General features: G+C 45.0%; 3 protein-coding genes and 2 non-coding genes across 17 annotated transcripts; 2 read left to right on the top strand and 3 right to left on the bottom strand.

Annotated features, from left to right (window-relative positions):
• Positions 1–55: 55 nt before the first annotated feature.
• ERN1 (endoplasmic reticulum to nucleus signaling 1) lies at positions 56–91,489 on the bottom strand. 5 transcript variants are annotated; one of them, XM_032138656.2, is made up of 22 exons: positions 91,293–91,489; positions 59,126–59,246; positions 41,798–41,831; positions 40,685–40,757; positions 36,164–36,236; positions 32,975–33,097; positions 29,168–29,269; positions 27,646–27,907; positions 26,193–26,271; positions 24,970–25,135; positions 21,462–21,580; positions 18,809–19,000; positions 16,669–16,951; positions 15,733–15,823; positions 15,244–15,433; positions 14,272–14,371; positions 13,777–13,976; positions 10,050–10,197; positions 8,854–8,981; positions 6,293–6,416; positions 5,793–5,860; positions 56–5,132 (listed from the first exon to the last, which is right to left on the bottom strand). In XM_032138656.2, the coding sequence occupies exons 1-22, from the start codon at positions 91,344–91,346 to the stop codon at positions 4,920–4,922; spliced, it is 2,943 nt and encodes a 980-aa protein (XP_031994547.1). In that variant the 5' UTR covers positions 91,347–91,489; the 3' UTR covers positions 56–4,919. The 5 variants fall into 5 exon arrangements, with proteins under 5 accessions (XP_031994547.1, XP_058287536.1, XP_058287537.1 ...); XM_058431553.1 differs by lacking the exon at positions 18,809–19,000; XM_058431554.1 differs by lacking the exons at positions 36,164–36,236; positions 40,685–40,757; positions 41,798–41,831; positions 59,126–59,246; positions 91,293–91,489 and adding an exon at positions 31,110–31,262 and having other exon boundaries at positions 32,975–33,040.
• A 17,268-nt stretch (positions 91,490–108,757) lies between these two features.
• LOC116459513 (small nucleolar RNA SNORD104) lies at positions 108,758–108,827 on the top strand. The gene has a single exon (XR_004245567.1). It is a non-coding gene; the product is annotated as a small nucleolar RNA SNORD104 (small nucleolar RNA).
• A 190-nt stretch (positions 108,828–109,017) lies between these two features.
• LOC116459524 (small nucleolar RNA SNORA76) lies at positions 109,018–109,150 on the top strand. The gene has a single exon (XR_004245578.1). It is a non-coding gene; the product is annotated as a small nucleolar RNA SNORA76 (small nucleolar RNA).
• Positions 109,151–110,113: 963 nt separating this feature from the next.
• TEX2 (testis expressed 2) lies at positions 110,114–234,125 on the bottom strand. Of its 9 annotated transcripts, XM_058431654.1 has the most exons (13): positions 198,768–198,791; positions 194,270–194,370; positions 180,313–181,981; positions 158,745–158,945; positions 157,414–157,744; positions 151,511–151,758; positions 140,311–140,457; positions 134,062–134,161; positions 123,766–123,898; positions 117,532–117,657; positions 115,627–115,836; positions 113,532–113,652; positions 110,938–111,790 (listed from the first exon to the last, which is right to left on the bottom strand). In XM_058431654.1, the coding sequence occupies exons 3-13, from the start codon at positions 181,954–181,956 to the stop codon at positions 111,668–111,670; spliced, it is 3,384 nt and encodes a 1,127-aa protein (XP_058287637.1). In that variant the 5' UTR covers positions 181,957–181,981; positions 194,270–194,370; positions 198,768–198,791; the 3' UTR covers positions 110,938–111,667. The 9 variants fall into 9 exon arrangements, with proteins under 9 accessions (XP_031994053.1, XP_058287640.1, XP_058287637.1 ...); XM_032138162.2 differs by lacking the exons at positions 194,270–194,370; positions 198,768–198,791 and adding an exon at positions 234,011–234,125 and having other exon boundaries at positions 110,114–111,790; XM_058431657.1 differs by lacking the exon at positions 194,270–194,370 and having other exon boundaries at positions 110,345–111,790; positions 198,768–198,902.
• A 44,402-nt stretch (positions 234,126–278,527) lies between these two features.
• Positions 278,528–278,902, bottom strand: LOC116459061 (large ribosomal subunit protein eL31-like). Its single transcript, XM_032753926.1, has one exon. It carries the CDS (start codon positions 278,900–278,902, stop codon positions 278,528–278,530), a length of 375 nt encoding a protein of 124 aa, XP_032609817.1.
• Positions 278,903–288,358: the final 9,456 nt, after the last annotated feature.

Genomic DNA, 288,358 nt, shown 5'->3' with positions numbered 1-288,358 from the left:
CAGCCTGTCTGAGAATAGTATTTAAATCTTTAAGAAAATGAGACTGACTCCAAAATCTAAAACTACCTTTATTGTGGTTGGTTTGACATAAGATGCTGCCATCAATCAGCAGAATTATAAAACTGTACAGGAGGTACAAAAATACGCTGTTTAACTTAGATAATGACCCTCATGTCTTTGAGCTTTAAAAATACACATAAAAGTTGTACAATCTGGCAGTTTATAAAATATAAAGCTAAAAAGAGGATTTTAGGTTCCACAAAGAAGACTGTATCACACAATTAACACATACTAATTAAACAATTAACCATCCACATAGAAGACACAATGGCACAGAATTCTTAAAAACCACCTAAAAATTAACACTTTACCCCGACCAAATTAATCACCCTTTAATAATAAGACTACTGTAAAGCATCCATCCCATGGAAGGATACAGTATCACTTTTCCAGTTTTAAAATGGTCAGGGGTGTTGTCCAAAACAAATCTGATGTGCTTTAAGCAAGTACAATTGTAACTGGATACATTTCAGAGTAAAAATTAAATAAATATAAATAGGTTAAATAAATAGGTCATTGCAAAAAGAACACTACACAAGGTTTGCATCTGAGAATGCAGAGTAGGTGGCTGGTAATGCTTTCTAGGTAAGTGGGGACTCCCCGTCACAGCTTTAGGGACACTGAAAAGGAATACCGTATCCACCAAACACACACACAGTACACAGGGGAGGTGGGGGGCTTTGGCCAAAGTGTTGGTTAAGGCTGCTCCAGTGGGAGGCTCACTGCAGTCATGTTCTTTGTGGTTTTCCAACGTCTACAGAAAGGATTTAAGCGCCGGTACAAAAAATCAGAACCAGGGTTACTCATGGGAAATCACTGTTTCATAACGAAAACAAAGTAGAGGAGGGGAGTAGACCACTGGATTTAAAAGATGATGTCCAACCTGAGAGGGTGGAATTTCGGCTCACCTGGCGAGGATGCCTGATGACTTCCAGCCAGGAGAAGCCAAAGCCAGGACACAGTCAACCAAAATGACTCCAGGATGGTGAGGGAAGGGACAAGGAAAAGAAATGCTGGGAAATTCAAAGAAAGAAAATCTCAGACACTAAAAGAGCAGAGAGGGAAACCGACACAGGGAACTTAAAGAGGCTCCTTCCAGGGCACTGGGCTTCTCTTCCAGCACAGAAGGCTGCAAAAGTGGAACTGGCCCCCCCGTTCCCAGAGGATCACAAGGCCGAGGATCCAATGGGCACACCATGAGGATCTAAGGAAAGGATAGAGAAAGGCACGGCTCCGGGAAAGCCAAACCTGGCCAAAGTCCAACTTCCTGAAAAGAAAGCAGCCAAGAGGAGAAAGCTGTACAATCCAAAGGTCCCCCCATCTGCACGAACGGTTTGATCAGCAACCAGTTAATCTCTCTCACTGCAGCGAGAAAGAATTGCCGAAGATAACTGAATCGCATGCACACAAAACCTCACCAAAGGCTCAGGGTCAACTCTGATAAGGCCCTTTCTTCTCGAGTTGGTGGGAAGAAACTCTGCTGGATCTACTCACCTGCAGATCTTCCAGAACATCTAGCTGTAACTGATCAGAGTGATGTCTCCTTGGAAGGGCCTCTGACCACCACTGCACTGAGAACACGGCGGGAGTGAGAACACCTGCGCACCCAGGATTTCACACTTTAGCCGCTAGATTGCTTCACAGCTAATCAGGGAATGCCAATGTTCCCCAGGTGAAAATGCTTTGGTGCCTAATGACTTGTGGAGCACTTCAAAAACTGAAATTAGGCTGGGTGCGGTGGCTCAGGCCTGTAATCCCAGCACTTTGGGAGGCCGAGGCAGGCGGATCACGAGGTTAGGAGATCGAGACCATCCTGGCTAACATGAGGAAACCCCATCTCTACTAAAAAAAAAAAAAAAATTTAGCCGAGCATGGTGGCATGCACCTGTAATCCCAGCTACTCGGGAGGCTGAGGCAGGAGAAGGCAGCAGAATCGCTTGAACCCGGGAGGCAGAGGTTGCAGTGAGCTGTGATCGTGCCACTGCACTCCGGCCTCGGTGACAGAGCGAGACTCTGTCTCAAAAAAACAAAAAAACAAACGAAAACACTGAAATTAAAAAGACTCAAGAAGCAACAAGAGAAATTCTGGCACACGTGCCCAAGAGAAGTTTAGTAAGACAAGATTTAAATAAGTCATAGTTCCTTTTGGATTCCTAACAGATGTGACCAAGTTCCATCTTAAAGATGAAGATAGCGTACAGTACTTCTAAAAAGTTCAACAGCCTTCCAGGATTGGAGAAGTCCCATAACCTGAACTACAGACCAAACAGCTAAGCTGCAACACGATATGTGATGGTGCAGAGCTGTTCTGGCTTGAAAAGAACTTTCCACTTGCTGAGCACAATGGGAAACCAGAATTCTCGAGACTAGATACACCAGATGATGCCCAAGGTGTTTTCATGACAAGTCCCCACGGGAGATCTCTTCAAACAAACCCCCCAGAGGATGGATGGGAACCTGGGCTCCTAAAGGCGACTAAGAGGAAAGACCAGAGGTGACTGAACCAGATCCCTGTGATTCTGGGACAGAAGAGACGCAAACCGCAAACACGCGCCCTTCGCCACACACTTTGGTTTCTTTGTGGCAGCAACACTTTTTTATTGTTCTCTCTCATCACAAGTTTTAGGAAAGCAGAAGTTTTGCCTGTCTTGTTCATCGCTGTATCTCCAGCACCCTATATCCTGCCTAGCTCAATACAGTAAGTGCTCAAATAAAATACACTGAATAAATGATTTTGAGAAATCTGGGTGGTTACAAACTAGTATGATAAGCAGAAAAGGCATCAGAAACAGTTGTCTCTAGGCAAGTGGGGCTAAAACAGGGAGATGACACAAAATTGGGCCACTAGAAATCACCTGGGTACTCTCAAAGAGAAAACCTGTGCTGAGAACGAGGTGGGGGGCACTCCCTGTGGCAGTCCTGTTAAATCACTCATGGCACCTTCTCCACCTTCTGATCCTCTCTTGGGTTACTGCCAAAGCCCACAGGTAAAGCACCTTGCAGCCGTATGGGGAGCTCTGTCTCAGGCCACCTGGCACGCGGCATGGGAGCAGCAGGAAACGCAGTCTGGACACGTTTCTGAACAACGCACAGCCTTGCTTAGAAGACGCCAAGGACACCGACCAAGGGCCAAGCTTCCAAGGCCTAAATGAGGTAATCGATGAGATTTAAGGATGTAGGATCACGTTAATAGTAGGGAAAAAAGCCACTTTAGCTATGATGAAAGGAAGGGAACTGAATTCTACAAAGGCAGAATAAGAGCTTTTGATGAGAAACCATGATACAAATACACAAACAGAAAACATCTTACAACATGAAGAAACAGTGATTTCTCGGTGAGTAAAATTCAACAATTCCATTCTTAATATTGAATGGAATCTCTGAGTTCACCAGGCCTGAGCTGCAATGATCCCCCAACTGGCTGGAGAAAGTACACAGACAACATCTCCTAACACGGTAGGCTGATTGCATTTTAACCTCTAAGGCTCTCGGGAGAGAAAAGACAAAGTTTTGACTGAAACTAAAGCTAAAAATTATGTTAAGTTTAGAAAAAAAAATATGGTACAAACAATTTGGAGACTATTTCTTTGATACTGTTCAATACATTTATATAGTGTTGCTATAATGTTTTACTCTTCAGCATTAGAGAATGTTCTATACATGAACACTCTTTCTTGAGGAGATGGTGATTTTTGGTACCACAAAAAATAGAAAATGTATTCTATCTTGCATTTATTCTTCACAAGTAAGCTTCAAGTTTAGCTCACTTATGCTGACATAGCATTCTACAGTATAATCAAAATATAGTTATTAAAATTTGCCAAGCAAGACAACAAAGCTGGCCCATGAAGTACACGGTGACCCTGGCCTTGGCCGCCCACCCTGGCCCTGACTCACCACGAGCCTCTTGTTCCACCGGCCTTGGGGACGAAGGAGGTTGACTGCCTACTCGCTGGCCCAGGGCTTTCTCCTGGTGACCAGGAGGGTCCCATTCGGCGGCCTCCCTCTGGTCCTGAAGGCTAGCCCCTGTCTGGGTCTTAGCTGCTCTCCTTGAAGGCCAGGGAACTCTTTACCTCTTGCCCCAGGCGCTCCTGAGCACCACCCCCAGATGGCCCAGGACACACCCACCAAAGGCCACTGTTCTGCCCACTGGCACTGGGCCACAGCTGCCTCCAAAACAGAGCAGCCTCTTCATTTCTGAGACCTGCAGACATGACCCCACCTACCAGCATGCATAGCTGACCGGTCCCTAATGCCACGCCTCATGCTCATGGCTCCTGCTGCCTCTGCAGAAACACTAGTTAACAGTGACCGGGGCTACTCTGGGCACATCTGCGATCAATGAGGCATCTCATACTGCAGGACGACACCCTCTGAACTCCGTCCTCCCCCTCCTCAGCATCCCCCACCTCTCAAGTCTGGTCTCCAGTGAAGGCTGCACTTGGTGCGTCTCAGCCTAGCTGTCCCAGCACACAAGCAAAATGTAGGATTCCCTCCTCTCCCTTCCTGAAAGGCCCGTAGACTGACATTAAGCAGGAATTTAAAAAGTCTGAAGCAAGTTTATCCAGTAGATGGCTGGGGGTGCTACTTGCGCTGTCTCTGAGGCCCTCCTTTGCAGACATCATGACTGTAAGGCTTTTGGGGCCAACATCTTCCCAGTTCCCTGTAGGTCACGAGGGGCCACTTCTCCCACTTCCTGGGGTCAGCACTGTCCTCTGTGGGCTGCAGAGCAGGCAGCTCAAGGCACTTGGTTTGGGAAGCCTGGTCTCCCTGCAAAGCCGGGAGGCATCAAGCTCTAATTGTGGTGACCAGGCCCTCAGTCACAGCTGGGGCCACCAGAATAGAGGCGCCGCCCTCACTCAGAGGGCGTCTGGAGTCACTGGGGGCTGCGGCTCTGGGGGCTCGTGGAAGTAGTAGGGCTGGAAGAGTCTCTCGTGGCTGCACAGCTCCATGGCCCGGTAGGTGTGTGCGAGGAGGTGGGGGAAGCGAGACGTGAAGTAGCACACAAAGTCGTCGGGGAGGGACCCCAGCGTCTCCTGCACCTCCGCAGGCAGCTCCCGGTAGTGGTGCTTCTGCAAAGAGAGTTAGAAAGCTCGGGAGGTTAGAAGGGGGTTAGAAAGCTCGGGAAATGTTGGCAAAACACCCTTTCATCATGCAAGGAAGAGACAGAATGTGAGTGTTGGTTGGTTTTTGGTAAAGAAAAAGAAAAAAGGCTTATGTATCCAAGAATCCAGCCCCATCATCTCGCCTGCTTTCCTCACTCAGGAGGAGGCCTTGAAGTGAGCAAGGCCCAGCCGGTCCAGGGGGGGCTCAGGCCTTCTGTGACAGTCAGGACCTGGAGACACTCCTGGCCACCTCAGGAGAAGTCGCCTGAGATTGGAGTGTCCGTCCCAGCGGGGTCCCCACATTCGAGGCATGTTTATACATGTTTATATACAGTGGCTGCATCAGACAGGGAGAGGGCCCCACAAAAGTCAGCAACCAGAGACCATGAGGGACACGGGCCGCAGAGCACTGCTTCCCAGAGCTTCACCTGCACCTACGTCCCTGAAGGGAATATCAGCGTAAGAGAAGCAACAGCCTGCAGTTTGTCAAGTCCAGCTGAAGCCGCCTAGCTCCTGAGAGATGAGAATGCCAGTACGGATAAAAGATTTATAAAGAATGGATGAAAGGAGGAAGGTGTCCATGTCACGGCCACTGGGTCTCCTCCCCAGTATTCACAAACCGCTTACCTTATTTCTCATGGCTCGGAGGAGATCTCTGACAGAACCACCTTTATAGGTCCTGAATTTACGCAGGTCTAGAAAAACATTGAGGGAAGCAATGGGTAATCAAATTTAAAACTAATAAATTTTGAATGAAAACAATTCATGGGGTCCTGGGGATTAGGGAGTTGGACTGAAAGGTGAGGTCACTCCACACCCAGTCATGGGAGCAGATCCTCCCATCCAACCCAAGGGTGGTGTCCCCCTGAACCCCACCTGGTGATCGTACCCAGATCGGAAATGACCACCTAGAGCACGACACCATCACTCACCTGTCACTCTAGGGAACAAAAATGAAACACACATCAGTGTAACCAGACCACAGAGGACACACCCAAGAAAGTCTCAAACCCGACAGGTGGGATCTGGGCCCTGAACAGCCTGGAGCGGCCATTTCCACGTTTACTTTTTGGAAAGGCGGCAGTGGCTTTTGCAATGTGCCCTCTCACATGCTGCAGCATGATCACCTGTCTGGAGGGGGACGGTGATGTTCTCCCGCCAGTCCATCTTCACCACAGCTCTCCCGCCTCTCTCTAACTGCTTCACGATCGGGCCATCCAGGGATTCCTTTTCTATTCTGTCACTCACGTCCTGTGAGAGAAACAAGGGCAGCAGATGATGGTCGGTGCTGGAGACGCTGAGAGCAGTGCGATTGGGACTCTGAGTAACAGATGGTCACTGGCACATGAGCCATGAAGGGATGACGGCCCCTAGGCCCAGACTGCAGCCTGCCCCAGAGCTGGGCAGCAGGCACCCTGCCCCCTCTGCCTCCCTCATCCGTGACTTTCCCTGTGAGCTGCTCTGTTCCTCACGAAGGACAGGCCCACACAGAGCTTCTCCATGTCAGAGAGGCGTCACAGAGTACACCTGCATATAGACCACGAACGCACACCCTGAATTTCACATGTGCACACACATGCCATGTGTACGGAGCCTCAAGTGCAATCTATATCCAATGAACCAAAACCAAAAAGAAAAGGAAAGCTCAGATTTGATGTGTATCCCGTGTTTTGTCTACTCACTGAAACAGGGTATGCTCAAGCCCATAACTGGTGGAGGGTCGCCACTCTTCCCTCCAACAGTGGAAAAGACCGGTGAAGCTGGGCCTTCTTCTCAAAGAGGAACCTTGGTGGCAAGAGTATGGGCTCCAGGGGCTCCTGTGGGGATTCAAACCTTGCTCTGCGTTTGACTTTGGTAATAAGGAGAGGGTCAGGAAGCACCCAAGTATGGGCCTCTTGAAGTCCCACCAGTAAGACAGGTCGACAGCTGAGGACACAGGGAGGGGTGAGCCCTGTCTACATCAATGTTAAGTAGCCTTAGGAGACCCTTTTCTCAGAGCAGCCTCTTCTATGATGAAGATGAAGCCAGACTGGCTGAACCCCTAATTTACAATTGTCAGAGAAAAGCTGTGGAGAGGTTAGATTGTCGACTTGGGTACACTGGGAACACATGTGTCAGAGCTGCAAAGCTGTTACGGCTAAATGACCTGGGTGGAAGCCAGGTGTGTTCGAGAGACATATGACCTGGAGATACTAAGCATTTAAATCCTGTCCCTTAGTGGGTGAAGGTCCCTTTGTGTGGGTTTTATTCCTGTTCTATATTTTGTGACCAAAATGACCTGGTTAGTTTTCACAAGTCCCTGGAAGACATACGGACTTGAGAATTTTCACATTATGTCCATGGACACAGTGACCAATCCTTATGCTACAACATGGAAGACAGCATCGAACTCTCCCCAACCCGATCCATCTGAATGGTTACTAAGCCCCCACCCTGGGCCAGGCAGCGTCCTCCCTAGGAGGCAGGGACACAGTAGTGAATGCAGCAGTCAAGCGCTCCTGTCCTCGAGGAGCTTACATTCTGGGGGCTTCCCTCTGGCCAAGGCCCCAGTCAGACCCCAGGAGAGCATGATGGTCACTTCTCAGTATGGTGCCCACCAAGCTGCACTCTGCCCGGACCCATGGGGAAAAGCACTGCCCCACAAGCCTGCTCTTCGGAGCCACGTGCTGGGCAGGAGGCATTCAGGTGAGTTATGTTCAATTCATACGTGGAAGACTTTGAAAAACACATTACCTCTTCAAAAGTCACCTGACATTGTCACAAAGCTTTAAAACAGTCAAATCACCAAAGGAGTTCTAACTTTGCAGAACCTATTTTAAGCAAAATGAGATCTGGGCAAAGACTGTGTAAAAGATGATAGAAACAAATACAATATAAGAAAGCACTGAAATTTATGACACTTGGGCTGGGCCTGGTGGCTCATGCCTGTAATCCCAGCACTCTGGGAGGCTGAAGCGGGCAGATCACCTGAAGTCCGGCGTTCAAGACCAGCCTGGCCAACATGGTGAAACCCCATCTCTACTAAAAATACAAAAAAAGTTAGCTAGGCATGGTGGTGCATATCTGTAATCCCAGCCACTCAGGAAGCTGAGGCAGGAGAATCACTTGAACCCGGGAGGCAGAGGTTGCAGTGAGCCAAGATTGCACCACTGTACTCCAGCCTGGGTAACGGAGTGAAATGCTGTCTCGAAAAATAAATAAATATATAAATAAACTTATGACACTTGAATGAAATTATATGATGCCGGAGATTTGCTTTGAAATAACCTGGGGTGGGGACAGGGTGAAGGTTAATATTTATTGAACCTGATGGATGAATAAAGGAGTGCTCGTTATAGCGTTTAAACATTTATGTATTATATATTTGGAAATTCCATAATATAAGGCTTAACCATTATGGCACATCCATATGATAGAATACTATGGTCATTGGAATTTTAGAACTTTAACATGAAAGATACTTAGAATATCATGTAGAGTTAAAAAAAAAAGCAGGTTCTGAAACTGTATATACAGTTAGAGCCCAATTATACTTTCATATTTGAAGAAAACATTAAAACATCAGCAATGATTATCTTTCAGTTTTAGGGTAATGGGCAATTTGTTTTATTCTTTGTCCTTTTCTGTATTTTCAAAATCTGAAAAGCATTAAATGAAGACTCTAGATAAAGAGAACAGACGTCTCTACCTGGAAGAACTGGAGCTGCTTCTCTAGGCTCCAGAAGAATGGGTGTTTGAGCACGTGCTTCGCTGAGGGGCGTTTCTGAGGATCCATTGCAATCATCTTCTCTATCAATTCACGTGCAATGACGTCTTCTATAAAGGAGGAAAATAAGCAACTCACGACTATCAGTCCAAAGCCACAGCGAAATACCAAAAACTTTAAAAAGCTGCATACCCTCTCATTTATGATTCTATTTACAGGAATTTATTTCAATAAAATAATTAGGAAGACACAAAACCTCAGCCAATGAGGTGATTCCTCACTGCACGGTCTGTGAAGGGAGTGACTGTAAATATCCAGTATCAGATGCCCAAGTGGATATACTACGGTGCCTCCCTATGCTGGGCCATGAGCTGTTAAAGTGCGGCTGTGGCTAAATATGGATTGACGTGGAGAGAGATTCAAGGTGATGTTGACAAACGTGCATGCTGCAAAACAGTATGCAGGATTTAACCGTATTTTTATAAAATATCCATACACGTCTAGATAAATGACTGGAATAACATACATGCAAAGCTATCAACAGCCATCATTCATCCCTGTATAATGGGAATATATGGGCCTTTATGCTAATCTGTGTTTTCTATAATAAGGAAAATTAAGCATAAACAAAACAATAATTTAGTTGTAATTTTTTCAAAAGGCAGCACTGGAGTGTCATGGGCCAATCACCACCCAGGAAAACCTGAAGTCTGGAAGAAAGACTTGTTGCACCCATACCAGGAGACCAGGAGGGTGAGGATAAAGCTTGTCTGTCCCCAGCCCAGCACGGACTGCACCTGCTGACCACTGGCCCTCCCAAGAGAGAAGACAATTTGTCTTCCCAAATGCCAGTACAGGAAGGGACCTCAGATTATTTAACCCCCATGTCACCAGGTAGAAAAAGAAGGTCTCCAAAGGGGGCTTTGCCTAGGTCACACAAGCAGTTGGTGACCTGGAGGAACCTTGGAGCGTCTCAGCTTTAGAAGGTGGCACCCCAGGGATAACCCTACCAACCCTCTACCAGATTTGGCACAAGTCTGTAGGTTCCTAAGGCCTGTGGGGTGAGCAGCTGGGGCACCAGGGCCTCTGTGAGTGCAGAGGCGGCACCAGCCCAGCTCTGTGGGGCCACCTGAGGCAGCTGAGGAGCTGCTCCCAACCCCAACCCCTGGACTGCTCACCGTGCTTCTCTGGGTGCAAGCAGTCGAGGCTGCAGGCACCCAGGAGGATGTTGGCCTGCCGCTGCAGGGACTTGCCAAAAGGGTGGCTGCCCTCAGAGATCACGTAGTAAAAGACGCAGCCTGCAGAAAATATGTCCACCGTGTAGGTCTGAAAAGAGACATGAGGCGTGAGAGGTCTGGGAGCAGAGTTTTCATCCTCACTCACAGCCAGGGAGGGAGGAGCATTGCTGCTGCTTCTGCCACCTAGAAGGTGTCTTGGGAGAATCAGCTGACATACGTGGCTGCACAGAGCAGCGAGGGCTAACCTGCAGCACTGCACAGGTGTCAGAGGTCACAGTGGAGAACCTGGGCTTGGAGCCACCTGAAGCCCCTGGTTCCCTCTCATGTGAGATGAGGACGCTGACAGCATGCTCCTCATGGGGTTGTTATCAAGAGGGATGCATTAATATGCAAAAATGGTTGCTTGCAACAGTGCTTGGCCCATCAAAAGCCCTCCTGGCTGTTATATACTCCTTACCCCCAACATGAAAGTGCTCACAGGCAGGGTCTCTGTGCCATTGCTTTCCTGCTGTACCCGCAGGGCCCAGAATGGTGCCTGCACACAGTAGGTCTCAAAATTGCTAATAAGTGAATAAAACAGCTTATGATTCAAAAACAGCCCCAGAAAGAAGCTATCTGACAAGTTACCAAGGAGGTCATTTTTGATGTTAATCTGAGAAAGCCTCTCACTTATCCCATGAAACCATTCTGTGTCTATAGACGAGCTTCCTTTGAGGGAAACGTACGTTTGTGTTTTTTAGCTCATGCTACCTGGGGTGTAACACCAGGGTGGTTCCTGAGCACAGCTGGGGTCCCTGTCAGTAGGTCCTACCTCTGAGATTCTCCACCAGGTGAAGTGAGGGTCTAGTGAGAGGAAGCAGGGGCTCATCGCCTCCCATGCTAGAGAAGACACACCTTGAACAACACAGCACTCTCATTCAGCCTCACAACAACCTTGTCAGGCGAGCAGAGCAAATGCTTTCATCCCCAGATAAGAACATGGACAGAAAGGTTGCATGACAAGCTGAGGGTCACTGCTGGATGTGACAAACCAGGATGAGACTCAGGTCTTCCAATCCCCAAACCTATCATGCTTTATTCCACCTCACCAGATTTTCCCTTAGGAAGGTGCTGGATTCGGGACAGGAGGAACATGGCCACCACAGCTGGAGCTCGCCCTTGACTCCCAGAGCTCTCCGGGTCTTCCATGCCCCCCACACTCTCTGCAGCCTGCTGTCCCCAGTACAGTCAACACTAAGGTGAAGAGGCATCTTTCCTATCTGCCTGGCCCCAATTATGTTCTTTCCCAAATTTATTATTGTCACTTGTCCTTGTAATTTGGATATTCCATAAGCTGTTAAACATGAGTGCCACGAAGTCTGAGGTAAGCTGAATCTTTAGAAAGACTCAACAAAGGAGAGGGAATGGTTACAAGAGCTGTTGCAGCATTTGGTGTCATGGATTCAACTGTAAGGGACTGGGTCATGAAGCGTTAACAACCAGGCTTCTGCTCTCAAATCGCTTAGGAAGTGTTTGGAGTATCCAAGCCTCCATGCAGAAGTCACGGAAGTGGTACAGAAGTGTGCTTAATGCAAGGGGGAAAATGAGGACTCCAGTCAGTCAGACCGAAATCTGAAAAGACCTTAGCCTACAGCACAATATTTGTATGACGTTAAGGGCTAATATTACTTGCTTTAAGTTAAAATTAAGTGTTATGGTGTGTGTGCGTTTTTATGATCCTTCGCTGTAACTGACTTCTTTGATGATCTGACCAGCTGCTGGTCCCCAGTGAGCTGGATAAGAGGGGACCATATCTAATCCACTCAAGATGGCTGACCCATCCAGGTCTCCATTGGGGAGTGTCCAAGGTGAGCCTCGGCGACTTGTGCTAGAATAAGGTGCTTAAATGTGAGTGCACTCCTAGCAAATGGATGCAGAATCCAGCTTGAAGGGGTTCCAGGTTAGCCAAATTTGGAACAATTTGTGTATCAAAAGAAGTAAATAACAAAAAAGGACTAAAATGGATTATAACATTAGTTTCAAAATCCTTGAGCCCATAGTGATTAAGAAAAAAAAAAGAGAGAGAAGAAAGTGAAAAGAAAGCTCTGCTTTACAGAAAAATGTCAGCTAATAATGTAGAAGAATTTCTACTCAACTGAGTACTTCAGGCAAGGGTGATCAACAGATGCTAAACCACTGGGTGAGTGACTGTCAGTAAACAGGATATTCATGTTGAGCTGAAGTATCACCCCAAATACTAACAACAGAGGAGGAAATGAACCCTTATGGTAGAGAGATCAGCTGTAGCATCACTAAGAGGAGGTGATAATAATCTTACAGATACAATCTGCCATCACATGCTTTCTGATGTAGAGACCTGTGATCTATTCGTGCCAAAAACATTTAACTTGAACCTAATCAAGCCTCTACACCTAACTTCTGGTTTCCAGGAAATACGAGGAATACAGAGAAATGTTCAACGCTGTCATGAGGAAACAAGCAAACCAATCAGAAAGGGGCATCCTATAACCCACTGCCTGGACTCTTCAAAATGGAACTTCAACATGGAACAAAATATAGGTGGAAAGATTTGTAAATTCCAAGAGACAGAATCAAATGTAACGCAAGACACCTGATTCCATCCTGGTATACAAAACCTAGTAGGTATCAAAACCCAGTAGGTAGCAAAATACCAACTCTATAAAAGACATTTGGGGACTAATTGGGGAAATTTGAATATGGATTGAATATGAGATGATGGATGGAAACAGTATTAATTGTTGAGGTGGGATAATGGTATCGTGGTTGGAAACACAATGTATTCCTGAGGAGACACGTGCTGAGGTCTTCAGGGGTGAAGGGTCAGGATGCCTGCTACTTATATTCAAATGGTTCAGTAATAGGTAAAGATAAAGCAAATGTGGCAAAAGTATTAACAAATGTTGAATCTAGGTGGAGATACACAGGTATTCATGTTAACATTCTTTCAGCCAGATGCTGTGGCTCATGTCTATAATCCCAGCACTTTGGGAGGCTAAGCCTGAGCCCAGGAGTTCAAGACCAGCCTGGGCAAAATAGCGAGATCCCACCTCTAAAAAATTTTTTTCTTTCAATTTTCTCTTTGTCTAAAAATTATCAAAATAAGTTGAGAAAACAAAAACAAAATTTTAAAAATAATGAAAACTTGAAGTTTGCTCATGCTAAGCAAGTCCTGACTTCTCAGTTTACCAAAATTAAAAAGGGGTTAAAAAGTGATTGATTTAGCTGGGTGTGGCAGCAGGTACCTGTAATCCCAGCTACTCAGGAGGCTGAAGCAGGAGAATCGCTTGAACCCGGGAGGTGGAGGTTGCAGTGAGCTGAGATCATGACATGACACTACACTCCAGCCTGGGTGACAGTAAGACTCTGTCTCAAAAAAAAAAAAAAAAAAAAAAAAAAACCAACCAAACAAAAAAAAACAAGTGATTGGAAGAATAGGGGAAAAAAATAGATAACTGCCCACATTTGCCCCTTTAATCAGCTGAACATGAGATGACATAGAAAGTTCACACAGAAGCTCTTGGTGAAAGGAATGCCATTCTCCAGCTACACGGGCACCAGCCCCCAAACCTCGAATTTCAAGGTTCTACTCCTGAAGATGCAATGGGCTGGTTCTGTAGATTTCAAAGGGCCACAGCCTATTACTCACAGGGTTCTCCTTACAGTCTTCGCTCAGCATCTCCGGAGCGATCCAGCCTTCTGTGCCAGGCACCCCAGATCGGCGGCTGAAACTGTGTCTGCCCACTGCCAGCTTCTTGCAGAGGCCAAAGTCGGAGATCATGGCCTTGATCTTGCCGTGTGCATTGGGCATGGATATGAGAATGTTGTGCGGCTTTAGGTCTCGGTGAACTAACAGAGAACTTCAGATTAGTCCAGTGCTTACCAGGAGCAACCCCAGGTCTCCTCCTCCAATGGGGAGTGTGTCCTTGTCAGACTCCCAATATGCCTGCTGCCACCTCCAAAGGTTCTGATTTTCAACTATGACGGATTCCTCCTCAAATTCTTACACCACTCATCTTTGCTACTGGTGATGTAGCCAAGAGCTTGAACAGAAGCAAGGCCCACCCGAGCTACTGGTTAGCCCCACCTGGGCCACTCATTACCCCCACCCGGGCCGCTGGCCTGGTAAAGTGCAGCCTCTCACCGATGTTGAGGGAGTGGAGGTGGGCCAGGCCCGAGGTGGTCTGCTGCAGCAAGGTGATGGGCTCCAGGCCCAGATGCGCAAAGTCCTTCTGCTCCACATACTGCAAAACACATGACAGCAAGGTCATGGCACACAGTCCTCAGGACTTGGCTCCTCGGCTCATTTTCTCATTTTAAGAAAGAAATGGGAAGTTTTACTGACAACATTCTGTCTAAATCCGTATTTCCAACAAGGAGCAAACCTCCAAATCTACTAATTTACAATGAGAAAGATAAGAAGGCAAGAAACTCAAGTTCATTGCCTCATATAAGTAAACCTACAAAGGAATCCAAATGATACTGATATGGTTTCAAGGTGAGCCTGGAAAATGAGCAAAAGGAGTCTGCTGGATGATCTTAAAGCCTGGAGTTACCAACCGGCATCCTCCAAGCCCACACCAGCCATGACTGAAGATGGGAAGAACAACTGTCCAGGTTTCCTGGAGGCAAAGAGGGAGAGACATGCCAACTGCAAGCAGACTGCCCAGGCATGCTGGGGGGACCACCCTGTTACAACTAGAGGGATAAAAATGCTCCACATTTTGACTGTGTATGTGGTTAAATGGGTATAGACATTTGTCAAAATTCATCAAGATGTATATTTAAAATGAGTAAAATTCACTGTAACTTTTTTTTTTTAATTTGATGGGGTCTCACTCTGTTGTCCAGGCTGGAGTGCAGTGGCACAATCACTGCTTACTGCAGCCTCGATCTCCCAGGCTCAAGCAATCTTCCCACCTCAGCCTCCCAAGTAGCTGGGGCTTCAGGAGCACATCGCTAGGCCTGGCTAAGTTTTGGTTTCTTTGTAGAGATGGGGTTTCACCATGTTGTCCAGGCTGGTCTCAAACTCCTGAGCTCATGTGATCTGCTCACCTTGGTCTCCCAAAGTGCTATGACTTTAATAAAGTTAACAAAATAAAAAAAATAAATCCACCTCTTGCAGGGTGGCTGCACACAGCTCGATGGCAATGTACTGGAATTGCCGGTCCTTCTCCGTGCAGAAGTAGCGGATCACATTCGGGTGCTCATCCGATTCTCGCAACAGCTGGACCTCACGGTCTGCGAAGCTAAAACACTCGGGAAGGATCCTCTTCACGGCCACGTCGCGGTTGTCAAACATGCCCCTGCGGGATGAGGAGCGGGAGTTGTGTCTGGTAAGCACAAGTCAGGCTGTGTAAACGAAGTGAGAACCTAGGTCCACAGCATTCACCTACTGCCTCCCAGCCTAGAGGGCCCCAACTGACTGCCTGGTGGCCCCGGAATCATCGCTTGTCTCAGTGTGCAAGCTCCCTGGAGGTGGGACTCCACGCGCCTAGGTCACTGCTTTGACCCTGCTGTGCTCTGAGCCTGGCACCAGGCTCGCAAACTGACAGGCACTTAAGACACCAGGTGGTGAGGGCAGGGGGCTGGCTAATCCACTCACCGGTACACAATTGTGCCCTCAGCTCCGTGGCCCAGGACATCCTTGGGACAGAAGGAAATTTTCCCAACTATCACCATGCTGGTTTCCTCATCTGGGACAAAATAGGAAAAAGAGAGATTGTTTCAAACAGATATCACCTAAAGAAACTTGAGGTTAACAGTGACAAGCTTCCTGACCTCAGATGAAAAGATGGGATTTAAGAGGCACTGCACCCCAGACTGCTGCTCAGCAAGAGCCTGCCGGGCCCGCTCCCCATGTACATCCAGGGCTGCTTCTTCCCCCGCCCCTGCATTCTGTTTCTGCTTTTACGTTATTGTGCGACTGCATATCTTAAAACCTTCTGGAAGGCAGGGATTCTCCATAGCGTTTCATACACTTATACATATTCATTGTGATATAGTTAGAATGGTTTAATAGTTAACAACCACCACAAAGGCCACTGTAAAGATCTGCACTGAAACATTCAGGTGGTGGCAGTGGACGCGTAAAACGAGGAGACTGCCTGGGACAGAGGACTCTGAGTTCCCTGCACCAGCTCTGTGCCAATTCCCTCAGAATTGGGGCTCTGACAACTGGCTTGAGCCAAATTCCACAGAAGAAAGCAGATCAACCGTGACACTTTCACACTTGGCCACCGGCTAGCCCTGGGAACTCTCTTCAGCCCAATGGGCAGCTCACCCCTAGTCAGCCACAACACCCAGCCCTTGTGGAGAAAGACAGGAGGATGGCCAGGGTGGTCCCCAGAAGGCCCTCTGAGAGGGAGATGCCAAGGGATGGGGCGGAAGCCTTCCCACAGAGACCCCCAGAGTGGAAGTTAGAGGAGAACACAGTGAGCCCCTGAGAATGGCACTTTACAATCTTATGGAGACTCGTTGGACTTCTCAGGAGGTGCCCAAATAAAACATAAAATAGCACCAAGATGGCAACTGGCTTTACCTCCATCGTCTTGTTCCAGGGAGGGGCTGCTGCCAGCCTTGGAGGCAGAGCTGCCGGAGCAGAGCGAGTGGTTGGAGGCCCTGGGGGACGTGCTGGGGCTGCTAGTGCCCGAGCTCTCTGAGTATGGGCCGGACGTATCCAGGAGCTCGCCGTCCTGAGCCGTGTCTCCAGGTGGGTGAAAGGGCAGCTGCTGCTGCTGCTGCTGCTGCTGCTGCAGGAGCTGGATCTTCTCTAGTTCCTTCTGGAACTGCTGGTGCTGGAGCTGCTGCTGCTGATGCATGCTCTGGGAAGAGAAACCCACATCCAGACAAGGGCAGCTGTTCCCACAGGGAAACAAGTAGCTGGGAAGGGACAGGTCCCAGTGGCGGAGGGAGCATGTGTACTTTATGTGACCCCACAGGGCACAAAGAGACCAGTGAGAAGGCACCTGGAGGCAGAATTGCTTTGATGACTGGAGGTCTTTCCGCTGACTAGTTAGATCCTTGCTCGTACAGCCCACTCCCCAACCCTGGGAGGGGCTGGATGGCCACCAGGGGAGGGACTGTGCCCTAGGTTGAGGGCTGTGCCAGTTTCATTCAGTTCTAAAATTCTGTGATTTTCATGGAAGTCTGAGAGTTGTTGCAAAGGTGAAACCAAACAGGAAGCACAGGTAGCATTGGCTGAGCCAGTGGTGGGTGAGAGCAAGCCCCAGGTTCGCCACCCACCACGTCTGTGTGTTGGCTAGAGGCTAGCGCACAGACGCTCAGTAGTCCAGAGGGCAGGTGAGGAAGCTCTAGTATTCTAGGTATGCAGAGTACATCTGCACACCCACAGCCAGGAGGTGGCAGTGGGGCTGACACATGGTGAGCCTGGCTGAGGTCCTGCTTCCCCCTTTCATCCCACTGCCTTCCCCGAGGCCACATGCCTCTCAAATACTCTGAAGGATTCATTCTGTCATTATCTGAAGTAGCAGCGATCTGTGATCATCCCTACCCATGTGCAGGAGGTGGACTGAAGGGACTTCTGTGAGCCACCAACCCACCAGGGAGTCGTCTCTTCTTCCCTCCACCACGGGGTGGAGTCCTGGAAATGCCGTCTACTAGCTGGGTACCCGTGGGGAAAGTTACTTAGCTTCTCAGGGTCTACTTGCTTCTTTTGTGGACAAGGGATCAATAATAATGACCTCACAGGACTGAGTGAGGTGAAAAGTGAAACCATCAGGTGCAGACGTGCCAGTGGGGAGTGCCGTAAAGAGTCTGTCATTCTCATTCCTGGGCGGGTCATTAGCTTCCTGAGCTCTCAGGTAACAGCATCTCGATGCTCTGAGCAACCTGCTGAAGGACCACCCGCCTCACATATTTCACCCCACCCACGACCTGCTCTGCTACAGAACTTGCTCATTTCCAACTAGGAAGTAAAGGGATGGCTACACTGCCTTTTTCACACAAGCTGATCTCATAGGCAGCTTCTTTTTTCTTTTTTTGGTTCTTCTCCCCAGCAGAAGTTCTAATGGCAGTTTTTAAGGGAGGAAAGGTCTTCATCTATTATCCTTATTCTTTAAAAATACAGATAACTATTCAAAATCATCTCTCAAAATCATCTTTTGAGCAAGGCTTATAAATCAGCTCTTAGTTGAAAAACACTAAGATTTAGGAACAAAATTGTCCTTTTCTGGGAGGCTAGTGTCTCTTTAATTGTTTTTGAAGATAAACAAACACTGACTTTTTTTTTTTTTTTTTTTTTTTTGAGATGGAATCTTGCTCTGTTGCCCAGGCTGGAGTGCAGTGGAGCAATCTCGGCTCACTATAAGCTCCGCCTCACGGGTTCACGCCATTGTCCTGCCTCAGCCTCCCGGGTAGCTGGGACTACAGGTGCCTACCACCACGCTGGGCTAATTTTTCGTATTTTTAGTAGAGACAGGGTTTCGCCGTGTTAGCCAGGATGGTCTCGACCTCCTGACCTCGTGATCCACCTGCCTCGGCCTCCCAAAGTGCTGGGATTACAGGCGTGAGCCACCGAGCCCGCCCGGCCAACAAACACTGACTTTTAAATGGGGAAAGAAATGTGCTGGCTGTTCTTGTCTGGATCTCACTGACATGAGGCGACAGGCAGAGAAGCCCCAGAAATAGGTGGATGGCAAAGGGGAAGTGTGGAGCTTTACCAGGGGATAGGTGATGATGAAGGCCACCCAGCCAATCAGCAGGAAGGTGCTCAGGATGATGGTAGCCATGTCCTTGAGCATGGAGTCCACGGGGGCCTCGGGCCGGGCAGGGGCATGGGCGGGCTTCTCCTCCACATCCCGAGACACGGTGGTAGGTGCGTTTTCTGAAGTCTGGTCAACCAGGTTGATAACCTTGCGTGGGAGAGAGTTGTGACATCACTGCAAAATTTCTAGCCAGATATAGATGAGGCCAGCAATCAAGAGAAGCAATCACTGTTTACAAGGATATGACTGTACTGCAGGGTGTTGTATTTGTTTTAAGCTCACCAAAGATCATGTAGCCAGATAATTGTTGCCTCTTTCAAAGCAATTACTTTGAAAGGCCATGCATCTTTGCAGTGAGGTTATCATTATTCAAAATTAGTTTTTGAGCAATACTTTTGGCAGGTGTCTTCAGACCCTACGTATTTTTTTCAAAAATCCTCAAAAAGGCAAACACTTCCTCCTTTGATGGTAGGTTCAGTATCCAGGAAAACATTGAAGTCATCTGTAACACAGTCTGGTGAAAAATTGGTATTTGATTTAATAACACCATTTCACGTTAAAAGGAAATATGCACGTATACAGAGGCACATGGCTAGAAAGTAATAAAGCAGTTTTCTTGTGTTGCCTGTAAACTGTCAGTGCAATCCCAAAAATATAATTTATTCCAGTAGTCCACTATTTCTTCAAAGTTTTTAAGAAGCATCAGAAGCGTTTGTTAAAGAAAATTTAGAAGCCCAAAATTAAATCAGATAAAAATGGAGCTTCCCTAGAGTTCCTCAGATCTCTAAGACTTCGTGGAACATGCATTTAGAAAAATGCATTGATTCATTTTCAAATATCTAGTATTCTAGTTATGCCCTTATCATTTGCCCAACAAAACGAACACAGCCTCCCTGGCACATGCTGAATTTCCCATATGCTAAACTCCCCACATGCTCACACCATTTCACCCCTCCCCTCAGATGGCTGCCTAGAATGTTCTTCTCTCCCCTTCCAGGTGCACCCCTCTTGTTCGTGCCACTCCCACAGTGCCTCCCACATTTTTGGGGGTTTGTGGCCTGCAGACTGTATAGGAGGGATGTGGGCATGTGGCCAGGGACATCTGTATGTCTCATCACCATACAGATGCACCTGAGAGTATTTTAATACATACTTTTTCAAAGACCGTTATCCAAGACTAGATGGTTAAATATAAAGATTTGACATGTGGCTGCCTCTGGGTGTTAAATTAAGGGCACTGTCTTATTTTCTTCTGTATGTGTTTATTTTCTAAGTGTTCAATAATGAATATGCAGGATTTTAATAAGATTATAGGACAATGCTGTTTAAGATTGCTGTTTTAGGAATCAATGTATTTCTCCAACCTGGCTACTTCCGTAGATGATGGTAAACAGATACTGTGCCCTGGAATCTTGAAAGTCTACAATTTCCTTTGTCTCTGAATAAAATCTAAATCTCTCAAATGAGTTTGTTGTGCTTTTGGTCTCCGCATCAGTCAGCCATTCTCTTCTTCTGACCCTGCTCAGGTAGCCCAGGTGCGTCTCTGTCCCTGGGCCCCCCATGGCAGGGCTGCAGAAGCTGCCAAGCCTGAATAGCTCACTAAAGCCTCAGACGTCCCCTCTTCCCCTTCCCTGGCCATGTTGGGTTCCCTCCTGCAGAGCTACCCTTCCACCTCCTCCACCAGCTCTGTGCCCCAGAAGGCTGACCTGTATGGGCCAAAGCAATGGCCTCCCCAACCCCCTGGGGTTTCTGATTGGGTAAAGCTAACAGGGGGCACCAGCAGATGAGAGAGAGGTTGGAGAAAGAGGCTGACTTCTGTGGGGCTGCTGAATTCCTCAACTGATGCTTTCAGCTCCCGGTCTGGAGTCCTTTCTACTCCCTCTCCTCTGGCTTTAGGCCAAGGTGTGCTAGGAGAGCCCCTGGAACTCTGTGCAAATAGTCCCAGACCACTCTCTGTCTGCTTCATAAAACTTCAGGTCTCATCATTTCTTCAACAATTTTTTCTTTTTTTTTTTAGCAATAGGGTCTTGCTATGTTGCCCAGGCTGGTCTCAAACTTCTGGGCTCAAGTGATCCTCCTGCCTTGGCCTCCCAAAGCACTGGGATTACAGGTGTGAGCCACCCAACCCAGCCTTCAACAACTCTTAACTCCTCCACAGGGCTTGTTTCAGGCCCTGTAACATGGTTCCTTTTTACCCATGCGAGCCCATTTCCTACTGCTCCCTGCTTAGTAGCCTCGGGTCTGGCCAGGCCTTTCTCCCCACAGCCTGGGAGCTGGGTACAACAGCATTCTTCCCACTCCAGGCCTTTGCCCTTGCTGTTCCATTCCCTCCTGTGCCCTCTTGCTCCCTCTACCTGGCCAAATCCTACCCATTCATCCAGGTCCAGGCCTAGCTTGGGCCTGCTGCCTTTCCTGCACCTTCCTTCACAAGTTGCTTCCTATTCCTCTCCACTAGCCCTTAACCATTTATGTTTTTTGCTTTAGATTCTGGTGCATTCCTCTTCCCTCCCAGACTAGGCTGCAAGCTCAGAAGGCAATGGCAAAGTCTAATGCCTCACCCTCCCAACACTAACATCAACAACCCCCGACTGGTCACTTCCTCACTCACTTTCTCAAAGCTCTTTTTCTCCGAATCAGCAGGAATCACATTTTCCCGATGTTTGGGTAGATTGTTGGGAAATCTCTCCAGCATCTTGGTAGATGCAGACAGTGGGGTTTCATGGTGTCCTATGACAGGAAACAAAACCTTTAGTGAGAACAGTTTCCTGAGCTGTGGTGGCACTCAACGCTAAACTTAGGCAACAGGTGCTACCCACTGAGGGGTCCACAACACAAATTCTCAGCAGGACTGCGAGTTAGAGAAAATGAGTGGCAGTTACCAGAAAATGCCATCAAAGCAGGACCTTTACTACCTGATGGCAGAATACAGTATTCCAAGTCTCCTACTGAGGAGCAAAGAAGTGTCCTTGTCATGACAGGGATCAGGACATTTGAGAGGCACCAGATGCAAGGCTCGTGGGGCTGCGTGGGCCCAATCCACAGGTGAAGTATTATGAGGCTTCATTAAAAGTTCAAGGAGTTCTCCTTTCAATGCTTTTTCCTGTAACGTCACTCTTCTATGGCTGCCGAATTCCCATCTTGGTATTTAAATTGCTCAGGTGGAGTTCTAGTCCTACTATTATCTAAATGTGAGCTTCCATCGGGGAAAGTGGTATATTACTTGCGAGAAAGCAGTAGAACACACCTGCTAGATGGATGGGGCCATAGCTCGCTCCACGTTCATTTGCTCCACACAACTATCGCATGGCTACTGAGTGAGCATTCATTATGCATTTATTGAGCATCTATTGTGTGCAAATTGCTGTAAGAGATACAAAGCTGACTAGAATAGGGAACTGGGATTTGATAGGGCTTGATAATCCATTCAGCTCTAAAAATGAGTCCACACACTGCCCCAAAGAGCCAGGTCACTTTTTCAGATTAGGATGCCAGCAGCCTGGCTGACTTTCCTTTCTGTTCTCTGGCTGTGAGCAGATCTCACTCTCAGTCACGTCTCTTTCACCTTATATTTCCATTGTTCCCCTAAACCTATCAAAGATTTCATGACATACATGCCAAGATGACAACAAACAGGAACTAGTCTAAGCTGTGTACATTTCTTGATCTGGAAAATTCCTCTTTGATTCCCCATCTTTAGGTCAGTTCTCTATCTACAACATAATATCGTTCTTTAAGGGAAACCTACTTTTGTTTTGAGCCACCACTAGTTTCTCTTGTGTACCAAGGAGCTCTGAGACATGCTTTGCTTGGGAGCAGGATTTCTCCATGTGTGGTCTGCCCACTTCAGACCTCTGAATCAGACTTGCTGGTAGGGCCCAGGAATCTGAATGTGAGTATGTGCGGGTAACTCTGAGGCTCACTAACAAGAGACCTATGGTGTAAGAAAAGTGAGGTGTTCTTCCACACGCCACGCTGTGCAGCAGTGTCCTGCCCTTCCCACAACACGCACTCAGTGCTCAGGGTCCTACCTGTCTGGTAGGACACCTGCCAAGAGACTGCTATGGAAGGCATTAGCCTGAATCCCCCTAGTTCTCCTGTCAACCTTCTTGTAAACAGGCTTCTCCTGGAGCTGGGCCTTCATTCATATCACACTGCACACGCTGGACCAACCACTGTACAACCTTACTCATGAGACCACTAAACATTTTGTACAAATATTACCTGGTCTTCTTGATGTATTCATCTATCATTATCTCTTAGGTCCAGACTCCAGAGCAAAAAGCAGATGGCTAGGCCCTGCCCCAGACCTACTGAATCAGGCTCTCCTGGGCTTATATATGCCTAGTTAACTAAGCTCTGATGCCGAAAGCACCCAAGGTCAGGGCCGTGGCTCTGGGGCAACCCACAGACCATGCCTCTCAAGCTAATTGGATCCTTGTATTTTCAAGACTAATGACAACCTGGAATATCTTTAATGTTTTCCACAAAGAGAAAATGAAAGGACACATTTGGACATAGAAGGGCATATCCTTTTACTTATAGCCCTCGTCAACAGGAGACACTGCCGTAGTCTCAGTGACATATTTTAAGATGACGAGCTTTGGAGCTCCTCAAAAGAGGCTTTCGAATTGTGGGATCCTTACACTTAACAGACTCCTTATACTTTGCTGTTTTCGTAGTTTCCTTACTTGGACAACCTTTCCATCTTAAAGGGATCTCATTTTACAAGTTAACCATGAGGACTCCCTGCCCCCATATTTTCTGTATTCTCATATATACACATTTCCTTAATTCCACTTCTTAATCACTGGTGGGCAGTCTGGGAGCCCCTTAACTGGCACATAATGCTGAGCAGCCTTGTAATTGCAATGACCTCTGCTCATTAGCTATTTTTTTCTCACCATGGGCCTATTCATACGTGCTCCTCCAACTACTTCTGTTAATAAAAACGTATTATTATTTTGTCATCTCCTTTACTCGTTATTTGGTAAAAATAAAATAAAAATGGCTACAAGGAATCAGGATGAAAAAAGAAATGGACCTTGACAATCTATAAAGAAAACGATCAGGGCTCAAGGATACCTGGTTTCCCCCCGTAATACCTGGTCACACACATCCCCACCTACACCGCACTGCCTGGCAGATCCTGCTGTTTCCTAGTCCCCACATGCTCCCAGCTGCCCCACATCTCTTTTCCAGAGCCCCAGCCCTGACCTCTTTCTCCCCTAGTACCTGTCACCAGCAAGCACGACAGGAAGAGAACAGAGCGAAGAAACTGCATCGGCCCCTGGGTGCTCCAGCACCCGATTGACCTCCTGCCCTGCTCTGCCCCTGCTGGGCTGGGAGGTGGCAGAACAGTGGGGGGTGGGGCACAGGAAGGGCAGATGGGGTTCAAGAAAACTCCCTCCTGCTCTAATGACTTGGCACACTCGCCAGGAACACAGCTCTTCCCACCTCCGCCTTCGTTTGTCACACTCACTGCCTTTGGGTGTCATCTCAACTTCTTATCTCTCTTGGGACAGGGCCTCTATTCAACCCCCGGCCATTAGTGATTGCAGCAAAAACGAGAGAGAGAGGAAAAAGGGACCTTCCCACATACCTGGGACGATACTGCCCTAGAACCACGACCAGCCCCTGACTCTGCTGCTCTCAACCCATCCTGGGATTTAATCCCTCCTGGGTCTTCAGCCCTCACCTCTCCAACCCCTCACCCTCATGCCCACATGGACTTCAAGTTAATTCTTCTATAGAAACAGTCTCAGTTTTCTTAACCATAAAATGGAAATGACGAGGGTACCTACCTCACACAGGGTCGCTGTGAGGAATGAGGAAATGCATTCTAAAGGGCTTAATGTTGGATAATCACACAAGGTTTACATAATTTAGTACCTGAGTTTTGGAACATTAAACAGTTTTCAAAAACTGACTCAGAAACACAGATAGCTTGTCCACTTTCCTTGGGGGTAAAAATGTCCCAAGGTCTCAGGGGCCAGCCAGGAAAGGCTCTGAGCACAAGGCCTTCGGAGCTGAGTAGGGTGTAACTACCAGGGCCGGCGGTCGCCCACCAGGAGGCAGCACACTGTCACCTCAGGCTACTGTGCGAGACCCGCTCTTACCTATCAGAAGCCAGTAATTCCTCAAGTAGTTGAGCTTGCTCTTGCTTTTGAGTCCGGGGTCAAACTTGAGGTCCGTGCTGGGCGTGATCACACACTCCCCCTTGTCCCCAATGGTGACGCCATCAGTCTGGGGCCCTTCCAGCAAAGGAAGTGTGCTGCCGCGGGGCTGTGGAGAGGGTGCAGTGAGGGTCGGGAGCCCTGGAGGGAGAGCAGGTCCCACTGGCACACCGTCCCAGCCACTGTCCTGAAAGGTGAGCGATTTCTAGTGCAGGGCTAGTCTAGGACAGAGCAAGACACAAAGGTCCAACGTCTGGGCAAAGAAGCTCCTCCCTCAGGATGTGACAAGCAGCACTGATGTCTTTATGGACGTCTTTTTAGATTCTTATGTCTGGGTACCGGGGAACAAGAAGTGTGTGTATAGAACTCCAAGAAGCTATTATGAGAAGCAGACATAAGTGAAGGAGAACGAATGGATATCTCTGTTAGTCACAATTGATGCAACCAACAGGGCGGAATGAAGTCCAGCCACACGCCCGGTGCTGGCTCAGGTGCTGCTGGAACTACGACAGCGGCAGGGGCTGTCTACTCACAGGAGCAGCCGCCCAAATCACTGGGAAGACAAGAGAGCCAACCACACAGCCCAAGCATTGTAGGGATCAGGACAAACAGTTAGGATTATGATGCCTTGGACTTCCGGAGACAGAATGCTTGAGGCAGGCTGGTGAGGCCCAAGGAGGCTCGGCGAGATGGCAAAAGCATGCAAAGGGTTTGAGGAGGGAAAAGGAAGAAGAAAGGGCATTTGAAGTGTGAGGTGAGGAGAAGCCTGAACAAAGGCCCTAGGGAAAGATGAACAGGGAGCTTGTAGAAGTCAGGGAGATGGTGCACATGGTTGGGCCACACAACGCACACAGAGAAACTAACAGGGTGGCGGAAGGGCATCGTGGGACTGGATTAAGGAGGGCCATGAACACCAGCCTGGGGAGTTTAGATTTGACCACAAAAGCAAAAGGGAATAATCAGGGATTCCTTGGCTTTAAGAGGCTGTTTTGTCATGTATCTTTCTTTCAAAGTAGAACGTGGCATGTGCAGAAACTGTTTTTGAGAATTTAAGATTTGTGTTTTTCATTCTTAACCTGCAGGATGCTTGTGCATAGCAAAGTCACTCTTTGCTAAAATGGAACAGAAGTGGTTAGGCAGCTGCGAGCCCTCCATAGTGGACTTACCACGACAGCAACCCCCTCGTGTACCATTGAGGGAGAGGCATAGAGGCTGGTAGAGTATTTCCCAACATACAGAGTGGGTCTAGGAGAAAAACAGATATATGCATTCCAGCGTCATTTAATTTCCAGATCCCACAGAAGGGAGGAATCATAACCCCAAATACCACCCACAGGGATGATCACATTAACCCCCCAGACATGGAGGAAAGCAGTAGGGGTGTGAAGGTAGGGACACTGCCCTGGGAACAGGGCCACAGGACTTCAGTCTCAGCTGTCACTCACTGCAGAAACACGGACAAGCCACCTAACGTCAAGCCTCAGCAAAATCGCAGGGCTGGACTAGACGATGCCCACGATGCCTGCAGAAAGGACTACGTCCAGTGGCCATCCAGGAGACTGAGTGCTTACCACCACCGCCGAGGCCCCTCAGATGACCCTCTACAACACATTTTCACTCCAGCGACCACCCGAACTACCCCCATTCTGCCTTGTGCTTTCTAAGGATCCTGGAGGTTCTACGGAACTTCTGAGAAATGGTCAGCTGCTCTACTCTGGATGCTGAGAGCAAAAGGGATGCATAAGAAATTCCAGACTTGGTGAGACTTCTGGTTCCCCAGCTGTGTAGTCTGTCCCCATGTGGGACATCAGGGAGATGGAAAATGGTGAGAGCTACACCCCTGGGCCCTTCTGCTTACTGTCAAGAACCCACCTGGGATCGGTCATCCACTACATTATCTAAACCTCTCTCAACGAATACCTTACATTTGAATGGTGTTTTACAATCTAAACACTTTTCGGCATATTACCTTATATGATCTTCCACACAACTCTATATATAAAGTAGGAAACTGAGGCTTGGGGAGTTTAAGTGACTCAGTGATAGGCTATTAAGAGGGGGATGGAGAACAGAAGCCTGCTGAGTCTTGGACACACACACACTGTAACTATTTTTTCTGATTTTTAAAATGAATATAACCTAAAAATTTAGAAAATATAGAAAGTTAAAAAAATAAATCTCTTACATCCCTAACACCTAAGATAGATCCAAACTATACTTACACTGGCAGTCTCTTTCCTATCCCCACCTTTATTTGTGTATGTGTGGTGGCAGGAGGAGGGTCTTGCCATGTTGCCCAGGTTGGCCTCAAACTCCTGTGCTCAAACAATCCTCCCACCCCAGCCTCTCGAGTAGCTGGAATTACAGGTGTATGCCATGGTGCCCGGCACCTCCCACCCATGATTTTTATGTAATATTTAGGAACTCTGAAGCGTCAATGGGTGCCCCTCAGCTCTTGTATTCTGAGGTTTCCAAATGAAGCAGTCTTGGCTCTAAATATTCCTCATGGCTTCAGAGACTGCCCTGTCTTTGGCCTCCCGTGCAAGGCCTGCTACACTGCAACAGCACCAGAACACAAAGGCCACGGCCGCCCTCTCCTTCCCCGAGCTCCCAACTCACGTCAGCTTGCTCTTGGCCTCTGTCTCCTTGGGGAACGGGTACTTCCATTTGGTGATGCGCCCCACCTCCCCAGACATGAAGGTCAGATAGCGCAGGGTCTCCACAGCAACATTGATGTGCATCACCTTCCTCAGACCCTCCCGCTGCCAGACATAAAAGGCCACCACAGGGGAGGCGTAGTTTTGGATCCACAGGACGTCCCCAGATTCACTGTCCACAGTCACCACCAGCCCATCACCATTGGACACAAAGTGGGACATCTCTGTACAGATCAAATAAACAAAGCATGCTGAGTCTCACCCCATCCTGCAACCACATCCTCTACTCTTGTGGCAGGCTGTGGTCACTCAGTTAGAGGAAACAAGACTTCTGGAATATTCTCAGATCTCCTCTGAGCAATGTCATTTGTTTCCAACGAACTCGCTTAGTCTCTATAATATTAAGACGCTGAGAGCTGGCTGGCTTATAAACACAAGACAAGATCACTCTCCCAAAGGCAATTTATTTGGTGATGTTCTTTACCACTCTATTCAATATGTGAGAGGAAATATTGAGGAGAAAGGAGCCAATGGAGATGCCTATTAATCTGGCATTTCATAGCAGTCACTTGAAACCCATCGATCAAACTGAAAGTCAGGGACAGCTGTGGTGGCTCATGTCTATAAGCCCAAGAATTTGGGAGGCTGAGGTGGGAAGATCACTTGAGTCCAGGAGTTCAAGACCAGCCTGGGCAACATAGTGAGACCCCCGTCTCTACAAAAAAAAAAAAAAAAAAAACTAGCCAAGGAGGTGGGGGAGTGGCGGTACGTGCCTGTGGTCCCAGCTACTCAGTAGGCTGAGGTGGGAAGATCGCTTGAGCCCAGGAGTTTGAGGCTGCAGTGAGCCACGATTGCACTCCTGCACACATCCTGGGCAACAGAGGGAGAACTTGCCTCAAAAAAACCCCCAAAAAACAAAAAAACACCCTGAAAGTCAGACCTGAACCACTGACACTGTCCCATCAGATTCACAAAGGAGTCCTCAGAGAAAAATGAAAATATTCTAGGTCCTTGACCAGAAAAGGCAGAGTCCAACTTTCATATCAATGTTAAGGTGGCAAATTGGTTTTTAGTTTTCGTTTGAGTTGGGTGAATGTTAACTGCAGAAATAACTAGGGATGAGTCACATTTGCAGAGTGGCCTTCTTGACAGGGTTGTTAATGTCCTATGCTGATTTTACTTCTACTTTCCATGGGCTTGCAGTAAATTCCTTCTGTGACATAGAAAGACTCAACGAGGGATGTCCTCCTTCCTCTCTGGCTAAGCTTGTCACCATTTTACTTCGGTTTCCCTTCAGACTTCACCAAGGCCCCTGCACATTGACTGTGGGAAGTATTTACGATAAGCCCATGAAAAGTCCATGGAAAGAAAGAACCTGGTGACAAAGAGTATCTTAAAAGAAAATCCTACTTTCTGGAGCAACTGTTTCCACATAGGTCAAAAGTACTGGCCCAAGCTTGTGAAATCCAGCAGAGAGCACTTACTGTAGTCCACGTCGTCCTCGGGCAGCGAGGCTGCATAGTCAAAGTAAGTGGCATTCCACCGGAGCTCTCGGGTTTTGGTGTCGTACATGGTGATGGTGTATTCTAAAGAACACAGACCAGCCAGCCCATTACCACGGAGCGGCCATAGTATCTACTGAGGTGTGGTCCTTATCTAATTACAACAAACAAATCCTCCCTAAACTGTAGGCCAAAAAGTCCAGACTATCCATGTCGATAGAGAAAGGCAATGTGAGCAGAACTGAAGGCCCAGACACATGAGTGAACCTGGCCGACAGCATGTGGAAGCAGAGACGAGCCACCCCTGCTATGCTCTTGGACTCATGGCTCACAGAAGTGTAAGCAATAGAATGTTGTTGTTAGCCATTAAGCCTTGGGGTGCCTTATTACATAGCAATGGATTGCTGACAATTAAAAATTGGCACCTTGAAGCAGGATGGCACCATAACAAACACCTAAAACATGTGGCATTGACTTTAGGACCAGCTGGCAGGTGGAGGCTGGGAGGCTGACAAAAAGGTTGGTGGAGACTTGCTAGTCCAGAGGGGGCACTGCTATTCAAAGTGGAAAAGGGGTGACCCAACTTGTGGAGGGTGTCATGATGAGTATGACTATTGCTTGCAGCAACTCGGAAGACAGAAAAAGTACCTAATCAACTCAGGGATCCAACTAAGGAGATTTCCAGACAGAAGGCAGAAAATGTTGAATCGTTTCTCTTAGCTGTCTATGATATATTGTGAGACAAATGAGCTGAGGAAGAAATCAGTCAGCAGAATACAGAGGAACTATAAAGAGTCCAGGACTGAATACCGCTAGAAAAGATTCTCAATATAAAAAATAACTTTAGGGAAAAGATCAAATCCAGGGTACTGCCAGCAACAAAAAATGGGCTCGGGGTAAAGATCAATCAAATCAAAGTTGAAGCTGTAAGATCCTTCTCTGAGACCTCCGAAAGATTTTAAGGTGGACCCTCACAGACCCTCTGCATCAAGGGAGTTCTAAAAACCATGTGTTGTCCCATTGCACTCATATTCTAAAATCTAGAGACTTGTGGGTATGGCTTTTATCTAATGGGATAAACTATAATTTGACACATGGGAAGCCCACATAGTTTTTAAAGGAGTGGTATCAGCATAGACTAAAAGGATCAGAGACAGTCAAATTGAAAAAAAAAAGGCTTCTAGATCCCCAAATTTCAATGGACAAGGAACGGATTGAGAAAGATACAAAACTGGCCATTTGTTATGGAAAAGAAAGGACTTCTCAGAGGGCAGAACCAAGAGCCACTGAGAGCACTGTATTAGGGAACCAATCCCAGAGGGCAAAACTGGGCCCTAATGAAGGAATATTCCCTACCCCTGGAGGAGGGGAACCCGAAAACATGTGCCTGGCTGGATTTCAGAATTACTAAGACCCAATGTGTGATATGTGTCTCTCTTTCCTGACCTTTTTTGAGTGAACATGTTTACTGCAGCTATCCTGTCTCTGTCTCACCACTGTATGTTGGGTAGGGGATGGGAAGGGAAGAAAGATCCTGTCTCTTTAATTCACAGGTCTCCGATCAAGAGGTGCTACACTTGAGGAGCATCATCCACCTCCAGACCTCATGCAGATAACGAGACGTGAGATTTTGGGACTGATGCTGGGATTGGACTTCGGGGGTCTTTGGAGGGAGTGGGAGGGTTGTAAACTACCGCAGCCTGAGGGATGACTGCAGTAGAACATCTCTAAAGGTCACTACCACCAATTCTTCCCATTCTTGTAATATGCATGTTACTCTTCCCATCAAGAGGCCGAGTCTATATCTCTACCCTTGATTCTCAGCTGGCCTTGAGACTTGCTTTGACCAACAGACTGCAGTGGAAGGAAGGTTCTGGAACTTTTGAGCCCAGACCTTAGAAGGCACTGTAACACCCATTTTTACTCAAGAGGGAGTCTGCTGCCATGTCAAGAGTCCAGGCTATCTGTATGGAGAAACGTCATATGGAACTGAACTGAAGTCTCAGATACATGATTGAGGCCAACCAAGCATGTGGAGTAAAGATGATGGGTCCTTGTTGAGTCCTTCCTGAATTCCCTACAGAATAATAAACAATAAAATGCTTGTTTTAAGGCACTAAGTTGGGGTGGTTTGTCATGCAGCAATAGATAATGGAGGCAATGGATTTACACACCCATGCACACACATTCCACCTCATGCACATCCCAGCTCCTTCGAACACCACAATTTCACCTGAGAATGACACAATTTTTATATCTGGATGAAGCTGGGGCCACTGTAAGAATTTACTTAATGGAAAAGGTAAACATGTAAATCCTAAGCAGTCACTACAGTTAGAAGCTGGAATACCTGATTTTTACAGTCTAAGACCTTCCACCCATTTCCAGGAGAGCCCAACCAGCTTCTGCAGGGCCCAAGATTAGTCTCACTGAGTTTTAGAAATGCAGTGCTTTCCCCAACACTTTCAGGAAGGTTCTCTTTTTTCAAATCCTTGGCTGCCTGAAAGTTTAGACCTAAAGGTAGTGCTCAATTGTAATGAATTCATCCTAGGTTTTTGGTATAATTTTTTCCTTCTAAATGTTTTTTGTTTCTCCTTTTAGCTTTAAGTATCGTTCAACAATTTTAATGGCATCCCCGACATGTGTGAGGTGCTGCGCATATGATAATGAGTAAGGCAGGTCTCTGCAATAATGGGGCCCACCCATTCATACATTCAAACATTGAGCCCCTGCTACACATCAGGCAATGTGCTTGGTGTAGAGAGACAGCAGCTGAGCAAAACAAAGTCGCACCCTCAGGGAACGGATATTCTAGTGAGGGAGGCAGGAAGTAGGCACATAGAATTTATAAATATGCAGTGCCAAGTGTTAAGAAGAAAGAGGCTGAAAAGGGAGGAAACACAAAATGGTGTGGTGAAGAGGGTGCCAACCATGCCTGTAAAGGGACAATGACGAGGGGTGAGATGGCTGCCACTACAGGCCTGTTAACTGCTACGTGTGCCCCTAGAATGGGAGAGCTGGGTGTTCCTGAGCAGGGTGTGGACTGTGAGGCTGGAGAAGAGGCTTCACAGAGAAGGTGACTTTTGAGCACAGTTGTGTGAGAGGATATTTGCCAGATAGACAAAAACAGGCATACCTGGTGGAGAGGACCACACCACTACAAGTCTTTAAAAACAGCACTGCTATTCTGGGAGCTGCAGGTAGTTCATCCTAATTGGGAAACTTTTGTTTTTGTTTTTTTTTTTTGGGATGGAGTTTTACTCTTGTTGCCCAGGCTGGAGTGCAGTGGCTTGATCTTGGCTCACTGCAACCTCCACCTCCCCAGTTCAGGCGATTCTCTTGCCTCAGCCTCCTGAGTAGCTGGGATTACAGGCGCATGCCACCACACCTGGCTAATTTTGTATTTTTTTAGTAGAGATGGGGTTTCGCCATGTTGGTCAGGCTGGTCTCGAACTCCTGACCTCAGGTGATCCACCTGCCTCGGCCTCCCAAAGTACTGGAATTACAGGCGTGAGCCACCACACCCGGCCGGGCAACTTTGAAATGAGAGAAATGAGGTGAGAGAGGTGGCAGCTGTGTCACAGGGGTTTTTCTGGGCTGTGGTGTAGTTTGGACTGTATCCCTTGTGCAGTAGGGGGACACTGAAGGGTCTTATAAAGGAAAATGACATAATGGGACCTGTGTTTGGAAAAACGCAGCTCTGACCACCTTCTAGGGAAGGAGACTGGGGAGCTTCTTCCGATCTTCTGGAAACAGGCAGGTTGTAGAAGACAAAGGTTCATTTCTTACCTGTTCGCCCAAGATACAGAAGAGAGGTTGATGGGCAGAGACTATCTGCAAAGGCCGATGACAAAGTCTGCTGCTTCTCCCCGGTCAGGAGGTCAATAACATACCAGATGTCCTGCTTTTTACCTGAAAGGACACAAAAACACACTGCCGTTTACACCATATGGAAAAAAGTATCGCTGCCAAACTAGCAGCCAAGATGCTTTGTATTGAGAGAGATAGACCTGAAATTCTTAGGATGTCGTTTCTAAGGTGATGATATAAATGGTAATGCAGAGATAATAAAAATTCTTAGGTCCATAGGTCTTATAATAATTTAATAACCTAATCATGGTATACAAATTCCTCCAAACCTAATGACATAATTATAGTTTAAAAAAGTTCCCCAAACTTTCGAGTTAGATTTTATTGCTTTGATGAGTGGCTTTAAACATGAAAAGTCTTGCCTGTGAAGGGAAATCCTTTTCCCGTGGACTGGGATCTATAGAAATACAGAAACGTGCCCAGGGGTTCATCTCCCTAATAACCATCATTCACATTTCTCAACCTCCCTACTGACCAGCCCCCATGTGAGAAGGACCTACAGTTACTGTTTATGACTATAATTAACTAGTACCTGGGACTGGTCAGTGGAGTTGGTTGCAACCTAATGCTAAGGATGTCAAAGTTGTCTCGGCCTCTGTTCCCAGCCAGTAAGTAATTCCCTGGCCTCGGGCCATACCCCTAATCTTGGTCAGCTGATTATGACAGGCAGACAGCACAGTAAATAACACTATATATTAAGAAAACCCAAAGCATATGTATCAATGGTATATACCCAACAGCATCCTAGCAATGGAGAGTCTGTAGCAAGGGCATCCAATGTGAAGGTCAACACAGTCACTGTGACGTGTATATTTCTATTTTGTAAAGCATGATCTCTGGTGGTCATTTTTATCTTCCTAACTTATTGGAAAAGTCTCCTGTTTTGGAGACTCTTAGAAGCAGAATATTGAGATGCTGGAGAAGGTCACAGAGCCTTTGAAAAAAAATTTTTTTTTTTTTGAGACAGGGTCTTGCTCTGTCACCCAAGGAGTACAGAGGTGTGGTCACAGCTCACTGCAGCCTTGAACTCCTGGACTCAAGTGATCCTTTTGCCTCAGCCTCCCCATAGTTGAGACTACAGGCATGTGCCACTATGCCTGGCTCTTTTTTTTTTTTTTTTTTTGAGATGGAGTCTCGCTCTGTCACCCAGGCTGGAGTGCAGTGGCGTGATCTTGGCTCACTGCAACCTCCACCTCCCAGGTTCAAGAGATTCTCCTGCCTCAGCCTCCTGAGTAGCTGGGACTACAGGTGCGTGCCACCACACCCAGCTAATTTTTTTTTTTTTAGTAGAGACAGTGTTTCACCGTGTTAGTCAGGATGGTCTCCATCTCCTGACTTCGTGATCCCCCCAACTCAGCCTCCCAAAGTGCTGGGATTACAGGTGTGAGCCACCATGCCCAGCCACCTGGCTAATTTTTATTTATTTTTTATTTTTTTTTGAGACGGAGACTTGCTCTGTTGCCCAGGCTGGAGTGCAGTGGTGCAATCTCAGCTCACTGCAACCTCCGCCTCCAGGGTTCAAGTGATACTGCTGCCTCAGCCTCCTGAGTAGCTGGGACTACAAGCACATGCCACCACACTTGGCTTATTTTTTGTATTTTTAGTAGAGATGGGGTTTCACCGTGTTAGCCAGGATGGTCTCGATCTCTCGACCTCGTGATCTGCCCGCCTCAGCCTCCCAAAGTGTTGGGATTACAGGCGTGAGCCACTGCAGCTGGCCTACACCTGGCTAATTTTTAAAAAATGTTTCTTCTGTAGAGACAGGGTCTCACTATGTTGACCAGGCTAGTTTCAAACTCCTGACCTCAAGCAAACCTCCTGCCTCACCCTCCCAAAGTACTGGGATTACAGTCGTGAGCCACTGCGCCTGGCCTATAATTTGCTAAAGCTATACTTCTAAAGTTCTAACAGATGTTGCATACATGTCTGCTCCACATGTGTGCAACTTACCCATGGATCGCAACTCTGTTCTCAATGACAAAATCATAATATGAGTATGATCTGAAGGTAGAGGAGAACAGAGCTAGGACCATGAACCTTTTCCATCTAGCATGACATAGCTGGTTACTTCAAGGACCACTAGAGTTTACATAACTCAGCTATTACTTTAATGGGTAGATTGGGCAACTACCATGCTCTTAAATATGTTTAATGAACTCGCTTAAGAGGCCACAGCACAAAGATGATGAGAAGACAATACCCTAAGCAGACTATAAGTGACGAATTGCTGGCAAAAGCTGGAAGACCAGATACGACACAGTGACATGGATGGTCAGAAGATTATCAGATGTTCCCAGGGCATGGCCCACAGAGAGAAAAATCTATGCCGATCATTTCCTCCAAATTCCTAGGCTGGGAGTTCCTCATTCTGAAGGTGTGGAAGGAAGCAAGAGTCCCAGTGTCCTGAGCAAAACCTTAAAAGTCTGGCCTGCACTTGAGACCCAGAAATACACATAAAGCTCCTCGAGGCATGAATAGGCAATAAGCACTTTCAGTTCCTCAAAAAGAAAGCTGCTGTATAAATACGGGCTATTATTACTACTATGATTTCAAGATAAATACAGCTCTCCTTTGTGTTGCAAATGCTTTTTTATTGACATTTTGGCAGCAACATGGTAAAAGAAAAGCAGGTGATCTGATGCTTTGAAAGCTGTGACCCCATAGGTATGAAGGCAGTTTATCTAGGCAAGCTATAAGTGCTGTTTTATCAAATATTCCGATAGCAGGAAATACTAAGAAAGCCCTATAATTAACAGGCAGAGCCTGGCTTTCCTTTCTTGGCTTAGACGATTGTATTCACTTTAAATTTCATCCATTTGCCACTGGGTATGTTGCAATCTTGGAATCTCAGGACTAAGTCAACACAGCAACTAAAAGCTTGTTAAATGAGTAACCATATTAATGATGTCAATTCTTCTCCCAAGTTGGGGGAGCTCTTTCTTAACTGGTCAGCTGACCCTGGGGAGAACAGCACCTGAAGCACAACCCAGGAAAGAAAGGGTTGGCAAGGCGGTGACTGCGCCCTCTCTCTCCACACGCCACTTTCCCAGATTCCGGGACTTACATCAAAGAGACACAAGTTTCAGAGCTGGAGACAGGAACTCTTACCCATGTAGAGGATTCCATCTGAACTTCGGCATGGGGATGCCTGCACCAATTCTGGGATGGTAAAAGGAAGTTTCTTTAAAAAAAAAAAAAAGAAAAAAGTTAACCAAGTCTTGTGCAATTATTACAATTTTACCAGGCAGTCTGTTTCTATTACCTAATTCTGCTAAAAAGAGAGAAGCACTTTGCAGATGGGAGTTTTCCTAACTGAATACCAAGGAGAAGGGGGCACCCTATGCTTCCACGTCTACTTTGTTTTTATTTTTATTTTTTTGAGACAGGGTCTCATTCTGTCGCCCAGGCTGGAGTGCAGTGGCGCCATCTTGGCTCACTGCAACCTCTGCCTCCTGGGTCCAAGTGATTCTCCCACCTCAGCCTCCCAAGTAGCTGGGATTACAGGCATGTTGCCACTACACCCAGCTAATTTTCCACGTCTATTTTGACAAGCTCCCAGGTCCCTGAGCTCTGTAAACATCCACTCCTTTACTTGACACCATGTGCGGAGGCCCCTCAAGGTCTCCTGTCCAGGGTGCTTCCCAAGGGTGACACAAACCTTTTCTGAAAAGATTTATACAAATATGGAGAGTTATATATTCTTTGAAATTCTAAGAGTGGGAGAAAGAATTGTCCTGACTTGGAATACAGAGCCAGAGCTGGCTAGACGGAGTAAAATGACAGTGCTTTGTAGAGCCTCATCACGACATTGATGCTGAAGGGATGCACCAAGGTGCCAAGCTCAAGCTTCGACAGAAAGGAGAAGTCACCATTACAGGGGCAACAGAAGAGTCTGAGGTGGAAAAGAGTTTTGATGTTTTCTTCAGTAAATAATTCACTATTGAAAAACAAGAAAAATTGAGACTTTTGGTTTTAAAGAGGAAGTTAAGATAGGCGCCAGGAAAAGAAACTCAAATGAATCCAAATGTTTCAACTGCATTTCATCATAAAACTGATTCTTCTGAGTCTACAGCTGACATCTGACAAGCCCTTTTGGTTAATGCTTGTTTCAGTATACTTTATTTTTAGAACATTCTGTGTTCTTCAAATTGTTCTATAGATACCTGCTTTTATAGAAACACCTCTACTGCATGGTCACCTTTTTCTCCAAGAAAGAAAACATTTCTCTCTAGCTTTAATAAGCAGAGCTTTGCATACTAAATAACTTGGATTTTCCCATCATCCCAACATTCAAACCAAGCCTCAGAGGAGGAAAAATGCTTCAGAGAGGCTGCAATGACTGGGTTTTGCCACGTGTTTCTGAGAATCAGAAAGGCACTGCAGATATTCCAGTCTTCTGGAGTCCTGTGGTCTCTGCTGAGCACTGCCATGGGTGCCCTGATTCAAGGCCCAAGCTTGGGAAACATTGTTTCTGGAGCTGCTAAACCACAACCCGGGAAGAAGCACAAGGGAGTGATGAAGGGCATCCTCTTTTTTTTTTTGAGACGGAGTCTCGCTCTCGCCCAGGCTGGAGTGCAGTAGCACAATCTTGGCTCACTGCAAGCTCCGCCTCCTGGGTTCATGCCATTCTCCTGCCTCAGCCTCCCCAGTAGCTGGGACTACAGGCACCTGCCACTGCGCCCGGCTAATTTTTTGTATTTTTTAGTAGAGACGGGGCTTCACCATGTTAGCCAGGATGGTCTCTGTCTCCTGAGCTTGTGATCCGCCCGCCTCGGCCTCCCAAAGTGCTGGGATTACAGGTGTGAGCCACCATGCCCGTCTGGGCATCCTCTTTAAGAACCAACTCCAACACTAGAAGACTCGGCCCTGGACATATTCCTTCACTTCTCCATGCTGCTTCCACCCCTCTAAAACGGGGATATCACCTACAGGGCTGCTGAGAGATTCCAATGAGATAACTTATACAACTCACTCACCCCAGTTTCTGGCAAACAAATTGCTTAAGAAATGGGGACTACAGAGCTGTGGAGAGAGACCAACGGAGAGCAGTGTTGAAGGTGAAATACACACAGCTCTATACAAGCTTGCCCTCCTCCCCTCTGTTTTGGTCACACGCATTCACAAAATAATTTTAAAATACCCAAGTTAAAGTCCACAATCCACTTATAGCCTAGACCAGTGGTTCTCATCCTCGGTTGCACATGAGAATTACTTGGAAGCTTTAAAAACTTCCTACTGATGCATAATACGCAAACAGAAAAGCACTCATCATCACACAGCTCAGTCAATTTTCACAAAGTGAACATACCCACGTAACCAGTATCCAGGTGAAGAAACAGAAGCCCCCCTCCTCTCTTGCCCCCCTTTCGAGCCATAACTCTCCAGGGTAACTATTATCCTAACTTCAAAACAGCAGAGACTCGTTTTTCCTGTTTTTGGCTTTACATAAGTGAATGGCAGTGTGTGACCTTTTTTGTCTGTCATGTTTTGCTCAACATCACGCTTGTGAGTCATCCGTGGTGTGTGTCGTCATAGACTGTTGGTCCTCATCACCATGCATGCCTCTTCTAGAGTTTATTTTTCCACTCCATTGAGGATGTTATTTGGCCACCCTCTGCTTATTATAAATGGTGCTGCTGTACATTTGGGCACATGTCCATTGGTGAACAAATGTGCATTTCTTTTTTTTTTTTTTTTTTTTTTGGAGATGGAGTCTTGCTCTGTCGCCCAGGCTGGAGTGCAGTGGCGCGATCTTGGCTCACTGCAAGCCCCGCCTCCCGAGTTCATGCCATTCTCCTGCCTCAGCCTCCCAAGCAGCTGGGACTACAGGCACCCACCACTGCACCTGGCTAATTTTTTGTATTTTTAGTAGAGACGGGGTTTCACCGTGGTCTTGATCTCTTGACCTCGTGATCCGCCTGCCTCGGCCTCCCAAAGTGCTGGGATTACAGGTGTGAGCCACCGTGCCCAGCCACAAATGTGCATTTCTCTTGGGTCTGTAACCTAGGAGGGCATTACTGGGTCCTAAGGACTTTAGCACTTACTACCAAACAGTTTTCCAAGCCACTTGTGCCACCCTGCACTGCCGCCAGCAGTAGGTGAGAGTCCTGGTTGCTCCACATCACCAACACGTTTTCTTTTTCTACTTTCCTTGTTTTGGCCATTCTGGTGAGTAGCAGTATGGCACTGTGGCTTTAATTTGCATTTCTTAATGACTAATAAAATGGAACATCTTTTCATATGTTTATGACCATTTGGATATTCTCTTCTGTTATTCTTCCATTGGGCTGTCTTTTTTTAATGTACCATAGGATTTCTTCATATAGTCTGAATATGAACTTTTGTTGGATGTGTATAGTACAAATACTTTGTGGCCTCTTAATGAGGAAAAGTTCTTAATTTGAATATAATCAATATATTGATTTTTTCCTAAATTTATAGTGTTCTTTAATATCCTCTTAATAAATCTCTACTTACTCTAAGATCATGAAGATGGTTCCATTACTTTTTTTCTTAAAGCTTTATTATTTTGCATTTCACATTTAGATGTGTGATCTATCTGGAACTGATTTTATATGTGTTGTGGGGGGTGGGAGTCAAGACTTTTATTCCTATATGGATAGCCCAATTGACCTACACCACTTATTGCAAAAACACTGTAAGCTGGGTGGTGGTGGCTCACGCCTGTAATCCCAGCACTTTGGGAGGCCGAGGTGGGTGGATCGCTTGAGCCCAGAAGTTGGAGACCAGCCTAGGCAATATGATGAAACCCCATTTCTACCAAAAATACAAAAAATTAGCTGGGCGTGGAGATGTGCACCTGTGGTCCCAGCTACTCAGGAGGCTGAGGTGGGAGGCTGGCTTGAGCCTGTGAGACGGAGGTTGTAGTGAGCCAAGATTGTGCCACTGCATTCCAGCCTGGGTGACAAAGTGAGACCCCGTCTCAAAAGAAAAGAAAAGAAAAGATAAGAAAAAAGAGAAAAGACAGGACACTGCAGTGTCACCTTTGTCATAAAGCAGGTGACCTGATGTCACCTGATATGTGTGGGCCTGTTTCTAAATTCTCTTATCTGGGGAGCTTTTAAAAAGTCCTGATGACTTAGATCAATTAAATCGGGACCTTCTGGGATTGGGCCCTACGTTCTAGGTCCTAATACTGTTTTTTCGAATTCCAGGTTATTACAATGTATAATTAAGGCTGAAAACCACTGGTTTAGATTCTCAAATGGAGATGAGGGTAGAATATCACATGACTCCCCTAAGGAGTCATCGGAAGGTGGGGCAGGTGGAGACAGCATTTCAAACTATATCTCTCCCTCCTAAGGTGAGGGTCACCAGTTAGAGCAAACCCTGTTCCTAACATTATATCCTCCAGTGTATGGGCTGGGCCATGAGAACCCGCTGGTCTGCATCCGTGTTTCTGAACTCTGGCACCACATTTAAAAGCTCATTTAGGAAGCTCTCTGAAAAGAATGATGCCCAGGCTCCTCTCTAGACCACATGAATCAGAATCCCCAGGGGTTGTTTTTAAAAGCTCCAGGCAGGAGACACAGTAAGACACTGTGCAGACACACTTAAGGACCGGTGGTCTAGAACCCCTGGAATACAAAAGCAGCTAAATATACTCACTGTCAGGCCTTCATTATTCTTGCTTCCAAGCGTATACAGGCTGCCATCATTAGGATCTGGGAGAAAGGCAGGCCTAGAGATTAAATAATAAATATCAAGGATAAATTACAGCCCAGGGCATGGAACAACATATCAAAGCCACGCAAACCCATGATGGAGGAATAGAGAGTGGAGGGTGGTTGTGTGTAGGTGTGTAAGTGAGTATATAAGACAATTCCACTCACTACTCTCTCTCACTTCAACCACAGACAAATAAAATACCCCTATGGTGGTATACACCATCCTCGAGTGGAGAAAAGTGGCCTGAAAGGAAAAATCATATAAAACCATAGAAGACAAATCATCATTTGGTCAAAGCACTCTGGATGAAGGCAAAATATGTGAAAAGGACCCAGCAAGCCCACTTTTCAATTTCTACATCAATTGTATATAGAACTTCAGCCATTAACATTTAATAGCATGGCATGGTACACAAACAGGTAGAACAAATCTGCTTTTAGTTTTCAAGAGATATTGTTTGTTTAACTGGAGGCAATAAAAGCAGACTCTAACAGCTTGACATCAGAGAGAACCCGCCAAGGGGACAGATCAAAGTCCCTCCATCAGTAGCTTCCCTTGAAGCAGATGTGAAGTGGTCTTTTGTCAAGTTAATCTGCTAAAGACTGAACTGTAACTACAGTCCCTCAGAAATCCTTGGCTGAATCGTTCCTTAGGTTGCGCCATCATTTAAGGCTCTTACAGGCGCTATCCAGCTTTTACCCCAACACACACTCTGTAGTAGCAGGTCACATTCACCGTTTTTCTCCATGATATGACACAGCAAAGAGGAAGAGGTCCAGTGCCCCTGAGGACTTTGGAAGTTTAAGTTCAAAGCTCAACTTGAGTTTCATCTCAAATAAGCCTTTTTAAAACCACTACCCTTCTCCCCCAGGAAACTGACCACCTCCTCCTCAACACAGGCTTTCATCATAGCACCTGCAAGACTTTATATGTCACTCATTGTTATTCCTCAAACTTACACATATATGCACTCCCAGCAACTGGCCTCATAAACACTGATTGAATGAATAAGACTGAATTAAAGGGAAGTACTGAGCGAATCAGAAAACTTACTCTTCCACATGTGTTGGGACCTGCAGGACTGGATCTGTGCAAAAGAACAACAAAGGCATCATCAGAAACATCCCAAAATGTCAAGATTCCCAGAGGCTTCCCAGGACCAGGTCAAGTTGTACCAGTAATAACTTTCTCCCTCATGTTAGCCTACATGGGCTAGTGTACATGAAGGTTATATGCACTTTTGCATCATCGTGCATATCTTTTAGAAAACATATCCACAATGATGCAAATGTAAGCTCTTGGATAGTCACTGAGGCTGGAGAGAGAACTGAGACCGGAACAGAACTGCTTTCAAGAAACTTGAATATAACTTGGGGGATGGATGCAGAAGGAAGAACCAGTCACCACACACAGTGGACAAGGGGTCAGAGCATCACTACCTGACACCTCAAGGACTTCTAAAACCGAAATCATTACCTTGTCCCATGCCTGGAGTAGCTCTACATATTCCCATTAGGAAAAGTAAAACTGGTTTAAGAACTGACTTCGATTGGCTAGTAAATGGACACACCTCTTTGGAGCAGCAATTCTAGAGCCTCCAAGTGTTCATTCCCTTTGGCCCCCCCATTGCATTTCTATAAAATCTAATTTAAAGATAATATAAACTATAGAAAATGGCTTTGTACAAAGATGTGTACGTAGCAGCATTACAAATGACCTACCCAATAATATGGTTAAGTTATAGAATGTCCACTTGGCAAAAAATTAAGGCTTCTAAGAGGGCTAATAAAATTCTAAGACATATACAACCTATGCTATTATCTTCAGGAGAAAAGATAACATTGTACATAGAGTATTAATGCAACTACGGGGAAAGGCTTCAAGGTACCCAACTAGATGGAAAGATCAAAAATGCTAATTGTAAGTTATCCTTGATGGAAATGCAACTCCCCCCAACCTTTTCTATATCTTAAAATTTCTGCAAGAGCAGGCATTACTTTTTAAATTGAGAATATGTTTTTTTCTCTAAGTCAATTTTACATTTGCAGCAATTAATGGCAGAATTTTCCCTCCCTAGATTTTCCTGGGCACAAAGCAAGAGGAAGCTCCTGATTCCAGGGGCAGATGGTGGTGGCAGTGAGAGAGCATGAACACTGGCACAGCAGTACTGTGTAGTGACAGATCTAAAAGTCCGCAGACAGGAGACTCACAGCAATGAGGTACTTCCAGCAACCAAAACCCCACAGCCATGCTGTACACAACTTGAACTCTGGGGGCAAGAACAGCAAGTATTCTTATATGATTTTGTATGCAGAATTCCAGACTCTGTAGGCTCTGCTTATGGTGACAGACAGCTGTCCAATCCATCCAATTATTGGATGAAGGAAAATCTTTTAAGTCTTATCATACGTTGACTTTGCTTAAAAGCCCAGCTCCTATACAAAGGCATATGGTGTTCACAACAACAGAGGTACACACACCATATGTGGCCTGTGGGCAGCAAACAAACAATTCACTAAACCAAAAACACTTTAGGAAACAGGAAGAACTTTCAGTCAGTAAGCATATGTTTATCTTTCCCATTAATCACCTCTCGGTACACTCTCACAAACAGACTGATGCAAGAGACAGGAAATAAAGGCACACCACACTCATCCCACTGAAACAAGCTAGTCAAGGTGCAATAACCCAGTTATTTTAACACCGACCTGAAGCCATGCAAGCCAAGAAGAGCAAGAATATCATATTCCGAAGAAAACACGGCAGTAAAATGGCATCTTTTTTGTTTGTTTCAGCCACTTAAAGGTATTACAGATAAACACAGATTAAGAGGACATGGCCAAATTCCAGCAATTCACCAGAAATAAGACATGGAGACCAACATGATTTAAATTCCTATTCATAACCTGATCTTTACTGTACAGTGTTTGCTCAGTCTCACAGACTCGTCTTCAGATGCAGATTTTCCTGGTTTTCTACAGCTTATCCACTGGTCACCTGACACTGAGGCCTCAGGTCCCAAGATGTGCCCTGTATCAGGAAGGTTCCAGTTAAGATTCAGGACATCGGCAGGAGACAGGGGAAGATGCCTGGGACAACTAAATTGGTGTTTAAGAACTGTGATTTTTTTTTTTCTAGGCTTAGGAGAAGACAAACTCCAGTAGGAGGACCTTACGGTCATCCTAGCATTTCCCATCCACTCAGTAAAATAAGCACCTGGAATAAGCCTCTTCAAAGTTGCAGGCAAGGTAAAGACACAATTATTAAGATAGTTCTGACAGAGGCAGACACACTGCTGCTTGGCTTCTGAAATGTAACAATGACCTAATTCTGTAAATGTTTTTCTTTAAGAATCATCTGAATTCAAGATTTGCTTTAAAATACTACAGAAAATAATTATATGGGGGCGGGGAGGGCAGATAAAACAAAAAGTGGCAGGCTGTTGATAACAGTTAAAGACGAGAAATGGGAACACTGGAGTGTTATTTTACTACTCTCTGTACACAGGCTTAAATTTTTTCATATTAAAAAAGCTTAAAGAGAAAATTATCTTTGGAAAGTCAGCAAAAATAAAAACAAAGAGTATTATCTGAAAATGTGCAATAAAAGAGTAACATGAAAAAGTGGTTTTGATTTAATAATGAGAACTGCTATCAGGTAAGATTCTTGCTTTTAAAAAAAAAGTTTTCAGCCATGTGAAAAGAAACACTGTCCTACCTGTAGGGATGTAAACAAATACTGCTGTAAAATAAGCTACTATCTATATGGGGCCCGATAAGAATAAAAGCCAGTGTCACCAAGTTGTTTTACTTTCAGAAAAAAAAGTTGGGAGGCAGTTACTTCACAAGTATAAAAAGTGGCTGTTATGTAAGGTAAAGGTAAGGTTATCTGGTAAAGGTAGAGATATGGGAAAATATAGCTGAAATCAAGGTCTGGTCTCCCAGGATTAACATGGGAAAGAAACAAACCTGCTCACTGATCCCCTGGGAGCAGCCACTGGCCTCAACTCCACTCCCCGGCCCCCATCGTGTGTCCAGCTGAGGCCTGGAATGGCACAAGCTTTACACCTGCAGGAACTGACATCCTGGGTGAAGTCACAAGATGCTCATTGCTAGGCTAATCTAAATCACCTCTTTAAGCTCAAATGACAAAACAGACATCCACATCTTTCCTTCGTCCAAGTTCATAAGGGTAAAGTTTTAAACATTTCTGTCCCCCAAAGCAGTGAATTTTTGTCCCCACTCCCTCCTCCACACAGGGAGGAACATTGCCAGCTTCTCCCTTCAGCCTTTCTTCTCACTCAGAGAGCACATGCCTCTTTATAACTTCCACCCTAACCACAGTGGGGTTCTAGGCTCCCCTCTCCCGGGTCCTCTCTCTGGATCAACTGGACACGCCCACTACTTCCCACCAACGCCTCAGCCTCTGCTTGCCCAAGTCACGCCGTCTGTCTTTTGCCTCAGACTGGCTTCTACTCCTGACTACCGTATTTTATTAACAGTACCACCATTCTCCTAGAAGAGAGCCATGACTCAAATGACACTGTTAACGCCTATTTCTCCCTAATACATGCTATCAGTTGCCAAACTCTGTGGTCTATTTCGACGCCAATCATAGTTCTGTGTCCTGTTCAACACCATTGGAACCTTTTGTCTCTCAAGCCTTCCCTCCTCTCCTAATCTGTGTGGCCTTTGGAATCAGACAAACCAAGGCGTAAATCCTGGCTCTGCCAATCACCAGCTGAGTGACCTTAGCAAAGTTACTTAAGCTCGCGGAGCCTCAATTTCCTCATCAGTAAGGAAAAAAACATAGAGATAACATCAACCTCATGGGGCATCTCTATGTGGATTAAATGTTTGTCAAGACTGTAAGTCAGTGCCTTGACACTGAGTGATCCTTTTAAAGGTATAAATCAGATTAAGCTTCTCTGTCAAAATCCTTTGGTGGTTCCCCATCTCACTCAGTGAAAGCCAGTGTTTACACAGTGGCTCATAAATCCCAAGCAGTCCCTCCCTTTCAACTTGTCACCCTTTAACAATCTCCCACTATTTCCCACACACTCCATTCCAGCCATGCCGGCCTCCAAGTATTCAACAAGCACTGCCAGGCCTGCCCCTGCCTCGGGACCTTTGCACTGGCTGTTCCTCTGCCTAGGTCTTTGATCAACTGTTGCCACCTCAGAGCGGTCTTCCATGATCACCTCCTACTGCCCAGGATTTCCAACCCTTCTTCCCTGCTTAATTTTTCTCCATGTCACTTACCACCTCTGTAGTTCTGTATATTTTATTGCTTACTTAATGCCCGACTCTGGCCACTGAGGGTTGGGATTTATTTTTTGTTGTCTGCATCTTCCCAAGGATCTAAAACAATACCTGACACAGAGGTGGTAACCAACGTATTTGCTGAATGGAGTAATTAAGTGTCATTTCCTGTCTTAGTCTGTTTGTGTTCCTATAAAGGAATACCTGAGGCTGGGTAATTTATAAAGAAAAGAGGTTTATTTGGCTCACGGTTCTGCAGGCTGTACAAGAAGCATGGCACTAGCATTTGCCTCTGATGAGGGCTTCTGGCTGCTTCCACTACTGGCAGAAGGCAAAGGGGAGCCAGAGTGTACAGAGATCACAGGGGGAGAGAAGCAGTGAGAGGGGAGAAGGTGCCAGGCTCTTTTTAACAACCACCTCTCACAAGAATTAATAGGGTGAGGACTCACTCACTACAGTGAGGACAGCGCCAAGCCATTCATCAGGGATCCACTCCCAAGACCCAAACACTTCCTATTAGGCTCCACCTCCATCACTGGGAATCAAATTTCAACATGAGGTTTGGAGGGTCAAATATTCAAACTAGAGCAGTTTCTTTCCTACTTCTGCTCTTGGCCAGCCTGGAAATCCATTGTTGATCACTTTTAATAATCCAGCAGATAAGCTCTACTCACCCTGAACCCAGGATCTGCATAGCAGTCCCTGTTCCTCCACCCAGGCTTCTGAGCACAGCTGTAGAAAACACTGCGATCATTTATGGAGATACCATCATACATAGTATCTCCATGGTGTGGCCAGCTAGGCCCCTGCCACTAGGAGATCCTGGCTGATTCTGTTCTCACCCTTGTAGCCGATATTTCAAACTACTCCTTGCCTCAAGGTCCCTGTCTCTCCACAAATGACTCTGCCTTCCGTGTCATAGGGGAAATTAAGGGAGACTGAGTGAGCTTGCTGCAACTTCCTACCCTTTGCCTTCTACATTTGCCCAGCTCCACCCTTCCCTTCACATCTCTATAAAGGGACAATGCTTTTATCTTCACGCTCATAGATTTTTCACACTCACATCTAGATCCTGTCTCCAAGGATCTTCAACTCCTCCTTTGCCTATAAACACAAAAACCTCTTGGCTCTGCCCGCTCTTCTGCACTCTCCTTTTCCTCCAAAATGCATCCATTTTAAGTTTACAGTTCAATGTATCTTGAAAAACACACACACCCATGTAATTATCTTCACCATCAAGATACAGAACATTTCCATCACCCTAAAACATTTTTTCACATCCTTTTTGATTCAGTATTTCCAAATCTTGCTCCAGATAAGTACCAGTTCATTAGTTCATTTTGTTTGTTCTAAAATTTCACAAATGACCACGTCATAGATACTCATTTGTGCCTAGCCTCTTTATTTCACATGTCTTGGAAATTCATCCATATTGTTGTGTGTATCATAGTTCGCTCTTTTTTATTGCTGAATAGTATTCTACTGTAAGAATTTACCACAATCTGTTTACCTATTTACCTGCTGAGGGACACTTGAGTTGCTTCTATTTTTTTGGCTGGTGTGAATAAAGCTGCTGTGAACATTTGTGTACGAGTCTTTATTTGGACCTATTTTCATTTCTTTTTTTTTCTTTTCTTTCCTTTTTTTTTTTTGAGATGGAGTCTTGCTCTGTTGCCCAGGCTGGAGTGCAGTGGCACAATCTCAGCTCACTGCAACCTCCACCTCCTGAGTTCAAGTGACTCTCCTGCCTCAGCCTCCCGAGTAGCTGGGACTACAGGCATGTGCACCACACCCAGCTAATTTTTGTACTTGTAGTAGAGACGGGGTTTCACCTACTGGTCAGGCTGGTCTTGAATTCCTGACCTCGTGATTCACCCGCCGTGGCCTCCCAAAGTGCTGGGATTATAGGCGTGAGCCACCGTGCCCGGCCTATTTTCATTTCTTAAAACAAGGAGGGGGACTGACTGCATCATATTGTTTACATTTGACAAAAAATTGACAAACAGTTTGCAAAAATGGTAGTACTGTTTTATATTTCCACCAGCAATGTATTAGAGATTCCTATGGAATTTTTAGAATGTTGATTCCTAGGTTCTTCCCCCAGGAAGCTGGCTTTGTAGGTAGAGACAAGGAATTTGCCTTTATAACCCAAGCTGGGTGATTGATCCATGTGGGGAAACTACACTGCTCCGAATCCTCTGTTCCACCTTCCTGCCTTCTTATCTTCCTCCACTCACTGCCCTCTGGTCCCTACCCTCAGAATAAGATCAGAACTACCACTGCCAAGTTCCCCTGATCAAAACCAACATTTGCAAATCCTCCACATGGCATCTGAGGATGTTCTCCCTTGGACTCCTGACCCAGTCCCACTTGCAACTGCTATGGGTGTCTCAGCCCAAGGCCACACCCCCAGGACCTGCTCCTCAGTTCACATTCCCCAGATTGGCTGGTGGGTCCCACTTCCACCCAGTCACACAATCTAGAAACTCAGAAAGTCCCCAAACCAGTCCCTTTTAAGTGTACCTCTAGCAGTGACTGTAAATGTTTTGGGTTGGCCCTTTTGAAAAGTATTTAAGGGAGAGGGACGGGGATTACCCCGCGTTGGTCATTATTGAAGCTGGGTGCTGGGTACATGGTTTCATGATACTACTCTCCTTACTTTGGGGTATGTATAAAGTTTTTATAAAATGAAAAGTTAAAAGAAAAAAAAAGCTAAAAACAAAAGCTATTTAAGGCAAACATCTGCAATAGGTTGGAAAGAATGGCCTGTTCCTCCTGCTCTCACCTGTGGCATAATTCTGAAGAGCCTGCTCTTCCAGTTGCACGGGGCACAGAGAGACTGAAGGGAAACCCATGTTAAGAGCATGAAGGACCCGTCAGGACCATCTCAGCCTTCCCTAAACGCAGGGTTGGCAAAATTCGTGAGGGCCTGGGGAAAACATGGGGTGATAAGTCAGCTGAACAGAAAAATGTCTTTGACGCAATCAACCAAAATTTAAATAATTGTTTCAAACCAGACTTCGAGATTGACGGCCTCTCTCTGGAGGTAGCTCTGGGCAGACTTCCTTCCACGTAGGAAGAAATAAGATCCCTTTGATTATAGAAGCCACAAGAACAGGTTGCTCACTTGACTGGAGCTCAAGGAGCCTTGCAAGGTCCTTCTCTTCTCTTTCCCAGATGAGTACGGGTATTTCCGGAACATACTGCTTTTGCTTTTCCAGTGGAATCTAGATGACCTCTGGCTTTACTGCCCTCCTCCACCTTGTTCTTTCTGACCCCATCTGACCACCCTTCTGACCCCCATAACGCAGCAATGGAAATCAGCTCTCTTTTCTGTACAGCTAAGATATCACCACGCAGTTAGAAAGTCCCCAAACCATTCCCTTCTAAGTGTACCCCTACCAGTGATTTTAAATGTTCTGGGTTGGTATTCAAAATACCTTTTGAAAGGTATTTAAGGACCCAGAGAGCAGAGATGAAGTCTCAACTGCTTTATAGCCTGTGTAATCCGCTACATGTACACACCCCCATTCCCCCCCGAGGAGGAAGAGGACTGACAACCCTGCTACTAGTAACTTTCTTTTGAGATGCACCAAACACATCTCAGAAACAACTGTCAGATATCTGCTTCAGCTGGGTTCTTTGTTAAGTGCCATGCAGGATAAAGAAGGGAGCTTATGGTTTGAGTTACAAAGCTAATATACGTGAACCATACATAACGAACTGCTAGAACATGGGGCACGCACCACAGGCTTTCTTAGGTGGGGACCGGAATACTCGGAGCAGAAAACCCTCATAAAGGCAGCCGGCCCCAAGCACAGGGATGACAAGACAACACGAGTGAAAAACTGTCACTGTGTTCGTGGTACAGAGGACGCAGGCTCAGCAAGTGTGACATGTTCCTCCTGAGGAACAACACAAATGAAGCTGGACTGCAGGCAGTGACACCATGGGGAAGAAAGCCTTGAAAACTTTGTGATGTGGAATGTTGGGCACTAGAGTCCAACTGGAAGCCTCTGAGAAAAAGAGGAATGTGGGCCAGGCACGGTGGCTTGGGCCTGTAATTCCAGCACTTTGGGAGGCCGAGGTGGGCGGATCACGAGGTCAGGAGATCGAGACCATCCTGGCTAACACGGTGAAACCTCGTCTCTACTAAAAAAAAAACTGGCTGGGCGTGGTGGCGGGCACCTGTAGTCCGAGCTACTCAGGAGGCTGAGGCAGGAGAATGGTGTGAACCTGGGAGGCAGAGCTTGCAGTGAGCCGAGATTGCGCCACTGCACCCCAACCTGGGCGACAGAGTGAGACTCCGTCTCAAAAAAAAAAAGAGGAATGTGACACAGGGTGAGCATCTCAAAACCGAAAATCCAAAATCTGAAATGTTCCAAAATCTGAAGCCTGAGCGCCAATGTGATGTGCAAAGGAAATGCTCACTGGAACATTTTGGGTTTCAGATTTTCAGATTTGAGATGTTCAACTGGTAAATATAATGCAAATATTCCAAACCTAAAAAAATCCAAAATCAGAAACACTTCAGGGCTCAAGTATTTCGGGTAAGGGATACTCAACCTGTACAAGTCCTCTGAAGGCAAGTTAGACAGGCGGGCATTGAGGCACAAAATGAAGGAGAAAAGGGAGAAGGAATCACAAAGGTGCTGCAACAGACAGACCCGAGCCGGGCAGGAGGGGAGTCAGAAACAGACAGGAGGGAAAAGAGTGTCAGCAAAACTGAGCCCTGTCTAGATAAATGCAGTGGGAGAAAGGAACAAGTTAAAGGTGACATGGAGATTTTAACCCTGGCTGACAGATAACAGTGAAACTAGAAAGGCGTAGTCTGAATGAGGTAAACAACTGCTATTTTCTCAAGAATGTGCTTAAGGTTCTAATACTGTTTTCTTATTTGAAAAAAAATTACTGGCAGAAACAAAGCCATTCACCCTTCCTTAACTCAAACCTTCAGTCTCCCAAATATGTTTCATACATTCGAGTGGCCCAATTAGGGAGTACTTCTCCCCAATGGCAGCTCATTCCTTCCCTCCAGAGAAGACGCACTTCATTAACCTAAGCCATAAACTCCCATTAAAGCTGTTAGGTCCAAATTGTAGGACAGAAAGTCTCAGACATTCTTTACAGTTCAGCTTTCATGAGGAAAGCATTTTTTTTTTAAAGACATCTAATCAAAAGCTCCTCGATTTCTAATCTCAGCAGAAGTGGAAAAGGATGTAACAAGTTTTCTTAGGAGGTAACCTCCATTAAGTCACGAAATGTCACCTTTGGCAAAGACGATCATGTAGAAATGACCAAGTAATCCGGAAAACTGCCCATACTAAAAGCAGCTGAAGTCTACTGCGTTCTCATTTATCTCTACCTTGGCAGAAGTAACTCAAGCCAAAAAACACACTGAACGTTATAATCCATCATGAAGGCACTGAAGACAATTCAACACTACAGCCTGTGTCCAAATGCCTCTCAGGATGTCATAACTTCACAGAATTCATTCCTGAGTGATGGGGTGCCATCAAACCAGACACTCAAAAGTGAAAAAAGGGACAGGTAACTAAGTCACAGACAAAATAAGGCACTTTATCCATGTACTTCAAGAATCACAACCATATTCCAACACACACCAACCAATGCTGCAAAGACAACCCATCAGAGCTGAGATCCACGCTACTGCACGTGTGGCAGCTGCTAAGAGGAGCCATCCGAAATGAGAAATGCATTACTTTGAGGCAAGTCCCAAAAACAAGGGAAGAAAGTGAGTGGGGGTGCAGGTGAACAAGGCTAGATACAAACCAGTCCCTGTGGAAGCTCAGTGATGAGTACATGGAGGTTCTTTATATAATACTTCTACATTTGGATACGTTTTAAACCTTCTATGTTTAAAAGTAAAATACAAAAAAAGAAAGAACCAACACATTTTCAAGATGCTCAAAAGTAAAAACAGGTTTCTCTCACAGCCCCTTTCATAAAACTTAATTTTCAATCCTTCACAACAATGGAGAGGAAATAAACACCTTTCTTATACTTAAGCAGTGAGGGTAAAAAGGTAGATGACGCATATTGTAAGCCTAGAAAAGTCCTTGAGAGAAAACAGGTTAGATCTACTAACAAAACATCATCACTTTTCACAATTTCCCCTTCTCATGTTTCCATTGCACTTCTGAAGACGGATCTCCAACTCTTCCAGAGTCACACACACTGCCTAAAGCGCAGGACAGAAAAACCAACCGCCAAAAGCCATGCAAAACTCAAGATCAGAAACCAGAACCGGAAACTGTCATGACTATGATACAAGCAACAAATGATTCATCCTGAGAAAGCAGTCAAGTCCCATCTGTTTCTCAGGACTCCCAAAAGACGTCCGGGCAGAAGAGTTCTGGGACCTGAGTCAGCATCAAGTGCCTCGGACATTTACTGAGCATCCTGGCTAGCCAGCGCCCCAGCAAGGAGGTAGAAATCCACTAGGAAGCAAATGAGAACAAAAATTCACAACGCAAGCCAGAAGTGCCACAACAGAGGGTGCAGAAAAGCACCTCCAGAACCCAGACAAAAAAGGGGCTCACCCTGCTTGAGAAGCCAGGGAGGTAACCTGGGAAGGGGTCTTCACAGATGAACAGGAGCTTGTCTAACATTGCAGGCTGCTGGTGGAGAGGGAGCATGAGCAAAGGCCAGAGGTCTCCAATGCCCGGCAAGGAGTTACATGGCTGCAAGTAGGGCACCTGCTGGGCAGCGGAGGGAGCCCAGGGAGTTGGCGGGGGGCGGCGGTGAGAGACCACGAATGGCCTTGCACATGCACTAAGGAGCTTAGACTTGACCCTGTGGAGCAGCACTTCTCAAACTAGCAGTGGTGAAGGGCCAGTGGTTGAAATGGCCAACCCATCATAGATGATGCTCACGCTCCCTATTTGTCCTTTCCTCATCATTCACAGGTAACATAGCACACACACTGGCGCAGGCGCAACACCACCACTACAGACAACACCAAGAGCATTTCAGCAGGCAGGGGCACAGCTAGGTCCAACTGGTCTTTTTGGTGGGTGTATCTGAGGGCAGTGTGATGAGTGAACAAGAGGGCTAAGGTGCGGGGGGCATGGATGGTGGTCAGGAGGCTGCTGCATTCATCTAGGAAATGAATGCCAAGAGCCTGGCTAAGGCACCAGCAATGGGGCCAGAGAGGAGGAGTCAGGTTTGCAGGGTCCTTCCCAGTCTACATGACAGGGCTTGGTGACCACTGGGCATCAAGGGGGAAGTAGCACAGCATAGTTCTGTTTTCTCTAGTTTCTATACTGCTTGGCGGTGATTCTGTCGGCACAGGGAGGAACTGTGGCAAGAGGCACATGTTTAGAAAGAGACATTTATGTGAGAATAAAATTGTCTTCAAATTTCAAATAACTTTGTTCTGACTCTTCCCTCCTAAGAAATCTCCAGTATTATGTCCTGTTTTGTTCACCTGCTGTATACTCAGAACCTGGAGTAGTATCTGCATAGCTTTATAATTTATCTAAATGTCCACTCAAGGGACATCTCAGGAGTCTGGGCCCAGCTGGCTAGGAGAGTAGTCATATTGCATATTTAGCAGATTTTCATGATTAGTAAAGAATGGTTCTAATTTGACCCAGCCCTTCATGCCTGCTATTATTGGAAAGGAGACAGAAAAGAATGGAGCCGGGTTGCTACAGAATAACCTGTAATTTGATGGGGATTTGAGTGTTAAAAATCAGCATTAACTAGTATTTTAAGGTGAGCTCAAGAAGCCCTACACCAGCCCTGGAAATACTAAAGAAAGTCCTCTCAACTCCATCAGGCCAAAGCAAGCTAATCTAAAACAAAACGTGGTGGCGACATTCTCAGTTTGCGTTTGGTCTAAAAGTACAGAGATGAAATATATTCAACTCTATTCACTGGTGAGGTTTTAGAGAAAGACAGACTACAGTTACAAAATCAGTGCTTAGAAGGATGGCCCCTAAAGTAAAATGTCACAACCCAAATGAGTTCCAGAAAACAAAACACATTTTCTCTATTAGGTATAATTTGCCACTATGGTATAAGAAACCACCATTTCTGGGAACTACAACACGTTTGGCTGAGGAACAAAAGCACCTGCCAAACCACCACGGAAAGCAAAAAAAAAAAAAAAAAATGCCCTGTTTGTTAGCTCCTGAAAAAAGTAAACAGCCGAATGGAGTTGCAGGCCTCTATTCTGAAGAACCCCAGTTTGGTGAGTTAAAGGTATGTGTTTGCATCAGCAAGTTTATTCCATTCAACTCTGAATCCCTCTTTGAGACTCAGACCCAAGCTTGTATCCTCTCTTGTCTGGACTAGTGCAGTACACCCCTGCCTGGCCTCCCAGTTTCTTCCTGGGCCCATCTGTTCAGTTTCAACACAGCACTTGTTGATCTTGTAAAGTGGAGGCCATGTGCTTTACTCTGCTCAGACTACTATAACAAAATACCATAGACTAGGGGGCTTGAACAACATTGAACAACAGAAATTTATTTCTTATGGTTCTGGAAGCCGGAAGTCTGAGACTGGTTTCTGGTGAGGGCTGTCTTCTTGGCTTGCAGACGGCCACCTTCTCACCATGTCCTCACATGGTGGAGAGAGAATGAGTGAGCTCTGGTCTCTCCCTTCTCATAAGGACACTCATCCATCCTAAGGGCCCCACCTTCATGATTATCTCCCAAAGGCCCCATCTCAAAGTACCATCACACCGAGGGCTAGCGCTTCAGCTTATGAATGGCAGTGGAAGGATGACACAAACATTCAGTCCAGAACAACAGGGCACGTTGCTCCTTGCCTCAGGTTCCTCTATTGGCTGAGAAAAAGCCAATGTCCTCACACCACCCACTAGGCCCTACACCAGTGGTATCCGTAGGGAGAGCACAGCTCCCTAGGGAATGCTTGAGAAATCGATGAAGGTATTTTCTGGTGGTCACAGAGACTAGCGGACTTTACAGACACTAAGTGTGGGGGACCAGGGATGCTAGTGGTCCTGCACAACCAAGGATTGCCCTGCATCTGCACGCCACTCTGATGTCCTGCCAGACATTCTCACGGGCCAAAACCCTTTATTAATTATCCAAGCCTATAGTCTGTTTTACACATAAGCACAAATGTACTTTTTCATAATATATAGAATTTTCTTGGAATGTAACTACTGTGTAAGGCAGGTAAGGCTGTACTTCTTTTGTTTGAAACACTACCAAGAACAGTGCACCATCTTGGAAATCCAGTTGCCATGGCTATGGTAGGAAACTATCCTGCACTTGTCTCCATCTGCATTAAAAGGCACAGCATTTGTTCCTGGGGGGAGTGTCAGCGTGTGTCCAAGCATTTACATGTTATATCTATGTGATTAAAAAATACTTTCCTATTATTTGTTTCAGATTACCAGTTCGGTAATATGTTATTTCTTTTTGAAACTGTGTATATGTAGTTTACTGACTATAAATTTTGTTTCAGTAAGCATCTTTATAGTACATGTGAAGTAAAGGAAGTGCTGGGTCCCTCCTGCCCTGTATGACTGGCCCATCTCTCTCTGAGCTGATCTCCACCCGCCATAACTCTGTGCTCCTCCTCTACCGTGCCAGGGACGCTCCCACCCTTTCTTCTTTTTTTTTTTTTTTTTTTTTTAAGGACACTCCACCTTTGACCCACTATGCCGGCTGTCTATGAGACTCCCTTGTCTCCTTGAGCTCCTGCTCAAATGACACCTTCTCAGTGGAGCCCTCCCTGTTTAAAACTGCAGACTCCCACCCCAACCTGGCACTGCCCATTCCATGTCCCCACTTCATTTTTTCTCCAAACCTCTCGTTACTAATAAGTAACTGATTTCCTGTTTTACCACTGGAATGAAAGCTCTGTGACAAAAGGGTTTGCTTGTTTTGTTCACTTGCTGTATCCTCAGGACCTAGAGTAGCATCTGGATACCTTTATCATTTATCTATATTTAACAATTTAGAAAAACGTTGAAATCTTTAGTTATAACCACAAGATTAAAGTTAAACTGAAAACTCAGGGTATCTACACATTGCCATCTTTAATCTTTGTATAGAAATGTAAGTTAAGGCCACTGGTATCCAGGTCTGAACTAAAACATGCCAGTTTATTCTTAGAAAAACAGACTTAGATCATCATGAATACTACTGGAAATTATTAGGCTGGGCACAGTGACTCACATCTTTAATCTCCGCACTTTGAGAGGCAGATCACTTGAGGCCAGGAGTTTGAGACCACCCTGGCCAACATAGTGAAACTCCGTCTCTACTGAAAATACAAAAATTAGCCAGGCATAGTGGCGCATGCCTGTAATCCCAGCTACTCGGGAGGCTGAGGCATGAGAATCACTTCAACCTGAGAGGCAAAGGTTACAGTGAGCCAAGATTGCACCACTGCACTCCAGCCTAGGCAACACAGGGAAACTCTGTCTCAAAAAAAAAAAAAGAAAAGAAAAGAAGTTATTAGACCTTAATTGGATTTCTCTAATTCTTCCTTTAAGTGTCTTGTAACTCCTCCTCCCTAGTCCGTCACTAGATTCTACTGATTCTATTTCTGGCTTGCCTCTCACCCTTCCCATCCCTCCTCCCTTTCCAGGTCTGCTTCCTGTCTCTAGTCATCCCACACACAGCTGCTGGAGTCATCGAAAAGTGAGCACCTGTTGAGTCACTCACCTGTTCAATTACATTAACAGCTCCCAATTTCCTGTTCAGTCAGATACAAACGCCAAAGTGCTCCAGTAAGGTTCAACATCCCCTTGTAATCCTCCCTCCCTCTACCTGGAAACGCTAAGCTCCTGCTAAACAGGATCAGCTCCTGCACCCTAGACCTGCTGCCTCCTTTGCTCTTCTCCAGGCCTCACTCCCGACTGAACTCAATTCATCCACCAGGGCTTACCTCCGACACCCCACTTCACAGAGCCTCCTGCCCTCCAAATGGATGTGGGCTCACAGCACATTACTAGTCCCTCTCATGAGTGGTTACAGGACTCGGCTGTGTTGAAGTCCTGTGTTCTTATATTTTCACCATGGGTTTACACCATGGGCTTCTTGAGGACAAGGTCTGCCTTTTTCATTTTGGTGTCCTATAGAACAGGGGTCCCCAACCCCCGGGCTGTGGACCCATACTGGTCTGTGGACGGGTCCATGGCCTGTTAGGAACCGGGCCACACAGCAAGAGGTGAGCAGTGGGTGAGCAAGCAAAGCTTCATCTGTATTTACAGCCGCTCCTTGTCACTGGCATTACTGCCTAAGCTCCACCTCCTGTCAGATCAGTGGCAGCGTTAGATTTTCATAGGAGTGTGAACCCTATTGTGTACTATGCATGTGAGCGTAGTGTGGCATGTTTCTTATGAGAATCTAATGCCTGATGATCTGTTATTGTTTCCCATCACGCCCAGATGGGACCGTCTAGTTGCAGGAAAACAAGCTCAGGGCTCCTACTGATTCTACATCATGGTGAGTTGTATAATTATTTCATTCTACATCACAATGTAGTAATAATTATAGAAATAAAGTACGCAATAAATGTAATGCACTTGAGTCATTTCAAAACATTCCCTGCCCCTGCTCCCGCGGTCCACAGAAAAACTTCCACGAAACTGGTCCCTGGTGCAAAAAAGGTTGGGGACTGCTGATATACAGTATCTCTCACATTCTAGGTTCTCTAAATACACATTCAATTGAGTTAAAAAGAGGCAAATTCTTTCAACTCTAAGTTAGAAGAGAAAACAGGTTAATTCTTATGCTTGACTAAGTAATAGACAGGACACAGTTTTGTTGGATACAGATGACATTACTTGCAGAAATGAAGACTTAGAAAAAATCAACTTAAAGCATTATGTGCAGGGAAAAGCAAAGCAGAATGAAGTGGCTCAGGGTGAAGATGCCCTGCCTGGGAACAATGAAGCTGAAAGACATGCCCTAACATTCCACAGCCAATGTGTTTCTCTCAATTCTTGTGTGATTTGTTGATTTTCATCTCTGGACAAAATAGGAAATCCTGAAGTTTGAAGGACTCTGTTTCATTTTAAAAACATTAAAAGGCTTAAATGTGATGGAGATACAGTACAGATGACGTTCTTGGAACCTGTAATAAAACACTCTACAGTCTTCCTGTGGCCACACACTCCTGAGAGAGCTGGTCTTTGCGCTGTTTAAAGTTCCTGCTGATCCAAGCAGGGCCCATACAGGTGGGGCAGGATGGCCTGTGGTAACCCAGCCGCCATCATCTATGGACGGTAACGAGGTTTGCTGCTGAATTCACAAGACAATGTGTGACCTTCTGACATATGCCAATATTTTTCCATCTAGCACACTGTTTTGGAACACTTTATTAAGGAAGGAAAAACATTGGCTGCGCTCATGAAAGTAATGAGTCACAGAGCAGTGACGAAAGAGAACGATGCTGTTCAGACCCGAACCTCGGGCCAAATGAGATTTATTACTAGACAGATTAAATAATATAGATGACTCTGAAAGTCCCAAATCCTGGGATTTGCATGGCTTTATCTGGAAAGATTACTTTGGAAATCAAATACAATTTCCCAGCTGTAGGGCTTGACTCTGCTAGTTACCACCAGGAAGATCAGATCATAACATGGACGCACGGTATGTTAAGTAAGAAAGAAGCTCAGTCTTTATTCCCCTCACCGTAACAACCCAATAAAGTGGTTAACTTGGATCAATGTCAAATCTTACAGCCCTCTATTATTTCAGCCTCTATAAAAACAAATGAGTAATTTGAGGTGTTAAGAAGATACCTTCTTGTAATTATGATTACAAGATTCTAATCATGAGAACAAATTTAGTGCAGCATGTCTTCATAAAGACCAACTAGCTAGAGCTATTAATAGAAAAGCCTAGAGCCATTTTAACATGAAGTCTAAACAGAAGCAAAAAAGAAGATGAAACGTGCTTCTTTAACTGAGGCACTTAGTGGATAACCACAGCAAAGCTATAAACATCCTTGGAGCGGAATGCCTTTTCCTCTCTTGATCCCATTCTTCTTTATTTCATATTTATTTTATTAGATAATGAGTAATGTTTTCTCTTTCTCCAGAATATGTTTCTGTGGACCCAGTTAAGCAAATGTCCATGTTGCCCAAGGACCAAATCCAAATTACCTTCCTTTAAAGTCCATTTGATTGAGCCTGTCCTCTTGCTGACAGCATGCAAACTTCCATCCAGCGTTGACACAAACAACAAGGTTTCAGGAAGCGTCACTGTGCTGGTACTTCCAAAAATCTGCAACGAGATGTAGAAGACTCTTCATGTTGGTATGATTCTTCACCTTGGGCATGTACAATTGCAGACCCCCCACCCCCAAGGTTATCCTGCTAAAACCCTCCATTTTACAGATGAAGAAATGGAAGGTGGAGAGCCTAAATTCCCACTCAGTCAGGACTAGAACCCAGGTCACCTCACTCTAAGCAGTGATCCTGACCTAACATTATAAGGACAAGAATTCTGAAATAATCCATGGGGCAGCCTCCACTGAAACAGAGGGGCAAAGTAGGCTCAGCTTTCTGACTTCCTTCTCTTGGGTCTATTCTATTCTCTAAAACCTGGTCATCTCATAAGACGTTATGATAAAAAAGAATGTGAACACCCACGCGCACACACGCTCATGAAATTTTAAAAAGCAAAGAATTAGGGGAAAATGCTTAAAGCAAAATAGGAAAAACAGCTTTCATTATACAAAGAATTTATAAAATAAAACACCAAGGTTCCAGTAAAGATATGTTATAAAAGTAAATGAATAAAAAGCATAACCCCAAACTGGTCCTCACTTAGAATAAAAATAAAATTTAAATTAAAATGTACCCTTTTTTCTCAACAAACTTAAAACAAAACAAAAAAACATTTTAAAGGAAATAACCAAAGGCTGTGACATTTCTCATCCATTGCTAGTAGCACTGAAAATTACTAGTATCATCTTTCTGGAAAATATAAAAGTGCTCTTAGTTTTTGATCCTATAATTCCACTTCTATACTCTAAAGAAATAACTCCAGAAATGGAAAAAGTTCTGTGCAAATGATACTCATGACGTCCCATCTATAAACACAAAAACTGGAAAGAACCAAATTTCCAATAATATCTAAATGGCTAAGATAAATAAAGACATATGTTCAGTGAAATAATTATCATTAAAATAACACTTGGAAAAATCTACAATATAGAAAAATGCTTATATACATTATCAATTAAATATAGAATCCAAGATTTGATATTCACTGTGGTTACAATTATACTGGACTGATTTATTTTTTTTTTTGCCTGCCTGTCTTCTGGCTTTGCTAGGAATTGTACCCTCATTCCACAGGGTTTCCATGAGAGCAGGTGTGTGCGCACATGTACACACATGGACGCATATGCAGGTGACAGCTGGTAAGGTTTCCTGGATAAGATTTCCCTTTTGAGGTAGGGGTCCCTTCAGCAACCCCACCCTTGTAATGAGATTTTCTATTCCTTTGTCACATACTATCCTGCAAATAGCTTTTCCCCCTGGTCTTCAATTAAAAAAAAAAAACATGCCAATGCAACTTGCTAATACTGCAACAGTTTGAATTCTGGCACAAATGCTATTTTTGAAATACAGAACTATGGAGCATTAAATGTAAAAGGACTGGGGTTATCTGTGCAGGGGAGCCTGATCCCAGAAAGCCTGGCTACTCTCGGTAAGAGCCAGGATGCCTAGTTAATCCTTCAAAGGGAAGGCCCCACAGGCTCTCTCTGGGGCAGCCTGAGGTGGCAGGACAAATTCTCTGGGGTCCCGTATTCCTTTTCCACGGTGGAGACCCACCAACAGAGGGAGTGAAACGGCTGCCAGAACTTTGCACATCCCACCTCTGCGCTTTGCCCAGGGCCAGGGCCTGGGCCCACTCCCTAGAATGGGAGAAAGGACAGCAAGCTGTGTTGCCACCTGCCAAGTCTACTTTGTGCAAAGCCTCAAGTCTGAGGAAGAAGAGTGCTTTTAATTCTACCTTTGGAACTAGGAAATTAATATCAAAGTATGAATCGGCTAGGAAAACATAAGCCTCAAGGGTGGTATCTGCTCTAGCCGGGGATGCAAAGGTCACTGTTTGGGAGTGGTTAGAATTATTTCAGCCCAGAGGGTCCAGATGGTGACAAGCCAGCTGAACCACAGGTACCTGGGCCTGGAGAACTGTGGCCCTATGACAAAGCCACCAGGAGTTCATGAGTAAACAGGGGCTAAGTAAATTGGGGCTATCTGCCACCGAGGAGGGGGAATGGGTGTGCAGCTTGGTGTGGGATGGCTGGATTATGTTAGGTGTGACAGTTTGGAGGATGAATAAATGAAAGGGCAAATTATGCATACCTGGGGCCAAGAAGTGGAAATCCCTGCTGAACTCTCCTCCACCCACCCAAAGATACCACAGGAATAACCACTCTGTACAACAGGTCTTGGGAGGCCACACAAGAAAGTGAGTTAAACTCTGGGTGGCTAAAGTGGAAATAAGGCCAGGCGTGGTGGCTCATGCCTGTAATCCCAACATTTCGGGATGCCAAGGCAGGAGGATTACTTGAGGTCAGGAGTTCGAGACCAGCCTGGCCAATATGGTGAAAACCCATCTCTACTGAACACACAAAAATTAGCTGGGTGTGGTGGCATGTGCCTGTATTCCCAGCTATTCAGAAGGCTGAGGCAGGAGAATTGCTTGAACCTGGGAGGTGGAGTTTGCAGGGAGGTTACACTGAGCCAAGGTTGCACCACTGCACTCTAGCCTGGGTGACAGAATGAGACTCTGTCTTAATAAATAAATAAATAAATAAATAAATAAATAAATAAATGGAAATAAAACTTGAGAGAGCTCTATGAATGTGTTTTCTGTCACATGGAAAAAGCTGAATGAGAAAGACACAGAAACAGAAAGCAGCCTGAGAAGAAACATGACTGAAAAGACTGGGAGAGCCCACCCTGGCTTCCACAGCTCCTGAGGCCTAGCTAAGTTCTTGCCCTTGGGCTTAGAGACCCTCCAGTCCTTACAATAAATTCCCCTCTTTGCTTAAGCCTGTTAGAATTAGGTTTCTGTCACTTGTAGCCTAAACAGTCCCCACCACACACCCAGTGAGGAAAAATGCAGATAGAAAAAGGGAAAAAAAGGGCCAGGCGTGGTGACTCATGCCTACATGTAATCCCAGCACTTTGGGAGGCCGAGGCAGGCACATCACTTGAGGTCAGATGTTCGAGACCAGCCTGGCCAACATGGAGAAACCTCATCTCTACTAAAAATACAAAAATTAGCCGGGCATGGTGGTGGGTGCCTGTAATCCCAGCTACGCGAGAGGCTGAGGCAAAAGAAATCACTTGAACCCAGGAGTTGGAGGTTGCAGTGAGCCGAGATCGCGCCACTGTACGCCAGCCTGGGGGATAGAGCGAGGTTCTGTCTCCAAAAATAAAAATAAAAATAAAGGGAAAACAATACTGCAAAATTACAGCAATATTTCTTCTTTTCTCATTTTTTAAACTTCCAATAATATGATTTGCTAATCTGTAGTGAATTTTTCACAAAGTAGAAAGGAGATGGACAAGCTAGCAGAGAGAGAAGCTTGAATTTAAAGGAGCTTCGGCAAGCACCTAAGTTCCACGTGAAGCACTTTCCACCTCAGGATAGTAGGCAAGTCAACCACCTTTGATCATTCATCTCCACCAAACAAGGGACCAGAGTTTAGAAACACAGGGGTCTCCCAATAAGAATGTATGCATCCAAGAATAAGAAGAGTTTGCTGTTATTAAAGCCTACAGTACAACCATAATGAACTAAGTGCCCCCAAGTATATCTTATCACAGTATTAATATTTAAAAGGGTTAATATTTACCAAAACATATCAGTGCTCCATTGCTACTAGCGGAAGCACTAGTGGAAACAAAAGCCACCTGCCTTGTCTGAGCATCTTGGAAGCCACTAGAAGAGCAACAGTCTACGGTTGGTTTATGGATCAAAATAAAACACTAATCATGGCCGGGACTGGTGGCTCACGCCTGTAATCTCAGCACTTTGGGAGGCTGAGGCGGGCGGTTCACCTGAGGTCAGGAGTTTGAGACCAGCCTGGTCAACATGGTGAAACCCCGTCTGTACTAAAAAAAAAACTAAAAAATCAGCCAGGCCTGGTGGTAGACACCTGTAATCCCAGCTACTTGGGAGGCTGAGGCAGGAGAATTGCTTGAACCCGGGAGGCGGACGTTGCAGTGAGCTAAGATCATACCATTGCACTCCAGCCTAGGCAACAGAGCAAGACTCTGTCTCAAAATCAAAAACAACAACAACACTAATCACATGACTAATTTAGTCTTGGAAAAATCTCACAAAGTTTAGAGAGAAGCTGAATTTGGCAACTTAGAATTCTGTCAATCACAATGTCTACAGAAATGCCACAAACGATTACAATTGGCAGGTTCTTCTCAAGGCTCTCAACTGTACCAAATCGAAACTCCTGGGAGCCACTCGGAACAGTGTTATTCTCTCATAAGGCAAATAAAAATGACAAATTTTCTGGCTTTTTCCCCTCTGGCATTTTTAAAAGCATGAACATGCCTGAGTTCAAATGTAGTTGCTATAGCTAACATGAATTAAACATGTTTCCAGATGCCTTGTGTGATACTGAGCACAGCTGAGAACTATTTGTACCTGAACACTGAAAAATGCTGCTTCACAAAGATGAACTTGTGCCTTGTCTTTGCCCAGCCATTTCAGTCCTTAGTGCTCACTTTTCTCTACAAGCAACATACCCTACGGCACACACACTGGTTTCCAGAGAGCCTGAAAATGGAAAGAAAATGTCGAGTCTGCAGATCTGTTTCAAGTTAACAACTATTTGGAATTTGATTCAGTTTTAAAACTAGTAGTTGGAAGGTTAAAAAAAAAAAGTGGAATATATACTCCTGGCTTTGATGGTGACTTGTAGGAAGTAACCAACAGTAACTGTGGAGGGTGAGAAGGGTAGTGGCAGGCATCTAGTCTCGCCTAAAACTAAACATCCATTAGCTAATTGGTCCCCACAGACATCAGACTCTGTCCAGCATGTGTCACTTAGCAGGCTTCAGCAGTATAAGGGTCCACACTGCAGCCCTACTCAGCTGGACTGCAGCAAGAGTCTCCCTCCCATGAAAGCCAACACAAGACCAGCACTGGATCCTGATGTTCAATGTTCTGATTATAAAGCAATGTTATGGCTGGACATGGTGACTCACGCCTGTAATCCCAGCACTTTGGGAGGCCGAGGTGGGCGGGTCACTTGAGGTCAGGAATTCAAGACCAGCCTGGCCAACATGGTGAAACCCTGTCTTTACTAAAAATACAAAAGTTAGCTGGGTGTGGTGGCGGGCACCTGTAATCCCAGCTACTCGGGAGGCTGAGGCAGGAGAATCGCTTGAGCCCAGGAGGCGGAGGCTGCAGTGAGCCGAGATCACGCCACTGCACTCCAGGCTGGGCAACAGAGTAAGACTCCATCTCAAAAAAAAAAAAAAAAAAAGCAATGTTACACAAAATCCAGCAGCTTCCCCATTCATAAAATCCACCATTCACTCTGCATTTACTACAAAGATATAGAAGTGGCTATCAACTGCTTATGCAGAGATGATTGAAAGGTACATCACCAACAATTTAATCATTCCCTAATATTGTGAATTCAGCTAATTGTTAGGGCTCTTGCATTAATTAACTACTTACATATATTTCAGGTAAGAAAAAAATATTTTCTTAAATGCCTTTTGAAATAACTTCATTTAGAAAAACTCTTCAGTAAAGAGAATTATGGACACAGGGGCAGATAGGTGTTCAAACAGCACAAAAACAAATGAAATGACCTCTAACAAAAAACTACCAGTTTCTAAACTAGCATTTGGGACTGACTGCTCAAGCAGGGAGGCAAGCTCATCAGTGGCTGGAGAACAACCAGCAAAAAACCCACAGCTTCCTGGGCATGGTGGCTCACACCTGTAATTCCAATACTTTGGGAGGCCCGGGCAGGAGGATTGCTTGAGCCCAGAAGTTTCAGGCCAGCCTGTGCAATATAGGGAGACCCCATCTTGACAAAAAAAAAATTAATTTGCCAGGTGCGGTGGTTTATGTATGTAGTCCCAGCTACTCAGGAGGCCAAGGAGGGAGGATTGCTTGAGCCTGGGAGGCAAAGGTTGCAGTGAGCCAAGACAGTGCTACTGCACTCTAACCTGAGCAACAGAGCCAGACCCTATCTCAAAATAAAACAAACAAACAAACCAAAAACACCAAGGCTTGATTTCAGCAGCCTTATCACTGACGTTTTGGCTTGTTTCCACTTACCACTGCCCTGTCACCCCCTGCAATGATAAGTACAGCAGGGAAGACCCTGCAAGCTCCTCTGAGATTCAGAACATATGAAAGCCGAATGTTCCCTATCAGGGGTTTCAGAAATGTTGCTTTTGCCAAAAAAATGCAGCTTGTCAATTTCAGACATACATTTCAAGAACTGATTCCCAGGTTAACTGACTACCTGATAACAAGTGTCAGGGCCAGGTGTGGTGGCTCATGCCTATAATCCCAGCACTTTGGGAGGCCCAGGCAGGTGGATCACCTGAGGTCAGGAGTTCGAGACCAGCCTGGCCAACATAGTGAAACCCTGTCTCTACTAAAAATACAAAAATGAGCCAGGCGTGGTGGTGCACACCTGTAATCCCAGCCACTCAGTAGACTGAGTCAGGAGAATCGCTTGTATCCAGGAGGAAGGGGTTGCAGTGAGCCAAGATCGCGCCACTGCACTCCAGCCTGGGTGACAGAGAGACACTCCATCTCAAAAAAAAAAAAGGGTCATAAATAAGATCATTAAAATGGCACAGAATTTTCACCTCTAAGTCAGTGGGAACATACAGTGTCATGCACACGTGTTCCATACCCACAGTTTTCCAGTGATCTACACTTAACGAGGTTTATAATCTCTGTTCCATTTACAAAACTGGAGCATCTTACCCCTGCAAAAAAATAAAGGCGTGTACACACAAACACACACACACAGAAAACCTACGATTGTGAAAAAGAGAGTCACACACTTCTCAGGTGGCATGTAAATGGATCAAGTCCAACCCAACTGTTCATCCCTCTCTCTTTTTTCTTCTTTTTTCTGAGATCAGGTCTTGCTTTGTCACCCAGGCGGGAGTGCAGCTGAGCGATCAGAGCTCACTGCAGCCTTGAGGCTCAAGCAATCCTCTCCCCTCAGTCTTCCAAGTAGCTGGGACTACAGGTGTGTGATACCAGCCCGGCCAATTTTTAAATTTTTTGTAGAGTCGGGAGTCTCGCTACACTGACCAGGCTGGTCTTGAACTCCTGGTCTCATGCAATCCTCCCACCTCAGCCTCCTGAGTTGCTGAGATTACAGGCATAAGCTTAAAAATAATGATAAAAAAAAAGACTTAAAATAAAAATCTTTTCCATGAATCTTCTCCCCATCCCACCTCCACTCCAACAGACCAGAAGTTTATACAATCATCTGGCTAATAATAAAAATTTGTTTTAGGAATATCACACCAATGTCTAGAATTTGTTCAGAGGCTGGTTTTTTCTGTGTGTGTGTGTTTTTGTTTGTTTTGCTAATAGTCCTCTATGTTCGTTGGATTACTGTTATATTGCATAATCCTAACTTTAGTTTTATTTATTTAAGGTTAAGAAAACCGCCGGGCACAGTGGCTCACGCCTGTAATCCCAGCACTTTGGGAGGCCGAGGTGGGTGGATCACCTGAGGTCAGGAGTTCGAGACCAGCCTGGCCAACGTGGTGAAACCCTGTCACTACTAAAAATACAAAAATTAGCCAGGCATGATGGCAGGTGCCTGTAATCCCAGCTATTTGGGTGGCTGAGGCAGGAGAATCGCTTGAACCTGGGAGGCGGAGGTTTCAGTGAGCCGAGATTGTGCCGTTGCATTCCAGCCCAGCCTAGGCGACAAGAGCAAAACTCCATCTCAAAAAAGAAAGAAAGAAAGAAAGAAAACCATTCCTCCAAACTAAAAATACTTACATAATTTGAGCAAGGACAATAGAATATCATACAATACCATGTGTACCTCAGTTCTTGGAACCTGCAACCTGCCAACAACAGCCAGGCTGCCTTTTGCAGTTCAGGGTTCCTTGCCAGGACTCAAATCTACTGGATGGTTGGCACAGAGGTAAAGCAATAAATTGGCGTTACGGGTTCCTTTTAGTTGGCTAACGAATACATATTACAGTATTAAAGGTAAGACTTGAAACAGGTTATGCAAGTGAGAGAAGGATTATATAAGAAAGATTTCCAAGATATTTTGTTTTACTGCCCAGTTAGGACATATGAAATCTTTGAGAACAATTAAAAGTGCATGTTGCTAAATGTAGAATAATGATTTCAAGTGGATTAGAATGTGCTAAGGAATTAGAGCTTGTAATTATTAACCTTGGCAATCATGCTTGGAGGTGGGAAGGGCATGCTACACAGGGGAATGTGCCTATGCCAAAGCACCTATCAAAAAAGGCAAGATAAGGCTGATCCACTGCACATGTGGATGTGGTGACGGGTGCTGTCTAGATGGATAAGAAAGTAGGGGTTAATAATGAGTAATGGCAAATAGACTGTATTATTCTGCTGGCTATAACCGGCTGAAAGCCACAGGATGGATCAGCTGATTTTAAGAGATACCAGTAAGACACTTTCTGGCATGCCATAACAGGACACCAGTCCTATAGGGTTTCTTACACACACACACACACACACACACACACACACACACACACACACACACAACACACACACACACACACACACACACACACACACACACACACACACAAGCTCGCTGTCTCTTTCTCTCATAGGACACCAGTCCTACAGGGTTTCTTATACACACACACACACACACACACACACACACACACACACACAAGCTCTCTCTCTCTCACTCAACCTGTGCGGTAACATCAAAACAACAGGAAGAAGTACCTTGAAATGGTATTCTATAACACAGACCCTTGAAAGGCACTAAAGGATATTCAAAACAAGGACATCTGTGTCTACAATTCTTCTACTTGCGGCAATATTATCTATCTCAGACTATAAACTCAAAGCCTGGCCATTTGTGATTCTCTGCTTTATAAAGGCAGCCAGCAGAGTACCGCTTTCTAATACCATTTCATCACGTAGTAGGAGACTGTCCGATCATGGCCAAAAAGACATCAAAAATTCACCAAAGCAGTAGAACACTGAAATCAGTGCCTAGTAAGTGCAAAGGCCCATGACATAAAACTCTCTCAATGATTAAAGCAAGCCCTCAGAGTAAAAGCCTCACAATGATCAGGAGGGGCTCAGCTCTCGGCTCACAAAGGACTATCTTTGAAGTTATGTTAAGTAAAGGCCTAATTAAGACAGATACAAAAAAAATTTTTTTTGTTTTTTTTCTTTGAGACAGGGTCTTGCTCTGTCACCCAGGCTGGAGTGCAGCAGCACAAATCATGGCTCACTGCAGCCTCGACCTCCTGGGCTCAAGCGATTCTCCCACCTCAGCCTCCCGAGTAGCTGGGACTACAAGCATGCACCACTATGCCTGGCTTTTTATTTCATTTTTTGTAGAGATGGGGTTCTACTATGTTGCCCAGGCTGGTGTTGAACTCCTGGGCTCAAGCAATCTTCCCACCTCACCTCTCAAAGTGCTGGGATTACAGGCCTGAGCGGCTGGCCTACAAAAAAGATTTTTATTCAAATCAAACCCTGCTCCCTGACCCTCATCTCATTTACACATACTGCAGCAAAGTACTTATACCCAAATATGGAGATTTCTATACAGCCACCTGAACAGTGAGTAACAGAAATTTCACTACTTTTAGTCTCCTGTCTATGGAAGAACATTCAGAACCGAATTAAAACATCAGCCATAGACACAAACAAAAGTCTTACTGTTTTAAAGATTTCAGTCCACTAGTAAATCATTCCAAATTCTGTTATATGTCGTTTACCTGCGTGTAGGTCAGCAATAATCCATCAACCATACAGTTCCTTCTAACCAGTCTATCGGCTGTTATGTTTCCTGATATTAAGTCAATAAAGGCAACCATGACATTTGCTTTGGATGGGAGTCAAGTGTCTAGCTGGGATGCAGTAAAGGCCAAGGCCTAACTGAACAGCACTGTGTGGTTTCCAAACTAAGCAGCTGAGAGAGTTAAACTTTAGTGTTTGTGGCAAGTCTGGCATATGGTGTAATTAACCACCACCCAAGACAGTTAGGACTCTTCTTCAGTTTAGGCTACTGTCCTCCTTTAATAGATCTGATAAAAAAAAGTACCTCATAAATCCACTGTATTCCTGAATGCAAAGGTATGCTAATTTCATAATAGGTGAATACAGTTCTCCCCAAACTGGTTTTGGGGCCTGGGCTGAGTGTCTGAGTTCAACCATTTGCAGTTCTGTTTATGTTCATGGTTGCTCTGCCATCAACTTATATTGCCATCATTGGAAGAAGAAATATATCTGGACATGAATGGTGCTACCTGAAATCCTTTTCCCTGACGTGGTTAGGAAAATAAGCCCTTTTTCTTAGGGTGGTATCAAATCCCTAAGGTCCCTCAGGATACCTGGGGAGCTAAGCCAAATCCCACACTTTACATATACGAAAACTGAAACCCAAGGTTACATGCTCATTTAGTGGCTGAGCTTTAGAATGCACGTGTCACTACTGTATTTTGTTGTCTTTGCTAAAGGGAAACAGCATCAACTGATATCTAGTAACAACAGAGAAATGTATCGGGCTAATTTACTTTAATGGAGAAACATCCTAAACAAACTAAACTAATACAGGCCTGACAGACTATAAATTTGTATGTGCACCATCAGTCTTACAAAAAGTCAAATTTTATCCATTTGAGTATGTCTACTTATGTGCAGTTAAACCTACTATTAAGAAGTCCTGGCCGGGTGCAGTAGCTCATGCCTGTAATCCCAGCACTTTGGGAGGGCGACGCAGGTGGATCACCTGAGGTCAGGAGTTCGCAACCAGCCTGGTCAACATGGGGAAATCCCGTCTCTACTAAAAATACAAAAAATTAGCTGGGCGTGGTGGCGGGCACCTGAATTCCCAATTACTTGGGAGGCTGAGGCAGAAGAATCACTTGAACCCGGGAGGCAGAGGTTGCAGTGAGCTGAGATCGCGCCATTGCATTCCAGCCTGGGTGACAAGAGGGAAACTCCATCTCAAAAAAATAGAAAAAAAAAAAGAAGTCCTCATGCAGAAATCCCAAGGGAAAAAAAATTTAATTACATACCAAGTTTTTCAGTCCTGGTAGCAGCAACTAATGTGAAACTGTCAATTTTGCTCCTCATATTTAGTTAGGAATTTCTTGCAGGGGACAGTAGAGGAGTAGACAGGAGAGTCAAGTAGAAAGTGGAAAAATACTCTAGTTAAATTAAAATTACCTACAAACAACTGTATTTATGACATAATTGCTACCTACACTGGCCAGATGTTGCCAAACTTTAGGCTAGAAAAGAAGTACTAAGAAATACACCCCGAGTTGAGATATCTGGCTTGACTGACTTCTGCCAGCCAGGACCCCCATTGTTTGAAGTTGATTTGAGAATCACACACTTCTCTACCGGCCCAGGCCATCATACCACCTTCCTCTCTCCAATTAGCTGGATAATCCTTTAAGTTCATGAGGCTCCACACAACGCATATCAACCAGTAAGGACTGTTTACTGCTTCTGGGATGTGTAATTTTTGAGATGAAAAGGACCGAAGAGATTACCTTACCCAACCCTCTCATTTCACAGGAAAGGAAATCAAGGCTCAGAGAGGTGAAGTGCCTTGCCCAGGGTACCACAGACAGTTAACCACAGACACAGGACTGGAACCAAGGTCTCCGCCTCCCCGTCTAGTCCTTTTGCCCACTATGCCACACTATAATTTCACTACTTTAAATCATGGTTCACTGAGAGCCAAAGCCTAAATTACTTCAGGCCTGAAGCTCCCCCTTTGAATCCTGCTGGGGTAGATGAAGATCGGCACTCCACTTTGATATGAGGGTTGGATCTTTTGGATGAGACCAAAATGTAATTTTTGGAGTCTCTATAGAAACCCAATATACCAAATGGCACTGCAAATTATACGGGGAGGGGTCTTTAAAAAATGTTCAGCATGAAAATTCCTGAGATCCCACTGTACATCTAAGTGGGTGGGAATAACACAACAAAAAGTCAAAGGCCACAGCTTTAACCACCATAAAAAAATTCCTACAATACACTTACCCAAACCAGTCTTTTTAAAAAAAGTTTGTTTTTATTTTTTACACTAACATATAAAAATTATATATACTTATGGTGTACAACATGATGTTCTGATGTATATATACATTGTGGAATGGCTACATCAAGCTAATTAACATATCCATTACCTCACATACTTACCATTTTTTTGTGGTGAGAACATTTAAAATCTACTCTCTTAGCCATTTTCAAGTATATAATATGTTGTTATTAACTATAGTCACCATGTTAAATAATAGATCTCCTGAACAGCCCAGTTCTAATGGTTTTAAAAAATGTCCTTTGATGAAGACGATGATAATGTGACCACTGCCAATTCCTTTGATGAAGCCAACATTCTTTTAATGTCAGTGCCAAGGAAACACGCATTACTGATCAGCACAGAACGACTCCTTTGAACTGTAAGGCCCATTTTAATGACCAAGCATAAACTGATGGGCCCCACACAGTAAGCTACGACTGCTTCACTTGGTAGGAATAAGATGCTCACACAAAAGAAAGCATATTCTGATACTGACTTTTTCATGTCAGTATTAGATAAGATGTCTGTAATTTCAGCATAGGTTTTCTATTATCTAGGCTTCTCTGAGAGGCGATCTTTATGCATCCTCACGTGTTTGAAAAGAGATTGGAAAGCACAAGAAACTGCTGGGAAGACTGTGCTGGCACAACCAAACCTTCCGAGTTGAGGCTCGAAAACAGGACTCAGAAAAAGGGGCAAAGCATGAGGAACCGGCCAAAAGCGAACAACGTTGCTTTCTCCAGCTTATCAAGTGGTCGGCAGGAAACAGAAGCAGGAAAGAATTACCAACGAGAAGATAGCAAACCTATGGGCTCAAAGAGGAGGCCCTTCCAGACATCAAAGGAAGAACTCCCTCGTGAAAAGGGAAAAATGGCTGTCCCAGGCAGGAATGGGCAAGGGACCATATTATAAAATATTTTTTAAAAGTTTGTTTTTATTTTTTACATTGACATATAAAATTTATATATACTTATGGTATACAACATGATGTTCTGATATATACACACATTGTGGAATGGCTATAACGATCCTATAAAGGATATTCTCTGCTGTCATTCTCAGTTTTCCCAGGAATCTCTCTTTCTAAAGTCACTACCCTGGGCAGGCTTCTGCCTAGCCTGGAGGTCATCCAATCTTTTTTTTTTTTTTTTTTTTTTTGAGACAGAGTTTCACTCTTGTTGCCCAAGTTGGAGTGCAATGGCACAATCTCGGCTCACGGCAACCTCCACCTCCTGGGTTCAAGCGATTCTCCTGCCTCAGCCTCCCGAGTAGCTGGGATTACAGGCACACGCCACCACGCCCAGCTAATTTTTTGTATTTTTAGTAGAAACGAGGTTTTACCATGTTAGCCAGGCTGGTCTCAAACTCCTGACCTCAGGTGATCCATCCACCTCAGCCTCCCAAAGTGCTGGGATTACAGGCATGAGCCATCGTGCCCGGCCAGGTCATCCAATCTTATTGCCATCTTCTCTAGGTCCCAGAAGTGGACATGGGCATCTGGATTGTAGGGCAAAGTGGCTAAGCTTCCACATTTGTTTTTTCTTTTAAAAACTGAAGAATAGCAACATCTCTCTAAACACTAAGAAAGCAAAACAAATATTGAGAATTTCAAAATAAGAGTTGTACAAATATTAAGGGAGATTATTTAATTAAAAAAATTGGTGGCAGCCAAAGAAATCATCAGGAAGTAAACAAAACTCAAAAACCTGATTATCCACTGCTCCTCATCTCTTACCTCCATTGTTCCTCAACTCTTACCCTCATGGGCAGACAGCAATAATGTAACAACTGGTGCTAGGAGACAATCAGGAATAATTAAGGAAGAGTTAAAATATGTTTGGCTTGTGGTGTTCAAGAAGGAAGCAGTGGCCAGGTGCAGTGGCTCATGCCTGTAATCCCAGCACTTTGGAATGCCAAGGTGGGCAGATCACTTGAGGTCAGGAGTTCAAGACCAGCCTAGCCAACATGGTGAAACCCCATTTCTACTAAATACTCAAAAATTAGCCAGACACAGTGGCACATGCTTGTAATCCCAGCTCCTCGAGTGGGTGAGGCAGGAGAATCACTTGAACCCAGGAGGTGGACAGTGCAGTGAGCTGAGATTGCACCACTGCACTCCAGCTTGGGCGACAGAGCAAGACTGTCTCCAAAAAAAAGAAGAAGAAGGAAGCAGAGTATAACTGCTGAGGAGATTGTCAGTAAACATTACTACATTTTAAGTTATGGGATTGTATTTCAATCATTTGGAAACCCACCTATGATGCTGCTGCTAAACGATTCAATAGATACTTGTTAAGTTCAGTGTAGTTCCTGAGCAGTATAATGTGGTTGTTAGAAAGGTAGATTCTGGAGCCAGACCACCTCAGGCAATCACTTACCTCTCTGTGCCTTCAGTTTCTCATCCATAAAATGAGGATAATGCTAATTAACTTTAAAAAGTTGTTGGGAAAAGCTTCTGCACAGCTGAACACATGGAGGTTCCTAATGGGTGGGGCATACCCCAAGGGCATGAGATCTCCATGCCCCTTCCCGCATGCCTTGCCCTATGCGTCTCTTCACCTGTATCCTTTATCATAAACCAGTAAATGCAAAAGTCACCAACTCTAGTCTAATTGGAGTGAGCTACACACAGACTCTGAGGCCTGGTGTGAGGCTCACACTGTCTGCTGTGGTAGACAAGAGATCATCAATGCTGGAGACCACAAACTTGGGTGTGCTGTGGAGGTGGAGGCTTAATCTAGCTGAAAGAAACCTCTGGGAATGGATATCAGAAGATCTGGCCTTAATATATTTCCACTGTGACTAGCAGGCTTTTCTCCCAAAGAGGTGATCCAAAGGATGATCTAAACAAAAGCTAACAGTTACTGGTTAGTTGGTTCCCTGGCTATCTAGTTACCAGTGCGGCATCATGCAGTGACCTATATGTTTAAGCTGTTAAATGTGCTACCCTCACCAATAATGAGATAGGCTTTGATGAAAACTGTGCAGCTGTGTGGATGTTTGTTTTTATGTTCCCTTAACCACTGCATATTGCCATTGAATGAGATGGATCAGTGGATATTTTAGGATGAGGTTAAAAACATTTGATTAAATTCAACCATGATTCACATTACTTTTGCTATCCTAGACCATTACAAATTATGAATAAAACAAGTATACATAATTAGTGGCTCCAAGTATTTGCAGAGTTAAACATTTCCAGCTACGGCCAAATCTCCCTGGTATCTAACACTTTATTTTTCCAGAGCATTTTGCCCTTTATGTAAATCTTTTTTTTTTTTTTTTTTTTGAGACGCAGTCTTGTTCTGTCGCCCAGGCTGGAGTGCAGCGGCGTGATCCCAGCTCACTGCAACCTCTGCCTCCCAGGTTCCAGCAATTCTCCTGCCTCAGCCTCTGGAGTAGCTGGGATTATATGCATGAGCCACCATGCCGCCAGGCATTTTTTTTGTTTTGTTTTGTTTTGTTTTTTTGGAGACAGAGTCTCACTCTGTCGCCCAGGCTGGAATGCAGTGGCGTGATCTCGGCCCACTGCAACCTCCGCCTCCTGGGTTCAAGCAATTCTCTGCCTCAGCCTCCCAAGTAGCTGGGATTACAGGCACCCACCACCATGCCTGGCTAATTTTTGTATTTTTAGTAGAGACAGAGTTTCACCATCTTGGCCAGGCTGGTCTTGAACTCCTGACCTTGTGATCCACCCGCCTTGGCGTCCCAAAGTGCTAGGATTACAGGCGTGAACCACCGTGCCCGGCGACCTTTACCTAAATCTATGCCACAAAGTCCTCTGTGTCCCTCGAATAATTCCATGGGCTTTTAAAGACTGTAATAAGAAGGTAAATGCTAAAAAAAAAAAAAAAAAAAAAGCTGTTGCAAGGAGAGTTGAGTCAACATAAGTAAAGCTCTTAGAACGGGCCTAATATACAGTAAGCATCATGTAAGTGTCAGTTATTATTATTCATTAAGAACTGTATGAGACACTAGGATCTAATCACAACAAATGAGATCTGGTTTCCTGCTTTCATGGAGCTTACAGTCCAATAGGAGACCCCAGTAATCAATAATGACACAAACATAAAATGACGAATTGTAGTAAGTGCCATGAAAGGGACATAATGGAAACTGCGACAGCATAGCAGAAGAAGAGCATCTGGTCTTGATGGTGGGGGAAGCACAGTGTTAAAGAAGATTTTCCTGAAAAAATGATGTTTGAGTTAAGATCTATAGGAAAGGGAGAAGGAAAGAAGAATTTCCTGGGCAGAGGGAATAGCCTATGCAAAATTGTGAGACTGCAGAGAATTTGTTGTGTTTGAGGACCCAGTGGACCAGTGTAGCTGGACAGAGAAAGCAGAGGGGATATGGGACACGATGAGGTTGGGGGAGAAGCCCCAGAATGGAGTGGGCCACAAGAGTCAGAATCTTTTTTTACGTGTCTTGTTATCTATGCAGCTGAAGGAAAGAACAGGAAGGTTGCTGTTCACATTGTTGTAAAGCCACCTGGAAGAAAAACAAGCATTCTCCCTAAGGTGAGGCGTGTAATACACCAACCACAATCTGTTCACACTCTCGGTGAGTCTCCTCCAGTGTTTTAATTTATACTAACATTCGACTGATGTTGCCTAGCTGGTTTACAGCTGAATATTAGCAGAACACATTAGAACTTCGTAGGAGAGTGTAGTAAATATGGCTGTTTTTGTGATGAAATGTGGCCTTCAGGACAAACCCCAATGCAGGTTTTCTTGCTTCCTGAGACTCCTCATTTGAGGGGAAGCCATTTCTCTGACTAGCCATCATGCATGGAATCAGAAAGCTCCCTCTGAAGGGCTGAGGAGTTAAACCTGCACCTTCCTGTCTTTTTAATCTTCCAGGCGCCCCATCTCCACAGTACCTGTAGTCAGTGCCAGAACTATTTTCATTACAAGAGGCAGAAATCTTGGGGATACTAAACTTACAGGACAAGGTAAGTCATTGGCTCATGGTCTCACATTACTCAAGTAGCCTGGCAAGGACTTCAGGATTTGCCAATCTCTTCCAGGCACTCGCTGCCTCATACTTCTTCCTGTTGGCTGACTCTTCTATTTCAACTCCTGTGTGCTAGTTCACTTACTCCAACCCCGCCCCTAGGCTGGACTCTTATCCTACATATATACAGAAAGAAGGGTCCTGTTACACACAAGGCAATGCCGCCCCAAGGCCTATAAAACTCCTGCCTTCGAGGGGTTTGCCGTCTAGCAGGAGAGTCGTGTAATGCAGAAAAAAAGACGGCAAGTTCCATGGCTGAGCTTCCCGAAAGCTGATTTGGCAGCATATCCAGGTCCTTCCCAGAGCAGTTCCAAGAGTCTGGGCCCACCCTACTCTGCTCAGCTGTCTTCTCACTCCTTGCCCTAGCCTGTGTCCATATAGCTCCAAAACCTGTTATTTTATCCACTCAAAACTCTTTGGTTTAAAAACAAAACCAAAGTTCCTCAGGTATCCTCATGAGTCTGGAACATATAGATGCTTTTGGGGGTGAATGAAGCTGACAGAAGATGAGGTGGGCACACAGATGCATGTTCTGCTTTGAGCTCTGGGCAAGTCATTAGATTTCTCCAGGCATGGGTTTCCGAGAAAGTAAGAAGCTTGAGGTGGATGGTGGCTGCAGCTCTGAAGCATGACGATCCGTGACTTACCAGACCCTCATCTCTCCTCAGGCTTTGCTGCAGCTTCTTCTAGCCCCAACCAATCAAAACATGCCCAAAATCCACATAAGAATTTGAGAAAGTTTGGAAGTCCTGATGCCTTTGAACATAGTCATTTCCAAGCCTGGTCTTGCAACATCTAAGTGTCTCCGCTTATCTCAAAATATTGCAACATTAGAAATTAGTAATAATCTGACTCACCTTCAGGTTCAGGATGGGGAAAAGAAATACCACGAAAATCAACTAACGTTACGTGGGACCAGGTGGCTGACTCCCAGGCACACATACCTACTATAGACTCTAAAAGCAACCATCTCCTAAACTGAAAGGGTGATACCTTTTCTTCTGCCAACCACAAATCAGATAAGTGACTGAACTTTTACCAGGCACCGAAAGCCCCAGAGATTTCCAAGCACTGAACCATCAAGATCAAGATAACTTAGGGTCCGTTTTACAAGCAATTGTGGCTTGGTTCCCAGTTAGTTGAGCACCAAAACTACAGATAAACTTGTTCTTAATCTCCACACATAAAGGAAATCGTTTTCTTCTTTGCGAAACCAGCTCATGGCAGGTGGAAAACGAACCCTAACAGAATTCTAGAATAAGGTCACTGGATTGCTCATAATGAGGTAGTACCTTTAAAGGTCAGAGATTCCCCAAATTTGTTCTTACAACTGTCTTACCGCATTTGAATTTATCAGGAGATGTTACAAATACTTCTACAATGGAAAAAAAAATGTAATCTTATTTAATGTAAAAAAAAATACACACACACACACACACACACACACACCCATTTGTGTATTTGGGAAAACAGCCATCACAAAAATCAAAGAATGGCTGGTTCTGACCCCTCTGAGTTGTGGGGGTTTTCTGAGGTTTCCCTGACGGGATTTAATGTCTTATCATGTTATCCTTAAAAATCAACAACGTGGCTGGGAGCGGTGGCTCATGCCTGTAATCCCAGCACTTTGGGAAGCCGAGGCGGGCGGATCACAAGGTCAGGAGATTGAGACCATCCTGGCTAACACGGTGAAACCCCATCTTTACTAAAAATACAAAAAAAAAAAAAAAAAAAAGCCGGGTGTGGTGGCCTGTGCCTGTAGTCCCAGCTACTCAGGAGGCTGAGGCAGGAGAATGGCGTGAACCCAGGAAGCGGAGCTTGCAGTGAGCCGAGATCGTGCCACTGCACTCCAGCCTCCGCGACAGAGCGAGACTCCATCTCAAAAAAAAAATAAATAAATTATAAAAATTAAAAACAAAAATCAACAATGTGGCCAGGCGCAGTGGCTCATGCCTGTAATCCCAGCACTTTGGGAGGTCAAAGCAGGTGGATCACTTGAGGCCAGGAGTTTGAGACTCGCCTAGGCAACATGGCAAAACCCCATCTCTACTAAAAATACAAAAATTAGCTGGGCATGTTGGTACATGGCTGTAATCCCAGCTACTCGGGAGGCTGAAGCACGAAAATCGCTTGAACCCGGGAGGCGGAGGTTGCAGTGAGCCAAAATCACGCCACTGCACTCCAGTGTGGGTGACATAGTGAGACTCTATCTCAAAAAAAGAAAGAAAGAAAAAAAAAACAAAAAGAAAAAGGAAAGAAAAGAAAAAAGAAATAGAAAGTAAAGAAAAATCAACAATGTTCACACTCAGTCCCTCATATTTGCTCAGAATTTTCAGACATACCTGAAGACTATCAACACCAGTCCTCCAGAAGATTAGACAAGAAACAAACGGGGCCGGGCACGGTGGCTCACGCTTGTAATCCCAGCACTTTGGGAGGCCGAGGCGGGCGGATCACAAGGTCAGGAGATCGAGACCACGGTGAAACCCCGTCTCTACTAAAAATACAAAAAAAAAATTAGCCGGGCGTGGTGGCGGGCGCCTGTAGTCCCAGCTACTCGGAGAGGCTGAGGCAGGAGAATGGCGTGAACCCAGGAGGCGGAGTTAGCAGTGAGCCGAGATCGCGCCACTGCACTCCAGCCTGGGCGACAGAGCGAGACTCCGTCTCAAAAAAAAAAAAAAAGAAACAAACTGGAGCGCCAACCTGTACACTATCCCAACACTAAGTGAGGTGGTGCTATTTGGAGAGCAGGAAGGGATCTAGTCTACGAGAATACAGTGGTCAGGGAAGGCCCTAGGCCCTATACAAGACAGGTGAGCAACAGCCGATGAAACCACACCACAGTGTGTGGCAACTTACAAGACCTCCATCTCCCTTGCTCTGCTCTATGTTTCTCCCCTATAACCCCTGCAGAATTTTATCACCTTGTCACATTCTACATAATGTATTTACCATGCTATTGTCTATCCCAACCAACTAGGTAGAAGTTCCATGAGGGCGGGGGTCTTTGTTTTGTTCATGTGTCCCAAGCATCTCAAACAGTGCTTGGCATAAAATATGTACTCAAAAAGTTGATAAATAAATGGATGAACAGATGAAATTCACTACATTCAAGAGCTAGGAAGCTGGGAGGCTCAAAGCAAAGCAGCCCTCCCATCTTCTACCTCCCTGTATGAGGCTACACCAGAAAAAGAGGCGGCTGGGGGACTAGTCGCTTTCACCCAAATGGGGATCCTAATTTAGGAAGACATTTGGAAACAGGCCCACCAAAGAGATTTTCTGGTTCCATTGCTTTGTTTTACAGATGAGGAAGCAGAGGGGGAAATAACTCATTTGCCCAAAGTTGTACAGCTAGCTAGTACAGAACCTCCGGACTCGCACTTGCTGAAAGAATGCATAAATTTCATCAAATGGGGCAAAAACACATATAGAAACAAGATACTGGCCCTATGATTACATTTAAAAACAGCTAAAATGATTTTACATTTAAAAACAGCTAAATGCCTATCTGCTCAAGGAGGGCAGAACTGGTCTGCCACTTGGGATTTCCTTTAAGCATTAAGTTAAATTAGGAAACAGCCCTGGTGCTGGAGTCCACACAGTGCTTTCAGGCCAGGTGCCAAGCCCCATTCCAAGGTTGTATTCAAAGAGCCGGCTCCCAATTCTACTGACATTTGTCAACCTGGTTCCAGCAGAGCTTTGGATTTGGTCCAGCCCACTCAGTGTGATGCTTAGAAGCAAGTGTCCTCTTGTTTCTAAACCAGCTAATAAAGATCCTCTGAGAAACAACTGAGATGGGTCCAGGGGCTGAGACAACTGACTGGTCCTCTCCTGTGTTCTACAGTTGGGCTTGTCAACTCGGCACCTGCTATAAAAACCCTTCAAGGGAACTCTGCCTGACTCAGGCAATGAGGCTAATAGCCAGCTCTCACATGAAAAGGGGAAGGGAGTGTCACAGCCTGCACCCTCCCACCATTTGCTTCCAAAACATACGTTCCCACCCTGATAGGAAAGTTCCTGTTTGTTCACAAGCTTCTTCTTGTGCTTTAACTAACTCGCTCCTTCTACAAATCCCTTCTCCTCACTCCTACTGGCTACTTCATTTTTGTTATAGAAGGTTCTTTTAAAACCATGAAGATGATTTTACCCATCAGGGTACTGCGAAGGAACCTGGAAAACAATATTGATTTCTTAAGCCTCTTAATATATGGAAAAGGCAATAAACAAATATATAAATAAATAAATAAGCGTAAGTCAGGTAACTTTAAATAAACACTTAAACATCTTACAATTCAGTAACTAAATATGTTTTAATATAAGGCCCATTAGTTAAAGCTGATAAAAGCAATTTCAACAGTTTGTATTCAAAGAAAAAAATCCACTAAATTACCTGCTTTCTAAAAGGTGAATGATATCGTACAGTAGAGAAAACGTAATATTAGGTTCCTTATTTTCTAGGTGTTTTTTTTTTTTTTTTTTTTTTTTCGAGACAGAGTATCACTCTTGTTGCCCAGGCTGGAGTGCAGTGGTGGGATCTTGGCTCACTGCAACCTCTGCCTCCTGGGTTCAAGCGATTCTCCTGCCTCAGCCTCCCAAGTAGCTGGGATTACAAGCATGTGCCACCACGCCTGGCTAATTTTTGTTATTTTTTTAGTAGAGACAGGGTTTCACCATGTTGGCCAGGCTGATCTCCAACTCCTGACCTCAGATGATCCACTCGCCTCAGCCTCCCAAAGTGCTGGGATTACAGGCGTTAGCCACCGTGCCTGGCACTTTATTTCTAGTTCTAACACTAACTAGCGGACTCTATCAATCCTAACCTCTCTATAAAATGAGCCGAATGCTGTCTTTAGTCTGGTCCCGTGCTCTGTGATGTGACTGGGAATTTGGAGATGCATTTGTTCTTTCCAGGATTAAGGTACAAAAATTACTTGAAGGCCTCATCCTGGCTGCACATCAGAGTCACCTGGGCCTTAAAACATTTTTTGTTGGTTTGTTTGGTAGAGATGGGGTCTTTCATTGTTGCCCAGTCTGTTCCCAAACTCCTGACTTCAAGTGATCCTCCTGTCTTGGCCTCCCAAAGTGCTGGGATTACAGGTGTAAGCCACTGCGCCTGGCCTTAAACATTTTTTTTTTTAAAAAAAGAAAAGATGCTGGCCCCCACTCCCAGAGATTCCAATTTCATTCACCTATGATGGGGCCCCAGCACAGGGTTTTTAAAAAGCTCCCCAGGTGACTGAGTCATGGCTGGGAAGCACCGCCTCAAGTAACACATTCCCAGCCACAGTTGTGGCCCCCTGTACAGGTGATTCTGTCACTCCTAGTGGCCCCTCAGGAGTCATGGGCCATTTGCTTTAAGAGAAGAGAGATCTGATTTACCTTGGTCAACAAACTCCTCTGACTCAACTGGAGATCAATGACGATGTCAGGTTCTAGGGATGTGACAGCACTGTTTGTTCAGAGAATGTACAGAAAAATTCAGTTTCCATGACAGACACTCCTGCAGCCCAGACAAACAATTATTCCTTTATCTGACAGAGAGGGGGGAAATAATCCACTGGAGAATGGGATGGTTTTGAATTGTAATTATAAATTAGTCTACTAACAAAGGAAGTCATGTTTAATACATGAGAGGACAACTCTGGGCCAAGGTTCATTTTTTTAACAGTGAAACATCATGCTGAGTGAAAAATGAAACTGACATGAAATAATCACAAACCATTTACCTCATGGGGTTTGGCAACGGAAAAATTAATCTCATTACTGATAAGAGGAGCCCACCAAAAGAACACTACACACTATGGGTCACATCCACCCACGAAAATATCCTGAAAGCTCCGCTAGTTCTGTAGAAAGACACACAACTGGTGCAATCCCATTAAAGAATATAAAATATAGCTGAAGCTACACCTCCCATCCCCATCCACAACCCACTTGCTTGATGACAATACAGCCCCTTTATTGGTCTTAATGAGTCTCAAAGAAGAATTCAATAAATATTTGCTGAGTGCCCCCTACAGTGGGTATAACCAGCATGCCACGTTAAATGCCACAGAGGATGCAACCATCAGCAAGCCAGGGTCCCTGCCTTCTCGGATGAACCAGCAAGGGAAGTGAGATACACTCCCAGGGGCACCTTCCTGCCCCCCTTGCTCCTTCCTTCCCTCATTAGTCTCTTCTGAGAGCTACCTAAGCTAACTTGAATCCTGCCATTGTGGTTAAGAGCCAGAGTCACGGCCACTGTCTCTCTCCTGTCATCACAGACCTGCTCCCTGGTGCCAGAACTGCTTGGCAGGTGGCACCTCTGCAAAGGCAAACACCCAGAACCAGCATAGTAATGCAAGAGTTCTATCTTTTCAGGACTTCTTGGTGAAGGCTGTGACTGAGCTAGAGAAGAGCGGCTTTGGTTAAAAGCCTCTAAGGAAAGAACTTTCAGTTTTGTTCTTTCAGACATATGACTAGGTGAGATGTTACTGAAAACATGCACCTGCTTGGATATTATTAGACTCCAGGCAAAGAAATTAGCTTAAACTGTGAATTAGGCTTAGCAGGCAATTTTTGTTGTTGTTGTTGAGACGGAGTCTCTGTTGCCCAGGCTGGAGTACAATGGCAGGATCTCAGCTCACTGCAACCTCTGCCTCCCAGGTTCAAGCGATTCTTCTGCCTCAGCCTCACGAGTAGCTGGGATTACAGGTGCCTGCCACCATGCCTGGCTAATTTTTGTATTTTTGTAGAGACGGGGTTTCACCATGTTGGCCAGGCTGGTCTTGAACTCATGACCTTATGATCCACCCGCCTCAGCTTCCCAAGGTGCTGGGATTACAGGCGTGAGCCACCATGCCTGGCCGAGCAGGCTTTTAATCCCTACTCTCTCCATGATTGCTGGATTTGACTCTACAGTTGAAAATGGTCAATTTCCCTGATGGAGACTCTCAGGTGAAGGCAGCATTCCCATCTCAAAATGGCATCTTCGCACAACTGCAACAAAGGGTAGAAGGCCATGATTCTTAATGGAGGAAAAAGAGCGTTATCTGGGTATTTTCCTGAAGCTTACAAGAAAGCCTACTGGCCTAGACCTTCTCTAGATCCTCCTCTCATGGCCACATAGTTTGGTCAGCTCCTCAGGGTATGACTGAGGGTAGCCAGACTGGTTTGTCCCAACATACGCACCAGAACATAAGCACTGCAGGGGCTGCTCTTCAAACGGAGGTAGGAGGATCAAGTTTTTAAGGTTTGGTTCTGCCACTCACACATGACCTTGGATAGGTTACCAGCCCTTGCTGGTTGGCTTTTCCCATCTGTCTGCTCTGGAAGACAGAGCAGGGTAGTGATTTTTTTCAACTTGAGAGAGGAGGGTAATGCCTGAGAGAGGGTGCCCCGAACACCACCCTCCTAGGTTCTGATGTGCTCATACTGTTACTGAGGGATGTGTGTCATATTTCTTATGTGCAGCTGGAGGGGGAAAAAATTGAGACTCATTGGACTACATGGCCGAGAGCCCATCAAGCAGTCTAATGCACTCTGATTCCAGTTAACTTGGGAGGCTACACATCTATTCCTACATGCGTCTACGGCTCAAAATATTTCTGGAATTCTTCGGAAATTCCCTTCAAATAATATACTTTTGAATCCCCTAAATGGTAAAAATCCTGCTCACTTTAGGATGGATTTCATTTTAATAAATAGCTGAAAAGCAAATCCAAGTGTCCTCAGTAAATTGTGTGATCAAACTGGGTAATAACAATTTTGATCAAAAGTGTAGTGTGAATCATGTAAAAATCCTATTAAGCAGACTGGAAGGAATTTGAGAATGTTTTAACTTGTATAAGGATAACTGGCTTAAGAGTAAATATTTGTTTTCAAAGGTTCCTTTTTGTTTTAAAGTTGAATTATTAAATGGGTTAGATAAGTTGTTAAATTTAACTGGAAATTTTTTTAAGACTGATTTCAATAACCCATAAACCCACACCAAAGGGTGATTATTTTGAAAGGGACATTTTTTTGGAAGAATAAATTCAGGTATATTTGCAGGAAAAGCAAAACAAAACAAAAAATAAAACACCACAGATATTACATTTTTTTATTTTTTGTTCCCTTTTTTTCCCCAGGTAGATAATCCCAGCAAAAGGTATTACTTTATCATCAAGTGGTACTTTAATATTCCCAGGAAAAACAGCCACGTTTTAAGAACTGCGGCCTCCAAAAGGGACAATCAATTATCAACTCTGATTTATGAACAGTCTTGAGGCAAAATTTTAAATGGCCTCACAACCGACCATACAAAGAATCTTACCTGTAGGAGGCGGGCTACCCTCAAAACCAGAGAATTATCCCAAGGTATTTCAGGGTGCTCATGGGCGCCACATCTCCTAGAAAGTTGATCTGAAACCACTGCAGACCAAAGGACCCCACAAATGAGTCATTTAACAAATCCAAATAAAACATTTTCTCAATAGCTTTTAGGTACAAAAGGTATCATCCAGAGACTGCCTTGGTTTATTTACATCTTCAAAATATAAACAAAATGTAAACATTCTATTTTCATCCAACTTAAAGTTGGATGAAACTGATAAAAGAAAAATGGCATACTTTAAACTGCCTATCATAAAAACAATTTAAGGTTAGTTTTGTGGTTTTTAAAACCCTCAACATTGCTTAGGGGTTGGGGGAGAGGGCTGTAAAATACTACATACAATCAGCAAATTTCAATTCTAGGAATCTCAAGGAAATAACTAAGCAGTTAAAACTCATTCAAGAGTTTAGCAACAAGAAAGTTCATTACATTGTTATAATTTTTATAATGAAAATAAAAACATATCTGTGTAGTGAAAAAAATAAAAAATAAATAAAAACAGCCTCAATATCTAAATGATTGAGTGGTCAAATTACGGTACATCCATTCCATTCACAGAAACACTATGCAGCCAATTAAGAATAATGTTGCAGAATTAAGTTTATTGACATAGATCTATATGTTCCAGTGTGGGAAGAAAAGTATTACCTGTAAATATGTGCACAGAAAAAGTATCTGAAAGAACATATGTCAAGATATTAGATTAGTTATTAGAGAAATGCAAACCAAAGCTATAATGAGTTACCACTCCACATCCACCAGGATGGCTAAGATTAAAAAGACAGGTAATAACGAGTATCAGTGAGGGTATAAGAGACACTGTAACCCTCCTACATTGCAGGTGGGAATGTAAAATAGTGCAGCTGCCTTGGAAAACAGTCAGGCAGTTCCTTGAAAGGTTAAACAAAGAGTTACCATATGACCCAGCAATCTCATTCCTAGATATATGCCCAGGAAGAGTGAAAATAAATGTCCACGCAATAATTTGTACACAAATGTTCATGGCAGAATTATTAATAGCCCCAAAGCAGAAACAATCCAAATGTCCCTCAATGGATGGATGATATGGTTTGGCTCTGTGTCCCCACCCAAATCTCATCTTGTAGCTCCCATTATTCCCATGTGCTGTTGGAGGGACCCCGTGGGAGACAACTGAATCACGGGGGTGGGTCTTTCCCATGCTGTTCTTGTGATAGTGAATAAGTCTCACGAGATTTGATGATATTAAAAATGGGAAGCTCCCTGCACAAGCTCTCTCTTTGCCTGCTGCCATCAATGTAAGATGTGACTTGCTCCTCCTTACCTTTTCTCAGGATTGTGAGGCCTCCCCAGCCACGTGGAACTGTAAGTCCACTAAACCTATTTCTTTTGTAAATTGCCCAGTCTCAGGTATGTCTTTATCAGCAGCATGAAAATGGACTAATACAATGGATAAATAAAATGTGGTATATTCATATAATGGAATATTATTTAGCAATAAAAAGGAACAAAGTACTAACACGTGCTATTATACAACATGGATGAACCTTGAGAACATGATGCTAAGTTAAAGAGGCCAGTTACAAAAGACCACATAATGTATGATTCCATTTATATAACATGTCCAGAATAGGCAAATTTATAGACAGAAAGTAGATTTGTGGTTGCCAAGGACTAGGAGGTTTGGGGGGAAACGGTGTGTAACAGCTCATAGATATGAAGTTTATTTCTGGGATGATGAAAATGTTCTAAAATGGACTGTGGTGATGACTGCAGAATTCTGTGAATATACTAAAACCCACCGAATTGTACACTTTAAATGGGTGAATTGTGATGATAGGTGAATTATATCTCAATAAAATTGTTTAAAATCTTCATAGAGGTAATGTTTGGAAAATAAGATAATAGAAGGCTTGATTTTTATTTTTTAATTTAGGCTTATCTATCCTTTCTAACTTTTCTACAATGAATATGATTACTTTGAGATAATGCCTCAAAAAAAAAAAAAAAATCTTCCCCTGTTATCATACAGAAAGCACCAAACACAAAATAATTGAAAAAATGAAAATACGCCTTTCTTTATGATCCCTATGGTCACAGCAAGATGGCTGGCAGGCAAAGCTCGGCTTATTACCACATCAACCATGATCAGTTATAACCCCAGTCCCCAACCCACGGCTGGGCACAGAAGCTCCATGTTTTTTGTTTTTTGTTTTTCTTTTTGAGACAGAGTCTCGCTCTGTTGCCAAGGCTGCAGTGCAGTGGTGCGATCTCAGCTCACGCAACTTCTACCTCCCAGGTTCAAGCGATTCTCCTGCCTCGGCCTCCCGAGTAGCTGGGATTACAGGTGCATGCCACCTTGCCCAGCTAATTTTTGTATTTTTAGTAGAGATGGAGTTTTGCCATGTTGACCAGGCTGGTCTCGAATGCCTGACTTCAAGTGATTCGCCCACCTTGGCCTCCTGAAGTGCTGGGATTACAGGCGCAAACCACGACACCCGCTGAGAAGCTCAATGTTTTTTACATGGATGATGGTTTACTAAGGTGCTACTAAAGTGACAAATGTGATGGTGCACTCAGAACATTTCCTACCGGGTTACAGAAGATGTTCTGTGGGGAAAAGGTGAACAAAAATAGATAACATCGTATTTTTATACTGTTGTATTTGCTGTATGTTTGTACATGAGCAAAGATCATAAGATATTGATATAGAGACTGTCTAAAACCAGCTGTGTTGCTCTAAGGCAGGGAAGTTTGAAACCAAACATGGGATATAGGTAAAGATAGAGAGAAAGAAACAAAAAACTGCTTCTGAGAAATATTTCCAACGAGTACGTTTATTATTCACAAACTGTGATTCACCAGTCCTATTTTTTAAGCCAGCATCACACTCTAATCATATTCCTAGGTTACAAGCCCAGAGTTATTTGTGCATAATAAAAACTGAATCCATTAAGATGATACATTAGGCTTTTCTTCCCTATGTCATCTCTTTAGGGAGAACATTTGATTATAAAACCTACAAAGTATTGAACCTCCATATTAGGTTTCCTATGAAAATGAAACAGTTATCCAAGGATTCTTTCAGCTGAAAAATGTAGTCCAAATCTGGGGCAGGCAAAAAATGAAACCCTCGGACCCATGCAAGTGACACTATTCCATCCAGACATGAAGAAACTTTTATGCGGCTCACGGGATTTATGTTTGGAAATATGGTCTATTATTGAACTCTGTCGAATAACTCTCAGACACATTTTTCTCCTGTGCTCTGAGAAGCTACATTACTGCAGAAGGCTGAGTAGGCAGGCAAGTTAATGAAACAATACACATGTGCACAACTACAGTTTAATTTCATGATCAGCAGCCCTGATAACCAACTCAATGAAACATTCTACTTATGGCCTCAGTATAAACACTTGATATCGCCTATTAGGATAATTAATGCAGGTGATCACTGTCAGAATAAATGATAAGCAAAGACATTGCTAGTTAAGACCCATCTATCAGATTACAGTGTTTCTATACACACATGATCCTCAGTTCTCAGTGACTTTTTAAAAACCTCCCTCTAAAACCAAAATATTGGCTAAATGAAAGAAATCTGATATATTATAGCTTTTTTTAAAAAAGGTACTTTCCCTCACATTGTACTGATCTCTTTGATAATTGAGAGATGTGGCACCTAAACACCATAAAATGAGGACTGCTGACAGTGATGATGTAATACTAACCAACTCTAGGAGCAAGATCTAGGTCTAGGAAGAAAGGAAAAACTCACTGACTAAATAAGCACATTCTGGATTAACAAAAGACAGCCTCAAGTGCTTAATAATACCAGTGTTATTGCGTTTTGGATCTGGTAGCCTAAAGTCTCAACTCATAATGAGTCAATGTCTGGCTCAATAAGACACACACTGAAAGAAAATCACAGTATTGCCTCCAATGCAATAGTTACTACATCAATCAAAAAGAAATATCAAAAACTATTTCTTGCAGAGGCATAGTATAACATTCAAAAATGATGACTTAAAAAAAGCATCTTTGGAGCATAAAGAGAATTTACATTTATTACCTATTAAGCACGTGTGAAGGTGGTGCCTTCTTTCACATGTTAGCTGTCCCCATTTCACCTATCAGGAAGGACTTTCTAAGAAGTAAAATCACGGCCGGGCGCGGTGGCTCACACCTGTAATCCCAGCACTTTGGAAGGCCAAGGTGGGTGGATCACTTGAGGTCAGGAGTTTGAGACCAGCCTGGCCAACATGGTGAAACCACGTCTCTACTAAAAATACAAAAATTAGCCGGGTGTGGTGGCAGGCACCTGTAATCCCAGCTACTCGGGAGGCTGAGGCAGGAGAATCGCTTGAACCCGGAAGGCGGAGGTTGCAGTGAGCTGAGACCACACCATTGCACTCCAGCCTGGGCAACAGGAGCGAAGAAACTCCATATCAAAAAAAAAAAAAAGAAGTAGTAGTAGTAGTAAAAGAATATGCCTAGGGCACAGCTAGCAAGTGACCAGTTAGAACTCAGGTTTGTCTGATTTTTATACCCACTGAGTTCTGCACATCACTGTTGCCTGGTTTAACTGCAAACTTTGCTATGAGTTTCATTTACAATTTTAAAATAATAATTCTTACTATGTTTGGGGGTAAAAACTCTTGGGAGAAAATTGTAGGAGTGAAATTCTGACCTGTCTCTTTTTTTTTTTTCTTTTTGAGACAGAGTCTTGCTGTGTCACCCAGGCTGGAGCACAGTGGCTCCATCTCTGCAACCTCCACCTCCCGGGTTTGGGTGATTCTCCTGCATCAGCCTCTCCAGTACCTGGGATTACAGGCCTGCGCTACCACGCCCGGCTAATTTTTTTTTGTATTTTTAGTAGACAAGGTTTCACCATGTTGGCCAGGCTGGTCTCAAACTCCTGACCTCAAGTGATCCACCCACCTCAGCCTCCCAAAGTGCTGGGATTACAGGCATAAGCCACCGCGCCCGGCCTGACCTTTCACCTAAATAGTAGTTACACTAAACTATAACCTTTTGATAAGGGTCTGGAATATTTTATCATGAACTCTGAGAAGTTTGGATTTCTAAATACAAATTGGAAATATTTACATGAACTGAAACTATAGTTCCAACTAAAGCTAAATCGTTATTTTTGGCTCTTTAGCCTAAGTTATTCAGTAACCAAACACCAGAATCCAGTGAAAAAGTAGCAAAAGGAAGGATGTGGCAAAGGAAACCATTATATACCTATCCCTTGACGATATGAAATGATCGAATTCCATGTCAAACATTTGGTCATTCTGCTTATACTCTCATTTGTGAACAGATGCCAGGCAGTAGTTACCAATCCAAGGTGAGGTGCTCAAGTTCAAAACCTGACCTTAGTTGTAAAAGTGGGGTTTTTATTTGAAAGAAAAACTTAACTTCCACAAGTCCTATTATAGTCTACAAATTTTCCTTTATTAAAAAAAAAAACACCTGAATTTGAAAAAGGTAACCTTATTTATTTACTTCGTCTGTTTCCAAATTCTTGTTACTCCAAGAGTACAGACAGTTATTTACCTAAAATGCAAAACCTCCAAAGAGTTCACGCGGTGGCTGGCAGGCACACACATGTCAGTGCTCTACTGGGACACTTGGTACATGATATCCCTATTAAAGAGTACACAGTACCTTTAAAGAGGTCATTAAACAGAACACGGACAAATTGCCACGCTCACATCCTGAACAATACACTTTGTAAAAAACATTCGCTAATTTAGGTTCTTCCAACCAGAAGAAAAAAAAAAAGCCAAGTCTCCCACAAAATGCCCCCAAATCCACAGCTGAGTGAAGGTCATAAAGAGTGAAATGAATGCAAACCAGGCCCTATCATTCGTCTCCTCCAGAAAAAGATGAAAAGACATTTCTGATGGCCCCAGGTGCTCTCCCACGAGGAGACAGTCTTTCATTTGAGGTTCTGAAGCGGCCTCACCTCGAACCCATGCGGGATCTTCCAAGAGTGCAATTCCCACAGCTCCACTTGCTCAAGGAAGTCTTGGTGCACAGAAGGAAGCCTGCAGCCTCCCAGTACCAAGAAACCGGCAGGGCAAGTGGCAGAAGCCAGCTCTCGGGTGAGAGTCCTTACTCCCTGTTGCATTCGTTCCCCAAAGTTTTCGAATTTTTAGAAAGTTCAAACAAGGATTCGAAGCGCAGGACAGACCCTTCCCCTGGATCCCAACGCCCTTTCGGCTCCTCCCGCGGCCCCCGCCAGGCAGCGCCGGCGCCCACCCGCGAGGAGGAGGGTCCCGCAGGTGGGCGGCCTCCCCAGGCCGGGGCCTTCTGGGACCCCCAGGTGCCGTCCAGGGCGCCACGAAGTTGCGCCCGAGCCCGCGGGGTCCGGGGAGCCGCTGCCCGTGACAGCCGCGCTGGCTTGGGAGGCTCTTTGGGCGGCCAACGCCTCGGTGGGGCCGCGACTCCCGTCAGGGAAGCTCTCCCGGCCCGGTGCCGCCTCCTACGCCCGGCCCGAGCCTCCCACGGCTGGGCGCAAGGGGCCTCTGGCCGCCGCCGCGCTCCCAGCTCGGACTCCAGCCCCGGCGGCGCGACGCTGCCCCGGCCCCGACCCGGCCGTCGCGAGCTGTCCTCCACCCCACGCTCCCCGGTCACTCACCCCGAGGCCGGGCAGCAGCAGCGTCAGCAGCAGCAGCAGCCGCTGGGCCGGCATGGCGAGGACTCGGCCCTGGCTCCGGGGGCGGTACGGACAGAGGACGGGGCGGGGGCGCCGCGACGACAGCGAGGCGGTGACCGAACCTCAGCGGACGCAGAACTGACTAGGCGGCGGCGGCACCCCCATTCCCGGCCCTATAAGCGCCGGGTGCCGCGGCTTCTTCCGGTCGGGGCGGGGTTGGGGGCGGGGGCGGGGGCGGGGTCAATCTAGGGGCGTGTTCGGGGCGGAGATGAGGGCGGCCCGAGGGCGTGCCCCGGGCGGGGATGTGGGAGGGGCTGGCTCGGGGCGGGGCCGAAGGCGGTGCTGGCGTCTGGCTGGCTTCGCTCCTGAGGCGGCGGCGGCTGTAATGGACCAGGCCTCGGCATCCAGCGTCTGGGGGCGCTGAGGGATAGAGGCGCGAAGCTTGTCTGTGGCTGGGAAAGACCGGCAGTGCCCCACCAGGCGGTCCCATTAACCCTGCCGAGGGACCTGCCGCGTCAGACTTCATCGGTGAAAAGGGCGGGACACGGGCGGTCCCGGGTGCCTAGAAGCCTCCTTTTCGTCTTTCCGCCGTGATGGAATTATCGGCGAGGTTTACTGAGGCGACCTCCGGAGCGAAGGTTTCAGCAGCTACCGGAGGCTTCCAGCAAACACGGCGCAGCTGCCCTGCGCGGCAGTCGCAGTGTTCACAGCCCTAGGGTTCTCCAGCTGTGCCTCGTCTTCTCCAGGGCCCCTTTCTTCCTTTTCCTTGCCCTCAGGAATTCCCCTCAAGTCATATCCAACAGCCATCAGTTCCGCTTGGAATGAACCACGGCCAAGTCACTCACCAAAAATTATAAGGAGGAAACCATTTCTGCCACTTGTGTCACGTGCGTTGATGTGACACGTGTGGATGTGAAGTTTGAGATGGCCTGCGTCACAACTCGTTGGAGGGAGTGGGTGGGTTGAGGCCTCCTGCAAGGTCTATGTGAGGGTGTGGAGTATTAATTAAAGAGCTCGGCAGCTGTTTGGTCACTGGCACTGGCCTCCACGGAGAGGGACATGGGGAGGGAGGACACGTCTTTTGCAAGGAAAGAGAGTAAACTGAGATTTGGAGCCCAAGGAAAGGTATCTAACTTATCCTAGGAGAAAAAGCAAACGGCTATGAAATTATCTAATTTTTCCGGACTTGCTCATAAGATTTTTCAGGTTTGAAGGAAAAGAATAAGCAATTCTAGACAAAACAACAAAGTAGTAGTGGGGGACTGGCCAAATGTCCAGTCTGTGTGCAATGTGGTCAATCTTATCCAACTAAAACAGACCAAAATGACAGTAAGCCCAAATCCTGCAAATAGAGCTCCCCATTACCTAACCCCCTAGGCCTGGATTACAATGAGGGGACTAATCCCTACCGCATGCTGGAGACTCCAACACATCTCTGTAAGAGTGGGAAGAATCTTGGCAACTGTGAAAACAGTAGAGACATTTTGAAAAGTGTTACCTGCATGTATAATGCAAACAGAGGTTTGGGATTGACAGAGAGATGTACTGAGAGGCCCAGCACTCCTGGGCAGTATAGCCGGGCGTCCAGGGAGGCCTACAGCCCTAAAACTGGGAGGAGCTCTTTATTTCGTGACCTTTTATCTTTTCTTTTTAGAGATGAGGTCTCACTATGTTGCCCAGGCTGCTCTCAAACTCCTGGGCTCAAGAGATCCTCCCCAGTAGCTGGGACTACAGGTGTGCCCTACAACACCTGGCTTGCGAGGACCTCTTTAATGATTACCTGTCCAGTTTGCCAGCTGACAGCAGCATCTGTTAGACCCTGTATACTTGACTTAAAAGAGAAGCTTGATTGAAAAATGTCACTTTCACATCCCCCCCTCTGGTGCTTTTTCTCAAACAGAGTAAGTCTAGGAGGGGAAAATTTGCTGTACTGGAACTCTGGCAGCCCTTTTACAATTCAAAATGTCACTGTGACCCTGTAACATCAGTAGATGAAACACAAAGGGGAATACTGACCTCAATTTCACTCATAAATCAGTTTTAAAGATCTTAGAAAGAAAAAAAAATCTGTTCCAAGAAGCCTGGACAGGTAGGTATTATTTATCTTACACTCAGTTGGACCAAATCCCCAGGGCTTAATTGCACTGTTACGTGTTCTCTGAATTCCTTTTTTTTTTTTTTTGAGACGGACTTTCACTCTTTCGACCAGGCTAGAGTGCAGTGGCACGATCTTGGCTCACTGCAACCTCTGCCTTTTCGGTTTGAAGAGATTCTCCTGCCTGAGACTCCTGAGTAGCTGGGATTACAGGCGCCCGCCACCACGCCTGGCTAATTTTTGTATTTTTAGTAGAGACGGGGTTTCACCATGTTGGCCAGGCTGGTCTCGAACTCCTGACCTCGTGATCTGCCCACCTCTGCCTCCTAAAGTGCTGGGATTACAGGCGTGAGCCAGCGCGCCCGGCCCCGTTCTCTGAATTTCTTATGCATCGTCCACATGCTTCATGCACTTCTCCACTTGATTGACAATCCAGACTGATAAGCACTGGTTTTATTTATGGTGGCATTGCCCATAATCTTGCTCCACAGTCAAGTACTTCTTTAGGCAGCTTTTTGCTTATGATAAAGTAAAAGCTGGTAGCACTGATAAACACAAACAGAAATGGAGTATTTTGTAGGGTGTCTTTGAAGTGGACCTGCCCATATAAAAAACCTGCAAATGGGCAGTAAATGACCTTTCTGCAATTCACATTAAATAACATCCACTGAATAAAGCAAAGGTCATGGTCTTAGTGTAAAGATAAGCCCTCTTTTCCACCAGTATAGAAAACATATATACATCAGATTCAACAAAGAACTACAGCAGGACCTGACTGTGGGGAGGTGGGAGAAAATCTTATTTTCACTTCTCTTTAAACCACTGGTTCCCAAACTTGGAGAGCTAAAAAACAAAACAAAACAGCAATAACAAAAAAAAAAACAGATTTCCAGGCCAGGCATGGTGGCTCATGCCTGTAATCCCAGCACTTTGGGAGGCCGAGGCGGGGGGATTGCTTGAGATCAAGACCAGCCTGGGGAACATAGTGAGACCCTGTTTCTGTAAAAAAAAAAAAAAAAAAAAAAAAAAAAAAATTAGTCAGGCATGGTGGTTCACACCTGTAGTTCCAGTGTTTTGGGAAGCTGGGGTGGGAGGATGGCTTGAGCCTGGGAGGTCAAGGCTGCAGTGAGCTTTGATCGTGCTGTGGCACTCTAGCCTGGACGACAGAGCAAGACCCTGTCTCAAAAAAATAGAAATAAAAAGCTGAGTGTGGCGGTTCACACCTGTAATCCCAGCACTTTGGGAGGACGAGGCGGGTCGATCACGAGGTCAGGAGTTCAAGACCAGCCTGAGCAACATGGTGAAACCCCCGTCTCAACTAAAAATACAAAAATTAGCCAGGTGTGGTGGTGTGCGCCTGTAGTCCCAGCTACTCGGGATGCTGAGGGAGAAAAATCGCTTGAACCCGGGAGGCGGAGGTTGCAGTGAGCCGAGACTACGCCACTGCACTCCAGCCTGGGTGACAGAGTGAGACTGTATCTCAAAAAAAAAAAAAGAAAAGAAAAGAAAAAAGAAATAAAAAATCTATTTCCAATACCTTCTTGTACCCCTTTCCCTGACTGATTCACGATGTCCAGGGGCAGAGCCCAGAGACCTGTGCGTTTTACAGTTTCCACTGTACACTGAAGGCAGTCAAGATGCAGGGCTCCAGCTCAATCATGATGTCCAGCCTTGAACCCTGCAGCCATGAATCCCTTTTAGTTTAGGAAATGTCGCCCTCTAGTGGAATAAATTATGACCCAAAAAAGAAGCTTGTGCCTATCTCATTTGTGTTTAAAACCCTTCAAAATCTCATTTAAAAATGTTTGTGAGGTTGATTTGCAGATAGCTAGGGAGAGGATAGATACCTTTGAAGGAGGAGACTTGAAAGAAAAATCTAGTAAAACCAGAAAGAAAGCTCATGGTGGAAAACTCCAGTAACATTTCAAAGGAACAGTATCTTTATCAGAATAAATCAAGTCCAATTTTTTTTTTTTAGTGATATCGCTGCTGTTCCTTCTTGAACTGAACTTACAGAGTGTGTGGAAGTAGTTATGGGATAAATATTAATACAACCATAAAGGGGCCAGGCGCTGTGACTTACACCTGTAATCCCAGCACTTTGGGAGGCTGAGGTGGCGGATATCTTGAGCCTAAGAGTTTGAAAACAGTCTGGGCAACATAGTGACACCTTGTCCCTACAAAAAAAAATAAAATAATTAGCCAGGTGCCGTGGTGCACACCTGTAGTCCCAGCTACTCTGGAAGCTGAGGTGAGAGGATCGCTTGAGCCTGAGAGGCGGAGGCTGCAGTGAGTTGTGATAGCACTACTGCACTCCAGCCTGGGCAGCAGAGCGAGACCCTGTCTCAAAACAAACAAACAAACAAAAAACAATGAAGCAAGAGTCTCTCTGATAGCAAGCTAAATTCTTATCTCCATCCTCCCCTCATATTTAAGGGACATTTTAAAAGTTGTTCTCACTGTGAACACTTTGGTTTTTAGGTAAGTAGAACTTTGGCTTTTCCTGTTCTAGGATGACTGGATTTGAAAAGACTGTGACACTCATTCTAAGAACTTCCCTTTACCACAGAATCCCACCCACTACACACTTTCTTAGGTTGCAAAAGTGATTATTTCTTTTTTTCACATTATACCATTATACCGTAAGGAGTAAAAAGTGATTATTTCTTATTATCTTTTTTATTGGCTGTTTGCTGTTTGGAAATGTGCAACTACATGCTTTATGGTATCATCTTGTCTTATCTTTACTCTAAGACCATGACCTTTGCCTGATGTAGTGGATGTTATTTAATTTTAAGAAACAAGGCCTCTGCCCCGCTACCTGGCACCCGTCACTCACTACCCCACTCCCAGGTTCTACCCTGTGGGGTAGCTTAGGCTAATCCTGGCTGGTTATTTGTTCACTTGTCTCTGGGTGTTGTATTTCACACCCACTTGTGCCAAGTCTATACGCCGCCACAGAAGTATCCATGTCCCCAGTTTCTATACATTAATATTCTCAAAGGGCCAAGGCAGCACCAAGATGGAAATGGCCATCTCTCAAAGTACCTCCACTTCCTCACTGGCCAGCCTGTCCTAATCCCCTGAGGCCTGGCTTAATTCCACAGAACTCTCTGGAAACTTCTCTCAAGCACCTCATAAACATTCTTCCTCTTGTAAAATCTCTTTGGACCTAATTCCTGGGTTTGTTTTTTCCACCCCCCACCAGGCCTCTTTTCAATTCAGGTATATTAAGGGTTCTTCTCTCTTGAACTTTTCCTCCTTGGATATTACCATTTTCTAGCTTTCCTCCTGTATCTCTGCTTTTTTTCCTCCTTCCAGATTCTGTGTGGTTTATTTGGGGGGCAGGAGGTTGGGGTAGGGATGGGGTTTGAGTCAGGGTCTGGGTCTATTGCCCAGGCTAGAGTGCAGTGGTGTGATCTAGGCTCACTGCAACCTCTGCTTCTCAGGCTGAAACCCCCAGGGGCATACCATCCTCTCTTCTCGGCCTCTGGAGTAGCTGGGACCACAGACAGGCACCACCACACCCAGCTAATTTTTTTATATTTTGTAGATGCCGGGCGAGTGAGTCTCACTTTGTTGCCCAGGCTGGTCTCAAACTCATGAGCTCAAGCAATCAGCCTGCCTCAGCCTCCCAGAGTGCTGGGATTTGGCCTGGCGCGGTGGCTCACGCCTGTAATCCCAGCACTTTGGGAGGCCAGGGAGGGCGGATCACGAGGTCAGGAGTTCGAGACCAGCCTGGCCAATATGGTGAAACCCCATCCTTACTAAAAATACAAAAATTAGCCGGGCGTGGTGGCACGTGCCTGTAGTTGCAGCTACTCGGGAGGCTGAGGCAGAAGAATCACTTGAACCCCAGAGGCAGAGATTTCAGTGAGCCGAGATCATGCCAGTGCACTCCAGCCTGGGCGATAGAGCAAGACTCTGTCTCAAAAAAAAAAAAAAAAAGGGCTGGGATTACAGGCATGAGCCCCTGCGGCCAGCCAGTACGTTGCTTGAGGCTTAATATGTAGACCTTATCTATTCTCTCTTTCCTTTCTTCCTAGAAGGACTCATTTAACATATTTTATATACCAAATTTTATTTTATTTTATTATTTATTTTTGAGACAGAGTCTTTCTGTCGCCCAGGCTAGAGCGCAGTGGCGTGATCTTGGCTCACTGCAACCTCTGCCTCCCGGGTTCAAGCAATTCTCTGCCTCAGCCTCCCAAGTAGCTGGGATTACAGGCGCCCGCCACCAAGCCTGCCTAATTTTTTTGTATTTTTAGTAGAGGCGGGGTTTCACCATCTTGGCTAGGCTGGTCTTGAACTCCTGACGTCGTGATCCACCCGCCTCAGCCTCCCAAAGTGCTGGGATTACAGCCCTAGCCTTTTATATACCAAATTTTAGAGCAGAAAGGCACTTTAGCCATAATGTAGTCAGCTTCATTTTGCAGATGACTTCATCTTTGACCTCTACATGGATAACTACCATTCATTCATTCAACAAAAATCACCGAAGGCTTCCAAGTACCAGGGATTAGTGCCATAAGGGAATATTAGAGAATTTTCAGGTTGATACCGGACATGCACAGAAATAACCAAGGTACAAGACTGACGGTGAAGGCCTGGCGTGGTGGCTCACGCTTGTGATCCCAGCACTTTGAGAGGCCGAGGCAGGCAGATCACCTGAGGTCAGGAGTTTGACACCAGCCTGGCCAACATGGTGAAACCCTGTCTCTGTTAAAAATACAAAAATTATCTGGGTGTGGTGGCAGATGCCTTTAGTCCCAGCTACTTGGGAGACTGAGGCAGGAGAATCACTTGAACCCCAGGAGGCAGAGGTTGCAGTTAGCCGAGATCATGCCATTGCACTCCAGCCTGGGCGATAAGAACAAAACTTTGTCTAAAAAAAAAAAAAAAAAAAAAATAATAATAATAATAAAGACTGACTGTGAAAAGTGCAAGAGGGAGGGAATAAACTTAGAGAAACAGAACTTTGGTCATCGAGAGAGATCAGGAAGGAAGGTGGTGGATGGATAGAGCTGGGAGGGCTTCATGGAAGAAGTGAGGTCTGGAATGTGCCATCTGTCAGATTTGACTGGAAAGGACATTCTAGGGGGACAAGGAGGATCTGAACAAAGGCGTGGGGAAAGGAAAGTACCGAGCAACTTCATGGAAGCCCTTCCCACAGTAATTGGTTCAGGGTGAACCTATGATATGAAAAACCTTCAGGGGGAATGCATGTGAGGGAGCAGGAAGCCCAGGAGCTGCTGGGTCTGCCCTTAGGATGATGCTGTTAGCACGGTGGCTGAGTGAGGCCGTGGGGGCAAGGGTTACCTGGAGTCTGGCTCCTCTGTTTTTTTTTTTTTTTCTTGAGATGGAGTCTTGCTCTGTCACCCAGGCTGGAGTGGAATGGCACAATCTCATCTCACTGCAACCTCCGCCTCCTGGGTTCAAATGATTCTCGTGCCTCAACCTCCCGAGTAGCTGGGACTACAGGTGTGTGCCACCATGCCCAGCTAATTTTCGTATTTTTAGTAGAGATGGGGTTCCACCATGTTGGTCAGGCTGCTCTCGAACTCCTGACCTCAAGTGATCCGCCCACCTCAGTCTCCCAAAATGCTGGGATTACGGGTGTGAGCCACCATGCCCGGCTGTGGTTCCTCTGGGTTTTTTCAAGTTGTGTCAGCTGGTTAGTTACTTTATGTTTTCCATTAAAATAAAAAGCATTCTGAAATTATATATATATAATTTATATATGTGTAAAAATTACATAATTTTACATGGTATTTACTAACAACACTAGAGAGAACTTAGAAAATTTTAAAAGGTGTCTTGATTACAAATTACTACAGAAGATGAAACAAAATGAAACAAAACATAGTCAGCATAGTAAATTACAAAAAAACAAGGGAAACTTCCCAATTAAAAAGCAAATACTTCCCGAAGAGAAATTAAAACACACTGCCGGGCGCAGTGGCTCACGCCTGTAATCCCAGCACTTTGGGAGGCCGAGGCAGGCGGATCACTTGAGGTCAGGAGTTTGAGACCAGCCTGACCAACATGGCGAAACCCCGTCTCTACTAAAAACAAAAAACTAGCTGGGCATGCTGGCACATGCTTGTAATCCCAGCTACTCAGGAGGCTGAGGCAGGAGAATCACTTGAACCCGGGAGGCAGAGGTTACAGTGAGCCGAGATCACACCATTGCACTCCAGCACGGGCAACAAGAGCGAAACTCTGTCTAAAAAATAAAAATAAAAAAAATACACCCATACAAAAACTTGTACACAAATGTTCATGGCAGCATTATTCATAATAGTCAAAAAGTGGAACCAACCCAAGTGTCCATCAACTGAAATGGATCAACAAAATATGGCATTATCTATTTAATGGAATATTTAACAATTGAAAAGCAATGGAGTATTGATACATGCTCCAATAGGGATGAACCTTCAGGACGTTATGCTTAGTGAAAGAAGCCAGTCACAAAAGACCATATGTTGTACCATTCTGTGTATATAATATGTCCAAATCTAGAAAGACAGAAAGTAGATGAGCGGTTGCTTAGGGAAGGGGAAGCAGATGAGGGAGACTGGAGAGTGATGATAAAGGAGTGTGGATTTCTATTTGGGTTAATGAAAATATTTTGAAGTTGATTGCAGTGATGGCTGCACAACTCTGTTAATACACCAAAGCCATTGAATTTGTACTTTATTTTCTTTGAGACAAAGTTTCACTTTGTTGCCCAGGCTAGAGTGCAGTGATGTGATCATGGCTCATTGCAGCCTCAACCTCCTGGGCTCAAGCAATTCTCCCGCTTCAGCCTTCCAAGTAGCTGGGACTACAGGTGCCCCGCCAACGTGCCTGGCTAATTTTTTAAAAAAATTATTTGTAGAAATGAGGTATCGCTATGTTGCCTAGGTTGGTTTCCAACTTCTGGGCTCAAGCGATCCTCTCACCATGGCCTCCCAAAGTGCTGGGATTACAGCCATGAGCCACGGTGCTCAGCCTGAATTTTTACCTAAATGAGTTCATTGTATGGTATGTAAGTTATTCTTCAATAAAGCTACTACAAAAATATAAATGGTCTATACAGGCCAAGTAAAAGGCTGAAAATGACCAAGCTGAAAAAAAATCGGCCAGGCGCGGTGGCTCACGCCTGTAATCCCGCACTTTGGGAGGCCGAGGCGGGTGGATCATGAGGTCAGGAGATCGAGACCATCCTGGTTAACACGGTGAAACCCCGTCTCTACTAAAAAATACAAAAAAAATTAGCTGGGCACGGTGGCGGGTGCCTGTAGCCCCAGCTACTTAGGAGGCTGAGGCAGGAGAATGGTGTGAACCCAGGAGGCGGAGCCTGCAGTGAGCTGAGATCATGCCACTGCACTCCAGCCTGGGCAACAGAGTGAGAGAGCGAGACTCTGTCTCAAAAAAAAAAGAAAGAAAAAAATCAAGACCATTATATGATGACAAAAATTAAACTTCAGATACAAAGGCATAGGTAGGCTAAAAGTGAAAAGATGGAGAAAAATAAGATAGACCTTGTGAAACCGATAAGAAAGTTGGAAAGGTTATACTGATATTGGAACTGACTTTAATACAAGGAATGTTACCAGAGATAAAAAGCGGCATTTCACAATGATAAAAGAGTCTATTCATGAGCAAAACATAGCCATCCTAAACGTGTAAATACCTAAAAACAGTCTGAAAATACGTGAAGCAAAGATTGAAACAACTGATGCGGTGAAAAAAATAAACCCACAATTAGATTAGATTTCAACATTCATTTACTGATAGGATAAGTAGGCAGACACTAAATTATAAGACAAGATTTTCAGCCTCTGTGTTACTGACATTTTTGGCCAGATAATTTGTTTTTGTTTATTTATTTATTTATTTGTTTATTTATTTGAGATGGAGTCTCGCTCTGTTGCCCAGGCTGGTGTGCAGTGGCGCTACCTCGGCTCACTGCAACCTCTGCCTCCCGGATTCAAGTGATTCTCCTGCCTCAGCCTCCTGAGTAGCTGGGACTATATGTGCGCCACCATGCCTGTCTAATTTTTGTATTTTTAGTAGAGCCCGGTTTCACCATGTTGGCCAGGCTGTTCTTGAACTCCTGACCTCAGGAGATCTGCCCACCTTGGCCTCCCAAAGTGCTGGGATTACAGGCGTGAGCCACTGTGCCTGGCCAAGTTTTTAATTTTATTTTTAATTGACCAGCTCAGTCTTTGTTGTGGGAGGCTGTCTTGTGCTTTGTGGAATGTTTAGCAGCAGGCCAGGTGGAGTGGCTCATGCCTGTAATCCTAGCACTTTGGGAGGCTGAGGAGAGCGAATCGCTTGAGTCCAGGAGTTTGAGACCAGCCTAGGCAACATAGTGAAACCCCGTCTCTACAAAAATAAATAAATAAACAAACATATATATGAATGTTTAGCAGTATCCCTGGTCTTTATCTGTATGAGTTACCTAGGGCTGCCATATCAAAGTACTGCAAACTGGGTGGCTCAAAACAACAGACATTTATTCTTTCACAGTTCTGGGGCTAGAAGTCTGAGACAAAAGTGTTGGCAGGGCCACGCTGTCTCCGAATCCTCTAGGGAAGGGTCCTTCTATGCGTCTTCCAGCTTCTGGGAGCCCCAGGTATCCTTGGCTTGTGGCAGACTAACTCCAATCTCTGCCTCTGTCCTCAAATGGCTGATTTCCCCTTGTGTGTCTCTGTGTCCAAATTTATCCCGCTTCTTATAAGAACACCAAATTGGATTAGGGCCCATCCTATGAACTCACCTTGATTATATCTGTAAAGACCCTGTTTCCAAATAAGGTCACATTCACAGGTGATGGGGGTTAAGGTTACAACATTTTTTTTTTTTTTTTGACACAGAGTCTCTGTCACCTAGGCTTGAGTGCAGTGGCACGATCATGGCTCACTGCAGCCTCCAACTCCTGGGTTCAAGCCATCCTCCTGCCTCAGCCTCCTGAGTAGCTGGGACTACAGGCACAAATCACTGTGGCTGGTTTTTAAAATTTTTTTGTAGAGATGGGGGTCTTGCTTGTTGCCCAGGCTGGTCTTGAAATCCTAGCCTCAAGCAATTCTCCTGCCTCGGCTTCCCAAAGTGCTGAGATTACAAGCATGAGCCACCATGCCTGGCCAGCTTCAGCATTTCCTTTTGGAGGACACAACCCATAACACTACCTAACAGGTGTCAGGGGCATCCCTCCTAGTTGTGAAAACCAAAAATGTCTCCAGATATTGCCAAATGTTCCCTGGATGGCAAAATCGCCACCTGTCCCATTGAGATTTGAATAACACTATCAACTACCTTGATCTCCTTTACACTTATAAAACATTATACCCAACAACAAAAGAATACACATTCTGGAAACACTTATTCTATTTTATGGAATGAAGTGTTGCCAATTAAAAAAAAAATAAAAGGAGGGTGGCATGGTGGCACACACCTGCAATCCCAGCACTTTGGAAGGCAGAGGTGGAAGGACTGCCTGAGACTGGGAGTTCAAGACCAGTGTGGCCAACATAATGAGACTCTGTCTCTAAAATAAAATTTAAAAACTTAGTGGGGCATGGTAGTGCACTCCTGTAGTCCCAGCTACTTAGGAGGCTGAGGCCCAGGGGTCTCTTGAGTTCAGGAGGTCGAGGCTGCAGTGACCCATGATTGCACCACTGCATTCCACTCCAGCCTGGGTGACAGAGTGAGACCCTGTCTCAAAAATAAAATAAAAATAAATAAATAAATAAATATTTTAAAATATAGGCCAGGTGCAGTGGCTCATGCCTGTAATCCGAGCACTTTGGGAGTCCGATGTGGGTGGATCACTTGAGGTCAGGAGTTCAAGACCAGCTTGGCCAACATGGTGAAACCCTGTCTTTACTAAAAATACAAAAAAAAAAAAAATTAGCTGAGCGTGGTGGCACGTGCCTGTAATCTCAGCCACTTAGGAGGCTGAGGCAGGAGAATTGCTTGAACCCAGGAGGTGGAGGCTGCAATGAGCTGAGATTGCTCCACTGCACTCCAGCCTGGGCAATGGAGTGAGACTGTCTTAAATAAATAAATAAAAATATTTGAAAATAAAAATTATTTTCAAGTGCAAGATAGGGCATATGCTAGGCAATAAAATAAGTCTTAATATGATAGCCAACCTCTAAGATGGCTCTCCCAAATCCCTAACTCCTGGTATTCATGCCCTGGTGTAGTCCTTGCCCACATGGTACCAGAGTTGGCCCAAGTGACCAACAGAATGTGGCCAGTGACGATGCCCCTTCCAAGACTGGATCATAAAAGACATCACAGCTTGTGTCCCCCCATCTTCCCCACCTCTCAGAAGCACTTACTCTTCGGGACACCAGCCAACTGCTATGTCACAAGTGGTGTGAAGGCGAGGCCTGTAGGGTGAGGGATGGGGGCCTCTTACCAACAGCATATTAATGAGGCCAGAAGTGGATGCTCCAGTCAAGCCTACAGACCTCAGTGACATCCTGATTACAGCCTCATAAGAAACCCTAAGCCAGAATCACAGCACTAAGGTGCTCCCCAATTTCTGACTCACAGAAGCCGTGAGATACTAAATGCCTGTTGCTTTAAACCACCAGGCTCCAGGGTAATTAATTTGTTATGCAGTAATAAAGAAGTTAATACACAAAATAATTAAAAGGATTGAAATTGTACAGAGCATATTCTCTGACCACAACAGAATTAAACTAGATATTAGTAAAACAAGATATCTGGAAAATTGCTATTTTTTATTTATTTTTATTTTTTGAGACCGAGTCTCGCTCTGTTGCCCAGGCTGGAGTGCAGTGGTATGATCTCAGCTCACTGCAACCTCCACCTCCTGGATTCAAGCAATTCTCTGCTTCAGTCTCCTGAGTAGCTGGAATTACAGGCACCCGTGACCATGCCCAGCTAATTTTTGTATTTTTAGTAGAGACGGGGTTTCACCATCTTGGCCAGGAAGGTCTTGAACTCTTGACCTCGTGATTCACTCACCTCAGCCTCTCAAAGTGCTGGGATTACAGGTGTGAGACACCACACCCAGGCTATTTTTGTTTGTTTGTTTGTTTGTTTGAGACAGAGTCTCGCTCTGTCACCCAGGCTGGAGTGCAGTGGCACGATCTTGGCTCACTGCAACCTCTGCCTCCTGGGTTCAAGCAATTCTCCAGTCTCAGCCTCCCGAGTAGCTGGGATTACAGGCGTCTGCCATCACGCCCAGCTAATTTTTTGTAGTTTTAGTAGAGATGGGGTTTCACCATATTGGCCAGGCTCATCTCGAACTCCTGACCTTGTGGTCTGCCCACCTCAGCCTCCCAAAGTGCTGGGATGACAGGCGTGAGCCACCACGCCCGGTCGCTATTTGGAAATTAAACATCATTCTTCTAAATAACCCATGGGCCTCTTCTGCCTCAACTGCTTCCAGGGCACCTGTGAAAAAGCTTGTGATGAGGTGGGGCAAAAAATAGAAGCCAGTTCTCAAGTTCACCTTTGATTGTACCCACCCTACAGAATATGGAATCAATTTACAAAAATTTACAAAATTACAAAAATTTATTAAAATGATTTTAGTAAAATTAGATTTAAATTAATAGAAATTGCATTTCTATATACCAGCAATGATCTCTTGGAAACTGAAATTTTAAAATAGTATCTCTCATCTTAGAGGCTTGACTAAAAAAAGAATAAAAATAGTATCATTCATAATAGCATTATAAATGAAATCTTGAGGGATAAATTTCACAAAATACATGCAAGATTGTACAATGAAAACTATGACATTGCTGAGGGAAATGAATAAGACTTAAAATAAATGAAGAAATATACTGTATTCATGGGATGAAAGACTGAGTGTTGTTAAGATGTCAGTTATTCCCAAATTGATCTACAGATTCCATATAATTTCAGGCAAAATTTCTACAGGTCTTCTGTAGAAATTGACAAGCTGATTTTAAAATGTTTCTGGAAATACAAACAACCTAAAATAGTCAAAATGATTTTGAGAAAGGACAAAGTTAGAGATCTTGTATATCTGATTTTAAGACGTACTATAAAGCAACAGTAATAAAGGGTATAGTATTGGCATAAGGAGAGATAAATAACAGTGCAAAAGAAGATACTGCTTAGAAACAAACCAACTCATATACGGTCAATTTTTTTTTTTTTTTACAAACATGACAAGGTACTTTAAGTGAAAGGATATTCTCTTCAACAAATGGTGCTGGAACAAGTGAATATCCATATACAAACAAATGAACCTAACTCTTGTCTCACACTAGACACAAAAATTAACTTGAAAAAGATAATAGACATGAATGCGAGAGCAAACACTATAAAACTTCTCGAAGAGCGGGCGCAGTGGCTCACGCCTGTAATCTCAAGCACTTTGGGAGGCCAAGGTGGGCGGAACACGAGGTCAAGAGATTGAGATCATCCTGGCCAACACGGTGAAACCCCATCTCTACTAAAAATACAAAAAGTAGCCGAGCATGGTGGCGTGCGCCTGTAATCCCAGCTACTCGGGAGGCTGAGGCAGGAGAATCACTTGAAGCCGGGAGACAGAGGTTGTAGTGAGCTGAGATCCCACCACTGCACTCCAGCCTGGTGACAGAGCGAGACTTTGTCTCAATAAATAAGTAAATTAAATTAAATTAAACTAAATTAAATTAAATTAAACTTCAGAAGAAACCATATAAAAGAAAAATCTGTATTAGGCCAAGATTTCTTAGATATGAAACCGGAAGTACTATCTATAAAAAAATTGATAAATTAGATTTGCATCAAAATTAAAAACGTCTCCTCTTTGAAAGACACTGTCAAGAAAACAAAAAAGCAGGCCGGGCACGATGGCTCATGCCTGTAATCCCAGCACTTTGGGAGGCCAAGGCGGGTGGATCACTTGAGGTCAGGAGTTCAAGACCAGCCTGGTCAACATGGTGAAACCCTGTCTCTACTAAAGATACAAAAATTAGCCAGGCATGGTGGTCCGTGCCTGTAGTCCCAGCACTAGGGAGGCTGAGGCAGGAGAGTCGCTTGAACCCGGGTGGCAGAGGTTGCAGTGAGCCGAGATAGTGCCACAGCACTCCAGCCTGAGCGACAGAGCCAGACTCTGTCTCAAAAAAGAAAAGAAAAGAGAAAAGAAGAGAAGAAAAGAAAAGAGCAGGCTGGGCGTGGTGGCTCATGCCTGTAATCCCAGCACTTTGGGAGGCCGAGGCGGGAGGAACATGAGGTCAGGAGTTTGAGACCAGCCTGGCCAATATGGTGAAACCCCATCTTTACTAAAAATACAAAAATTAGCCAGGCATGGTTGTGCATGCCTGTAATTCCAGCTACTGGGGAGGCTGACGCAGGAGAATCGCTTGAAGTTGGGAGGCGGAGGTTTCAGTAAGCCAAGATTGTGCCACCGCACTCCAGCCTGGGCGACAGAGCGAGACTGTCTCAAAAAACAAAACAAAACAAAACAAAACAAGTAATGGAGCAAAGCTTCTGTTGCTCCACATCCTCACTGGCATTTGGTATTTGAGGCATAATCTTAACACATCACAATCAAAGCCAACAGCCAACTTCCAAGCAAGTACATAATACACAAAACAGAGCTGTGGACAATGTAATTACAACACAACTAAGGTTGAATTAATAAATAAATATTTTATACCATGTTTGTACTTGATAGTGAAAACATCTCCATTTCAACAATCTGTGGAACACTTATAAAAACTGGTATTTTAGGTCACAAACAAAACTTTCATACATTGCCCAATGCAGAAACTGTACCATAATGTAATAAATGTTGAGATAACGAAAGTTAAAACAGCAACAAAAATAATATAGAGACTACTAAACATTTGCCAAAGTCATTATTGCTTTGGATTAAAGAGGATTTTTTTTTTTTTTTGAGATGGAGTCTAGCTCTGTTGCTCAGGTTAGAGTGTAATGGCGCGATCTCAGCTCACTGCAACCTCCGCCTCCCGGATTCAAGCGATTCTCCTGCCTCAGCCTCCTGAGTAGCTGGGATTACAGGGGCCTGCCACCACGCCCGGCTAATTTTTGTATTTTTAGTAGAGACGGGGTTTTGCCGTGTTGGCCAGGCTGTTCTTGAACTCCTGACCTGATCCATCCGCCTCGGCCTCCCAGAGCGCTGGGATTACAGGCGTGAGCCACCGCGCCCGGCCAAAGAGGAATTTTTTGAATTTAAAGTCTATATAGAAAATAATGAAAATAAGAGCCCATTCAACTACAAACCCATAGGGTGAAATGGTTTCACTGTCACATACACACACACACACACAAAACAATAAATTTTCCGTATTAAGAGGAAAAAAAGGAAAAGAATTCCCAAGGAAAACAGGGAGGCAATAAAGATAACTGGCGACTGTGACTGCTGGTGTACTGTGTCCTCCCCCAGTTAAGCAAACTCTCATTCATCCACCTGTATTTCCAGGGAATGGGCTCAATCAACTCTGCGAAGCTTTCCCAAAGTCAGGCTTTCTGTCCTTTGGGCTTCTACAGTAGGCTGTTCATAGCGCTATGTTAGTGTTAATTAAAGTTTTGCAGTACCAGGAAGTTTTCCACATCTTCCTGCCCTTTAAATACCTTTGTTTACCACTTAGAATGTGCCAGGCAATTGGCATTAATTCACCGAATCCTTACAACTTTTTTTTTTTTCTCGCGGTGCGTGTGTGTGTGTGTGTGTGTGTGTGTGTGTGCGCGCGCGCGCGGCGGGGAGGGGGGGTATTCCTAATTTCCAGAAACTGAAGCTCAGAAAGGTTAACTGAGCAAGGTCACAGAGAGAACGCATCACAAAGTCAGGATGTGGTGCAGATCGGTCCACTTTCAATAAAAGCTCTTTCTACCACAACAGGTTACTTTGCACTTGGGGACAGTTTTTAACTTTACGTTCTCAACTCGTATCCTAGCTCCTGGCACAGAACATGTCATCCAAGTTAGGCATCACTCGTACCCTGCTCTTGGTGAAGTTTTCTTTTGCATACTGCAGAGAGATACGCTCATTAGCAGCTGGCGATGGAGACGCTGAAACTCAAATGGATTTGAGACTGAGCGACTCCCATCTCTATGGTTGGGATGTGACCCATCTATCCTCTGGAGGACTCAGCAAGGACTACCAATCACCAGACAACTTTACCGCACGTGGTCGAAAGTTGAACTTGCTATTGGTTAAAGGCAGTAAAGCCCGCCCATCAGCGCTGGTCGGCTCCTTTAAGAGAACGCCATCGCCTTTCGCCTGTCTTTCAGCGCCTGCGGATTCTGGGTGCTCAGGTTGTGTTCCTGGCGGGTCGTCTGGCTGGGTGGGCCCCGGAGGTCGTGGCCCGGGAGCAGGGAGGTGTGTGTGGGGGGCCGGCCTGCTGTGATGACATTCCAATTAAAGCACGTGTTAGACTGCTGACGCGGGTGATGCGAACTGGAGTCTGAGCCTGCCCGAGCGTTGCTGGGAGGGGGCGGGCGGTCGGTCGCGCGCGCGCACACCCGCTGATCTATCACTCTCGTTCTTGTAGCTCCCAGCCGAGGACGTCGGATGTCATCGTCGTTGCTGCTTTGCCACCCCATTCCCGTCAATAAAGTGGTTTGAACCCAACCCTGGTGTCGGTGTGTGTCATTGGCGACGCGCTGTCTTTGAGCCCCCGCCGAGCCTCCTCGTGGCGCCGGGGGTCAATCTGCAGCGCTAGAGCATGTGCTTGCGCATAACTGGGGCCGCCTGGCCCCCCGCGGGCGGCCCTTTTAACCGCGAGCGACAATAAGTAACCTGACTGGCTGGCTGCTAGGCTGGGCAGTTTTCCAGGTGTTTGCCACGACAGGCCTCAATCCGTAATACCAAGGCTAGAATGGCGTGTTAGGGGGGCGGTGGCTGACGGGGATACGCGGACTCTACTGCGTAATGAGTGCCCCCCTGCTCCCATACGTTCCCAGCCCAGCCCTCCCCGAGTGTATCGCGCGCGCTGTGCCTTTGCCGGGGGTTCGACATAAGTCCCAAGCTGTCGGCGTCTGCCATCAGACGCGCAGATTTAGTTGGAGGCAGCGTGGAATGGCGTCAGCAGGGCTACTGTGTACTTGACATAAACGGATTCGGTGTGGAACTGCATGAGTTAACTCATGACTAAAGGGTAATCGACCTGTTTACAAATAACCATGCAGGAGTACTGCCAAGCATGGGACTAAAGCTTTGGGCAGGTCAATCTGTCACTCCTAAACAGTTCAAAATTATAGGGCGGTTGTGAAGGTGAATTAGATTTTATATATGGTTGGGGACAACATAGACACCTAGTTACACAGTCCAGATTCTGTGGTTGGTAAAAGATCTTCCACAAGGGCTCCAGTGAAATGTGCATCAGTTCTGAGTACAGGGCAGCAATGGTGGGCAAGGATGCACGTATGCGTTCACTACATGGGCATTCGATGAATGAAGGTGTCCCGAATTAAGATTAGTAGACGATGAAGGGTGTAAACTGCAGCCCAGGAGCACCACTGCCCTACCCCCTCAGTTACGAACTTTCACTGGATTCTTTAAATGTGGGTTGAAGATAATGGCACATAGTTCGAAGGATGTGGTGAGGATGGCTTTGCAGCCTTAGGACTGGGCAGTGATCAACCCAGTAAATGAAAGCTGCGATTGCCAGGGGAGGGCCCCGGTGCTCTGTACTCATTTTATTGTGCCCCTATCTGAACAGGATTCAGTAGAAATGACTTAGATGCTTATCTAGTATTTGACATGAGATATTTATTTTGTGAAACAATGCAAGCGATTTTAAATCCCCACATACTATTTTGATTAAGTGCAACATGGTACAGTCATGTGTAATCTCTTTACACGATAGTGCATCTAGTCCTTAGCCTTTAGTTATTGCACAACAATTATAAAGACCAGTGACCAGGACACGTGGACTCCGACAGGCAGATCGGCCTACACAATGAAAAATCAGAACAGTATACCAACTGGAATGGTCAAACAATTTAAGTCAAATGTTTTAATGGTGCAATTAAAATAATCAAGGGTTCAAACATGTTTTCAATATATTAATTTCTTTAAAGTCACGTTCAGGCAAGGTGCTGTTTAAAAAAACCACTATTAGCTTTGTCCACACATGTAAGTTATCAAAAGTTACCCAAGGTAATTTTGACGTTGAGTGCAGCTTTAAGCAATAAAAAGTGGTATTAGGTTTACTTCTCGAAGCAAATTATACAATAAGAGAGCCCCCAACCTTGTAAACTAAACATTCTGACACAAATGCACAAAATTAAGTTGGCAACATTAATTTTGAGATGTAGTGTGATGCTGAGCAAACTTTTGGTCTTGGACTCTTGAAATAATTTAAGAGAGCAGTTCTCTGTTTTGGCCTTCAGGAAGGGAAATCTGCCCATGGAACTCCCCCAATCAGATTAACAAACTGTTTCAATTCCCATATAAAACCTGGAGGACACAGGAAACGCCAGATGGAAAAAGTGTGGCTCTGGCTTTCTAGCCCCATCCCATCTGTATGAGAGCCCCATCCTGTCATGTGCAGTGTTTGATGTTTTCACATACGCTCCTGTCTCAGGAAAACATTCAAGATTAGCTAGCAGCCAGGTGGTTGTACCCCACTGGTGAAAGGCTTGGGATGGTTTGATCTCATGGCTTTGCCTGATGTTCACATAAATCCCACTGTCCTTACCCAAGCTGATAGCGTGTTGTTTGTGTATGTTCTATGGCTACTTGCTTCCCAAATGTACAATTTAATGTGAAAAAAAGTAAGTTGCTCTGCCCATCTCTTCTGTCACCAAAATGAAAAGGCTCACAGAATTCCTCTCCCCACCCTCCAGACACATTGCACACTGACATTCTCTGGAAGTGTGGAAGGCCACATACAAAGTATAGAAGTGAAAAAGTCCACTGTGCATCGGCTGCCTGAAGAAAAGCTTTGGAGGAGTAGAGGAGGCAAGTTGTTCAGCTTGGCTCTTACTGTGCTCATTTGCTGCCACAAACATGGGTAGACTTTTAAAAGCCACGGTGTGGGTCACCTATAACTTCTGGATCCACCATGATTCTTGCATGGTCTCCTTTGCCAAATCAAAGCTTTGCAGCAGGCAATCCAGACAGTTGTCACTGGATGCGGGGAATGACACCTCACAGTGGAGTGGGCACTGGCAGGCAGAGGGCAGAAGCAGTCCTTTAAGAAACAGTAGCTGTGGCACAGAGGCCAGCGCTACAGTACAGATGGCAGCCAAGAACCCCACACATCCAGCTCGATGTCACAATATGGGGAACATCTGACATCACCCATCATGGCTGATCAGCAGCCTCCACAGGTGGGTCTTTCAGGAGGCAGGAAGTAGAGCGAGGGTCCATGGCTGAGTGCATTATAGTGATATAAACATCATCCATGTTTGGCATGACAAAAACTTTCTGTAGGAAGATATTAAAGAACAGCTATGTGGAAGAATGCCTTGCCAGGCTGTCACCCTCCTTTGTTCTGATAATTTTAGGCCTTAGACTAATTTTTAAAAATACATATAAAAACTTCCTATGCATTCCAAACGAATTCTCCCACCATACATACTTTAGTTTAGAAAGAGGTGAGGAATCATACCAGCGCATGGATATGAGAATCCTCTAATATATCAGCTTGGAAGCAGAAGTGGCCTTTGATTTTGTGTACATATAATAAGGTTGCCCATATGCACTGATATATATCCAACAATTGGCTTAAGCTGTTCACAGTAGTTCCCAGTTACTACGTCTAGAACACATATTCCATGTGAATTATCCTTTTATTAACAAATCCTAGCAATAAAACGTAAGCTAATGGCCAGGTGCGATGGTTCACGCCTGTAATCCCAGTACTTTGGGAGGCCAAGGCAGGCAGATCACCTGAGGTCCGGAGTTCAAGACCAGCCTGGCCAACATGGTGAAACCCTGTCTCAACTAAAAATACAAAAAAATTAGGCCGGGCATGGTGGCTCACACCTGTAATCCCAGCACTTTGGGAGGCCGAGGTGGGTGGATCACAAGGTTAGGAGTGAAACCCCCATCTCTACTATAAATACAAAAAATTAGCTGGGCGTGGTGGCGGGCGCCTGTAGTCCCAGCTACTCGGGAGGCTGAGGCAGGAGAATGGTATGAACCTGGGGGACGGAGTTTGCAGTGAGCCGAGATGGCGCCATTGCACTCCAGCCTGGGCGACAGAGTGAGACTCTGTCTTAGAAAAAAAAAAAAAAAAGGAAAGAAAAAGGGAAAAATAAAAGGCATGATGTTCTTTCCCCTCACTAGGTTCAAAGTACTTTTCTATTTGGTGATGACATTAAGCTTTTTCAGAAATTGGTTACCAGTTATGTTTAATCTCTAGTTTTTAAATAAGAGGATTTTTTTAAGGCAGTAACTCAAAATACACCACTGCAAAAAGAATGTAGGTCTTCTTCAAAAGGTGAATTTCATTAAACGTAAGTAGTTTGCTAATCCATAAAACCCTGACAGACAACTGTGCTTCAAATATCTGATAAAAGTTTGATGGAAATAGCTCATCCCAGGGCCTCCAGCTATACTGCTATTACCTTTGGTGGCCAAATGCAGAAAAAAAAAGCTGAGAGAGTAAGCTCTGGCTTAATAAACTCCCAGACTACACTAGAAGCTACCCAGGGGAGGGAGAGGCCTGACTCATCTTTGGACTCCCAGGACAGGTGGTACCTGGTATACAGAAGGGTTTCCAGGAATGTTTGTTGAACTGAACAAACTGAGCAAAGTGAACAGCACACAAGAACGGGGCAGCCTCCCTGCCCACAGGCCGGGTGCTAAGAGCTGGGCAAGACCAGGCCTTGCATAAGAGAAAACAAAGCCTGAGAGTTCTGGCAGGCTTGCTGGGAAAAGACATCATCATTTTGCTCTGACCCAAATCTTTTGGGTTTCCTCTGAAGATGACTTAGTAATGTTCTGTGGATAAGTTTCAGGGCTTTGATACTGTACCTAACATTTTATTCCCATATTTGATCAAATGTAATACTCTTCTGGGATGAAGGTCACCATCAGATTTTCAAAAGAGGATCGTGACCCAGCTGAAGTTCAGAACCTCGGCTAAACCCACAGCTTCTATACTTGGTGTGAAATACTAGATAACACTAGGCCTCTAGTTTACCTTTCAGGTAAACCTTACCTGAAACTCTTGCTCCAGTTTCTTCTCTATCCAGTCTGTCACATGAACTAAAGTCACTTCTCTCTCTCCAAGTTTTGGCCGAGCTTTCAGCTCCACATGTGGTGGCTTTCGGAAACCATACCTTTTTGAAGACACGTAATAACCACATTTAGAAGCAAAGCAAGGAATGAGACAGGCACTGACAGCAAACAGTTCTCATTTACATGGGGCTTTATCACTACTTAAAATGTTATTTTCTTCTGAAAATGCCCTCTAAAAATATTCCACACACAAAGTATGAATTGTGAATCCCCTGTGTTCCCTGGATGGTGTTAGGGCTGTGGCGGATTTAGAACAGTTACGACAAACTGGGAAAGCCAGGAAGCACCACTGGAAAAGTCCATGACCTGGGTATTGGTTTCTGTTTTTTTTTTAAAATGGCAATAACCTTTTTTCTTTCAATTTTTATAAAAGTAGTATATGTATATTACAAAAACAAAACATACATACAAGCAGATAAAGCAGAGAGTAAAAGACACACTGCCTCTCTCCGAATGTCATCCCCAAGAGAGGACTACTGACAGAAGTGGGGTGAACTCCCCTTACATTCTCCTGTGCATATGTCGATTGGTAAGGTTTGAAACCTGTTTTTTCACCCTACACCCCAACAATACGCTTTTTATGACTTCCTGAGGGAGCAGACTGGCAATCAGAACTGCTGGCAAAGTATCCAGACAAGACCCTGTGTGCTATCAACTGTCTAAAACCTTAAATCTGTCATGGACCAGTGCTTTTGGAAATACAGTAAAAATGTCAAGTTGCCATAAATATTTCTAAACACTCTATACTTATCTTTATGGATCAATAACACATAGTTCAGCATTTGAGCATGCCTTGGGTAGCGCCATCCTAGAGCCCTTTTATCTCCCCCTGAGCAGAGGCCTTGAAAACTGATAAATCTAAAGAATTGGCAGTAAGGAGAAGAAATGTATCAACTTTATTAAAATTTTTTTAAGGTTTGAAAGACCATATAATATATTAACAGTGGTTATTTCTGGATGGTGAGATTATGGGTTTTTATTTATTTATTTATTTTTCACCTTTTCCCAATCTTTCTCTTTTTTTTTACAATGAAAATATTACTTAAAAAAGTATAAAAAGGCATTTTAAAGTTTTATTGGGAAATACCAGCATTATCGTTAAATGGTTAGTCAATTCAAAACCCCTCTTCTGATCATTCCTAGAAATCCTTCTGAATACCAATGATATGTACTAGCATGTTGGTTTCACTCTATGATAGAACAGAGCTATATTTTTGTTATGAGTGTAGTTTATGGTACAATGAGATCTCTTATGCAATCACTATTTACACTTATGCCCATTTTTATAGGACTTAGCATGTCAATTTTAAATTGAGATTCACAGACAGTGATGCTGAACTCATCAATAATTTATTTCAGTGACTCTCAACCCTGGCTTCATCACCCCTGACCCCTGAAATCCTGGGGGATGGGCCAGGCATATCTATAGTTTTAGCAAGTCCCCAGGTGATTTTAACACGCAGCTGGGGCTGAGAATCAAGTCCTCAGACACCAAATGCACATGGCTCCTGACTCCTCAGCATCGAGGCCTAACTCAGGGAAGTCTCCCTAACTTCCCAGACTCTGTTGGATGTGTGATCCTCATCTTTAAAGTAGGGATAACAATGACATCTACCTCAACAGGATGCCATGAGGACTAATCAGGTAATGCAATTACAACCAGGGCCAGGCAGAGAATAAAGGTGCTATCTACAAATGACAGCTGTTATTACGGGCAGAACAGTTGGCTTTACAGAGGAGGAAGACCAATAATAGAAACAGCTTATCTCATAAACTTCATGTATTGACTTTAACTTTTCCTACCATGTGAACATGAATTCTTGAACGTGAATTCACCACTCACAGAAGAAAGTACGTCAGATTTGCAACTAATATTAAGGTCCCATGAAAAATGTTTGGAAGTGCTTCTGCCCGGGAGAAGGTACTTTCCATAACCTCAAGGTTAAGCAGGCTGGGATTTTTGTGGCCGTGCAACAGGAGGAATCACTTATTGTCCCTGAGGGCCCTCTACGCACCATACTCGGTCAGTCGGGGGTGGTGGAATGTTGACTGCCAAGGTTCCTCTACATTCTTGTACTTCAACAGTGAGCAGCAGGGGTGTGTTGGAGACTTCTTCGATCTTCTTTTTAATAAACTCTGTCTCTGTTGCTTTTTGGAAATATTTTGACTTGGTAATTTTATCAACAAACCTCATAATCTTACTTGTTCGATGACCTCCAACGTACCTTCAAATGTGGAACACAAAGGGCAGTTAGCATGAACTTTGCTCTTTCACAGACAAAAACATGTGGCTCTTCATTCTCCTTACTTTGGAGCACCATTCGATGTTTTGATGGGGTGATTCTGTGTTGGGGCGGGGGGCATCCTGTGCATTGCAGGGTGTTCAGCAGCATCCCTGGTCTCTACCTACCAGATGCCAGCAACACTCCCCCTAGTTATGACAATAAAAAATGTCGCCAGACATTGGCAAATGTCCTCTGGGGGGCCGAATCACCCCCAGTTGAGAACTACTACTTTAGAGAAGGTGTAAATGTCTGAAACAGCCCAAATCTTGATAATGGAGAGCTGGACAAAGTCCTCATGCAGAGGTTTCTCACCTGTCCTCCTTTATACTACTCCAATACCAGACAGAAATCCAATGACATATCAATCTCATAATCTCCATGCAGCAAGTAACAAATAATGCTGCATCAATAGGACACAAATCAGTAATCAACGGACTGTCTTTAGGTGGTGTCACATGGCTACCTTGAGTGGCAATTACTTTTCAAAGGGCTTGGAACTTCTTAAAGAAAAATTTAGCCTGGGCAACACAGTGAGACCGCCATCTCTACAAAAAACAAACAGAAAATTAGCCAGGAGTGGTGGTGTGCACCTGTAGTCCCAGCTACTCGGGAGGCTAAAATGGGAGGATCACTTGAGCCCAGGAGGTTGAGGCTGCAGTGAGCTATGATTGTGCCACTGCACTCCAGGCCTGCGTGACAGAGCAAGATGCTGTCTCAAGAAAACAAGCAAACAAACAAAATGCTACACCAAGTTGACGTGCTCACAGGCCAAGAAAATAAGCTGTTGTATCAGGTCACATGTACCATGAGACTGCCCTCAGAAGAAAGGATATTTGCTTTTTAAAAGACCCCACAGTTCCAGAACATGAGGAATAGTATGTGTTCAGGGAAAAGCAATCATTCTTAAGAAGGTCAAGCAGCTAGACTGTAAATAATACACACAAACTTTGGCACCAACTCCTCAAACATCTGAATTCTTATCTCCTGTAGGATTTCAAAAGTGAATAGGTTGGTTTTTTCTTATAAAAGTTTCTGAATTATTTGGCTTCCTTTAATCTTAGTTTCTTCAATTCACTTTATGTAATTAAAAGATCCTTGTGGATAGGCACTTTGATCATTTCACAGCCCAAGTAACAGGCAAAGAGTGCCCCCCTCCAAATGAAGTTCATGATCCAAAAGATCAGCTCAGTCATCAGCGCTTTCAAAATTCGCCAAAGAAAATCATCTGAATGTTTCTGCTTTGCAGGAACTTGCAGCTCAACAGAAGCAAATGCACTCCAGCTGAAGCTGAAGGGAGGGAGGCTCTCCGCTGGCTCCAGGGGGAGGGGGCGTGTGCTCGGTTTCTTCTGAAGGCTCAGGGCGATGCTCTTCATCATCACCACACCCTTCAACTTCTCTATTATTTAATCAAACAGCAGCAGAAAGCCATTTTAGTAAGGAAAGCTATATGGGTCTTTTCGCTTGGCGGCCTGGAATTTAAACAGACCACTGACCTGGGATATTAATACAAAAACCATCTACTCAACATGAAAGAGGAAGGAAGATCACAGAGGAAGGAGGGGAAACAAGGCTCACTCCCAACTTGCTGTCCTGATCCTTGGAGACTCAGAGGCACAGAAGCACTGATCCACTCACCCTTCGGCCCCTGGGAGGAGCTGTTTGTCTCCCCCGCTGGGCTCTGGAGCATCATCTTCCTCGGAGGAGCCAGCGCTGGAGGATTCCTCATCGCTGTCTGCCAGACAGAATGCCCGGGGCCTGCAACTGGACAGAGAGAGAGTCACCACCACTGCCTGCCCTCACCCAAGCTCTGCTTAGAAAGAGAACACACACACTCATGCACATACACTCAACCACAACAGGGTTGGGATGTAACTGTTACTACATCTCATCATTCTCTCCAACCCACCCAAAACAGAAGAGGCCCAATCCAAGAATCCTTGGATCAGCGCAGATGCTCAGGACACTCTTCAGCACCAAGGCCTCTGACAGGACCACAGAGGCCTTGGACCCAGAAGAGGTTGCTTTTGAGCATGCGTCAGAAGGACAGGAGGTGGGAGTGTGATGCGCACATAAAATGCAGTGATTTCAACCAGCAGTGCAGCGGGAGCCACACGGGAGGATGAACAGAAAGAGCGGATGGTTGCAAGAGTGAGGTGACAGCTTATACTGGTGACATGGCCACTTCTCACCGATGATGGGATGTTGAGGCAAGTCCCTTGGCTCTGGCTTAGTTCAGCAACTCTGATGCTTTCTGGATTAGTAACCCTCCAAGTTAGTTTTGACTCATGACTCCTTTCCAGTGAAATTACATATTTCACTCCACACCTGCCCTATCTCCTGAGGGTCACAGAAAAAGCCAACACACAAAAAGTCTCAGGAGACTCTAGGAAGCAACTGACATGAGAACCCAGGAAATTTTCTGGAAAAGTACACATCTAAAGACCATTCCTTTGCCTGAAGTAAGGGAAAGCCTCATGGGAGAGCAGTGTCCCTCACTCAACTCTCCAGGGCGGATGCTCAGTTCCAGAGGTGTGGGGTTGCTGGATTACCTGCAGAGGTGAGGGGTCCAGTTCCCCTCGGAGGGGACCTGGGGGCTTCTGGGCTGAGCCTCGGGCCTACAGAAAGCAGCTTCCTCCCTGGACCGTGGCTTTGCTTCAGAAAGTACTGGCAGGGCTGTGTCTGAGCCCAGAGACTTAAATGGGACAAAACGAACAAGGGACAGAGTGGTCTCTGAACACTATTACACAACCAAATGGTCACCAAGCAGAGGCTGGTCACTGTATTTTTGACAAGGACACAATTACATGGACAAGGGAAGGCAGTGGAGCTCAGAGCCTGTCTCCCTGCAGCTGCAGTCCTTTGGTTTTCCTGATGCTGTCCTTGGGCCACCAGAGGCCCACGGGGACAGTTATTTCCTGACCAACAGGAGCCAAAGGCACCCAAGGGCACAGCACACATGCCAGTGTGGAACTGAAGGCCCAGCAATGGCCCCAGCCCTGTGCACTGGGAGGGCAGGACTGAAACCTCTACCCTGGAAACCGGAGCCGGCTGTAAGAGGACCCAGACTGTGTCCTCCCTGGCAGGACACACAGCTCCTCCTCAACCTCACTCTGAAACATTAGAGCCAGCGCTCCAGCCAACAGGCTGGACTTCCACATTAAAGGGAAACTCCCTCTGCAGAAACAAAAGCCTCTTGTCCCTGGCCACGGGACAGCACATAACTGACTCTTCCTCCTTCCACCAGAGGCCTGGCTGGTCCAGGAAATGCTTATGTGTATCTGCTGGTTGCAGAGCCATATCAGAGTGTGCTGTGGTTAGCAGCCCTCACAGGAATCTTATATTTAAAATGTATATAGCAAAATTCAATTCCTATGAAAGCCTAAACCGGGTCTTGGGTGAGGAAAGTCAGAGATGTAAATCCCCAAAGATCACACACCCTCTCAGAAGAGCATTGGAGTTCTCCATCAGTAGGAAGGCAGTGCCTGAGGCTCTCTGACCTCATGCTGCCAGGTGTGAAATCTGTCCCCACAGCACAGGGAGCCTGCTCCTCACCCACAAAGCACAAAAGGCTGCCTGCAAGCTCTGGGACCCCAGTGAGATCTGCTGAGCCACTGCTCCTTGTGACCCCACTGGGACATACCATCTGGCAGCTCCAACCCTGGGCAGAAGATGCCAGAGGCTGAGCGCTGTGGCAAACTCTCAGGTTACTGAGTTAATCCTCTGCAGGTCACAGAACAGGACAAATTTTGCGGCTTGAAGTGAACACTTCAGGTAATGCTGTACCAGTTCAAGCTGATCAGATGATGTGAAAATCTGATTTTGACCGAGTGGTACCTCTGCTCTCCGCACTGGGGGCAGTATTATGCGGCACCCAATACTTAGGAATTATAAGTGTAGCCCAGTGTTTGCCTGATATTCACTTTTATAAATGAACATGCATTTTATGACCTCAGCATGAACGTCAGAGAAAGATACACCGCACTTCCTTGTAGAAGACGTGCTGGAATGTAATCAGCCTACTTGTTTTAAACACACCTCAGAATTCCAGATGAGTGTGATATCCTTTCAAAGAGACACCTTAAAAGGCTTATTCCAGTTATGTTCCTTCTGCCAAAAATCTTTTGGAAATGTCAGATATATAAGAAAAAGTGAATTATTTTATCATTGACACTCTTAGACCAAATATTTTATTTCTTGGTCTCATAATCGCCACCACCTCTGATGACTTCTAGCAATTTCTCAAAGGTCCAAACCATCTACAAAGCAAGACAATTTGCTGTCACTCAGGATAGCTAAAAGAATGTCACGGACTCTGGAGGCAGCTCTAAAAAGAAGCCCCCAAAATGCTTTAAATGAAGAACGCATAATTAAATTAAGAAGCCCTGTGAGATGTTTGCTTTGAGGGAGACCACACTCAAGAATGCACTAATTTTCTTTTGAGAAAATCAGTTCCATACACCTGCCACAGGCACACATGTGCATACACACCCACACACTAGACCGAGTCACAGCGTAAACTGCAGGCACTCAGCGCCCAGAACACCAGGGGCCTGGGGGCAGACGGGTGGTTTGGGGTAGATATGAACTAGTAACCGAAAAGAGGTCAGATGGGGCCACCTTCTGACTTGGGGACTTGTACAAAGGGCCCAGACTGCAGTGGTGGAGCAGGAAGAGGCCCAAGTGCCTTATAGGAAACACTTCACTCCCATGCCCCTTTCCATTTCAAGGCCACCCAAAAGGCAGAGCACTCCCTTCACTAACTCATTCTAGCCCTCTGCAGGGCAGTTCCTAAAGCAGAGGCTGCTCAGCTCACTAATTCAATCCCATCTGAATGTCGTATGTTATGTTACCTGCAGTGTGTGACAAAAGGACTATTTGGGAAATGAAAAAACTAAAGGAAAAATGCCCACGAAAATACAGCAGACACACATTTCAAAGGGAAGAGACTTTGCTAGGGCAAAGCTACACAGGTTAAAATCTCAGTCTCACCCTCAGGGTACTAACTAAAGGTGAACAAACCTCCTACCAGTAAGGAGGACATCTCACAGGTTGAGCAGCATCTCCTCAGAGACTCCGCAAGAGCACAATCATTTGCACACTTGAACAGGGACTGAAAAAAGCAGTGAGATGAAGCCGAGGCCCTGCTAGCCAGGACACCAGGGAGCAGACCCTGATGTGGAGTGAGGCCCTGGACAGGCGGCCACGGGCTGAAGGGAGGGCCTGGAGGAAAGGGCTGCTGCTGGCCAATTCTTCAGACATTCTGTGCTTTGGAGGTTTAATATTAAGGAAGATATCAGTTCCAAAGATCACAAGCTTCAAACAGCTAGTATGTATGCTGACTCCTGTCCCTCCTCTGCTACTAAGCCACACGGTGATTCCATAAACCTCATGACTGAGGAAGTGAAGTGGATTCTGGAATCACTTCTGGGATCACGGATGGGCTTTTAGAGGTTCACAATGCTCCTAGAAACTGTGAGCCAAATGGTGCATGTGGAAGCATTTTCATAAAGAAGAACCCAGTGCTCTCAGGTTCCCGAAAGGGTCCTTTCTGAAAAAAGGGGTAAGGGTCCATTTTTCCGGGCCTTCTTCTCCCAAATGAAGTGCTTTTGGATTGTATTCCTCCTTACTTTTAAAAACAAATGACAGCCAACTACACATCAACATATAATTTAACACCCTCACAGGAAGAAGCAAAACATTTTATAACAGACTCTTCTAGAAAAAAATAGCACTTTAGAAATATAAGTGAAATATAATACCATCACATTCCTAAAGCAGAGGATCTTTTTTCCACTCAGTCTAGAGAAGCACAGCTTTCCAGAAACATGTCCATCCTCTGGTCAGCCAGAGTTTATGAACTTGAAACTGGGCTATCAGGGCTGCATGAACAGCAGTGAATGTGGACGCCTACGTGGCAAGCTCCTCAGGGACCGGCCTGGTTGCTGCCCCTGGTGTCCAAGACCCCCTTTGCAATGGAGTCCCTGTGCCTCTGTGCCCACACGGGGCTGTTTCTAGAAAGGGCTCCTTGCACAAATGCATCTGCCCGAGGTTGCTCTGCCACACTCTCTTTTTATTAGATCTCATTTTCAAGACTGCCTCTGCCTCAGGTGCATCATTTTCTAGGCAGCTGGTTCTGCAACTCTGTCGTCATGAGCTGGATTTAATGTGCTCAGCTACGCGTGGGGGTGGAGTGGGGACAGCAGGACCAGGAATTGAGTCTGACTAGATCAGGACTCCAGCAATTCAAATTGGGGAAGTCTATAAGACTCTGCCTGTCAGGAAAGCCTCTTAACTACTCCTGGTCTCGGTTCTCTCAGGCTCACGAACTGTGCCTTTATGTCCAAGAATGTGATGAAAAGACAGGCTTCCTCATGGTTTCACATGGGACTGAACAAGACTCAGAAGTTACAGGGTATGAAATGCTATGTGGAGAGTTGATAAATACCACACTCACCAGAAAATATAAATCCACAGATTGCCGAATCCAAACATATTTTAACAAATAGAAAAATGAAAGGAAAATAGCACAGACACAGGTTAGATTGCATATAGCTGGTAAAATTCTCCAATTACTAAAATAGAAACATTTCATTAAGTAACTTGAATAAATCAGGATAATCTAAGTAAAAGAATATTCTCCAATGTATAACCCAGCTCCCCCAATCTGCTACTACCACAAGCATGAATAAAAGCATTAGGTCAGTACCAGAACCAAGCAAAAGTCTAAGAGCCAGTATCTTATATTTAGGCCCCGTGGAGATAGCTCCTTGTGACATTTTCATGTCATCATACTGTTGATTCCATGCAAAGGGCTAAAGATGTGAGAAGCAGCCTCTAGTCAACATTTTTAATTGGTAAAAACAATAATATAATTTAAATTTATAGTCAGAGCAGTCATTTTAAGGAGAGTAGGATGTAAAAGTTCCAGTTTATCTATTCTAGGTATTTAAGAGGGAAAAAAATTAAGCTTCATGAGTTACTCACAATTTTGGAATATTTACTAAATCAGACAAACCCTAGGCAGCAGATACACTATCTACGAAGAGAGGGATTTACTAGGCAAGTCAATATTGTATTATTTAGGGAAAATGCTTCTCAAAACACTTTTAGGAGCACGCTCTACACTACAAAATCAATCATCTAATTATAAATAATTCTGACTTTGTGATTAAAGCAGGTAGATTCAGCCTGTTCCACATATTGCTGTTTATGACCGGAAGGATCTTCATGATTCTATTCGAGGATCATTTTATTGCTTGGATGAGTCTGCCCCACTTGTCTGAGTCAGTGATGTTTTCTGGGTAATCAATTCCATGTGTACCACTGCCAGCACTGAGGTCAAAGGCGCGGTCAGAGCTGAGCTGGGTTGGGAACTCACAGGCCACTGGGGATGAGACTAGGAAACCATTCCCTGAAATGCTCTGGTCCAGGAGCGCTTACACAGAAGCTCACTCAACATCCAGGGGCCACTACACATCAAACCTGCTTCTCTTTTTTTTTTTTTTTTTGAGACGGAGTCTCTCTTTGTCACCCAGGCTGGAGTGTAGTGGCACGATCTCGGCTCACTGCAAGCTCCGCTTCCCGGATTCACACCATTCTCCTGCCTCAGCCCCCCAAGTAGCTGGGACTACAGGCGCCCGCCACTACGCCCGGCTAATTTTTTGTATTTTTAGTAGAGACGGGGTTTCACCGTGTTAGCCAGGATGGTCTCGATCTCCTGACCTCGTGATCCGCCCGCCTCGGCCTCCCAAAGTGCTGGGATTACAGGCATGAACCACTGCGCCCGGCCTTCAAACCTGCTTCTCAAAGGCTGGAGGGAGAGGCTGGTGCCCCAGGATTGGATTAGTAAATTCATATATAGCCCCTTACCCTTCTTTGCCAATTTCTCCAACCTTCAGGGCTTCAACAAGAGGCTCTTTACCTAGTTTGGTCAAATTCATTTTGGTCTCGAGAGTCATCAGAAAGGACCCATTGTAGGACATTTCCAAATCAATCCAGAGTCCTGGAGAAATGGTGAAAAAACAGAAGGTTTTTTTTCCCCAAAAAAACACATGACTATAAGTGACAGTATAAAAACTTACATTTAAAAATATCTAAACAGGCACCATATTGAAAGTCCATGTATCGTCTACTAATCTAGGTGAGAAGAGGACTGAGAGTGCATTATGCCATCAACACACACGAGAACAGGTCACGGCATACATCGAGCCCCTGGTAAACAGCCAGCATCTCAGGGCCCATTCACAGGATCCTGGGGAATTCAGTGCACAAGTCAGCACTGGAAGGGTCCCATCCTCTGGCTTCTAAAATCTCCTTGTATTTAGTAAGAAGACATATGCCCAGCAGAAGAAAATGGCTTGACTCAGGGCAAAGCCAGGACAAGGCATGCTGATGCCCAGCCAGTTACGAGGCACAAGGGAAGTGCTAAGACTTCTCTGTAAGCTGGGTTGTTCTATAAAGACACATATGAGAACCGCTGTCTTTCTTAAAATTCTCCAGTATTGGGAGTGGGACACAGAAAATGGCTCAGATTTAACAGGAAGAGTAACAAAAACGTTTAGGACCTTCCTTTCTTTCTGGAAACTGCCCACTGATGGGAATCAAAGAATTAACTTTCAATTCCCAGGATTATCCAGATATAATTGGGTAATCACTTTGTACCTTAGGCTAAAAATCAGCTCCTTAGGAAAGATATTATGCCAATGAGATCATATCTGAAAGGCTTGTAGCTTCATGGAATTTTACCAGGATGGCCGCTGATCAGTGGTTTAAAATACAGAGTTTATCTCATGACCCTCTTCTACTTGAGGATTCTATGATTTGTCAAGTATTTTTCTGTGATTTTTCAGACTCAGGCCTCCAGAAGACCTCATGGACTTTTTATCAAAATGTGATCCTTTAAGTGGGTGTTTAAATGTTAATAAACTTTTATAGATCCTCACATGACAAATGACAACATCTAAAAGGACGCAGGAAATTAATCTAAAACCATCATTCACATACAGCATTGTTTTCAAGCAATTACAGTAAACAGCCCATCCCCTACATGGCCACCACCTCAGATAAAAGCACTGCTTAACCCCAACCAGCACTAATGGTGTCATTCCTCACTAAAGGCAGGGTGATTTCCATTTTGTTTTCAACCAATTCTTTTTACCATAATGGAAGGTAATTATTTTCCATGAATGACCTGGTTTAATTAAGTGATATGGAGATCAATTGTGATTATCTTCCTTGCAGCAACACTCACAAAACTGTTGTATTTCTTGTTTACATTAAGCAGTTAGAAAGAATTAATTAGCTTGCTCTTCAAAGGTACTATTAATGGAAATAAAGGGTATATCTGCTTTAATAAAGACATTTAGTTTTTAATCACTTCAGGAGAAGGGATTAGAGCAAAAGGCTAATATTAATAGATTTAAACTCAATGTAAAAAAACAACAATAAAGAAGATATTTATTGTTGTATAGTATTTCCAGCTTTGAGAATTAATATTCAAACCATCCAAACATAATCGTTTCTTTTGAAAATTCTAGTCAAGTTTCTAATAAATATTAATAATATGCATTGCCTTTGAAAATGGACATATTAAAGGCCCCAGAATTATACTTCTTACAAAATGGAAAGTTTTGCTAATCTGTTTTTTAAATGAAGATATATGGATTTGGGCTTAGTAAACTGCTGGCTCATGCCCAGTCACGGGGACATTCCACCCAGTGATGTGTGGTCCAGCGTCCCTGTCAGGAGCTGGGGGGTGGAGGAAGGCCCAGGGAAGAGCAAAGAGCCCAGTCACATAGACTGGGGCTTGTGTTTCACTGGAAGTTTCTTCACTTCTGTGCCATCAGTACCCTTGTCTGCACCAAGGAGACCTATACTGCCTCTTCCAGGGAGAGCTGTGTACACCCTGGCACCTGGCACAGTCTGACTAGGCAGCGTCCCTTTTTCTGCATTCACCAGCCCACCCTTACTTCTTGCTCTGTCTCCCTTGCTGCTGTTGCCAGGGAAGAGGCTGTACTGGGCAGCCATGGAGCCTGATATCTGAGGATGAGGCTTGGGCATCTCACTGAGCCTCTGCCTGGGGGAGGCGTCTGTTTTAAACACTGAATATGCCTCATGAGACCCACCCACAGGGCCCTGCTCAGCCCTGGCACTCATACAAATATGAAAGAGTCAAGAATGCTTTAAGAACTTTTTTCTTCCCCAAGATGGGGTCTCACTGTCACCTAGGCTGGAGTGCCACCTGGTACGATCTTGGCTCACTGCAACCTCCGCCTCCCAGGCTCAAGTGATCCTCCCACCACAGCCTCCCGAGTAGCTGGGACCACAGGGGTGCGCCACCATGCCCGGCTAATATATATATATATTATTTTTGGTAGAGATGGGGTTTTGCCATGTTGCCCAGGCTGATTTCAAACTCCTGAACTCAAGTGATCCACCTGCCTTGGCCTCCCAAAGTGCTGGGATTACTTTGGGAGGTGTGAGCCACTGCACCTGGCCTGGGAATGGTTTAAGAACTTTTAAAAGCAGACATGAATGGTAAATAAATATTCCAACAAATGACTCTAATATGATGTGCTTGCATTCAGATGAGGGTAAGAAGACTATTTTAGCATTAAGTGTAAGAGAAATTTGCTTTTGTAACAATGATTCAGCAGGCAGAACGTGACCTGAAAACCTGGGGACACAGGCAACTCCCAAAACTTGGAGCAAAGACCAACTGGTTATGTGACAGGTGAGTCAGGAGGCCCCTGCCTTGCAAGACTGAAAGATGAAATTAACAGTTACTAGAAAGGTTGTCTTCCCCTTGGGGACTAACGTAGCAACAATAAGCACACTGGGACACACACTGCCCCATGAGCAGCATCTTCCACTGTAACCCAGCTAAATGCTACTTTATCTAGAGGAATGCAGTTATAGGGCCCTTTCTTTTGAACTCTTGACAAATGGTAAGACTTAGTTGTAGGCATTTCACTGAAAATACTTTCTATAACCATGTGCCCTGGCTGGTGCTCAAGAATAAAACCAGAAATTGAGGAGCTGGACAATTTTTGATGCCTTTAAATAGCAGTAAGGCAGGCAGTCCTGAAAGGTTCTCTGGGAAAGGGGGGCTGGAGGCACACATATGAAGGGTCTATTCCACATCATGTTGAGAGGTTGTCCAATGGTAACCAGTGGCACCCGATTATTAACGAGCCCCTATAAAACTGGCACTTCAGGCTGGGTACAGTGGCTCACGCCTGTAATCCCAGCACTTTGGGAGGCCGAGGCAGGCGGATCACTTGAGGCCAGGAGTTCAAGACCAGCCTGGCCATCATGGTGAAACTTCGTCTCTACTAAAAATACACAAATTAGCTAGGCATGGTGGTGTGCACCTGTAGTCCCAGCTGCTAGGTACGCTGAGGCACGAGACTGGCTTGAGCCTGGGAGGCGGAGGTTGCAGTGAGCCGCAATCGCCCTACTGCACTCTAGCCTCTGTCTCAAAAGAAGAAGAAGAAGAAAAAAAAAACCCTGGCACTTCATGCAGCAACACGAGTGACAATGAAGTAAGACTTAGTCAGTCTGTGTACAAGGACCTGGAAGGAGCTCAGATGCTGTTTTTCCACTCTTTAGTTTCAAGGCGGCAGGATCAATTACCACCACTACCACTATGCAGAGACACTGTGGCAAAAATTACAGCTTATTCCACCAAAAAGCATGTATGCGTTCTTAACATACGATATCAGAGCCAAAAGCACTGAGATGAACCCCTGCCCTCAGGAAGTGTATGTTTGAATAAAAATAAAAGTGGCCTAGGCCAGCTGGTGCAGCTCAGACCATGATGCCAGATGGTATCATAAAATGCCTTGGCATATGTCCCCACAGACAAGGGGTGGCCACAACCACAAGAGGCTCTTCTGCCTTCGGCCTGGTTTTCTAGTTAACAGACCCCATGACCTCAGTCCTCCCGTGGCCATGTGAATCTAATAATCTCACACAGCGGTTCGCTGTTTTATTACTTTTTAGGCATCTGTCTCACTGGAGTAGGCTTGAGAGGGCACCTGCTGCTTGGGAGTAGTTAAGGGAACCAAAACCCTGCAAACCTGAGTTTGGTCCTCACGTTATTTTCACCTCCATTTCCTTCTACCTGTAACTATTAATAGCTGATTTCACTCTGAAAGTCAATATTTGGCATCCAAAGAACAAAACTTCGTAAAATGGAACATTTGATAACATATTATCAAGAACAGATGTTGGAGTTATTCAGCTCTGGGAAGAACACACCAGTGACTGTTGTGCTCCCGGCAAAGAGACTGGTGCCATATTGCTCATTCAGATACTACAGAAAATTAGCAATTCCTTGTGTGTGGGTGTGTCTTTGATGACAGACATCATTTTTAGCTTTATCTACCTGTAACTGTCCTCTGAAATAGAGCTCCACCCCTTCAAGGTTGACAAGCTGCAAATCAGGATCCCCTGTCCCCCACCCGACGCATGTTCCACAGGAGGTATGATTTCCCCTTCCCACACTAAGCCCTTTGCACATTGTTTGTCTTCCCACAGCACAGTCTGGTCAGAGCTACTCCTATCAGCCCCATGCGCTGAAGTATGGCCCTGCCTTGGTGCTCAGGCCCAGGCAGCCCCAGTGGCTATAGCTGCCCTGTAATGTCACTCTTGAAGCAGGTGTGGCAGGAGGAGTGGGCAAGTCATGACTGACTCTGGCTCCAGTTTTCTGTTATTACTTAGGTGGCAAAGTAGCATCAGTCCCAACACTGGATGTGAAGGCACCAGGCACGTAGGTAGTGGATCCTGGTAGGATCCAGTCTGGAACACTGGAGGTGAAGGCACCAGGCACGTGGGTTAAGGTCTGGAACGTCAGTCCAGATGACTAAGGGCAGCTCCGGAGACAGACAAGGTTTCTATTTCTGTGGGACATGGTAATATTTCCACAGAATCTGAAGCATTCAGTCTAAATTTGGACTATTATTTGGGTATCTTGAAAACAAGGCAAAACCCAATAGGGTCCTCTGTCTATGTAGACACTCAGTGGCTATTTGCAATTTTAAATTCATGCTGCAAACATCCTGAAGACTAAATGAATTAATCTAAGCCTGAGGGGTTGTGGTCTGCATCCTTGGATCATTCTGACCCTGCTGACACACCTGTGGGCACCTGTTCTGAAACCACTGGACTCAGGCACAGAAGATAAATACCTGCTGACAGAAGCGGCCCCCACCCAGCCTCTTCAGGATGATTTTATTAATACTAACAAAGTGGCCAGAGAGCAGCAGCTAACACTGATGGTTACTACGTGCCACGTGCTCCGAGTGCTTTACATGTAACACTGCATCTCTGCCACACCCGAACGAGGTGGGCAGCACTGCCATCAGCACTTGAAGGATGAGGAAACTGAAGTATAGAGTGGTTAGTGGCTTCTCCACAGTTGTACCGCTGAATGGTGTACAAGCAGGACCCAAACACAGGTGACCCGGCTGTAGAGTCAGTGCTCATGGGCAGCCTCTGACTGGGCCTAGAGCCCGTGGAACAGGTTGGAAGTGTGAGGCTGCTGCTGACCCGGGCAAGTCACCCCTTTCTGGGCTTTGGCTCATCATACACACATGGCAGGGTGGAGTGAGGCAATCTAACTGCCCTTTCAAGTCTCCCCAGTTCTTCAAGGGTTTTGAAAAAGAGCTATGTTTTCTAAATTTTTAGCCATAAGAAAAAAGATTTGGAGAGCATATACCAAAAATGTACCAAAAAGGTAACCCTGGTTATCTCTGAATGGTGGGATGATGGGTAATATTTTCCCTTTTACCTTTCCTGAATATTTCTATTTTTCCTACAATGAGTATTTGTTGAATTAATGAACAAACATTACCCTAATGGAGTTAATAAAACGAATGGAAAGAGTTTGGCTGAGTGGAAGGCCCTGGAGGCGGCAGCCCAGGGTAGGGATGAGGGCTTGGTAGAGGCCAGTCTGGTTGGGGAAGGGTAACATACACAGGTTTCTGGACCTTGCTGTGTGGCCTAAAGGAAAGAAAGGAAATCCATATATATCCCACAGGTAGAGTGGCTAGTTCCAGGGTGTGTGTGGAGTGAGGAGGCGTCACAGCTGAGGCAGGAGGAGCACAGCCAGTTTCTAAGGGACACAGCTTGTCTATCGTCCAGCCATCTGCCTTTGGTGGGAAGTGAGGCTGCTCTGGAAAAGGTGGTCATTTAACCCCATTCAATTCACTTGAGACAGGTTGTGTGTGTTGGAACAGGGACAAGCCAACATGGCCATTGTGTGCGATTTCATTCAGAAGAACCACAGACTTGACTTCTTACAGTAGCAAGGCTATGAAAGCTGAGAATGCCATTTTTTTTTTGTTTTGTTTTTTCTGTTTATCCTAGAAGGATCTGCCAGCTTTGATCTGTAGGATGGTCAACTGGACACTATGGCCGCCTCCATGCTAAACGCCCTAACAGCAGCATCCAGGCAGCCATGATACTAACAATCTTAGTTGGCATGCATAGAGCTCCTCCTTGCTCCAGATGCTGTTCTAGTGCCTTTTTTGTATTGACTCATTTAATCCTCACGACAAGCTTATGAAGTAGGTGCTATAAGAATCCCTATTTGAGCCGGGCACAGTGGCTCATGCATGTAATCCCAGCACTTTGAGAGGCTGAGGTGGGTGGATCACCTGAGGTCAGGAGTTCAAGACCAGCCTGGCCAACACGGAGAAACCCCCCTCTCTACTAAAAATATAAAAATTAGCCAGTCATGGTGGCAGGTGCCTGTAATCCCAGCTACTTGGGAGACTGAGACAGGAGAATCACTTGAACCCAGGAGGTGGAGGTTGCAGTGAGTTGAGATCGTGCCACTGCACTCCAGCCTGGATGACAAGAGTGAAACTCCATCTCAAAAAAAAAAAAAAAAAAGAATCCTTATTTGAGAGATGAGGAAGTGAAGAGGTTTCAGGGGTTTGCTTGAGGCCACGAAGCTGTGGACCAGGTAGTTGGGGTCCAGAGCTGGTGCTCAAAACCAGTGCTGCCTCTTGCCTCAAGAAGAGCATCCCTAGGATGGGATAATCCAACCAGCTATGGCCAAAATATCCCTTCCGAACATATGCCTCCAACGAACAAGCACAAGCCGGGAAATATTTTTAAAAAGAACGTGAGGGGATCCCATAGGAGGTGGCGCTCCTTAGAGCTGTGAAGTCCTCCGTCACCTGGGTCGCATTTCCCTGGAAGGTGAGCTCTGCTTTTCAGAGTCAGTTTGCTTGTCACCCAGATTCAAATTTCACTAAAAGGAAAGATTCCCCCGTAGAGCACTGGAATCCAAAATGCTTATTTCTTTTTTTCATGGTCATTTCTGTTTTATTATCATACATGCATCATTTGTGGACTTGGAAAAACCTGATTTGATCAAACTTTGAAAAAACCCCACTGGCTTTATGTCTTTATTGTTCCTTTAATACCATTTTCTCCCTTGTTACACAAGCAGGCAAATCTCTAAAAACGTACCCTGAAAGGAGTTAAATAGCCTCAAATGGATTAAAAACTGGCAGAGCTTTGATCTATATAGTGAAATGTCTCACCATAGCTCCTGCTCTAGAAGAACAGTTAAGAAGCTTGACACTTAGGTGTTTGGTGAATTTTACTCAAAGCCTGACCAAAGCTGCCCTGAGAGGCTGCAGAGTTCAAAGCCACAGGGGCCCAGTTGTGGCCCTGCTCCCCCTCTCCTCGGAAATTTCTACAAAGTCAGCAGAGGGCAGTCCTGAGATAAGAGGCTGCTAGCACATTAGAAAATAGAGCATGCACACTTATTATTTACTTTCTTTAAGCCTCTCATGAGATTTGTGTTAGCTGATCATTCACCAGCTTGTTTTACATTTCTAAAGAGGCAAAGAGCAAAAAGGAATAGAGAGGCCACCTGAGTTAGAGGAAGAAAGGTAGCAGTTGTACACTGATGGAGTGAAGATGCTAGCTAGCTATGCAGTGAACACATAGATGGTGCTTTTTTTTTTTTTTTTTGAGACAGAGTCTCACTCTGTTGCCCAGGCCTCAGACTCCCGAGTAGCTGGGATTACAGGCCAGGGTGATGCTAGGGCCCGAGGTTACATCTTCATCTTATTTCTAAAGCTCTGTTATTTTCTTTCTTTCTTTTTTTTTAAGACAGAGTCTCGCTCTGTCACCCAGGATGGAGTGCAGTGGCACAATCTTGGCTCATTGCAACCTCTGTCTCCTAGGTTCAAGCTATTCTCTTGCCTCAGCCTCCTGAGTCGCTGGGATTACAGGCACACACCACCATGCCTGGCTGACTTTTGTATTTTTAGTAGAGACGGGATTTCACCATGTTGGCCAGGCTGGTCTTGAACTCCTGGCCTCAAGTGATCCACCTGCCTTGGCCTTTCAAAGTGTTAGGATTACAGGCGTGAGCCACCGCGCTCAGCCAATGCATCTTTTACAATTTTGCATGGGGTTAAAAACACTCTAGTTAAGCCATTTGCCAAGAATTGAAATGTTTTCTACTTTTACTTTCAGTGAACCAGAAATTCCCAAACCTAGACACACCCAGATTCATCAAGGTGTAGACATAATTGAGGGGTTACAGGTGAGCTCAACATGCAGGAATTAGATGGACTTCTCTGGATGTGCAAATAGTACCCTGGTCTATCTTTCTCTGAAACTGATGTGATGCTAAAAACATGGATGGGTTGTCAGCTGAAATATTGCTGGAGAGAGATGCTAGAGCTGCTAACTATAGTGCTAGAAAAATCTCTTCATATTTACATCAAATCTACATAACAGCAGAAAAACTGATTTCACTGAACACAATTCAAGAACCATCTGATACAACCAGAGAGAAAAGTAGCTTCCATGCTCTACAAATTTTATAAAACATTTACTTTAAAACAACTATCACTCTCTTGAAAAGCTATAATTATTTTTTCTCCTACCTTGTTCCTAAGCCATTTTAGGAAAAATGTAAATATGGTTGAAGTGGAAAGACGCTCACTTGCCAAGGGAGGCTACAGTAAAAACGTCAGTGAGAATTCTCTCTGCATGCTAATGGGCTATTCTGGCCTACCTGGCTCATTCCTCTTTTTTATCAAACTCCTGTGTACTAAATTTCCTCTGTCAAGATCCTTTTAAAACCATATTTATGGTTTATGTGACACAAGAGATACAAATCTTTACATCATCATCATCAGGTCATGCAAACTCTCTACAATCTGATCAACTCTTTAACCCCCCACCCACAAAAGCAGACATAAATAATGTCTTAGTAACATGTTTAAAAACTCAAGTCTGAGAACTTTCCTCCAGCAAGGAGCCCTACTCTCAAAATATTGCCTTTGAATATACTGTATGTCTTCATTTCTCAAACATGTACTGAGCACCTCCTAGGAGTAGCAAGGAACATAAAGACAGAAGACATGACAGTCAAAAAATCTGGAACCTACAACTCAGGGGAGGTAAGGATGTGAACACATGTGAGGAGAGGCAGCTCCTGGCAAGGAGCTAGGGCTGGGGCAGCTGTACCCATGAGGGCCATGAGAGGTGAGCAGAACTGAAATCCAGCCACTGCTTCATGCCCTGGCAAGGGCTGCAACCGCCACAAAAGCACAGGCCCCATCAGCTGGCATGTGTGCATCACTGGGCTGGAGGAGGCCCTATAATAACCAAGAGACTAGAAGACTTAGGACGGGAGCTTGGATCTACTCCAAATCTTTTTTTTTTTTTTTTTTTTTTGAGACAGAGTCTCGCTCTTGTCACCCAGGCTGGAGTCCAGTGGCACGATCTTGGCTCACTGCAACCTCCATCTCCTGGGTTCAAGCGATTCTCCTGCCTCAGCCTCCTGAGTAGCTGGGATTACAGGCACCCGCCACCACGCCCAACTAATTTTTGTACTTCTTTAGTAGAGACGGTATTTCACCATGTTGGCCAGGCTGGCCTCGAATTCCTGACCTCAGGTGATCCGCCTGCCTTGGCCTCCCAAAATGCTGGGATTATAGGCGTGAGCCACCACGCCCGGCCCCAAATCAGTTTTAAGGCCATGATTGGTAAGAACAGAAAGACACTCAACATGAAATAGATGATTTAAAAAGTCCTCAACACCCTCCAAACACAAAGCCATCATGGTACTGAATCTGCAGCAAAGGATATATTTTAACACTCATAAAATGGTCAGTTAGGAGTTACCTTGGTGATCAACGTAAGGCTTGAAGGCCTGGAGGATTTTTGGCACAGCCACGCCCATGTCAAGTTCTGTCAGAGTGAGCTCATTCATAAAGTAGGGGAGCTAGAGGAAACAAGCAAACAATGAGTGAGACCCATGAGCAACCTACAAAACATGCTGTTGGAAGTCAACATGCTTCCGGAGAGGATGGTGGCCAAGGTTTTGGGGACATATCATCTATGTAACGAAAACGTAATGTGCACACATCATGTACTAGGCTTCATACTCCAGACAGAGCCATGAAGAGGTTAGGCCAGGGCCTGGCTGTCACGGGGTTTATAATAGAAAGGCAGAAACAGGTACATACGTAGACAATATACTTCCAGAGAGTGATTAGTGCTGCAAAGAACATCAAGCAGGTAATGGGCAGAGGGAACTTGCGGGTGGCTGTTTTGGCTGAGGAGGTCAGGGACGGCTTCCCTGAGGAGTGGCATTTGAGCAGAGGCCACCTATGGAGAAGGAGCCAGCCATGCTGGTTAACAGTACCCCACACTTGCTGAAGTATGGGAAAACAGACCTCTCTCAGACTCTCAGTGGGTAGTAAGAAACTGCTACAAGCCCAGGTGCGGTGGCTCATGTCTGTAATCCCAGCACTTTGGGAGGCCAAGGTGGATGGATCACTTGAGGTCAGGAGTTCAAGACCAGCCTGGCCAACATGGTGAAACCCCATCTCTACCAAAAAATACAAAAATCCGCCAGGCGAGGTGGCATGCACTGTAGTCCCAGCTACTCGGAGAGGCTGAGGTGGGAGGATCACTTGAACCTGGGGGCAGAGGTTGCGGTGAGCTGAGAATGTGCCACTGCACTCCAGCCTGGAGGACAGAGCAAGACTCTGCGTCAAAAAAAAAAAGAAAAGAAATTGCTACATTTCCGATAGGCAAACTTACACGTGTATGAAAATCCTTGAAAAATAGCACATGCTGGCCGGGCGCGGTGGCTCACGCCTGTAATCCCAGCGCTTTGGGAGGCCGAGGTAGGCGGATCACGAGGTCAAGAGATTGAGACCATCCTGGCTAACACGGTGAAACCCGTCTCTACCAAAAATACAAAAAATTAGCACAAAAAAATATAAAAAATTAGGGTGTGGTGGCACATGCCTGTAGTCCCAGCTACTCAGGAGGCTGAGGCAGGAGAATTGCTTGAACCTGAGAGGCAGAGGTTGCAGCAAGCCAAGATCGCACCACTGCACTCCAGCCTGGGTGACAGAACGAGACTCCATCTCAAAAAAAAAAAAAAGAAAAAAAAGAAAAATAGCACATCCTTTGACCTCATGCTGGACATTTTCTGTTTGCCCTGCCAGATCTGCACTCTATCCCCAGTGGTTGGTCTGCGTGAACTGTGCCAACGGTCTCTCTCTTACCTTCCAGCTTCTGGTTGGGCATGGCCAATGGGATACACCAATGGGCAGTGGATGGGGAGGCACACGGAGAAGAGTGTTGGGCATTTGTCCCCCCCCATCTACTGAAGGCCACAGCTCCTGTAACACAGGAAGCCTCTCCACACAGCTGCCCTGCCCAAGTTCTCCTTGCCTTTGCTGCTCCAGGGAGAGTAACCGCTCCCACTTCTGCTAGCTCTGGAGTGTAGCACTCTCCCTATGGGTTTTTCTCCATCTGCCCACACCTTTATAAATCTTCCCTTCAGCAAACTCTCCCCAGAGTTTTACTTATCTGAGTGTGCCATCTGCTTCCTGCTGGGACCCTGACTAATACACACCCCGAAATCTATCCATAGGAATTTTCTACAGGAAATAACATAAGAATACTGGCATCATGCTTAAAAATTCCTACTTCATCTCAAGATTATAGAATTAATTCATCTATACTTTCTCTGCTTGGATTTGTGGATGTATATGTATTTCTTAAAATATTTATTCCATTCATAATTTTAATGTAAGATGTAGGGATCTAGCTTAATTTTTCCCTCAAATGGCTGGTCAGCAATCTCGACCTATTTATTCAGCAACCAACACTTGCCCTACTAATCTGTTCCGCCACCTTTAAGTACTAAATTCCCACTGCAATGGAGTCTGTACTGAATTTCCACCAGTATCAAACTGCTTTGACTACTTTAGCTTTATAATATACTTTAGCTTTATAATACACTTTTAGCTTTATGATATACTTTTAAATCTGGCAAGTCTCTCTCCTTTTTTTTCTCCCAGAATTCTCTTAGTTATTTTCATAAGTATTTTTCCAGTTGAATGTTACAATAGTTTTATAAAATTTAGAATAAAATTAAAAGGTTTTTAAAAATTAAATGTAAACTAAATATTCTGCATAAAATGAGGTAGCATCTAGTCAGGCATGGATTTAATACCTAACTTGGCTGGACCTCTTCAGCTGTTTCTCTGCAGAGAAACATAAGCTTTCAGGATTCACCAATCAGAGAATGTAATCTCTGATTTTTTGTGGAGGGGAAGGGTTATGTTAAAGAGGTTATAATGTCTATGACGAACAAAATGTGAGTAGAGACAGTGTTCAAAGGCGTAGTTTTGAATTGGTGTTTGCTATATTTGGAGAACCTTTTTCCAAAGCATCAATGTTATAAGTGGTGTTGGCCTCTCTATCAACCTATAAAATGCTACTTGGCCAAGAATGTGACCAAAGTCTTGCACACTTGCCCTGTCCTTTTTGTCCACTATTGTCATTCAAATGCCGTGCTTCAGGAGCAAGCCAAGTTAGAGAGACTTCCAAGGGTGAGCCAGGGAATACTGTCACCTCCAATGGTGTTTCTTTTTTTTTTGAAACAGGATTTCGCTCTGTCACTCAGGCTGGAGTGCAGTGGTGCAATCATGGCTCACTGCAGCCACAACCTCCTGGGGTGAAGCGATCCTCCCACCTCGACCTTCTGAGTAGCTGGGACTACAGGCATGTGCCACTATCACACCTGGATAATTTTTTCATTTTTTGTAGAGACAGGGTCTTACTATGTTGCCTAGTCTGGTCTCAAACTACTGGGCTCAAGATTTCCTCCACTTCGGCCTCCCGAAGTGCTGGATTACAGGCATGAGCCACCATGCCCGGACATCCAACCGTGTTTCTATGGGAATGTCAGTCTGACACTGAGCCACAGGAGTGAATATAGAGACAGCAGGAACACAACTGTCCCTTCTCTTTCCCTGTCAGCCACTACCTGCCATTCTGCAACCTCTAGTCCCTGCAAAGGCAAAGGAAGGACCTGAGACAGGACCTGAGACAAAGGAGGGACCTGAAGGACTTGGGGACTGAGGAGGACTTGGCAGAGGAAGGTGGGCTGTACCTACTAGTAAGCAGAATGGGGAGGGGAGATCAGAGGGCCTGGTTTCCTATTTATTCACCCGTCTATCCAACCCCAAGACCCCAGAACATCTATAACCAACCCTCCAGCACTCATACACTCCCCTCCTAGTTCACATCCCTGCCCTTGAGCAGGCTTCTTCTGTTAAGGTCATTCCTCCTGTTCTTTTTGACAAGAAACTCTTTTCTTCCCACCCAAAGGGTACCACAGTGAGACAGAAATCTAGGGGCACATTCTTTACCCTCCTGAGTAAACCCAATTAGAGACTAGGCATTCAACGGTATGGGACGTTCTCAGGCTGGTGGGTGCTAAGTTAGAAGCTGTATGCAATCTCAGCAACATTTGCTGACAAAGGCACAAGAGGCTCATAACCACTGAGGGCCCTAGGGCGGTTATCTGAGCAGCTGGCTAAAGCCAGAGCACACTTACTACTGGGGCAGAAACGCAGCTTGTTTTAAACCCATCACTGGGCACCAGATGCACACACAGGGCTGTTTTTCACAACATGAGTCATGATCATGTGCAAGGCTGACAATCCGAGACTACAGGGCAAGGCCAGCAAAGAGTTCTCCATATGTCAGGCCTTCCAGGGAAACCAGGGGATCAGGGAGATCTGTGTCACGGGGGAAAGCTCAGGCTTCTCTAGATACCACTTCCCTATCCCCATTTTGGCTCTTGACTGGCTATTAACCAATACCCACTCACTACTCGGCTTAAGGCTTAGTTCCTCCCAGGGGTACTTGGATATTTGGTGGCAATCAGTTCTTTTCATAGGGGTGGTGACAGCTTCAGAATTTGGTAATGTCCTTCTGCTTTCCTGTTTATTCCATAACCAGGGGCTCCTCTGGTCTGCAGGCACTTCACAGTGCAGCAGTTCAGGAGTGGGGTGGAGGGCATGGATGGAACACACTGAGGGAACACAATGCCCACCTCTAGCCTCTGGCACTGCTGGATCTAGGCCACACTTCTCCATTCTAACCTTTTAGTACTTCTGACCTCAAAAAACAAAAGGAAGTTTAAGTCTGTGAACTACCAACGCCTCCATGATTATTAACGGGAGAAAATGAAAACAGACTTTCCCTCGACTTTCTCCAGGAGGAGGGGGGCACCTTCACAAATAGGGCAGAGGCTCTGTGGACTTCCAGCTCAAGAGAGAAGGGTGGGGCCTCTCAAACCAGTTTGGTTTTGTTGTTGGTGGTGGTGTTTTTAGAGATGAGAGTCTTGCTCTGTCACCCAGGCTGGAGTTTGGTGGTACGATCATAGCTCAGAACTCCTGGGTTCAAGTCATCCTCTGGCCTCAGCAACCCAAGTATCTGGGACTACAGGTGTGCACCAGCACTCCTGGCTCAAGTTGGTTTTGGAATGCATGTAGCAGGGGAGCAGCATCCCATCTGGAGTTCAAGTATGTCCTGCTTTCTTTTTGCACACTGCCAAGAACTGCAGCCCTCTTGCTCAGGGAAGGGCCCCTCTTGCTTAGGGAAGGGCTCGAGATAGACTCTGGGAAAAGAGCAGGGCCAGCCCTACCCATATGCCTTGACGTGGGAACTCAAGCCCTCCATCATTTCCAAAAACGGGGAGAGGCTGAGTGAGCTCTAGATTGGCTGCTGACACTGCATCTCCCAACACAGAGGGTTACTGCTACTTATTGTCTCCTGCTATGGAACTGGCTAGCTGAAGCACATTCAACCCTCAAACTGCCTCAGAAACACAAACAGGCTGACACCTGTCAACAGAGCCCTCCCCCAAAATCTGCCTTGAAATCCACCCTTCTGGCTCAGAAGGCAGCCCCTCCTTCCTCTTTCTCAGGAGCTGGGGAAGAAGGGAAACTGGCCCACAGACAGCAGCCAGAGCTTGACAAGGCCAGGAAAAGCTCTGTTCTTTACCCAAAGGAACAACAGAAATCAACCTGAAGCTCCTCTATGCCCATATTTTCCTTCTAATCTAGTTTACCATAGTTCACAGTTTCTTAATCTAGAGTCCTTGAACTTTCTGAAATAATGGGCAAAATTTTGTGTCAACATGTTTTTCTAGTGAAAGGATCTCATAGGCTTCTGCTTCTCAAAAATATCTCTGATCCATACAGCTTCAGGGCTACTGACTTAAGCTATTGACAGTGTTCAGTGAAGATTTGGGATCCAAAGTGACTCTTCTTGGCTGGGTCTTCATTGGGTCAAAAATTTAATTTTAAAGAAGCTCAAGATCCTCAATAAGGTCTCCTGGTTGGCAAATGAGTCATTTAATGACAGGCACACTTACACAGTTCAAACTCACTTCCAACTGGGCCTGGATTAGCACCAGAGTGTTTCTTCAGGAAAGAGAGAGCCCAAAATAAAGTGCCATCTGGCCAAAAAGTAAAGGTCAAACACAGACACATTTAAAGTGCCGTGCTAACTTTCCCAGCTTGAGAGGGAGCACAGCCTGGGAAAGAGGCCTTAAGTAGTCTGGTGTTTTCCTCAGTCAGTATACTAAGAGGCCTTAAGTAATCTAGTATTTTCTTCAGTGAGAACACTAAGAGGCCTTAAGTAATCTGTATTTTCCTCAGAGGATATACCATGTGGCCTAGACTGCTGTGGGGCTGGGTGGGCTCTGGATGTACAGTTTAAGTTTATTTCCAGCTTAAAAATAACAATTATATAAGACGAATCGGTTATAAGAGCTCACATTTTCCCAAACTAAATTCTGGATTATCACCTAGAGTGGATAACAACGAGGGCAACACAAGAAAATGAGTAAATATTAATGTTCACTAAGCCCCCAGATGTAGTTAATCATAAGGTCAGTCTGTGATCAAGGTCAGATGTGCTGTTTGAGAATTTACTACCCTCATATGCTATATGCTTAAACCAAGTTATTTTTCACTTAGGACATAAGGGTACAAAATTTCCAGAAATGAAGAAGTATAGAGGATTAGAAGCCTCTTGTGTGGAAAGTGATACCTTTATTTTGCTGAGTTTCATTTGGATCTTCTTAGACACCAGATCAGACCAGTATTTCTCTCCTAAGAAGTCCCAAAATATTCTTCCAAGCAAGGCATTCACCCAGGCTTCCTGTTCTTCCTCCTCAGCGGGTGGAACTTCTGGCAACTGGCAAAAGAAAAGGGACCAAAATTAGCTAGAAAGCAACTGGAGAATAAGACAGGTGCTTATTTTTATAAAGTCACTGAAGGTCCCTCCTTATAGAAACAGGAGACCACACGAGTCATACTCCTTCCCTATAAATTACAAGTCCCACATTATATTGGTGACTAGGAAAGGGGAGAAACGAAAGCTGCCATCGCAGCTAAAACCTTCTCTTTGTCTGTTTTCTTCTTCTACCAGTCTTCCTGTAAACCAGCTAATATTTCATACAATTAGCTTAGCCAAACTGCTCTGCCTCCAAATTAGCTTGCTATCAACATTATGCATCAGTGACACATCTGATAAAATGCCTGCCCATCTTTCTTCAAGCTAAGGCTTGGACGTGTAATTGTCAAGCTGGTGCTCATCCAGGCAGACGCCACAGTTCCCCAATGGCCAGGACTCAAGTTCAGCCTGAACCCTGCAAGGTCAAAATACTCCCGGGATGCTTAAAAATACTGATGCCTGGATCCTACCCCCAGAGTCACTGATTTCAGTGGGCATCAGGAGTTTCAGACGCTCCCTTGGTAATGTAATGGACAGGCAAGATGAAGAATCACAGATCTGGATTAGAGAGAGCTGCTCTCAGGGCTCACATGAAACATCTACAGCTGTTTTCACCAATCTCCGCCCAGTGAAATACCCTGATCCTTACTTCCATTTGATACAATCCATCTGAAGCATCTGCTGTGGCCAATGTGTGAGGTGGGGGAGACAGTAAACCCGAGTCTCCGATTTCCTTGGCTAATCATTAGACTATGCACTCTGGCCTGGAGGAGGTCAGGGATGGAGATAAAGAAGGGGTAAACAGCAGCACCCACAGACGGTGTTGTAAGGTTTATGTGGTTGGTGCAGGCATGGGCTGAGAACTCAGTAATGTAGCAGCTGTCCACTGACCACATGCCAGCCCTATGGGCACATTCCTGTCTCAGGTCCACTCATGTCTCACAATACCCTGGAAAGACAGGAACTTTACTTCCATTTTAGAAATGAGTGCGGTGCCTGACACAGAGTCCCGTTCTCCCATCCTCTATCTGCTCTGTCCTGTGTGTGGCAGTGGGGGTGGGGGAAGGGTAGCTGGCCCCCTGATATGGCAGACATTTTCCTGTGCTGAGGTCTCTAATTAGACTGTAGCCTTGCAGACACAATGAGCTTTGGAAAGCAAAGATGAAAAGATTTAGAAATGCAGAATCTGTGAATTATTCCCCCTTTCCTCTCCCTCTATGGCTTCTATAAGTGCATCTGTTCTGCCCTCATGGGCTGGCTGCAGCTATAACACACACCAGACACTCTCATCACCTCCACGCTTTGTGCTTGTGCATTCATGCCAGTGCTATCCATTCTGAGCAGCTGTGACTGTGCCCACATTGAAGCTGTGTGCCTGGGTCAGTGGTATGGTGCACACGTTGTTGCTTGGTGTGTATGGATTTGAACCTGCAGATCCAATTGTTTGTGAGTACTCCCAAGGTCTACAGCACATAGCTCCATGCACTCATTCTGAAGTTTGGTGTTCACCAGTCACTGAGCTGTGCCTGAGCCAGCACACTGCTCAGTCCCACCCCTCTGCTAGTCTTGCTGAGAGGTGAGGCCAGCTGGACTTCCTGGGTTGGGTGGGGACTGAAAAATTTTCTGTCTTACAAGAGGACTGTAAAAACGCACCAATCAGCACTCTGTAGCTAGCAAGAGGATTGTAAAATGCACCAATCAGTGCCCTGTAAAACGCACCAATCAGCGCTCTGTAAAATGTACCAATCAGCACTCTGTAAAATGCACCAATCAGCAGGATCCTAAAAGCAGCCAATCGCAGAGAGGACTGAAAAAAGGGCATTCTGATAGGACAAAAACAGAACATGGGAGGGGACAATAAGGGAATGAAAACTGGCCACCCCAGCCAGCAGCGGCAGCAACCCGCTTGGGTGCCCTTACACGCTGTGGAAGCTTTGTCCTTCTGCTCTTCACAATAAACCTTCCTACTGCTCACTCTTTGGGTCCGTGCCACCTTTAAGAGCTGTAACACTAACCGCGAAGGTCCATGACTTCATTCTTGAAGTCAGGGAGACCACGAACCCACCAGCAGGAACCAACTCCAGATACATTGCCACAGCCTGTGCTCTCTCTTTCTGGGGGCCTAGGGTTCGCTTACATTTTTCAATGACATGTCACTGCATGACTTTATATTCTACAGGAGTCCTTTACATTTGAGTTTTCAAAGGTCTCCCTTATGAACGTTGGTGAGTCTCATTTAAAAAAAAAAAAAAAGGTTCAAAAAAGAAGGCATGCTGGTCAGCCCATTTCAGAAGACATGGATCTGCCTCACCCTTCTTAATGGACATGGATTATTCTATCTGGGCTTTTCTAGTGCTGTGACGTTTTCTGTCATTAACCAAGACATTTTCCACCACTAGGTCCTGGATGGAAGGGCAAGAGTCTGCAGCGGTGAATGCTTGGCCATGCCACAACTTGCACTGTTTTTTTGAATTCCTTTTCTCTCTGACTGAACATCTCCTTCCCAGCCCCAAGGGTAACTCGTTCAGCTTTTCTGAGGTTACTGTCTTTGAGTCCCATCCGATTATTTATACAGACTTCTGCATAAACACTCATCCAAGGGCAATGATCACCTGGCCCCTCAGACGGTATTAAGTTGCTGCCCACGTAAGACACCACGTGTCTTGAGATTTGTAGGTTACACAAGACAGTAAGTTACTTTTTCCCTTACCTAGAGGGAGCATCTACCTTTTATTAGCCTTTCTTTACAACCCTAGTTACTCACAGGAAACAGTTTTAGCACAAAATAGCAAGAAACAAAGGCTATTTCACAATGTATGTCCAAGCCAATGGCATATGATGTGGTAAACAAATTTCTGAAATAACCGACAAGCAGATTGTTTTTTCAACAGTTCCTTTTTCCAAAGCAAGCTTCTCTCCACAGACTCATTGGGAACAAAGAAAAATTCCAGAGCAGAACATCGATAATGCATCAAAGAAGTTTTATGAGCGAAACCTAGATTCAACAGCCTGCTAGGAAGGCCCAACGAATGTCATAAAAATTTAAGAGCTTAAAGAATCAATGTGCATACATTTCCCAATATCGCCATTTGGCAATAGGATTAAATGTGTGGAGGATATTCATTTTGCCATCTCAACTGTATAAACACGCTAAGAAATGGTAACTTTCCAAAAATGGCTTCCAAGTAAGTGTAGAGAAAATTCAATGGTTTGAAGCTGAAGCAAGCCCATCAAAACTGCGTCGCTCTTGGGATATATGTTATTTAAAACTAACCTCTAAAACTAAAGTAGGACAGATTTACTGAAGTCTGTGGTGTAACATTTCCTATTACAAATGGCCAGGAGGCCAGCCCAGTTTTTCTGTTACAAAGAGTGTGTAGTGCCCCCACTCCTTTTTGGCTGCACCCAGTGAACCGCCAGGGGGCTTGCACGAGGGACTGTGTGGTCCAGGAGATGACACAGCGAGAACCCTACCCCTGTGTGTTTGTTTCCCTTGATTATAAAAACAATGTATATTCACTGTAGAAAACACCCATAATCCCGCTACTCAGATTTAAAATATTTTAAACATTATTTAAGACATTTTTACTATATTTTCTTTCAGTCTCTTTTCAGTGTATATATACATTTAAGAATATAGAACTTTTAAAAAGCAAAATTAAGCTGGGCGTGGTGGCTCATGCCTGTAATCCCAGCACTTTGGGAGGCCGAGATGGGCAAATCACGGAGTCAAGAGATTGAGACCATCCTGGCCAACATGGTGAAATCCCGTCTCTACCAAAAATACGAAAATTAGCTGGGCGTGGTGGTGCATGCCTATAGTCCCAGCTAGTTAGGAGGCTGAGGCAAGAGAATCGCTTGAGCCCAGGAGGCAGAGGTTGCAGTGGGCCGAGACCATGCCACTGTACTCCACCCTGGCAACAGAGCAAGACTTTGTCTCAAAAAAAAAAAAAAAAAAAAAAAAAAAAGCAAAATTAGATCTGGCTACATGGTTTTGTATTCTCTTTTTTTGAGAAGGAGTCTCACTCTGTCACCCAGGCTGGAGTGCAGTGGCGTGATCTCGGCTCACTGCAAGCTCCGCCTCCCGGGTTCAAGGGAGGCTACCTCAGCCTCCCAAGTAGCTGGTATTACAGGCATTCACCACCACGCCCGGCTAATTTTTTGTATTTTTAGTAGAGATGGGGCTTTTCCATGGTGGTCAGGCTGGTCTCAAATTCCCAACCTCAGGTGATCTGCCTGCCTCGGCCTCCCAAAATGCTGAGATTACAGGCGTGAGCCACCGCGCCTGGCTGGTTTTGTATTTGTTTTTTTTTTACAGTTTTACTTAGATGTAATTCATAGATCATAACAATTCGTCCATCTAAAGAGCACCCTTCCAGAGCTGCTGTGGAAAACAGTATTGTGATTCCTTAAACAATTTAAACAGAATCACCCTTAAGATGCACTAATTTCACTTCTGGCTATATACCCCAACAAATTGAAAGCACGGTCTCAAAAGAAGATACGTGTACACTGATGTTCAGAGCAGCATCATTCACAACAGCTAAAATGTGGAAGCAAGCCAAGCACCCATCGATGGAGGAATGGATAAGCAAAATGGGGAACACACACAATGGAGCATGATCAGCTCAAAAAGGAAGGTGATTCTGACTTATGCTACCACATGGATGAATCTTGAGGGCATTAGGCTAAGTGAAATCAGTCAGTCACAAAAAGACAAATACTGTATAATTCTACTTATATGAGGTACTTAGGATAGTCAAAATCCGAGAGACAGGGAATAGTGGTTGCTAGGGGCTGGGAGGAGGGGACGGGGGGGTTACTGTTTAATGAGTGTAGAATTTCAATTATACAAGTTGAAGAGAATGGTGGTGGTCAATACATAACATTATGAATGTATTTAATTCTACTAAACTATACATTTTAAAATGATTAAGATGGCAAACTTTATGTCTATGTATTTTACCACAAAAATAATTTTTAAAAATAGAGTACAATCCAATAGTTTTCAGTATATTGAGAGTTGTGTAGCTATCACCATAGTCAATTTTAGAACATTTTCATCACCCCCCAAATAAACCCTGTACCCATTAGCAGTCACTTCCTATTCCTCCCCATCACCCTGCCCACCAGTCTAGGAAACAACTAGTTTGTCTCTATGAATTTGTCTATTCCAGATATTTCCTATAAATGAAGTCATACAATGTGTTCTTTTGTGACTGACTCCCTTCACTAATGTTTTCAAAGTGTATCCATGTTGTAGCAGTGCCTCCTTTTTATTGCATAATAAACTTATTTTTATCACATAATAGTATTATCGTCTATATATATACCACACTTTATCCACTCACCAGTTAATGGAAATATGGGTTGTTTGCCACTTTTGTTTTGTTTTTTTAAACAGAGTCTTGCTGTGTCATCCAGGCTAGAGTGCAGTGGCGTGATCTCGGCTCACTGCAACCTATGCCTGCTGAGTTCAAGTCATTCTTGTGCCTCAGCCTCCCGAGTAGCTGGGACTACAGGCGTGCACTACTATGCCCGGCTAATTTTTGTCTTTTTAGTAGAGATGGGGTTTTGCCATATTGGCCAGGCTGGTCTCTAACTCCTGGCCTCAAGTGATCCGCCCACCTCAGCCTTCCAAAGTGCTGGGCTTATAGGCGCAAGCCACTGTGCCCCATCATTTTCCACTTTTGGCTATTGTGAGTAATGCTACTATAAATATTTGTGTACAAGTGTTTGTGTAAACATGTATTTTCATTTCTCTTGGATATATATCTAGGAGTGGAAGTGCTGGCTCATATGGTGACTCTGTTTAACTTTTTGAGGAAATACCAAACTATTTCCCACAGTGGCCGGACCATTTTACATTCCTGCCAGCAACGTATGAGGACTCCAATTTCTTTCTTTCTTCCTTTCTTCCTTCCTTCCCTCCCTCTCTCTCTCTCTCTCTCTCTCTCTGTTTCTTTTTTGAGGCAGAGTCTCACTCTGTCGCCCAGGCTGGAGTGAAGTGGCGTGATTTCAGCTCCCTGCAACCTCTGCCTCCCAGGTTCAAGTGATTCTCGTGCCTCAGCCTCTCCAGTAGTTGGGATTACAGGCATGCGCCACCATGCCTGGCTAATTTTTTGTATTTTTAGTAGAGATGTAATTTCGCCATGTTGCCCAGGCTGGCCTCAGGCAGTCCACCAACCTCAGCCTCCCAAAGTGCTAGGATTATAGGTGTGAGCCACCGTGCCCAGCCAAGGATTCGAATTTCTCTGCATCCTCACTAATACTTGTTATCATCTATCTTTTTAAAAATTTTTATTATTTATTTATTTGGTAGAGATGGAGTTTTGTCATCTTGCCCAGGCTGGTCTCAAACTCCTGAGCTCAAGTGATCCATTCGCCTCAGCCTCCTAAAGTGATGGGATTACAAGTGTGAGCCACCACCATGCCTGGCCATCATCTGCCTTTTTCATTGTGGCCATCTGGGTGGGTGTGAAGTAACATCTGACTGTGGTTTTGATTCACATTTCCTTGATGACTAATGATACTGAGCATCTTTTCATGTGCTTGCTTATTTGGGCATTAATGTATCTTCTTTGGAGAAATGTCTATTCAGATCCTTTACCCTTTTTTTTTTTTTGAGACAGGGTCTTGCTGTGTTGCTCAGGTTGGAGTGCAGTGGTGCAATCACTAATCACTGCAGCTCTGACCTCCCTGACTCAAGCAATTCTCCTGATTTAGCCTTCTGAGTAGCTGGGACTGCAGACACATGCCACTATGTCTGGCTAATTTTTTTTTTCTTCTTTTTTGTAGAGATGGAGTCTCAATATGTTACCCAGGCTGGTCTTGAACTCCTGAGCTCAAGTAATCCTCCTGCCTTGGCCTCCCAAAGTGCTCAGATTACAGGCGTGAGCCACTGCACCCAGCCCCGTTTCTTAATCTGGTTATTTATCTATTTGTTATTGAGTTGTAAGAGTCCTTTATACATTTCTAGGTACCAGTCCTTTATATTTCTAGGTACCAGACCATTATCAGATAAATGATTTGTAAACATTTTCTCCCATCCTGTGGGTTATCTTTTCACTTTCTTGATGGTATTGTTGGCAGCACAAAAGTTTTTAATTTTGATGAAGTCCAATTTACCTATCTTTTCTTTGGTTGCTTATGCTTTTAGTATCTTAGCTAAGAAGGTTTACCGAACCCGAGTCACAAATTTTACTTCTGTTTTGAGAATTTTATGGTTTTAGCTCTTACATTGAGGTCTATGATCATTTTGAGTTAATTTTTATGTATGGTGTGAGGTAGAGGGCCAACTTCATTCTCTTGCCTGTAGATACCCAGTTGTTCCCGCACCATTTGTTGAAGAGACTATTTTTTCTCTCCACTGATTTGTTTTAGCACTCGTTTGTATTCTTTTTAAAATTTATTTTTAAATTGGATATATAGCTTCATTTTTTTTACTTAGTGCAACATAAACATTTTCCAATTCAACTTCTAAGTGTTTAAAAAGCCTACTTTGTGGGGGCAGCAAGGGAAGCCCTGGAAAACTATTCTGACAGTTACAGACTTCCTGGTTTCTATTTGACTCCTATTTGCTTTGTAACATTCTCATCTTCTGATAACACCAAACAGGTAATAATATCTTGTAATCCAGTTTATAGATATGAGATGATGAGCACGACTAGTAGTAATAAGGACAGGACTCTCCATACCGGGGTGGCATATATTAATATTATCTCTAACATTTTTAAAACTGTCTGTTGAAATGGAGAGTGGAAGTGCCTTATGCAACCTGAACACCAGAGCCTCACTACTGGAGGACAGGCACCATGGCCTCTCTCCCAGGCAGGCAATGCAGGGCACACAGAACCAGCAGCCTCCCTGGACTCATACCCCTAAGCAAATCTGCAGCCGACCTGTGGGGTCTCTCTTCCTGATGTACTCATGCTGGAAGTAGTACCATTGCACTTTCAGATATTTTTTTAAAAAGCCGGGCGTGGTGGCTCACGCTTGTAATCCCAGCACTTTGGGAGGCCGAGGCGGGCGGATCACGAGGTCAGGACATCGAGACCACGGTGAAACCCCGTCTCTACTAAAAATACAAAAAATTAGCCGGGAGTGGTGGCGGGCGCCTGTAGTCCCAGCTACTCGGAGAGGCTGAGGCAGGAGAATGGCGTAAACCCGGGAGGCGGAGCTTGCAGTGAGCCAAGATTGCGCCACTGCACTCCAGCCTGGGCGACAGAGCAAGACTCCGTCTCAACAACAAAACAAAACAAAAAAAAAGAGTTTCCTTGTTTCCTGAATTAAATCCCCTCCGAAACCAGGCACTAAACATTTGGAAAACTAGGCCTTTGCCCCCCAAAATAGTGATATTTTCTAATTCAAATTTTCAGTGCTACTGCACTCCAGTCTGGGCGACAGAGCGAGACTCCATCTAAAAAAAAAAAAAAAAATTTCATCAGAGGCCAGGCACAGTGGCTCATGCTGTAATCCCACCACTTTGGGAGGCCGGGAAGAGTGGATCACCAGAGGTCAGGAGTTGAAGACCAGCCTGGCCAACACTGTGAAACTCCGTCTCTACTAAAAATACAAAATTAGCCGGATGTGGTAGTGTGTAACTGTAGTCCTGGCTACTCGGGAGGCTGACGCAGAAGAATCACTTGAACCCGGGAGGCGGAGATGGCAGTGAGCCAAGATCACGCCATTGCACTCCAGCCTGGGGAAAAAGAGCAAAACTGCGTCTCAAAAAAAAAAAAAGTCATCAGACTTAGAAGAGGGAAAAAAATGTCGGGGTGCATAAAGGGTAAGTGCCAGGTGGCTGGAACAAGAGAGCCCCTGACAGCAATGCTGGGCTGTGACATCAGGGACCCCAGTGAACATAGCATACAATATGCACATGTAACACAAACCAAGGAAACAAAGCTCTAAAATCAGGTTTGTTTTTTAATTTGGGGAAATCTTTCAAAAAGGAAGCATTTTATTGGATAATTTTCTTACATCAGTGCACAATTCTCCTCTTGATTTTCCTGAGTCTGATGAGAGTCCAGACAGCTGACAGCCTAGCATTTGGAGGGAGGTGAAATTCACCAGTGGTAAACAGAACCATTTGTAGAAAAGTTTTATATCACTCCACTCTTGCCTAGAGGGAGGTCTGCTTCCCACTAAAGCCAGTGACTCAGTGCAGAGGTAGTGGGTCGCAGGCCAGCAGAGGCATATGGTCTTTTATTGCCCTGACAAATTCAAACAGATCAGGTGAGTGACCTCTTCCACACTGAAGAGGATCAACGGATAAAGAGCAATGGCTTGCTTCTCATTAAGAACAGAAATACACATGGTCATTGTAAGAGGTCAAACACAGCCAAGGGTGGTGGCTCACGCCTGTAATCTCAGCATTTTGGGAGGCCGAGGCAGGTGGATCTCTTGAGCTCAGGAGTTCAAGACCAGACTGGGCAACATGGTGAAACCCCATCTCTACACAAAATACAAAAATTAGCTGGGCATGGTGGCACACACCTGTAGTTCTAGCTACTTGGGAGGCTGAGCCCAGGAGGGTGAGAGGATCACTTGAGCCCAGGAGGTCGAGGTTGCAGTGAGTCGTGTTCACGACACTGCACTCCAGCCTGGGTGACACAGCGAGACCTTGTCTCTAAAAAAAGAGGTCAAACACCTGGATGTGAAAGAGAGGCTAAGTGTCCCCCAGGCAGAGACTGTGACTCTGAATAGTGTGCAAAGTAGAGGCAGGAGGCCTCAGGCCAAGCAGGCTTTCAGAATAACCCAGCAAAATAGTCTCAGCGAGCCAAGAGGTCCCCGGGGTCTCAGATCAGGTTTTGCACACTCCATCACTTAGCAACTGTGTGACTAGGCTACCTAACTTCATCAAGCCTCAGTTTCTCCACTTACAAAATGGAGACAATCCTGTCTAGTTTGCGGGACTGTTCAAGAGAGCAGAGTAATTCTATTAAAGTGCCTAACAGAGCCTGGTATCTGGCAGCTTACAGGAGTTATCTTATCAGAGATGATCCTAAGTCCATGTCCGGTTACACTTTGTAAAGAATGTTCATGGTGAATCTTCAAAAGCACTGGGCATAGCCGAGGAGACTGAGAATTTGAAAATACAATGGTTATGGAGGAATGAGACCCGAATCACCAGTGATTCTGTAACAACCCCTAGTGATCACCCAGTTGCTCAGGTCAAAGTGCAAATCTTGGCCTCTGCGTTCTCTCACATCAGCAAATCCAGCCAGCGCCTCCTGCCACGCACACCCCAGCCCAGCCTCTCCTCACCACCTACTGTCACTACCTTCACGTTGGTCCAGCCTTCACTATGACAGTCGCCTCCCACTCCTTCTTTCCCTCTACAGCCAGTTCTCCACCAAGAGCCACTTATCTTTTTATACTTAGATCAGTCAACATCATACCATGCTCAGAACCCTCCCATGGCCCTCCCTCACCTCAGAACAAAGCCAAGGTCCCTGCTGATCCTCCAGCCTCCCTACCTCCCCCTTTCCCTTGCCCACTGTCCGGCCAGCCCTCCTTGCTGTTTCTCAAATATTCTAAGCACATGCCTGCAGCGGGCCCTTGGGTTGCTGCTTTTCCCACCTGGAGTGCTCCTCCCACACCCATCACCGTGGCTCACTGCCCCCATGACCAACAGGTCTGTGCCCAAAACTCACCTCCTCAAAGAGGCCCTTCCTGACCATCCATCCAAAATAGCAGAGAAAAACAGTACAAACTTTTTAAAATTAAAAATAAATAAATAAATAAATAAATAAATAAATAAATAAATAAAATAGTTCTGGCCACTTTCCCTCCTCCCTTATCTGACTTTATTTTCATTCTTCCCACCACCTGATGCTTGTTTCTTGCTGTCTTCCTGAGTAGATTACAAGTTCCCCAAAGGCAGGGTCCTTCTCTGTCTTATGTACCACTGTTATCCCAGTGCCCAGAACAGGGCTTCGGAGCACTTATGCATGAAGAAATGTGTCTAAGTCGAAAAGTGAAAAAGGTCCGGCCCGGCAGCCAGCTTTACCTTCTTCCCAGCTGTGGGACTGCTCTCCGCACTCTGCAGGGGGCTTCTCTGGGGGCTTCGGCTTTCCTGGGGGACACACCTGCCCATGTACACGCTGTAGTCAAGAAGCATCTTCTGCCGCACACTGCCTGACAGCTCCTTCTGCTTTGGCTGCGACATGATCTCCTCCACACTGCCTTTGCTGCTGCTGCGGCTGTGGGTCAGGTGCCCGGATGGACTGTTGTGTCTGCTGTGTGCAGGCAAAAGCCCTGGAGCCAAGAAGAGGGGGCTATTCACACAATGAAGAAAACGACTGCAAAGTAAGCGGACTCCTGAGAAAAGCAGCTACAATGCCATCAGGCTGGGCATGGTGGCTCACACCTGTAATCCCAGCACTTTGGGAGGCCAAGGCGGGCGGATCACGAGGTCAGGAGATCGAGACCATCCTGGCTAACATGGTGAAACCCCATCTCTACTAAAAATACAAAAAATTAGCCAGGCATGGTGGTGGGCGCCAGTAGTCTCAGCTACTCGGGAGGCTGAGGCAGGAGAATGGTGTGAACCCAGGAGGCGGAGCTTGCAGTGAGCCAAGATCACGCCACTGCACTCCAGTCTGGGTGACAGAGAGAGACTCTGTTTCAAAAAAAAAAAAAATTTATAAGGTTATTTCCCACCCTGAAAAGTACCTTTTTCTCTAAGGTAATTTTTAAGAACAGTTTTTATTCCTCTCCAAGATAATTAGAGTAACAGGAGTGAAGAAATACAGTTGGTAGGTACTATTCTCTTTTCTCCTGATGATCTTTTAGGAAAAGATCAAATATAGGACCAACACATCCCAAGTAGTGGTGAACTTGTCAATGCTATCAGGGGTAAATGGAAAGTGGGTAGAGAGCTAATTAATTGTTCATCCACAAGCTCACAGCAATTCCAAAGATGTCATCTTTCATTCGACAAATTATGCATCAAGCACTTTCAAGCACACCATGCTAAAAAGAAGAAGACATAATCCCTGCCCTTGAACTGACGCACCTAAGCAGATAAATCACAATCTTCTGTAACAAGTGTCATAATTGTAGCACGACTAAGGGACTCTCTGGGCAAAAAGAAGAGGGTGACTACCTCTGCCCAAGAGACTGGAGTGGTGCTTACCCTAGCTGACTTTCACAGCAGTGACATCTACGCTGTATCTTGAGGGAATAGTTGCCATTTTCCTGGCCCAGGTGGGGAAGAGTATTCCAGGTAGAGGAAGCAGCATATGCAAAAAGCAGTGACAGAGCACAGTATGTTTGGAGGCCAGTGAGAGATTCAGTGAAGTTCTAAGCATAGTACAGGGGGCAGAGGGTAGGAAATGAGGATGGAGAGATTAGCCAGGAACAGACTGCAAAGTGCCTCAAAAGCCAACCTTGGATTTAACATTGACCCTGTTGCACCAGAGAGGTTTTAAGCATGGGATGTGCCTGATGCTAACAATTTTATTTAGATTTACTCTGATGGCCAGGTGAAATGTAAAGTGGTTAAAATCAAACCAGGCTGGGCGCGGTGGCTCATGCCTGTACTCTTGGCACTTTGGGAGGCTGAGACGTGTGAATCACTTGAGGTCAGGAGTTCGAGACCAGCCTGGCCAACATGGTGAAACCCCGTCTCTACTAAAAATACAAAACATTAGCCTGGCACGGTGGCCCGTACCTGTAGTTCTAGCTACTGGGGAGGCAGAGGCAGGAGAATCACTTGAACCTGGGAGGCAGAGGTTGCAGCGAGTCAAGAGCCACTGCACTCCAGCTTGGGCAACAGAGCAAGACTCTGTCTCAAAAAAAAAAAAGAAAAGAAAAGAAAAAAGAAATCAAAAAATCAAATCAAACCATTTTCTTCTTGAGAGGCTCCAACCATCAGAACCATAATTCCCCAGAGTCTCACAAAGGGTCATGCAAGCCATTTCTTAATTTAAATTTTAGCCAAATAATTTCCAGCACTTCAATATTTAGTATTTTACACTGCATAACTAGAAAAATACATTTTTTTTTTTTTTTTTTGAGACGGAGTCTCGCTCTGTCACCCAGCTGGAGTGCAGTGGCGCGATCTCGGCTCACTGCAAGCTCCACCTCCTGGGTTCACGCCATTCTCCTGCCTCAGCCTCCTGAGTAGCTGGGACTACAGGCGCCCGCCACCACGCCCGGCTAATTTTTTTGTATTTTTAGTAAAGACGGGGTTTCACCGTGGTCTCGATCTCCTGACCTGGTGATCCACCCGCCTCGGCCTCCCAAAGTGCTGGGATTACAAGCGTGAGCCACCGCGCCCGGCCCATTTTTTTGTAATTTTTATTATCCTTATACCATTTTCATGTTTAGCATTATTTAACTGCTAGGATAAAAGCTACACCAAAAACATTAAAAAAAAAATAAATGTAAACTAATATTACATTTAATATCCTGGTTTGGATCCTGGAAGAGAAAAAGGACATTAGTAGAAAAACCAGTGAAATCCAAATAAAGATTACAGTTTAGTTAATAGTAAAAAAGAGAAAAAAAGATGAAATAAACAGGGCAGCATGATACCAACACTTCAAACCAAAATGATCCCATTGCGACTGAGCCATGCTCCATGTAGAGGAGGAAAGGAACCCCCTACGAGGCCTGGCTGGTGCTCACTGCCCACAGAACAACCTCTTCACATCACCTCACCCTTCCCTTGAGTGGGACAAAGCATGGGAGTCGTCACTGCACTGTGGGTTTCATGGACAAGAGCCCCTGATAAAGTCAAGGACCTTCCTGTGCAGAGGCCATACTGGAATTCTGCCAAATGACCACGTGGCTTTCCTGCTGTCTCCAGACTCTTGTTCCTCCTGGAGGCCTTTTCTGGCCTGCAGCCTGGGCACTGCTGGCTGGAGATGCAGACTCTCAGCCCTACCCATGACCTCAAGTCAGAACCTGCATCTTAAGATCCCATCAAACATTCAAGTCTGAGAAGCACAATCCGTGTTGCTAGAGAAATCTATGATTTTGGTTACAGCATCCCTGAGGGAGAGGACAGGGCAGGTCATCGAGCAGGAGACTTCTAATTTCTTGGTACTGACAGATGTACCTGGCCTCAGAGAATCAGACCAGTCACACCTTCACGGCTGACCACCTATGTAGTCAGTGATTCAGAGATGGTTTTGAAGAACAGCACAGTGCTCACCAATTTACCTTGCTACTAGTTTAATCACACTTTTGGTGGCTTAAACTTACCATAAATATCTCAATTCATAGCTTTCAAAGGCAACCCAGACTTACAGATATACAAAAAGACATTAGTGGTGTGTAAGCTTTGCTTTAGTACAAGTGAGTGCACTGAAGGTTTTCCCACATCTCTGACTCTTACCATTATGTTTGTTGTGTGGTGAGTGGAACTTTTGGCAGGATTTCCAAAAATGTGAACTCATTAAAAATAATCAAATGTGGCCGGGCGTGGTGGCTCACGCTTGTAATCCCAGCACTTTGGGAGGCCGAGGCAGGCGATTCACAAGGTCAGGAGATCGAGACCACGGTGAAACCCCGTCTCTACTAAAAATACAAAAAAAAAAAAAATTAGCCAGGCGTGGTGGCGGGCGCCTGTAGTCCCAGCTACTCGGAGAGGCTGAGGCAGGAGAATGGCATGAACCCGGGAGGCGGAGCTTGCAGTGAGCCGCGATTGTGCCACTGCACTCCAGCCTGGGCAACAGAGCGAGACTCCGTCTCAAAAAAAAAAAAAAAAAAAATCAAATGCTTTATTTAAGTCCATGAATAACATGCCTCTTTTGAAGGTGCTCTGGGGGGCCCCTAAGTACCTAAGGTGGTGTTTCCTGGTGGTCCTATATACCCCCGTGGGTTACCTGATTCTGAGCTTCAGTGCCTAGACCAGTAGACCTTTATATTTCCAGTAGGAATACAATCTGAGCCACATAAACAATTTTAAATTTTCTAGTAGTCACATTTAAAAATGTAAAAAGAGGCTGGACACGGTGGCTCACGCCTGTAATCCCAGCACTTTGGGAGGCCAAGGTGGGCGGTTCACTTGAGGTTGGGAGTTTGAGATCAGCCTGACCAACATAGTGAAATCCTGTCTCTACTAAAAATACAAAAATTAGCTGGGTGTGATGGTGGGTGCCTGTAATCCCAGCTACTCAGGAGGCTGAGGCAGGAGAACTGCTTGAACCTGGGAAGCGGAGGTTGCAGTGAGCCAAGATCGTGCCACTACACTCCAGCCTGGGCGACAAAGCTAGACTCCATCTCAAAAAAAAAAAAAAAAAGGTAAAAAGAAATAATAAAATTAATTTGAATATGTTTTTAACCCAATATATCTAAAATATTATTTCAACATGTAAGAAGCTATTAATGAGATATTTTACATTCTTTTATTGGACTAAGACTTTGAAATCCCATGTGCATGTTACACTTAGAGCACATCTCCATCTGGACTGGCCACACTTCAAGTGTTCAAAAGCCACATGGGGCTGGTGGCTACCGTAAGAAGCAGCACAGGTTTAGGCCTACCAGGAGAGCTAGGCAGTGCCTGGTGCTGAGGAGTTCTTACCCACTTGAATTTTCTTTTACTCAGTGTTATGGGTTGAATTGTGTCCTCCAAAAAATATGTTAAAGTCCTAACCCCAGTATCTCAGAATGTGACCTTATTTGGAAATAGAGTCATTGTAGATGCCATTCATTAAAATAAAGTCATACTAGAAACAGGGTGGGCTCTTAATCCCATATGACTGGTGTCCTTCCAAGAAGACACAGAGCCACTGACAGACAATAGGCCAGCGTGGAGTGATGCAGCTGCGGGCCAAGTATTGATGGTCACTACTAGAAGCTGCAAACACGCAAGGAAGGATTTTATGCAGAGTCTCACAAGGAGAATGGCCCTGCTAACACCTTGATTTCAGACTTCCAGCCTCCAGTACTGTGAGAGAATACATTTCTGTTGTAAATCACCCAGCCTGTGGTATTTTGTCCCAGCAGCCCTAGGAAATAAATATATCTAGTAATCTCCCCATTCATCTTGATTCTTAAAAGGGACTTCTTGGATCTCAGTGCTGGGATTGGGATGGAATCTGGTGTTGAAGCTGACAGAATGGAAGGTTAGCAAGGGAGTTAGGGCAAATGTTCCAGGGGAAGGAACCAAAGCACTCTGAAGCAATGTGTGACACTCATGTGACCAGCATAACTCCCGGATCAACACAAATGCCTTGTTAGAGAAAGCCCCAGAGTGGCTCCCTCCTAGTCTTTGTTCCAGATCCATGTAAGAAAGCTTTCCCTAATAACTCTCACACTGGTCTTGTCCCAATTATTGGTTACACCACACTCATTTTAGCACGGCAATTTGGGAACACCTGACTCATACGTGCCAGTTTTGCATAACAGGCACAACACCTGAAGGACAGGGGAGCTACTGCTTTTTACTGGTTTTGTGTCTCTTGCAGCTCCAGGCCCAGCCAAAGCTGAGCAAAGAGGTGCTGCATGGTTATCAATCTGAATGACCACGATCTGACCTGAACGGTCAGGAAGTGCAAGGATTCTGCTTTCTATGGCAAGCTCAGGCTTGGAGGACATACTGAGGGTCAGATGCTCGAAAGTACCAGCCTGAAGGATCTCCCTGACTCACCTGCCATCTCAGAACTAGGGTTCTTCTGTTGCTGCTTCTCTCAGGGGAGTCACATTATATACAAATAAAACATAACCAGCAAAGGCTAATAAACATCGTCTGCAAATGGATTGGGATCCAATGGATTTGGGACAGAGGGTTGCAGTGATCAGCCTAGATGGTAAATGAGTCATGAGAATGCACATTAGGTGGCAGACAACCATCAATTCAGGGTGGGCTTCCTTCTTTCCTTCCTACCTGGCATTCTTTCTCTATTCTCCCTAGTGGCCCTTTAAAAATGCATAAGCATTTAGCACAAACATCATTACCTGGTTTACTTCCAGAGACACCCGATGACTTCTTGATTTCTGACTTTAGCTTAGATGCCAGAATAAATCTCCTAAACCATTCCTCTTTTTCTCGGCCAGTTCTCCCAAAGAGATAGAGTATCTGATCTCGCTGGCTAGATCTTGTTCCCTCCTGAGGGCGGGGTGGCTTCTTAGGGTCCTCGCTTCCCTCAGCTGGCGGCTTCTCTTCTGAAGTCTCCTTATCAGTCTGAGCTTTAGACATAAAGTCATCTTGTTGACCAAGCTCGATACAAATGGGGTACTTTTTATTCCAGATTCGCTTTCGAGCCAAAGTTTTAGGTACAAGATAAATCTACAGAGAAAGAAAAATGATGATTTATATATTAAAGATTGGCTACACTATGCATTAATATTATGCATAGCACAAAGTACAAACCTTATAGACTTTTTGACTAAAATGATGAATATGAAATAACTTTTAACACTTGTTCATAACATGACTACAGAAACTGGAATTTTCAGAAGTATCTTGTTATTCTTCAAAATCATTCTAGAAAGTAGATATTTAATAATTTTGCGAGAGTTATAAATATTTGTAATTTTCAGGTGGCAGTAGCAGAATAATAATGTTTAGCTGCTTATCATCAACTACGTTTGGCTATCAACTGAATTTAATGACCTTGGATCAAACTTAAGTTGGAAGAAAAAAAAAGTTAAAATCTAGATGAGAAGCTAAAGTCAACCTTGAGTATCAAACTCAAGAATAAACTTACATAAAAACTATTTTAAGTACTTCTCTCACTTTGGAGAAATCTAAAGATCATTCAGATGAACTGTAAGAACAGAGAAACAATAGCTTTGTGGAATACATAATTTACATTTCTCACAAAAATAGAAGTATATAATACTTAATCAAAATGTAGTTATTTTGCATATCTATCATTTTCACATATACAAAGACTTCAATAGTTAAGTACCCTAGAATCACCACACATAGCCACACAGCTTTTTGTTTGACTGAAATAATTAGCTTTTAAAGTCAGAATTCTGAGTGCACAACACTTGTTCCTCAAGTTGTGGTCTGTAGACCAGTAGCCTGAGTATCATCTGGGAGAGCTCATAAAAATGCAGGCCCGTGGTCCTACCTACAGCTACTGAATCAGAATCTGCATTTAACAAGATGCCCAGGTGATGTGCATAAACTTTAAAGTGTGAGAGGTACTGTCCTAAGGTATACTGATACTTCAACAACAACAAACCTTTTTAGGATATAAAAAAATGCAGTTAAGCATCCAAGATGCCATATGCTTTTCATTCATCTAAGATATCCTTCCAAAATTGCTCAGGCTCACCTTGCTGTCTGAGAGGTCATAGATTTTCTGGCTGATGTAGGTGACCTCTGGCTTGGGTTCATTGTAGCTGGCCCTCCTGGATATATTTTTATTGGGCTTTGAAAGTCTTAAGGTTCCACCCTCAAGTCGAACAAAAACTGAATGTGTCAAAGTCGCATGGTAGGTTTCCGGATCATAGTTGTAAATCTCATTCATCCATCCCTGATGAAGAAAAACTTCCATTAGTAAAATCAGAATAATCACAAATCTGATTTAGTGTGAAATGATGAACACTGTGGTATTTGGGACACTGAAATCAAACTTGATCATGACGCAGATATCAGCTCACCAATGACTACAGGTTGCAAAGAGAAGTGCTTAGCTGGGAGGATAATTGGAACCGAGGAGGTTTTTGATAACCAAAAATCTGGATTTGGAGGAAAAATGGCAATGTTCATTATCCTAAATAAAAGGTTCTTTCTTTTTTGAAAGCTTATAAGCACATCAGGAAACTCAGAAGATTTGTTCATGTGACTGAGCAAGCCTCTCTGCCTGACCTTCTTTGGGGTGATTAATCCCACCCAGTCTGGCCTTCTTAATCAGCTAAACACATGCTCTTTCCAGCCCAGTTGGAATCTTCGAAATTTCAGGTATTAATTCATGTTATCACAGGACTCAGAGAACCACCTCTCTACTTCTGTTGCACTACAACATGTACCTCATTGAAACCATGCAGTAAAGCAGATGATTGAGAATTAGGCATTAAATAAATTGTAAATATAATCAATAATATATCAAAATTCAAAGATATATAGTAACTTAAATGGGTAAAATTGTGCTCCAGGTCCCCCTGCCAAATTGGACATAAATGATTTTTTGTTACATATCTTGATTTTTTAAAAGAGCAAACATTGAAATGTACGACAAAAAATACATACACAAAAGCCTAATACACTATACACTGTGTTAAAGCTAATCTCATAGCTGTCATCATCAATCATCACTGAACGCTTCTCCTGCCTCAAATACTTTTTCAGGTTATGACTAGCCCAGATCTCACAAAAGAAGTTCTCTGGGGAGTTTTAATTGATATCTTCCTACTCTCCCCAACTTTTAAAAAATACATGTCTTTGTAATGAGCAGAGAGATGCTAAAGATCACTACATGGGAATTGGGACTGTCATTCTTTTCAAGCAATAGCCATTTCCATGCTAAGTATTTGAGTCTCACACTAAAGTCTTGAATTGAAAGCCTGTGAGAATGAGGATTCCTCAGAATTCTTTTATTCATTCATCCTTTTATTAAAACACGCATTGAATCTATGTGCGAAGTAATGGGTTAGGAGTTGGGACAAAGATTTTTTAAAAGGACAGGATTCTTGATCCAAAGGTGCCTCCAAAAGAGTAGAGAATTAGGTCTTCATTCCCCTATCCTATGACCCCACTGTAGTAAACATAATAGAGACAAGTTGTCACAAAAAGAGCACCTAAATGTGAAGTGGAAGGAAAAATGGACAAACATATCTCTTTGTCATGGGGGAAAGAGTGTGAAACTTATGAGCCAGTTATATGGATTTATATACCTCAGTAGATGTTTTGGCCTGAGCTGGGAGGAACTCTCCCTCCTCCCAAAGAATCACCGGACAGGAGCAGCATCTCTTCAACAATATTGAGTGAGGAAGCAGTGGCCATGGGAAGAGGTGTTTGTGAGGAAACAGCAACAATCAGAGCAATGAAGAGAAAAAGATGACAATTACAGATCACAGTGGGGCCTGAAGTGGACTGTATTGTCAGAGCATCCGTTTGGGTGGGTGTATTTTTGCTAAATGTAGAACTAAGTACTTTCTTTGGCTCACAGTTTGTCTTTTTCTTTAGTCTGTTCTTATGGCAAATTACATTCATTGACTTTCAAATGTTGAACCAGTCTTGTATTCTCAGGATTAAGGATGTATGAGTCATGATGTGCTGAAATTGGGCTGTATCAGCTCACAAGAACGGATTCTACACATCTCTTCCCAACTCCATGTTCAGTGACTTCACGTTGGTAGCTTGCAACTGGCAATGGTGGGAGTTGCTACATCATGGAAATCAGGGAATAGTCAAATCAAGATTTTTTTTTTTTTTCTGGAGAGCCAGTTTACCAGCATAACACTTCGCTGATATTTTGTTCATTTGTCCCTCTAAGTTCATGAAGGAAAATAGTCTATAGTTTTCTTGCAGTGTTTTTGGTATTAATGAGCCTCAGAAAATGCAGGTAAGTGCATTTGGGAAGTGTTCCCTCTTCTCTATTTTCCGGAAGTTTGTGTAGAATTAATAATATTTCTTCCTTAAAGGTTTGATAGCATTTGCCCATGAAGCCATCTGGGCCTAGAGTTTTCCTTGCAGAAAGGTTCCAAACTATGAATTCAATTTCTTTACTTGCTATTGGACTATTTAGGTTATCTATTTCTTCTTGAGTGAGCTTTGGTTTGTATCTTTCAAAGAGTTTATCTATTTTATCTATGTTGTCCAATTTCTGGGCATAATGTTGTTTACAATATTTCCCTACAATCCTGTAAATATCTGTAGTGTCTATGGTGATGCCCCCTCTTTCAGTCCTGACACTGGTAATTTGTGCTTCTCTCAAATCTTTCTTTTCGTATGTATGTATGCATATATATATATGTATGTATCTATCATCTATGTATTTGAGACAGGGTCTTTCTCTGTCATCCTGGCTGGACTGCAGTGGCACAATCATAACTTACTGTAACCTTGAACTCCTGGGCTCAATTAATCCTCCCACCTCAGCCTCCCAAGTAGCAAGGGCCACAGATACGTGTCACTACACCAAGCGAATTTTTTTAAAAAGTTCTTTGTAGAAATGGAGTCTTGCTACGTTGCCCAGGCTGGTCTTGAACTCTTGGTCTCAAGGAATTCTCCCACCTTGGCATCCCAAAATGCTGGGATTACATGCATGAACTACCACGCCCATCCTCTAACAAGCTTTTAATACTATTAATTTCCCTCTAGGCACTGTATTACCTGCAATTTCTGATAGGTTGTATTTTCAGTTTCCTTCAGTTAAAAATATTTTCTATTTTCCCTTATGACTTTATCTTTAGGCCCACAGGCTGTTTAGAAGTATTTTGCTTAATTTCCAAATATTTGAGAAATTTTCAGATACCTTTTTTACTGGTTTTTAGTGTAATTTCATAATAGAGAACAGGCTTTGTATAATTTCAATTCTTTTAAGCTTGTTATATGGTCTATCTTGGTTCCAAGAGCAGATGAAAAAAATGCATTCTGCTGTTGAGTAGGGTTTTCTATAAATATATTTATTTGTCTTTTTAAGCACAACCATTTTCACTAACGATCTCCTGACATAGAACACACAGCTTTCTTCTTATCCAATTTGGTTGCAGAAAATACTGTCTTACATATATAACAGGTTTACCAGGGCTAAAGTTCTAAAGGCAACTGGATTAATAAAGAACTTGAAGCAGATATAATCATTTTTCTAAGATACTTCAGAGGTTGGTTGTGCTTGCAGAGCTACTAAAACCGAGAAGAATCCATGAAGCAGGGGGGGGAGTTGGAGCTGATGAGAACGCTATTAGATCAAAACAGCCACTTGCTATCAGTGTCATTTATGAGCCATTTGGCCATACAGTCCCTGCATGCAATTGCTCTTCTCTAATCATTTCGCTCTGAGCATATGTTTCCTGGCTAGAGTAGAGGCTAACATAGATTATGTGTGATACTGCTTTCGTCCATCCTAATACCTAAGCTGAGATGCTCAACATTTATTTAATGACTGTTTTTGAATTATGATAATCACAATTTGATATAAGATAGACATTACTGCAACAAATCTCCATATAAAATATTTTTCGTTATTTCTAGGTACATAGAATTACAGATACATTAGAATTAACATGATGCTGGCACCAAAAGAGAAAAAAAGGATTAACATGATATTGGAATTTTAGACAAAAATCCCTGCATTATGTTTATCAACCACTCACCAACAAACAGAAGGGCTAAAGGAGAAAAAAAGACAAGTATTATATTACATGAAACTGTTCTCCAAGAAAAGGACAGTCTCTGAGAAATAGAGTAAAGTAAGCTGTGGGGATTTTTCCCATTTGAAACTCCTGGGATTGTACAGGCTAATTATCTGATCTATGAATAAGGGAAACTTAGGGATAAAAGGTTGTTTCTCTCCAATTGCTTTCATTTTGTCTTTCCTAAGTCAGAAAATGCAGACTTGTCCAGGGAGGTGCTGTACAATGGAAATATTAATATAATGTGAGCCATAAATGTGAGTGATGAAAATATGTAATTTTATTTTTATTTTATTTTTTTGAGATGGAGTCTCGCTCTGTTGCCCAGGCTGGAGTGCAGTGGCATGACCTCAGCTCACTGCAACCTGCACCTCCATCGTTCAAGCGATTCTCCTGCCTCAGCCTCCTGAATAGCTGGGATTACAGGTGTGTGCCACCACGCCCGGCTAATTTTCATATTTTTAGTAGAGACGGAGTTTCACCATGTTGGCCAGGCTGGTCTCAAACTCCTGACCTCAAGTGATCCACCCACCTTGGCCTCCCAAAGTACTGCGATTACAGGCGTGAGCCACTGCGTCTTGCCAAAAATGTGTAATTTTAAATGGTCTAGGGGCCACATTAAAAAAGAAAAAGCAGGTAAAATTAATTTAAACGATGTATTTTATTTAAATTCATATCAAAATTATGATTTCAACATGTAATCAATATTAAAAATTATTACTGGTATTTTACATTCTGTTTCATACTAAGTCTTCAGAATCCAGTGTGTACTTTACGCTTAGAACACATCTTGATTCCAACTAGCTACACTTCAAGGGCTCAACAGCCACATATGGCTCTGGACTAGTATATAAGGGACAGTACAGTGCCAGTTCTTGAGTTCAAGCTTTTGAGCCCTAGACCCTTGGCTCAACTATGAATAGAATGGGCAAAGCCTTCCTTTCTCTTCTTGTGCATGCTTTCAACACACTCAGTCTTAGTGATAAGAGACAGTCATTCAGTACATGGCAGTTTTCTGCCATTTTATTAGATGCTTTGCATAATTAAATGAGAGAAGATAATCTAAGTAATCACCTAATGAAATCGTCTATTGTAGAAATTCAAAATCCCTTTTAAAAGTTAACCTGCAATATTAAAAATTCAGAAATATTAATAAGAGTATTCTATGTAGAAGGCTTTTGAAAAACTCATCGTTCTATACGAAAATTAAGATAATTAACACACAAACATATCAATTTTTTTAGCTTATTCCTTTGATTTTTAGATTTAGAAAACAAAACAAGACATACAGACATGTGTGTTGAGATACAAATACATCAGCTCATCTGTTCACAGGTCAGTTTCAGGTGCTGAGCTGTTACTCTGCTCCAGTCTAACCAACTGCTGCTCAATTATTATTCCTAGGAAAATTCCTGTCCCTGGATAACAAGAGCAACCATTTCCACAGTGCTTCAGGGATTCGGTTTTCAGCCACAAAACCAGGCATTCAACCCAGCAACCTGAGCTACCACCTTAGCTGAAGAACAGCCACTGTGGAGTTCTTGCTGGCTGCAGCCTGTGTGCTCACACATGGGCACAGTTCTGAGATGAGTATGCAATTACCTTCTTTGCTGACAGCTCTGACAGATAAAGGTCATCCTCTACCACTTGCCAAATTCAGGAATCCCAGAACAACCTGATTCAGAGGAATGTGAAAGAGAGAAGGGAGTTTCAAGTCCTACCTACACAGTTCAAAAGCACAAAACCTTACCTGCTGCACTGCAGGAGGCAGAGGTGAGAGGCAAGAAGTAGGTAGGCATAGAAAGAGAATCTAGGAGATGCTTTCCTTCTCTTGCGAAAGCCTGGAGGGGACCCAAATTCCTTTATTCTGCTTGGGCTTGGCTTGGCCCTTCTTCTCCCTACCCCCATCTTTTCAGAATCACCAGCTGCTGTGGTTTCTCCTTCCCTTTTATCTTCAAATTTCCTCCTTCCTGAACTACCATGTTCCTATCTTTGTGTTAAAGATTCATCAGATCTAAAGTCCACAGCCTCTAAAAAACAAACACAGCACACAAATCAGAATTTGCATTACACATTTATTATGAACAATCATTTGTTGGCCTAAATGAGACCCTACACTGATCATATCCAATTACACAAAAGACTGCTGGTCAAAACACATGCACTGAAACCAACTCACCTACCTTAGCAGAAGTACTGGGAATCTGACAGACCTGGGTTCCAATCATGCCTGCACCACTTACCTCCTGCCAAGGTAGGTGATGCTTATCCCTCAGACACTTGCTTTGCTCACCTGTAAAAGGGTCCAGGTGGCTTACTGCCCAGTTTCATGCCTCCCTGGCCCCTACACCTCACCCTCTGCTCAAACCATAATGATTTTTCTCCTACTGACAGTTTATTAAGGTATAATTTGTTTAAGAGTTTATAAAGAAATCATAAGCATATGGTTTTTTAAACACTAATATTACTACTCATAATAATAGCTGACATTTAAGCTCACCTTATGGCCCAGGTACCCCAGGTGCATTATCTCCTGTATTTCTGTCAATTCCCTACGATTTTACAGGAAAGAAAAGTGGTGAGAGAGGGGATGTGATTTGCCTTCCAATGTCTACAGAGTGGCAAATCTGGGACTCAAACCAAGTGTTCCTGACTCCAAGGTGTGGGATGCTATCTCAGCTCCACGGCGCGGCCCCACCTGCAGTCTGGCTTGTGCCTAGTCACCCCTTAGGTCATGGCAAAGACGACACTTCTCCTAGGAAGCCTCCCTCCTCACCTAGGCTCAGTTCTCTGGTACTCTCCCATCACTGTATCTGTTAACTGCCTGGTTTACTAAACTGAGTTATAAACTCCACAAGAGCAGGGATCATCATGTCTGCCAACCACAACTGTAACAAATGTTTGTTGACTGAATACATGAGGGAAGCCTAATTCAGAGGTGGCTGTGAGGATTAAATGAAATCTATGGGAAGCAGGAGTAAGCAGGAAGGCTGGCGAGCCCCTCACAGCTTGTAAGTACAGTGCTAGCTGCGTGAGACGAACAAGCAAAGGAAGAAGCTAACGCCCTAATAAGTGCAAGGAGCTGTACAGGTTACTTAGAAGACTTGGTCACTCTTCTCAAAAAGAAAAACCAAGGTAAAAATGCACAAAATAGCACAGAACAAGAAAATAACCCCAGAAACCAAAGATTTTCAGGACAGAAATTGGATGAGCTAAGTCTTATCTAGAGCAGAGAGGGGTATTGTGACTGGAGCCCATGTTTCCTGCCCCCTATCTAAGGCTCTTTCCAGAACATTACAGGCTTTGACAGGAAATCTTGAGAGGATCACAGGAGTTGCTACTTGACCCCATTGTCAGGAACCAGGTTGCAGACTGGCCTTAGGGAGGCTCAGGACAAGAGGCTGAGGCACAACTTTCCTCCAAGCCTCCCTAATTCTGCCCCCTCACACTCTTATTGACCTGAAACCAGGTTGCTCTTGCAGAAAGCAATTTCCCAGTGCAAACCTAATCACCTTTTCATACCATTAATCAGCCATTTCCCCCCACCCAGGATCTGACCAAGTCCCTGGATTAAGCTGCAAATGAAATTTTCAGATTTCAGCAATTGTCAAATCTTGAGAGAAGCACAGCAACTCCAAGGTCTTCACCCTGTTCTCCATATAGTGCCCAACTATCCAGTGCTCAGCTGTTCTAAAATTCTTAACCCTGAATTTCTTACCAAGTAAAGTATTCATCCAACCTTGTTATGAGACATGGGAATGGGTATAGAGAGATACAGCATATAGATAGCAACATTCCATTTCAGCAGCTCAACCGAAAACACTCAGAGATGCTCTCAACCCACACTAAAGCGACTCAGACAAGCTTTGTTTCTTTCTGAAGCTGGAGCTGTTAAAATGGACACAGTGCACCCCGTGGGGACAATGACCCAGTCAGCCAGGCTGCAGCTGTCTGGCCCACAGACTGGTCCTGTGATGGCATTTGTAAAAGGTCAGGGGTTTCTCTCAATTCTCTGCTGGATTTAGAAGACACGTATGGCTGAAAGTATAAAACCACAATCTATAAAGGGGCCATTTAATATTTTAAAAGATTAAAAGCTACAATTAACCTTTTGCAAAATAATAAAGTCTGGAAGAACTACTACCGTGCTTTCAGTTACAGTGCCAATCAGAAGTTCAAGGCCAATGCTCTATTGCTCAGCTTGATGCTGAGCTGACTAGAGAAAAGTGCCAGCCCTATAGCCCGAGGAAGTGATGAGAATTCAGGCACTGCGTGCCTGTCTGACAGCAGTAACAATGCAGCATGTTTTCACCCTGCTGACATGTGGCTGTGCTGGCATTTCAGTCCACCTGTCATTCAGATCCCTGTATCATTCCTTCAAGTGTATCAGGGAAGGAGCAAATCCCATACACAAGAATAGAGCCAGGGCCTGAGGCCACTCCTGTTGAAAATCATCTCTGAAGCACATAAAAAGGTAATTACTCTCTGTCTCCAAAACTAAAACATAAGCAGGATTTTGTCTTTACCAGGCCTAAACCTTTTTTGATGTATTAACGGTTTAGAACCGGCGTCATCGGTATCATAAACACAGCATCATAGATCATGGAGTTTGAGAATATGGCAGGGGCGGGACAGTCTAATAAACTTTATAGGTCCTGAGACACAAATTTGATTTTACTCATGAAAGAAAAGCAGACCCACAGACATCCAGAATTCATACTATAAATGATAGCCTTAAGCAGAGAATCAACATTCAAAATAAATGCTGCTCAAAGACACTAAAGAACATTAAAAAAAGAAAAGAAAGAAAGCCCATTAGGGGAGGGAAGTGCCATTAATACCGTCCACATCCTCCAACTGCCTGCTTCAAGGTCACCTTCCCAGCAATGCCACTAGAAGCACTGGAGTCGGGGCTAAAGCCACAGCTTTATCCTGCTCTCCTATCCTCCAGTGCAGAATCCCCCAAACTCAGGTGGCCACAGAACATTTTTGAAATTATAATGCACTGACAGACAGTAATAGAATAGGAGATAACGTGGATTCAAATTAGAAAGGTAAAATGATCTCAGATGAACCACTGAAATGACCAAGGTCTGAGTTACGTTAATACATGATAAACATTAAATCATATTAACAAGGGTTAAAATTGTAAGATAAATAGATCAGCAAGCAAATAAATTAGCAGCCTCTGTCACTTTTCAGATCACGCATTCTATCAAACAACTTTTTGGGTATGTACAAATACAAACCTTTACTTATAAGTTATACACATGTTCCAATATATACAGCTTTTATATAAAGTACAGAATAGAAATAAAGAGCATCCATTTGATTCTTCTCTCTTTTCTTCTTTATTAGTCTTGCTAGCAGTCTATCAATTTTGTTGATCTTCTCAAAAAAACCAGCTCCTGGATTCATTAATTTTTTGAAGGGTTTTTTGTGTCTCTATTTCCTTCAGTTCTGCTCTGATTTTAGTTATTTCTAGCCTTCTGCTAGCTTTTGAATGTGTTTGCTCTTGCTTTTCTAGTTCTTTTAATTGTGATGTTAGGGTGTCAATTTTGGATCTTTCCTGTTTTCTCTTGTGGGCATTTAGTGCTATAAATTTCCCTCTACACACTGCTTTGAATGTGTCCCAGAGATTCTGGTAGGTTGTGTCTTTGTTCTCGTTGGTTTCAAAGAACATCTTTATTTCTGCCTTCATTTCATTATGTACCCAATAGTCATTCAGGAGCAGGTTGTTCAGTTTCCATGTAGTTGAGCGGTTTTGAGTGAGTTTCTTAATCCTGAGTTCTAGTTTGATTGCACTGTGGTCTGAGAGACAGTTTGTTATAATTTCTGTTCTTTTACATTTGCTGAGGAGAGCTTTACTTCCAACTATGTGGTCAATTTTGGAATAGGTGTGGTGTGGTGCTGAAAAAAATGTATATTCTGTTGATTTGGGGTGGAGAGTTCTGTAGATGTCTATTAGGTCCACTTTGTTTAGAGCTGAGTTCAATTCCTGGATATCCTTGTTAACTTTCTGTCTAGATGATCTGTCTAATGTTGACAGTGGGGTGTTAAAATCTCCCATTATTATTGTGTGGGAGTTTAAGTCCCTTTGTAGGTCACTCAGGACTTGCTTTATGAATCTGGGTGCTCCTGTGTTGGGTGCATATATATTTAGGATAGTTAGCTCTTCTTGTTGAATTGATCCCTTTACCATTATGTAATGGCCTTCTTTGTCTCTTTTGATCTTTGTTGGTTTAAAGTCTATTTTGTCAGAGACTAGGATTGCAACCCCTGCCTTTTTTTGTTTTCCATTTGCTTGATAGATCTTCCTCCATCCCTTTATTTTGAGTCTATATGTGTCTCTGCACGTGAGATGGGTTTCCTGAATACAGCACACTGATGGGTCCTGACTCCTTATCCAGTTTGCCAGTCTGGATATCACCACCGATCCCACAGAAATACAATCTACCATCAGAGAATACTACAAACACCTCTATGCAAATAAACTAGAAAATCTAGAAGAAATGGATAAATTCCTCGACAAATACACCCTCCCAAGACTAAATCAGGAAGAAGTCAAATCTCTGAATAGACCAATAACAGGTTCTGAAATTGTGGCAATAATCAATAGCTTACCAACCAAAAAGAGTCCAGGACCTGATGGATTCACAGCTGAATTCTACCAGAGGTACAAGGAGGAACTGGTACCATTCCTTCTGAAACTATTCCAATCCATAGAAAAAGAGGGAATCCTCCCTAACACATTTTATGAAGCCAGCATCATCCTGATACCAAAGCCAGGCAGAGACACAACCAAAAAAGAGAATTTTAGACCAATATCCTTGATGAACATTGATGCAAAAATCCTCAATAAAATACTGGCAAACCGAATCCAGCAGCACATCAAAAAGCTTATACACCATGATCAAGTGGGCTTCATCCCTGGGATGCAAGGCTGGTTCAACATACGCAAATCAATAAATGTAATCCAGCATATAAACAGAACCAAAGACAAAAACCACATGATTATCTCAATAGATGCAGAAAAGGCTTTTGACAAAATTCAACAACCCTTCATGCTAAAAACTCTCAATAAATTAGGTATTGATGGGACGTATCTCAAAATAATAAGAGCTATATATGACAAACCCACAGCCAATATCATACTGAATGGGCAAAAACTGGAAGCATTCCCTCTGAAAACTGGCACAAGACAGAGATGCCCTCTCTCACCGCTCCTATTCAACATAGTGCTGGAAGTTCTGGCCAGAGCAATCAGGCAGGAGAAGGAAATAAAGGGTATTCAATTAGGAAAAGAGGAAGTCAAACTGTCCCTGTTTGCAGATGACATGATTGTATATCTAGAAAATCCCATTGTCTCAGCCCAAAATCTCCTTAAGCTGATTAGCAACTTCAGCAAAGTCTCAGGATACAAAATCAATGTACAAAAATCACAAGCATTCTTGTACACCAACCACAGACAAACAGAGAGCCAAATCATGAGTGAACTCCCATTCACAATTGCTTCAAAGAGAATAAAATACTTAGGAATCCAACTTACAAGGGATGTGAAGGACCTCTTCAAGGAGAACTACAAACCACTGCTCAATGAAATCAAAGAGGATACAAACAAATGGAAGAACATTCCATGCTCATGGGTTGGAAGAATCAATATCGTGAAAATGGCCATACTGCCCAAAGTAATTTATAGATTCAATGCCATCCCCATCAAGCTACCAATGACTTTCTTCACAGAATTGGAAAAAACTACTTTAAAGTTCATATGGAACCAAAAAAGAGCCCGCATTGCCAAGTCAATCCTAAGCCAAAAGAACAAAGCTGGAGGCATCACGCTACCTGACTTCAAACTATACTACAAGGCTACAGTAACCAAAACAGCATGGTACTGGTACCACAACAGAGATATAGATCAATGGAACAGAACAGAGCCCTCAGAAATGATGCCGCATATCTACAACTATTTGATCTTTGACAAACCTGACAAAAACAAGAAATGGGGAAAGGATTCCCTATTTAATAAATGGTGCTGGGAAAACTGGCTAGCCATATGTAGAAAGCTGCAACTGGATCCCTTCCTTACACCTTATACAAAAATTAATTCAAGATGGATTAAAGACTTAAATGTTAGACCTAAAACCATTAAAATCCTACAAGAAAACCTAGGCAATACCATTCAGGCCATAGGCGTGGGCAAGGACTTCATGTCTAAAACACCAAAAGCAATGGCAACAAAAGCCAAAATTGACAAATGGGATCTCATTAAACTAAAGAGCTTCTGCACAGCAAAAGAAACTATCATCAGAGTGAACAGGCAACCTACAGAATGGGAGAAAATTTTTGCAACCTACTCATCTGACAAAGGGCTAATATCCAGAATCTACAATGAACTCAAACAAATTTACAAGAAAAAAACAAACAACCCCATCAAAAAGTGGGCAAAGGACATGAACAGACACTTCTCAAAACAAGACATTTATGCAGCCAGAAAACACATGAAGAAATGCTCATCATCACTGGCCATCAGAGAAATGCAAATCAAAACCACAGTGAGATACCATCTCACACCAGTTAGAATGGCCATCATTAAAAAATCAGGAAACAACAGGTGCTGGAGAGGATGTGGAGAAATAGGAACACTTTTACACTGTTGGTGGGACTGTAAACTAGTTCAACCATTGTGGAAGTCAGTGTGGCGATTCCTCAGGGATCTCGAACTAGAAATACCATTTGACCCAGCCATCCCATTACTGGGTATATACCCAAAGGACTATAAATCATGCTGCTATAAAGACACATGCACACGTATGTTTATTGCGGCACTATTCACAATAGCAAAGACTTGGAACCAACCCAAATGTCCAACAACAATAGACTGGATTAAGAAAATGTGGCACATATACACCATGGAATACTATGCAGCCATAAAAAATGATGAGTTCGTGTCCTTTGTAGGGACATGGATGAAACTGGAAAACATCATTCTCAGTAAACTATCGCAAGGACAAAAAACCAAACACCGCATGTTCTCACTCATAGGTGGGAATTGAACAATGAGAACTCATGGACACAGGAAGGGGAACATCACATTCCGGGTTCTGTTGTGGGGTGGGGGGTGGGGGGGGTGGGGACAGCATTAGGAGATATACCTAATGCTAAATGACGAGCTAATGGGTGCAGGAAATCAACATGGCACATGGATACATATGTAACAAACCTGCACATTGTGCACATGTACCCTAAAACCTAAAGTATAATAATAAAAAAAAAAGAAATAAAGAGCAAAAGATGAAATAATTATCCTTTTGATAATTTTCAGTTTTTCCAGTATGACAGCTTTGTACTATCTTCAGCTGACACCTTAAGGCACAATACATACACTCGAGGTGAGGATCACTGTTGATGATCCTGAGTGTAAATCTGTATTTCAGAGTCTTACTGATAATTTCCAAGGTTTTCGGCCAAAAGTCAATATGTGGTCATCTGTATGTTAAATATCAGCAAGGCTTATTTACTTTCTTAGCTAGAAAGAGCAAAGACTGATACAGACAGAAACTTTACTATTTTCTTCTTGATTAGTGTCTTCTGCAACCCATTTGAACACCACTGCAAGAAGTAATGGAATGAAAACAGTGAGTCAACAACTACAGCCTGGGCACCCACACAAAAACACGCTCATGCCCTAGAACCATCTTGCTGGCAAACTTACCTTTGGAGTGCAGCAAACCTCTTCTTAACGGCTAATTATTGAACAATTACAATAAGATCTTCGATGTTTTTGGTACTTTTCTTACAGAGTTCAGGAGGCATTTTCAGGATGCTAGAAACTGTACTTATATATAGGTAACCAGAATTACAATTCAGCCATGCCATAAGTTAATGAATTGAGTGAAAAACTGGCAAAAGGTTGACAATTGTTGAAACTGGGTGTCAGGCACATGGGGGGTTCATTTTACTATTGCCTCTACTTTTGTCTGTATTTAATATTTTCATCAATAAATAGTTTAAAAATGAAAGTTCAAAAAAGTCATTTTGGGACTACCTGACATCCTTAACCATATTGTTCCTATGGAATTCAGGAAGCATGTTGCACACAGCTGCCTCTCCAACTTCAACACAAGGGGTACCTTCTAGTAAGTGAGGGCTGCCTGCATCAAAATATCTCACTGATTAGCTGGGCATGGTGGTGCGCACATGTAATCCCAGCTACTCTGGAGGCTGAGGCAGGAGAACTGCCTGAACCCGGGAGGCAGAGGTTGCAGTGAGCCAAGATCGTGCCACTGCACTCTAGCCTGAGCGACAGAGCGAGGCAAAACAAACAAACATACAAACAAACAAACATCTCATCTGAAAACTATTCTACAACAAGGGGCACTGGAAAATAGCCATGTTTATAAAAAACCATACATAAAAAATCAGGTAACCCATTATAGGGGCAGGATATTTTCAGTAAAGTATAATGTCGAAAGAAATGCACTCAAATTTCTTGTCCTTATTCTAAGTTATAAGAGACCAAAAAAAGCAATCCAAGTCTCTTCGGGCTGCATGTAATGGCCATTTTCTCCTAAAGACTTGCTTACTCTAATTTCTTGAAAGAATTTCAAGAAATTGAGATTAAATTTACAAATTGGAATTTATTCTCAAAATTGATCATGTCCTCCCCCCAAAATTATTCTTTTATATATCAAAACCAAAGCCTATATTCAGGGAACCTATTTTTAAAACCTATCCCTCTTATTAAATATCTACATGTGACACAATCTAAAGAAAAAAAAGTTCTCCAAAATTCATTTCTATTAGTTTCTGCCATGGCCTAAATATAATTTTAGTCAAACTTGCAGTCCGTATCTTTAAAAAAGAGACGGATTATCACTCTGGAAACCAATATGCTACTGCTGTGTTCTGCTAGTGGTTTATAAATCTGAGATAAAGAATTTGCTCATGAATATAATTCAAAATTGCATCAGTCATATACTCAAACATAAATCTAAGACCATTATATGAAATCTTCAGGAAGCTTTTCATTATAAACATGTAGAAAGTTAGTGTGCAACAGGAATGGCTCTGAATTAAAAATAATCCTGGGCAAGGGACCATCTGATTTGGCTAAGCAAACATGCCAAGTGCAGTTTGCTGACTCTAAATGCCCCATTTTCCCCATGCCCAAACCCACCCTTTCCCAAGGTCCCCAGCTTAGGGCATCTAGCCAGTCACCCAACATAAGAACTCCAGAAGGCTACCACACAGGGGGTGTCACTACAGGGATGCCCTTGGTCTGTGGCACACACGAGACTCTCTGCCTTGAGCTAACCTGGCCAGCCCACCATGCTCTAAGTCCTGTGAGCTTCTTCTCACATTTTGCTATTGGCCTTTGCTTTCACGCATTCACATGCCACTTCCTGTTGAATGCCTGTAGCAACCTTTCTCCTATTTGCTGCTTCTCATCAGCTATGAACTCCAACATACTAAGAACAAGCAAGCTTTGGAGGAGGTCCTAAGAATTCTTCTGTGGACTTTGTGACAGCTCTTTGGCCACATAGAGGTCTTACTTTTTTTTTTTTTTGAGACGGAGTTTCATTCTTGTTGCCCAGGCAGCAAGAGTGCAGTGGTGCGATCTCAGCTCACTGCAACCTCCACCTCCCAGGTTCAAGCAATTCTCCTGCCTCAGCCTCCCAAGTAACTAGGATTACAGGCATGCCCCACCACACCCGGCTAATTTTGTATTTTTAGTAGCGAAGGGGGTTCCACCATGTTGGCCAGGCTGGTCTTGAACTCCTGACCTCACATGATCCACCCACCTCGGCCTCCTAAAGTGCTGGGATTACAGGCGTGAGCCACTACACCCGGCCTCTTTTTTACTTATATTCCAGACAGTACAGCTGCTGATCAAATGGGTTCAGAGGGGGAGACGGCGGAGTACCATAGGGCCTAGACAACCACACAACAGTCTTTGAGATTAGCTACTACTTGGCTGCAAATTGGTCTTTTTGGTTTGTCATCCCATAAATGCATCACTGCTGCAGCGTCATATATAAGTACATATGTCTGCAGTGAGGACCCTGATAAGGTACACAAAAGCTTTCCTTTTCTCCATTCTTTCCTCATCATGTGACATTACCCAGAAGAAAAACTGCAATGCTCCTTGAACTGTTCATGGAACCAGTAAAGGAGCAGGACTCAGTCCAGTCTGGCTGCAAGCAGTTCCTGGACCCATCAGTGAGAACTTACATGGCTCAGAGGTTCAAAACCACATGGTCTCCTAAAACAGTCCCTGAGCACCCAGCTCGCTGCCTGACTGGTTCACAGCTCATATATGGAGTCCTCTTAGGGCATAAAGTATGTGGGATCTCGGTCCCTGGCTGGGTCTGTCCTAGAGATCTTGGTCGCAGGCAGGTATTGTAGTCTCCCATATTGGTAAGCTTTTTAAAAAAAAGGCTTCCTTCCGTACCTTCCCTCAAGAACTGCACCATCTTCTGTAAATACCAACTAAATTGGATCAGATGTACACAAAATAATTCAAACTCACTTATCCCCTGAAATCAAACATTTTCAAGAAGTAGCTCTTTTGGCTTGCCCTAGAAACAAGTTCACAGGCCTGTTTTATAAAGAAACCAAGGCCTATCTCCTACATCACTTTAAAGCCATCAACCTGGAGGCAGAGTGGAAATCTGGAACTCATCACTGCCCATTTCTCCAATCCTCCACTTGGTATTTGCCTTTTTTTTTCTTTTTTTTGGGACGGAGTCTCGTTCTGTCACTCAGGCTGGAGGGCAGTGGCGCGATCGCAGCTCACTGCAAGCTCTGCCTCCCAGGTTCACGCCATTCTCCTGCCTCAGCCTCACAGCTAGCTGGGACTATAGAGCACCCGCCACCACGCCCGGCTAATTTTTTTGTATTTTTAGTAGAGACAGGATCTCACTGTGTTAGCCAGGATGGTCTCGATCTCCTGATCTCATGATCTGCCTGCCTCGGCCTCCCAAAGTGCTGGGATTACAGGCGTAAGCCACCGTGCCCAGCCAGTATTTGCCTTTCTACTACTCCCTTTGCATTCAGGAGGGCAGCACTGCGTGAGCACTGGTCACAAGACAGCAGACTTGTCACCAGTCGATTTCTAAGCAACAAATGTCAAGCTTCAAATCCTGTTAAAGATGGACTGTCTTGGCTTGTCCACTTTCAGAAAAAAAGCTTAGGAAAAGCTTTACTGGTTTTTTTTTTTTTTTTTTTTGAGACAGGGTCACACTCTATTGCCCAGGCTGGAGTGCAGTGGCATGATCACGGCTCAGTGCAGCCTTGACCCTCTGAGCTCAAGCGATCTTCCTGCCTCAGCCTCTCAAGTGGCTGGGACTGCAGGCTGTGCCACCACACCTGGCTTTTTAAATAAAACTTTTATAGACATGGTGGTCCCACTATGTTGCCCAGGCTGGTCTTGAACTCCTGGCCTCAAGCAAGCCTCTGCCTTGGCCTTCCAAAGTGCTGGGATTACAGGGGTGAGCTACCACGCCCAACCAAAAGCTTTACTTTTTAGTAATTATTTTCATTTTCTTAAAAGATCACTCCTATCAAACCCTATTCTTTTTTAAAGCAAGTATCAAGGATTTATTTTATTTTTTTAGAGACAGAGTCTCATTCTGTCACCCAGGCTGGAGTGTAGTGGTGTTATCATGGCTCACTGTAGCTTCAAACTCCTGGACTCAAGTGATCCTCCCACCTCACCCTCCTGAGTAGCTGGGACCACATGCATGCACCACCATACCTGGCTAATTATTTTAAGTTTTCTGTAGAGATGGGATCTTGCTATGTTGCCCAGGCTGGTCTCAAACTCCTGGCTTCAGGTGATCCTTCTGCCTCAGCCTCCCAAAGCTCTGGGATTACAGGTGTGGGCCACCATGCCCAGCTAGGGATTTCTTTTAAAAAGCAATGTCACCAGGAGATGACAGGGTCAATACCAACTCACTGCTCAAATTTTCTGATAAAATCTCACTCCTTCATTCATCTACCCATCCATTCAGCCAACAATTACCTATCACATACCTAATACGTGGCAGGTGCTGAGGATACAAGATGAACAAGATGGACAGGGCCTATGCATTCATGAAGCTTACGGAATATTAACAATAAACTTGGGTCCTAAAGTTAATGTCAACGCTGCTAAATGTTTTAAAGTACTATAGTTTAAAAATGGTTCCCAAGAGTATAATCTCCCATTCAGTAAAATTAACCAAGTCCAAAGAACATTTGCATTTGAAATTAGCTTGTAACAGACAGCATATCCTTCTAATTCATAGTAGTGTCCCTTTTCTAAATAGAGAATGCATTCAGCCCAGTTTCTAAACACAACACTGCATACCCAACAAAAGACTTCAGGCTAAAATATACTTTTCTCTTTAGTAATGAAACCATTCTAAACAAGTTAAGGATAAGAATGAAAAAAGAATTACCAAAGTGATCAGAGTTGTCCAAACAGCAATAAGGAAGAATAAATGCTTAGTCTATGACAATTTGTTTGGATTAGGGGTGTCAGTCTATGAAAGCATTAAAGTACTTGTTCTCTACAAGGAAAACTCAAATACATTTATCCGAGCCACTGTGGGCAAAACACTTTCCTTAAAAAAAAAACACTGTCCTACAAGGCTCCACAACGCACTAGCTGTGTGACCTTGGGCAATAACTTAACTTCTGTGGGCCTCCATCTGCAAGAGCACATATACGCTAACTGAACAGAGTTGTGACGAGGATTGAATGAGATAATACACCCAACACTCAGCCCACTGCAGTGCTCAGCATCATAGTGTTGCCTTTATTCTTCCAGTGATCGGATCAAAGCAACCAGGCTGTGCCATAACATTAAAATCCCATTCCATCGGCACCCTGTGTAGTTAGTAAACTCTTGACACATTGCAGTGATTGGATTGACACTAAATAATTTACATGTGAGAAGAGGGTAGGAAAAAAACACTAAAGATTGACTGGATTAAAATTAAAATCTTCTTAAGACAAGTCAGTGCTCAAACCAGTTTAAACCGAACGCCACAGTCAGTCATTAGGTACTGGAGTTAATATAAGCGCAATTTTTCCTTGCTAAAGTTAGCACTAACTTACTTGGAGGGCATGTACTTCAGGTAGTCACTGCACCACCCTATCAAAAAAAGCTTAGCAACCACGTGTGAGTCATTTTTGCTCCACTTCATTTATTAACGCTAAGCTTAAGGGTGTCACATCCACAAGATTCAACATCAGCTTCTCTTAAAGAAGAAAGTGTCATAACATATTGCCATGTGAAAGAAAGAAAAAAGGTCAGACTGCAAAATATCTGATCCTATTAAATCAAAACAAAAAGAGTGGGTGAGTAGGCATGTATGTGATGTATATCTTCATATATGCAGAAATTTTAAAAACCCAAAAAACTAGGATATACACCAAATCATTAACTGTAATTCCCTTCCACTAGTGTGATCAAAATTTTTTTTTTCTTTGGGTTTCCTGTGTTTTTAAAACATTAACCATGTATTTCCTTTGAACAAGGAAAAAAGTCAATGAAATTTAAAAACAAATATTATTTTGGATCCTAAAAGAGTTCTCCCCAATCCCTGGCTTTTTTTTTTTTTTTTTTTTTGCAATAAAGAGAGATCATGCTGCCATTTTCAGAGCATTCTCATTTAAATAGATGGGCAAATAATACCTTTCATTTAACCAAGAAGCCAAACAAGCTTTGAACTTGAAAAGCTAAAGATTAAAACCAATAATTAAGGTTCAAAATTGCTTCAGGGAAACCAAGTTTTCCTTTTCATACATCTCCTATAACACAAGGAATTCTCCAGACAGGTCTAGGCGTGAACTTTCTGCAGAGAGGTGTCATGGGAAAAGCAGGAAGAGGACACACAAAGGCTCCAAAGCCTACCTCTGTTACTTATTTTATTATTATTATTATTATTATTTTTGAGACAGAGTCTCACTCTGTCACCCAGGCTGGAGTGCAGTGGTGCAATCTCAGCTCACTGCAGCCTCAGCCCCCAGGCCCAAGCAATTCTCCTGCCTCAGCCTCCCAAGTAGCTGAGATTACAGGTGCACGCCACCAAGCCCAGCTAATTATTGTATTTTTAGTAGAGACAGGGTTTCACCGTGTTGGCCAGGCTGGTCTTGAACTCCTGACCTCAAGTGATCTGCCTCCCTCAGCCTCCAAAAGTGCTGGAATTACAGGTGTGAGCCACCATGCCCGGCCTCTATTACTTATTAAGTAGCAAGAAACCTTGGACAATGACTACCTCTCTCAGAGCCTGAATCTCCTCATGTGTAAAATTGAAAGCATCAAACTCCTGGATGGTTGTGAAGCTGAATTAGATAACTTTTATAAAGCAGTGGTCTCTAAACTTTTCTGGCTCTCCACCTTATCTCTAAAAACATATACAGTCAGCCCTCTGTATCCATGGATTCAATCAACCTTGGATTGAAAATATGAAATTAAAAAAAAAGCAAAAAATAACAATCCAACAGTAAAAAAGATACAAATTTAAAAATACAGCATAATAACCATTCACATTATATTAGGTATTATAAGTAATCTAGAGATGATTTAAAAGTATACAGGAGAATGAGCATAGGTTATATATTAATACAAATACTATGCCATTTTACATAAGGGACTTAAACATTCATGGATTTTGGTATCCGTGGGGGGTCCTGAAACCAACACCCCCTTGGATACTGTACATAAATGTGTGTGTACATATAACTTACAAACTATATAAGCTCTAATTGTACTTTTATAGTGTGTATACACACAACCAGAAATTTTAATATGCAAAAAAATAATAATAAATAGAAGTTCTAGGCTGGACACAGCAGCTCACACCTGTAATCCCAGCACTTTGGAAGGCTGAAGCAGGAGGATCACTTGAGCCCAGAAGTTTGAGACCAGCCTGGGCAACATAGTGAGACTCCATCTCAATTGATAGATTAGACAGCTAGATGAATGTTTCTTCCTGCTTCCCAATGAATTGTCCCAGGTACCCCTCAGGAGACCCAAAAGCCTGACATCTGATATGCAGTGAAAGGTGACATCTCTTTCTCCATCCCATTCCCCACTGTGCAGAGGAAAGAGGAGCACCAGCAGGGGCCAACAGCTGACATTAATTTGCCTTCTCTTCTTCCTTCCCTCCTCTTGCAATTCCGGGAGTATTTAACCCTTCTTCAAGGTCTCAAGAATAGTGAACCCTAACAGATTCAGCCATTACAAATGCTCAGCAAGTAGCACATTCCAAGCAAGTTTAGAGACAGACCAGAACAGGAATTGATGTAAACACTACTCTCTAGAGTCACAGAGATCTTTCAGAAACTACTTTGTGAATCTGCAAAGCTTGGGTTAGAATAAGGTTTACCAGATCAGTTGATTGGGTGCCTGGAGAATGAAGTGGCCCCAAGGTCTTAAAAAACACGGCTTGTGCAAAAATCTTTAACAGCTAACCAAAAAACAAGTCAGATCTAAAATACAGCTGTATGTGAGAAGTGTGTGTACTAGCCAGCTCCCGGGAAGAGGCTTACCTTCAGTATTTCAGGTTCTTTGATATCCAGAGATCTTGTGTTCCAGTGTCGCAGGTTTTTATGTAACTTGTGATATTTATGAGCACTTGGTGGTGTAAAAAACCAAATCACGCAAACCGCAGTCATGAATCCAAGGCCAATTCCCAGAAAGAGTCCACTCACATAGTGGGGGAGGGGGAGGATGAGGTACACATAGACACACATTATAAAGAAGCCCAACGTCTTCACTGGCAATTCCGGGTGCTGCACGGCTGAGTCCGCCTCGTCCTCACTGTCAAGGACCACACCATCTTCCGCGAGCACCTCTGGCTTGAGAGGAATATCAGGGAGCTTATCAACTTTACTCTCCCCCTCCATTTCCAAATCGAAGTCCTCAGTGTACAGTTCACAAAACTCTTCATCTTCTTTGCTCACTAAGGCAGACAAAGAACATTTCTCCAGAACTAGAGAACTTGTCTTCAGGCCTAAATCCTTCAGACTGCTCCCCTGGGAACTTTTCAGTTCCATCTCTCTTGTGGGCTCATCAGTGGACTTTGGGTGGTCACTTTTGGGGATGTTGGAATCACTTCCGTAGCCATCCCCCTCAGAATCACACTCCTCCTCCTTGATGCTGTAGTTGTTATTGCTTTCCAAGTGCCCGTTCAAGCTGGACAGATTGGAGAGTTCTGAAGCACTTGAAGATAAGGCTTTGGGCCTATGGCTGCCACTTTCCTCCCCTATAATTTTACTAAGGAGCTGAAAAGGCTCATAGATGACTTCTGAAAGGCGTCGTTTAGTATCTTCAATTTTAGCCTCCATTTCGGGCACTTTAAAAAAGGAACGAGTATCAGAGGGAGAAGTCAGTGGGGAAGAAGGTGCAGTTTTGGAATCTCCACCTGTGTTTCGGGGTTGTGTGAACTGCTTGAACAGGTGTAAGTTCAGTTTGGAATCAGGTGGCTTATAGGACACTGTATCCGCCTCCTGCCGGGAAGTGTCCGTGGACAGAGACTTGACTAATGTCTTCATCAAGTGCCTGTGCCTTGGGGGGTGTGGGGATTCTTTTGGCTCCACCTCAGTCGACAGGGACTTCACAAGGCTCATGAAGGGTTTTGCACTGGAAAGGGTGGAGGTTGAGGCACTGGATGAGAGGATGGGAGACTTAGAAGGAGAGGACAATGGGGAGGAAGAACTGGTTTTCTGCTCAGAAAGGGATGACACACTGGGAGAGCTAGCTAAGGGCCCCGACGAAGACGACCCTGGGGACAGAGCCAATGGCACTGTACTTAATACTTGTGCTGCTGGAACAGGGGACTCCAACAGCTTTACAGTGTTCTTGGAGACGGGCAAAATGGCAGAGGCCTGGGACATGGACAGTCCATCTGCCAGGACAGGCGACGCAGCAGGGCCGGCGGGGTCATGGCCAACCTGGGGTTCAAGATAGAGGTCTTCCTTGGCTTCCAGCCCTGTTACAATGCTTTGGTCATCCAGCCCCTCCTCAAAGTACTCCCTGAACTCCTCCTCCTCTTCCTCCTCCTCCTCGCCGGATGCCGAGAAGTGAATGGCGATGGTATCTCGGGACACGGACCTCTGCACGTGCACTTTAGGGGCTGATGGTTTTGGCATGTCAGTGGTTTTCTCGGCATGGCGACCATACAGACTTGTCATTGCCGGCTTCACAAGGGCTCAGGCTCTGTGAAAACAGTGAGAACACCAGAAGTCAGAGAGCAGTTTTTCCACAGGAGACACTGTCATTCGCAGATAGGAGCACAGATGAAGCTGTTTAAGTGGTGATTATGCTTCTACTTGGCAGATGTCCACCGTTTTTCACTTCATTGGTTTTAATGGTTTAATTTTCACTAAATTCCAGTTAGGCATTCTCTTTTATCAGCAAACTACATAACCAACGTTATAAATGCCATACAATCTGTCTTATTTCACAACATCTGAGTAATCGTTTCCTCCCTTTTAACTGGTTAATTTCTACCAACAATTCTCTATCTTAAGCCTTGAAATACCTGAACAACAGATGTTACCAGCATTGCTTCAGAAGTCCAACAGGATAAAATGTAGCATCCTGTTGAGTTTGAGGATCTTGGAACAAAAATTTCACTAGGGGTCTTCTAGCTGTAACAAGCTAACCAAGGAGGGGTATTGCGTTCACTGCAATTTTCACAGCAATCCTAACAATTATTTGGCTTGCATCTCCCAACTTCCTGCTATTGCAAATAAGTAGCAAGGTATCCAAATGCAGAAATCTGTAAACTAATTACCATGACTTGTTGGCCTCCTCAAATGGTAGGTACCATAAGACCAGAGTATTTAGGCAGCCATGAAGACATGGCCACGTTCTGAGGTGTCAGGATAAAGTAAACATATTTTAAACTGAATGCAAGATTCACGTGTCAGGAAAATGAAGTATCACTGCTGTAACCCACCACCAACCAAGAACTCTACCAAGGACTGTGGTGAGAGACGTGGAAGCTATGCTTTCTGCCCTTCTGGAGCTTAATAGCTGATTGCTCCCTTCTGGAGCTTAGCTGGAATGAAGTCAGAAGCCTGAAAAGTTGGGCAGCAAAACAAGATGCCACGCCCACCTTGTAACATGGGACAGTTATCTCTCTTTATTCACTCATGGCCCATTTACTGGGTACTAGCCCTAACTATGTAAAAATTAAGACCACCCCTGGACAGAGACCATGTAAAAGGAGCCAAGACACAGGGCACACTTCAGGAATTCTGAGGAGGATGACACCAGTGTGGGAGGTGGGACACCAAACGGGTCTTTGGAACTGATGGGTGAGTTGTAGTGGGATGAGCATGATTAGGCAGAGGGAAGGGACAAGGGCATAAAGATGGCAATGGGCATGGTGTGTGCAGCCACCTGGCTCTATTCTGTTTCCAGGACAGAGGGTGAGTGTGGGGAGCAGTGGGAGGCCATTGAGACAAGAGGGGCATCGTGGGGCAGTGGAAAGAGCACCCAGCTTGGGCCCAGGACATAGGGCTTCTAGTACTTGTCTTTCTACAGCTGACTCTGTGGGACTTTGAACAAGCCAGGGCCTCTCGATGTCTCAGTATCTTGGTCTGTAAAATGGAGCTAGATTTACAGTCCTTTCCAAATTTAAAACGCTACATGTTTATGTTTACAGGTGACTGTATCGAATCCAACACAATACACTTACAAGTAATATACCGCAATCAACATTATGTGGCTTCCTTATTTCTTTAATTTGAAGAGCTCCTAATTTAAGCCTTCTGCTAAATATTCAGGTTCAAAATGCTGGCAACTGATATTGCCAACAAGAGAAATCATAAAATGGGTAGGGGAATGGGGGGTTTGGGAAACAGTGATCCTGGACCACTAGAAGGAGAAATATTCCAAGGATGACAAGAATTACATTCAAGGGCCCAGCCGCAACATGGACTCAAGCTGAAACTACACAATTTCAGTATCAAATATTTGAGAGAAGTTACTCATAAAAACTTTCACACACAGTTCTGTCCAGGCTCATTTGTGACCCTCAGGCTTTCCTATCCTGAACCCAGGAAAAGGGAATGAGCTCTATCCACCAACAAAGCAATTTAAATCCAGGAACTGGCAGCAGCCAGAAAAACACAGCCTCGGGTCCAGGACAATCCTTCCCTGTTATCTTAAGCTAAGGAGTTTGTAGGCTTACTAAGAAAAATATCAGAAGCAACATATGTTTTTCATTTAACTATCATCTAGTTTTATAAGGGCAATTTAAAAAGAAAATTATAGAGGTAATTTAAAAAGAAAGTTTGGTATTTGATAATTCTCAGTGGGCTGAAAAACTCATTTAAGTTGCTTTCATAACATAAAAGGATGATATGTAAGGCTCTGCTGTTCTGAGGCTGCTTCACCCACAGTGGTGGCTGTAAATGAAGGTAACTGTGGGCACAAGTCCAAGTAAAAAGTGCATGATTTTGAGGTTGAACAGAGTGAATCGGTCCTTCAGGAACCAAGGCAAGAGTGGAGAGGCCCGTCTGCAGTTGAGGGTAAGAAGGCCTGGAAATCCAAGGGCAAAGTTTGGCCCAGCCTAGCGCCAAAGGGTGAAAACAGCAATGCGTTCAGAAGCCTGCGGTCTCAGCAGTCAGGCCAGGCCCCAGGGAACAAAAGGCTGGCACCTGCTCAGGAAGCAGAGTTATTTTTTGTGTGGAGGTCACCAGGGTCCTGCTTGCCTAATCCTCCACACATTTGGGCCCCCTGACTGGCCAGATAAAGTGACCTCTGATCAGACTGGGCAGAGAGCGGAAGGTGGGCCCCAGGGAGAGCTGGGTGTCAGTCAGGTGGCCAGATGGGGGTAGGCTCTGGCTCACTGTTGTTATTGTCCTCCAGGGCTCACTCAGACAGTAGCCTCAGAGGTTCATAGTAAATGCCCCCAAACCCACACTAACCAAAGCCTGGCTCCACTTCTCTAGATTTTTACTAAAATAAGCCACACGAGGCTGGAGCATCACTACTGCTCTTTAAATACAAGAAAATGTCCAGGCTTCTGTTTGCTCATCTGCAAAATGAGGGGATTAGGCTAGATAAACAAAGGCTGCTTCCAGGCCCCAAACTGCTGGGTAATTGAGTGTGCTAGAACCAGAGACCATGGTTTGGGCTCTAGACAACCTATCAAGCGGTCACTGCCTCTGCCTCCTCCTGGGGACCACTTCAAGTTCCCTTTTCTCTCTGTCCTCCCAATGGCTGGCTGCTAAGGCCAACTGAGCCGACCCTCCCACAGCCACAGCCATGCAGGACAGCCAAGGCCAAGAGGAAGGACCTGACTGACGCCCAGGAAGACTACATGGTTTGTCCAAGGGCACAACACTGACAACATGGGCTTCCTGACACTGAGGCCCGATGCCCTTCTGCCGCGGCAGGGTGCCTTTTCAAACATGCCACACACGCTCTTTATTCCTGCTTTGTCCCAGCCTTTGTACCTGCCCTCTGTGCTCCGTCATGGACAGCTCGCTTACAAGCTAAGACCTCAGTTCTCAACCAGCAGCATGTGACTGGCCGCACTGAGAAATGAAAGGTCTCATTATCCATCTGACAATCTGGTACCATATAAAACGGCTAGCCTCCTGCCCTCTACTCCTGAAACTCAATTATACCCAGGCTCAAAAAAAGAGACAAGCTTCTCTCGAGCCCTCAGGAACTGAAAGGCCAAAAAAGAAAGCTTCCTTCTCAATAGTCTCTTTTTCCCATAGTTCCAGCAGACTACAAAGCCCTCGAGTTTTAACACTGACCCCTCCAAGCCTTGTGATGGGAAGGGGGGCTGTAGCTCATGTTGTCGCCAGGCTCCCATAGGTATGATTTCATGCTAGAGAGGTGTTTAAGCAAAAGTATGACATGATCAAAGTGGTACGCAAAATTAATCACGTCCCATCCCAGAATGGATGAGGGTGGCAGAGGCAACATGGAAAAACAGGTCTGGAGTCTGGTGTCTGGGAAGGCAGGCTCCATTATCAGGCCCACAATTCTGCTGAACACAACTAACAATGAATACATTGAAAAAAAAATTTCTGAATGGCTGGGCACGTTGGCTCACACCTGTAATCCCAGCTACTAGGGAGGCTGAGGCAGAAGAATTGCTTGAACCCATGAAGCAGAGGTTTCAGTGAGCTGAGATTGTGGCACTGCACCCCAGCTTGGGTGACAGAGTGAGACTCTGTCTCGAGGAAAAAAAAAAAAAGTCTGAAAGGCTTTGAAGCTTCAAGAACTGAGCAAGGAATAACAGTGCAGAAACTAAAGAAAACAGGAACCCCGAGGTATGAGCTCTAGAGAAGCCACCTTGCCCTCAAGCATTGGCCTAGCCTAGTCTGGCAAAGGACACTTTCACTTTTTTTTTTTTTTTTTAAAGACAGAGTCTTGGGCCGGGCGCGGTGGCTCACGCTTGTAATCCCAGCACTTTGGGAGGCCGAGGCGGGCGGATCACGAGGTCAGGAGATCGAGACCACGGTGAAACCCCGTCTCTACTAAAAATACAAAAAAAAATTAGCCGGGTGTGGTGGCGGGCGCCTGTAGTCCCAGCTACTCGGAGAGGCTGAGGCAGGAGAATGGTGTGAACCCGGGAGGCGGAGCTTGCAGTGAGCCGAGATTGCACCACTGCACTCCAGCCTGGGCGACAAAAAAAAAAAAAAAAAATCTCCCTGTCACCCAGGCTGGATCATACACAACTTGGCTCATTGCAACTCACCTCTCCTCGGGCTCCCAAGTAGCTGGGACTACAGGTGCCCGCCACCACACCCGGCTAATTTTTGTATTTTTAGTAGAAATGGGGTTTCACCATATTGGTCAGGCTAGTCTTGAACCCCTGACCTTGTGATCCACCCATCTTGGCCTCCCAAAGTGCTGGGATTATAGGTGTGAGCCACCACACCTGGCAGCCTTTCACTTTAACAGCATCCTGAGCAGAAGTCAACATCCAGGGCTGGCCAGCGTAGAACACCAACTGGAGACTGTTCCTCAAGGAGCCGGGACCCCAAAGGACTACAACTACTAGGTAACAGGTGAACCAGAAGCAAACCAGGCCTTAGACTGGAGGCCTAGGTTTTCCTCCTCTGAAAGAACCAGGGAATCTCAACCATGAGCTTCTTTCAAGGTGGTCTTGGACCAGCAATACCTCCAGGGACCTGACAGAAGAAATTCTCTCCATGAAAGCAAAGCACTTTCACCCGAAGCCTCAAGTTATTCCTAGAAATACTTTCTCAAATACAAGGAATGGTAAGCACATAACCAAAGGTAACCAGGCAGACGAGGAAACAAGACAAAGGACCAGCAGAAATAGAATATGACAGAAAAACAAAGACTTCAGATAATGGAATTATCAGGTATAGACTTGTTTTTACAAGTATGCATCAAGATGAGTTTAAAATATCTACAGGGAGTCAAAGCACGGTGGCTCACGCCTGTAATCCCAGCACTTTGGGAGGCTGAGGTGGGTGGATCCCTTGAAGTCAGGAGTTCGAGAGCAGCCTGGCCAACATGGCAAAACCTCATCTCTATTAAAAATACAAAAATTAACTGGACCTGGTGGCGCATGCCTATAATTCAAGCTACTCAGGAGGCTAAGGCACAAAAATCGCTTGAAACTGAGAGAAGGAGGTTGCAGTAAGCCGAGATTGGGCCACTGCACTCCAGCCTGGGCAACAGAGTGAGACTCCGTCTCATAAAATAAAATAAAAATAAAATAAAATAAAATAAAATATCTATAGGGAGAATCACAGGCAAGCAGACCAGTTTTAAGGCTATTCTGGCAGCCTAAGCATGAGGTAAGAAATGCCTAAACTAGAGGAGTGGATGTGGAGCTACCAAGAAAAGGCAGATGGAAAGAGATGGAAAACAATGAAACAACAGGACCAGATGGAAGGTTGGAAAGGAAAAGAAAACATGAGGAACAGTCCAAATTGACTTAAGTCACTAAAGAGGTAAGTCTAGTTCCCATGAAGGCAGGCAGGGGAGATGAGGGACGTGGTACACACGTAATGCTCCTCCCCTCCCCCACTCAGAAACACATCCTAGTCCCTAAAACCTGTGAATCTGTTACTTCCCATGGCAACAGAGATTTTGCAGATATGATTGAGATGGAAAGATTATCCTGGATTGCCTGGGTGGGCCCAGTGTAATCACAAGAGCCCTTAAAAGATAAAAGGAAGATAGAAACTCAGAGAAGGCGATGTGAAACAGAAGCAGACATTAGAGTAATGAGAGCAAGGAGCATGAGCCAAGGAATGCAGGTGGCCTATGGAGGGAAAGAAAATATCTGCAAATCATTTATCTGATAAGGGGTTAATATCCAGAAAATGTAAAGAACTCTAATAACAAACAACTTGACACCTTATACAAAAATTAACTCAAGATGGATTAAAGACTTAAATGGAAAACCCAAAAACTATAAAAACCCTAGAAGAAAATCTAGGCAATACGATTCATGACATAGGCACAGACAAAGATTTCATGATGAAAACGTCAAAAGCAATTGCAACAAAAGCAAAAACTGACAAATGGAATCTCATTAAACTAAAGAGCTTCTGCACAGCAAAATAAACTATCATCAGAGTGAACAGGCAACCTACAGAATGGGAGAAAATTTTTGTAATCTATCCATCTGACAAAGGTCTAATATCCAGAATCTACAAGGAACTTAAACAAATGTACAAGAAAAAAACAACCCCATTAAAAAGTGGGCAAAGGACATGAACAGACACTTCTCAAAAGAAGACATTTATGCAGCCAAAAAACATATGAAAAACAGCTAAACATCACTGATCATTAGAGAAATGCAAATCAAAACCACAATGAGACATCATCTCACGTCAGTCAGATGGCAATTATTAAAAAGTCAAGAGAAAACAGATGCTGGTGAGACTGTGGAGAAATAGGAACGCTTTTACACTGTTGGTGGGAATATAAATTAGTTCAACTATTGTGGAAGACAGTGTGGCAATTCCTCAAAGACCTAGAACCAGAAATACCAGTTGACCCAGCAATGCCATTACTGGGTATATACCCAAAGGAATATAAATCATTCTTTTATAAAGATACATGCACACATATGTTCACTGCAGCACTATTCACAATAGTAAAGACATAGAATCAACCCAAATGCCCATCAATGATAGACTGGACTAAAAAAATGTAGTACATATATACCGTGGAATACTATGCAGCCATAAAAAGAAATGAGATCATGTCCTTTGCAGGGACATGAATGGAGCTAGAAGCCATTATCCTCAGCCAACTAACACAGGAACAGAAAACCAAACACTGCATGTTCTTACTTATAAGTGGGACCTGAACAATGAGAACACATGGACACAGAGAAGGGAATAACACACACTGGGGCCTGTCAGGGGGCAGGAGGCAGGAAGAGGGAGAGCATCAGGATAAATAGCTAATGCATGTGGGGGTTAACACCTAGGTTGACAGGTGCAGCAAACAAGCATGGCACACATTTACCTATGTTAACAAACCTGCAAGTCCTGCACATGTATCCTGGAACTTAAAATTAAATTACATTTTTTTAAAAATGGGCAAAGGACTTGAAGAGACAATTCTCCAAAAAGATACACAAATGGGCAACAAGCACATGGAAAGATGCTCAACATCACTAGTTATTAGGAAAATGCAATTAAAACCACAAGGAGATATCACCCCCACATCCATTAGGAAGAGTACAATAAAAAAGAAGAAGAAAAGAAGTGTTGGCAAGGTTATACAGAGATTACAGCTTTTGTGCACTCTTGGCAAGATTGTAAAATGGCACAACTGGTATGGAAGTTTCTCAAAAAGTTAAAAATAGAACTACCATATAATCCTCCAATCCCACTTCTGGGTATATATACAAAAGAATTGAAAGCAGGGTCTCAAAAAGATATTTGCAAACCCATGTTCACAGCAGCATTTCGGACAATAGCCAAGAGGTGGAAGCAACCCAAGTGTCCACTGACAGATGAATGGACAAATACAAGGGAATATTATTCAGCCTTAAAAGGAAGGAAATCCTGTCACATGCTACTACATGGATGAACCTTGAGGACATTATGCTAAGTGAAACAAGCTGACTAGTCACATAAAGACAAATACTGTATGATTCCACTTACAAGAGGTATCTAAAGTAGCCAAATTCATAGAAACAGAAAGGAGAATGAAGATTACCATGGGCTGGCAGAGGAGGAAGTGGGGAGATGTTGTTTAATGGATACAGAATTTCAGTTTTATAAGACGAAAAAGTTCTGGAGATTGGTTGTACAACAATGTGAATATACTTAATACTACTGAACTTAAAAATGGTTAAGATGGTAAAATTTTGCTATATGTATTTTATCATAATTAAAAATAAAATTTGAAGGCCAGTACATGTGCAGGTTAGTTACATTTTAAAAAGCAAAAATTGGCCAGGCGCAGTGGCTCACGCCTGTAATCTCAGCACTTTGGGAGGCTGAGGCAGGTGGATCACGAGGTCAAGAGATTGAGACCATCCTGGCCAACATGGTGAAATCCGTCTCTACTAAAAATTCAAAAATTAGCTGGGCGTGGTGGTGGGCACCTGTAATCCTAGTTACTCAGGAGGCTGAGGCAAGAGAATCACTTTAACCTGGGAGTCGGAGGTTGCAGTGAGCTGAGATCGCGCCACTGCACTCCAGCCTGGCAACAGAGCGAGACTCCAACTCAAAAAAAAAAAAAAAGGCAAAAATTGGAGGTCAAGATGGGAGGACTGCTTAAGGCTAGGAGTTTGAGACCAGCCTGGTCAACACAGGAGACCCATCACTATTTTAAAAAACAAATAAATAATATAAAATTTTAAAAGATTTCACTCTTCAAAACTACAAAGAAATAATACTCTGAACTACTTATTATGCCAACTAAAACAATTCTGTTCAAAAACTTCACGTTGTTCTTTAGTGTTTACACTACAGTGTGGTTAAGTTCTAAGATAACAGATGTAAATGTATTTATGCTCCCATACACTTGGGGCGGGGCGGGGCGGGGGGGGGGTGGGGTTGTGGGGAGGCTATTTAGAGCCAAATGCTCTCTAAACCTTAGCCTTGATCAGGTATGTTTCCAGAAAGCAGGATATCTCAAACTCTTCTGCTGATGGGTCTTTTCCTAAGGTCTTTGCCAGAATCCTCCCTTAAGGTTGCTATCCCTATGAAGAAGTTCATCTCTCCCATTAAGACTGAGAAAGCCTCTAATAAGGGCTTCTCTCTCCAGAATTTATGTAGGATTCTGTTCTATCTAGTTTACAAATTAGTAACTGCCATCTAACTTGAACTCATAAAAAACAAAGGCCTCAAACTGGAGCCGACTGCGCTCTGTATCAGTGGAGTCAGAGTGAGCATAACAAACAGCGATGAAGTTTATTTGCTTTCTAGTCACCCAAAAAGGTCATCATCATCAATTAGGCCATGAAAAACCAATCAACAATAAATCAGGCTATATAATAAAAAATGAAGAGCCATTTCAAGACTCAATATTAGCATTTATTAATTCTAAGATAATGATAACCTCACCGAATCTGGCTTTTTTTTTTTTTTTTTTACTTTTTTTCTTTGGTCTCATTTTCTACTAATAACTGCCTTTCCTAGCTCTATCTGTCCTTGAAACGATTCAATCCTGGGGTCCTAGAATCAGAGCCAGAAAAAGAGAAGATGGTTCCTTCCAGGCCACTCAATTATCACCAACACGTGTTTGTTCATAGCAAACACACTAGGCCAAATAGTAGTGTGGCCATTAATATTATTTACTTCTAATTCATATACTAGATTAGAGGAAGTACTGGAGGAAGGAACGAGAGACAGGGTAAGGCAGGGAGGGAAGAAAGCAAATTTCACTGAAAATGGAACTAGCCTCCAGATACAGTGTATAGTGAGCATGGTAACACGGCATCTTTTTTTGTTTGTTTTTTGGAATGGAGTTTCACTCTTATTGCCCAGGCTGGAGTGCAATGGCATGATCTAGGCTCACTGCAACCTCCAGCTCCCAGGTTCAAGTGATTCTCCTGCTTTAGCCTCCTGAGTTGCTGGGATTACAAGCGCCTGCCACAACACCTGGCTAATGTTTTGTATTTTTAGTAGAGACGGGATTTTACCATGTTGGCCAGGAGGCCAAGGCAGGTAACACAGCATATGAAGGGGCAAACCTGGTGTGGAGTGTGCTTCCTTTCTCGGGACCATCCCTAATCCTTCAAGGTCATTATTCACATTCTTTGTCTTTGTAAAATTCAGCCTGTTAGGCATTTGCTACCTCTGAACAAGCTTGCATTTGGACATTTGATGTATGAGCACCATCTGCTAGCTTGGGCTATGTCAGTCAACAGTTTCAATCCAAAAGCTCCTGGCAGAGGAAAAAAGGCAAGCTGCATTCTATTGCAGAGGATGTCTTAATACCTCTCACCTGTGCATTTTTTAATAGGGGTTGGTTTTGTAAATAGGAGGGAAAAGGCTATAAGATTCTGTGTATTTTCTGCCTTGATGCCACAGAGCAAAACAGTGAATCTGGTCAAAACCAACCAAGGCAGGAAGGTCTGATTTAGCCTACAAATCTCAAGTACATCTTAATAGCTATCCTTTGATTCATTTAAATTCAATGAAGCAGCTGAGAACTGCCAGCAGCCATTCTAATCTGTTAATACTCCACCTCACAAACAAAAATCAATATTACATTGTAGATAATAAACTAGCTCTAGCCTTAGTTTCATTTAAAGAAAAGAAAAAGACAAGACTCTATCTTCAGCACTGGCAAGAAACTAATGGGAAATCCTTTCCCATTAGTTGTTAGGTTCCCAGGCCCCTACTCACCATCTCTTCCGACCCAGCGGGGTCTTGCACCACCACCAACACAGCACAGGGTTTAGACGAAGAAACTAGCAGGCCCACTCCCTTTCATCACCGCACAGACCTTTTACCTGCCATAAAGAAAGCCCACTCTGGGAAGAGTGCCACATCCCAGAGGAAAAGGGAGTTCGAAAGCATCAATACAATTAGAATTTTGCTTTATAGATTGCTAGATGGCTCAAATAACAAAATCAAATTCAATTCACAGTAACTCACTGAAAACCAGGTCATGCGTTCAGCACAACCATACAAGGCCTGTGGAGGTTTATAAAAAATAATAATGGGGGCATCCACAGGGGAAAACTCAAGGAGACAACACGTAGACATCAGAAAATGACATCAATATGGGGTCACAAAAACCCTAGAATAAGTAATGATAAATCAGGACAGGTGTGTCCTAAACACATAGTACTCATCAAGTAAAGAAGTCTGGGAGTGACTTTTTTTTTTTTTTTTAAAGCAGAAAAGTCATCTATGTGTCTTAGAAGGAGGACGTGTAGAGAAGAGAATATTGCAGGCTGGGCACAGTAGCTCAAGCCTGTAATTCCAGCCTCTGAGAAGCCGAGGAGGGAGGAACGCTTGAGTCCGGGGGTTCGAGACCAGCCTGGGCAATACAGCGAGACCCTACCTCTATTTAAAAAAACAAAAAAAGAATATTGTGGATATGAAGCAACAGCACATGGAAGGACACTGAGATGGGAACAAGGCAGCTACACAAGAGGGACACTAAACTGGTTACCTGAAGCTGAGGGGTGGTGCTAGGGGGTGAGGAAAGAATATTAATATTTGAGTTCAGAAGCATGGAATCAATTGTTCCAAACTTCTAAACGTGCTTCAATTTATATTTAAATCTTAAAAAGAAAACCTTTCCATGTACTTTTCACCAATCATTCCTAAACCGTAGGCTCTTGAGAAATTTGAAAACCAGGTATAAGCATTTTTCTTCAGGGGAATGAATGCCTGGAAGCCAAGAGAGTGTGGTGTCGAAAGCCCAAGATATGAGAAGAGTGTGTCGTGGCTGTGGTCTCAAAACAACACATTTTTCTTTTTTTTTTTTGTTTGGTTTTTTGTTTGTTTGTTTTTTTGAGACAGAGTCTCGATCTGTCACCTAGGCTGGAGTGCAGTGGCAAGATTTCAGCTCACTCCAACCTCCACCTCCTGGGTTCAAGCCATTCTCCTGCCTCGGCCTCCTGAGTAGCTGGGATTACAGGTGTATGCCACCACACCCAGCTAATTTTTGTATTTTTAGTAAAACGGGAATTCGCCATGTTGGCCAGGCTGGTCTTGAACTCCTGGCCTCAGGTGATCTGCCTGCCTTGGCTTCCCAAAGTGCTGAGATTACATGTGGGAGCCACCATGCCTAGCCAAAACAACACATTTTCAAAAGCTGATGCTCATGGGGTAAAATGTTAACAACAATGTACATTTGGGAAAGGGTTTAAGATTCCATTTTTACTTTTGCAGCCATTTTAAAGTTTGAAACTATGTCCAAATTAAAAACAAAAGCAGCGTTCCTAACCACTGTTTGGCTTTGGGGATATCATGAGAGCTGCTCCCCTCCCGTCCCTATTGGCTCTACCAGTTGGGATTATCAAGCAGGGTTCCAGGCAGTAAGAGGAGAGAGCTGAAGTTTTACCATTCCTTAAATTCTCAAGCTTCATTTTGAAATAATTACAGATTCTCAGGAAGTTGCCAAAGTAGTACAGAGAGGTTCCGTGTAGTTTTCACCAATCATTCCTAAAATTTTAAAGGCAAACCTTGTAAATCAGATAAATTCCAAGTGGTTAAGAAATCATGTTTTTAACTTTCATGCAATGTAAGAAAAATGCATTCCACCTGGCAGAGTAAAACTTCCCCTTAGAAGGACTTACAGTCTTTCTTAAGGTCTTTCTTTAGTGGTCAAATTTAGGAAGGCATCTTCAATAGGTACCTCCCAAGTACACGGACAGGCAGCTCACCCAAAAGTTCAAATGACCAAGAAACAAATAAAAAACTCAACCTTACTAAAAATAATACAGAATTGGAAACAAACCGATGAAATAATTTCTCTCAATGATTAAAATATGTATGATGCTGGCAAGGGCACAATGAGACAAACCCTCTCTTGGACTAATGGCTGGAACATAATTAGCAAAAACTTCGCTCTAAACTGTCAAGATTAGAAACTAGAGGGGGGAGGGATAGCATTAGGAGATACACCTAATGTTAAATGACGAGTTAATGGGTGCAGCACACCAACATGGCACATGTATACATATGTAACTAACCTGCACGTTGTGCACATGTACCCTAAAACTTAAAGTATAATAAAAAAAGATTAGAAATTAGAAAATTAGTAAAAACTTTTCCATAGTATAAAAAACATAAAATATTTATAAAAAGTAATGGGGGCATCCACAGGGAAAACTCAAGGAGACAACACATAGACATCAGAAAATGACATCAGGCCGGGCGCAGTGGCTCACGCTTGTAATCCCAGCACTTTGGGAGGCTGAGGCAGGAGGATCACAAGGTCAAGAGATCGAGACCATCTGGGCCAACATGGTGAAACCCCGTCTCTACTGAAAATACAAAAATTAGCTGGGCTTGGTGGTGTGCGCCTGTAATCCCAGCTACTCGGGAGGGTGAGGTAGGAGAATTGTTTGAACCCAGGAGGCGGAGGTTACAGTGAGCAGAGATTGTGCCACTGCACTACAGCCTGGTGACAGAGTGAGACTCCGTATCAAAAAAAAAAAAAAAAAGAGAAAGAAAATGACATCAATATGGGGGCACAAAAACCCTAGAATAAGTAATGAAAACTCAGGACAGCTATGTCCTAAACAGATGGTACTCATCAAGTAAGTACTCATCAAGCTGACAACAATGTACAAATGCCTGCACTGGGCACAAAAAAGGAAAGGGTAGCATTAATGCTCATTTTCTCCTTATAACAGGCTTAACAGTAATTGTTATTTGCTAATTTCAGGTATTTCCAAATACTTTTGTGATCTGGAAAAAAATTATATGTAAACACATGTCAATCTTTTAAAAATTATTATAATCCATTATTATAATCATTATCTTCAGAATATAAAATTGCCCTAGCCAACCCTCTATGCCTTACCCACAAGAAAACTAAGGCAGAAAGACTTAATAAAAATAAATAAAAATTTATTTTTATTAAATGAGGTCACCCTGTATGTATGTATGTAATCTGCTTTTATACTCAAGATTACACACTGAAGTAATCTATCATTAGCAAGGCCTTTAGTTTGAGTTCCACCAACTTGGTAGCAGTCTGGCTGGCCCTCAGGTAAATCATTTACCCTAACCAAGCCTGAGTTTCTCCATCTGTAAAATGGGAATGGCAACTGACTGTTCAGAAGATTAAACGAAACAACTTAAGCAAAGCACTGAGCATGATCCCTGGCACAAAGCAGGCCTTCCCTAATTGTTTACTGTTCTTATAAGCATTTTCTAAAATCAAAGATTATTTCATGCATGATTTTTAATAGCTGTATAGAATGAATATTCCATAATGTAATTCAAGAATACCACCTGAATTTTTTGTTGTTACAAACAAGACTGCAATGCTGCACATGATGCTACAGATAAACCTTTGACTGCCTTCTGGTTATTTCCTTAGGAAATACTTCTAGAAGTGAAATTAGAGAGTTGAACCATATGTATACATCTTCACTTCAATGAAAAAAATATATAATTTCAAACGCATTGTAAAAAACTTCAAAAACAGATGTAGAGGAAAAGTGAAATTTTTCCCTCCTCCCTGCAAAATCAGTTTCATGGAAGACAACTTTTCCATGGACCAGAGGCAGTGGGGTATGGTTTTGGGATGATTCAAGTACACTGCATTTATTATGCACTTCATTTCTATTGTTATTACATTGTATATAATGATACAATTCTACAACTCACAATAATGTACAATCAGTGGAAGCCCTGAGCTTGTTTTCCTGCAACTAGACAGTTCTATCTGGGGGTGCTGGGAAACAGTGACAGATCATCAGGCATTAGATTCTCATAAGGAGGGGCAACCTAGATCCCTCACATGCGCAGTTCACAGTAGGGTTTACACTCCTATGAGAATTTGTGCTGCTACTGATGTGACAGGAGGTAGAGCTCAGGCGGTCATGTGAGGGATGGAAAGGGGCTGTAAATACAGATGAAGCTTTGCTCACTCACCCACAGCTCACCTCCTGCTGTGCAGCCTGGTTCCTAGCAGGCCATGGACCATTCCCGGTCTGTGGCCTGGGGGTTGGGGACCCCTGGTTTAGAATGTATCTTTCCAGACCTTTCATAGGCATTTTGTGTGCATACAAAAGGTAGTGAGCACAAATAAAGTTGTTTTTGTTTTTACTCTTAAATGAGATCAAACTATACAAATTGTTTTGCATTTGTTTTTTACTTACTATTTCTTGGACCACCTCCTATGGCCTATACCTATGGACTGACAGGTATACACATACACACACACACACACACACACACACACACACACCCCTTTTCTACATAGTAAGGTATTCCACCATTTACTTAATCATTGTTTTATGTGATAGAAATTTGCAGGGTTTCCTGTTTTCACCATTAGAAACAATGTTGCCTTTAAAAGCTGTGTTTCCATATAAATCTTGCGCACAGAGAAAGTCTATCTGTAGGATGCATTTCTAGAGTGGAGTTGCTGGGTCAAATGAGGTACATATTTAAAATTCTGAAACTGTTTGCCAATTTGTCCAATTTACCCTCCTAATTAACACTGTATAAATTGTCCACCCTGAACCCTGGTCAAGACTGAATATTATTTTAAATTTCTGCCCATTCAATGGGCAGGGAAAAGGTATCTCAATGCTTTAATAGTCACTTCATACTTTTCCCTCATTTGCTTCTCTTCTTCTGTTAACTGGTCATTCATATTTCTTGCCCAAGGACTTTTGTTATTCACTTCTTTATCAAGGATAGTTAATACTTTGTCCATTGTATGTGTTCCAAATATTTCCTTCCATCTCTGACTTGCCTTTTAATTGTATGGGGTTTTTTTTTTTAATATACAAAGTTTTACATTTTGAGATGTTGAAGCTTTCTATCTTTTTCTTTATGGCTTCTGGATTTTTTACAGCTTCCTGATGAAGCCTTCCCATTCCATCAGCATAAAAACATTCGTCTTTGAAATCTTTTTAGAAAACGCTGACAATAGTGTATATAACACACATAACACACATATTGCTCTTTCCTATACAAGGATCGAAATTTTAACTTTGGAAAAACTGACTGATATGGACAATCATTTCTTTGTATTTTCTAGCTATAATAAACTGTAAAGCATTGAATTTATTCCCTTCAAATCATATTAGGAAATTAGACAACCTAGCTTACATCTAGGTTGATCACTGGCCATTCAGCTTCTCCATGTGAGGAATGTATTTCAGATTAACTCTTCAAAAACTGAGAAAACTCTTTGAGAACTCAAAAAAATTAGCTGTTTCCCCCAGTCAGAAACACTCCTTTTCACACAGGCATCAGCAGACTTAACCTTGATATAGGGCAGTAAATTTGCTAAGTGTAATCTTACATCAGAATTTTATTTATAGGTAAGGCATCTGAGGCCCAAAGAAGACACATTTTTTAAAACCAGGCTGAAGATGTGTGCATGCATGTGTGCACATGTGTATGTGCATGTATGTGTGCACACGTGTGTGTAGGAGAGAGTGGGACTGAGGGAAATAGGAATTGATGGGAGAAATAAGAGAAGGCATGGTGGAAGGTTTCCCAGGGGCCTCGTGTGAGCTGGCCCATGGAGACCTGACAAGGTGCCCCACCGAGACAAAGTGGAGAGTACATTCTAAGTGGAAGACAGAGCAGAAGAAAAGGAACAGAGGCAAGAAACCCAGAGCCATGTTCACAACTGGCAAGGTAAGGAGATACTGGTTCCTGGCACAGGCATGGTCCTGACCTGGCCGGCTGGCCACCCTATGGTTCCCCGAGGAGAACCACTTGCCTATAGGCCCTGAGGGGGAACATTCTCCACCCAACTCTACCTCTGTTGTGGATCATGCCAAGAAAGGATTGCCCGGTGATGAGATGATTGGGATTCAGACAATTGTTCAGTTAGTAGTAAATCAGTCATTGAAAATACAGACCGAGTGAGGCCATGAGGCAGCAGAGGGAGGAGCTCCATGGAGGACCACAGCCCTCAAATGGTCCTCAAATGACAGTGACGGAGCTCCCCACTTCACCTCCCTGAGCCTGGGGTTCTGCTGTAAACTGAGGGAACCTTCCTCCATTGTCTTCAAGGAATTTTCCAGAAGGCTCTAAATTCTATGAGTCTATGAGTCTATGACTCAATTTCCATGGAACAGAACATACTTAGAGTCCTACTTTTCTCTTTTGTAACAAGAGAAATTCTTGGCAACTGTTAAAGTCAAGCAAAGGAAACCAGAGTGCACATCAGCTGACTAATGTGCCTAAGGCAATTAAGTCAAAATATTTTTCAAATAGTATCGAAACAGCTCATCTCCCATTAACAAATACTTCTAGACTTTCCAGACTTGTCTTGCTTAGCCCAGCTGTAGAAACATCCCTTATGTGTGCTGGCCATTAGGTGGAGAGTTTCCAACCTATGAGAATGAGCTGCAGATCAGCCACACCTGCGTGTGCTCAGGCACCAGAGGACAGGTGTCAACTTGGCCTCCTCAGCAGCCCCTATCTTTCCCCCACCTACTGCCAAACAGTACAGAAGGTGACTCTCAGGCTGCTCCTGCTCAGGCTGTGATGGGGTTGAACTCCATGGGGCTTCCTATCCCAGTGCTTCATTAGTTCTTACTCTATACAAACATCACTCCAAGCACCACTTCTCAGCCTCACTAAGAATCTTGAGTCTCCCACCAAGTACTGTATATGTGCTTCAGGCAACCCTGTGTGGTCACTGTTGTGCCCATTCAAGTCTGAAAAACTTTGAGGCTGACTAAAGGACGGAACCAAAGGAGAGACTGAATGCAGGCTGGCCCTTCACACCACTCTGCCCTAGGAAAACTAACAAAGCCTCATGTGGACAGGACCATCTCTGAGGCTCCTGTTCGCCGGCAGCATCCACTCTATCTTGTTTCAGTATTAAGCTTCTATCACTTTAATGCATATTAATAGATGTGTTTGTCATTATTAACGTGGAAGGTGGTTAGATCTCTGAAGGGAGGTGAGAAGTGAATAGGTCCTGGGGTGCAACACAATTGCACAGAAAACTTGGTTAAGAACTCAAACTCTAAAATTAAACAGACCCAGCTTTGGATTCCAGTTCCACCTCCTATCAGTGTGTTACCCTGGACAAGTTACGGCAAAAGGCCTCTTTTTCCTTACATATAATGCAGATAACAGTGCCCATCTCATAGGGGCTGCTGGGAGAATTAAGAAATAACACTTAACATATGTAAGCTACTATTATCAGCATCCACAGCAGGTGTGAGCACATCTTTTTATCCGTGCCAACTCGGCCTCTGGACTCACCGGCATGTTATCTGGGATCAAACAGACAGTTGTTTCCAGCCTTCTCTAATCACCAGCACTGGACTGTCCTGACTGTCTGACTGTCTGACTTTAGGTTTAGTTCAGGCAGCTGTGACCATTAATGACACAATGACAATGTAAAAATATGTATTGTACATATACATCGTAATACAAAATGAAAAGGCAGAATTTAGGATGATGCACATCACCTAGGTAAATGAACACAACAGGATCCTAGGAGGCATATAGAGACTAAGTATTAATAGTTGGTGTTTCGTGGTGAAAGAGTTATTGTTGTTTGATTTCAGTGAAAAGCTGATGAAAAAGGATCGTTTTTAAATGAGAGCTGTGGATAAGATCTGTAGTTTCATCAACCTCTTTTTTTTCTGTCCCCTCCCCATGATGGCCACATGTTTTTCAATATTCTTACACTGTTTACCAGTAAACTGATTAATTCTGTGTATTATTCTTCCATTTCAATACTGATCCAAATTTTAATCAACAATCCATATTTATAAGGGGTTCATAATGACATTTTAAAATCAAGTCACTGCCGCAGGTGTGATAATAAGCATAGCTGAGCAAGCAAGAAACAATCAGTGGCTTCATTTCCGTAGTCAAGGGCACTCACATTCAAGGTCAACCTCATTCTAAAGGTAGTGGAAAGTGAGACCTTGTACCAGCTCTAGTAACAATGTCTACGGTTAGACCAATCCTGTGTCAGAAACTCCTATTATGTCATCCACAGCCAATCAGAACGTGGAGTCAGCATGAAACCTTCCATACACGGTTGCAATTCCAAACAAAAGCAAAGAAACTTGATGGTTTGGGTAGCTTTTGTATTTTCATCCTGGGTAAATGCATAGTTTCTGTTAAGCCTTTTCAAATGCTGAAAATGGCCCCTGGCTCCCATGGGTTCCTTTGCAGATGGCATGAGCCCAGGTCAGCTCCACCTAGAGACTGCTGGTAAGACAACTGATCATCCCTAATCATTACCTTCTTAATCACAGTTCTAAAAGGGCAGAGGCATTTGGGATTGAGGGAAGGGTTAGTGTACCAGAAAATCCTAGGAAACATCTTCAACACACAAATGACCCAGCCCACCCCTATCCATCTTGAGGCTTATGATTGAGGAGTTTCACAACTGATGGATTGGAAGACATTTTTTTAATTCCCCAGTCATCATAAGCCTATATGTGCACAACCACACACACAACTACCCCACCCCCAAACACACACACATACCCTGCCCCAGGGCCCACCCTGGAACTGAGATTCACTGGTGTAAAACAACTTGGACCATTAGGAATGCATTACACTTTAAAAACACACATGTGGCTTGGTGTGGTGGCTCACGCCTGTAATCCCAGCACTTTGGGAGGCCGAGGTGGGTGGAAAACGAGGTCACGAGTTCAAGACCAGCCTGGCCAAGATGGTAAAACCCTGTCTCTACTAAAAATTCAAAAAATTAGCCGGGCGCGGTGGCAGGCGCCTGTAATCCCAGCTACTTGGGAGGCCGAGGCAGGAGAATCGCTTGAACTCGGAGGGTGGAGGTTGCAGTGAGCCGAGACTGCACCACTGCACTCTAGCCTAGGTGACAGAGTGAGACTCCATCTCAAAAAACAAACAAACAAACAAACAAAAAAAACACATGCATACGCAGAAAGAGACAATGGAATCACGAGGAATTCAGGTGGAGCTATAGTACCAGTTATTCCCTGGCACCAATAACTAGTTAATATAGTCTACACCTACCTTACAAGGCACCAAGTTAGAGGCAAGTGCTTTCTAACAGGCTATTGCTGTGTAACTACATCAAAGAGGGGCAAGTCTCTATCAAGGTCAATGAACTACTTTAGATATTTTAAATGAGGAAACAGAAATGGACAGATGCTTCCACAGACACAGGGCACGATGAGACCATGTCCTCCTCCCGATCTTCACTATACATGCCTGCACTGTTTGCCCTTGAGTTGTGGCCTTACCTCCTGGGACATGGTCCTAACCCCCCAACTCAGATCCTAGGTACAGAGCTGGCCCCCGCCAGGGCCTCCATGGACATCCATTCCTGAAGGTCTGTGCCATTGCTGTCTAAAGGCCAAAAGGAGAGCAGAAGGCAGAAATGAGGGGTAAGGAAGAAAGGCAAGTGGAATAAAAAAGAAACGTGAATGCATAAAGGAACAAGAAAAAAGTGTTTCTCGGCAGATTGGGGAAAATAAGCACAAGGAGCATTTCATAACCAGAAATACAAGTACACAGCATGGAACCACACTGTCTAATCTAATTCTGGAGGTGCTATAAACCTGATGGCTGTATTGGGGCTCCATTTGACATTTCAAAGAAATAAACGCTGTAAAATTGTGATCTTGATGTTTTTCTGTTCACAGGTCCAATAACTGCCTAACAGCAGTATCCTGCTCTTTCCAGATGATTAGTGTTGAGTTTGTTGTGGGTTTTTTTCTTCCAGCTTATGTGAGTCCTCAGAGAGCACTGTCTGCCAAAGCAAAACGCCAAAACAGGAGCAGAACTTTCTGGCCATCCATGTGCAATTAGGAGCCCAATAAATACCACTCAGATAACTCAACACCCAAAATCATCCTCCATGGTGCAGCTGACAGCTGAGGCTAACTGGAAAAAACACCAGGTCAGGAGCAGCCTCACTGGGTCTGGATCTGTCGAATGAGGACCATGATGGTAAAACCCCACCCCTCAGCTTGTTGGGAGGAAGAATAAATGGGACGGCACTTCATACCCTGTCAATTTAGGCAGTGACAGCACAGGAACATCATAATTAACCACACTGCTCTCTCCCCATGGATCTTCATGATGGAGTAAATTACACCAAGAAATATTACCACTTGTTCTCAAAAGATCCTATTGATTTGGCAGTTACTCTATTTAAATACAAAGATATAATGGTTATTTATTTCTTCAGAAAATACAGGTATTTTTTTTTCTCCAAAAACATTATGATTGCCATTTTAATTTTTGTGGTAAAGAACACCTTTAGGTACTGGGCAGTGCATGACCCAGTCCAGTAAAGCGGCAGGAATTCTTCTTGGAAAAAAGGGCCATAGAGATCCAAGTCAAACGCAGTCCTGATCTGTGAAGATGTATCAGAGGGACCCTGAACCAACGAGAACAACGATCAACGTTTATGACTGCCAGCCCTCTAGCTAAGCACTTTACCAACATTATAACGCTATCTCATCTAAGCCTCACAATTCTGCCAGGTAGGTACTATCATCATTTCCACATTTAATACACGAGGAAAAAGAAAGTGGCTTAGGCAACTCACCAAGGTAACAAAGCTACTAACTAGCAGAGCTAGGACTCAGGCTCCAAGGCCATCCTCTTAACCACTGTGCGGCACTGCCTCATGCGGATATTTCCATTGACAAACCAATCTGGAGCCAACAGAAGCTTTCTGCAGGCGCTCTGTGCTCCAAGAAAGTGTTCCATCCACTCAGTACTTATTGAGCACATCACTGGAAAGACAAAGACTTTCACCCTATCTACCCAGGGGGAACATCAATTCTGGGGGACCTTGAGTGTAAAGACAACTCAGGCAAGCACTGAAAGGTGCTTTTAAAGTCACAGTAATTCACAGACAAGGCTACAAAGCACTTTTGTCTATTGTGATAGGCTCCTCAAAACTTGTTTGGGGTAAAAAGCTGCCTGTTAGGGATATATGTTCCATACTGTGAAGACTTTCTTACAAAACAGTAAACCACAGTTTATAGCAAAAAGAAACCCAGTAGGCCTAGGTCATCCCTGAGTATGACCCATCCTATTCTGCTCCTCTAATTCATTGCTATACATAAGTAAATGTTCTACTACAAGTACTAAAATCATAAAAACTCCCAAATTCTGCACATCCCTTTTTGAGTGCTATGGGAATATATTTCCATCTTTAGGGAAGTTGGTTACATTAGCCTAGGACTTTACCGAGACACAAACAAGCTATATCAGATGAGCTTTCCTATGAAATTCCATCTGTAGCAAATGTTCATCCATATTACTGTTACCTGGTGACTTTGTTGATGACTCTGTCTTCCCCTTTACACTGGCCACCTCAGGCAGCTGCTACACAGATTTTTCCCTATGTAAACTCCTCCTTGAAACAGCAATCTAAATGGCTCAAGGTACAGCCGGCCCTCCATACCCACAGGTTCCACATCCGCAGATTCAACCAACTACAGATCGAAAATATTCAGGGAAAAAAAAATACAACCAAAAAAAATACAAATTTTAAAAACAATACACAGTATAACAGCTATTTACATAGTATTTACATCTTATTAGATATTACAGGTAATCTAAAGATTATTTAAAGTATATATGAGGGCTGGGCCCAGTGTAATCTCAGCACTTTGGGAGGCTGAGGCAGGAGGATCACTTGAGCCCCAGGAGTTTGAGACCAGCCTGAGCAACACGGTGAGACCCCGTCTCCACAAAAAGTTTAAAAAATTTTCCTTCCTCCCTCCCTTCCTTTTCTTCCCTCTGTGGCCCAGGCTGGAGTATAGTCGGCTCGCTGCAGACTCCCTGCCTCCGGCTCCCGTGATTCTCCTGCCCCGGCCTGCTGGGATTGCCGGCGCGTGCCACCACCTCTGCCTGCTTTTTCTCCTTTGGCTGGCGGCGCACTTCCGCCATGTTGGCCAGGCTGGTCTCCAGCTCTTGACCGCGAGTGGTCTGCCTGCCTCGGCCTCCCGAGGTGCTGGGACTGCAGACGGGGTCTCGCTCACTCGCTCACTCGGTGCTCGGTGTTGCCCGGGCTGGAGTGCGGTGGCGTGGTCTTGGCTCGCTGCAGCCTCCACCTCCCAGCCGCCTGCCTTGGCTTCCCAGGGTGCTGGGATTGCAGCCTCTGCCCGGCCGCCGCCCCGTCTAGGAGGTGGGGAGCGTCTCTGCCTGGCTGCCCATCCTCTGGGATGTGAGGCCGGCCTGGGAAGTGTGAGCCTCGCCCGCCCCACCCCTCAGAATGAGGACCCTGGCCTGCATCCGGAGTGTGAGGAGGCCCCGCCCTGCCCAGCCGCCCCATCTGGGAAGTGAGGAGCGCCTCTGCCTGGCCGCCTCGTCTGGGATGTGGGGAGTGCCTCTGCCTGGCCGCCCCGTCTGGGAGGTCTACCATGGAGGCCAGAAGCAATGTGGGGGCTGGACGTGGTGGCTCACGCCTGTAGTCCCAGCACTCTGGGAGGCCGAGGCGGGTTGATCACTTGAGGCTAGGAGTTCGAGACCAGCCTGGCCGACGTGGTGAAACATATGAAAAATACAACAGACAAACCAACCAACCAACCCAGCGACAACAAAACAGGTCTACCCTGGAGTCATACTCTAATTTTTTCTATTTTCCTCCCTTTCTGATCCTTTATCCCACTTTCTTTTTCTTCCTCTTCCTTCTCCTTCTTCTTTGTCAAATAGAGGATTGAGTTATCATTGATCCACACAAAGTCCCTCTCTCATTTATTTTCTTTAATTCCCACCCCCCATTTCTATTCCCCGTCTTCCCATGTGCAACCTTCCTAATATGTTTGATATGCATCTTTTTGTTTGTATGTATTTTTAGAAAATGTTTATTGTTTTGTGTGCAAAAAAAAATTAATAATAAAAAAAAGAAAAAAAATTAGCTGGGTGTGGTGGCTCACGCCTGTAGTCCCAGCTACTTGGAGGCTGAGTGGGGAGGATCACCTGAGCCCAGGTTGACACTGCACTCCAGCCTGAGCGACAGAGCAAGACCCTGTCTCAAAAAATTAATTAATTTAAAAATAAAGTATATGGGAGGATGTGCATAGGTTATATGCAAATACAACACCACTTTATACAAGCGACTTGAGCACTCTCCGATTTTGGTATCCATGGGGGATCCTAGAACTAATCTCCTATGGATACCGAGGGACGATTACACTACAATACAGGAATTAACTTAAAAATAACACTTAAAGATAAACTCTTATTTTTCCCTCAATTTATTATGCACACAAACATTTGGAGTTAGCTATAGATCTATGGCTCTCTTAATTTCACAATTTATTCACTGTTAAAGGTCTGTTTGCACAAACATTTTAATGTAAGCCAAATCTTGACAGCTGGACACATGGAATTTGAGCTCTGAGAGTGGAGGCAATGATTGAATATTCCGGACTTATTTGTTTCCTGTCTTATAATTTGCAAAGTGGTGCAGTACTCAGATTGACCTCAGAGAGCTTAGAGAGGGGTGACGAGCGAGACAATCACATAATCAATGCAAGAACTAGGAAATGATGTGAAGGGCACCAAGAGATCACAGTCAACAGGGAAACCTGATCCGTTTTGAGTATTAATCACAGAAGGGCCCCTTGAACAAGTGGGCATTGGGCTGACATCTCCAGGATGAGTTGAGCTGGCTAAGTGATGGCAGCGTGAGCATTCCAGAAACGAGAAGGGTAAGAGCAAGGGCCTGAGGCAGACGCAGAGCCTCATGAGGGAATCTGAAGCACCTTCTGGGGAGTGAGTATTATACACACAGTATGAGACAGGAGTGGGGCAGGGGCTGGGTCATGCAGTGCCTTAAAGGCCACATTGAGGATCTAGTCTTTATCCTAAGGGAAAGGAGGAACAAGTGAAGCCTTATTGTATGTGGTCTGGAGACAGGTATGGAGGTGACTAGATGAGTATTTTGAAAAGCTTATTCTGGCTGTAGTGTGGAAAATAAACTGGAACGAGGCAAGAAGGGGTTCAGGAAGGTCAGTTAGACTCTAACAACATTTTAAGTGAGAGACAATGGCAGCCCAGACTAGTGGGGTGGCTGTGGAGATGGATGAAGTGATTTGAGATTAGGAGATGAAATGCATGGAACTTGATGGGTTGCGAATCGGAGTAAAGAAGAAGGTGTTCTTAAGCCCTAGGTTTTGGGCTACAAGACTGCAAGGACAGGCTCCCATTCACCAAGTCTGGGAATTTGAGAAGGGCTGGGTTTCAGGGAACATGGTAGGTTCAGTTTGGGACATTTTATTCTGAGATACTTGGTGACCTCCCAGTGTGAGTATCAGAAAGGTGTTTAAAGTTCTGGTTCAATAACTGATACTATTACATGTCCACCCAGATAGGAGACTAACCGTTCCTTACAAATAACCTACAACCAGCAGAAAAATAACTTGTTGAATGACGAAGTATTTTCATCACTGTTAAAAGTCATGAACTTCTAACAAAACTGCATAAGCAACATCCATAATAAAAACAATTTCAGCCAGGCACAGTGGTTCATGCCTGTAATCCTAAGACTTTGGGAGGCCGAGGTGGGAGAATCACGACGTCAGGAGTTCAAGACCAGCCTGGCCAACATGGTGAAACACCGTCTCTACTAAAAACACAAAAATTAGCTGGGCATGGTGGTGGGCACCTGTAATCTCAGCTACTCAGGAAGCTGAGGCAGGAGAATCACTTGACCCCGGAGGTGGAGGTTGCAGTGAGCCGAGATTGTGCCGTTGCACTCCAGCCTGGGCGACAGTGCAAGACTCTGTCTCAAAATAAATAAATAAAATAAAATAAAATAAGACCATTTCAAAACTGTCTGTGTAAGTTCAATTTTTTAAAATATATCTTTCAAGAGAAAGTTAATTCCATCTGCTATTCAAGATAAAAATTATTTAAATTTTGGCATTCTAATTTAAACCAGTGTATCAGTCTGTTCTCATGCTGCTTTGAAGGAATACCCAAGACTTGGTAATTTATAAAGAAAAGAGGTTTAATTGACTCACAGTTTCACATGGCCGGGGAGGCCTCAGGAAACTTACAATCATGGCAGGAGACACCTCTTCACAGGGCAACAGGAGAGAGAATGAGTGCCAGGCGAAGGGGGAAGCCCCTTATAAAACCATCAGCTCTTGTGAGAACTCACTCACTATCACAAGAACAGCATGAGGGTAACCACCCCCAGGATTCAATTACCTCCCACCAGGTCCCTCCCATGACATGTGGGGATTATGGGAACTACAATTCAAGATGAGATTTGGGTGGGGACACAGCCAAACCATATCAACCAGGCAGCAAACAAGAAACTTCAAAATGGAGAAAGAAAAATAACTGTTCCTTAAAATGAGCAAAGCAGGGTCTTTGCATCACCTAAAAAGCTCACTGATATGCACCAATTCACTAAAAGGTTTGAGATAACTGTAAAAAAAAAGGAATTAGCTTTTATTGAAGATTTATGTCCCAGACACTTCAAGACATCCCTCATTTAATCTTCATGGCCCTATGAGGCAAAAATTATGCTTCCATTTTCTGAATAAGGAAACTGAGTCAGAGAAATTGAATAATTTACCTATGGCTTAACTACTAATAAGGGCTGAAACAGAAATCAAACAGGTCTAGGCAACTCCTTTTGCCAATGCCCAAGACAGGGAAGGGACGAAGCTGCCATTTCCTTGGTGCCAGTCTTCTGCCTTGGAGGTCAAATGATGGGATGTTTATTTCCAAGTTTTTTCTGTTATTACCTGCAATTAAGCAGTTATGTTCTTAGTCTCGAAATAACCTTAATTTTTAAAGAGCTGTCTTTGTCAATTCAATCCTCTCTGCTTCATCTTCTTAAAAGAGTTTTACCTAGACATATAATCATACCCCAAAAAGCTTTGTAAGTTTAGTTATAACTGTTCACAGAATTTAGATCAAGATGTAAACTGAAACCTGGAAAATACAAATGTTTGTTTTCTGTCAAATGCTTACTGCATGTTTCCAACCCAAATCCACTAAAATGATGATGAATAAACTAACCCTAACTTACAAAAAAATCTTCAAAAGCAACTTATTTTCTTAAGGAAATAATGCTGGCCCGGCATGGCAGCTCACACCTGTAATCCCAGCACTTTGGGAGGCAGAGGCAGGCAGATCACCTGAGGTCAGGAGTTCGAGACGAGGCTGGCCAATATGGTGAAACTCCATCTCTACTAAAAATACAAAAATTAGCTGGGTGTGGTGGCAGGCACCTGTAATCCCAGCTACTTGGGAGGCTGAGGCAGGAGAATTGCTTGAACTTGGGAGGCAGAGGTTGAAGTGAGCCAAGATCATGCCACTGCACTCCAGCCTGGGCAACAGAGTGAGACTCTGTCTCAAAAAAAAAAAAAAAAAAAAGAGAAGAGAAATAATGCTATCTGGTAAGTTCCTTACCAGGCCACAAAAGGTTAACAACTTGAATTGTTAAATAAGGACTCTATGTGTGCTAACAGGAAATATCACAAGTCCTTACAGATGGTAAGTATGTGCACTGCCTAGAAATGCATAAATGAAATCATGATAAATGAGGGGGAAAATACAAACTAGTAAGTACACTGATTATACAATGTTTAAAAATGTAAATGAATGCCTGCTATGGTAGGGTCATATGAAGCTTAACTTTCCTCTATGATCTTTATATATACAGATGTATGTAAGTATGGGTATATGCAGGTGTGTGTGTGTGTGTGTGTGTGTGTGTATGTGTGTGTGTGTGTGTAAAGCTCTTTGTTAATAAATGTTTAAAAGCCTATTCATCCTACAGGAACCTAAGATAACAGCACTTGTCACTGCCCACCCACGGGCCAGCCCACGACACCCTGTCCTGGCTCAGACACTGGGCAAGGTGACTGAGGGGACACCGAAGAGGAAGAGGGTGGAGGTGGAGTTACGAGGAGGACGGAACAAGCAGGACTGTCCTCAGGCAGGTCAGACAGGCGCCTGGTGCAGTAGAAAGAGTATACGCTTCCAACTCAGACTGACCCACTGCAAACTCTAGCTCTGCCCCTCACCAGCTGTGTGACCTCAGGCAAGTGACACAAACTTTCTGAGCCTCAAAATGAGAAAAATAAAGTCTACCTCCTAGCATTTGCATGGGGAATGAAAGGAATTCTACAAAATTCCTGGCATAGGCATCTCCTTGGATGGCTAGTCCCTCTTCTTCCTTGATCAGTTTAGAGTCAGTTGCCTAGTCGGTGAAGGGGAAAGCAAGGCAAGAGTAACAATAGGGTATTGTGGGGATTAAAGGAAGATGTATGGCACTGGATCTGTCAACTGCGGCCCTATACAAATACTGATTATTAATGTACTCTGGGACTCTGGAGTAATAGGAATAACTGCAGGACTGAGCAGATCACAGGTGAAAAAATTTTTGAACAGCAGCAGCATCACTGGCAGTATTATACTGCTGCTTAAAAGACTTAGAATTTTGTGACTCAGGGCTTAAAATGACATTCAGAAGAAAAATCACCTCAGGCCAACAGCTGCAATCCTTCACCCTGTGCCCAGGCTCCTGTGTCTGGGATTCAGGGCCATGCTGAAGCCAGCTGGCCTCCAGATGCAGTGACGAATCCAGGGAAAGCATTTGGGGTTGTCAGAGCTCATGGAGTGACTGCTGAGGGGTCGGTTCGTGCATCTGGAAGACAGTTGGGAACTACTGTCTAATGTCTGGCAGCTAGGTTCAGTGCTGAGCTCAGAAGCCCACCAGTGAGCAGGAAGATGCTCAGTTCTGCTTTGAACTGCGGCCAAGAGGCCAGGCAGTAACTTCATCTCTCCTCCAGTTCTTGCCACAGGAAAACTGACAATAAGGAAAAAACAGATATGGCTGGGTCTCTCTCGAAAGGATACTGACACCAAAGTCCCAACTCCTCAAGAGGTCCTTCAAACAAATCTATCAAAATCTCTGCAAAGAAGCCTCACTGAATTCCAAGATCCCAAAGATAATTGTTACTCCTAAAATTTGTTGTAGTAAAAATAACAGCAGGTCTCAGCTCAAGTGTCACATCCTCAGAAAGACCTTCCTGACTACCTCATCCTAAAAGTGGGGCCTCCTCATCCCCTTATTATCTTTTTAAAATTATTATTATTATTTTTTAAAGGCAGGATCTCTATCACCCAGGCTGGAGTGCACTGGTGCGATCATAGCTCACTGCAGCCTCGAACTCCTGGGCTCAAGCGATCCTCCTACTCAGCCTTCTGAGTAGCTAGGACTACAGGCACATGCCACTACACCCAGCTAGTTTTTAAATGTTTTAAATAGAGACAGGGTCTCACTGTTGCCCAAACTGGTCTCAAACTCCTCGGCTCATGCAATCTTCCTGCCTCAGCCTCCCAAAGAGCTGGGATTACAGGAGTAAGCCACTGCACCTGGCTCTCTCTTTATTTTTGAGAACAGTACTGTCTGACATTGCCTACCTGTTACTTGTTGCCCCATAAGAAAAATATGCTGTATGTGGCAGAAAGTTAGGTTTATTCACTGTTGTATCCCAATGCTGGCACTGAAATATTTATCAGTTTAATGAATGAATGAACGAACACTGCACATAATACCTAAGTAACCTGTTTATGTCCTTTTTAGAAAATTCCATATAGTTCAGAAGAGGAATATTTGTAGTTGAGTATATTTTACAAGTTGAGCATCAGGTTTTAGCTTCCATAATGTAACATTACAGCACTGTTGCTATAAGAAAGGGAAATCTAACTTAAAACTCAGATGTCACTATTCAATGGTATCCTTTCCAGGAACAAAAGCCTTCCTGAGGACTATAACATGGTAACTCTCTCTTCCACAGAACCACTTTGTATAATGTTGTTTCTGCCGGGAAAATACATTTCTTTTAGGACATGGAAAATCTAATCCAGTTGCTGTATCAAAGAAAAGGATCCTTCCAGAAAAGGGAGGAATTACTACTTCTGGGTGGTGGTAACTTGTCATATCTTGATCATACAAATAAAGGCTCCTCTGCAGGATGCAATCTACCAGGGGTTTGGAAGTAGAAATCAAAGGGCTGTTGCCACCAAAAGGACTGCAGTTTCAGACCTGTGGTGCCAGGGCCTGCCTCTGAACCAGAATCGTCCTCCTCCCAGCCTGTGAGAAAGTACAGCAAAGGACTTAAAAGCAGGACACAAATTCAACATATGCAGTTTTCATAACGTACTTTGTTAAAAACATGTATTCTCAAAACATGTATTCTCAAATTGTGTTACAATAATACAAGCACGCAATGCCTCCTTCATAACTAACGTAAAAAACAATTTGGCGAGATGCAGTGGCTCATACCTATAATCCCAACACGTTTGGAAGCCAAGGTGGGAGGATCACTTGAGGCCAGAGTTTGAGATTAGCCCGGGCAACATTAATGAGATCCCATCTCTAAAAAAAAAAAAATTTTTTTTTTTTTTGAGATGGAGTCTTGCTCTGTCACCCAGGCTGGAGTGCAGTGGCGCAATCTCAGCTGACTGCAACCTCTGCCCTCCAGGTTCAAGTGATTCTTCTGCTTCAGCCTCCCGCATAGCTGGGACTACAGGCACACACCACCACACCTGGCTAATTTTTATATATATATATATTTTTTGAGACGGAGTCTCGCTCTGTCACCCAGGCTGGAGTGCAGTGGCGCAATCTCGGCTCACTGCAAGCTCCGCCTCCCGGGTTCACGCCATTCTCCTGCCTCAGCCTCTCCGAGTAGCTGGGACTACAGGCGCCCGCCACCACGCCCGGCTAATTTTTTGTATTTTTGGTAGAGACGGGGTTTCACCGTGGTCTCGATCTCCTGACCTCGTGATCTGCCCGCCTCAGCCTCCCAAAGTGCTGGGATTACAAGCGTGAGCCACCGCGCCCGGCCTAATTTTTGTATTTTTAGTAGAGACGGGATTTCGCCATATTGGCCAGGCTGGTCTGGAACTGCTGACCTCGTGATCCGCCTGCCTCGGCCTCTCAAAGTGCTGGGATTACAGGTGTGAGCCACCACACCCGGCCAAAAATTTTTTTAAATATAAAGCAATTTCTCTAAAAAATTAATTTCAGGCTATAAAACCCCACAAGGTCAAAGTTTAAACCCATCTTTTGACTCTCAGGGGAAAAAAGCATATGAATAACCAGGAAAATGAATACAGAGTTGGTACCGCTTTTTCAATAATAAAAATAATAAAACTGCTATTAGATAAAAATGTCTTCTTCAAAAAGACCCTTGGGGGAAACACTGGGCCTCAGCTCCTGATATGAGTGGGGAGGTGCATCTTTTGGAAGCATTACTGTCAGGCTGTACAAGTCTCAAAATGAGGCCTGGCTGGCAGGTTCCAGCTCTGCTAATCTTACTGAGGAACAACCAACAAGGGACATTCCCAGCTGAACGCTTTAACACTCAAGGGAAAATGGTGTCTGTAACAGCAGCAAACTTTCTCTTCAAAACTTTGCATCTTATTTTAAATGAAGGGTTCTTAACATATACATGCATGCAAGTTTTGGTCTGTGTGTACATGTGCGGATTTCTGTGGAGAGAGTTCATAGTGTTCAGGGTCCTAATGGTGACTATGTCCCAAAATAAGTTAAAACACCACTTTTTTTTTTTTTTTTTTTTTTTTTATTTTTTTTTTTTTTTTTTTTTTTTTTGAGATGGAATCTCACTCTGTTGCCCAGGCTGGAGTGCAGTGGTGGGATCTCAGCTCACCACAACCTTCACCTCCCGGGTTCAAGCGATTCTCCTGCCTCAGCCTCCCAAGTAGCTGGGACTACAGGCGTGCACCACCATGCTTGGCTAATTTTTGTATTTTTAGTAGAGACAGGGGTTTCACTATGTTGGCCAGGCTGGTCTCGAACTCCTGACCTCGTGATACGCCCGCCTCGGTTTCCCAAAGTGCTGGAATTATAAGCGTGAACCACCGCACCCAGCCAAAACACTACTCTTTTAAAGGGTGGCAGAACTTTAGCCTTTGGATTATTTTGGGAAACCAAAGTTTTTCTGAGCTGCCTCTAAAGATTTCTGTCAAGCTGGGAGGTACTTGGGGTCAAAAACCTTTTCCTAAGAAAAATCCTAGGAAGCCTGAGAACTAACACACAATCCTGAGGTGGGTGTGGGCCTCTCGTATCCCTGGAATGCCTAACAACCTGCTGGACCTCACCGCTCAAACAGCCCCTGACATCTAGACAGCAGGTCAGGAAGGTCTTCACTTAGGGTTTGGATTCTTGAATTTGCCTCACACTCATAGATGTTGACATTGTCCAGAGCAGGCTTTGACATTTCATAAGTTACTATTTTTTCTCAGAAATGCATTATTTTCTCCAGCTTCCCAAGAAAGATCAAAATTAATGCTGAGTCTTTGATGGTTAAGTACATCACTCAAAATGCAGGGCACATCTCCACAGAAACTTTCCTCCCAGGCAAGCTTTTTTCTTCAACTGGGTGTTTCTACATCAAAATGTAACCCTTTAGTCACTGTTCTGACTGTCCCCTGCCCCCTCAACAAACTGTATCGCAGCTATTTAAACATTTTTCAACATCTTGTAAGAATAACACATACATTTCCCCCTCCCGTTTAAAAAATTATTATTTTTTTTTGTTTTGACAAAATCCTGTTCTCTAGTTGCTTTTTCAAATATGGAAATTTAAGCATGATACAAATTACATGAACTCTCTACTCCCCCCAACCCTGGCTGCTGGACCTGTTGTGATCACATACCTGTTTCTACAAGCCACAGAAGAGAGTGACCTTGTTACTCTGAAAATCTCACTTTCATTCCAACTCTACCCCATTACCAATATTCTTTCATACCTATGGCAATTTTGGGCCTTTCTTCAAAAATGTGACCAAAGGTACAATAAAATGAAAGGCTGAAAAATGACTGCTTTCTGCTTGCTCTCCTAAACTACAATCTTCTTCCATCATTTTTTTCTAAACCAAAAGGTACCAGTCTATTTGGAAAATAATCAGTTTTATAAAAGGTACCCTTACACTATTACTTTTACGATGACTACACGTATGGAAGGAGAAATTACAATCTGCTGAGAAAACTGCAAAATAATTTCTAACTCTATTTGCTATAATTTGACAATTCTGTCTTAAGACTCTAGAAAACGTACCATTACGAAATGTCTCAAACCCATTATCCTAATTGAAATCTATTTAAATGGAATAGTTAGTTCCTTTGCAAGTCACATAAAAGCACATATAGAGCAGAGATCCTTCCTATTAAATCAAGAAATGCTATGCCTATAAAGTACATGACATCTAAGCAGTTAAGATTTTAGCCTCAAAATTCCTTAACCATTTATCATCGTGTATGTGAACGCTCATCTAGAGACCTTCAGCTGCTGCCATAGATACAAAATCGAGGATTGAACAATGCCCTTAAAAAGTAATAATAATAAAGTCAAGAAAAGCAGACATATTATGGTCATCTAGCTAGATTTCACTGCTCAGTTTTTATTCTCCACGTTTTATTGTTTTCTTTTTAATACGAGGAACCTTTTTCACTTTTCTGATCCTAAACCTTTGACTTTAGAATATACTGCATATTTTGGTGGTGTTCCATTAAAACAGGTCTGTGTCATAGGAATACGAACCAACTGGACAAGAGGGAAGGGAGCACCCAGGCACAACAGAGAGCAAAGGAAAGCCCGCAGACAGCTGAGAGCTAAAGCCATAACTGCCTCTGTATTTAAAATCCACAGTGCTGACTCTTCATTAATTTTAGATGAAATTCCACAGTAGGTTTTCTGTAATTACCAACAGCTTGCATTACTTGCTCATGAGATGGCGCTATCAATAAAGAGATCCGGTTTCTTAAGCAGAGTCTCCCAGATCATATGCCCACCTTCATGTGAGGATGTGTGCTGCCAGTGGTCTAAGGAGTCCTCAGAAGCAATACGGAAAGGAGACCTTCCTCCAACACCCTTTAAAAGCCAGATCCCTGACCTCCTCCTGAGCACTAGAGGCTGAAATTCAGAGAGAGGAAGAAGCTTAAATGGCCAAAGGCAGAAGATGACCATTCTTGACTCTAATTTAAATTTCTGTTAACAGGGATCTGCTGCAGTCATGCATATTTGTCACCAGCGTTGTCCTTTTTTTTGACGGAGTCTCGCTCTGTCACCCACGCTGGAGTACAGTGGCATGATCTCGGCTCAATGCAACCTCTGCCTCTCAGGTTCCAGCAATTCTCCTGCCTCAGCCTCCTGAGTAGCTAGTATTACAGGTGTGCGCCACCACGGCTGGCTAATTTTTGCATTTTTTTTTTGAGACGGAGTCTTGCTCTGTCGCCCAGGCTGGAGTGCAGTGGCACGATCTCGGCTCACTGCAAGCTCCGCCTCCCGGGTTCATGCCATTCTCCTGCCTCAGCCTCTCCGAATAGCTGGGACTACAGGCGCCCGCCACCACGCCCGGCTAATTTTTTGTATTTTTAGTAGAGACGGGGTTTCACCGTGGTCTCGATCTCCTGACCTCGTGATCCGCCCGCCTCGGCCTCCCAAAGTGCTGGGATTACAAGCGTGAGCCACCGCGCCCGGCCAATTTTTGCATTTTTTAGTAGAGACGGGGTTTCACCATATTGGCCAGTCTGGTATCAAACTCGTGACCTCGTGATCTGCCCACCTCGGCCTCCCAAAGTGCTGGGATTACAGGCATGAGCCACCATGTCCGGCCTATTAGCATTGTCTTAAATATTGGGCCGCCCCCTGGAAAAATGGTCTTTCTGAAAGCAGCAACTTCTGTCTTTAAAAAAAGGTATATAGCCGGGCGCGGTGGCTCACGCTTGTAATCCCAGCACTTTGGGAGGCCAAGGCGGGCGGATCACGAGGTCAGGAGATCGAGACCATGGTGAAACCCCGTCTCTACTAAAAATACAAAAAAATTAGCCGGGCGTAGTGGCGGGCGCCTGTAGTCCCAGCTACTCGGAGAGGCTGAGGCAGGAGAATGGCGTGAACCCGGGAGGCGGAGCTTGCAGTGAGCCGAGACGCGCCACTGCACTCCAGCCTGGGCGACAGAGCGAGACTCCGTCTCAAAAAAAAAAAAAGGTATATAAAACAATCATACTTTGATGAGCAGAGCCCACCATCACAGGACACACATGAGGTTCATGAGGAAAGGAAGGAGTCAGTAACTGGCAACAGCAGATGTGTGTTCTGGACCAGCTGGAGGCTGCACGAGGAGAAGGCTGGACTTCTGGGCTAAAAGGGGTGAGCTGAGGCCCTAAGGCCTTCCAGGGAAGGGCAGGATCCACCTTCCAGAGTCACAGCACTGGGAGGACCAGCCTCCTGGTGCTCTGTCTACCTCAGGGACCCCCTTTTCTTGCTGCAGATAAGAATCATCAGACCTAACAGAAAAGCCAATGACGGGGAACAGATTATTCAGAATACAGAAAAAGGAAGAAGGCGGCAGCTGGGTGTGGTCGCTGATGCCTGTAATTCTGTAATCCCAGCACTTTGGGAGGCTGAGGTGGGCAGATCATCTGAGGTCAGGAGTTCGTGACCAGCCTGACCAACATGGTGAAACCCCATCTCTACTAAAATTACAAAAATTAGCTGGGCGTGATGGCAGGTGCCAGCTACTTGGGAGGCTGAGGCAGGATAATCGCTTAAACCCAGCAGGTGGAGGTTGCAGTGAGCCGAGATCGGGCCATTGTACTCTAGCCTGGGTGACAGAGCAAGACTCTGTCTCAAAAAAAAAAAAGAAAAGAAAGAAGAAGGCAGAGGAGGAAGAAGAGGAATAAAAGAGGCAAACCCAAGAAAAATAAAAAGAGATGCCCTGTGAAAACTCAGTAGGGTCCTGGTCAAAACAAATGGGCTAAGAAAACTGAAGGAGAAAATATCCTGGCACTGGATACCTGGCTAGAAGGACATGTATCTCCAATTCTCTCCCTCAAAGGTCTTCTAGGATTTGAGGGGAGTGGGGCTAGCAGTGAGGAAAGAGAATGTCGGGGCTCCAGAGATGATCTGGTTTGAGCAGTGAGGAGGCGGCCAGGCTTGCACACGGACCCCCTGCGCGGGGAGCCTGCAGTTCGCTCACCGATGTTGTCTGTGATCCAGGTTCTTCTACTGTGAATTGGTCTCTCCGTTCTAAAAAGTTGGCTTTAGAGCTTTTTAGATGAAAGATATGAGAGAGTTAGACCTGAAGTTCCTCCTTACCCTTTCTCAGTTGAGGGCTTCTTGAAAGCCTGATGAACATCAAAGATCCCTCCCTACCACACAAATATACATACACAAATATCCTCAAGATTTTGGGCCGGGCGCAGTGGCTCACGCTTGTAATCCCAGCACTTTGGGAGGCCGAGGCGGGCGGATCACGAGGTCAGGAGATCGAGACCATGGTGAAACCCTGTCTCTACTAAAAATACAAAAAATTAGCCAGGCGTGGTGGCGGGCGCCTGTAGTCCCAGCTACTAGGAGAGGCTGAGGCAGGAGAATGGCGTGAACCCAGGAGGCGGAGCTTGCAGTGAGCCGAGATTGCGCCACTGCACTCCAGCCTGGGAGACAGAGCGAGACTCTGTCTCGAACAAAAAAAAAAAAAAAAAAAAAAAAAGATTTTGCACTTGACTTTCAAGGAGACACAGATATTTCTCTTCCCCCTCCCCAAGATTAAAAAACCCAGATGTACAGAATTCATTACACTCTTTTGAATAGGAGGAGTAGGGTTTTAATCTACATCCCTTTGGATGGTGAGTGCATGGTCCTAGGGCATTTGGGCAAGACAGAGATAGCACGTGAAATCTCACTCGAGGAAGAGGACAGCCTTCTGGTGCCTCCCAAAGCTTTGCCAGCAATTTTACTCCTGGAACCAAGACTGTAGTGGGAAAACAGCTGATTACTTTCTAGACAATAAATAACCAATCTACTGAAAAACAAACTATAACTGCAAAACATACCTAAGTACTTTATGTTAGTGAGAGAAAGAATAAGAAATAATAAAGAACAAGAGAGAAAAAGAAAAACTGGTACACTAATTTATAAGCTATTAATTTGGGAGAAAAGAATCTATTTTATAAGAATTTTCCATGCTTAATGCTACTTAAAGAGTTAAAATACTTGCTTTAAGATTCTTCAAAGACCTTCCCTAAAAGGAAACACAAGATGGGTAAGGACCTCATTTTAAAGATTCACAGGAGGCTGACTCTCACCAGTGTCTGGACCTACCCAGTGACAGTCCCCGAGCATAGCCACTGTCTTCTAAGCAGTGTCATCCGCTGAATGCTGAAGGGATCACTGGATAAGCAGTCCATATTAACTAAATGCAGGTATAGCCTATTTTATAAGCCCTTTATCAGGCCTCAAAGAATTTGGCTTGAAATCATCCCAGTGGTTAGATGAGGGTTCCCATGCCAGACTGTAGGCTTCCTGCTTGTCTGTCAGGCACCCTCCCTCCCTTAGCAATAGCATCACACTTGAAAAGATGTCCCTGTGTATCCACATTGACAGACAGAAATAAGAACTAAAGGGCTGGCCGGGCGAGGCTCACCCCTGTAATCCCAGCACTTTGGGAGGCCAAGGAGGGTGGACTGCTCGAGGTCAGGAGTTCAAGATGAGCCTGGCCAACATGGCGAAACCCCATCTCTACTAAAAATATAAAAATTAACCAGGCATGGTGGTGCATGCCTGTAATCCCAGCTACTTGGGAGGCTGAGGAAGGAGGATCACTTGAACCCAGGAGGCGGAGGTTGCAGTGGGCCGAGATCACACCACTGCACTTGAGACTGGGCAACAGAACAAGGCTCTGTCTCAAAGAAAAAAAAAGGAAAAAACCTAAAGGGCTGACCCCAGGTACCTGCCCCCTTACCTACTGTTTACTGCTGTAAGAACAGGAAACCAAAACCTCATTCCAACTTTAAATACTGACTTAAGCACTTGTATAAACGAGCTCCTAAAGCAGAAAAACATCGTTTAAAAAAATTCCTCTTTTCCTTAGCTTGAATAAAGCACCCACCTCACTCAACATTAACCAATCGACAGTACAGCCTGCTCTGTGCTTACTCAGCAGTGTGTAGGGTGAGAGGCTAGGACACTCCACTGGAGCACTGTGGGAAGGAGCTGAGGAGGAGCTGGAAGGCAGTTCTGAGAGGGAAAATGGAGGCTAATGGTTCAGTTCTGGGACAGATCCCACAAAACGGCTAAAATGCTTATAGACCATAAGAAAGCTAGGCCGGGCGCGGTGGCTCACGCTTATAATCCCAGCACTTTGGGAGGCCGAGGTGGGTGGATCACGAGGTCAGGAGATCAAGACCACGGTGAAACCCCGTCTCTACTAAAAATACAAAAAATTAGCCGGGCGTGGTGGCGGGCGCCTGTAGTCCCAGCTACTCGGAGAGGCTGAGGCAGGAGAATGGCGTGAACCCGGGAGGCGGAGCTTGCAGTGAGCCGAGATTGCGCCACTACACTCCAGCCTGGGCGACAGAGCGAGACTCCGTCTCAAAAAAAAAAAAAAGAAAGCTCAAAAAAAAAAAAAAAAAAAAAAAGAAAGCTAAGTTTTAGAAATAGTGAAATTTGCAATTTCTGGAAGGCTTCTTTGGAGCTGTGGGTCAACAAATATATATATATGTATATATATATATAATTTGTTTTCAATTTTATTCTTTGAGATTAACACTTTGGCACTAAAAAATCATACAGACTTCTGGAAGGACCTCTTAACCATCCACCCCAGAAAATTCTGGGCCCTGCACTTGCTACACTTGCTGCCAAAACAACTCTATTATCTAACTCAAAAACTAAACTCAAGATGTGTTTTTTCTCTTCCCTAAGATTTTAGTACTCCCTGAAATAAAATTCACTTCAGGCTATTAGGGCTCCTCTGAACAATGATCACGGTCAGCCTTAAGACAAAAGCTAGGCTGACCAAATGAGTTTGGTTTCTGGCTCAGAGCATGATCAATAGCCATTTCTGCTGGGAGTTTTAGCCTTAAAAAAAAATTAATGTTCCTGCTTCACTATTAACCTACCCCATCAGGATCGAATACCACTCACCGTATCCCCACAGACATTAGCCTACCCTGGGAAATTAAAACAAAAGCAATTCCTTTCCCATGAGTTTTCAGCTACTGACTTATTTTCCATTTCGATCTTGCCCCTGAACTTAGCCAGGCAAAGAGGCTCAATCCCTGAGGGCAGCTCCTGCCAGGCTTCCTACAGCAGTTTCTGCTCCCAACTGTAGGTGAGGTGGATAGGAAATTGGGATGGCCACATCAGATCAGCCACTGTCAGGGACTAACTGTCAAGCAGTCACTTCTAACACACATCCGGGCACTGAGGATACCAAGATGGCTGCTGCTCCAGGTTAAGTGGGAGCATTTCCATCATTTTTATCAAAGGAAACAATAATAGAAGGTAGGAAATGCTCAGCCGTTAGTGAGCAACTTTAGTGAGCAGGTGCCAGCCGGCCTGCCTGAACAAGAGCTCTGTGCTTACTTCCCAGCCTCAGTCACAAGCTCCATTGCCCTCTGGACGGCTTTTCCTCATTTGTCATCATTAAGTCCAACACACACACTTCCCTCTACCTGCTCTCAGATGTAAAATTATCAGCAAGGTAGGGTTAGAGTTTACCACATGGTCCACTTGTAATAGACTTCACCTTATACAAACATCTGCACGGTCTACTACACCTGCCGGAGGCCTACTTTAAAATCTGTCTATGGAAAATAACACTGTCGTCTCGGTCTGGCAGGCAGCATCCTACAACAACATAACTTGCTCCCCTCTCACTTTTTGCCTGGGCTAGAGTGCAGTGGCACCATCTTGGCTCACTGCAACCTCTGCCTCCCAAGCTCAAGCAATCCTCCCACCTCAGCCTCCTAAGTAGCAGAGACCACAGGTGCACATCACCATGCCCAGCTAATTTTTGGTTTTGTTTTTTATTTTGTAGAGACTGGGTTTCACCATGTTGCCCAGGCTGGTCTTGAACTCCTGAACTCAAGGGATCCACCTGACTCAGCCTCCCAAAGTGCTGGGATTACAGGCTTGAGCCACCAGGCCCAGCTTTCCCCTTTCCATCATAAAAGGAAATGCTTTCCACCAGGTTTCCATGATCAGGGCACACAGAGTAAATCACTTACAGGATTTTCTTTGGGGGCTAGGTGTACCCCATAGTACTTTGCTCTAACTCCAATCCTAACAACCACCAGATGGTATTTGCCTGCCTGTGCTGTTAAGGTTTCCAGCACATGGGACATGAGCTGCTCACGCTCAGGCATGAACTTACAGATACCGGAGCCCCTCCCTTACTGGTGTTCCCAATCAGCTTTGGTGCTAGTTTCCACTCGAGAGTTCCGAGGCACCACTTTGGTACCTAGAATGCTACTAAGTCACACGGGTCTCCTCATTATCCGATTCTGTGATTTTCCTGTAGCCTTTTCTCTAATTACTATACATTAATACAAATTTCTAATTAATATAAAGCTTAAAGCCTTCTTAACTTGCAGTCTCCCAGAAAACGCATCACTCTAGTCTTCACAAAACAATCCTCTGGTTACCAGAGGTGCTGGTCTGGGGAACCAGTCCCTTCCTTCCAAAAGAACATTATCTTGGCATCAAATACTTCGATTTCCTATTCATAACTTCAAAGTTCCCGGGGAAGACCCAGGTTTCTCCTTTTTCCTTATGACATGTCAGGTGGACCTGATGAGCACTGGCAGGCTCCCCCACTCATCTGGAAGTAGCCCTCAGGAAGACAGAGAAGGGGGAAGCCTCCCCATCTCTGTGTAAACACAGCTGCCCAGCTTCTTTCCAACAGGGAATCCAGCAACAGCAGGAAGCCTCCCCTGCACAAGGTACAACCAGAATTCCCTCTTACTACTGCCTAGAGCCCTCTTTAGTGTCCACCAGGTAGTACCGGGGTCTACTCAGAAACACTTGGCAAACACTCCCCACAGGCAAAGTACTCTAGTTTGCTGATGGCAGTGAGGGAGGTCAGAGGGAGGAGAAAGGTGCAAATATGAGCAGGGCAGAATCCCTACCCTCCAGGAAGAGCGGAAGACTACTGCGCCCCTGGCTGTGGGCTGTATATGGAAGACTCCAACCTTAAGGTCTCAAAATGGAGCCTCATGCCAGTGCCTCCTGAGGCTGGGTGCAGAAAACCCATCCAGACAAGAGGATCAGCCTCAACTCCCATCCTTGCAACATGACGGGCAAATGCCTTTCAAGTCTGGGACAAGGGCATGGAACATGCTTTCTCAGAACATGTTTTTGTAGGATGCTCTAAACCCCCTGTACAGTTTTCATGATAGATCCCTGTGGACTCTTTCCCCCCATTTCCCTTCTGGGTTATTCTCTAAAAACTACTTAACCTCTCCAATAAATCCAAGTTGTTTTTGTCTGTTTTTGAGGTGTCACCCAGGCTGGAGTGCATGGCACAATGATGGCTCACTGCAGCCTGGACCTCCCAGGCTCAAGCAATCCTCCCACCTCAGCACCCTGAGAAGGACTACAGATGCACACCACCATGCCTAATTTTTAAATTTTTTGTAAAGAATTTAAAGATGGGGAGGTCTCCCTATGTTGCCCAGGCTGGTCTTGAATCCTGGGCTGAAGCGACCCTCCCACCTTAGCCTCCCAAAGTGCTGGGATTACAGGCGTGACCCACTGTGCTCAGCCATATAACCAAGTTTTAAAGAGAATTCCTCAAGTTGAGTTTCCCCTTGTTTTCTAATGTGGCTTGCACTCTTTCATTCACCCCGAAAATATTTAAGCAGCATGTTTAATGGGTCAGATACGAAGCTAGGTACTGGGTATATAACGCGGAGCAAAATCAACAAGGTCCCTGCCTTCTTAGAAGAAGGGGGAAAAGCAGGTATCTACAACAGAATATGTAGTGACAAACTGTGATGAGTGCTACAAAGGACAAGAGAAAATGGGGGTGGGGGTGAGGTAGGGAGTAGAGCTGTTTCCTGCAGAGGGTTCAGCTCCTAAAACGTCTAACTCCCTTCCAACTGAGAAGAGAAAGGTGGCCAGTGTGCCTGGAATACAATAAACCAGGAGAGACACAGAGGCCCAGGCTGGAGAAGGCAGGAGGGGCTAGATCACACAGCACCTAAACATGTTCAGAATGTAGATTTTATCCCACAGGCAACAAAGAAACCTTCAGAGAGTTTGAGCAAGGATGTGACATGATCATGTTAGAATTATTTATTATTTATTTGAGACAGGGTCTCTGTCACCCAGGGTGGATGCAGTGGTGTGATCACAGATCACTGTGGCCTCAACCTCCTGGGTTCAAACAATCCTCCCACCTCAGTCTCCTGAGTAATTGGGACTACAGGCACAGGCCACCACACCCAGCTAATTTTAATTTTTCTTCCTTTTCTTTTTTTTTTTTTTCTGTAGACAGGGTCTCACTGTGTTGCCCAGGCTGGTGTCGAACTCCTGGGCTCAGGCAATCCTCCCACCTCAGCCTCCCCAAGTGTTGAGATTACAGGTGTGAGCCACCATGCCCGGCCATGTTAGGAATTTTTAAAAGACCACTCTGACTGCTGGGTGGTGAAGAGATTAGAAAGGAGTAGAGGTAGATGAGGGCAGGTCAGTGAGGGGCTGCTGGAGTATTCCAAGCAAAAAGATGGTTGTTTGCACCAGACTAGAACAGTGGCAGAGAAGCTTAAGAGAAAAGAACCATCCAAGAGACGTTTATAAGATAAAAATCAGCAGTATTTGGTGCAGGACTAGATAAGGGCGAACGGAGGGAGGTCGAGCTTGCATTTGTAGTGAGGAGAAATGTCAATTACCTCTGGCAGAAAGCACAGGCTGAGCAAACTCTGCAGCTCACTGGCACTGCACTTCCCTTGGCACCTATTTTTCAGAATTGCTAGAAAAATTTCAAGCCCATCTCTTATTTACTCCTAAATCTATTCCTGAAACTGTCATCCACTTTTAACACATTTATCAAGCATCTATTATGCTCTGGGGATAGAGAGGTGACCAGCAGCTCATGCTCTCTGCGTCTGTCTTCTTTGAGCCCCTGGGTGTTGCCTAGAGGCAGCCTCTAAACCCTCCTGGCAGCAAACACAACTCCCAAAGCTGGGGCTCATCTTACCTTCTGAAACCTTCATACAAGCCACTTAACAGACACCTCTCTACCTCTTAGAGACATTCCGCAATGCAACAAGCAGCTTGAGTTCTTTTCACTCAGAGATTCACTCCTCATTTCATAATATTCTGAGCCCCAGGAGACATCATAGCATCAAATCAAAACTCCCCAGGTCTTTGAGCCTTGCTCTTAAAGGAAGATCATGAGTCCCACCAGGCAGTTCTTCCTTCTACTACATAATCAAACTCCTTTTCTCTAAAATGTACTGAGTTTGGAACCTACATGCGACTTGTGCCCTTTGATTTGTTGCCCAGATTAGTTTGTGCTGGGTTCTATCCTATCACCGAGAATGGTGGTTTAATAAACTTTGGAGCTATACTGTCCAATATGGGCACATGGAACTATTTAAATTAAAATTAAAGCTTGGGTTTCAGCTTAATTAAAATTAAAGCTTCCAATTCTCAGTTGCACTAAACACCTTTCAAATGTTTAATGGTCTGTTGTACTATGATGCACAGAGGCACTGCTACAAGGTTGTTTGCATGTTTGATTTGAATTTCCCCTTTACAAAATAAAAATGAAATTCAACATACAGTTAACTTGTGTCCTGTTTCATGCTACAAGTGAATACTATAAATTGAACTTAAAGTAACATACGCCACTAAAATACTGCTTCTTAATCAGTTTCAAAGTTTGGGTTTTGTGTAAAATTCATTTGCTAAGAATGTTTGAAAATAACCTGTGACTTCATCATGGGCTCATAATTGTATAAAGCCACTGTGGACAAACACTGTCCTTTTTTGTTTGTTTGATTTTTAGAGACAGGGTCTCACTCTGTCACCAAGACTGTGGTGCAGTGGTGCCATCATGGCTCACAGCAGCCTTGAATTCCTGGGCTCAAGCGATCCTCTTCCCAGCTCAGCCTGCCAAGTAGCTAGGACTACAGGTGTGTACCACTGCGTCTGGCTTTTTTTTTTTTTTTTGTAGAGGCAGGGTCTCACTGTGTTGCCTAGGCTGGTCTCAAACTCCTGGCCTCAAGTGATTCTCCACTTCGGTCTCCCAAAGTGCTGGGATTACAGGCATAAGCCACAGCACCTGGCCTTTAAAAAAAAAAAAAAAAATGTACCTTGCACACTGCCCAATACAGTTGCTATTTAGTAAATACATAGACTAACTGGTCATCTTGAAAGCACTCTTAATTTTATATGGGTACTTCTCATAGACAAGTCTATAAGAGGTTTCCACTAAATGTTCATTTCAGATTCTGAATTTCAACTACCTAACACCAGCCCTATAATTATGCAGTGTGCAGGCATTTTTTTCTCTAGAATATCTACCAAATGATTTTATAGTCCAAAGACACATTTATACTGTGACAGAAAATCCACCAACAATGCTTCATTGTGGAATTATCTTGGAACAAGGTTAGCAAAAGTTGACAATTATCAAAATTGAGTAATAGATGCCTGATATCCATTACATTATTCTTTACTTTTGTGTATTTTTAAAAAAATTCCACAGTAAAAGATATTTTGAAAAAGTTAGTCAATTATATACAAATTTGATGAGGCCTCACACATACTTTACAAGATAATTATAACTTTAATATGGCTGGGTTCATAGCACTTTATTGACTATCCCAAGCCAGTGACCTGTTTTATGAAGTCCTCTCCTTGTATGGTCCTGAGGTGTGGTTGTTCCTTTGAATGGGGAAACATCATCAAATCTCGCTGGAGATGGGGTTCAGGCAGGTTTTGCACACAGCAACTCCGAGTTGTCATGTTTGACCACCTGGCTGTAAGGCCAGTAGTCTCTGTCTCCTCTTATCAGGAAAAAAGGCTAAAGATCTCCTGCCGCATCCAAACACTAAAGCAAACAACTGCAGCCAAGAGCAGAGGAAGAGCTGCTTCCAGTCCACCTTGCTCCACACTGAGCACTGCACCCACCACAGAGATGCCTACAGGTAGGGCCAAGTCTCCCAGGTACAGGTGCTGAATGCTTAGCACACCACAGAAAGTCCAACATAATCTACCTTAGAATGCCTCCATGGATACACCTACTCAGCTGTCTTAGTTTTACCTTCTGCCCTATGGTTATGCTACACATGGAATCATGGGAAATGCTGACTAAGAAGAGAAACTCATCCACTCGAAGTCAAGTTCCCCACAGCCCTGAGAGTCAGCAAACCCTACCCACAGTCCTTTCTGTACATGCCAGGCATGGCTCTCAAGGCTCATTCAACCCTCAAAGCTTCTTGGAGGTGGGAAAGTGAGGCAAAAGAGCTTAAGAAACTTCCGGAGGCCCCTCGAGCAGTGTCTGGTTGCCAAGCTTCTGCTCTCCCTGCTACACTATGCTGCCTTGTGACATGTCCTCTGCAGACTGGCACCTTCTGAGCCTGCCCTTCCCATATTCCCCTCTCTGCCCCTCTGCACAGCAGCCAGACATCCACGTTGCTCCCTCTCTTGAAATGCTCTGCCCAAGACCCCCAGTTGCTGGTTTCTTCCTTTTCTTTCTTGGTGCCCTGTTCTTTTCCTTCAGAGGAAGGAGATTTTACATACATTACAATCCAATATATATGATGCATATGTCTATTGACTTGTTTGTTGTCTAGACTAGATAACGTGCTTTGTGCAGGAAGGAACCACATCTGTTTTGCTCCCCATCAGATTTCCAGTGCCAAGCACAACACTTGGCCCTGGTAGATGCTCAAATACTTGCTGAATGACAATCATTGTTCAGTCAATCCTTTCAGTAAAAAGATTTTTAAATTCTCTATTTCGAGCCTAAAATAATAAATACAACCATCTATAAGAATACAGCCCAAAAGACAGCATGAGGTCCAAGAAAGGACTGAAAATTGAATAAGAAAACAAGCCAGCTTATGTCAGCTTTGAATAGCAAGAGAAATGAAACTTATAAAATGCATATTGGGATTCTGAAAGGTTATTTGCAGGAGCAATCCAACGAGGTTTTAATCTCAAATCCTAAATAAGCTTATGACTGAAGCCAGCTCCTCTTGCCCAGTGCTGCTTTCAACTGTTAGAATAAGCTGGGGAGGCACTTAATGTGTTTGTTGCAATAATCTTCTTAGGGAAAAGCCCTTAGAACCAATATTCCAGGCAAATCCAGCAGACAAAGGTTACCTGGTTGTTTCAAAGCCCACCCACATTTCCCATTCTCCCAGCTTCCACACAGAAAGGTTAGATTCTTCTCTCAATAGTCCCATTTATGCTCACAGTGACCTGGCACATGGCTTTTGTTCACCAAAGAAAAGCCTTTCCTTTCAAGGACTTAAGTCTTCTGCAACTCCCATAAGAGTTAATTCTTTAAATTTAACAAAGTTCTCCCAATACAAGTAGTCCCCACTTATCCGCAGTTTCAGTCACCCATAGCCAACCAAGTTCTGAAAATATCAAATGGAAAATTGCAGAAATAAACAATTTGCAAATTTTAAACTGCATGCCATTCTGGGTAGTGTGATGAAATTTCTCACTGTCCAATCCCATCCTGCCTAGGATGTGAATCCTCCCTTTGTCCAGCAGATCCAAGCCGTAGGCACTACCTACTCGTTAGTCACCTTTAGTTGTCTCAGTTATCAGATCAACCTTCACAATATTACAGTTCTTGTGTTCAAGTAACCCTTATTTTACTTAGTAATAGCCCCAAAGCATGAGATTAATGATGCTGGCAATTTGGATATGCCAAAGTGAAGCTGTAAAGTGCTTCCTTTAAGTGAAAAAGTCAAACTTCACAACTTAGGAAAGGAAAAACATCTTGTACTGAGGTTGCTAAGATCTGTGTTAAGAACGAATCTTCTATCTCCGAAAATTGTGAACAATATGTGGTTTGTGGTTGTTGTAACCGTTCTTCTTTTTTTTTTTTTTTTTTTACACGGAGTCTCACTCTGTCACCCAGGCTAGAGTGCAATGGTGCAATCTTGGCTCACTGCAACCTCTGCCTCCCGGGTTCAAGCGATTCTCCTGCCTCAACCTCCTGAGTAGCTGGAACTACAGGTGCACGCCACCATGCCTGGCTAATTTTTTGCATTTTGGTAGAGATGGGGTTTCACCATGTTGCCCAGGCTGGTCTGGAACTCCTGAGCTCAGGCAATCCACCCGTCTCAGCTTCCCAAAGTGCTGGGATTACAGGTGTGAGCCACCACACCCGGCCCAACTGTTCTATTTTATTAGTTATTATTGTTAATCTCTTACTGTGTCTAATTTATGTATTAAACTTTATTATAGGTATATTTGCATAGGAAAAAAACATGGCGTATATAGGGTTTAGTACTATCCACGGTTTCAGGCATCCAGTGGGGAGCAACATAAGCCAGCATTCTAGGCCCAGGTATCAGTCCTTGACCTTGCTGTATAATCTTGGAAAGTTATTTAACCTTTCTGAGCCTCAGTTTTCTCATCTTAAAATAAGATTGATAATAGTATCTACTATTCATAGGGTGGTGTAAAGTTTAAAGGTAGGAACAGTGCCTGGCACATGATTCCCCGTAAATGATAGTTATTTATATTGTTATCACCTGCCTATTGTTTTGGTTCTCAAAGCACTATCACAAACACCTGAGACTTCAAAAGTCCTGAAGACAATCATTTTCTTTCAATCATTTAATTTCTCAGATTCTTAGATTCATAAACTCATATAATCTACGAGACGCTGGCAGTGGGGGATGGCACTAAGAAATCACCTCTTCATTTTGGAAGACAGACTCTTTTTTTTTTTTGAGACAGAGTCTCGCTCTGTCACCCAGGCTAGAGTGCAGTGGTGTGACCTCGGCTCACTGCAACCTCCACCTCCCAGGTTCAAGCGATTCTCCTGATTCAGTCCCAAGTAGCTGGGACTACAGGCATGTGCCACCATGCCCAGCTACTTTTTGTATTTTTAATAGAGCCAGGCCGGTCTTGAACTCCTGACCTCAGGTGATCTGCCTGCCTTGGCCTCCCAAATTGCTGGGATTACAGGCATAAGCCACAGCACCCTGTCCTGGAAGAGAGTCTTTTAAAAGTCCAAATTAGTGAAGTGATGTGCAGCTGGTATCCTGCCTCGCTGCCCAGTGCAATTTTGGGTGATCCATGCAGCCATTGGGAAATATGTTTCTGATGGTGAAGTGGGGATGACAGGTGAAACTGTCAGGACTGTAGCCTCCTGACTCAAAGTCTAGTGTTCTCTCCACCTCACCAATGCCAGTCAACGGCTTCTGAACTTTCATGACCTCCCAGCATCCCTCTCATTAATGGTGTTTCATGGACATTTCACACAGTGTAATTAAGCATTATAAAGAGTTTGGAAAGGAGCAACACAAAATCTTGTATAACCTATGAGTTGCTTTAAAACTCACATGTAAGAATATTCACAACAGCGTGGGCTTCCAGTCTTCTTATTACAATATTTACTTTAAACTTGGGATTTAAAGTTGACAAAGACTTTAATGAATAGGAAGACAAAGGGAGCTGTTTGTCCATGGCTCGTTAGCTCCTGAAGTTAATGCTTCTCACAGGGACAAGAGTCAGCCAAAGGATAGCGCTCTAGGCAAATTGGAAAATGTTCCTCCAGCCACAAATCATGGATTATTGCCTGGGCGTTGAGTGGCAAATCTTACAAGATGCTTCCCAGCTTTTCCCAGTTAACCATTCATCCTGTCAGTGGACAGCATGACTTGTTATTGAGTGCTCACTAGAACCAGGGACATGAGTGATCTCATTTAATTCTTACAACTACCCATAAATAATATACTACCCTAGTTCATCTAAGACCATTGACTATAAGACACACTGTTATTTTATGTGCCGGAAAAGGAAGCCACTGCCGACTACCAGTCTAAGACCCCATACAAGATGCTTTTTTTCCCCAGGAATGTTAACATTACATAAATTACACTGTCTTAGCATTGTTGAAATGGGAATATTTTCCCACTTTACAGACAAAGAAACTGAGGTACACAGAAAGAGAAGTAATTTACCCTTAAGGTCACAGAGCTGGTAGGCAGAGCACAAGGATACAGACCCAGCCAGTCCAGTCACCTTTCCATGGCAGTAAAAGATTTCCCAACAGCCTCGTGAATTACTCAAAACTGCAGTTGGCAGAGACAGACACCGGCATCTAACTCTGGCTCCAGCAGGAGCACAGGAGCTCATTAGTGCAGCAATTCTCTGAACATCTCTGAACCTGATCACTCTGAACATGTCCACTCAAGAGGGCACTGCAAGAGACATCTCTAATAAACTGCCATTTCTCTCCAGGGAAAAACAACGTGGTACAATGGAAAAAGCATGTTTTGTTTGCTTGGACACAGGGTCTTACTCTGTCATCCAGGATGGTCTCAAACTCCTGGCCTCAGGTAATCCTCTTGCCTTGGCCTCCCAAAGTACTGTAATTACAAGATGTGAGCCACTGTGCCTGGCCCAAAAAAGCACGTTTTTTGAATCAATGTCCTAGACTGACATTCTTGCTCCACCATCTAACCAGCTTGTCACCTTGGGCAAGTTACTGATTTGCTCTGAGCCTCGGTTTCCTCTTCTGTAAAATGAGGCTATCACATCTCCCTTAGAGAGCTGCTCTAGGACTGGAGAGGATATACACATAAGGGGCAGAAAACAGTAACTGGCTGAGTTGGAACTCAACAATGCTCTCTTTTCTATACTAGTCTTCTGCCTTGGGACAGAATCAAAGAATAAGCATTCCCTGTGACCTCAGCAATTCCCAAGGAGACCTTCAGGAGATAAGGATCAGACAGAAGAAAGTAGACCCTGAGGGATATTCAGGCAAAGAAAATGAACTAGAAACACCTAGAGAACAAGAGACAGTGTGTGTTTAATGAACTTCCTAACTCTGAATGAATGAATTGATAAATGGAAAAAAAGAAAGAACAGGCACTTTCCATCAAAAGATACCAGTCAACAGACGTGAGGATTAATATAATTTTATATTGAACCTGACACAGAAAACTGGTCTTTGAAGATTCAGTTTGATACTGAAAGTAATCTACAGTGAGGAGAATTTCCCCATTGCTCTGCTCTCATATTAAGTAATAAACTGTGCAGTTTTCCCCTCTTTCCTCAACAGATTCAGAAAACCTTCCAGAAAACAGGAGCTTTTGACTTGAAGGAAAGGCAACTAATATGGCATACAGAAACAAACTCTTCATCCTTTAAAAACAAAAAAACCCTCCATCATATCTATAATGTCTAGTGGTTTCTGGCATACAGCAAAATTATTAGTATTTTAATAAATAATTTCTTTTTTGACTCCAGGCAACTGCTTTTTGTCCAAAATATGCTACATATTTATTCTATCTAAAAGCCTAATCTTTCCTGCTTCTTCTCCAGAAGCATTCTAACATAATCTCTAATAATGAACATTATGTTTGGTATATGCTGTGTCTAATCTTCTCACACGATGACATAACTTGCTCTTCAAACCTCCAACAATCAGCCCAAACCAAACTCCTGAATTTTTCCTCCCTCCTCGTCTGTCCCAGCCCCTGGGTTGCTTGTCAGTAGACTCAATTACCACTATCTTCTGATCTGAATCAATTTGTTAATCTCCTTCCTCTGGGGCACAGTGCCTTTTACTGGAGATAAACATGCAGGCAAGTTCAGTTCACCCAGAGCCCTCCACATCCTCTCCCTCCAAGCCTTCACACTCCCAAAGGGGCCCAGAAAAAAAAGAAAGAAATGATATGGCAAAATCCCACTCTATCCACATCACCTCAGGAGGCTTGTTTTCCATAACTTTAGACCAACTACCATTTTTGGGGAGAATCTGAAAGAATATTGCTTATGGGCTGGGTAAGAGCTAACAGAAATGGCAGTTTCATTCTTCCAATATGAGACAAGCGTCTCTGTGTGACCCAGCTCTAAGACTCACAAACCTAGACTACTCAAACGCCCCATACTCCAGACTTCAAGGATAACCTGCCCTCCATTTTTCCTTATTGTTTTCCATATAAAATTCACTCGTTGTTTCCCCTCCAGCTTACACCTGGTTCCTGAAATGACTCCTTTGAACCCTCTGAGAATCCTCAAAACATGTAAAAGGCTCATTCCTTTTAATGCATGTGCAGAGTGGTGATGGTGTGAAGACGCTGGCACTTCAAAAGTGAATGTGGCAGGAGCCCTGCCCTCAAGGAGCCCACGATTTTCCCTCAACTCTAAAAAACGATGTCCTCCCTGGGCAGTGTCTGTAAAATACAGTGACAAAGTACTTCATACCTCTGGAGAAAGAGCGAGGGTGGAAACAGACTTTGCCCTTACATTTGACGTCCTGTAACCATAACAACCGATGGTTTAAGTAACTATCAACCCACTGAGGGGCCAAGTTTTCCAAAAATCGTTTTAAAAAGGGGAAGACTCCCCTGCACCAACTCCCATGGCAGCCGTACGCTCTAGGCAGCGTGTGGTGCAATGTGGCCAGCCGTTCCCCGCCTTCCCCGGTCCCACCGTATGGTTTCCGTGCTCAGCAGCCAGCAGCGACGGCGTCCACGGCCACACCGCCTCCCCGCAGGGCACCTGGCGCTAGGCCTCAGCCCAATGTCACTTGTTAACCTTCTGATCCCCCGGATTTCGGCACGCCGCTGCCTCCCTGCTAAAGCACACAAACCACTCCACCGCTGCCTCCCTGCTAAAGCACACAAACCACTCCACCGCCACCCGCGTTCTCCAGGAGTTGGAGAAAAACCACCGGGGCGCAGACAACCTCTGACAGATTCGAGTAAAGTAACTGCGGTTCTCGACTTCCGAGCATTTCGCGTCGCCTGTAAGGGGGGCGGCAAGAACCCGGGGCCCCATTCATAAAATTGCAAGCCGTTTTCCTCTAGTTTGCGCGTGACGGTGCCTCCCTGCCCGGGGCCGGAGACTGCAGGCTGAGGGGACGGGGCCGGCAGCTCCTCCCGCCGGAGTCGAGCCCGAGCCATCCGGCGGGGCCCCGAAGGAGGGATCGCCCGGGGGCGTCGCGGGTGGGCGTCCCCGTCAATACCCAAACCGTGACAGCGGGGTGGGGGGCCGAGCCCCGCCACGCCAAGGGCCGCCGGACCCGACCGGTACTCTGAAGCCCGCGGGGTCGATTCGCGCCCAGCGCGGGCCTTATCCGCGGGGCGCTCCCTCCACCGCCCCCGCCTGGCCCCGAGACTGCTCACCCAAGATCCTCTGGCTGCCTCATTGTACTATGCCGGCGCCCGTGCTCCCGGCTGCCGCGACTCCGGCTTCGGCTGGGGAACCGGCCGCGGTCCCGCCGCCCTGCCGCCCGCCCGCCCCCGGGCACACGCCGCCCCGCCCCGCCGGCGGACCCGCCCCGCGCCCGCGGCCGCCGCCGCCAACCAGAGGGCGCGGGGGCGGAGCAAACGGCACGCCAGGCCTAACCAATCCAGTTCTACCGCGCGCCGAGGTGAGGCCGCGGAAATGGGTGAGCGAATTGTCAGGTCTGTTAAAGGGGCCACCGCCCTTGGAGCTAGGTTGAGGAGTGGTGGGGAGGGTTACCTGGAAGAGCCCCAGGTGAGAGGGATAAGAGCTTCACTCTCCCAACGGGGCTGCACACTGTCCCCAGCTCTTTGCACTTCTTAATTTCCTCTTCCTGCAGTCTAGCAGCAACAAGTGCCCTTGAGACGAGGGCTGGGGGTTGAGGTGGGGTGACTGAGGCTCGGAGAATCAGGGGTATCCCCCTGGGCAAATTCACTCGATTTGCATTTTAGAGGGCCATCAGACATATCTGTCTCCATCCAACTGCAGACATTGATTTAAAAAGGCAAATTCCCAGTTTCCCCCATTATGTACTTCCCCCACCTGACTACCACACTACCACATCCTATCCTGAACTAACTCTGTTACTAGTTTTTTTGTTTGTTTGAGACGGAGTCTCGCTCTGTCGCCAGGCTGGAGTGCAGTGCCGTCATCTGGGTTCCCTGCAACCTCCGCCTCCGGGGTTAAAGTGATTCTCCTGCCTCAGCCTCCCGAGTAGCTGGGATTACAGGCACGCGCCACCACGCCCAGCTAATTTTTGTATTTTTAGTAGAGACGGGGTTTCACCATGTTGGCCAGGATGGTCTCGGTCTCTTGACCTCGTGATCTGCCGGCCCCAGCCTCCCAAAGTACTGGGATTACAGGCGTGAGCCACCGCGCCTGGCCACGAGTTCTTAGAGCTTAGAACTTATCTAGTATTAACTGCTTATTTTTAGAGAGGCAATATCTGAGGCTCAGAGAGGTAAAGTGACTTCTAGAGGTAAATTCTCACTTAGAATGAGCTTCCTGGGATGGCAATGCCCATTGTGCATTTATCTTCTGTGAACCTGGGTTGGCTGGCAGAAGCACTGGCACATAGGGAGAGTTCCCCCTTCCCCTGTAGTCCTTGCCCCTCTGCACTTCCCACCCACCACAAGAAAGGACCAAGGCAACAAACAGATGCGTCCGTGTGTCTCCTGCATTAGTGGGTCCCAAACGTCAGATCTTCAACGTCAGATCATCCTGGAGGGTTTGAAGATCTCTAAGTCCCACCCCAGAACCTGTAATTCACTAAGTCTGGGATGGCCTTCGACACCCCTCCCTCCAGGTGATTCTAATGCAAGTGGTACAAGGACCACACTAAGGTGCATATTTTGAGTCTATCATAGTCATGAAATTCAAATTCAACTGGCAAAATGAAAGCCAAACTCCTTTCATCCTCCGAATTAGTAATATGGTTGGGAGACTTGCTAGTAAGGGAGGAGGTCACCTACTAAGATACTCAGAACAGAATAAGTCATGCCAAGAACTGAGTGTAGAAGGGCACTGAACCCAGATGAAACAACAGCTGAAAGTTTGAAATCCTCAAGCAGGAAGATTTGATGCCTCAAGCGGGGGGAAGCCAGGCTAGTTCTCTGACTCGTGAGACAGTGCATAAATATCTTAATGGCAGACATACTCCTGCTCACCACCAGGCCCAGTCATAATCCCAGAAGAATTCCCTGCTACTCTGGTGCCTCATTCCAATGCCAGCAAGCCCTGCCTACCCTCCTGGCAACATTTCTCTCCCCTTCCTAGTATCCCAGATACCTGTCTGACCCAGAAGTCACTGCCCTCAGACTTGAAGATCAGTCCCCTCACACCTAGATCTTGCAGGTCTAGACACCTGCCTGCCCCAGAAGTCATTGTCCTCAGACTTGGAGGTCAGCCCTCGCCCCCTAGATCTTGCAGCTCAGCTGCCTCCCACACAGATCTCGGGCTCTTGGAATGGCCTCCACACAATAACCCTGTATGTGCTGTGATTTCTGATGGATGTTGTGTTGCCAGGGACAACTCTGCGCAAGGATTGATCAGCCTCATGAGAATGCAGTCTCTGGGCTGCAGGCATTACTGCCTGGGATCACCACTTGCTTCTATTGCCCTTCTTAAAGGAAAAAGAATTCATGTCCCAACAGGAGAGATTTCCAGTTGTGGTTATCTGGAAATGTGCAACAAAGGCAGTTACCAATGGAGACACAGCCTGAAGCTCTCCTTGGCCACATCTTCAGCCCCCTGCCTCAGGGAGAGAGAGAGAGAGAAAGGGCAGGGGCCCTGGAGCTGCCCCTTGGAAAGGTCCTTGGAAGCTGGCAATGTGCCTCTCAGAGTGCCCACCAACCTCCTTTCCCTACCAAGCTACACAAAAGTGTTAAATTAATTAATACATTACCAACCAGATCTCAAACTAGAAGCCAGTAAGATCCAGCATGAACACTTAGAAGAATCCCTTCTTTTTGAAATGTGAGGAATTTGGATGCATTGAAAAATAAATGACATATCATAACACAATAATGTTTCCTACGTATTTTTTTTTTTTTTTTTGAGATGGAGTCAGCCTCTGTCATGTTGCCTAGGTTGGAGTGCAGTGGCGTGATCTGGGCTCACTGCAACCTCCGCTCAGGAGGAGAGCCCAAGAGTTTGAGACCATGTTGTCCAGGCTGGTCTCAAACTCCTGGGTTCAAGCAATTCTCCTGCCTCAGCCTCCCCGAGTAGCTAGGACTACAGGAACGTGCCACCACACCCAGCTAATTTTTTTTATTTTTTTTATTTTTAGTAGATACAAGGTTTCACCATGTTGGCCAGGCTGGTCTTGAACTCTTGAGTTCAGGTGATCTGCCCACCTCGGCCTTGGCCTCCCAAAGTCCTGGGCTTACAGGTGTGAGCCACTGCGCCCGGCCTGTTTCCTACCTATTAAGAGGTTACTATGTGCCAGGTACTATGCCAAGTCCCTGGCACATACTAGTTCACTGAAACCTTACAGTAACTCTTTAGGGTAGATATGACCATTATTTTCTCCTTTTTATGGATGCAGAAACTGAAGTTCACAGATTAGTGATGTGTCCAAGATAGCAGGGCTAGTTGAAGGAAGAGCCAACAGTTCATGACCGTAACCACCAGGCTTTTTTGAGATGGGGTCTTGTCATGTTGCCAGGGCTGGTCTCAAACTCCTGGGCTCAAGCGATCCTCCTGCCTCAACCTCCCAAACTGCTGAGATTACATGTGTGAGCCACTGTGCCTGGCCCAAATCATGCTTAAAAGAGTGATTTTAGAGCTTGGCATCCGTGACTCATTGTAGTGACCTCTGAAAAAGGTTAGGGATTGTGATGCTAAATTCAGATATCAAGCAAGATTCCTTACTTTGTCCCCCAGATAGCTACTCTATATGTATAGCATGTACAAAGTGATCTAAATTTTTTCACCTAGAGTAGGATCTTAAGTTACAGAAATGCAAGCCCAAGCTAATACTCTGCCCTCTTTCTCTACCCCCACCCCCTCAACCCTCATGCCAGGCTCTCTTGAAACCCAGGTTTCAACTATCAGGTTAAGCCCACATAGGTTCTGATATACTTGAAAGATTCCCAATTATTGCATTTCAAGATAATCCCTATTTTCTCATCAATTTCTAAACAAACCAAAAAATGCTCTAAGATTTTTTTGTTTTTGTTTTGAAACAGGGTCTTTCTCTGTTGCCCAGGCTGGAGTGCACTGGCACACTCATGGCTCACTGCAGCCTTGACCTCCTGGGCTCCAGTGATCCTCCCACCTCAGCCTCCTGAGTAGCTGGGACTACAGGCACGCGCCACCATGCCTGGCTAATTTTTCTCTACTTTTTGTAGAGATGAGGTCTTGTTGTGTTGTCCCAGGCTGGTCATGAACCCCTGGGCTCAAACGATCCTCCTGCCTCGGTATCCCAAAGTGCTGGGATTAGGCATGAGCCACTATGCCCAGCCTAAGATTTTTAATTCTGTTTTTGACATTGCACTCTTGGAGATAGAAATGGTTAAGTACAGAAAACCAAAAAGTTGATCCACTTGTACATCTAACAAAGATTAGGGATCATTATGCCACAAGCCACACCATTAATGAGCAATCACTGTGCATTCAGTACCAGGTGGTGGGCTGAGTACTGGGGATAGAGATGAAGGCACTTGTAGATGCTAGATCTAGTAGAGAAACTGACACGTTGATAGACCATTATAGGCTTCCTTAGAGGGAAGCCCAGGAGCCGTGGGGACGCAGAATAGGCACTTAGAACCCCTGGGGAACCCAATAATGTTTTTAGGGGTGGCCAGATTAAGGTCATTATGAAGAGAAGCCAGAAAGTTTACAAAAACCCAAGCAAGAGCTGCCAAACCCAAGGGAGAAGAGATTTAAAGAGAGAGCAGTCAACAGCAACAGATGCCTCAGAAGGGTGAAATTAGAAGAGGCCTGAAAGTATGCTTTGGGATTTCAAAATTAAAAGATTAGGGTCATTGACACATGCAGCATAGATGCGGCTGGAAATGTAGAGGCTCCCTAGAGCTGGGCTGAGGAGAAGAGCTAAGGAAAAAGAAGAATCAGCCAGGTGCAGTGGCTCACGCCTGTAACCCCAACACTTTGGGAGGCCGAGATGGGTGGATCACTTGAGGTCAGGAGTTCGAGACCAGCATGGCCAATATGGTGAAACGCTGTCTCTACTAAAAATACAAAAATTAGCCAGATGTGGTGGTGCATGCCTGTAATCCCAGCTACTCGGGAGGCTGAGGCAGGAGAATCGCTTGAACTCGGGAGATGGAGATTGCAGTGAGCTGATCACACCACTGCACTCCAGCCTGGGCAACAGAGTGAGACTCCATCTCAAAAAAAAAAAAAAAAGAGAGAAGAAGAGGAATGAAGAGACGGTGCAGTGGAGGACTGATGGGATAGGGTCCAAGGAGGCCCAAGGGGACAAGAGAGTGGCCCTGGGTCAGAGTTGGAAGCAAAGTCATCTCTCAAGAGTGGGTGGGAAGGGGATGACAAAGGGCTTTGAGGGGAACCGTGAGGGTCTGGAAAAGCCACCAAGAGGAATGAAAGTGGGAGCTGCCTGATGGAGAGGGAGGATTCTGGGAGACCAATGTGTTTGTGGTGGCACCAGGTCTACAGAGTTGGATGGATGGCTCTCTGGGGCTTGGCCACAGAAGCCAGGTATGGAGAATCCAGGGTTAGGGATGGACAGACAGGAGAAACACCAAACAGTTGGGGACACTGACAACAGGGTTGTTGAAGTGATAGGTCATGGGTTCCATGCTGGATAGGAAATCCAAGGGAGAGGGGATAGATGGGAGGAAATATGTGGTGGCAGGAAAGGTGAGAGGAAGCAGACTTTGTTCATTGGTGAACCATTCCGAGTGATGACAAGGTCAGGTGCGGCCACAGAATTGGAGTTTCTAAAGATGCTCAACTCCTGGGTTTTCTCTTCCCCTGGTTCCTTTATGGGAAATAATCAATCTGAGGACTGGGCAAGCCTCCAACACTTTCTTTTCACTCTGCACCAGCACTGGGACAGCTCTCCAAGATCGGAGGCAGGGGGAGAGCCTCATTCGTGACTGGTTTTCCTTCTAAAATAAAAACCTGTTTATAATCAGTACTCCCACCACCTTTGAGATACGAGCATTTGTGGGAAGGGCTCCTTGAGGGACGTCATCAGGGGCTTTAGAGATGCCTCAAGTGGTGGATGCGCTCACAAGAATAATTCCCTGCCATAATGGGGCAACAGACTGTGGTGATGCCCATTATTTACTTTGCCAGTTAGCATGTGAGGCCTGAGGTTATTAAATATAAATGGCTCAAAGCTCTGTCATCCAAGGCCTGCTGGGGAATGGTGGCTTCTAACTGATGTGGAGCAGTGCCAGGGTGGAATTTCTAAGGAGAAAGACTGACATTTTCCTCCCTTTCTGTCCTGATTCTGCGCCTTGCCTCTCAGAGCCTTCCCAACACTCTGCACAGAGAAGGAATATGCCTTTCAGCAGATACTCCTTTGCTCTCTTGATGACCTTGACATTGCCCGCCATCTTTGTAGCCTTCCAACCACAAGGTCCTCTGCTCCTGACTACCATCCTCCTGCCTCCACTCCAGCACGGGAAATCCAATCTTGAGCTTGCCTGGAATCACCCCCAAACATGATTCTAACTCCAGGGACAGAGGGTCAGCAGCACAGCCAATGGATGACAGCCCCAGCCCTGCAGCTAGGGCACCTCTCAGCTCCACCAGAACACACCACCCCTTAAATAGCAGAAGTGGAAGGGCTCAAACGGCCATTTAACGACATATACATCCACCCAAACACAGAGGAAGGTTGGGTGTTTTTTGGTTTGTAACCTTGAAAAGGTGATTTATACACCCAGATATAGAGTACTTAGGAATAAGCGGGAGATGCCGACTCCCTCCCGGGTTGTTCCACAGAATTGTGAGTGGAAATGGTGGAATTGCTAGCTTTCATCGTTTCCATATGGTTACTTAGCACCCATTTTCTGATTTAGAAGCAAAGATATTTGGGTGAGAGTTTAGGCAAGGAAAATGTTTGGATCTGTGAGAGTTGCCCAGAAAACAGAGCTTGAGACAAAAGCTTGTGTGTGAATACACTACTTGGGGGTGTGAGCCCAGGGAGCATAATTGAGGCTCCGGGAACCGATGCAGGGAGGGAGGCAGAAGCACTTGAGTGTGTGTCACTGGGGTGGCCACATTCCTGGCTGCTTGATTTGGAGGGGACTATTTGAGGACTGTAAGAAGTGTCTCAGGACCCGCCCCTGGGGTAAAGGGGAGGGCACTTACCCACTGGCCCCTTCCCCATAGGTAAAAGGCTCTGCACGCCTGCTTGAGCCGAGCTTCGAGAATGCACTGGCTTGGCACTGAATGTGTTCCAGTGCTTTCTAAGCTGCAGTGTCAAAAGAGATGCCCTGGGCTGGGGTTGAGAGATGGCAGCTGCAGGCCTGAGGCAAGATACTGTCAGTTTACACCTGCCAGAGCTGCTGGGAACATTCATAGTTCTCACTGCCACAGCAGTGGCTGGAAGGATCTCAGAGGGTGTTTAAGAGGTGTGTGGTACAGACTATTTTCAAAAAGAGGGATAAATCTGGAGCCAAAAAAGATATCTTGAGTTAAGATGGAAGGATATAAGCTATCAAATGTCTTTTAATGTTACAGTATTCTTTTAGGGAGGCAGCATTAGGCTAGTGGCTTTGAGGTCTTTTCAACCTGGGCTCAGATTTCGACCTGGGTTTAGGGTCCACTTCTATTGTTTCTGAGTTGCGTGACCTTGGAGAAGTTATTGAACTCCCCTGAGCCCCTCATCTAGAAATTGCCGATGTCCACATCCTACGTTTTTGTAAAGATTGTGTATGTAAATTGCTTAATATAGCATCTTTACATAATAGTTGCCCAATTAATGGAAGCTGATGTTTTTTACTGTAGAGAAAATTACTGACCATGGAATGTAAGGCATGCAGGAAGACAATGGGGTGATGTGCTCAAGCCTCAAAAATCAAAAATAGAAGTGAAAGAAGATATCATATGGTTGCAGGAAACCAAAAAGACTTCTAAATGTTCCGAACAACCAAGCAGCTTCTATCTACAATGACTACGTATCCTGGCATTTCCAAGATGGCATCCATGTGAAATATTCTCTCTGGTTGTCCCAGTACGTAAACTCATATTTGAGAGGCAGTCACCTCGATCTTGAACCAGAAAACAGCGTTATAGGTCTATCCCACCCAGGAGGGAAAACATCGGCCCCTAGTTTTCTTTGCTCCACCCACTCCTGGAGTGTCAGAAACATAACCCTTCTTTTCTGAGATTCTTCCTCCAACACCTCGCCTGAAGGGGCAGTTTTGTTTGCAGAAGTGAGTTAATTAACAGCCACAGGCCTTTCAGAAGAACCAGAAACTTGCAGTGCAATGGATACCCCACAGCAGAGGAGGAACCAAAATCCCCAAGTGGGGAACCCCCCACCTTTAACCTCTGCCCCATTCCCACAGCCCTCTCCTGCTGAGCCTGTGGGATCCACCGCAGCAAGAAATGGTTTGGGTTTTTCTGTTATGAACATGATAGAAGCTCCTTTAGAATATTTTTAAAACAAAGAAACATAGAAAAATAGAAGACAGAAGAAAAGACTCATTTTCTTTTATTTTTTTTTGAGACAGAGTCTGGCTCTGTCACCCAGGCTGGAGTGCAGTGGCGTGATCTCGGCTTACTGCAACTTCTGCCTCCCAGGCTCAAGCAATTCTCGCCTCAGCCTCCCGGGTAGCTGGGATCACACAGACACGCACCACCACGCAAGATTATAGACACATCCCTTCTCTGCTGCTAGTTTTCTATGTGGTCCTCTAGACTGAGAGCTCTGTGGACAATGAGCCCCTTCTGACTGGTCCTCTGTTACATCCTGACAGTTGAGCTCTGATTGGTTAAAGATGGCCACTTAGTCGTGACTGTTCCCCCATCCACAGCTATAGCTTATTTCTCCATCCCTCGGAATCTTGGGCTGGCCTTGTGAGGTAGCCAACTTCCAGAATGGCCCCCACGATTCTCACTTCCTGGTCATTCGTGCTCTTTCATAATCTCTCCTTCCACCATGAGTCAGGGGTCACAATAGACACAGTATGGTGGAAATGACAATGTATGACTTCTCAGGCTAGCTTATGAAGGGCATTTGGGTTGCTGCCTTGGTCTCCTGGATTACTTGCTTGGGGAAAAGTACCCATCAGGTTGTGAAGATACTCAGGCAGCCTATGGAGAGGCTGATGTGCAGAAAAACAGACTACCCACTAACAACAAGCACCAATTTGTCAATTATATGAGTAAGCCACCTTGGAAATGGATCCTCCAGCCCCAGTCAAGCCTTCAAATGAGAGCAACCTTGGCCAACATTTTCACTGCAATCTCATGGACGCTCCCAACCTGAACTGCCCAGAAAAACTGCTCCATAATTCCTGACCCACAGAAACTATGAAAGATAAATGTTTATCATCATTTTAAACCACTACATTTTGGGATTATTATGCAATAAGTAAAACACCCCATGACTGGCTTTGTCCAGTAGAATGCAGTAGCTGTGATATTCCAGGACTTCTAAGCTCAGGCCTTAGGAGAACTGAAGCTTTCACTTCCTGACTTTAGGAATCCAGGCACCATGCTGTAAGAAGCCCAGACCACATGGAGAAACCACATAGAAGAGAACTGAGGCACTCCAGGTGAAAGCCCCACTGAACCTCACAGCCAATAGTCAGCACTGATTGCCATCTCTGTGCATGGACCATCTTGCAGGTTCCAGCTGTGTCATGTCCTAGACACCTGCAGCCTTAGCTATCACCACAGAGAGCAAAACACACAGTTGAGCTCCGTCAACCCACAGAAATGTGACATAATAAAATGGCAGTTGTTTTCAGCCCCAGTTTTGGGGTGATGTGTTGTACTGCAATATTTAACCATAAGCTGGCTCAGCTTCTGGCATCTAATTGACTCTTGAAAAATACCTGGCGGGCGAGTACGGTGGCTCACGCCTGTAATCCTAGCACTTTGGGAGGCCAAGGTGGGCAGATTGCCTGAGCTCAGGAGTTCGAGGCCAGCCTGGGCAGCACAGTGAAAGCCCGTCTCCACTAAAATACAAAAAATTAGCCAGGTGTGGTGGCAGGTGCCTGTAATCCCAGCTACTTGGGAGGCTGAGGCAGGAGAATTGCTTGAATCCAGGAGGGGGAGGGTGCAGTGAGCCAAGATTGCGCCACTGTACACTCCAGCCCGGGCGACAGAGCGAGACTCTGTCTCCAAAAAAAGAAAAGGAGAAAAATATCTGGTGAACACATGGGTGTCCCTTGTTGAGTCTCAGCTTCCTCTTCTGTAACATCGCAGAGGTTAGGCTATTCCATGCCTCACATTCTACTAGTCTCCACCTCTCTGTGGTGTTATGTCTCCTAGCCCAGCTGCCTGCTGCGGGGTCACACTTTATCCTTGCAGGAACTCCAGCATCTGTGGCGCCTCTGTCCTCCACCGCATGCTAGTTCCTCCTCCCTTCTTTCTGAGGCACTCACACACCCCAGGTACCCGCTTCCTCCTGAAGCTCTCCTGGCGTTTCGATCATGGGGCTGTGAGGTTTGGCAGGAGGAGAGCAGTACAGACCCTCTGCCTTTTGGGTTACACCTGCTCAGTTCAGCCAGAGGACGCTAGAAATGTTCCCAAAAGGGCCCTGCGACACACAGGTGACAAGAGGAACACATGCAGACTGTCTGCCATCTACCCTTCCTCAAGGCCAAGTCCTGGAGTCGTCTTTTTGCTAGAACATGACTGGCCTCCTTCACAGTGTCCAGAGCCCAGGCTACATTTCCTAGAGCAGAGATGAGAACCCTGCTTCTGAGAACAAATGCTCAGCCTCGGGTTTATCAGGTTCCCTTATTTGCCATAGAAACACCAGGATCGGCCGGGCCCTGTAATCCCAGCATTTTGGGAGGCCAAGGTGGGTGGATCACCTGAGGTGAGGAGTTTGAGACCAGCCTGGGCAACATGGTGAAACCCTGTCTCTACTAAAAATAAAAAAATTAGCCGGGCATGGTGCCGGGCACCTGTAATCCCAGTTACTCGGGGGGCTGAGGCAGGAGAATTACTTGAACCCGGGAGGTGGAGGTTGCAGTGAGCCAAGATTGTGCCACTGCACTCCAGCCTAGGCGACAGAGTGAGACTGTCTCAAAAAAAAAAAAGAAAAGAAACATCATGATCACTTTTACTAGTGGTGTCTACAGCCATCTGGGGGCACGAGTAGATCTCTGTCATTCCCATTAAAACAATAAATAAGTAAAAAGGAAACTGAGGGTCCAGGAGTGGCTCACGACTGTAATCCCAGCACTTTGGGAGGCCGAGGCAGGCATATCACGATGTCAGGAGTTCGTGACCAGCCTGGCCAACATGGTGAAACCCCGTCTCTTTACTAAAAATACAAAAATTAGCCGGGTGTGGTGGCGGGCGCCTTTAATCCCAGCTACTCGGGAAGCTGAAAAAGAAGAATCGCTTGAAGCTGGGAGGCAGCAGTTGCAGTGAGCTGAGATCATGCCACTGTGTACTCCAGCTTGGGCAACAGAGCGAGACTCCATCTCAAAAAAAAAAAAAAGAAAGGGAAACTGAGGTCTGGAGAAGCCAAGTCTCTGGCCTAAGGTCACAAAACAAACCAAGCTTACTGGCAGAATTGGAATTGCCTTCTTTCTATATCCAGTCACCCACTCCACCCTCCTACACCCACCTGGCCTGCCATGTCACTCTGAGCCATCACAGTGTGACCCACTTAAATCATTATTCAGAAGACCAGTTGGCCCTTCCTGACTATAAGTCATCCCCAAAGCATCATTGTCACCATTATAATTAGTAAGGCCTCATTAAACTAAGACGGTACCTGTCCCAGACTTTAGGAAGCCACCTGGTTTCCAGAGGCTGGGAGGGACTATGACATAATTCATCTATCCAGCAGAAAATATTGATTGAATGCCTGCTGGGTTCTGGGGTGCCCTACAAGGTGCTAGTGAACAAAACCCAGGCCCTGCTCACGAGGAGCTGGCAGTCTAGTGGGAAATTCGGAAGCCTTGCCTCTGCCTGTGTGCACATTATGATGGTGAATGTCACATACCCTGGCCCCAGCCCATGGGATGTTTTCATATATTGCAGAGCGGAGGAGAAAACAGCAACCTTCCCCTTACACCCCAGACTTGCCCAACTGCCTTCTGGGTCTCGCCTGTTGGATGCTAATAATCATCTCAAATCATCCCATGTCCAAATGCATCAAACAGAGCTCTTAGGCTCTGCCCACCCTCTCTTCATCAATGGCACCCACCCACCCACTCGTTCAAGTCAAGAACAATGAGTTGTCTCAGTTTCATTCTTGTCCTCAATTTCATCATCTCCTGGTCACATCCAATCCATGAGCAAGTCCTGGGTTAGGCATGTCCAAACTCTGTCCCAAATCCAACCCCACAGCCATCATCCTTTCTCACCTCATGCCTCTGCTGTTACTCAATGATTCCACTTCAAAACGATCATCACAAATCTCAAATGGGCACTGGGCCCTGGCTGGCAAGCCTACATTACCTGGGTGAGTTCACTCTCTCACTCTCAGACCTCTGTGACCACTCTTTCCACAGAAGGCCTAACCTCTCTAGCTTCCTGAGCCCTTACTATTGCAACCATTTCCCCCTTTCTCCTGCATAATCAATTTCTTCTTGTCTACTAGTTTATTCCAATCAATGTACAAACATGTTCTCCTATCTCCCTTCTGAAAAATTCCCTTCCTCTTGCCCATCACCCCTCTCGCTGCTACTCCATTCCCAGCTGTCCTTTACAGCAAAACTTTTCCAAAGAGTTCTCTTCCTCTCCTATCATCCTCTTTCACCTGCTCCAAAGTGCTTTCTGATATGTGGCTTCTGCCTCTACTGCTCCTCCAAAACTGCTCTTGTCAGACCACTGATGATCTCCACTCTACCAAATCCAGAGGTCACGTCTGGGTCTCTGTCTTACTTGGCCCTTATACAATTCTTTTCAAAACATCCATTGGGACCGGGCACAGTGGTTCACCTCTATAATCCCAGCACTTTGGGAAGCCCAGGCAGGTGGATCACCTGAGGTCAGGAGTTCGAGACCAGCCTGGCCAAATTGGTGAAACCTTGTCTCTGCTAAAAATACAAAAATTAGCCGGGTGTGGTGGCGCATACCTGCAATCCCAGCTAATGGAGATGCTGAGGCAGGAGAATCACTTGAACCCCAGAGGTGGAGGTTGCAGTGAGCCAAGATCACGCCACTGCACTCCAACCTGGGCAAGAGTGAGACTCCATCTAAACAAACAAAACAAAACAAAACAAAAATAGAGATCAACATCCGTTGGCCACCTCTCAATCTATCCAAGCCTGATTCACTTAGAATGAGCTCTTCTGTTCTCTCTAGGCCATGGTAGGTTGGAAAGATGTCAAGTCTCAGCACTCAGGTCACACATTTGTGGTGGTCCAGCAGATCGACTTAAGAAAGGACGTCAATCCGTCCGCTGGTGCTGGAAAATGCGAGGGTGGAATGTTGGCCAGGGCAGGCCGTGAGATGTCCACTAGGATCACCAGACAATGTCCCTGTGAACTTGTTCTCTTTGTCTTTTACACAGGGCTGGAAATAGAAAATGTAAAACATCGATACAGTCCAGGCACAGTGGCTCATGCCTGTAATCCCAGCACTTTGGGAGGCCAAGGCAAGAGGATTACTTGAGCCCAGGAGTTTGAGACCAGCCTGGGCAACATAGTAAGACCTCATTTCTACCAAATAAAAAAATAACAAAATTAGCCAGGCATGGTGGCATGTGCCCGTAATTCTAGCTACTCGGGAGGCTAAAGCAGGGGGATCATTTGACCCTGAAAGTCAAGGCTGCAATGTGGCATGATTGTGCCACTGCACTCCAGCTTGGGTGACAGAGTAAGATCCTGTCAATCAATCAATCTAAATAAAAATAAATAAATAAATAAATAAATAAATAAATAAATAAATAAAACGTTGATACAGGGAGTGACAGGATCACTGATGTTTCTTTCTCCCTTTTCAATTTCCATGATTGCTGTTCAAATGGTGTTTAGGGGCTGGGTGCAGTGGCTTATGCCTCTAATCCCAGCACTTTGGGAGGCTGAGGTGGGCAGATCACTTGAGCTCAGGGGTTCGAGACCAGCCTGGGCAACATGGTGAGACTCCCGTCTCTACCAAAAACACAAAAAAATTAGCTGGGCATGGTGGCACATGCCTGTAGTCCAAGCTACTCTGGAGGCTGAGGTAGGAGGATCACCTGAGCCCGGGAGACAGAGGTTGTAGTGAGTCAAGATCGTGCTACTGCATTCCAGCCTGGGTGAAAGAGCAAGATTCTGGAGATTCTGTCTCAAAACAAACAAACAAAACATGGTGTTTAGGCAGCAGAGAAAAGTTGAGTGCCAAAATGTACAATGCCTGATAAGAAGATTTGGCCCTCATCTGCACGGATCCCGCCTGTGGGCGGTGAGCAGGAAAGAATCCCCACCACAGGCAGCAATTCATGGAGATCTGCTCACGGCAGCTCTGAAGGATGTGACGGCTGGAGCCTAGCTGGCATCACTCAGGATTCCTGTGCAGCTGGGATTGTGTCTCAGTGACCTTTTCGAGAACTTGGCTATAGAATCCATGTATCTGCTATATACTCTGTTTAACCTTTATGCTGACAAAGAATGCCCCAGGGAACAACTTGAAACCTTGTCTTTTCTCTCTTTCTGGAGATTAATCCATATTCAATCCCAATCTTTTTTGATCAATACCAATCTCCTTCTCAGACCTCTTCACCTTTATTGGACTCAGAAGCTTCAGTTCTCCTTCCTCTAAAGATGAAATCAAGCCTTGTCGCCCTGATAACACATTTCCTTTGGCCCGGGGTTGTAAATCAAGAATGGCCTAGGTCCCTCCGGTCCTCTCCTGAGGCCCCTTGTGTATCTCCCTTGTGACACATCAAAAGAGCCATACACATACTTATTAGCATCTCTGCTCTTGAACTGTGGACTCCAGGAATGCAGAAATTGGACCTTGTCCCCTCCCTCCTTTCCCAAGACCAGACCCTTTAGAGGCCCTCCAGAAACACTTGTTGCTGAAAGAGTGAAATCCACTAGGGGCCCATGAAGGGCCCTCTCTGGGCCTGCTGAACTCGAGGAAACACTTCTCAGTTCTTCTCTGTCCTTCTCTCAGCTTTTCTAGACACAACATGCTCTATCCAGCTAGCGTTTGGAAAGGTCCTGTCTGACTCCAGCCTTATCTGCCAGAAAGAGAGAGAGAAAAAAGTTACCGCATGCTGAGTTGAGATATTTTTAGGCTAACAGCTGCTGGGATGAACCAGAGAGTTTCTGTTCTTTTTTTTTTTTTTTTTTTTTTTGACAGAATCTGGCTTTGTCGCCCAGGCTGGAGTGCAGTGGTGCCATCCCAGCTCACTGCAGCCTCCACCTCCTGGGCTCAAGAGATCCTCCCATTTTAGCCTCCTGAGTTGCTAGGACTACAGGCACACACCACCACACCCAGCTAATTTTTATATTTTTTGTAGAGATAGAGTCTCGCTATGTTGCCCAGGCTGGTCTCAAACTTCTGGGCTCAAGCGACCCTCCCACCTCAGCCCCCGAGGTGTTGGGATTACATGTGTGGGCCACCTGCCTGGCCCTGAGTTTCTGTTCTTGTTCTGCAAGGTGTGACAGACATCACTTCTTCCTAGGCTGCAAAAGCTTCAAACTGACAAGTCCCATCTAGGGAACACAGCAGTACCATGAGGAAATTCCTGTTTCTGTGGCTGAGTCTGGACAAAAAAGAGTGAATGGGGTATGCTAAATTTTGCTTTCTCTTAAGGACTTCTGAAGACTGAAACACCAAGATCTATTAAGAGGGGTGTGGTTTTGAGTCTAGCCCACTGGGAACCAGCATGAGTCCTGTGTGACAGGCCCAAGCCTGGCTGCTGATTCTGGCAGAGTTGGCCAGGTAAGGCGTGAGTGTCCTGGGAAAATAATGTAGGAGGGTGGACAGGAGGTGCCTGCCCAGACAGAGTAGGGAGAAGAATAGGGATGTGAGTAAAACCAAGGACGTGTAAGCACGTGCATGCGTATGTGTGTGTCTGTGTGTGTGTCTGTGTGTGTCTGTGTGCGTGTGCGTGTGTGTGCCTGTGTGTGTGTGTGTCTGTGTGTTTACAAACCGACAAGAGGTGTAACTCTCTTTCCTTTTGATGCTATGACCTCTTCCAAGGGACTTTCTCCAATAATGGTTGGTGAGTTTCCGCACCATAAAGGGGAACACTAGACATTTCCAGAAATTTAACAAAGCCTGCATCAAACTACGGTTGGGAAGTGTGTATGTAAAATTGTCACAAGATTATTGACTATGGCTGGGCGTGGTGGCTCATGCTTGTAATCCCAGCACTTTGGGAGGCCAAGACGGCAGACTGCTTGAGCTCAGGAGTTCAAGACCAGCCTGGGCAACATGGTGAAACCCCATCTCCGCAAAAAAAAGTAAAAAAAAAAATAGCTGGGCTTGGTAGAGCATCTATAGTCCCAGCTACTTGGGAGACTAAGGTGAGAAGATCATTTGAACCCAGGGAGGTGGAGGCTGCAGTGAGCCAAGATTGTGCCACTGTACTCTAGCCTGGGTGACAGAGCAAGACTCCATTAAAAAAAAAAAATCAGGCCGGGCGCGGTGGCTCAAGCCTGTAATCCCAGCACTTTGGGAGGCTGAGGCGGGCGGATCACGAGGTCAGGAGCTCGAGACCATCCTGGCTAACACGGTGAAACCCCGTCTCTACTAAAAATACAAAAAATTAGCCGGGCGTGTTGGCGGGCGCCTGTAGTCCCAGCTACTCGGAGAGGCTGAGGCAGGAGAATGGCGTGAACCCGGGAGGCGGAGCTTGCAGTGAGCCGAGATCGCGCCACTGCACTCCAGCCTGGGCGACAGAGCGAGACTCTGTCTCAAAAAAATAAAAAATAAAAAAAAAAAATCAGAAGTTTAAAAGAATAAGGACCAGACCTTTAAAATTCGGTCCAACTTTATAATCCTATTTAAAAATAAATACAAGTTTTTGGCCAGGCGCAGTGGCTCTCGCCTGTAAGGCATGACTTTGGGAAGCCAAGGCGGGCGGATCACATGAGGTCAGGAGTTTGAGGCCAGCCTGGCCAACATGGTGAAATCCCATCTCTACTGAAAATACAAACATTAGCCGGGCATGGTGGCACATGCCTGTAATCCCAGCTTCTTGGGAGGCTGAGGTAGGAGAATCACTTGAACCTGGGAGGCAAAGGTTGCAGTGACCCAAGATTGTACCATTGCACTCCAGCCTAGGCAACAAGACTGAAACTCTGTCTCAAAATAAATAAATAAATAAAATAAAATTGAAATAAAATAAATAAATACAAGTTTTTGAAAAACAAAATAGATTGATGTGTTTTGGTTTTAGGGAGACCTTAACTTTTGTTTGATGGGAGAGGAGGTTGAGCAAAACTGTTCTAGAAAGCTACCCCTTTTTTCTGCGTTTATCACTAATTAGGCAGAAGAGGAATCATGGGGCTGGCTTGTCCTGTAGACTATCAGATCTTTTGTTTTATAGCTATATTTTAAGCTTTTTTTTTTCTTTCAGTAGTTTCCTCATCTGGATATTTTAAGCTTTTTAATCATAGAAAATTTCAAACATGGGAGGGTGAGATAGGAGAATCGCTTGAACCCAGGAGGTGGAGGTTGAAGTAACTTGAGATCACTTCACTGCACTCTAGCCTGGGCGACAGAGCAAAGCTCTTCTAAAAAAAAAAAAAAAGAAGAAAAAAGAAAAATAGATTGGGTGTTCATGCCTGTAATCCCAGAACTTTGGGAGGCCAAGGCGGGTGGATCACCTGAGGTCAGGAGTTCGAGACCAGCCTGGCCAATATGGCGAAACCCTGTCTCTACTAAAAATACAAAAATTAGCTGGGCATGGTGGTATGCACCTGAAATCCCAGCTACTTGGGAGGCTGAGGCACGAGAATTGCTTGAACCCGGGAAGTGGAAGTTGCAGTGAGCAGAGATCCTGTCACTGCATTCCAGCCTGGGAGACAGAACGAGACTCCATCTCAAAAAAAAAAGAAAAAAGAGAAAAGAAAATTTCAAACAGACACAAAAGCAGAGAGGATAGCGGCGGAATGAACGCCTGTGATTCCTGTAACCCAATGAGCAACACATGCCTAATCTTTTTTCATCAACCGCCTACTCCTGTCTCAATTGTATTTTCAAACAAATCCCAAATATATTATTTCATTTGTAAGTACTTCATTATGTATCTTTAAAAATAGATGACCACGATAGCATTAGCATGCCTAGAAAAAGTAACAATAATTCCTTAATATCATAAAATAGCCAGCCAGAGTTAAGCTTTCCTGATTTTTTTCTTCATATTTGGCACTGAATATTTATCAAGAGTCTTCAAAATATTTAGGCTATAAAGTCCACTTCTATAAATATTTCCTGAATGCAGAATAAACTTTCTACATAGAGATGTTTTCTGCAGTGCTACTGATAATGAAATGTGGCCAAATTAAATGGGCACACTAGGTAAATTAAGTCGTGGTCATACTCAATGAAATAGCATTGTGATTAGAGAAAGGCAGGACGTTAGACAGAATCACTCCACCATTTATTTACTATTAAGTGACCTGCCTTCTCAAAGCATCATTTTACTCACAGATAAAATATGGGTGATAATAATATGCACCTCATGGGTGAGGCCCTCCCATTGTGAGGGTTACACAAAAATGCACCAAAGACAGCAAAGTGTTTGCATGGTTCCGAGTGAACCCTCAATATATGGTCACTGTAAAATGTGCAGTAATAAATGTTCATGAAGAACTTGTAGTAACATAAAAAATTATTATAATGTCAAGTTTAAAAATGATAAAACAGGCCAGGCCTGATAGCTCACACCTATAATCCTAGCACTTTGAGAGGCTGAGGCCGGAGGATCGCTTGAGCCCAAGAGTTGGAGACCAGCCTGGGCAACATAGGGAGACCCCTACAAAAAAATAAAAACAGGCTGGGCGGGGTGGCTCACACCTGTAATCCCAGCACTTTGGGAGGCCAAGATAGGTGGATCACTTGAGGTCAGGAGTTTGAGACCAGCTTGCCAACATGGCGAAACCCTGTCTATACTAAAAATGCAAAAATTAACTGGGCATGGTGGCATGCAGCTGCAGTCCCAGCTACTCGGGAGACTGAGGTATGAGAATCCCTTGAACCTGAGAGGCAGAGGTTGCAGTGAGCCAAGATCGCATCACTGCACTCCAGCCTGGGTGACAGAGCGAGACCGTCTCAAAACAAACAAACAAAAAATTAAAAACAAAAAAATTATCTGGGCATGGTGGCACACACCTGTAGTCCCAGCTGCTTGGGAGGCTGAGATGGGAGGATCACTTGAGCACAGAAGGTCGAGGCTGAAGTGAGCTGTGATCATGCCACTGCACTCCAATAAAACAAATACATATATCCTATAACTACAGCCACATAAAGACAGTGTCTAAAGTTAATATGTCAAAATAACAGTTTATCATTGCGTAGTGATTCCCTATTGTCCCCCACCCCTGCCCTTATTCTGCTTCTGTAAAAACAATGCAAACTCATAACAGAAAATTTGGAAAGTGTAGAATGGGGGAAAAAAATCCAAGGTTTGATTAATCAATAAGGGGGCAATGTTGAGATTTTCCTTTTAAGTCCACAAGTCGTACCACGCCCCCGCCCATTGGCTACCAAGCCCGTTAGTGCTACCTCGTGGTCAAACTAAGCAACTACTCTTAGACCAAAAAAAAAAAAAAAAAAAAAAAAATTCAAGGAAGAATTAAACGAGCAATGGTATAGCTCTATAAGCAGCAAAAATGTTACGCTGGGTCTTTTATCTTGGGGCTTCTATGGGCCCAGTGGGTATCCCAGGGGCCTCACGGAATTGACCTCAGGTGAACAAAAATATGGCTCAAGTATTTTATATGACTGTCTAGTCCGCGATACATTCTCCATGAATCTAGCCCACGCTTAGGGCTATCCCGTGTTCAGCCTGAGCCTTTCTGGAAATTTGTCTCCACTGTGTCCAACGTACAGAGAGGAGCAAGCCCACCCACCAGTGCAGAGAAAAGCTGGCCCCTGCCCGCTGGAAGTCCACCTGAGAGAGGGTGGTCCGAGAGGAACCCATACCTGTATCCTCCACCCACATCGAATCCCCCCGGGGCCAACTGTTCTGGAAGGCCCCTAAACCAGCTGCAGGGCCACTTGGCTCTGAAGTGTTTGGGGCGCTCTGACATAATTTTGTTGTGTCTGCCCAGAAATCCTGATGCAGGTGGTCGGGGGTGGGGGGCCCCGGGGATCTGTAATTGACAAAGGCTCAGTGGGTTTTGGGACCTGGCACTCCCGAGATGATGACCTTTCCGGAATTGCCAGTCTCTGTCCTCTTCCGGAGGAGTCTGGAAAACTTCCTCCAGAGTGTGGCATTGTTTCAAGAGTGACACATGTCATCGAAGCAGGGCTCTGGAGGCAGATGGCAGATTTCCTCCTGGCTCTGCCCCCAAACCTGCTGAGCCACAGCTTCTTCATCTGTGAAAAGAACATGATAATCTTCGTACCCGCCTCTCAAGCTTGTTGTGAAGATTATTTAATGTAATAATTTAATTACATTTATATTTACATTTAATCATAATTACTTAATATAGGTAAAGCCCAAAGCCCTTATTATTATTTTTGAGACAGAGTCTCGCTCTGTTGCCCAGGCTGGAGTGCAGTGGTGTGATCTCTGCTCACGGCAACCTCTGCCTCCCGGTTTCAAGCGATTCTCCTGCCTCAGCCTCCCGAGTAGCTGGGACTACAGGTGCACACATGCCACCACACCCAGCTAATTTTTGTGTTTTTAGTAGAGATGGGGTTTCACCACGTTAGCCAGGCTGGTCTCGAACTCCTGACCTCAAGTGATCCGCTAGAATAGGGTTTTCCAAAGTGGGCACCACTGTGGTACTCAGATGCTTCTAGTAGTCCAGGGACCAAAGCTGGTGTATTAGGCTATTCTTGCATTGCTATAAAGAAATACCTGAGACTGAGTAATTTACAAAAGAGGTTTAATTGGGTCATGGTTTTGCAGGCTGTGCAACCATGGTGGCAGCACCTGCTTGGCTTCTGGGAAGGCCTCAGGGAGCTTTTATTCCTGGCTGAAGGTAAAGTGGGAGCAGACATGTCACGTGGTCAGAGCAGGAGCAAGAGAGAGAGAGTGGTGGTTGTGAGGGGCACCACATACTTAACCAGATTTCTTGAGAACTCACTTACTATCACAAGGACAGCACCAAGCCATGAGGGATCCGCCCCCGTGTCCCAAACATCTCCCACCAGGCCTCACCTCCAACACCGGGGTTTACAGTTCAACATGAGATTTGGCCGGGATATATATTCAAATTATGTCAGTTGGTCATTAGGTCTACCGGCCACACCATTCCTGCTGATCCTATCTGTGGTGGGTCAGCTGATTTGAGCCCTCAGTGGTCTGGCCATTCTGTTTCTTGCTGAAGCCAATTAAATGCAGGTGAATTTGCCAGACTACCGCCCTGTGAGGGTGGGAACTTTGTCTTTTTCACCACTGTATGCCCAGCCCCTAGAATTGTACCTGGAAAACAGTGTGTGCTCAAAAATGCATGTTGAATGAGTGAATAAATGAATGACTGAATGAAATTGGCCTCCTGAATTATTCACTCAACTCCTGAGAGCTTGATTAATGAAGTAAGCTGATAAAGAAGTTTCCAGAGGCTGAGGGCAGTGGCTCACTCCAGTAATCCCAGCACTTTGGGAGGCCGAGGCGGGAGAATCACCTGAGGTCAAGAGTTCAACCATCCTGGCCAACATCGTGAAACCCCATCTCTACTAAAAATACAAAAAATTAGCCAGGCGTGGTGGTGCACGCTTGTAGTTCCAGCTACTCGGGAGGCTGAGGCAGGAGAATCGCTTGGACTCGAGAGGAGGAGTTTGCAGTGAGCCGAGATTGTGCCATTGCACTCTAGCCTGGGCAACAAGAGTGAAACTCCATCTCAAAACAAACAAACAAACAAACAGAAGTTTCTGGAAAGGTAAGGCCTGAACTAAAGCCCCGCCTGGAAAGATGCTTTATTGACTGGCTGATGAATAAGAAAGACCCCTCCCAACCCTGCCCCTTGCTGCATGGAGCAAATTGTCAGGGGCCAGACGCCTAGGCTTCATGGTGCTGTGCCAGGAGGTCATAGAGGGCCAGCTGCCCCTGCCTAACTCTTCTATCTCTGCTCCCTGATTATCAATACTCCTCTGGCACATCCAACAGGGCTCCTAGGTTGTTAAGTGGACTCAAGGCCCGGCCAGCCTCAGGCTGCAGAGTGGCTTCTGTCTGAAGTTCCATCAAAGAGAGAAGAGCAACATCTCAGAAACACGATGAAAAGCTCCTGGGAAGCAGGGTCTGACTTTCAAAAGGTCATCTACAGCCTACATTGAGAGTACCTGCTGTTCTCAAAGGACAGGGCTCTAAACAGAGACTGCAGCTATTTCTTTCTCTGACATTCAACACAGTGACTAGAACCAGGCAAAGTCACCCAGAGGACCATGGCAGCCCATCCTGGAGTTGAGAGGGCTGGATGATGGGGCCCTGGGGGAGAGACAGCACCGTCTTGGGCTGTTATAGTCAGTATCTGCCACATGTCCTAACAGGGCTGGAGGAAGGGTCCTGATATGGTTTGGCTGTGTCCCCACCCAAATCTCATCTTGAATTGTAGCTCCCACAATTCCCACGTGTTGGGAGTGACCCAGTGGGAGGTAATTGAATCATGGGGGCAGGTCTTTCCCATGCTATTCATGTGATAGTGAATAAGTCTCATGAGATCTGATGGTTTTATAAAGGGCAGTTTCCCTGCACAAACTCTCTTCCCTTGTCTGCTGCCATGTGAGACGTGCCTTTCACTTTCTGCCATGATTGTGAGGCCTCCCCAGCCACGTGGAACTGTGAGTCCATTAAATCTCTTTCTCTTGTAAATTGCCTAGTCTCGGGTATGTCAGGTATGTCTTTTATTTTTACTTATTTATTTTGAGACAGAGTCTCACTCTGTTGCCCGGGCTGGAGTGTAGTGGTGCTATTTTGCCTCATTGCAGCCTCTGCCTCCCTGGTTCAAGCGATTCTCCTGCCTCAGCATCCCAAGTAGCTGGGATTACAGGTGCCTGCCACCATGCCTGGCTAATTTTTGCATTTTTAGTAGAGATGGGGTTTCGCCATGTTGGCCAGGCTGGTCTCAAACTCCTGACCTCAAGTAATCTGCCTGCCTCAACCTCCCAAGATGCTGGGATTACAGGCGTGAGCCACCGTGACCGGCCTGGGGTATGCGTTTATCAGCAGTGTGAAAATGGATTCATACAAGTGCCCTGCCTGTCTTGAGAGACAGTAGAAAGCCACTGTCCTGGGAGTCCAAGGCAGGGCCTGTCCCCACAGGGAGCACAGGGTGAGAAGGAAGGAACCAATCTTCGGGGGAACTTTCCAGAGCTGTGGATTGTTGGACTGACTGCTCCCTTGACTGAAGGAAGGTTTGAAGAAGGCCTTCCAGCCCGAGGTGTGTCCTGAGTCAGGCCCTGGGGATTATAGCAAGAACCAGCAGGCCCTTTCATCAGAGGCCCACTCTCTGGGCATGTCACAGCTGCGCCCAGGAGGGCTCCCTCTCTCTCCTCCAGTGGGAACACAGCAGGGCCAGTAGGGCCTCCGGACTGGGCCCATCTTCCTCAAGCCCTGAGTTCGTAGATTTCCCCAGGCCCTGACTGTCCCCCTGAGCCTTTGCCCAGGAGCTCCTTCGCCCACAAAGCCTTCTCACCCTGCCTTCTTGTCGCAGATTAAAGGGCACCTCCACTGTAATTAGATCCTTTTTCAAACAAAAGAACTATACATAACGTCTTTGAAATAACTGGGGAAATTTGAATATGAACTGGGCATTGGATTATCAAAGAAATATGACGACGTACGTTTGGTGTGATAAAGGTATGCTATGTAGGAAATTATCTTTGTTTTTTTTTTGTTTTTTTTTTTTTCTGAGACGAAGTCTCACTCTTATCCCCCAGGCTGGAGTGCAATGGCATGATCTCGGCTCACTGCAACCCCCGCCTCCTGAGTTCAAGTGATTCTCCTGCCTCAGCCTCCCAAGTAGCTGGGATTATAGGCATGTGCCACCACGTCTGGCTAATTTTTGTATTTTTAGTAGAGACGGGGTTTCACCATGTTGGCCAGGCTGGCCTCAGACTCCTGACCTCAGGCGATCTGCCTGCCTCGGCCTCCCAAAGCGCTGGGATTACAGGCGTGAGCCACCGTGCCCAGCTATCCTTGTTTTTAAAAGGAGGCTGGGCGTGGTGGCTCACGTTTGTAATCCCAGCACTTTGGGAGGCCGAGGCGGGCGGATCACAAAATCAGGAGATTAAGACCATCCTGGCCAACATGGTGAAACCCTGTCTGTACTAAAAATACAAAAATTAGTTAGGCGTGGTGGTACACTCCTGTAATCCTAGCTTCTTGGGAGACTGAGGCCGAAGAATCCCTTGAACTCGGGAGGTACAGGTTGCAGTGAGCCAAAATTGTGCCACTGCATTCTAGCCTGGTGACAGAGTGAGACTATGTCTCAAAAAAAAAAAAAAAAGGAACACTGAGGTATTTGGGTGTGAACTTCTACAGTGTCTGAAGTTTACTTTAAAATCCTTCAGAAGGAAGTTAGAAATAAATCTAGCAAGATGCTAATAACTGTTAAGCCTGGGTGGTGAGCATGTAAGGCTTTCTGTATGTTTGGAAATTTATATAACATAATGTGGGAAGAACAAAGGTCACCACCTCTGAGAGGCCTTCCCTAATTCCCCAGAACTGGGTTGGGTGTCCCTCTCATGGGTGACCGTAGTTCCTGTCCTGGCCCGACATCAGTCACCGGGGCACTTACAATTCTGAATTCAACTGCCTGCCTTTTAAAATTAGGTTAAGACCCTTGGGGGGTACCCCAGAGAGTCTGACAGAGAGTAGATGCTAATACAGGAATGCTGGAAAGAAGGAAGGAGGAAGAGGGAGGAGGGAGGGAGGCTGCAGCCTCCAGCTCCCGTCTCAGAACCAGGCCCCCAGCAAGTCCTCAACTCTTGTTTATTAGGCTGAATTTTCTTTTCTTTTCTTTTCTTTTTTTTTCTGAAACAGAGTCTTGCTCTGTCACCCAGGCTGGAGTGCAGTGGTGCAATCTTGGCTCCCTGCAACTTCTGCCTCCAGAGTTCAAGTAATTCTTGTGCCTCAGCCTCCTGTGCAGCTGGAAATACAGGCATCCACCACCATGCCTGGCTAATTTTTTTTATCTTTTTTTTTTTTAGTAGAGACAGGGTTTTGCCATGTTGGCCAGGCTGGTCTCGAACTCCTGACCTCAAGTGATCCGCCCACCTCAGCCTCCCAAAGTGTTGGGAATACAGGCATGAGCCAGCGCGCCTGGTCTAGGCTGAATTTTCTAGGAGGAAGCCAGCTCTCCTGTCTTCCTTTTCCTTGAGGGCTCTATCAGTGTCATAGTCAGAAGACAGGCTGGGTTTTGTGGCTGCCTTCATTTTCTGTGTCCCAAGCCCACCCTCAGCCAAAGTGCTGTTGGAAATTGAGGCTAAATATTTATGCCCACCACACAGAAATGTGTACATGAATGTTTTTTGTTTGTTTGTTTGTTTTGAGACAGAGTCTCGCTCTGTCGCCCAGGCTGGAGTGCAGTGGCGCAATTTCGGCTCGCTGCAACCTCTGCCTCCCGGGTTCAAGCGATTCTTCTGCCTCAGCCTCCCGAATAGCTGGGACTACAGATGTGCGCCACCACGACTGGCTAATTCATGAATGTTTTTAGCAGCAGTATTCATGATAGCAAAAAAGGCCAAACAACCCAAATGTCCACCAACCGATGAATGGATAAAATGTGGTGTATCCATATAACGAAATATTATCTGGCAATAAAAGGGAACAAAGTTCTGATGGATGCCACAACAGGGATGAACCTCAAAAACATTACGCTGAGTGGAAGAAGCCAGTCACGAAGGGTCATATATTGTGATTGCATTTATATGGAAGGTCCAGTGTAGGCAAATCCACAGAGGCAGAAGACTGATATGTAGTTTCCTAGGACTATGAGGGTTAGAGGAAGACAGAGTCTTGCTCTGTCACCCAGGCTGGAGTGCAGTGGTGTGATCATGGCTTGCTGTAGCCTTGACCTCCTGGGCTCAAGCAATCCTCACACGTTAGCCTCCTGAATAGCTGGGACTGCAGGCGCACCCTGCTACACCTGGCTAATTTTTGTATTTTTTATTTTAGTAGAGATGGGTTCTTGCCATGTTGCCCCGGCTGGTCTAGAACTCCTGGGCTCAAGTGATCCTCCTACCTCTGCCCCCAAAGTGCTAGGATTATAGGTGTGAGCTACTGCGCCCAGCCAGTAGGAGTTTTTTTGGGGGCGATGACAAAAATGTTCTAAAATTGATTGTAGTGTTGGTTGCAGGACTCTGGATATACCAAAAACCTCTGAATCGTCACTTTAAAAGCATGAATTTCATGGTATGTGAATTATATCTCAATCAAGCTGTTATTAAAAAAAAAAATATATATATATATATATATAGCCATTATCCAGCCTGTGCCGCAGGGTGATAAGGCAGAAAGAGATGGACGTGGGGTTGGCTGTCTTCCCAATTTAAAATAGAACAACAAAAGATGAGCTGGGGATGTGGGGTGAGTATGTAACAGGGCCTATAAATAAGATCTTGGTTTGTAGCTGTCACATGCAAGGTGCTGATGAGGGCTGCTTATCTGTGACCTTGCAAGGAGCAAAGTTTGATCTCAATCTATTCACTAAACAACCAAGTGTGATGCTGTGGAGATGGGGAAGAAGAAAACTCCTCCTGTGATGCCAGAAAGATATAATTAAAAATATAAATCACACTTTCCAGGCTTGGAAGACATTCATCATGTAGCTTTCCAGAGGCATTGCACAGACAAGGCAGTTTGAATAATTCCATGAATTACCTTGGAAAAGAGAAGGAGGGGGCACCTCCAGAGTAGTGGGCATGGTGGAGAGGGGGAAGGAAGGAAGGAAAGAGGACAGATCAGTAGCAACGAGGGGGAAGGAGGTGTTGTTGGGATTCCCAGCCTGGTGGTCCAGGCCAGGACATGTGTGGTGAGCATGCACAGCATTAGACATTTTCTTAATCAGTTGTCATAAGAATGTGAGCTCCAGGAGGGCAGAGATTTTTGTTTGTTTTGTTCATTGCTGCATCCCCATGGCTGGTGTGCCACAATTTTTTGTGTGTACATGTTGAGTAAATGAATATTTTAAAATTAGATTTGACTTCCACCTCTGGTGAAGATGGAATAGCAGGGACCAGCCTGAAACAAGTAAAAAACTGGACAAAAGATTTCAGTGAATCAAAAAAAAAAAAAAAAAAAGGAAAAACAAACAAACAGCTGCACAAAATATAAAACAATGGTTTTCAAGACATTGGATGTCAGGCAATGGATCTCAAGGACAACAATCTTTGAGAGAAGAGAAATAGACCGGGTGCGGTGGCTCACACCTATAATCCCAGCACTTTGGGAGGCCTAGGTGGGAGGATCACTTGAGGCCAAGAGTTCAATATCAGCTTGGCCAACATGGGGAAACCCCGTCTCTACTAAAAACACAAAAATTAACCAGGCGTGGTGGCACATGCCTGTAATCCTAGCTACTTGGGAGGCTGAGGCAGGAGAATCACTTGAACTCAGGAGGCGGAGGTTGCAGTGAGCCAAGATTGCGCCACTGCACTCCAAGCTGGGCAACAGAGCAAGACTCCATCTCAAAAACAAACAAACAAACAAACAAATAAAGACTATCCTACGGCTAAGGGAGAGGACCCACAGCTGGAATTCAGACTTTGTGGGGCAAAGTGAAATTACGGCCCACTGGATAATGAAGTTCACTGGGTTGTCCCAGGCCACAGCTGGTCCACAGTTGCTGGACAAACAGAAACTCCCATCTGGGGTGCAAGCAGGTAGAGGTTGGTGGGCACAGAACTATGGCTAAGATTGGCAAGCACAAATCTCCCCACCAGGGTGCAGATGGACTAAAGCTGGAAAGTGAACTGCCCTGGGGCCTGTGGGACTCACTGAGAATCTGCCCATGGGGACTGCTGAAACTTGATGGGAAGCTGTCAGTAGGGATACTTCTAAAATTTGGTGAGGGTGAGTACCACTGGATGTCCCTCATACTCCCCTGGCAACCATGAAATAAGAGCAAGAAATCTGTAGAAGTGCACGAAAGCAAGAAAAGAGAAGCAAGCACCTTTTTACCTACAGTGCATCTCCAGCGCTCTCTACTGACAAAGTTTAGCATCGTGTTCATAGCAAAGGAGAAATTCTTACAGGGTCCAGCTCAGTTATCACAGGCAGGCAAGGAAGGGTGGATTTGAAGCTGAGAGAGAATGGATTGATAGCTGGTACAGACACAGTCTGACATTCAATAAAAAACAATCAGGCATGCAAAGAAGACAAAATATGACTCATAGTGGGGAGAAAAATCAATCGATAGAAATAACCTTTAAAAGTACACAGATGAGGCTGTGTACAGTGGTCCATGCCTGTAATCCCGACACTTTGGGAGGCTGAGATGGGAGGATGGCTTGAGGCCAGGAGTTTGAGACCAGCCTGGGCAACGACGAGATATCGTCTCTACTAAAAATTTAAAAATTAGCTGGGCATTGTGGTATGCACCTGTAGTTCCAGCTACTTGGGAAGCTGAGGTGAGGGGATTGCTTCAGCTAAGGAGTTCTAGATTGCAGTGAGCTATGCTGGTGCCGCTGTAATCCAGCCTGGGTGATGGAGTGAGACCCTGTCTCTTAAAAAAACAAAACACAGATGATAGAATTAGTAGACAAAAACAAAACAGTTATTATAACAGCTATTACATATCCTATATTCAAGAAGGTAGAGGAAGGATTGAGCATGTTTAATCGAGATATGGAAAATATTTTTTAAAAGATCCAAACTGAAGTTCTAGAAATGAAAAATATAATGCCTGTGGAGGGAAAATACACTGGATGGGCTAATTCCAGATTAGATATCACAGAAGAAAATGCCAATAAACTTGAAGACATAACCTTTAAAAATATTCAAAATGAAACAAGAAGGGAAAAAGACTGAAAAAAATGAACTTGGAAATAGTCCCTGGTGGGGGAGAGGGGAAATAAACAGAGCATTCTCTTTCTGTTCCCATATTTCTTAGTGTAGAGATAGGCAAACTTTTACCTAAAGGAACAGATAGTGGGTATTTTAGGCTTGTGGGCCATATGGTTTCTTTCCTTTTTTTTTTTTTTTTTTTTTGAGATGGTGTCTCACTCTGCTCCCTGGGCTGGAGTGCAGTGGCACAATCTTGGCTCACTGCAACCTCTGCTTCCCAGGTACAAGCAATTCTCCTGCCTCAGCCTCTCAAGTAGCTGGGACTACAGGTGCTCACCACCACAGGGTTTCACCATGTTTTTCAGGGTGGTCTCAAACTCCCGACCTCAGGTGATCTGCCTGCTTTGGCCTCCCAAAGTGCTGGGATTAAAGGCATGAGCCACCGCGCCCAGCCAGGGCCATATGGTTTATATTGCAACTTCTCAACCCAGCCTATTTAACTCTGCTCAAAAGCAGTCATAGCCAATATATAAGCAAATGGGCGTGACTGTCTTCCAGTAAAACTTTATTTATAAAAACAGGCAGCCAACCCATGGTCTATAGTTTGCCAATTTCTCCCCGAGAGCATCCAGTGGGTACCATAAGTGCTTATTCAGCACCCCCAAAACCCAGAGGGGCTACCTAAGGCTAGTAGATGAGAGCTCACCCCAGGCCCCAGACCTGTCTTCTTCTTCTCTCCATTTAACTGGCATTCTCCATCCAGATTTCATTCCCCCAGGGTCTTGAAGGTTAGTTAGTAATAAGTGAATCTATTTAGCACTTGCAGTATGCTAAAATATGGTTCCCCCGAAAGATATTCACATCCTAATCCCTGGAAACTGGAATGGCTTTTGTTTTTTTTGAGACAGGGTTTCACACCGTCATTCAGGCTGGAGTGCAGTGGCGCGATTTCAGCTCACTGCAGCCTCCACTTCCCAGGCCCGAGTGGTCCTCTCACCTCAGTCTCCCAAGTAGCTGGGACTACAGGTATGCACCATCACCCCTGGCTAACTTTTTGTGTTTTTGTAGAGACAGGGGTTTGCCATGTTGCCTAGGCTGGTCTCGAACTTCTGCGCTCAAGTGATCTACCTGCTTTGGCCTCCCAAAGTGCTGGGATTACAGGCATGAGCTACCGTACTCGCTGACTGTTACTTTATATGGAAAAAGGAGCTGGGTGCAGTGGCTCATGTCTGTAATTCCAGTACTTTGGGAGGCTGAGGCAGGTGGATTGCTTGAGGCCAGGAGTTTGACACCAGCTTGGGCAACATAGTGAGATCCTGTTTCCACAGAAATAAAAGATTAGCCAGGCCAATATGGCAAGTCCCTGTCAAGAAAGAAAAGAAAGAATAAAGAAAAAGAGAGTGTGAGAGAAAGAGAGAAGAGAAAGAGGAAGAAGAAGGAGGAGGAGGAAAGGAAGGAAGGAAGGAAGGAGGGAGGGAGGAAGGAAGGAAGGAAGGAAGGAAAGAAGAAAGGAAGGAATCTTTGTAGATGTGATTAAGAATTTTGCACTGAGTGCTTTGGGAGGCCGAGGCGGGCAGATCACCTGAGGTCAGGAGTTTGAGACCAGCCTGACCAATATGAAACCCCGTCTCTACTAAAAATACAAAAAATTAGCCGGGTGTGGTGGCACATGCCTGTAATCCCAGCTGCTCAGGAGGCTGAGACAGGAGAATCGCTTGAACCCGGGAGGCGGAGGTTGCAGTAAGCTGAGATCGTGTCATTGCACTCCAGCCTGGGCAACAAGAGTGAAACTCTGTCTCAAAAAAAAAAAAAAGAATCTTGCATTGGGGAGATTATGCTAGATTATCCAGGTAGGCTCGCAATGCAATCACAGGTGTTCTTTTTTTTTTTTTTTTGAGACAGAGTCTCGCTCTGTTGCCCAGGCTGGAGTGCAGTGGCGCAATCTCAGCTCACTGCAAGCTCCGCCTCCTGGGTTCACGCCATTCTCCTGCCTCAGCCTTCCAAGTAGCTGGGACTACAGGTGCCTGCCACCAGGCCGGCTAATTTTTTGTATTTTTAGTAGAGACGGGGTTTCACTGTGTTAGCCAGGATAGTCTCGATCTCCTGACCTTGTGATCCACCCGTCTTGGTCTCCCAAAGTGCTGGGATTACAGGCATGAGCCGCCGCACCCGGCCAATCACAGGTGTTCTTATAAGAGAGAAGCAGAGAGAGGTTTGACACACAGGAGGGGCTATCTGAAGACAGAACAGAGAATGGTTTGAAGATGTTGGCTTTGATGCTTGGAGTGAAGGATGCCAGCAGCCACCAGAAGTTGGAAGAGATAAGGAATCCACTCTCCACTAGAGCCTCTGGAGGGGCACGTCCCTGACTACACCTTGACTTCAGTGCAGTGATACTGATTTTGGACTGCTGGTCTCTAGAACTGAGAGAAAAAAATGTGTATTTCTTTAAGCCATGTCTTCTGTGCTAATTTGTTGCAGTAGCTCTAGGAAGCTAAAACAGTCAGTCATTGAGTAATTATCTACAGTAATTATCTGCAATCATCAATAAAGTCAAATGACTTTCCCCCATCCTATTTTCAGAGCTAGTTTTTTTTTTTTTTTTTAGACAGAGTCTCACTCTGTCACCCAGGCTGGTGTACAGTGGCACAATCTCGGCTCACTGCAACGTTCACTTCCCAGGTTCAAGCGATTCTTGTGCCTCAGCCTCCCAAGTAGTTGGGACTATGGGCGCATGCCACCATGCCTAGCTAATTTTTTTGTATTTTTGGTACAGATGGGGTTTCACCATGTTTGCCAGGCTGATCTCGCACTCCTGACCTCAAGTGATCCACCCACCTCAGCCTTTCAAAGTGTAGAGATTACAGATGTGAGCTACTGCGCCTGGTCAGAGCTAGGTTAAAGAGACTTTCTGTACCTCTGCCTTAACACAAAGCAGGCTTCACGGGAATGGGCGGGCAGCCCAGCCAAGGAATCAATGCGCTGATGTGGGAATCAGGAGATTTGGGTTCAAGTTCCGTTCTGCCTTCCTCACTGGGTGATCCTAGGCCTTTGGTTTCCCCAGCTGTGAAACTCCCACATGGGGTAGAAGAGGAGGCTTCCCTCCTGCTGCAAATGCTGTTAAGCTTAAAGGGACTGCTGCGCAAACATGGTCTATCATTACCTTTGGGGCTGTGGGGCCCTAAGATTCTACCTGCTGACAGCCGCCCAGCTCTGAGTTTTTAGAATAACAATAATGATAACAGGAGCGGCTAACCTTTACTGCGTGCCAGGTGCTGTGTTAAGCAGTTGACTTGTGTCCTTCTCCAAAGACAGCATGGAAATAGGCTAGTGGAGTTTGCACTTCAAATCAGCAAGACCTGAGCTGGAGGCTCAGATCTGCCACAATTAGCTGTGTGACCTTGGACAAGTGACTCAACCTCTCTGAGCATCATAAGCCTCATTTACAAAATGGTGCTACCTTTGCCTATCTTCCTGGGATGTTGTGAGGATCAGGTTTACCTTGAGCAAAATGCCTGGCACAGTTCTCTTGCTACCATTTGTTCTTTGTGACTAGGATTCCTGAACACACGTGTTCACAAATGGGGGTGTGCTGTTGTCTCTCGGTAGAAAACCATCTAAGTGCTACCACATCCATTCAAAAGGCAACAGTATGGGCCCAGTGCGGTGGCTCACGCCTGTAATCCCAGCACTATGGGAGGCTGAGGTGGGTGGATCACTTGAGGTTATGAGTTCAAGACCAGCCTGGCCAACATGGTGAAACCCCGTCTCTACTAAAAATACAAAAATTAGGCCAGGTGTGGTGGCTCATGCCTGTAATCCCAGCAGTTTGGGAGGCTGAGGCAGGAGAATCACTTGAGGTCAGGAGTTTGAGACCAGCCTGGCCAACATGGTGAAACCCCGTCTCTACTAAACATACAAAAATTAGCCAGGCATGATGGCGGGTGCCTGTAATCCCAGCTACTCGGGAGACTGAGGCACGAGAATCACTTGAACCCGGAAGGTGGAGTTGCAGTGAGCCAAGATTGCACCACTGCATTCCAGCCTGGGCGACAGAGTGAGACTCTGTCTCAAAAAAAAAAAAAAAGGGGGCACCACTACCATCCCCACCCCTGCCCCACTGCTCCGGAGGAACTATAGAATATTTCTTCTAAGACGGCACCTAGACTCCCACATCCATGGTAATTTTCATGCTGAGGGCTGAGCGACTAATTTTCCCACCTAAAATTGATTCTTCCTTCTTTTGTTATTATGGTCTGGAGAAAGGACATAATAAAAACCCTTTGAGTCTGGCAAAGAAAACAACATGAAATGTGATTTAACATTGGAAGTAATCGTTGTGTCAACAATTCTAAAGAAAATAAACAAATCAAGGAGTAGCTTTTAGAGCTAGTCTGAAGTCATGCCAGAAATACCTGAGTTCGAGAGAGAAGGCTCCACGCAACAATTTGTTTCTGTCCCTGCAATGCTGCTCAGCCTGGACTTTCTGTGCTGGTTAAAAGCCCTTCCAACTCCCTGACCCACTGGTCCTAGCCCCACAGGTGTCCTCAATATTGATCTCACTCTCGACTCCATCCAACCACCCAGTCCTGTGGATTTCATGCCTCTCACAGCTGTGGGATATTCCCCTTGGCCTCCCTCCTGGGGCGGTTGCATAGCCGGTTCTCTAGTCTCGCTGTGTCCAGGCCTGACCGGGCAGAGGAACCCCCCAAAGCCAGCTGCCATGAGCTCTTTCTGATCACGATGATGAAAAGATTGTAATGGTGACTGCCAGTTATGTACCCAGAACCTACTGAGTGTCTACCATATTGCTTAGGTTCTTTCATTTAATTTCCAAAAGCCTACAAGGTAGCTTCTGTGGGTCCCACTTTACTGATGAGGCAACTTGCCCAAGGTTGGTCAAGGTCACTGAGCTGGTAAACAGTGAAACGCATTTGAACTCAGGACCATGGGATTCTGAAGTTTGTGTTCTTTTCACTTCACTGGTTTCCTTCACTGGCTTCCCACCGCCCAACAGCTGAGTTTCTGAAACTGTGCCCTGGGGACATCACCATATAAGATGTTAACAATAAGTTTTCTTTTTCTTTTTTTTGGAGACAGGGTCTCTGTCACCCAGGCTGGAGTCCAGTGTCACGATCACAGCTCACTCACTGCAGCCTCAACCTCCTGGACTCAAACAATCCTCCCACCTCAGCCTCCCGAGTAACTGGGACTACAAGAGTGCACCACCACGCCCGACTGATTTATTTTTATTTTTTGTAGAGATGGAGTTTTGCTTGTTGCGCAGGCTGGTCTCAAACTCTCGGGCTAAAGTGATCCTCCTGCCTGAGTCTCTCAAAGTGCTGGGATTACAGGCATTAGCCACTGTACCTGGCCATAAATTTTCCTTAAACAACAAAGTATGTGGTGGAGGGCATGGGAGGCCTGTGGTTCAATCCATCTGGGACTGGCTCCCTGTGTTGCCCCCTCTTGGAGAATTTCTGGCATATTACTATAGTAAAGGCTTTGATGCGTCTGCAATTAAAGAACAAAACCAAAACCCTTTAACCCAGAGTTTCCCAAGGGCACTTTGCCATGGAAGCCTTTTGCACAGCGCGTCTGTCAGTCTGAAGGGCTGGTGTTCCTCGGCACACAGTCTAGGAACTGCTGGGCTTCTGGCTCAAGTTGCAGGCCCTTGGCCCAGTTGGTTCACAGGCCCCTGTGCTGCTTCTCTGGTTTCACCTCCTCTTGTGCCCTGGGTCAAAATTCTGTTCGGGCTACGGCTCACTGCTCACAGTTCCTCCAGCCAGAGAGGGTATTCATGCCTCCATAAGGGTCTTCCTCTGCCTGGCATTCTGTTTCCGCCCTCCCTCCTCTATGTGCTTTCAGGAATGTACTAGCTGGAATGTCCCCTGCTCAGAAGCATTTTCCCAAGCCTTTTTTTTTGAGATGGAATCTCACTCTGTCGCCCAGGCTTGAGTGCAGTGGCACAATCTCGGCTCACTGCAACCTCCACCTCCCAGATTGAAGTGATTCTCATTCTTCAGCCTCCCAAGTAGCTGGGACTACAGGCGCACTCCACCACGCCTGGCTAATTTTTTTTTTTTTTTAAATTATAGTAGTGATGGTGTTTCACCATGTTGGCCAGGCTGGTCTTGAACTCCTGGCCTCAAGTGATCCTCCTGCCTTGGCCTCCCAAAGTGCTGGGATTACAGATGTGAACCACCACGCCTGGCCTGCATTTTCCCAAGCCTTCTAACCAGAGATAATCACCTCCCCCATGACTGCACCATCCCTGTACCTAGCACTTACTTTTAGTACAGCTTGTCTCTCTGTGTATATTGAATAATATTTATTTTCATGTGGCTGTCTTCTATTGTAGACCATGAACTTCTTTTTTTTTTTTTTTTTGAGACAGAGTCTCGCTCTGTTGCCCAGGCTGGAGTGCAATGGCACGATCTCAGCTATCAGCTCACTGCAACCTCCAACACCGGGGTTCAAGCAATTCTCCCTGCCTCAGCCTCCCAAGTAGCTGGGATTACAGGTGCACGCCACCATGCCCAGCTAATTTCTTGTATTTTTAATAGAGATGGGGTTTCGCCATGTTGGCCAGGCTGGTCTAGAACTCCTCAACTCAGGTGATCCACCCACCTCGGCCTCCCAAAGTACTGCGATTACAGGCATGAGCCACCATGCCCAGCTGACCATGAACTTCTTAAAGGGCAGACTGTCTTCTTTATTTCAGAATCTTCAACACCAAGCACAGGGGCCTGATATGCAACAGATATTTACCAGCTCAACTTCCTATTGTATTTTAGTGTATTTTCTTAATATATATATATTTGTCTATAATTCATGACAGGTGCATTGGCTTGTGCCTATAATCCCAGCACGTTGGGAGTCTGAGGCCAGACCATCGCTTGAGGCCAGGAATTTGAGACTAGCCTGGGTAACATCGTGAGACCTCGTCTCTCTCTAAAAAAAAAAATTAAATTATCCAGATGTGGTGGTGCATGTCTACAGTCCCAGCTACTCAGGAGGCTGAGGCTGAGGCAGGAGGATCACTTGAGCCCAAGAGTTTGAGGCTGCAGTGAGCTATGAGCTCCCGGGCTGGAGTGCTATGCCACTGCACTCCAGTCTGGGTGACAGAGGGAGACCCCGTCTCTAAAAGAGAAAAAAAAAAAAGTAATTCATGCCCATTGTGGGATGTTAAAAAAATAATAAGAAAAATCCATAATCCTGGAGGGATCAGGCAAATGATTTTCCTCCTGGTGTTAACATAAGAACTGGCCAGGCGCTGTATTACATGCCTGTAATCCCAGCACCTTGGGAGGCCGAGCCAGGAGGATCACTTGAAGCCAGGAGTTCAAGACCAGCCTGGGCAACATGGCAAAACCCAGTCTGTACTAAAAAATACAAAAATTAGCCAGGTGTGGTGGTACATGCCTGTAATCTCAGCTACTCGGGAGGCTGAGGCATGAGAATCGCTTGAACCCAGGAGGCAGAGGTTGCAGTCAGCTAAGATCATGCCACTGCACTCCAGCCTGGGCGACAGAATGAGACTTTGTCTCAAAAAAAAAAAAAAAAAAGAAAAGAAAAAAAGAATTACCTGGGTGAGCTTGTTAAAAATAGAGATGCCCACACTGCACCTGGGCCACGCAGCTGCTGTCTCAGTGTGTGTGTGTGTGTGTGTGTGTGTGTGTGTGTATACATGCGTGCATACATGTGTCTAATGAAATTCCAGCTGATTCTAAAACTCATCCATCCCTGTACCTAGCACTTACTTTCAGTACAACATCATGCATCATTAAGGGTCTGGTGATTCAAATATTTTTGTACTACACACAAAGTTGTGATAAATATCCTTGTACATAACTGTTTGTCTCTGGGTCTATTTATTGCCTTAGAATAGATTCCTAGAAGTGGAATTACTGAGCCAAAGGGCGGGCAGGTTTTTAAGGCTCCTGGGACAAATCATCAGTTACTCTGCAGAAAGATTGTGCCACTTCCTTCTCCCACCGGAGCCTCCGAGGGTGCTTGTCTCATCAAACCCCCACAATTATGGCCACTTTTGACAAGAAAGAATACGAGAATAGTTGCTATTAAATGTGAAAGAAAAATTGCCTAGCTGGGTGGTTTTTAAAGAGAGGCATTTAGCAAGCTTTTGAAGCCTAATTACTGTTTAATCATCCCAGGAACACACAGGCTCATTATTTTCTTTTTGCAGAGACTGAGAATTGCAATGCATGGTTGGTAATTTTGCCAACGCTGTAAACACCCATCACTTCATTTTCCTAGAAAAGCTTTGCTCTCTCTATGTGTGAAGGATGAAGCCTGTGCGTCTCGTTCTCCCCAGACACTCAGCTAACGGGCAGGTCCTCTCAGCTGACAGCATCTCACCCGAGATACTTACACCTACAGTGTGGGCAGGGGACTGGCCGCCCACCGCGCAGAGTGTTGCCCGAAGCTCAATGTTCTTAGCTGTCATATTTCATGTTTTCACCCTTTCCTCCTCCATCCATCTCTGGCAAGCAAGGGCACCCCGGCAGAGTTTCTTGAAGTTTGTCTGGACAGCTCATTCCTGCCTTAGACTGGAAAAGGCCGCCGGGCGCGGTGGCTCACGCTTGTAATCCCAGCACTTTGGGAGGCCGAAGGGGGCGGATCACGAGGTCAGGAGATAGAGACCATCCTGGCTAACATGGTGAAACCCTGTCTCTGCTAAAAATACAAAAAATTAGCTGGGCGTGGTGGCGGGCGCCTGTAGTCCCAGCTACTCGGGAGGCTGAGGCAGGAGAATGGCGTGAACCCGGGAGGCGGAGCTTGCAGTGAGCCGAGATTACACCACTGCACTCCAGCCTGGGCGAGAGTGCGAGACTCCATCTCAAAAAAAAAAAAAAAAAAAAAAAGAATGGAAAAGGCCATTATTCCCTCCCCTGTGCTCCAGGATCTACAATGTAGCTGGGAAAGAGAAGTTTCTAGGAGGGAAGAGTGCCATGAGGAGGACAATGTTCATTCAAATGTTCAATATGCTCATCTTCTGACCCACAGCTACTGTTCTGGAAATCGATCCTAGAGAATACTTAGACATGTGCATAATGCTATTTGCAAGGATTTTCCCTACTGTTAGAAAACAAACAAAAACCTATTAACAGGCAACTGGTTAAATAAATGAGGGTCCTTCCATATTGTGGGATACCAGGCAGTTAAAAATAACGAGGCGAAACACCCAAAACAATAAGACAGACCTGTATAGACAATAAGTAAATATCTGCTGTTAAATTAGAATAGCAGGCGAAGGAAAAATATCCCTGTACAAAGCAATCCTGTTTATGTAAAAGGAAATAATTTATTCAATCAATATTCACTGAGGACCTACTACATGCCAGATACTGTGGATAAAAAGGCAAGCCACACAGAGCCCCTGCCCCTCTGGAACACACATAGCCAGGGTGGATAAATAAATAGAAAAAAGACTGAGGCTGGGCGCAGTGGCTCACGCCTGTAATCCCACGACTTTGGGAGGCCGAGGCGGGTGGATCACCTGAGGTCAGGAGTTCGAGACTAGCCTGGACAACATGGTGAAACCCCGTCACTACTAAAAATACAAAAAATTAGCCGGGCGTGGTGGTGGGCGCCTGTAATTCCAGCTATTCAGGAGGCTGAGGCAGGAGAACAGCTTGAACCTGAGAGGTGGAGATTGCAGTGAGCCGAGACCATGCCGTTGCACTCCAGCCTGGGTAACATAGTGAAACTCTATCTAAAAAAAAAAAAAAGAAATGAAAGGAAACACACACACACCACACCACACCAACCTCACACACACAGAAACTCACCATTCAACATTCCTTTGATTCCTGAAGAGCTTTGGTATTAAAGAGTTTCCCGTGAAAGGTCTGGACAGTCTTGGAGGGGCCATGCTTAGTAGTGGTTCTTGGCCCTGGCTAAACATTAGAATCACCTGGGCAGCTTTAAAAAACTCCCAGTGTCCAAATTCACCCCAGACCAATTAAATGAGAATGTTTGAGGATGGGACCCAGGCATCAGCTTTTTAAAGATCTCCAGGTGATTCTAATATGCAGCTAAAATTTGTAAACCTCTGCTCCAAGTTGTTGGATAGCAGGGGGAAGTGGGCTAGTTGTGAAACCTCTGTCAACCAGCTGTGTGATCATGGGCAAATTGCTTGACCTCTCTGAACTTTATTTTCCCTGCTCTAAAATGGGATCATACCTTCTTCACATGATTGAATGAGGCTTATTGAGAACATTATCTGAAAGAGCTCAGTCAATTGCAAAGCATGATATAAATATAAGATGATATTTTATTTTCTGACTGGGTTATCAGCTCAGAAGTAATAGGTGGAGCTGGGGGTCAGGCAGAGCAATGTTGAGTTACTGGTTAACAGAGAGAAAAGAAAAGAAGCTGATTGGCTGGAATAGGAAGGGCAGAGAGAAGGTCAAAGGGCCCCCTAAACCATCTGCACTAAGGCAGGATCTACCCCTGCAGGATTCCAGGGTGACGCTAAGGCCCGAGGTTACATCTTCATCTTATTCCTAAAGCTCTGTTATTTTCTGTCTCTTTTTTTTTGAGACAGAGTCTCGCTCTCTCGCCCAGGCTGGAGTGCAGTGGCGCCATCTTAGCTTGTTGCAATCTCCGCCTCCTGGGTTCAAGCTATTCTTGTGCCCCAGCCTTCTGAGTCGCTGGAATTACAGGCGCGCACCACCATCCTCAACTAATTTTTGTAATTTTAGTAGAGACGGGGTTTCACCATGTTGGCCAGGCCGGTCTTGAACTCCTGGCCTCAAGCGATCCACCTGCCTCGGCCTCCCAAAGTGCTGAGATTACAGACGTGAGCCACTAAGCCGGGCCCAGCTCTGTTATTTTCTCACCGGGTACTGCCAGTATGAAGAACCAGAGATGGCAACTGCCTGGGTGAGAGGTCTGACCAGATGGGAAGGAGCTGAAGAGATTCTTCAGGCTCTGCTGGGAAGCTTTCAGCCAGACAGGTCCCTTCCCTGCAGTCACCCTCACCCGCAACTTAAAGAATGGGAAATTCTCCTGGGCTTGTACACATGGGCCCGTCAGGCCAGGCTGCTGGCCCTGGAGACTTTGTGAGGGGCTAAGCCTGCCCTGGTGAGGAGGCCAAGGCGGCTGTGAGCCTGGGCTTTCCCTGCCCTTCCTTAACAAAGACCATCACCCTCCCACCCTCACAGTAAGGAGGTCAACACACAATTGTGCAGCAGCAAGCAGAGTGGAAATGCTTCTGCCTGACTCAGTCTACCTCCAGCTGAGTGCCCTCAACTCTTCTACTCAGACTTTCCTTTTCAACCCACCAACGCTTCGTCCTTCCGTAGTGTGCTCAGTAATGGATGTTGAGTGACTGAGAAAGTCCTAACTTGCAATGAGCTCCATTCACTGATAGATCTTGACATTTCATGATGACAGTTTTTTTTTTTTTGAGACAGGGTCTCACTCTGTCACCCAGGTTGGAGTGCAGTGACACGATCTTGGCTCACTGCAACCTCCACCTCCCAGGCTCAAGTGATACTCCCACCTCAGCCTCCCAAGTAGCTGGGACCACAGGCACCTACCACCATGGCCAGCTAATTTTTGTATTTTTCGTAGAGACAAAGTTTTGCCATGTTGCCCAGGCTAGTCTCAAACTCCTGAGCTCAAGCAATCCACCCACCTCGGCCTCCCAAAGTGCTGGGATTACAGGTGTAAGCTACCTTTTTTTTTCTTAAAAAAAAAAAAAATCTTTTGCTGGGCATGGTGGCTCACGCCTATAATCCCAGCACTTTGGGAGGCCGAGGCGGGTGAATCACTTGAAGTCGGGAGTTCGAGACCAGCCTGGCCAACATGGTGGAACCTCATCTCTACTAAAAATACAAAAATTAGCCAGGCTTGGTGGCTCAAGCCCGTAATCCTAGCTACTCGGGAGGCTGAGGCAGGGGAACCATTTGAACCCGGGAGGCGGAGGTTGCAGTGAGCCGAAATCGCGCCACTGCACTCCAGCCTGTGTGACAGTGCGAGACTCCTTCTCAAAAAAAAAAAAAAGAAAAAAGTTATCTTTTTTTTGAGACAGGGTCTTGAACTCCTGGGCTCAGTGATTGTCCTGCCTCAGCCTCCCAAGCATCTGGGATTACAGGCAAATGCCAGCACACCTGGCCCTTTCTTTTTTTAAACAGGTGTCTGATTTCCCACCTGCATTTCTTCCACAGCCCAGAGAGGTAGGACGTCATCTCTTCAGTTTTCTATCTACTCACAAGTTTGATCTTTAACCTCTCAAGAACAATAAGCCAGAGAAACAGAGATAAGCGTTGAGTTGGGATTCAAGTTTACTTCAGCTGTTGCTGCCTGAGCCACACATCCTAGGGCTCCTTCTTAAGTAGTTCCTTGCAACTTAAAGTGTATCCAAAAGTGATACTCCCTTCTTTTTTTTTGAGACTGAGTCTCGCTCTGTTGCCCAGGCTGGAGTGCAGTGGTGTGATCTCAGCTCACTGCAACCTCCGCCTCCTGGGTTCAAGCGATTCTCATGCCTCAGCCTCTCGAGTAGCTGGGATTACAGGCGCCCACCACCACACTCTGCTAATTTTGTATTTTTAGTAGAGATGGGGTTTTACCGTGTTGGCCAGGCTGGTCTCCAACTCCTGACCTTAGGTAATCCGCCCGCCTCATCCTCCCAAAGTGTTGGGATCACAGGCATGAGCCGCTGTGCCCACCTCCTTTTTTTAATTTTGAAAATTTCAAGCTTTCAGAAAAGTTACAAGAAATAGTACAATGAACACTTGTATGAACACATCACCTAGATTCATTTGTTGCTAGCATTTTGCCCATTTGCGTTATCTCTCCTCCTCTGTTTGTACACACACACACACACATACACACAAACATTTTTTAAAAATTATTTTAATTTTTGGCCGGGTGTGGTGGCTCATGGCTATAATTCCAACACTTTGGGAGCCCGAGGTAGGCAGATCACTTGAGGCCAGGAGTTCGAGACCAGCCTGGGCAGCCTGGGCAAAACCCCGTCTCTATAAAAAATACAGAAAGTAGCAGGGCATGGTGGTATGTGCCTGTGGTCCCGCTACTCAGGAGGCTGAGGTGGGAGGATCACTTGAGCCAGGGAGATTGAAATTGCAGTGAGCCAAAATCTCACCACTGTGCTCCAGCCTGGGCAACAGAGTGAGATCCTGTCTCAAAAAAATTATTCTGGCCAGCCACGATGGCTCACACCTATAATCCCAGCACTTTGGGAGGCCAAGGCAGGTGGATCACTTGAGGTCAGGAGTTCAAGACCAGCCTGACCAACATGGTGAAACCCCGTCTGTACTAAAAATACAAATTGAGCCAGGCGTGGTGGTGCGCGCCTATAATCCCAGCTACTCGGGAGGCTGAGGCAGGAGAATTGCTTGAACCCAGGAGGCGGAGTTTGCAGTGAGCCAAGAACACACCACTGCACTCCAGCCTGGGCGACAGAGTGAGACTTCCTCTCAAAAAAAAAAAAAAATTATTTCAATGTTTGCTAAATATTTTGAAAGTTAGTTGCAGGCATCATATTTCTAATATTACTTCACCATGTATCCCCTAAGAATGAGGACATTCTATACAATCACAGTATATTATCATGCTTGAGAAATTTAACATTAGGCTAAGCACAGTGGCTCATGCCTGTAATCCCAGCACTGTGGGAGGCTGAGGCAGGTGGATCACTTGAACCCAGGAGTTTGAGACCAGCCTGGGCAATATGGCGAAATTCTGTCTCTACAAAATTTACAAAAAATTAGCCAGACATGGTGACGCACACCTGTGGTCCCAGCTACTCAGAGGCTGAGGTGGAAAGATTGCTTGAGCCCAGGAAGTTGAGGCTGCAGTGAGCCATGATCATGCCACTGCACTCCAGCCTGGGTGACAGAGCAAGACACTGTTTCAAAAAAAAAAAAAGAAAGAAATTTAACATTAATACTATATTGTGATATATATTCCATATTCAATTTTCCCAATTGGCCCAATTATGTACTTGACTAGCTTTTTTTTTTTTTTGAGATGGAGTCTTGCTCTGTCGCCCAGGCTAGAGTGCAGTGGTGCGATCTTGGCTCACTGCAATCTCTGTCTCCTGGTTTCAAGCAATTCTCCTGCCTTAGCCTCCCGATTACAGGCGCCTGTCACCATGCCCGGCTAATTTTTGTATTTTTAGTAGAGATGGGGTTTCACCGTGTTGGCCAGGCTGGTCTCGAACTCATGACCTCAGGTGATCCACCCACCTCGGCTGCCTGAAGTGCTGGGATTACAGACATGAGCCACCGTGCCTGCCCTTGAATAGCTTTTTGAACAGATTGCATTTAGCGGTTCAGACCCTTTGGTCTCTTTTAATCTAGAGCAGTTTTTCAGACCATTTTGATCTTTTCTGACATGGATATTTTTGAAAAGTCCAAGCCAATTGTGTTAAAACTATAATTGCTTTATGCTATTTGAATTGTACACGTGATCTTGGTCCTAGAGATGTAAATTTTATCTATGCTGCCACCAGGTGGCGCACTTGGTAGGTCCTGTTCCTCAAAAACCCTTGTGAAATGGCAACTTGAGGCAAGCAAACTTGTTTCGTCTCCATCAACTAAGGCTGTTATTTGGTAAAGCATATGATGTTGGCAGTGACCATATATTTATAAAGGCACGTGGTGTCTCTTCCATAACCTGGGGATCTTGCTAATTAGGATTATAGTTTGGTAGACCTGTAATGGGTCCCAAGATTCTACCTTTTTTTTTTTGAGACAGGGTCTCACTCTGCCACCCAGGCTGGAGTGCTGTGGCGTGATCACGGCTGACTGCAGCCTCAAACTCCTGCGCTCAAGCGATCCTCCCACCTCAGCCTCCCAAAGTGCTGGTATTACAGGCATGAGCCATTGTCCTGGCCAAGGTTCTGCATTTCTAACAATGGCCAAGTGATTGTGATGCTGCTGATTTGAAGACCATGCTTTGAGTAGCAAGGGTTTAGAACAAACCTATGAAGAACTATAATCTATTTACAATTAGTGGCTTCTATTCTTGAATTCTTGAGACAAAGTCTCACTCTGTTGCCCAGGCTGGAGTGCAGTGGAGCCATTACGGCTCACTGCAGCCTTGACCCCTGAGGCTCCGGTGATCCTCCTGCTTCAGCCTCCTGATGAGTAGCTGGGACCACAAGCATGCACCACTACGCCTGGCTAATTTAAAACATTTTTTTAAAGACAGGATCTCTGTATATTCCCCAGGCTGGTCTCGAACTCCTGGGCTCAAGGGATCCTCCCATCTTGACCTCCCAAAGTGCCTCGACCTCCCAAAGCGCTGGGATTACAGGCATGAGCCATCATGCCTGGCCACTATTTTATATATATATATAAACAATTTTGGCCCCCACAGTGGCTCATGCCTGTAATCCCAGCGCTTTGGGAGGTCAAGGCGGACAGATCACTTGAGGTCAGGAGTTTGAGGCCAGCCTGGCCAACGTGGCGAAACCCCATCTGTACTAAAAATACCAAAATTAGCTGGGCATGGTGGTGCATGCCTGTAGTCCCAGCTACCAGGGAGGCTGAGGTAGGAGAATTGCTTGAACCCGGGAAGTGGGGGCTGCAGTGAGCCGAAATCATGCCACTGTGGTCCAGCCTGGGCGACAGAGGAAGATTCCATCTCAGAAAAAAACAAAAAAACAAAAAAACAAAAAAAAACCGAAAACAATTTTATAACTTTATTTGGTATATTTGATGATTAGCAGTTAGTTCTCATTCACACCAACTGTAGATTTTTTTAAAGTGGTAACAGGTACGCAGGCAACCGAAGTATAGAGCTTGTTTGGTAAATCTTTCTGTTCATTACATTTTCTGGACAACCGAACATGGATGCAGTATGAGACTTTCCTTATTCCTTTGGCCCAGACAGCTTTGTTGAGCCTGGTATCAAAGTGTGCATCTGAAGTTCCCATCTCCTTCATGGCAAGTTTCCGGAGCTCTTTGAGTGCCTGAGTGGCACGCTTCTTGAAGCCCACTCCATGAATGCATTTGTGAATGTCGATGGGGTATTCTTGGGTCACCATCTCGTTGATAGCAGAATGGCCCTTCTTCTTCTCATCACCCTTCTTTGCAGGAGCCATTCTGCCGGGCCCAAGTTGGAAAGGAAACTGGCCACTATTCTTATATCATAATCAGTAGTAAAGCTGATGTCATCTTCCACTACTTCCCCTCTTCCTCCCTCTACTCCAGCCCCTTGGGCTTGCTTCTTTCCCAGAGGGCCTCGACCCTAGCTTTCCCTCTGCCTCGCATGCCATTCCCCCAGATATCCTTCTGCTTGACTAATTTCCTTGTCTCCTGCAGGTTCTTAGCTCAAATCTTTCTTTTTTGTTTGTTTTTTTGTTTTTGAAACAGGGTCTTGCTCTGTCGCCCAGGCTGGCATACAGTGGCTTGATCATGGCTCACTATAGCCTCAACCCCCTGGGCTCATTTGATCCTCCCAAGCCTCCATAGTAGCTGGGACTACAGGCATGCATCACCATGCCCAGCTAATTTTTGTAATTTTTGTAGAGACGGGGTTCCGCCATGTTGCCCAGGCTGATTTCGAACTCCTGAGCTTAAGCGATCCGCCCACCTTGGCCTCTCAAAATGAAACTTCACTTTCTTGATGAGGCTCACCCAGACCTTGTTATTAAACGCTGCTGCCTCCCCCACCCCCTCACACCCTCCCTTAACTTGCTTGATTCTTTGTTTCCTCCAGCCTTCTCCACCTTCTCACATATCATATAATCTATCTCTTGCGTTTATTATGTATTTCTGTCTCCCCCTGCTAGAATCTAACTTCCACGAGGGAAGGGATCTTTGTCTGTCTGTTGTCTTCACTGATATATTCTGAGCACCTAGAACAGTGTCTGCACATAGTAGGTGCATAAGAAATACTTGCTGAATGAATGAAGCTTAATAGGACCTTCGAGATAACAGAGTCCAATCCCCTCATTTCATTGATGAAGAAAGGAGCCTTAGGTCTTTGGTCAAGATGAAGATTTGCCCAGGGTCACATAGACTGTGGGAATATTCTTCCTATTCTTCTAAATGAATATAATCTAAAAGCCGGACTTGTTTCTATCAGTTAATTTTCTAAGCTCTAATTTTATTTTATTTTTTAATTTGTGTTAGGTATTTTCCCCAAAGGATCTGAAGCAGTGGGCAAGATGAGAGGTAATATAGAATGGAACAGTTACGAGTCCAAATGGAAGAGATACCATCTAAAGGAAGAGGGAGTCAGCCTAACAGGCACTAGATCGTAGTTAATTACTCTAATGGGGGCAGAATTTGGCTCTGCGTCCTCTGGCAGCTGAGGTTAAACGGGAAGCACGTGGGACTCCATAACGTTCCTTGTCTGAGCTAAGGAAGACTGAGTGCTCCGCAGGGACTCACATCCAGGAGGAACCTGGTCCTGGAGAACCCTGTGTAATATCCCTTTGGCCCCACATTGGACAATGTTTACCAAAAAAACCCAAAGTCATGGTTGAAGAACATAGCGTTTTATCTGCAAAGACTAAGAGTATAATATTAAATCACATTATAGGCTGGGCATGGTGGCTCATGCCTGTAATCTCAGCACTTTGGGAAGCCAAGGCAGGTGGATCACTTGAGACCAGCCTGGCCAACATGGTGAAACCCTTCTCTGCTAAAATTACAAAAATTAGCCAGGCCTGGTGGCATGAGCCTGTAATCCCAGCTACCTGGGAGGCTGAGGCATGAGAATCGCTCGAACCCAGGAGGCGGACGTTGCAATGAGCCAAGATCACACTACTGAACCCTAGCCTGGGCGACAGAACGAGACCCTGTCACAAACAAACAAACAAACAAAACAAAACAAACAAACAAAAAAACACATTATAGTTCTTGTGGTTCAGGTGAATTATATTGTGATGATCCAACTGAAAATGAAGATGAAAACTAAAGAATCTAGAATAAACATGTCCAGGAATAACTTCTATAATTATCCACCAATGTCCCAAATCTTTGATAAACATTAAACCACAGGCAGCTCATGGTTTGGATTTGTTGAATACATCAACAAATGTTTATTGAGTTTCTACTATAAACCTTCTCCTCTTTCCTTTGCCGACTCTCTGCCTGGAACTCCCCAGGCCCAGCTATCTCTAAGGCAGAGGGGAAGAGCACAGAGACCAGATGGGAAGCCAGCTCTGTTTCTTCAAGTTACATAAAGTCTTTTTTGTGTTTCTGAGATAGAGTCTCGCTCTGTCACCCAGGCTAGAGTGCAGTGGCGTCATCTCGGCTCACTGCAACCTCTGCCTCCCGGGTTCAAGCGATTCTCCCCCTCTCAGCCTCCTGAGTAGCTGGGATTACAGGCGTGCACCATCACGCCCAGCTAATTTTTGTATTTTTAGTAGAGACGGGGTTTTGCCATGTGGGCCAAGCTGGTCTCAAACTCCTGACCTTAAGTGATCTGCCTGCCTTGGCCTCCCAAAGTGGTGGGATTACAGGCGTGAGCCACCATGCCCAGCCAAGTTGCATAAAGTCTTTGCCAGAGTTTATCATTAAACTCTGACTGCACATCCAGCAAATCCACCTTTTCTGGCCACTAGGATGTTGTCCTCCACTGCAGAGCAGGGACAACTACTGACTTCTACTGATGCCTTTTCAAAAACCTAGTTCTTTTACAGAGCCTCAGAACATCCTATGAATATTAACTAATATATTTTAATAAATGTCAATACAATTTTTCTTTTAGACCCTTTGTCTTTTATTATTATTATTTTTTCAATTTAAAGATTTTCTAGGGCATGTTTTTCTGTCTGGTACACCTGTTACAAGTAGAGGTCACCATGGTCATCTTCAACTGTCACTCCCCACCAACCCCTCCACCCCACCTCACCTTGCCAAGTTCTGCCTCTGTCTGTCACATATGTGGCACACACATGAAATATTTTTTCTCCACCTGGCATTGGTTCTGCCACTTTGACAATCCTTGGCTGTGACAGGGCCCAGGGGCTTGAAGCTGCAACATATCAAGTGGCCTCAGCTACCAACTGAGAAACTTCCCCCTTGACAGGCATGACTAGAAAACCTGACTTCTCTGGGCAAAGCCTTGCACGCTCCAGGGACCATGTCTGTCTGGTTCTCTGATGTATCCCCTGTATTTAGCCTAGGATCTAGACCCTTCATAGGCACTTAAGAATTTCTTGCGAACAGGCCAGGTGCAGTGGCTCATGTCTGTGATCCCAGCACTTTGGGAGGCTGAAGCAGGTGGATCACTTGAGGTCAGGAGTTGGAGACTAGCCTGGCCAACATGGCGAAACCCTGTCTCTACTAAAAATACAAAAATTAGCTGGGCATGGTAGTGCATGCCTGTAATCCCAGGCTGGGTTCTGCTCCAGTCAAATTCCAGGCTTTTGCCTGAATGGCCTGGATTAGTCTGTTTCAACCACATGGATCAGTTGGTTCCATCTTGAAAAAAGGGACTGGACTGGGGCTGCCATGATCCTGCTGTGTGCAAAGCACTGTGGGAAGGGCTGCCATCTTTGAGGCCTGGGTAGGCTTATGGTAGGCTTTGCAGAAGAACTTTTAGTCTGTATCAGTTCTTTGGGGTATCTGCTTGCCTGGCATCTTCCACACAGCCATGGAATTGCAGAGCTTAGCATAAACCAGACACTTGCTGTTTGTTGAATAAACTCTGATAAGCAAAGGCGGTGTGTTCAACTATGTGGAGTCATGCTGTCTTAATTTTCACTTTTTGCTTCAGCTATCACAGCCCATATGCCAACACCTCCACAAAACAGAGAGAAGCACCTGTGTTAGTCTTGGCACAAGATCGCTGCAAGGGAAGGATGGGGGCATCCTTGTTCTCCAGTGTGCTGTGCACATAAGTGTGTGCATGTGTCTGACTGCATGGACATGTGTGTTTATGCACATGTCTACTTGTGTATACTCGGGGACTAAGGTCTTCACAGTCACATAACCTTAAGATGGTGATGTGAGGCCAGGCGCGGTGGCTCATGCCTATAATCCCAGCACTTTGGGAGGCCGAGGCGGGTGGATCATGAAGTATGAGTTCAAGACCAGCCTGGCTAACATGGTAAAACCCCATCTCTACTAAAAATACAAAAATTAGCTGGGTGTGGTGGTGCGCACATGTAATCCCAGCTGCTCAGGGGGCTGAGGCAGGAGAATCACTTGAACCTGGGGGTGGAGCTTGCAGTGAGCCAAGATTGTGCCACTGCACTCCAGCCTGGGTGACAGAATGAGACTCCATCTTAAAAAACAAATAAACAAAAAAACTATTGCAAAGACCCTCGCAAAAGGACAAAAGTGTCCTTTTAGCACTGTAAGTTGGTAAAGAATATGCTCTCATGCCCTTGAGGACCTTTTGCAATGACTACAGGGTCTTCTAGATGTTGGATTCGCTTCCTGGGTAGATCTGTAACACTGGAAAGGGAAGCCTCCTATAAACATCTCACAGTCTAGCAACTTTCCCCTTGAGAGGCATGACCAGAAAACCTGACTTCTCTGAGCAAAGCCTTGCGAGCTCCAGGGACCACATCTGTCTGGTTCTCTGATGTATCCCCTGTACATAGCATAGGATCTAGACCCTTAATAGGCACTTAAGAATTTCTTGCAAACAGGCCGGGCGTGGTGGCTCATGTCCGTAATCCCAGCACTCTGGGAGGCTGAAGCAGGTGGATCACAAGGTCAGGAGTTTGAGACCAGCCTGGCCAACATGGTGAAATGCTGTCTCTACTAAAAATACAAAAATTAGCTGGGTATGGTGGTGCATGCCTGTAATCCCAGCTACTGGGGAGGCTGAGGCAGGAGAATCGCTTGAACCCGAGAGGCAGAGGTTGCAGTGAGCTGAGATTGCACTGCTGCACTCCAGCCTGGGCGACAGAGTGAGACTCTGTCAAACAACAAAACAAAAATTCTTGCAAATATACTCAATAAGGTGAGGCCACTGAGTGGCTGGTTAGGCTCACTGACCAGCTATGCTATCCATTCCTGCTTGCCAGCCTCAAAGAATATGATTAAAAGTTTTATATAGAGGGCATGACTTATCAACTCCAAACTTGGTTTTGCAACAAACATCACATTACGTCATTGTCATTAAATGAAAGAGAATCTGCCTCTGAGCTCCCCTTCTGCCAGACTGTTGGGAAAGTTAATGTTTGCCTCAACTGGAAAATCCCTTCTTCCTTCTAGGGTGGCACAAGAATCTGGAAGACTCCTGTGGTTCCTAGAAAACAGAGGAAGGGGAAGGGACTCTGGTTATGGCCACTGCTCAAGCTCCTTGAAGTCCAGGCTTCCAAGGTCCACAGAAGGCAGGTGGTCTACTGGCTCCTGGCCACATGAGGTGCATGGGATCTCTGCCAAGGCTGTAAGCCCCAGGGCCTGGGGTCCAGCATACCTGGGTACCCCAGGGCCTGTAGTCTAGCCTTCCTGGGTGCCCCGGGCATCAGCCATTTCCCTGAGAGACTCTCCATCACCTGGAGGCAGAGAGTGGATCCCTGCAGCTTTCTCCTTCTAGTTTTGGGGACACATTATTATCTGCTGCTCCACCTCTGCCCCTTCCTGCTCTACAACCTCTCTTGGGGTGAGAACCACACAAACTGGGATTTCTAGAGGTGTGTGTGGCAGCAGGGACAGGAAGGAGCCCAGGGAGATTAAACAAATTAATTCTGCAAATGGCCCTGCCACAGGGGCCCAATGGAAGGACAGCCTGCCTCAAATCTAAATCATTGTGGTCATTCTCTAAATAATCAAAACCTCAAGTGTTTAATCTGCAAATGCCAAGGGTCTATTGAAATGACTGTAGTCAAGAGCTTCCTGATGAAAAGAACTTTTTATTTTTTTATTTTTATTTTTATTTTTTTTGAGACGGAGTCTTGCTCTGTTGCCCAGGCTGGAGTGCAGTGGTGCGATCTGGGCTCACTGCAACCTTCGCCTCCTGTGTTGAAGCGATTCTCCTGCCTCAGCTTCCTGAGTAGCTGGGATTACAGGTTCGTACCACCGTGCCTGGCTAATTTTTGTATTTTTAGTAGAGACAGGGTTTTACCATGTTGGTCAGGCTGGTCTCAGACTCCTGACCTTGTGATCTGCCTGCCTTGGCCCCTCAAAGTGCTAGGATTACAGGCATGAGCCACCATGCCCAGCCTCTTTTTTATTTTTATTTTTTTGAGACAGAGTCTCACTCTGTTGCCCAGCCTGGAATGCAGTGGCGCCATCTTAACTCATTGCAACCTCCACCTCCTGGGTTCCAGCGATTCTCCTGCCTCAGCCCCCCAAGTAGCTATTACAGGTGTGCGCAAACACACCCCAGCTAATTTTATTTTATTTATTTTATTTTTTATTTTTAGTAGAGACAGGGTTTCACTATGTTGGTCAGGCTGGTCTCGAACTCCTGACTTCAAATGATCTGCCCGCCTCAGCCTCCCAAAGTGCTGGATTACAGGTGTGAGCCACCGTGCCCAGCCGAAAAGAACTTTTAAAATGTGCTATCTTTTTCATCTTAAACTAACCCTGCCAGAGACACCATCTGCAAACTGAGCTCGTCTTGGCCCAGGGACACACACTTTTAATCAATGGCTGGCGGTGTGATGGGCTTCTAGAGACGGTGTTAGGTTCCGCTTTAGGGTCTGTCGTTGAAAGGCACTGAAATCCACTCTTTTTCCTTTCCTAGAATCCAGTCCCAGACTCTGTAGAAGTCTTGGGAGGAGGCTGGGAGATTTCCTCGTGCTGCAAATTCTGGCCCAAACAACCCAGTCCCTGAGGAGGGTGTGCTGGTGTACCAGAAACTGATGGAACAGCACCCGGCACCACGCCAGACCCTCCTGTGCCAAGAGGTTCCAGGAAAATGAGCATATCCCAGGATTGGGAGGAAGTAAGGCAGCAACTGGGGACTTTTTCCTAATGAGTCCAATAAATCCTTGGAAAAATAATCCACCAAGGGTCAAATATACATAGAAAACAACTTTGAAGGCTTTTGGAGGCTTTTTTCCCTAAAGAGAGAGAAAAGTAAAAAATATTCCAGGCATTGGCTTTCAAAAACAAACAAAACACAAAACAAAACAAAACAAAAACCAAAAAACAAACAAACAAAACGAAGAACAACCCTGGGAATATAAAATTCTTCAAGATATGCAAGAAACATATAAACTTCAGGCCAGGTGCTGTGACATGCACTTGTAGTCCCAGCTGCTCAAGACGATTGTTTGAGCCCAGGAGTTTGAGGCTGTAGTGTGCTATGATCACACATATGAAGAGCTACTGCACTCCAGCCTGGGCAACAAAGTGAGACCTCGTCTCTAAAATAAATACAACTAAATTTTAAAAAGAGAAGTTTATAAATTTTAGTTATGTATTCTGGCCAATTAATGGGAGGAAGACAAAGAGAAAAACTGAAATAGGGGAGAAAAAGAAGGGAAAGGAGGAAGCAGAGAAAGAATGAGAGAGGAGAGTGAGGGAGAACTTTGAAGAAGGCCAGAGAAAGAAAACAACAGGCTGGGTGCGGTGACTCACGCCTGTAGTCCCGGCACTTTGTGAGGTTGAGGCGAGAGGATCACCTGAGGTCAGGAGTTCGAGACCAGCCTGGCCAATATGGCGAAACCCCATCTCTACTAAAAATACAAAAATTAGCCACGCGTGGTGGCACACGCCTATAATCCCAGCTACTTGGGAGGCTGAGGCATGAGAATCACTTGAACCTGGGAGGCAGAGGTTGCAGTGAGCCAAGGTCACGCTACTGCCCTCCAGCCTGGGAAACAGAGCAAGACTGTGTCTCAAAAAAATTTTTTAAAAAGGCCAGGCATGGTGGCTCATGCCTGTAATCCCAGCACGTTGGGAGGCTGAGGCAGTAGGATTGCTTGAGCTCAGGAGCTTGATACCAGCCTGGGCAACATAGTGAGACCTTATTTTCATATAATAAATAAATAAAATAGAAAAGAAAACAATAATATTTCAGAGATGCCGAGACACAAAGCACAAGAGAGCAGAGCACAGTGAGAGAACAGGCCTGAGAAGGCTCAAAAGATGATGCTGAGAAGATGATGTTATCTGAAGGCAAATCACCATCTTTCTGCCTTCCGATTTACATGAGCATCTTAGAAACCTGGAAAGTCAGAGTTACAAGGACCTGAGCTCGTCTAGTCCAATCCTTTCTGTACTGGGTTGAGTAGTGTCACCCCAAAATCATATCGGCTGGAACTTCAGAATGTGAGTTTATTTGGAGACGGGGTCTTTGTAGATAATGTTAGTGAAGATGGGGTTGTATTGGATTCGGGTAGGCCCTAAATCCGATAACTAGTGTCTTTTTTTTTTTTTTTTTTTTTTTTTGGAGACAGAGTCTCGTTCTATCCCCGAGGCTGGAGTGTGCAGTGGTGCAATCTTGGCTCACTGCAACCTCCACTTCCTGGGTTCAAGTGATTCCCCTGCCTCAGCCTCCTGAGTAGCTGGGATTACAGGTGTGTGCCACTACATCTGGCTAATTTTTGTATTTTTAGTAGAGATGGGATTTCACCATGTTGGCCAGACTGGTCTTGAACTCCTGACCACAGGTGATCCACCTGCCTCAGCCTCCCAAAGTGCTAGGATTACAGGTGTGAGCCACCACACCCAGCTCTAGTGTCCTTCTCAGAAGGCCATGTGAAGGCACAGACACGCATGTGAAAGAATGCCCTGTGATGACAGAGACAGTGACTGGAGTAGTGTAGCTGCAACCCAGAAAATCTCAAGAATTGCCAGGAACCATCAGAGGCCAGGAGAGGCAGAGAAAGGTCTTTCCTAGAGCCTTTAGAGGAGCATGGCATTGCTAACACCTTGATTTTGGACTTCAGGTGTCCAGAACTGTGCAACAATAGATTTCTGCTGTTTTTAGCCAGCTGGTTTGTGGTAATTTGTTATGGCATCCCTGGGAGATGACGAACACATTTTCTTTTGCAGGAGAGAAGCCCTAGGATGTGTGACACATCCAAGGTCATGTAATCGACTGGTGGCCAATCCCCTATTCCAATTTAGCTTTTATTTTTCTTTAAGAATTGTATTTGCGGCCGGGCGTGGTGGCTCATGCTTGTAATCCCAGCACTTTGGAAAGCCAGGGCGGGTGGATCACTTGAGGTTAGGAGTTTGACCAGCCTGACAAATATGGTGAAACCCCATCTCCACTAAAAAAATACAAAATTAGCTGGGCGTGGTGTCACATGCCTGTAATCCTAGCTACTTGGGAGGCTGAGGCAGAAGAATTGCTTGAACCCGGGAGGCGGAGGTTGCAGTGAGCCAAGATGGTGCCACTGCACTCCAACCTGGGAAACAAGAGTGAAACTCAAAAACTAAACAAACAAAAAAGTTTATTTACTTTCCAGCATTATCATCCTTTCTGAATGTGGAAATAAGGTTTCTTTTCTATTGTCAAAGTTCATTTTGAAGAAATAATTCATTTCTTATTGAATTATGAAATATATATGAAGGGACAATTTGGGCTTTGGAAATACTTTGGACTCTGAAGTTTTTCAATAGATTTACTGCTGCTTCTTTGATATTCCAAAATATTCTCTTTTTTGTCTTTTTTTTTTTCTTTTTGTGGA

Source organism: Hylobates moloch, unplaced genomic scaffold, assembly GCF_009828535.3.
Source record: "Hylobates moloch isolate HMO894 unplaced genomic scaffold, HMol_V3 SCAFFOLD_19, whole genome shotgun sequence".
In the NCBI taxonomy this organism is placed as follows: Eukaryota; Metazoa; Chordata; class Mammalia; order Primates; family Hylobatidae; genus Hylobates; species Hylobates moloch.
Note: the sequence above shows the minus strand (reverse complement) of the source record. Positions and strands in the feature narration are given on the sequence as shown.

Coding starts and splice junctions, on each gene's coding strand:
- ERN1 (XM_032138656.2), bottom strand. CDS start 91,346: ATGCCGGCCCAGCGGCTGCTGCTGCTGCTGACGCTGCTGCTGCCCGGC. Junction 13,977..14,271: donor CCTCCACTCCCTCAACATCG/GTGAGAGGCTGC, acceptor GTTCTCTGTTAG/TTCACCGAGACCTAAAGCCG. Junction 10,198..13,776: donor AAGACTGTAAGGAGAACCCT/GTGAGTAATAGG, acceptor GTCTCTTTTCAG/ACCTACACGGTGGACATATT.
- LOC116459061 (XM_032753926.1), bottom strand. CDS start 278,902: ATGGCTCCTGCAAAGAAGGGTGATGAGAAGAAGAAGGGCCATTCTGCT.
- TEX2 (XM_032138162.2), bottom strand. CDS start 181,956: ATGACAAGTCTGTATGGTCGCCATGCCGAGAAAACCACTGACATGCCA. Junction 158,946..180,312: donor AAGAACCTGAAATACTGAAG/GTAAGCCTCTTC, acceptor TTTCTTCATCAG/GGATGGATGAATGAGATTTA. Junction 117,658..123,765: donor GGAGAAATTGGCAAAGAAGG/GTAAGGGGCTAT, acceptor CTCTCTGTCCAG/TTGCAGGCCCCGGGCATTCT.